At 39.7% G+C, this 288358-nt stretch overlaps 13 protein-coding genes and 1 long non-coding RNA gene across 38 annotated transcripts in view; 8 read left to right on the plus strand and 6 right to left on the minus strand.

Moving 5' to 3' along the window:
* Positions 1–25444: 25444 nt before the first annotated feature.
* Positions 25445–80238, plus strand: LOC119745933 (neogenin-like). Of its 19 annotated transcripts, none has more exons than XM_038222617.1 (34): positions 25445–25748; positions 32326–32425; positions 32796–32989; positions 33529–33664; positions 34563–34720; positions 36098–36370; positions 43238–43475; positions 43866–44020; positions 44632–44922; positions 45400–45597; positions 46526–46636; positions 48268–48555; positions 51627–51780; positions 51966–52111; positions 55985–56092; positions 56531–56722; positions 57470–57514; positions 58361–58429; positions 59311–59680; positions 60290–60489; positions 61057–61107; positions 64249–64350; positions 65451–65534; positions 66159–66209; positions 66792–66983; positions 68184–68258; positions 68863–69381; positions 69566–70162; positions 70585–70815; positions 71690–72007; positions 73230–73337; positions 74373–74507; positions 75041–75186; positions 75669–80238. In XM_038222617.1, the coding sequence occupies exons 1-34, from the start codon at positions 25466–25468 to the stop codon at positions 75774–75776; spliced, it is 6426 nt and encodes a 2141-aa protein (XP_038078545.1). In that variant the 5' UTR covers positions 25445–25465; the 3' UTR covers positions 75777–80238. The 19 variants fall into 19 exon arrangements, with proteins under 19 accessions (XP_038078545.1, XP_038078546.1, XP_038078550.1 ...); XM_038222618.1 differs by having other exon boundaries at positions 65481–65534; XM_038222622.1 differs by having other exon boundaries at positions 43334–43475.
* A 765-nt stretch (positions 80239–81003) lies between these two features.
* Positions 81004–99576, plus strand: LOC119745987 (fibronectin-like). Its single transcript, XM_038222729.1, is given in 20 exon segments — positions 81004–81155; positions 84576–84761; positions 85203–85295; positions 85729–85998; positions 88260–88556; positions 88964–89281; positions 90210–90269; positions 90272–90496; positions 90849–90860; positions 91865–92113; positions 93007–93045; positions 93849–93999; positions 94559–94707; positions 95184–95297; positions 95705–95923; positions 96620–96785; positions 97243–97295; positions 97650–97800; positions 98466–98542; positions 98881–99576. Coding segments are annotated over 20 exon segments (2913 nt in total). The 5' UTR covers positions 81004–81076; the 3' UTR covers positions 98886–99576.
* A 62-nt stretch (positions 99577–99638) lies between these two features.
* Positions 99639–100666, plus strand: LOC119745988. The gene is made up of 2 exons (XR_005273679.1): positions 99639–99773; positions 99950–100666. It is a non-coding gene; the product is annotated as an uncharacterized LOC119745988 (long non-coding RNA).
* A 3251-nt stretch (positions 100667–103917) lies between these two features.
* On the minus strand, positions 103918–121883 carry LOC119745584 (tetratricopeptide repeat protein 21B-like). 2 transcript variants are annotated; one of them, XM_038222046.1, is made up of 33 exons: positions 121750–121883; positions 121244–121338; positions 120625–120754; positions 120290–120400; positions 120072–120136; positions 119609–119710; positions 119238–119326; positions 118700–118838; positions 118515–118570; positions 117972–118056; positions 117704–117802; positions 117371–117563; positions 116346–116443; positions 115425–115625; positions 114598–114813; positions 113891–113962; positions 113149–113376; positions 112692–112846; positions 112414–112497; positions 111234–111417; positions 110506–110644; positions 110096–110222; positions 109494–109559; positions 108904–109117; positions 108637–108718; positions 108027–108177; positions 107240–107401; positions 106795–106858; positions 106552–106677; positions 105936–106049; positions 105323–105433; positions 104724–104844; positions 103918–104475 (listed from the first exon to the last, which is right to left on the minus strand). In XM_038222046.1, the coding sequence occupies exons 2-33, from the start codon at positions 121268–121270 to the stop codon at positions 104330–104332; spliced, it is 3957 nt and encodes a 1318-aa protein (XP_038077974.1). In that variant the 5' UTR covers positions 121271–121338; positions 121750–121883; the 3' UTR covers positions 103918–104329. The 2 variants fall into 2 exon arrangements, with proteins under 2 accessions (XP_038077974.1, XP_038077972.1); XM_038222044.1 differs by lacking the exon at positions 118515–118570 and having other exon boundaries at positions 118644–118838.
* Positions 121884–130470: 8587 nt separating this feature from the next.
* LOC119745393 (protogenin B-like) lies at positions 130471–167979 on the minus strand. Its single transcript, XM_038221713.1, has 19 exons — positions 167650–167979; positions 165290–165580; positions 146819–146963; positions 144886–145184; positions 143304–143468; positions 141399–141674; positions 140375–140497; positions 139415–139573; positions 138923–139086; positions 137743–137890; positions 136901–137089; positions 136528–136623; positions 135992–136154; positions 135107–135234; positions 134129–134308; positions 133481–133630; positions 133097–133211; positions 131770–131947; positions 130471–131393 (listed from the first exon to the last, which is right to left on the minus strand). The coding sequence occupies exons 1-19, from the start codon at positions 167735–167737 to the stop codon at positions 131007–131009; spliced, it is 3444 nt and encodes a 1147-aa protein (XP_038077641.1). The 5' UTR covers positions 167738–167979; the 3' UTR covers positions 130471–131006.
* Positions 167980–168651: 672 nt separating this feature from the next.
* LOC119745538 (serine/threonine-protein kinase ULK4-like) lies at positions 168652–187910 on the plus strand. Its single transcript, XM_038221933.1, has 27 exons — positions 168652–168737; positions 169853–170151; positions 170725–170864; positions 171306–171477; positions 171569–171754; positions 172604–172682; positions 172787–172946; positions 173082–173260; positions 174240–174498; positions 175113–175358; positions 175865–175911; positions 176476–176554; positions 177203–177394; positions 178153–178314; positions 178843–179025; positions 180377–180385; positions 181553–181680; positions 182297–182436; positions 182936–183057; positions 183396–183504; positions 183601–183747; positions 185007–185238; positions 185446–185600; positions 185795–185961; positions 186306–186404; positions 186776–186958; positions 187494–187910. The coding sequence occupies exons 2-27, from the start codon at positions 169914–169916 to the stop codon at positions 187653–187655; spliced, it is 3975 nt and encodes a 1324-aa protein (XP_038077861.1). The 5' UTR covers positions 168652–168737; positions 169853–169913; the 3' UTR covers positions 187656–187910.
* A 2247-nt stretch (positions 187911–190157) lies between these two features.
* Positions 190158–201356, plus strand: LOC119744842 (coiled-coil domain-containing protein 1-like). 3 transcript variants are annotated; one of them, XM_038221014.1, is made up of 18 exons: positions 190158–190721; positions 191225–191271; positions 191481–191498; positions 191925–191945; positions 192236–192349; positions 192969–193017; positions 193245–193346; positions 193816–193857; positions 194651–194749; positions 194854–194946; positions 195835–196035; positions 196369–196473; positions 196732–196884; positions 198484–198546; positions 199044–199154; positions 199446–199725; positions 200068–200156; positions 200789–201356. In XM_038221014.1, exons 1-18 carry the CDS (start codon positions 190646–190648, stop codon positions 200992–200994), a joined length of 1869 nt encoding a protein of 622 aa, XP_038076942.1. In that variant the 5' UTR covers positions 190158–190645; the 3' UTR covers positions 200995–201356. The 3 variants fall into 3 exon arrangements, with proteins under 3 accessions (XP_038076942.1, XP_038076943.1, XP_038076944.1); XM_038221015.1 differs by having other exon boundaries at positions 196738–196884; XM_038221016.1 differs by lacking the exon at positions 194854–194946 and having other exon boundaries at positions 190159–190721.
* Positions 201357–202150: 794 nt separating this feature from the next.
* Positions 202151–220296, minus strand: LOC119744844 (basic leucine zipper and W2 domain-containing protein 2-like). 2 transcript variants are annotated; one of them, XM_038221018.1, is made up of 16 exons: positions 220193–220296; positions 218503–218586; positions 216049–216124; positions 214459–214638; positions 212055–212164; positions 211055–211123; positions 210395–210530; positions 209297–209406; positions 207826–207912; positions 207496–207585; positions 206905–206970; positions 205929–206009; positions 205460–205531; positions 204540–204606; positions 204184–204306; positions 202151–203758 (listed from the first exon to the last, which is right to left on the minus strand). In XM_038221018.1, exons 3-16 carry the CDS (start codon positions 216107–216109, stop codon positions 203739–203741), a joined length of 1272 nt encoding a protein of 423 aa, XP_038076946.1. In that variant the 5' UTR covers positions 216110–216124; positions 218503–218586; positions 220193–220296; the 3' UTR covers positions 202151–203738. The 2 variants fall into 2 exon arrangements, with proteins under 2 accessions (XP_038076946.1, XP_038076945.1); XM_038221017.1 differs by lacking the exon at positions 218503–218586 and having other exon boundaries at positions 220193–220289.
* Positions 220297–221452: 1156 nt separating this feature from the next.
* Positions 221453–225808, plus strand: LOC119744860 (26S proteasome complex subunit SEM1-like). The gene is made up of 3 exons (XM_038221035.1): positions 221453–221616; positions 223319–223415; positions 224127–225808. The coding sequence occupies exons 1-3, from the start codon at positions 221517–221519 to the stop codon at positions 224179–224181; spliced, it is 252 nt and encodes an 83-aa protein (XP_038076963.1). The 5' UTR covers positions 221453–221516; the 3' UTR covers positions 224182–225808.
* Positions 225805–239022, minus strand: LOC119744859. The gene is made up of 15 exons (XM_038221034.1): positions 238914–239022; positions 237881–238037; positions 237123–237279; positions 235791–236093; positions 234928–235049; positions 234149–234271; positions 233663–233768; positions 233176–233336; positions 232573–232695; positions 230912–230989; positions 230121–230268; positions 229239–229348; positions 228425–228613; positions 227109–227199; positions 225805–226931 (listed from the first exon to the last, which is right to left on the minus strand). Exons 2-15 carry the CDS (start codon positions 238019–238021, stop codon positions 226813–226815), a joined length of 1971 nt encoding a protein of 656 aa, XP_038076962.1. The 5' UTR covers positions 238022–238037; positions 238914–239022; the 3' UTR covers positions 225805–226812.
* Positions 239023–241226: 2204 nt separating this feature from the next.
* On the minus strand, positions 241227–249071 carry LOC119745736 (cyclin-dependent kinase 2-like). The gene is made up of 7 exons (XM_038222289.1): positions 248722–249071; positions 246936–247013; positions 246502–246619; positions 245182–245352; positions 244673–244774; positions 243845–244048; positions 241227–243152 (listed from the first exon to the last, which is right to left on the minus strand). The coding sequence occupies exons 1-7, from the start codon at positions 248835–248837 to the stop codon at positions 243045–243047; spliced, it is 897 nt and encodes a 298-aa protein (XP_038078217.1). The 5' UTR covers positions 248838–249071; the 3' UTR covers positions 241227–243044.
* Positions 249072–249276: 205 nt separating this feature from the next.
* LOC119745737 (coiled-coil domain-containing protein 12-like) lies at positions 249277–252349 on the plus strand. Its single transcript, XM_038222291.1, has 6 exons — positions 249277–249398; positions 250084–250148; positions 250364–250443; positions 251064–251160; positions 251314–251390; positions 252052–252349. The coding sequence occupies exons 1-6, from the start codon at positions 249306–249308 to the stop codon at positions 252150–252152; spliced, it is 513 nt and encodes a 170-aa protein (XP_038078219.1). The 5' UTR covers positions 249277–249305; the 3' UTR covers positions 252153–252349.
* A 503-nt stretch (positions 252350–252852) lies between these two features.
* LOC119745738 (cyclic nucleotide-binding domain-containing protein 2-like) lies at positions 252853–268853 on the minus strand. Its single transcript, XM_038222292.1, has 12 exons — positions 268238–268853; positions 264832–264873; positions 264218–264436; positions 262369–262532; positions 261826–261982; positions 261065–261216; positions 260071–260209; positions 259294–259510; positions 256525–256702; positions 255923–256052; positions 254890–255328; positions 252853–254431 (listed from the first exon to the last, which is right to left on the minus strand). The coding sequence occupies exons 1-12, from the start codon at positions 268619–268621 to the stop codon at positions 254130–254132; spliced, it is 2523 nt and encodes an 840-aa protein (XP_038078220.1). The 5' UTR covers positions 268622–268853; the 3' UTR covers positions 252853–254129.
* Positions 268854–268971: 118 nt separating this feature from the next.
* The window catches only part of LOC119745739 (cysteine sulfinic acid decarboxylase-like), a 27745-nt gene continuing 8358 nt past the window's right edge, over positions 268972–288358 (plus strand). The window contains exons 1-8 of one of the 3 annotated variants that reach the window (XM_038222295.1): positions 268972–269052; positions 274700–274843; positions 277383–277508; positions 279269–279359; positions 280060–280166; positions 280626–280741; positions 281228–281307; positions 282054–282108. In XM_038222295.1, coding sequence (XP_038078223.1) covers positions 274717–274843; positions 277383–277508; positions 279269–279359; positions 280060–280166; positions 280626–280741; positions 281228–281307; positions 282054–282108 — 702 coding nt within the window. In that variant the 5' untranslated portion in view covers positions 268972–269052; positions 274700–274716. Of the gene's footprint in view, positions 269053–273303; positions 273505–273657; positions 273832–274699; positions 274844–277382; positions 277509–279268; positions 279360–280059; positions 280167–280625; positions 280742–281227; positions 281308–282053; positions 282109–288358 lie in introns of those variants that run through there. The other 2 variants (XM_038222293.1, XM_038222294.1) reach the window with 2 other exon arrangements.

A 288358-nucleotide genomic window follows, 5' to 3' on the forward strand; every position in this document is an offset into this window, starting at 1 on the left:
CTAAGTGCAGTCGGATTCATGTCAATGTTCTTGTGAATGTCACATTGTTTAGATTGCAGACATTATTTGGATGCACTGTACTCAAACAGGGGCTGTTTGAGCCTCTGATTTATATTAAACGTGAGAAGACAAGATGCCTGTTTTGAAAAAAAGACCCAAATGTTTAGAACAGTAACAAAGCATAGAGTACATGTACCGTACATGTACATTTACCTCACTGCATGGCAAAGTGATGTGGAGTGTACAAACATGTATTTTACGTGTGTGTATTTTCTTTTGCATGTGTGTTCCCATATTAACTAGGAATTTGCAAGTTTAAAGTTAAAAGTTTAAAACTTGATATTGAATGTTTTCACTGAACATTGTAATATGTTTCCAAATCCCATACATGTACCGGTACGTGTAGTTTCACACAAAAAAACCTGGAGTAATTGAAATTCACCACATAGATAAAAGATGCTTTACTTCAAGACAACGTGAGCTGCATAACAACAACGTCCAGTCCTCTCAGGTTCAATAGTTTGAAGAGAGTACCGCCTGAGAGTACCGCCAGTGACATATTTGCACACATGGCCGTGGAACATTCGGAAGGAAATGCGAAACCCGAAGTATTAATCAGCCAGAAATTACTTTCCATTTTTGAGCGGGCATCTTTAATCTGTCCCCACGATCTTGTACATGCAGCTAAAGCGCATCAGATATCATCGCGGCCTCTAACATCCCTCCTGCAAAAAGAACGGAACCCCTTTCAGTATTCTCTTTGTTCATTGCCGCTCCTTAGCAACCACCACAGGGCCCTGGCGATCCTAATCCTCCATTTTTCGAACGTGGGGACCGCCATGAATTATTCACCCCTCTTTGCTCTTCGGCCCCCGATGGGAAAGAGAATATGAGGAGAGTATCCCACATGCGGCACGTTAAACAGGAGACGGAACGGCAAGGTAATAGAAAAAGGAAAAAAAAAAAAAACTGTGATCAGAAAAGCATGCCGCTGATGAGTCAACTGGTTCTGTGATCGGTTCAAGATAAGCATCTTGACCCCATTGGCTACCAGGCTGCTTACCGGGTTAAGTCCTGTATATTCAGTTTGTTTGTCTCATCCTCCCCCCCCCCCCCTAACCCCGCTCTGCCTTAGATGCGGAGATTAATTTTATCCACAGAGTTCATCTGAAGATAGCACAATTTCCCCGGAAGAGCACTATGAGTGCATTGCCACTGTATTTTGTAAAAGATCATGCAATTTCACCTGTTCCTTTCCGTCCTCCTTCAGACAGCTTCCAATAAGGACCCTAGTAAACACTGGTAATACGGAGGAGGTGGGGTGGGGGGGGGAAGCTGTCTCCATGCTTGAAAAGTCTTAAGCGTACTTGTCAGTCCACTGTACACGTTGCTCAGATTCCACCCAATCTCACCATGAGCCAACTAAATCTAGCTGTCTTTAAAGTTTAAGATGCAGCATGCCTGATTAATCCACAGAATCCTGCAAATGCCACCAACTGCAAGTTGGGTGCAGTGACATTTGCTGCTGTCATCCACAATGCACCCTCGCTTAAAATTCGGAATGTCTTTGACATTTTAGTTATTTGGAACATTGCTTTCTGAAGTCTCTCACTTTCTCTTTTGATGCAAATTCCCAAACCTCCTGCCACCATCCCCCCCCCCCACCCCCTTAAAAAAAGGAATGCGTAGTCTAGAGAAGCTATGTCGGTATTGTTTTTGAGAAAATCACAGTCGATATCGTTGGATGTTTTCGCTTTGACATTTAACTTCTACATGTAGACTTTGCGCATCAATCATGGTTGAAACCGCCCAATTATTCAACCGATCGCAGCGAGTCAGAAAATTGCAGAATTCATTTAATCCTCATTTGTGGCGTGCAGTCATTGCCGGTCCATTTCTCTTTCATCAACTACTGATTGGTTTTGACTGAGGGATCTTTTCAAATGCTGACCCTTTAGACTTTTTTGTTGATATGCTGCATTTTGAAGAACTGATAACATAGACTAACTGTGTAGCATGGAACAAGAAAGCTTGAGGTGGTTCTGTCAAGGACCCCACTGGAGAGCCAATTTCTCCTGTCTTCAGGGGTCACCTTGGCAACGACTTGTCCAGAAGGGATAGTCATGTGATCAGCCTGTTGCTCCAACTTGTTTCCTTTTTTGACCGATGTCAAACAGTGACATTTTCCGGACAAATAGAAATATCCAAGCTGTATAGCTGTAGATGACTTCATATTGACAAATATTTTGACCGCCCGGCTTGTGTCGCAAGACTCGCAACCTCAGAAATGAACAGAGATTCAGGGGTTTCAAGTTACAGATGGACAGGGCATGGTTGATCTCCCATCACAAAGGAGAGACGTCCTCCTATTATTGTGCGTCAGTAATGACCAGGGATTGGTTTTGTGATGGTAATTTTGATCTTTTCCCCTTGTGATCTGGCCAGTTCGTGGATCTGCGGAGTCGGTTTAGATTTCACCTCTAATGGGTTCAAGTGCCTGGTCAAAAATACGCTGACCTGGTCAGAATATGGGCTGGGAATCATAGCGATGCGAAAACCCATCGGGTCAGGTTCCAGCTCAGTTGAATTTATGGGTCGTTGGCAGTCGACAAAAGATTTTGCCAGTTAGTCGTGAATCTGTCAATAATGGATTGGGTTGCGTAGTGAATCTGACTTTCAAATGCAATCAGGGAGAGAATTTGAATTGGGTAGAAAACACAAGGGTGATGTGTGCATTTGAAAGAAAAAGGTTTGTCAGTTTCAGAAAATCATTTTCGTTTTCAAGTACATTTTGTTTGTTGGCCAGAACAAATAAGGCGTCAAATTCAAAACTTTTAGCATTCAAACGTAAATCTCACAAGTACAGCTTCATGGTCTGTCGATTTCGATTACAAGAAGTCAAAGAAAATTCCGCCTTCCCTGTGTTGAGCATGCAGATCAGAAACCTGATATGCAGGCTGGTACTATGATATTGCACTAATCCGGGATCGAAAGAATATTTCCGGTGAATTCACAATTTAAGAATGACTTATTTCTCTGTCAGTCAAAAGGGCATTTCTCCCGCAAATAATTTGCAGTGCCATGCAAGATACATGTACCCAGGTACTGTATAGTTGTGCAGTACGGAATGACTACATGTACATGTATTTTTGTATCAGATAAGTTACAAGCTAGAGAAAATAGAATATTAGAAATCATTAGTACTAAGTTATAATAAAAGCAAGGCCCCAAAAAATCTTAGTGTTTTTTTTTTTTAACTGGAATTGATCAAGTTTGCACTCAGTAGGCCTGTAAGTCATGGGACTTTTACTAGAATTGATGCTTTACACATTAACATGTACATGTACATGTATAATGACATTATCCACTTAAAGAAAACTTTTGTCCACAGCCTTTGTAATTTCATGTCATTTGCATGTCTATTCGAACGTGTTTGTCACAATGTGTGGACACACCTTGAACTCCCAAATTACCCGCTCAATGCTGCCACCACTCCCCCCCCCCCCCCCCCCCCCTTCGAGGTCTTTCTTTCCCTAAAGGTCCCTCTGCTTTTTTCTACATACCGGTAATCCAAACAATGGCGCCCCAAAAATATCCAAAAGAGGAAAGTATGCGAAATTGGTTTCGACACTGGCTCTGTCCTCAAGGCAAATATTTTAGGGGTAAGGTTTTTGGCCTTTTTGAATGGCCATTAAAAAAAGTGAGTTTCAAGGCAGGGATATTACCAAAGAGACGCCATTGTGGTTCGGAAAAAATGTCGATGTTCATCACGCTAGAAGTCAGTTTGACTGGTGTGGTTGTTATTGTTACCAAGTTTAACGAGCCGTGCTTAGCTTTCGCCTCCATTGAAGGCCAAATTTTTACTATTTTTCTTTATTCTATGGCGGCGTGAGAAGAACAACAATGACTGTTGAACTCTCCAGTGTTTGAAAAATTCAGGGTCGCTTTGAATTGGCTATTGAACTGATCGCTCTCACACGTCTTGTCAGCGTGACCTAGGTGCTGAAGACATTTTCCCAAGTACGTCCGCAAATAGACACACATGAATGAGAGTGAAAGTTTGGCCAAAATAGCTTCTCGCTATTGTGCGGAAACATTAAAACAACAAAGTCTGTGGCTCTGAAGTTGATGTTCTCACGACAAAATTTGTTGGGCAGTAGGAAACACTTGACAAAATGGAACATGTGGGCAACACATGCGAACTGTGTGCAATTCAGTCGATCTCTGCGTAAGCTTTTACCTTATAAGGTGAGCTAGGGCAGAACATTCAACATAGTCAAATAAAAACATGGCTTCCACTTAATACTAGCGTTTTGTCAGTTTACAGTGGTGTAAGAGTCCCAAATCGTCTATTATAGCTACAAATATAAATCGTGTGATCGTGGTCAAAGTTCCAAATTGTTTATCGATGTTCATAGCATTTGTCTACATACGGTACTATGTGCATCCAAAGTCTCTGTTTTGTGTTTTTTTAATCGAAGGTTTGCTTATTGCCAGTCTGTTTACACAGTATGTTTCGCTGATTAAAAGTACCGTCAGTGCTGACAGAGCCTTTTCTTGCGAAAACATGATTTATTGTCTGCGTTGTACAGTGCACCGCACCTTGAAGTTGATACAAGATACAGTATACAATTCCAGACAGAGATGTCATGAAAACCGGAAAAAATATCTATCACGTAAAGTGCCCGCGGCCCCCATGCTAATTGAATTGGATTGCTGTTGCTGCTCGGTGTGTTGGGTTGCCATGGCAACCAGAGTGCTGAAGATCTAAGCTTTTCTTATTGAAATTCCACGGGTGGGGCGTTGGGATGGATATTGACATTTGTTTTGAAATTGAAAAAAAATCAACCTCATATTTATTCTTTCTGTTTCTCATCCTTGATAATTTAAGCACGATTTTCTTGAATTAGAAAACAAATTATGGATACATGAATTTATGAAACAAAATGCTATCATTATCAAATATAGCCATTAAATATACTTATGAATTTAAGCATACAAGTGTGTACTTTAGATTAGGATGAAGGAGGAAAATAAGATTAAAAACTCTTCTTCTCTAATTTTGTGGAGCTGCAACATACAAATGTAGTTGAAAATTGTGTTTGTCTGAACAATATTCAGCTGGAAACAGTCATCTATGGGCTGTGATAAGTCGTATGTAAAGCCCGGTTCATACTCGGCGCGAACGCGAATTTGTGACGACATGGCAAGTATTCGCGCTGCGAATTCGTAAAAGTTGAACACATTTCAACTCAGACGAATTTCGCAGCGAATGTTTCATGACGTTAACTTCGCTTCGCTTTCGCTTTCGCATGAAGTATGAACTGGGCTTAATGCAGACACGGATGTGTCTATGAAGATGCATGTACCGGTACATGTATGCCAATCTTCCGAAAATGCACCATGGTTAAAAAAAAAATTTACATAATTGTTTTTTAACAAAACGTCTTGGTTTACTTGTACATATGCATGCACACTTGTCTTTCAAGCTAGTTTATGCTAGGTTTAATATTTCTCATGCCTGGCCCATTAATAAATCAGGAATTCCCGTTGTCATGTTCTGTTTTTCCAAATCGTTTCGAGTGTTCTGTATTTTGCTGAGTGCATAAATTTGAAAGTAATACTCAGTCATTTGACAGTCTAAGTAACAGTAGTGCACTGCGCTGACAGAAAGCCCGATGTTTGTTTTGCTCACGTCATATGAATCATACTGAGTTAGGATACCTGTTTTTCTGTACTATTGACCGCACTTGAGTGTTGGGGGGGGGGGGGGAGGGGGTATTGAAATAAGGAAACTGCCGTAGAGAGAAGGGTTTCCCTCAAGAGATACCGGTCTAAAGAAAAGAGGCAATTTCGCTGGCAGGATCGGCAAGATGATAAAAAGGATGTCTTGTGCAAACAAGGTGAGGAGTGACATTTTACAGCGGCTCTGTGTAAACAGGCTCGGGCTGGGAATGCAGAGTTTAGAGAAGCAGGAATTTTGAAGAGCTGTGAAACGATTTTGATGGAAGCCACCTCCTGTGAATTGTGTAACTTTTTAGGGGGAAAAAGTCAGACTAAAAACATCCTTGTAACCTATCTGCACGGAATATGGGTCTCCCAGCTTTTCTTTCGCGTCAAGTTATGTTTTGACTCAAACATTTGATATGTAAAGTACTTCAGTCTGGCGAATCTGTTTGCAAATATGAAGTGAACTGTTTCGGGAGGAAACGTAGAAACTAGAATTGACATTAAATTTTCATATTACATGTACTGCGTAACATACAATGTACCCACGTAGTGTAAATGAGTCCTGATTAAATAAAATTGCACAAATAGAGTTTATAATATGGGTCTGAAAAAGTGTACAAAATAAGATTTTAGTGAATTTGAATTTTTTTACAATTCCATCACAAGTACAAGGTACCAGGGCTTGCAACCAACGTGCAATATACAGCAAAGAAAAGCAAATTTGAAACTCGCCAATTTAGTTCAAGGAGATTTGCATCGGAGCATAGCAATGAGCAATTATTGAGCCGCGGCAAATATTGAGTCACTTTGCCCGGTAAATATTACGGGAACTCTCATAATCCGCGCTGACGTACAATTTGCGTCTTTCCCCTTTGGAAATGTACTGCGAAGTGCATGTATATTTGCCCCCCCTGCGCACTTACGATATGCAAACACGGGGTTAAATGAAGGCAATATTGCGCCGATATAACTGTGAGAAAAATTACGCCTCTGGCGGGACTGGTACATGTACATGTGTGTTTTACCTGTTGGTGCTTTTAGATGATTTATGCGAGTGTGATAAAGTTATGCAGTGCAATACCAAAAATTTAACGTTGTGTTCTGTCTCGTGTGCATGTACATTGTTGCGAGACAATTTCAGATGTCATAGTTTTGTAATCAGAACCTTTTCAATTCACGATCTGTTGTTTGAGTTAAACAGCGATGAACACAAGTTTCCATAAATGGTGTACGGATGGACGTACCGGGTAATGTATACTTGGTTGGGGATACAGAGTTGTGATGGAAAAAAAAAAACCCAGTAAAATACATCATGTTTAAATTGCATAAGGTTGTATGAATTTGAAGTAAAGTATTACATGTACCGTACATGTATATATTCTTATGGAAGATAAAATGAGATTACATGTACACTATAAATTAGAATTTGGTAATAAAAAAATCACATTTGAAAAAATATTAAGAGTTAATTTGCAAAACATCCACTTTTTATAGAAATTGACTTAGCACCATAAACGGAAAGTAATTGACCATACATTCTGAGGAATTTCTTTCTCAAAATTAGCCAAAGTGGATATACATGCGTAAGCTGTTTGCAACTAAGCTCTTCATATATTGAAATACAGCAGATATTTATAACGTATAGTTTTACAAAAAAATGCTTGAATATTACATGATCCGGAGGACATCAACCCTACGTCTGTCTATCCCCGAGCTACCCTTGCGAAATAAAAAAAGAGAGGTGTTGAATTCTAAATGAATCACGAAGCGCGTTCGCGTCGATGGTAAACTGATTAGATGCATTTAGAGGTTTGAGGATCCACTACATATTCGCCAAATTGATGTGAGTGAGGCACTGAACAAGATGGTACACTGTGTCGCGACAGCGCGCGCTGGAGCTCTCCGCCCGGGTATATATTTACGTTCTGAAATTGTTGGTAGCAGATTGGGATCAATTCTAACAAGTTTATGGCCGGTCGATAGCGCGAAGGGAAAACTGCAAAATGCTAAACTGCGTGTAACGTTGGATAGGATAGCCCCAGATGTATTATGGTGGAATGTACAGTGTATATTCCCAGAAGAGAAATGGACACAGAGTGTTCATGAAGATGTAAGGCTTGGGCTATATTTCAAAAATACCGTATTGTGACAATATTTCTTTTGATACCGAGCAATACGGAATGATGTTGTAAAAATACCAAAAATACCGACAACCTTGGCATGGAATTTCTTTACCATGATTTTCCTTCTTAATTTGTGGCCAGATGTGAGCAAATGCCCCATCAAAAAAGGTGACACACACAACTTGGCCAGATCTGAACTATGTATGGGTAATTGTTGAATTTCCTTATCTAGATTTTTTTTTGGGGGGGGGGGAGTGGCTGTGATTTTTCTTTAAGAATTGAACATTCTAAAAGTCATATGCTACCGGTAAGTTGTGGCATTAGCTTGCTGAGAGAGTGACAAGAGCATCCAGGTTGTAAAGTGGGCTTAACACCTTTAAAATATGGCTTTAATCCTAGCGTCATATCATTTTCTTTTTCTGTCAATATCACAGGCATTTCATGAGGCATTATTTCTAAAAAAAAAAAAAAAAGGAATAAAAACAGTGAAAAAATGTACAGGCCATTAGAAAAATATTAACACCAGATACGCCACAATCTGCAAGAAGCACAAAAGACCAGTCTAAGATTTCTGGCGCTTCTTCGTTCCCCGTCGAAACCCAACGCCGGGCCCGCGGTTTTGGTTCCCTCCTACGGCCATTGATTGGTGCGGGCAGGTGGGGATGTGGCAAGTTTTCACAAGTTGATACGATCGTTTACGCCACCTTTAGGCAGTAACCCAATCCTAGAGCCAACAAGAAAGAGAGGCCGTGGCCACACCAAGAAAAAAAAAGCCTTGAGGATTTTGAATCGGGCGAGAAGATCTCAGCATCGCAACTGGATCCGAATTCCCAAACTGAGATCTGAAATTGCTGTTTATTTTCCCTCCTTGAGGGAAAGCAATTAATGTATCGTTTAGATTCCTATGGAAAGCAGCGACATTACAAAAAAAAAGAAGATCCATGTGGATTTAATCATCGTGGCTGTTGAAGATTTTTTTTTTTTACAAAAAGCGAAAGTGATAGCTTTTTAAATTATGGCGCGCGTTGAGTAGCCAGGAGGTGTTTCATTAGTGATGGGTCATTTCTGGTGGCTACCGTTGAAAGTCTTGTACGTGTGCTTAATTTACATTGAGGTGCATTGGCCGGGTACCGGTGAATTTACATGTACACGTATGGGGAAGACCGTGTACTTCATCAGTCCAATTAAGAAATTGTACAGAGCACTCTCTCTTGATTTGGTTGCACTATTGTCAGGCAAGATTGTCACCATAATGCAAAAAGACTGTGCAGGCCAGTTTTGGGAGATGATTTGAAAAAAAAATTAAAAAATTAGCACATTTTTTAATGCCTACTTCTCTGTCTAGCTCCACCCCTAAAATTCTTGTTAATCATTGAAGACATTTAAGTAAATTACATGTACATGTAAGTATTAACTTACAAAACATATGGTTTTTGTACATTTATTTATAAAGTCCCATGAGGTACAAATGTGTGCACGTGGGTAGTGCCAGCATACTGTACATGTATGTGCATTAATGTTCTTTCCTGTACATGTTATTTGTGCTTGTGATGAATGGCTCTGTAGTACCGCATCAATGTTTATGGAGATGACTGTACTGCCTTCAAAAATCCTTACAGTCCATAACACAATGAAAGCAAGTTCTGACTTAAAATGTATGGACAGCATATTGAATTAAAAATTGATCATCTCAAGATTTTTATATGGCTGGTGTATGATGATAATCATTGTAACCATGGTAACGTCTTACGTGACAAGTGTTCATTATTATCTGTGGAATTATTATTAGGGAACAAGATGTTTTTACTGGCATGTCTATAGGTAAATTCATCTCATGTATGTACATGTACCTATTATGTGAAGCACAAATTGTCCATGAAAATGTACAAACTGTAAGAAAATAAATACAGAAAATTTGCAAGTACCGTTACATTTACCTGTACATTCATGATGGTTGGTTTTAAAAATGATGAAGACAAATTTCCAATTGTGGCTCTGAAATAAAAAAAAATTCCTGCTTTTGCAAAGGTCCAAAGTTTCTGGCCTCATAAATCCATCTTGATGCTTGTTTGTAAAAGTTTTGATTTGTAGATGGCTTGATATTAGCTAAAGTAAGGCCGTGTAAAAATAATAAACCAGTTTCTCGGCCCCGCCCGCTTGCTTTTTTCCCACCCGCCTCCTTTTAAATTTCTTTTTTTAAATTTCATACGTTTGCAATATAGTTTGCACATATGTATTGTCAATATATTGCCTTTTTATTTGTTTTCAACCAAAATTATAGCTATGTAGAAAGGGTTACGGCTTTTTTGCACACAGTTTTGTATCAGCAAAAGAGTCCAGAAAATGGAAGAATCCATCCGCCATCTTGGACAATCCGCCATCTTGGACGAAAAGAAAGAAAAAAAAAGGGCCCGCCTCATTCATTTTTCAAAAAGCCTGGACGAGAAATATTTATTTCTTTTACTCGGCCTAACAGACATGCTACACTGGACACGTATGCAAAAGCTTAGTTGTAGCAAGGAGGTACGCTACAAATGTAGGAGCATCTCTAGACTCAGCCTCACGTAGTTGACATAAGACAGACAGCATAGCACAGCTCAAGAACAGATAAACATCATTTGAGGAATATTTCACCATAATAAATGAGGTTGTTGATAGATCCGTTTTGGAATGTAAACCACGGGCCTGAGTGACGTGTAGTGGATAAACCACATGGTGTGCTAATTGGGAAATTTTATTGCTTTGTTGGGAGCTCTGCAGAAAATTGTACGAAAATTGTGCTTCACGGTTTCCTTTATTTGAACTCGGCCAAAATTTTTATGAAGCAGCTACATGTAAGCTCAGAAATTGCCTAAAGACAATATTTGCATAAAAAAGGTTATCAACCAAAATTTCATGCGATTACTAGTGACTGGTATTCTGTACCATTTTTGCTTGTCATAAAATTTTCCTCCTTATGACCCCTTGAGTCTCATCAAGTTTTTTTCAGTGATGCATAATGCCACAATTTATTTTCAAATGGAGCAATAAAACTGACGTGTTTTTATAAACTACACCCGATTCCCGGCTCATTTGACACCTTATTGGGAAACGTGTATAAACAAAATGCTGCCGGTGTTGGGAATGGGAGGTCACCAGGGTTAAGATAATATGAAATTTAATGAGTGTACACACTATGGGCATGAGCAACTCATCGTCTGATTAGGATATCGGTCCAAGGAGAGCAGGAAGATGAGATGTGATGCCTAAGGCAACGGGCGAACGACCGTTTCCCCGCTCCATAACGTCTTCAGCCGCATCCCTGTGAAATTTGGAATTCTTCATTAGAAGGGGCTATGAAAACAAATTACGGTATTGAGGCAGGTTTCTGCATTATGGTCGGTGTTGAGAATTAGGATTAAGGGGAGGTTAAGAATAAATACATGTACATGTACATGTACATGTAGGTCTGTACATGTGGCATTTCCTGTGTGTTCAGCATATATACACATGTACGTATGTAGCTGTTATCGTTTTACTGATGCAAAAGAGAATTTTAGGCAGTCCTCCTATTAAGAATATTTGGAGGATTAAAATTGGTAGAATTGTTTTCCTTTGCCCGTCAACGTTTACCCCGCTGCCTGTACGTGCCCAGGCACTTTAAGAAACGTTCTGCCGCCATTGCATGAATACTGATCGAGTCACTCAAATCTTAACTCTGTAAACCCTTGACCTTCTCAATTATTGAAATGTTCATCAATGACACAATATCCACTTACATGTGTACATATGTACCGTACATGTACCGGATACTGATTGCATATTTTGTAATTGCACATTACTCTGAATATTTGACATCGAGTTCTTAAACCCTGCGTGCTTTATCGCAATGATTGAACGTGCGTTTAGCTAAGTCCACATTCCGCACAGCCAGCAATGAGGGGTACCGGTACGTGTGCATCCTCGCCGTAACACCTCGTTAAAATCGAGTTAAATGCCCTCTCTGCAATATTTATTTTTCATTGTCAGATCAATAATGACTAATCAACCGGCCAAATGACGGAGACAGCTGGGAGCCAGTAGCCGTCAGTGTTGAAATAATAACGACCTTACTTGATTGGAACATTCACCAGCTTGTATTGATTTGTTTAATCAGTCCAAATATTGAAAGAACCTTTATTTCTTGTTTTTTGTTCAGACTTCAGCCGTATGTCCGACTTGAGTGAACTCATTATTGATTGACTTGCGTTGTTTGTATCGGCATTTGGTAACTGCAGAAAGTCATAAACTCTGGGGCTGCTCTGAAGCTTGCAGAGGCATTAAAAGATCAGCAAAAATATTTTTTTGAAAAAATAAAAATCCTGAAACATTTCAGAAACTTGGTTGATAAAAAAATCTTCTTGTCAACTAGCTCATTATTCTATGCAAAAATTACATTATCTACATGTACAAGAATCACCCATTTTAAATTGGGATAATTTCTGTCTTTATAAATGAAATGTATCTATCTTCACACTAAAATTGTAAAGATAAAAAGTTCATGTTTGGCCGTGGATAAGACTGTTGAGTGCTAAAATCGCTGAATGACAGGATCAGACTGTTACCATCGCTTTCTAACCCAAGTGGAGGCCACGCATTACCAGAGAAGACATGGACAGGGACAGGAAACAAATCGTGTAAAACAACCCCTGTGTACACCTGCTCGCACGTAGCGCTGCTGTATCCATGGCAACATCGACAGCCAATCAATTGGCCCAGATGTTAAACCATGCGCGCACAACTAGATCATCAGCAAATAAGACCAAGTTCACAAAATACTGAAATAGCGCTACCGCAGAAACAGAAATGCCACAATTTTTTTCCACCATTATCAATTCGTTATTGTCCCGTGTCTGTTGAGTAACAATGTTGGGTATTTACTAATGCTAGACATGGCGATAAGGGTTTGCACAAATGTGCAAGATAAAGTACCACAATGCATGCACTACTCGACAATTTCCGTGAAAATGCTCGGCCAGGTGATCGCAAATGACCAAGAAGATCATCAGTTATTAAGGCCTGGCTACCAGGCAAGGAATTGAGTAGCCCTCTTTTAAATTGTGTACATAAAGTGCATTTTGTACATACAGTTCATGGTCAAAGGGCAGAGGTGTGACCAGAACATGTCCTTTTATCTGCCTATTCTTGCATTTTCTATTGATTGTTTCAAACCATGGATGATACATTCCATTCACGGTGGAAAGCAACACGGGCACCAGATTTACAAATACGCTACTCAAATCGACATTCCTAGTTTTGGCGCATCAAATTTATAATTCCTTTGATTCCTACTATGGCACAACACCTGTTATGATTCCATGTGAATCTTGCCTAAGTTTGTTTTGTTGTTGGTTGACAAGATAGTTTTTGTAGTAGGTACAATTGAAAACATCAGGATTTTGTGTAAAAGTTAGTTTCATAATGGGAAGGCTAGCTGTTGACCCTACATTAACAAAAAATAATCAAGGGTGCAAACTTTACTTCATACGACGCAGGTTGAGCTTTAAGACATTAAATGTTCAGAATGCCTGTCAAGTTACATGTTCATGTACCACAGAGCTTAAAAATTGGTCTGCTGAAACTTTTTCTAAAGAACCCCGAATGACCTTTCACTAGAGCTTTCATGTCTTGAATCTCTGATATAATTCAAACTATGACCCTGCATTGTTTGGTTTACGTTTGGTTCACATGCTGAACCCAAACTTGTGTAAGTCTGTGCCATCCTCTCAGTCTCATTCTCTGAGGAACACATGCACACTCGCTACTTGCCCGTGGCTACTTGCCCGTTCTTGAACTTACAGTCTGCGCTTGAACTAATGAACCCGGATTCTGCCCCCCCCCCCGAATGTTTCGTTGTATTGTTCTTTCAATGTTTCAAGGACTTCCAACTCTAAGCTAGCTTGGAAAGTGTTCTTGTTCCTTCCTCCATGGTTCCTCACAGTGTAAAACAAACATGTTATTTCCTGAATCCTACAGTGCAGGAGTCCATTACGCTTTTTTTTTTACAGTGCATATAAATATTTCAACTACCAGTAAGCTCAAGCTCAAGTTATCTCAATTGCATAAAACTTGATAACATAAAACTTGATAATTTAGATGTGACAAATGCCATTGATAAAAGGATAATTATTAAGATGTTTCTCTTCTTAGGAACTTCTTCTTAGAACTCTCTTCTTAGAAGCAATGGCAAGTCATCCTTTTTTGTTACACAAATAAAAAAAACAGAGACAAAGATGCAAGCACTAAGCAAGTTGTGCATCTTCAAGCTGGCTGTTTAAGGCTTACGACCAAAGTAATTATATAGTGTGAAATTTAATCCTCCTGTTCAGTTGGTACTTGGTTACCACCTGATGACCAGTCTAGATCCAATCACATCAAGGCTGTGCACACGTACCAAAGGGTTTGGGACTCTGGGTGCCAGACCTGGGTGTTGACACAGCCTTGATTGGTATTCTGGCGGAGGGCATTCTTGTATGGAATTTCACACTGGTAACACAGGGTCACTGAATACAAGCGCGCATGCATCTTTCAGGTTTGGCAGGGAGAAATTGGAGGGTTTCCCACCGGTACCAACCTGTGAATATCAATTGAGTATCGGTTTCATAGCGTAGGGGCCAGTCGGAGCCCCCTGACTGCGTCGGCCCTGTTCTGCTCTCAACAGCGGAGGAGAGTATCGTGTGAATTATTTCTTCAGGGGTCATCTTGATATCCATAATTATACTCTAAGTGCCTCGTTTGGAGTGCTCGGACATGTCGAAGATGGGTCACCTGGATTGTGTGCGCCCTTGGCTATTCTGTCTATGATATTCGGGTGCTTATTTTTGGCAGTAAAAAAAAAAAGGCGCAAAACAATGAATATTCGCATATTGTTAACACAGTGACCTATTGACATCTTTGAAGAGAGGAAGAAGTATGTGAATGCCTGTATACAGATCTTTACAGGTTAAAACATGCATTACAATTTACATTTTTACTTTGAACTTACAGTTTTTCTGAATTGCAGTCTTGGGTGATTTTCACTATTGTCACTTTGCATGTGCTGTATACAGAGCATGTATTTGAAATACAATTTTTGTTCAGTATTTTTTTTTCATCAGTAAATTTTAGTATACCGGTACATGTACATGAAAAATACAGGTAATTGTACTAGGAATTAGCACAACACATCCCTTGAACATAGTAAAGTTCAATCAAAGACTATTGGTTTAAAATTATCGACATACATGTATCTCATATCTGTGCTCTTTGTGCCATTGAGCTCATCAAACTGTGGTCAAACATCATATGAAACTTATAATCATTTTACCCTCTTAGTTGACATGGCTGTAAGCACAGCTATTGATAACAAATGATATTATTATTTATTTAAATGAAACCAAGGAATCCTCAAAAGCACCATGGACACAGTAGCTCGCAAGCCTGGAGAAACCTGTAGAGAGAAGACATAAGAGGTGGAAGGAAACCCTAGAAGAATATTCTGGGGAAAGCCCACAGAATCAGACAGGGACTGAAAACCCAATTCACATGTGGCCAGGACAGGAATCGAACCCGGTTCACAGCAGTTGAAGATGAGGAAAGAACGCTGCGCCAACCTCACTCCCCTGGTCTGACCTCGTAAAGGCTGGTTTGAAAACGTCATCTGGACAATCACAACCATTAACCTCAAGTGTGCCTAGAAAGTTGAGCAGTTCTTAAAAACTTGCCCAAATACCAGAACAGACTAGAAAGAACTCAAGTACGGTATGAGAAGTTGTCCGACCACAACAAACTTACAAAGCCCTGTGGGCTGTTGGTCCTTCAACCTGTTTGTGTGGCTTTGTCTGCCTCTCTTCAGCAGGTCCGCTGTGTGACAAGAGTGCCGTTCCTCATGTAGTTTAGGAAAGTCGAGGCATTCCTGGTAAACAGATTTTCTGTTAAGCCACCCCTTGACTGCCGGAGAGCCCCGGCTTGTAGGGGATTAAAGCAGTGATGAAAACCCCCTGAGAAGTGGCTCGATGACTCTCGGCACTGCTGAGTCCTGGAGTATATTTGTCCAGCTTTTTCCATAGCTTTTTGAAGTAAGTTACCTCAAAAACAATCATTTTCTACAGAGTGCATACAGACGTTCACAGTGTAGACGTCTGCGCAATCTGCCATATGATGCACACTTTCCATACAGTGTACTGTAGGTGTACTTGACAGTTAATGAGCAACTCTTTTAAAAGTTTCCATGTAATACAGAAATCAACTTCTAGGGATTTTTTTTCCCTTTTCATGATCACAAGTTGAACTTTTTCCCCTCTCATTTCAGCGGTTGGCAGCAAAAGTCTCGGGACTTGAAATCAGCTGTCAACAAAATATTCTACTTTGACCATCATTTCTACATGTACTTGACATATTACTACCCAGCACCTCACTTTATCTCACATTGAATGCTTACAGACTGTCTCATCAAGCCTGCAAACTTTTCGAAACTTTCCTGGCCTCCGAATGGATTTTAAAATCTGGAAAAACCATGTGCACGCAGCTCTCGCAACTGTTGACAGAGTACAGAATCTCAGTCTTTCTCCGGGGCAAAACCCTCTTAATTCCCTTCTTAACCAAGCAAAGCCCTGCATCCAGGGACTTTAAAGAATTGGCAGGAAATCCAGCATGCATCCAGGCCAGGGGAAGAGGGTTTTTTTAGGACTGGTATTGTAAAGTTGACTCATTGTTTGGTAACACAGGACAATAGAGCACTGGAAGGCCAGAAGCCTGGAAGAGTAGCACACAGCTTTTGTTGGGGAAATAGTTGGACTACATGTGAGATTAAAGAGGAGCTAGACGCTGTTGCAAATGTGGCTGCTGACTCCTGGACGATCTGCTTTTGGGATACAATCTCCAAGGACTACTGCCATCAATGTGAAAAGAAAATGAACCACACCTAACACTTCACAAATTCACAAATTACATTGTGAATCACAACTCCTATCGACTTATTTGACTCTCAAGTAACCAAATTTAATGACCAGTTAGAAATTAGAATTGAAGTGACTTGGCCAGAATTTGACCTACTAGTCTCTTTCTTTTGGTAATCCAGGACAAAGCTATCAATTCCACTTTGTGTTGATTACAAAAGGATTGTCCTTGACCAGTGGGTGCCATTTCAATAGAAAGAGCAGGGATATTATTGTGATCTTCGTTGTGGTCAGATTTAAGTTTGCTCAAAGTCCAGATCCATGACCATCCGGTATAGTGTGGTATTAGTTAGGAATCAGACAAATTAGAGTTTATTTGCTGTTCATGGTCAAGATGACTAAATGTTCAATCTTGTATAATCCTGGCCTGGAGAGTGCTTTCTTTTGATTTTGTTCCCTTAAAGGGAATATACATCATTTGCTGTAATTTTCAGAAATGGATGGAATTGGGGGGTTGGAAATATATAGCAAATATAGTTACACTGACTTTTTTGAGGTTTTGGGTACAAAAATGCTATAAAAACCAAGAAAAACGATCATTTTCCTGTAGTCTGGTTCCCTGACTCCATATAAGAAGAAACACAGCAGTTTACATACATTGGGGAATTGTAAGGTCAGGGAACCAGTCTAGCTGGCTCGTACCCGTTCATAGGTTTGTAATAGATTGCAAACAAGTGCAAAGGTCAATTGGGGCCAGTATTTGAAAAAAAGCCAGTTGTTTCCAACGCTGATCGGCCGATCAGCGTTGGAAATTGATACAAAAATACCACTTTTCTTGAAAATGACAGTATACCAGGTGCCATGATTTTACAGGATGCTTTACACTGTCATTCACTAACAGTCCAGCAAGGTATTTCAAAATGATTTGGTAGTTTTATTTTTTGACATTTGCAAATGTTGTATTTTCCCTTTAATCATGGGAGCCAGCTTTAAGTTCTAAAAGAACTTGTCTTTGGTCTCAACGTTTCGACTAAATAGCGGACTGTTCTTATCAGAACTAAAACTACTTAGTAAAATTTGATAACAGGCAGGACAAGTTCTTTTCAGAACTAAATATATTCTAAGCAGTAGTTATTACCACAATATGATGTTACCACAAACCGAAACGATATTAACCTTTAATTGTTTCAAATGGAGGTTTTGGGTTCTGGTTATCAACTTACATGTAGATTAAATAGTGTACTACATGTACATGTTCATGTAGGTTGTCTTTTATTTGAAAGCTGAAATTGATGTTTTAAAAGTCTGTGTACAAATTACAATGCAAAGATCCATAAGTCACAGCAGTGTCATTTAGAGGTTCCAAAAACATGTTCCCTCCCTTTTTTTGTTCGGTGCCTGCTGGATAAAATATCTGCCATAACTAAGTGATGTACATGAAAGTTGGTAAACGATGTCCGTACTCCGTATACCGCGCATGATTTCTTTATGTAAGTTCTCCACTCATTGTCACCCCTCTTCTCATTCGTCATAGCATCTTATAACGGGCGGATTTTATGTAAACATTTTCCACAACTTTCTAGCAATCAAGCTGCCATACATCATCGCCGTTAATTTGACAGTCCGACATGATTTACAGGATTTTGCGGATAAACACCGGCCGTGCGGAAATTATTGGACACTCACCAACGGCATTTGAAGATGAGCACGTGAGGAACCTGCGCACTATTAATGACGACATAAATCACGTTGTGCCTCTTCGCGGGCCCTCAAATTCTCGACATTTGCACTTTCACAGCCTGCACCACTGATTAATGGCCACAGTGATATAATTTCTCTGTGCATGAAGCATAGTCATTATTTCAGATAGAACTAATTAGATTTTTAATAATTAAAGTAGAAGTGATAAAAAAAAACACCTCCATGATTTTGTCAACTGTCCATTGAACTGTCTTGTGCTTGTTTTGCTTTATTTTTAAGTTGCCCTTAATAAGGGAATAAATATGTGCTCGGCCAGTTTTAAACAAGAACACTCAAAATCTGGCTAGGGGCGTGTTTGCCAATAAGTTGGCTTATTTATCCGCGGCAAGGCCCCTACATGTGGCAGATGTTAAACGTACAATGTACTTGTTTAAAACAGGCCAAGCACATATTTATTCCCATTAATTTATACCTTTTTGTAAAAAAGTAAAAACAATTCAAAAATGCACAAACTTCCAATGATTTTGTTCAACAATTTTACTTCAGGTTTTGTGAAAAAAAAACTCTAGCTATGGTTATGTGATGTGCCTCGTGTGAGTAGTACTAAAAATCTCCTTATATGGAGATTGGCATGCATGCACCACGTGGCATGCATGCACCACGTGGCGCAGAATGCAGCGGTCCTGGAAAAAGTGTTTAAAACCAGCCGGTGTTTTATCAACCGTTTAAAACCACCCATGTGACGGGCTCTTGACCAATAGAAATTGGTTTATAAACTGTCTCAGGTATTTATGAATGTTCATTTATCAATAGATCTGTTTTATTGCCATTAATTTCACAATCTTACAAGCTTCGTGTAACTTATAAATTCACTCAACTTACATGCAGCTTTACATTTTCAAGCTTGCTAGAATGCTAGAACCATATTCTTGTAGCTTTCCGCATGCACATCTTGCCAGCAAAGAGGGTTTTAAAATTCTGTACATGTGTATAAAAGCTTTAAAGTTCAATGAGAATGAGTAATAACAGACTGGATATTTGGATTTCGACTCTCCAAGTTCCTACAGGAGCATGAAAAAACAATGCTCTTGCAAAAACAAAACTTCAAGTAGCCTCAACGTCTGCATCACAGTTGTGTTAAGATAACATTTGTTGTAGCTCATCACGCCGGTTGTGTTTTGACAACAGTACATTGGACGGTTTCATTAACTGAAGTCGAGCATTTGAAGTGCAATTTCCAACCGCACACACACTGATGAAAATGTTTGCAGGAGTTGTTTTTGAAATGAGCTAAGTCAACAGCAGCCCCTTGCCTAGCCAATCAAATCTCCCGGGACATGGGAGTATGAATGAGCCAGGCAAGTCCCTGTGGTATCTGGTATAGAAGATGCAATTTGATTGGTCGGAGTGGCATAGAGCGAAGTGTGAATGGCACAGGAGGGTGTCGGTGGAAGAAGGTGTGAGATGAAATCATATACATCGAGGTCAGAAGCAGAATGTGTTGAGGCAATCGGGTCGGAAGAAAATAATACGAAAAGGCGGTAAACCGTACACCATCATAGCTGCGAATTTTTTAGTGATACTGGAACATGGTGCCGTACTAAAAAGAGCAGGAGTATAATGAATAAGCTTAACATTTGTAAGATTAGTCAGGCACGATTTGAGACCGAACGTTTGCGGAGGGCTTATAAACATTTGGGTGTAAGGTAACAGAATTTGAGAATCGGATTTGGAAAATTTGAGGGGACATGTTTCAGAAGGTGTGGTGCATTTATGTATACCAGTAGTTTAAAGAGATGGAAAAACTAAGCTGCGGCTGTGCGTGTGTAGGGGAAAGGTTGCCCTCAGTTCTAAGCAATTCGTATAAACTTTATTAAATTTTAATGTAGAATTTCACCATGGCTCTGAGGTGTTAGATTATTCAAGAATATTGTACCTTGTTTATACATGTATATTAACCTTAAAAGGGCCAAAACTTTATTGCTTTATTGTGCTCTGCCGATGTATACAATGTAACTCTTTCATTTGGACAGAATTAAGCATATTGAGTTGGGAGGGAATACAATTTTGACTATAAATGAAATCATGAAACCAATTAATCTAAATTGTAAGAAAGAGTAAAATTTCCTTTGGGGATCTCAAGATCCCCTAATTCTCAACAAGTATGACGTACCGGTAGTAATACACGTACGTGGAATGTTTCAAATTGCCACCCCCCCCCCCCCTTTGCTGCCCGACCCTCTAATACGTAATCGCACGTCAAACTGAGGTCTCATCCCTCCACTAAAGCACGTGCATTAGCTCTTATCCACTCCTAGTTTTGCCTTGTCGTTGTCCATTCATCCCCTCTTGCGTTCAATCCTGATTCGATTTTTCCCCGCGTTGTGGGACAGTCAGCCCCTCAGATAATTCAATAATACTGCCGCCTGAGCAAACAAGATGGCTTCTCGCAGGGACTAGGAACAGGTGCCGGCTTAAGACCAAGAGGGTCACAAACAGCTTCCTCCTTCAGAAGAAACCGTGCCTCCGTTTTCCGGGTCAGTGGGAAGGTCCCAGAAGCCGGAAAGAAAGTGATACTGAGAGAATCAATTTTTTTTAATGAAATAAATGCATACATTTCTTTTTCTTCTGAAAGCGGGCAGTAAGTCTAATCAGGAGGAGCGCTGTGTTTTAGTGGTCAAATTATGAAAATTGTTTTCATAAACATCTTTTACCGGTATTTTTCACAAATTGTTATAATTACTAAAAATAATTTTAATTCATAGCGTGGGATGTAACTTCATAGCATTTGAGAAGGACCCTGAATACACAATTTGCTCCATTGTGTCAGGATATCATACCTTTTTTATATAAAGCGTTGCATGTACATGTAGTGTTCATGAGCACGTAACTTGAGCTATCTGTATAGTAACTCATGCACATGTATAGCTGTAATGTTTTTGCAACTTGTTTGCAAACACAGCATGCCATCAATACCCGAATCTGTATGCAAAGGAGATAATTTCATAAACACTATCAGTGTGCAAATATACTACATGTACGGTATCTGTCAAGCTTTATCTATTAGCCTTACACGTGTGAAGGGGCGGAGCTGTTGGGCGAAAAACAATCAAATTTGTAAAGTGTACAAAGTATCACACAACATTTGGCAGAGGCCAAATGGTCAAGTGGCTGTACATACAGACTAGTATATCCTTGGGTGATTGAGGTTTAATGGCCTATACTCTGACATTTGTGGACACACTAGCAGTAGCACCAGACTACTCTTAACGTTGTGAAAGAAAGGTCAATTTAAAATCTGATTGGTTAACATGTACATGTAGTTTAGACCATCACATGTATGTGTTTACATTATGTACATAATATGTATCTTTTAAATTAACCAGTTTGCGCTGGGATTATTTTGACATTGACCGGACCCAGGTGCGGGATTGTTTTTCACGAACTTCGATGCCAGACGGGTTCAGGCCGTCATCTGCAGGTAGCACACCCTGATATTTCCGGCCTCACTCATTGCGTGTGTATTCATCATCCGTTCTGAATACTGCAAAACCTTTGCCTGTACCGGTATAGACGTCATCCGGCGCGAACTGGTTAAGAATGATCTCAAAATAAGGAATTCTGTTAATTTGCCTTTCTCCTGGACATTGTGCCTGTCTTCATATTGTGTACCCTATTAGGGCAGGGAGGGAGGGAGGGGACCCAAAAGGATGGGGGGAGGGGGGAGGTGTCTTAAATGTAACAGCCTGTCTGGAACTGTCTAATGTGACAAATGTTCAAATATTGACTCGTGTTCAGCTATCACATTGGTCCTCCAAACTCAATTTGTGTCGTCTCTCAACCATCCATTGTAAAAGTACACGACCCAATTATACCACTTGAATCCAAGCGCAGCTGTCTGAGTGAAATCCAAGCCGCCCCTCATAATGATCACTTGATGCCTCCGATTAATTTTAATGAAATGGTGCCGAGATCTGACAGCGGCCGGCATTAAGCATTAATAGACCCCGCCATTAATATTCATGGGCGGTGATTCAGATTGATTTAATTGAATTAGTCAGCGTTCGTTAGCGGAAGCCTGGCAGATGTGATTGTCGTTAATTATTCCGTCAAGGTCAGGGTGTGATGCGGAAACGATGGGTCGCCATTTTGTGAGGCTGCTCATTAGGACAACCATACAAAAACACATCGAGAGTTTGAAAATGTCCCTCGTAAATTGCTCTTTGTGTCTATTGATCAGTAAAATTGTTCTTTCATCACCATATTAGAATCTTGGCACAGTCGCACAATGCTGCAGTCTCAATGAAAGACAGCGTCTGTTCGTTAACTCTGTTTTGTAACTTGAGAGCAGTCCTACATTAAATGTAGTTTGCAGTCACTGCAGGCATTTTCCAAAAGGGTTAGTTTGTCAAAATCCCTGTGTGCACTGAGGAGGTATTAGTATTCAAGGATAATGAGTGAAAAAAGAAGACCTTTTCACATCTGGTAAAACATCATCATGAGCTTTGTTACAAAGAAAGTACCATTTCGTCACACAAGCATCATGTTTTGTAAACGTCAAATTCTGAGACAGGCTGCACGAGTAAATACATGTATAATTCTTCTTCTATTCAATTACTTTTGGGCATCGCAAAGTCACGTCCTGTCCTGCATGATTGATTTTTTGTTTGTTTTCTCTCCTCGCTCCGATGACTGTAATCCGTTCTTCAGCTCAGATGCTTCTAAGCCGGCCGATGAGATACCATCTCCTTCCTGCTAATCCTCCTCTCATCTACCCTCCCATCTGCATCCCGCGCTAAGACGTCTTGTTGTAATCCTCCCATTAGGACAGATGGCGGGCCTAATCCCCCACCGCATGCAGGAGCATGAGGGGGGGGGGGGGGAGAGGCATTGTACCAATGTCCTCGAGTTACTCACGGATGATTTGGAGTTGGAGTGCTCATGTGTTTTCCTGAATTGTCATGTTTAGATTTCATGCCATTATATTCATGTACCCGAGTGAACGAACACAATGAGCAAGGCACTTAAGCTGTGTTCTTATTTGAAGTATCTGAAAGCAGTAATGCCCTTACAATGCAACTGCGTGTACATGTACATGCGCAATGTGAAGGTTACAGATTTTGGAAATGAAGTTACGGCAGTGGCGTAACAATGGGGGGGGGGTCTCTACACATGGCCCACTTTTATGTGGCACGCTATATGCAGATGTGGCTTAAACCATCTGAGTCTCCTTATTAATTTGTTCAGATCTGTCCTACAAAATATAATTTCTGGGTAAAAATTGGGTTCCCCCAACAAAAAACTGAGTTACACTATGCAAGCTGTAATTACGTACACTACATAAATTTACTGAGAGTAGACATAATTTGAAATTCTGACATTAATGTTATGCACGCGTTTTTTGGTACCTTTTGTGTGGTTTTGCACTCTTCTTTATTGATAACTATATTTTAAATTTTTTTTTTGCAAATTGAGAACACAATCATTACATGTACCGTATGTATCTGATACTCTGAGTTAAAAAATGGTACTCATTGCAAATTGATAAAGCAAAGTCATTAAACACTCCGGCATCTTCAATTGATGAGACTTAGCCAGCATTTCAAGATTTTTTTCTTTCCCCACTCCCCACCCCCCCCCCCCCTTAGCTGTTTACCTAATGCAATAATATATGAACAACAGATGACTAGGTCGTAAATAAATCGCTAACTGAGAGCGCAGTTTCCGTGGAGCCGTCTTTGTTTGCCCGCGTGATGTTTCCAACAGCCTGGATTTTGATGTTGTGATAAGCAGTGATCTTGTGCCATCCCTGCATTCCAAGCAAAGTAAATTCCCGCTTAATCTATAACGGCCGTCTTTTGTGGCGTGCCGACTAATGGTCGTGCCATGCCGCACGCTTTTACACTTTGCCCTGTCCCATCTCCGATCCAATGATTTTTTTTTTCTTGTTCCTTTTTTTTTTTTTTTTTTATATTTGCACATCAAACCATCCACACTTCCTACTCAGAGATGATTTTTGGAGATATACAACTCTCGTATTGGCCAATGCTGTTAAGAGTAAACACCACGCTGATATTGAACGCAACTGTTTGCATAAGACTCCTTCAAAACGTTGGCTGAACATCTCAAAGTGATGAAAGCTTTACCGACCTGGGTGGATGAAGTCACTCGTGGAAGTAGTAAACAAAAAATTCATCAACGCGAGCAAATTGTTCACTGCCCCAGTAAAACTAATTCACTGGCACTGTACTTATGTTTAAAATAACGCAAGTGTTTACAAATCCAGCGCAAATGCTTCAAGGTACTACATGTAGTACTTGTGTTTGAACGAAATTAGATTTTTGTTCAGTTTATGACTGTGTATACATACAAAAAAAATCCAGTGTGTATTTTGATATGGGACACCCCACTACTGGCTGAAATTAAACACGGAGAAATTTAGAGAAATTGTTATTTATGAGGTAGTTTTTGGTTTGTTGTAATATTTCTTTTTACTTTTGACAATGGAAGGGAAAAAGAAGAAATATGTATGGGCTCCGGGCGCGAACAAGAGAGGGCGTACTGGTTCACGCGTGTGTAGCGCGAAGTACGCACAACATATTTTATGCAGAATGTGCACAGAAATATAGAGTTTTCTCATGAGCATCAGACGTCGTCGGCAATGAGCTCACATGTCTCTCCCAGTGGTCTCCCCGAACTCTCCCTTCCTTACCATAGAGGGCGTACTTGTGCACGGAGCCCATTACATTACTGTGTTCAAAAGAGACTCTGACACATTGCTGCATTATGGTGCTTTGAAAGCATTGTGTCAAACGGGAAGGAAAACGGGGGTTAAGGTAAATACTCTCGACCCTGCCTCCAACTTTTTATGTTCTCCAGTTTTCATCTTCAACAGCCTACCCATCTCTGATTTTAACGGTTCCCAAAACTTTTGATGCCTTCCAGTTTTCAGATTTACCAATTTATCTTTTGTATTTCTTTGTTTTCTCACCAATAGATGTACCAGAATTCAACCCAATGTACTTCATTTCTGAACCCTCCAACGTTATCGCCGTTCCGGGTTCCTCAGTGACGCTCAACTGTTCAGTTCACTCCCTTCTAGTGCCTACCATCCGATGGACCAAGGACAGTAGTCCGGTGCAGGCAAATGACCCGACCAGGACTTTACAGTCCAATGGGGCGCTGCGCATTGCCCCGGTGTCCCTGGGTGACGAAGGCTCATACCAGTGTAGTGCAGAAATGGATGACGGAGATACTTACACAAATCTGATCAGCAGACGAGGAACTGTTACTGTTGCAAGTAAGTATGAGAACTGGACGTAGTGAGCAACATGTATTTATTTAAAAAGTCATTACATATACTTCCCTTAGTTTATAAACTGCAGTGTCACAGATGTGCCAGTATATCATTATTAACAGAACTCAATCCGTCAGTGAAGGGCAAAACCTAATTTGATTTACATCACCCCGACGCAAAATTCCATCTTACGAATAGAACTCAACCCATCAAAGCCCAACGGCATGTTTTGTTGGAATCTGCCAGGATGGGTATAGTACCCCTAAACAGACAGTATTTTACATTGGGTTGGCACACCTTCAGAATCGAAGTCAGAAATATGTGTGTGCAGTTTCCCATATGGTGTTGGAATTTGCCAGGATGGGTATGGTTCCTAGTAACTTATGCTAGGGAGTTAGGGTCAATGAAATATAAAGTTTCCACTTTATTACTGTCTTTCTGTGCTCCTAAATTACTTTCTAATCGTTTATCTCAAGTGCCTATAACTTTCAGGTTTACTGTACGTATACATACAAAGTCACAACCCACTTGGAAACATCATCTTAAATGTTACTTTTTGTAATTGTTTTCGCACTTCATGTTCATGTACATGTACATGTATGTCACTAAGGGAGAATAAAGAAGCATTAAGGGTCGAGCAAGTCTCTTTGCTCGAGGTGAAGCCATCTACAAAAACGTACTCTGTTATTATCCGGAAGAACGTAACCATCTCGGGTAGCCTGATGCCACATCAAAGTAGTTTGTGCCAAGTGACCTAGCCCCTTAAAAAAAGATAGTATCCGTCAGAAGACACGATGCTTCTGAGTGATTTCCCGGAGTGATTCTGTCAGCCGGTTCTTGTTTTTCTCTTTCTTCTTGCACACCTTGTGCCCCACGGTTCTCTAAATTGCGCGGACTCGAAAGCTTCAGCCGACGTAACCGGATCCGGAGGGATTCTCCGAGGAGGAGAACTGAAAACGAGAACCCTGCCAAACATTTTAATATATATGACATTTTGGAGCCGGCCTCGTTGCGGCACACAGCTGAATGCGTTAGCTACTCAGATCGCTGAGAGGGAAAGAGAAATGAATGAGAAAAAAAAGGACTGTTATTTGAGATGCCTTCTTTTAATATATCTTATTGGGTGTCATGTCAGTTTTGGCTGGTTAGGGAAAAACAAACACGCTAGTATCTTGGCAAGACAAGACATGCCGGCAAGGATTTCATTGATGTGTACGGATTGCCTGAAATTGAAGTCCCCTGGCAGGTTTTTGATAGAGGTCTTGAATTTCTAATTAAGAAGTGGAATTTCTTGTTTGTGTGTGTGGATGAGCAGCTTTCTATGAGTATTTGATACAAATTGAATAACAACACCTGTGAGATTTTTTGGGTGAAAATTGGTCTAGAATATTCAGTTCTGAAGAAAAACAATATTGGATGCGTTTCTTGTAAATTGCTAAATTTTTGTCAAATGTCTATGGAATGAAAATTGTTGTTATAATTAAAAGTTGGCATACACACTTACCCTTCACACAATAAGTAAATGTTGGCTCAAAATTTTCCAAGTTTCTGTGAAATTGTCATGCTAGTTATACCATATGTACAATCCTCTTCTGCCAAAAAGAGGTTTCTGTTTTCTTCTCATATGCAACTACTCCAAAAAATCTTCACACGTCATTTGCCATTGTAAGTTAAACAAATTCACATGAACAGTACATGTACATTGTATGTACGTGAATCCAAAACATTTACATGTAGGATGACGCTGACACAGTTCAAGGTGAGATTCCTTCAAATAGTGCGAATATATGCGTATATCTGTGCACATTTTTCAGTTTCCACTAAGAACAAATGATCGTGGCAGAGTGCCCTTTTACGAAGTAATGCGGTTCCCATTTTCTCATCAAGGAAAGTACTCCTATAAACCACTCGGCTCGTGTTCCATCTATTTCAAAGTCTCTCTTCATTACCAATGGGGTCATCAAATGGAGAGAAGGGTACAGAGATAGTCAACGAAAATGACTCATTAAACAAAAGGCTCGTCTTCAGACAGGATGTCTGGGACACAGCGCCACCCGATACAGTCGGCTACCTACTGCAAATTTGAAGTGAGGCTCTGCGACAGAAAACGTCCCTTCGAATCGTTTGCCGAGCCGGAACTCGGATAAGTTCTTGTTCATATTTTCCCGTCGTCAAAGCGTCACACACGCGGCTGTTGATCGTAAAAATAAAACGAAGGATCCCTCTTGAGAATTCAGCCAAAGAGGAGGGGAAATATTGACCATCGTTTGAAGCCGAGAAGCAAACGGAACCGTTTCTTTCCTTTCTTTCTTTTTTTGATGGTTATATTCCTTCAATTCCCCCCCCCCCATGGACTGCCCTTTGCATTGACCTGGTTAAAACATTCGTCGCTGTTTGCCAGTCTTTGAAAGTTTTCCTCAAACGACTTGTGTCAATATTGGAACAATCTGTCCCCATCTGTTGCAAGATTCCACTGGCTTGAGTCGGTGAAAACAAACTCTCTGCTTAGCTGGAAGCCGTTGATGCTTAGTTTGTTTCATGAACGAACGAGTGATTTGAACTCTTTTTTGATTAGTTAACATGTTTGAATAGTAAATAAAAAGTAAACAATTTATGAGATCTCCCCCCCCCCCCTTCTGTTACTCTCTCGTGGCCAAATGGGCTTGTCCGTATCAATGAAATATAAGGGTGTACATGTTGAACTACTACGAATGAAGCATTAACGATCCTGTAAGAAACGCGAGGTACATTTTAATTCATTTATTTCATCTCGTTGTATCTCAACGAGCATCAGATGTCCGTGTCAATCTTTGTCATTAGTCACCGTCTTAAAAAATCTTCATATTCACATTTGAAAAAAAAAGAAGATTCAAGGCATCCAAATACATACAGTAGAGCCGTAAGTAAGTGTTAAGTTGTTCACGGTGAAGGCATCACGCGCAAATTGGATTGTTTTTCTTTCCTCTTACAGTTATCAAGTTATTGAAACGACCTCTCAAAATTTCCGAGGGGGAAAGAAATAAAGACAAGCAGGTGTATTGCTAACCAGACAGCTCCAAGCCTTGTCCCCTCAACAGAAACAATGAGAAGATACCTCTACGCTTCAACTCCCGTTCCCTGTCCAGAAAAGATTAATCTCCGTCAGGCAATTTACCATTCGCGCGTGATCTAATAGACAACTGACCAGCTAGCCAAGCCCGTAGCTACGATGGAATTTTTTTATCATATATTGTTCCCCCCCCCCCCAATATCACCGGGGGTTCTCGTAGTTTCCTTGGTGATGCATTATTCATAGCTTGCGAAATCTGTTTGCCGTGCATCAGATTTTGTTGTCGCTGATGCGCGCCATCTAAAATTGAATGATATTAATGACAGGATGACTTTAATTGCTGTCACACAGAAATTGAGTGCACGCCAAAGGAGGGGAACAACATTTTTTTCCCCACAATTTTGTCTCATTCTCGTAAATCGAGCACTCAAAAATCTTCCCAAAAGAGAGAGATATTTGTTACAAGTCTCATAATCAAGCTGTTCTCATTCATGCACCTTCATTAGATCTAAAAAAGAATTGTGTCAGAATTGTTCATGTTCCACTTCTGTCAAGAAATCTTCCTAAATTATATAATTTGAAACGAAGGGGAAAAAAAACATTTAAATCATATTTAAAGCATATTTAAATTGCTGAATATGGAAGTAATCACCCTAGAGTAACAGCAATAATTTTAAAAATACAGAAAATTTCTGAAAAAAATTTAATTTTCATTGTCACATTAGACAATTCCCACATAAAATTAGCAACGCAAAGTACACACAGCAGTTATTTGTCTGTTTTTCCCGGTGCAAATTTCTTGTTGTTTCAGTGTCCACTCACTCAAGCTAAAGGGCACCGTCCAAGGCATAGCCAGCCCGCCTATCCCTTGAAAGCCAAAACACTTCCCGCATTCCGGGAAGCGTTTGAGAAAAAGCGTGCCCAGACTACGAGCTTAAGAGGTGCGAACTTAAAATGTCGGCCTCGTCCAGTTCAACAAGCAAGAATGCAATAAAGCGAGGATAAAGACCCGTTGCCCGAGCGCCGTTTCCGTCGCGGTGGCAGCGCGTGTGGCGTGAGTAGGTGCTGATAAACAAGACGGTCTCTCACAGTGGTTGCCTCAGCTGGACAGTAATGATAGGGTGGTTAGGCAGACTTGATGCCTTGACATTGAATTGAAGTGCAAGAAAACAAACATGGCCTAATTTCATGGTTGTGCTGACCACGGAATTCTGTGCTTACGATCACCGTCTCATGCTAACATAGTAAGATAGCCTGCACTAAGCATGTAAGAACAGATTTTTCAGTTAGAGGGTACATGTTAGCATGCAGACAAGCCAAAAAATCTCTTGCTTATCTCTGAAATTTACATAAACACTATGAGCAAAGTATGCAGAGTCTATTCCCAAAACGTGATACACGCCATTTTGTTCCCTTTTAGAATCCTGCTGTCTCCTGGCTGTCCAAAAGCAATTTCGTCGGCTGTTATATACTTAGACGCAACTTAAGAATACAATCAGGCAAAAAACGAAGTTTAAAAACAGCTGTTACCGTATATACCGTTTTGTTCTTTAAAGTTTCATAACAGTGCAAACTTTTCACCTTTTTCAAATGGATATATCATGTGCTACTTTTTCGGAAACAAACTCTTCACATATTTAATGATTGTGTAGCGCACTCTCAAAGAGATCCAAACCAACTTCGAAATTCCTGGGTGTTTTCCAGCGCCCTCGACAACAACTTGGCAACAGAGGTGTTGAATTTTACACCAGACAGCTGATGACGGGGAGCCGCAGGTTCGGTGAGCCGCAGGTTCCAAGTATGAAAGAAAAAAGAGGGTGCGTTTCTAAAGAAACGAAACCACTTTGAAAGAAAAACATTTCTCTGCTCCATTCATACCAGGCTGTTGCTGAACTATGAAGTTCTTTCTCTTATTTTTTTATATTCCTTGCGGCTGGCCAGTGTACGGTCCAGTTAATTTATACAGAGGGTTCTCCACATGGATATAACAAGGGGATCACCATAGCAGAAATATCCGTCCTTGACACATTCATAATATTGTATGCGTCTTTTGTTTGCCTTGTATGCAAAGGTATGGCTGTCTCATTGTCCATATCTTATCAATGGTTATTTTTGTGGTGTTGTCAAAAGTCTGTCTATTTTTTATTTTCACAAGATTTTTTTTTTTTAGCGTTTCTAGTCAATGTACACCCCCTCTGCGGAAGAAACAATCGTGTAGTTTATGTTTGTGGTCCGAGGGACGCGCAGACTAAGACCGTAGATATTTGTGACAGCATGTGGGAACCTTACGCAGTCCGCGTTCACACTGCAGTGGCAAATGGTCGAAATCTGCAACACGCGACGTTTTCTTTCTTCATCCGAGAAATCTAACTTTTGTAACTGGCATTTCAAATTATTCCAATTTAAAACCTTTTACAGGAACATAAATTGTCCCACCCACTCTAACTTGATGTCACCTCGCCATACCGTGCCCTTACCCCATTTAAAGGGAGTCAAGTATTGTAACTCAGGAATGGCATATACTGTACATGTATAGAACTCCACGTATTTGTACCCATAGGGCTTTCATGTAGCATTATGATGAATACAGGCGCTTGTTATTTTCAGTATTTAAAGTTGACTGAATCCCTGTTTGCCTCAAGGGCCCTTCTGCTAGTTCATACGTTGCCCCATTCACTGGTCATCACGCAGTGTTAATCCCCCTATCCCTATAGCAGTAGCATCTATGCAACCCATTGGCATTTGATTCTGTCCGTAAGCCCACCGTTGGGGCCAGGATTAACCCCAATTGTAAGCACTCGATGGCTGTTTACGGAATTCCGGAAAGCGGAACGGAATGTTGGCTTTGCAAACACCGTAATCCCTTCACCTTCTTTTTTTGAAGGTACAAGTCTTTGTCCCCCTGGATTGCAACTGTCCAAGCATGAAGGATACATTTGTCATGGAACGTACCATATGCTCACTTGTGTTAACGTGTGCATTGGATGGTATAGCGGGGAACCAGTGAAATTATTTCCTTTTTGGACCCCAATGTAACGGGAAGTTTGTGACTAGTTTAGTTGTCATGTTGCTATTTTATTTTCACCCTTAACGGCTTTGCACTTTCCCGAGAGTAGCAGAGAAAATACCCACTAGGGTGCTGTTTCCCCAGTGTTCGATTCACATGCCGTGGTACTTTGGTTCGAACCCTGACGATGAACATGGTGCTTGTGTTCTTGGGCAAGACACTTTACTACAATTGCCTCTCTCCACCCATGAGTATAAATGGGTACCTGTGCAGGTAGAGACCAGAATGGGCTGATCGCGAGCTGCTGCAAAAACTGTTCTCATGGCCTGATGAACCGGGGTAATAATTATGAAGAGCTTTGAGACCTTTGGTATAAAGCGCTATATAAGCACCACATCATTATTATAAAAATGTCCTGTCTACACCACTGATTTGAAACCCTAAACACATACCTTTAAACACCTGATTTCTTTCGCAAAGTATGCTAAAAGTTAATTCAGCCTTTTGTTTCTTCTTTGTCCTAGAATTGGTTCTCCAAGATGGCCCGTCAAGCACAACAGCATTTGATGGGGATACCGTGTATTTTGAATGTAGTTTCAACTCAGTCCCAGCACCAGAAATAAGGCAAGTTGCATCTTTTGCATGGTACTTTTCATGAAACTAAAATTTCTCCAAGCCCCTCCCAAAAAAATCCCCCATGGTAGTTTGGATCTCCAAAAAGAGGAATATTCGCTTTTAGAGGTTGCAGAAAAACCCCATATTTGACTCAAAGAGTATCGTGCCAGAACCAGAAATCAGTCCTGATTTGAAAATCACAGGCGTGTGGAAAAATTCTGGGCGGGATTATCGCTTTGATCACAGGTTGGCAGGTGAGGAAAATCCAGCTGAATCCTTAAGTTGATGAGACGTACATTATTATAAAATTGTTGCATGACAAATAGATCACAAATTGAACTGGTTTTGAAAGTGCATAACTTCCTCCTCTTATCGACAGTTGGTCCAAAAATGCCCAAGTGCTAGACCTGACAGAGGAACGGATCTCGGCCCGATACACCCTGATGCCCAGCGGTGGGTTGGAGATTAGAGAAGTGAGGTCAACGGACGCAGGAACCTACCGATGCCGAGCAACTAATCCTATGGTCACTTCACCGGTCCAGAGCCCTAATGCTGTCCTGACTGTAAACCCAGGTAAACTGGTGGTCATTGACTTTAAAATCTGTTCCTTTTGGAGGAGTGGCAGAAATGTTTTACCTTTCAAAACCTTAAACTTCTGACTAGTAAGGGGGTTTCACAAAAGTGAAATTTGACACAAATAATCAGATTGATGTCCATACTCTCAGGAAATTCAAGAAAAGGAGTGCTATTATTTTTTGGATTCATCGGTGAATAAATACTGTGGAATACAATAGAGTACAGGTGATGAGTTAAAATTAAAAAGTCAGTATATGTTATGATTTTTTAAAAGGAATTTTAAGTACTTTTTAACATGCAAAACATAAAATGTAAAAAAAAAATTAGTCTATGAATGACCTTCAGGGGAAGGAGAATCACATATTAACATTTTTATTTTTACTTACACTGCAAAAAGCAGATTTATATGATAAATAAATTTCACCACACTTTGTAATGAAGGGAAGTGATGTGCAATATGTAGCTGGTTCGATGAGATTGTAGCATTCTCTATGTATAACAAAGTAAGACAAATTGACTCTTGTTTGTTTCCATAGGAACGAATCCCTCCTTTCAGTTCATCAAGGCTCCTCAGGAGACGGAAGCACCTGTTGGCCAGACCGTCGTCTTGGAAGCTGCCACCGACTCACCGGCCACCTTCACTTGGTTCAAAGACGGCGCTGAGATATTCATGTGAGTCCTGCCAAAGTCTTCTGCTCCGATTCTTATCTCCATTTGATTTCTTTCACCATGCAAACCATGTCTCGTGTAACGTCATGCCGATCAGCTGGTAACCGACTTGCATTAGAATTACATTGCTAGTTTGACTTAATAATGAATGACTTTCCGCGGGCCGAAATTAATCCAAGTGTAGACGCACAGTAGAATAACCGCAACGGAATGTTGACAATCACTTGCTGTAACTGTTTGCAAAATTAAGTCCAATGCGAAGCGGCTTTTGAGTGGTTAAAGTTAAAAAAAAAAAATAATGTGTACAAAAATGCTCACATTGCCTACTAACAAAATCTCCAAAACCGTGAACTGTGTGGCTTTTGAGATTAACAACAGAATTTATCAATTGGTTTCACACAGTGGATTGCTGTCTTGCATCTGAAGTAATGCAACTAATTGATTGTATCACAGGCAAATCAATGATCGCAGAAATATCCAGATTATCTTGGTTTTTATCATTTAGCTGTGTACATGATTATTACAAAAATGCTGTTCCTATAGTGTGCTGTTGGCTCTGTCAACGGAGGCAACTGTCCTAAAGTCATTCGTTCTAAAAAGCTACAGGGAAGGGCTACATTGATTGACTAGTGTGCAGACTCGTGACTCGAATGAAGAAAATTACGATACGTTGTTGAAAGATGTCTAGTATTTCATTCTAAAGAGGACGGGTTGGGTGCGTGGAACAAGAATGTCGGCCACTGCACTCCGAAGTGAACGCTTTTGATGTTCTGCAAAAAGGGGCTCCTTATGGCGTAATTACGCGGCCTTGCTTTTCATCGCCACATATCTCATCTCTCTTCACTTTCACCCTGTATCTGATAAACTTATCCTCCTCCCTTGTCCTCATCCCTCATCACAGCGTGGGATCCGGTACAGAGGATCACTATGCCCTGCTCGGCCAGGGGAGTCTCCGAATCAAGCAACTCGGAGAGATTGACACTGGGCTCTACCGCGTCTTGGCCACGTCTATCGCTGATGGCACCGCCCTGGATCGCATCGTCAAGGTTACCGCATTAGGTAAATACAAAGTTTTTGCTGGACCTGAGAAGCCAGCGTTTGGTCCTCTGACTGACTGAGAGACTGAATGACTGACTTGGTCACTGAGTATAGATAGATTTTCCTTTAAACGGAAGTTTTTGGTCTAGTCTGAACACAGACTCAAAATGGCCATTTTAAAGGTAGAGTAGATCATTTGCAGCTATCCGAAAAGTAACCAACAAAACTATTGTTGAAATGCATACTTGGTTAAAAGATAGCAACGGCACGAAACTCCCTGTGAAATTATTCTTTCTGGCATGCTGTCCTGTGAAATTATTCTTTCTGGCATGCTGTCATTTTTAAGAAAACAATAAAAGAAGGCCATTTTCAAAGATGCGTAAGTGACGCATTTTTGAATATTTTCATAAGTAGTTGGTTTGTAATTCGGCGAATCCGTGAAATGGTTTGTGCAAGCGTTGACACGACGCACACGTCAAAAGGCTTAATGTAAGTTGGTCTTGCCCATTGACAAAATTTGACCTTTGGAGACAAAAAAATATGTTGTTGAAAACTTGTGTCTAGAAGTACGAGAGCTTCACTCTAGGAAGGATGAACACGGCGTATACCAAGCTTCTGAAGTGTTTTCATTTTTGTGAGTTTGCATGGGGACTCTATACCCAATGATTTTGAGTGTCTGTCAGGCTGAATAGATACGAATCAAAGTGTTTATTTGTGTAGGAATCCTCACATCTCAACTCGCAATCGTTCCTGTGTCAGGAACCTGTACAATCCTGTGAAGCACTTCAAATTCAATTATCTCTTTTAGTCATTGATATTCCCACAAGACAAGGTCATTGGAAAAGTGTCATTCAGACATTGAATCGAAGATTTTTGTTGAAATAGACGGGATTAAAGTCTGAGTGCTGCTTTCGTAAGTTCTTCTTATTTGCTTTTTGAAGAATTTCGTTTTTTTAATTTGGCCCTGTTGTACAGGTTCATGTCTGTGGAGAAGTTTAGGTATGGTGCCAAGAGACACAGTTGAAAGATAAAGTATTTGAGGTACAAGTAGTCTGGGCACCACACCAAGATTTCTTTTAGGATTTTTTAAATTGTTTGTCTTAGGCCGTGTCCGAATCAACTGGCTGCGGCTGGGAGTAACACACACGTCTATGAGAATTGGCTGCAGCCTCAAGCCAGTGGCTTCCATAGGCGAACGTGTTCTTAGGCCGTGTCCGAATCAACTGGCTGCGGCTGGGAGTAACACACACGTCTATGAGAATTGGCTGCAGCCTCAAGCCAGTGGCTTCCATAGGCGAACGTGTTCTTTGCAGCCGCAGCCACAACTTTCGGACACGGCCCTACATATTCAGTGAATCAGATTCACAGATCAAAACTTTTTGTTCTTAATCCGGCCAGTTCCCTTGAAGTTCAACATCCGCCCGCAGAACACCTACACCAACGTCGGGTCCTCGGTGACTCTCAACTGCAACGCGTATGGCATCCCGGGTCCTACCACCACTTGGTCCAAGGAAGGCGAGGAGCTGGAGCCCGGCGATGTGTACCTGGTCAGTGCCGGGAGCCTGACTATTGACCAGGTCATCCAAGAGGATGCTGGGATATATCAGTGCGTCGCTGACAACCGGTTGGAAAACATCCAGGCGTCTGCTGAGCTGATTGTATTGAGAGAGGGTATGAAATCTAACCTTTTTTTTCCAGGACAGTTAATATTTTTCCTGAATACAAGTCTAGTAAAGAGCTCTTCAAACAATCTACGACAACGACTTTCCTTTGTTGCAATTTATCCTTTTTACTTCTGCTCCGACTTTTGTGACTCAATATCGACCTAATTACAACTCTGCATTATTATTATTATTATTATTTTTTTAATTTCTGGTACTGAAACCAGGGATTCCTCAAAAGCGCCCTAGGCACTGTAGCTCGCAAGCCTGAAGAAACCTGTAGAGAGAAGACAATGAGAAGAAATTACAGTGTTAGAAGTGGGAGGAAAACCCCAGAAGAATATTCTAGGGGAAACCCACAAAATCAGGTAGGGACTGAAAACCCAATCCACACATTGGCTCAGGCGCGATTCGAGCCCGGGTCACAACGGTGGAAGGCGAGGAAAGTGCAGCTACGCCAACCTGACTCCCCATTGACGTGTATTGACGTGACGTGCCAGTGACACAGGACTTACAACATACATGTACTAACATAATTATGAAATATCCAAAAAACTAGTAATGATAGAAATTTTAATGATATCAGTATTCATTTCTAGTTGACAGAAGCTTTATTTAGTAATTCTCAGTGCAGCCACAAATGAACAAGGATATTTCATTCAGGAATTCTGTTCTGGGTTTCATTCCCAAAATCTCTGGTAGACGTGATCAAATAAAAGTCAACAAAATTTGCTAAATTTTACACCCAAGAATATAATATTTATGGACGAGATTATGCAGTACACCCATGAACCCATGAACCCTTGTGTGAACAGTTGACCTGCCCCATTCCCCACTCATTACGAGCTGATTTTGATGTTGTCAGTGATCCTTAATTTGTTAATTTCAACATTTTGTGCCATTTTTGTTTTGACTTCTTAGGCTATTTACGTAAAGTGATTCTTAAGAATCGTCTATTGCATGAGTATCATTTGAATCACTTGTCTGTAATTCTTCAGTATGGTGTTTTGTGGCAAGCTTGTGGCATGTACATGTACGGTATCGTCACGGACCTTCGCAAGCCGTAAATTACTCGAAAGTAATTCTTAATACCCATATCAGACTCGCAGCTCGGATTCATCCCGGACTCATAAACTCCATCATCCATTGCTAAAAAAAATGACAGCAGAAGATCTTTTAATCTATTCCCTGCGACATCGGTTATCCCGTCGCCATGGAAACGTTATCACTCAATTTATGAGCGGCGGGGAGAGAGAGAGCCAGCAGCAATAAAAGAGGAGAAATTCTATCGGGATCGAGCGCAGCGCATTAAATGCACTTTCCGCGTCTTGAAAGCCCTTGGGTGTCAATCAAAGAGAGATACGCTATAAAAAGGAAAACATGGACGAGCTCAGCAGGGCAGTTGTTTTCCAATCTTCCTGCAGCTTTCACACTAATGACTTAAAATCTTTGCAGACCTGCGAGTTATATTTTTCAGGCTGAGTTCTCCTTGTTATTGGAAGTAAACAATATCTATTTTTCCGCTGGATTTGTTTCATGAATTTTTTTTTTTTTGGAGGGGGGAAAATGTCAGTTTACATGTCTATGAAGGTACACCTACATTACCTTACTTAACACAATTAGACTTCTATTTTTTCACTTCACCAGTCACGTCGACTTGATATTAAGGTCTTGAAAACAGCCAAATACGTGACTTTTTTTCAAGTAATCTTTCTGTGACATGTATGGTGTCTTCAAATTAACAAAAATCTAAAACATCTGTAACTATCCATTCCATTTGCCACAGTATTTGTCTTTTTTTCCCCCAGAAGGATCAATTTTCCAATTTGTAACATTTTTTCAAACTACAGCAGCAGACTTTTAATTCGTGCCTGTCTTGAGGCCAGTGAACTTGACTTGCATGCAAATCGATTTCCATGATTGCAACTTTCTGCAGGTTGGCTTTTTTTCCCCTCGGGCACAACTGACAGTAATTAATCAAATGCAAACTTTTAAAATTGTTATTGCTCCAAGAAGACTGACCCAACTGCCCCTGAGCGCAGAGATGAAATTAAAAAAATCCGAACCGAAAAGCCATTTCTTTTAAAAGGTCGCCTCATTGCATTTTCATGATTAAATCTCTTAGATCTCGGAACACAGAATCAGACATTAAGTGTACAGTGGATACATTAGATGTGCAGGAAGACATGCTGATCTTTATTGATAACTTGAGTCATCTTCTGGCAAGTTCGTGCATTGCTTTTTGATAACTGCAGCTGCGAAATGTACCGGTACATGTATTTTTTGGGGCATTCGTGAAAAATTCTGAGATCACGAGTTTTGTTTTGTATCAGTTACCCTACTGGGGAGTGAGACAGAATTTTACTTCACCGAAATTTGAAGTTTGCTGAGTCAAACAGAATTTCATCAACCTCCAAAAAAACCTGGTTTTATGTCAACGATTCCCAGAGAAGAAATAGCCATTGCTTTATGGACTAAAGAAGTATTTGGGTTCAGGTTCATGATGAGCCCAATTTGGCGGAGCTGCTTTTAATAGCACAAAATAGTCGTTAAGCAAATGTTCACGCTTAGCGAAAACCAGTTGAGAACCAGCCACATGTTATACAGTGCATGTTGCATGACACTTTGGTCGGTAACCTGCTCTTGCTAAGCAATTATCTTCTCTGCTGAGCAAGAAAGCAAAGTGCTGTGCTTAGAATCGCCATGAAACCAGCCCTAGGTCATCAGAACTCATATTTAGCTATTACCCTCCTTGTCTGTCTTACTCTTTCTCAATAAACACACCCTTGTACACGTACGCAGTCGTCAAGAGTATAATATTCAGCTCTCAAAATCGGTCCTTCAACCTTTGGTACAGGCAGACCTTCTTTTTGCTGCCATTCTTTTTTTTTTAACATCCAGCTTGACATGCCTTTCAATCCCTAGGAAAGACCGGACTGCCTCGAGCCCCGTTGGACACGTTGTTTGTCCCTCTGTCAGTGGCATTTCAGCGACTTGTCTGAAATGACACGCACCCTCAGCAAAAGGCAACGGACTCGGACACTCGTCCATGGAGTAAATACATATTGCATCTATTCCCACAACCGTCCCGGGAATTTCAGAAGGGGGGGGTTGTTGTAGTTGAAGGTTTAAAGACGATGATTGCCAAATGTAAATTTTGACATTTCGAGCAGATGCTAATCTGCAGAATTCGCGGCAGTTGTGCCTGGAAAAATTTGTGTGGCGTTAAAGAAATGAATACCATCCACAATAATTTTAAAAAAAAATACATTGCCACCCACACTAGTCGGCAGATACTGTTTTGAAGTAAATGTGTGACGGAACACGTTTTGGGGGCACATTTGAATGTGTTATTTAATAAAGGACGCTGTCAACTGCCTCATTTGGATGCAATGTTGTTTCCTCTTGCTCCACAGTTCAGAATACACGTACACGTACATCTAGAATTCAATTCGAAATTAAATCAATGATGCTAGTAGTACACGATGATGATACCGGGTACATGGACAATTATGTTCCTTTTATGTTGTTTTTGTTATTGTTAGCTGAAAACTACAGGCATTTAAAAACTCCTGTGGATTATTTAAATTATGTACATGTATCTATCAAATTTTATATATATTATGTAATTCAAGATGATCGGCAAAAAAAACCTGTGCTCTTCAGTGTAGTTGCAAATTCTATACATATTTTCGTGAAAACGTTTTGTCTGTTGAATTTTTCTGCCGTTTTTTTCCCTGCGTTTTTTTTCCGGCGTTAAATCACTACTTTTTTTTATTCAGTTATAAATTACTCATAGTTTGAATTATTTCAAACCTGTTAGGTAACCAAAAGTAATCGGTACGGTTCACTCCAGCAATTTAAGCTTATTCAATTAGATTTGTGCGCATAATTCTTCTGCTCCAACATTCCCTTGATTCCCGCTGCATAATTTCTTAAGTAGATGAATTATATGAAACTGTATTTTTTTTTCCCTAAAAAAAAAAAAAAAAATTGTGTTGCTCCAATTTAGCATGATCCTATTTGGCCAAGCCTACTGGTAACCCCAAAAAATGATTGTTAATTGGATGAGGGGGACCAATTTTCAGCGCTGGCAAAAACGGTCCTGAGCCCGAGGCGCGTGTTTACGATACCGGTGCTCGGATTTGTTCCCCGTCGGTGTTGGGGTGCGGTTGCGCTAAGTCCGCCCCCAGGGTTATCGCACTTTTTACCAAGCAATTGGGAGGTTTTTTTCCCCGTTCGCCTCGCTCTTCTCTCCCATCCCGTCTTGGGACATGAGGAGCAGCCATCTTTAATCCACTACTTCCCCCCGGGGGGAGTGTGCAAGAACAGCCTGGCACGTGCACCCCAAACATTCCGTTGCTTTCGCTGGAGTAGGCTGAGCCGGGAGAGGTCTAGATCTCAGTCATGCCCGGCCTGCGTCAACGCACCAGCGCCTGAATCCATAAAGCGCAAACACGTGTTTTTTGTACTCTCAAACGGCTGTTCTTGGACATGCTGGTTGAGAAGTCCCTCCTTGGGCTGTGGACTTAAGGTGTGCATATCCAACGCTGCAGACTGGACGCATTATATGATTTTATTGGTTTTTATTGGTTTCGGGGGAAGATTAACATTTGCTGATTCATACAGGCGATGCAGGGTGAATTTCAGTGTGCTGAGGCGATGACTGTACATATAAAATGTTCTTCTTAAATATTCAAACTGAAAGAGTCTGATGTTTACTTCTCGCAAAATGTGCATATGATTCAGATTTTTTTTAAACTGAAATGATACCTGAAGTGAAAAATAAAATTAATAGAGCTGTGCCAATTACATGTTGCTGACTTATGATAATCACATTCTAATTGGTCATTGTTAACACTCGCCAACTCTGCCAACCAATGATGGGTCCCGTTATATGATCATATGTTATGTCCATGCACTGTTGTACTGAACCTGTATGGATATAATTTTGCATTAATGGCAACAAAAGAAAGATTGAAACATCAGACTCTCCCCCCCCCCCAAAAAAAAAAACAAAATACCTAAAATATGGGTGGAGAAACAGGTAAATGCAGTAGAAAAAAAATTAAAGTGAGTTATATGAAGTAGAAAAAACAGCTTTGACAAACATATTTTCAAAACGTTATGGCTTCAGGCAGCAAGCTTTTTGCCGTCATCCACATTTTCAATTTTGTTTTTTCCCTGTGAGAAATGGCAGTATGATCCCTGTGATTTTCAAGTCTTAGCTTGCAAACATCTGCCCTCTTATCCCTAGTCTGTCATCATGACAGAATGTTGCGCATTATATCATCACTCACATTGTCAGAAAGTACATTAATGTTGTCAGCGCAGCTTTATCCAGCCCCATAAAGGATGAGACGCTTGGACCATTCAGGCTTAAGAGGATGTTTGCTCATACATTTAATGGCCACCTGCCAACCTCTCGAAAACATTGTCTTCAGTCGTCCTTCCTCTTCAAAATCTGTCTGCATTACATTGTAAAGGAATAGCTTCTGTATGGAGAAAAAAAGAATGTGGGTTTAGTTCCCATCCGTGTATTTTTAAAAATAATAAAAGCGCATGAGTTAATATATACACCATTTGCAAACATCAAAAACCAAAACTACCAAATTATTATGCAGTACCTTACTTGACGCCTCCAGACGCTAATATTTGAACCCTCCCTCCCTACCCCAACCTTTTAACAGCTCAATATTCCGTAACGAATCTGGCGCTCTGTGCCTTTTGTCTGCTCGTTAGCCAGACCTGGCTCCAGCGAAATCCCTCTTTATTGGCTCTTAACGTCGATTACTCAGCAGGGTAATTACCTCTTTGTATGTATACCCCAACTGCCATTAAATGCTAAGCCATTTTAGTCTGCATCTAATAAAGACTAATGCGATGGCCTATAATGAGATTGTCCAATTGTCTCAATAGTTTTACGACATGTACATGTAACAATAAACATCAATACATTGGCAGGGGGAAAGCTACATGGTATTGTCAATGAAAGAAATGAAAAGTTGAATTTTAGGTATTGAATCAAATGAATTGTGCTGCACTCTTGCAGTGAGTGCTTGAAGAATTTAAATACATGTAAGAAGAGCAATTATGTATTTCATCTTGTTGAGAAAGGCACTTTTTTGATGCAGTTTAGAAAACGAATTCCTTACAAACAGTAAATTTGGAAGACTTTAACAGCGCGTGAGTCTAACTTTACAGACACAAACTTGACAAAGACATGTAACAATCTACCAAATCTTGTCTTTTGTCTGTCCGTAGTTCAATGACTAAAAAAGGAAGTTTTCCACCATTTTCTGACTTAGTGTAATTCTAATGCTTGTTTTATGGTGACGCTGAGCATCATGCAGTTTCTTTTATGTTACTTACATGGTGTTTTAGTCATTCATATCTTGTACATGTAATCGATTGTACTTTGTTTGCATGCTATGAAATACTGATCAACGGTTTCTTTAGTTACGGGTACATACCCGGTATGTCAAATATTTACTCTCGGTCTGTCAAAGTATCTGTGTTGGTGCAGTGCCATTTTCAATGCAAACGTGTATATGTCTCACGTCAGGCATGAATGAAGATCTTATGTTAATCAATTCAGAACAATTTTGTTGTACGTGCTATGTTTTGTTGTAAAAGTTTTGTGTAATTTACAGAGCATTTGTGTGATTGTTTGCATGATAATCATAAATCTTGGTTAATGTATATATATGTATGTATGTTATTTTTAACACGCATTTGCAAGCAGCACGTTTTCATTGTTAATTGCATGCGAATTTCAGTTGTTGTTCTTTTTGTTTTGTTTCCTTTTCTTTTCCTTGTGCGCATGGCCTGGAATCTTCACCTCCCCCCCCTTCCAAACCTTCCCTTGACGTAATAGGTGTTCCCATCCCAACGCGCCCCCCTACGACAACCGTAACCATGTCACCAGCGCCCCCACCGCCAATAACAACTAAATCTCCCCCCGGCCCACCAGACACAGGACCGGTACCCGGCAAGCCGCTCACCTTGACGGCCGCGGACATCCAGGCTCAGTCATTCCGCTTGACTTGGAGGGAACCAGTGCAACTGAATGGTGCCCTGCAAAGCTACAGGATTTACATTAAGTGGAATGGAGGGTATGTACACCATACACCGTTTTTTTTTGGGGGGGGGGGGGTGGGGTTTGGATGGGGGATGGGGGGGGGGGGAGTGGAATGGGGTGGGGCTTGGATCAGCGTAATTCATTTTGAACGGGGGTGTGTCGGAGGGAGTGGGATGTGTAGATGTTGAAAACCCCATTGGTCACATCTATCAGCAAAATCAACGGTGTCTAGTCCCTTCCATCTTGAACAGCGCCCTCTTGTGTGCAACGATGTCCAATGGTCTGTAAATTTCAGAATTTCAGATTTCAGTAAAGTTAGTGCTTTTTGTCTTCTGTCATGAATTTCAAACTTCAGCACTCTAAAACCTTCAACATTCCTCTGAAACATACTGTATTTTTTTTTTTTCGTACGTGTTTCCAACAGGCAAAAGGTTGAAACTGTGCATGACCTGGGTCAACTAGCAAAGGTCATCAGTGACCTGATTCCAGAGACGAGATATGAGGTCACCGTCTTTGCTTTGAATGAGAACGGAGCTGGAGAATCGTCCGATGTCTTGGTCGTTGAGACGTTACCTCATGGTACATTTTTTTTGTAATTCAGCAGTTTAGTCTCAACCACTTCTCCCTAAATTCTTTCACATGATAGTCTTCCCAGCAGAGTTTTATTCAGGATCATTTACAGCCATCTCAAATCTCTTTGTTTTCTGGGAAAAAAAGTCAAAAGGCAAGATCTTTTATTCAAGTCGAATTTAAGAAAAGTTAAGAATATGTTGACTATACAGGGTTGACAAAATAATGGTGTAGATTTGTGCAAAGGGAATTCCTAATTTTTTGAGTCAGTTTTTGAAAAATCCATACATCACTCATGTCAACACGAAGAACACACTGGAGCTTCTCCTGATATTTGGTGAACTTGTAGTTTACCAGAAATGCCTGTTAGTAACTTACTTTGGAGAAAAATTATCAGCTTTGAAATCACTTGTAAAAGACTGCTGCAATTTCGCTGTGTGGCTGGTAAACTTCCTTTTTGGCCTGTCAGGAAGTCAAACAAGTTCTCAGAGTGAGTAGCATTAGTACATATGAAATTGACGCGTTTTTTGCATCGATATTTCAGCACAGTTTACGCTTACATCACTATCACGTTGATATTTAATTGTGATTCCTCTGTTTGGTTCTTCAAATACAAAAAGGGGAGTATCTGGGATCGCCGACCGGTGTCCGGGCGCGAGGGGAGGATGGAAGCTGTACTGCCCTCTTGATGACCTGGGGGGCACCCCAGGGAGACGTCCTCAACTACAAGGTCTTCTACGCCGATCTGAGCGCAGGGGTGGCCCAGGAACTGGAGCTGTTCACCGAGCAGACCTTCTACCTGATCACGGGCCTGAAACCCTTCACCAGCTACGGCCTGCGGGTGGTCGGTTTCAACGCGAACGGACCGGGCACATCGTCTGAAAATCTGGAGGCCAGGACGTCACAGTGCAGTAAGCATTCTTTATTTGTGACCTTGTTTTTATGGAAGATGGTTTTCCATGAAGGATCAAAAGTGAGAACATTGCTTAAAAAAAAAAAGTTGGTGCAGTGATAGTACCTTGCATTTCAAAATTGTGTCTTGCATGTGAATTCCAGCCAGGCCAACATGTTGATTGAGTTTTCAGTCTCGTCTGATTCTGTCGGTTTCTTCCCACCTCAAAAACTGATTTGTTTTCGTCATCCTCTCTTGAAGGTTCTGTGGGCCCCAAAAAATGCTGTGGTTGGCGAAAGGATTTGCATGCCCATTTTGCTGAGAAGATAATTCTGACCCAAACTACATTTTTCTTTCTTCAGAAGCTTTCGTGTGTCCAAATTTGGCTCAGCACTTGGGAGATAATATTTTAGCCATCTGATTTCTACCTCATACGCAGAAACAAATTCCATTTTATAGCAAAAATATTTCCATCATTTCCTTCCTCTCAAATCAGAGCCCTCCGGCATCCCCGACAACATCGCCGTCGAAGCAGATTCCTCGACGTCGATAATCGTGACCTGGGAACCGCCACCCCTCAACCAACGCAATGGTCTGATCAACGGCTACAAACTGAAGTATCGTACCATAGACAACGGGAAACGAACGCACTCACTGGTCATTGAGGGCACACAAAGGGCCTACACAATTCCAGGTATGTAATAACAATGCTACTATTACCCCTGCTCATCAGGTAAATATTTGTTCCTTTATAGACCTCCATAGCTCATTGAAAGTATTTAACTTAACGCTGTTTTTGTTGCCTCGGTGAAAGGGTCCAAGCAATGAATTTCACTTAGGAACATATTTTGTGCAACTTTCTATTCTTAAATGTGTGAAATCTAGTTGACATCCCTCTTTGGTTAATTTTTACTGAAAAGTGTATTTCTTTAGACATTTAAATATTGTGAATGTTTTTCCAGATATCTGAGGGCTTTGTTGCTGTGATGCCATTTCAGGAAGACACTACTCAGTATTCTGTTCAACTTGTGAACACAAAAATGTGTTCATTGGCTTACTGCCATGTACTGACACGATAACAAATTATCAAAGAAAAGAAAATCTACAACAGCAAAGTAACCAAAAGTCTGGCCACTTTCGATGCAGAAATGGTTGTAACATTGAGGTTTCTGCCTGAAATGACATCACCATTTTGCCCATGAATATTGAAATTGCATAAGCATAAAAACCAAAACACGCAAATGGCAAGATGAAAATTTAACATAAGGTTAAATGGGACACAAAGGTGCATTTTGCATGGTCCTTAAACTCACTCGCATGAATAAAACAGAAAAAAATAAAATCTTGTCCATTGTTTAAAAGCCTTGAGATGCAGCAGCACCACATGTTATGTGTTCTAAAACACAAGCTGTAAGCAAGTTACCTTTTAATCAAACTTGATTGACTAAACACACATTTACAGTTTTAAAGACACACTTTGGATACGAGGGATGGAACGGCCAGTCAACTAGAATGTTTTCTTGAAGACAACATTTCGTGTCTGGCTTCCGCTTACCGTAGTCCACTTGTGAGAATCCGAGCAAATGGTAATAAACACTTCACAATTTATTTGCTGTTTATAGATTTGGAAAGAGGCACGGGCTACGAAGTGCGGATGGCTGCCTACAACAACAATGGCACAGGACCCTACTCGGATTGGATCCAGGTTAACACCTTTGACATCGACAAAAATGGTACGGATACATTTTAGAGGTCATTTGGTTATTGTATGATTCATAAACGTGTAGTATTTCTGTATAGTTGAGCTACAAAATAATTGTTTTTTCTAATAACCATACAAGGTACATGTAGTTAAGTAATTGTTTTGAATTTTTTTTTTTTTCTATTTAAAAAAATTGTTGACACAGCAGTTTCTGTTGAGGTTTACTTGTTGGTCATTTAAACTTTTTTTTTTTTTTTTAAGGTTTTTAAAAATGATTTTTATGGGATAGTTAATAAAATAGGTTCGCAGTTGGAGAGAGAGGATATATTGGCAGCAAATCTATTGGAATCATAACTGTCTGAAAAAGGAGAAAAAAAACCTCATTTAATGGTCCCAAAAAGTCACCAATTTGGCATAGCTTCAGCTATCAACAGTCTCGAAGCACTTTTCAATTATGCACCCATTCATCAGGCCATGAGACCATGCATCAGTCAATATCAGTGCACATTTGGTCCTCATTCATACTCCTGGGTGGAGAGAGGCAATTGTAGTCAAGTGTCTTGCCCAAGGGCACAAACACCGTGTTCCTGGCAGGATTTGAACCCACGCACCATCGTCCATGAGTCAAACACCGCAACCACTGGACCTTGGCATTCTTCAGTTCCAGTATTTTCCTTCTGTACACGTTACTCTGGTGATGGTTTCTAAAGATACTAAAAATACCCATTTCCTTTCATTTTATTCACAAGTCTCCATGGTCTGCCATATTCATGATCAACATATTCAAAAATCTGGCAATTTGATTGTAAATTGAATGTGGCTCACCAGAATGTTAACTTTTTAGTTACTGTTGTTGATGCGTTTAGTACGATAACGACCTTCCATCTGGCATTTTCTGAAGAACAGAAGTTAACTGATATTTTTTGTGAGACATATCAATGTTCCGCTTGATCTTTTCTCGCATCAAAAATATAAAGTGGTGACTACTGACTCGGAAAGTCAAGGTGTTGGGGGAAAAAAGGTGCACTTCATTTTAGTGACATGTAGACGCTTGTTTTTCCTTGTTGGGGCTGCATTTCCCCAAGTGGGCCAGGCCAAAAAGAAAAAAATTACAAAACTATCAGCAGAAAGTTTTCATCCAAAGTTGAAACTTCTCAGCAACCAAAATTTGGTCGGTTTGGCTTTCGGACATTCCCTCGTCTCAGATTGACGTAACCAAGGTGATGTTCTCGGGAAAAGACTTAGTTTGGAATTGCTTGGCAGTCTTGTGAAATGCAGTCCTGATTACGATGTCATTGATAACCATTCTAGCAGTGCTTACCATTTTTCTCTTTTTCTCTCTCTTTATCTCTCTGTTTCTTCCACCCTCTTCTCGTTTCTGTTAACATAATCGTTTCCTTCTGTGTGTCTAATGTGTGGATTAATTGGCTTCACAAAATTGGTTGTCCGTTCTTTTTGTCCCCCGACAATTTTGTCCTGCTCCCTCCCTGCTTCGTGTTACGTCTGTCATTAACCTGTCCCTCTACTTACATGTACAACCAATTTTTTTGATTCGGTTGGGTTTATTATTTGTCTGTATCTGGCGGTGGTTCTGTCCCTTATTGTCGGCCTGTGTGTCTCTGTGTGCGTCTTCCCGTGTGACCACCCTTTGGTCCACAACAGAGAACAGAGTACCCCCTAAACCAGCTGATATCATCGCCACCTCCACCCATAACAAAATCGAGGTATCCTGGGTACCCCCGTTGGACCAGACTATAATGGTCCGTGGTTACATCCTTGGCTATGGGCCAAGTATTCCGGACGCCTTTCGGGAGCGTCTGCCGGGCTCCCAGACCCAAGTCGTCCTTACTAACCTTTTCCCCAGCACCTTGTACGTCCTGAAACTGAGGGCGTACAATAGGGTCGGTGAAGGGGCGCCTTTGTACTTGGACGTTCATACGAAGCAGCCCAGTAAGTTTGACCGGTTCTTGCTTTCTATTGCCTTGTTGTCTGTCTTCCTGCATTGCTGATTGGTCAATTTCTGCTATGGAACTCAAAGCTCAGCAAACATTGTTCTACCATGACTGCTGATTAACTGCAAATCTGTGTCATTCTAGAATGGAAAAGAGGTCAAAATGAAAACCAAAAACTTGTTGTTGCATGCATTTTTTGCATTTCATTTCTTACAGTTCAAAAGAGAAATTGACCAATCAAACTTATTAACCCTTAGCGCTGGGAAAAAAAACCAAGTACTAATTCTAATCATATCAGCACAGCACTTCTTTTCGCAATAAAAGAGCAATCATTTCTTCCTTTAACAGATATCATCATTAAAAAAATTCTAATTCAAATTCATTTTTATGGTTTCAAAGCAATGTTACACACCAAATTTTGGCAGCCATCTTCATTTTTCTCAGTTAACAAAGTGCATTTTGCAAAAGCAGGTATTTCATGCATAAACTTCTTAATTATTTCCATGTAAAAGCCGTAAATTCTGCTATGTGAAGGGTCACAGTGGTTTGGACAAGGACAAAGATGCCCGCATTACATGTACCGTCAAATTCTTTGGTATCGGTAGAAAGCACTCAGAAACATTTCTGCTAATACTTATCAAAGACAATTGCTTGAACCATTCGAAGCATTTTCACAAATCCTCACACCAACCAGTGCCATATTTCCCCCTTTTAACCGCTAACAGCATCTAAACATTTGGACTGTTATCATGAGTTTTTTTATGTTACGGGAATGATCGTTCAAATTTTGCCTGAAATCAAAACAAACCAGATGGTAGTGTATTTTTTTTGTTTTCCATTTTAGCCCTGTTTCTGGCATGAGTCTGATTAAAGCATGATGATATATATATATTTCAGGTATTTTTAGATCATCAGTGGTTGCAAGAATGCATGAGGATGAAACATGAACTATATATATATATATATTCAATTCATGTGTTTATTTCTACATTTCACAACATTTTAACCTCGTTGATTAACCTTATGTTTTTACCCTTCAACAGTGACCCGTTTGGATTTTTATCCCTCTTCCCCCCATTTCTCAATTTTTTTTTAATTCCGGGGGTGTGTATGTTACAATTACTGATCAAAATGTTTCCCTGGAAACAGAAATGGGCCACAGTGCCGGTGTTTTTAATTTCGAGAACGGGACTCAAATTTGACGAAAAATGGGTTGTTTTCCCCCGAAAAGTTCCTCTGTTCTTATTGTTAATTTTTCATCAACTTCAGCTCATTTGTTTTGACTAGGAATGTATTTTTGCCAATTTGTTATTTTTTTTTTAGAACTTTCATGGTCAAAAAAATGAACAGATTTTGTGTAATGCAGATTACTCAGACCAAAATATAACGAGACAGAAAAATACATGATTTTTCCACATCAGAGGAAAAATATAAAGAAGATTTATTTTCAAATTGTGTACTACTCCCTTTGTCTTTTTTCCTTTTTTGTGCAAGAAATTCTTGTCCATTTTGAAGACGTTTGGGGAGGTATATACTTTATTTATTCCCAGTGTCATACCAGCTTCACTGGTCCCCTTTGAACATTTCTCGTCTATCAATAAAAGCCTATTCATTCCATACTCTACAGCGGTAGGCCCTAGCCCAACAAGGATTATTCACGTAACGACAAGTAAGATATCCGTCCGCCAGGAAAAACAAAATTAGCAAACGCCTCCCAAAACTCACTGGATATTTTTTTGTTGTGTTTATTTGAGTATTTCACACTGTTTGCGTTGTGTTTTCAGAAAGTATGATTGTTGCCACATTAGTATGTGACTTGACACCCCTTTTCCAATATTTAGCAGCAAGCTGCCTTTTCATTCTGAAACTGTTACTGCACAATTTATTGTTGGATTTGATTGCAAACTACTCAGGCAGTTTGAAAATTCACGAAAAGAAAAATGGGTGGTTTGTATTTTTAAAGAGAATGCTTCGAATTAAGTATTAAGTTGAACTCCAAAATGAGTTCTTGGAGTTTCACAAATTGTTTGGAAGATCACAAATATGTTCCAAAATTTAGCAGCAAGTTGTCGTTTTACTATGAGATTGTTGCTGCACATTTAGAGGTTTGATTTAAGTGCAAAATGCTTGGGCTGTTGGAAATTTCACGAAAAAAGAATGGGTGTGTTTTTTTTTTAAGAGAATGCTTCCAATTTTGAATTGCTAAGTTGAAGTCAGAAATGATTTCTGGAAGATCATAATCACTTTTTTTTTTTTTTTTTTTACAAATGAAAGCTCCCCTTAAATTCATTTCCACTTTCCTCCACTTTTTGGTAAAAAGTTTCAGAAAAGCAGAAATTATGTTCAGATTTACTTACTTTTTCAAGTTAATTTTGTGAGAAATATCACAACCCATTTTTTGTTCTCGCCATATATTCTTGTTTTTTTTTGCATCTTCATTGGCTGGCTGTTTGATTTCACCCTTGACCTTGACCCATTGTGAATGTATAATAGCAGTGTAACATAAGCCAACCATTCAACAGCCCTATCATTTCATCCCATAGAGTTGATTTTGTTGTTGTATTTATTGAGTTCATCATCTCAGCCATCAACATAGGTGTCAAACATCCATCACATCAACAAGTCCTCCTGTTTGGTTCTTGTGTTGTTGAAGATGTTTTTAACTCTGTAATATATTTGTCTGTTGGTTTGGCCGTCGTTATCCTCATTTTTTTTTTTAAAGGAGATAACCATTTGGGTACAAAAAAATTGTGGGTGTTTATTTGTATAATGACTGCCATAAAAGTCTGTTTAGAACTAATATCATGGCATGGTAACACGTTGGCATTGGTTCCAGATGCATAGGAATGGTACGGGTATCCAGACATGCTGAATATCAGTCTTTGTCAAAATCAAGAAGTAAAGTAACTTTAGCATCCCCCCTCCAAAAATGTCTTGATCATGAGGCCTTTCGAGTTCTAAACAGACTTTACTGTTCAAGTCCCGTGCATGTGGTCTGTGTGTTTCTTGATGATCCAATCAGGACCAACATCCCAAATGATGTTGCCCCTCTTACCATTACCTACGCAGGAACCGCGGTTCCCTCCATCCCCATAGAGCTCAAGGCTATTGTGACCTCGCCCTACGATGCCATCCTTACGTGGATTGACACCGACTACACCCCAGACGAGAAACCTGTCGACAGGTACTACACCATCATGTACACGACTGACTACACCAACAGGTAAAGCTATGCTCTGTTTAATCATTTTCATATCCCCCCCCCCCCAATCTCAATCTTGTTAAATGTTTCAGCAATATTATATATAAAGCTACCGTAGCAAACACTCTATAAAAGCATTTTTTGAAATGGTTAATAGACTTGAAAACAAATTTTAAAAACCACCCTTTTCTGCCTTTTCTTTGCAGAGAGATGTTTGTGAATTCCACCGATTCTTCCATCGGTGTGACAGGCCTCACCCCTTACACAGAGTACAACTTTCAAGTGAAGGCCGTATCAGGAAATCGCCGCAGCAAATACAGCATGGTAGCAACTAATACCACTTTTGACGCTGGTAAGACTTACAATAATGAAGAATTATAATCAAACGTGTAAATGTACCATTAAGGAGACACTGTATCATAATTTCTTTGAACTGTCGGAGACACTGGTCATTAGGGAGACATTTTCATTAGAGGCAAAATTTTGCTTGTCGCAATTAGGTTATTTTTGTTGCTCGTGGTCTAATTAGTAAACGTACTGAAATTCGTGGAAAAAGGACAAGGGAATATTGGGTTAGGGCACATTTAAGTTTGAAAAAATGTGTGCCCAAGTCTATGGGGATGTCTCCCAAATGTCCAATCCAGGGTAATTATTATTATTATTATTATTATTATTATTATTAAAGAATATTTTGGGGAAACCCACGGAACTAGGTAGGGAGTGAAAACCCAATCCACATATTGGCCCAGGCGGGAATCGAACCCGGGTCACAGCGGTGGAAGGCGAGAAAAGAACCGCTATGTCAACCTGACTCTCCATCTGCAATCTTTCCAAACACTTATTCCTGGATGAAGACAATGGGTCGTATGAATAAAAACTAGCAAATGCTATGAAGTTCAAGCAAACAGCAAAAGCATTTACTGAGAAGTAAAAGCATTAGGAATAAGCAATTGCTTGAATTTGTATGAATAAAATGTTTCTTTTACTGTTCAGCATCTGCTTGTACAAATAGTAGCAAATGCTTAATGCTTGTGGCTGACTGCACAGCCGAACGGTTTTGCACAATAGGGCTTCCATTGTCTACACGTACAGACACACACAGTGCAGCTGATGCGCTGTATCTTGAGACTTCAGCATGGCGGATGGCAGTGATTCTGATCTCGAAAAACATGATGAAGAAAATTGCTCTGCCAGTACAGAATGCAAGCAAAGTATATTTGTTAAACTTGTAAAAAAGCACCAGGCACTGCTGACCAAATCACAGTTGCCCAAAATAAAAGCTGAAAAGGAATGTGCTGTTAAGCAGATGGCGGTTGAGTATCAGCGCAAGACTGGCACCTCCTTAACAGATAAGCAACTGATGGAAAAGCTCAACAACATGAAAAATGATGTGAAAGTGAAATCAGATCTCTCCAAAACAGGGAACAAACCCATTCAGCTAAAAGAGTGGGGAAAACTGCTTCTGGAAAAGATGCAAACACAGATCTCCTCAGTTATCAGTGGAGTACAAGGTAAGCCAAATTATGATGTATTTGTATACACCCTGTCGATTTTGCGTGCTTGACTTGTAGAAGTAATTCTGAATTTTTCACCGGACTTAAACAGATTTAATTCTTATTTTTATCAGGTGCCGTAAGTGTTGGCGTGCGCAGAGCTGCTCCAACAGATTTGCCTGTCGCATCCACATCCCAGATGGAGCCGCCCAACACGTCCCAGCCTCATCATGGCCGTAAGACCTTGACGGAGAGCAACACTAGTCAGGAGATTCCTGCACGGTCAATTAAGAGGACAAAAACATCCAGTCTTCCAGAAACAGAAGAAACAGAGGAGCTGTCAATTGCGGAGCTGCAGAGATTAGTCCTTCTAGAGCAATTAAAGTTAATACGGATGCAACAAAAGCAGATTAGTGACTCGGAATCAGACAGCGACGATTGAACTTGTTTCTTTTATTGTCTCTTAATTGTTTTAACTGTCGGAGAAAAATTCCTGCCAATTACTTATTTTGTGTACAGAAAAGTCAAATGAGGTGTACATTTCGATTATTTATGTCCTAAAAAAAAGACAAAATAGCATTCAAAGTTATTACTTTTTCTAGTTCTGAATTTCTGGAAACATTTCTTTCTCTGAGGATATACATCAAATGAGGAAAAACTTATCCGATAGAGGTCAATAAATATTATACTAAATTATCCTTTTTGTATGATTAATTCTTACAATTTTTTAATCTAATGCAGATAGGCTTTCTTGACTTTGGCTTTATTTTATGAACCAGAAAAGACGTGTTCAGTCGTTAGATATACGGTGCCTTTAACCATCCATTTGTAATTACCTTCATTTCAAGTTTCAAAAGGACAAAGTCAGCTTTATTGTTGCACAAACTTCTCCAGAACAAACTCATAACAACTTGGAAATAGAACAGGCAAATAGTTAACTTCTATGATTATGGCAATAAACCAGACAAAAATAAATGATCTCTTATCAATTGTGCTATTCTGCGTTTTGGTAAAAATCTATGATTACGGCAATAAACCAGACAAAAATAAATGATCTCTTATCAATTGTGCTATTCTGCGTTTTGGTACAGCATGTCTGTGATGGCCCTCCTCTTCTGTTGTCCTCGTCTTCTGGTGCGATTATCCTCTCCTGGATCATTTACCCCAACCAAATCTTCTTCTGCATCCTCCATCACTTGGTCTGGGAAGACTTCGACGTCATTTAGATACTTAGCAACATTGTGGAGCATGAAGCACGCGACAATTGTAGCTGGAACTTTCTCTTGAGAAAGTCTCACCTTGTACTGTAGTATAGGAAATCTTTGTTTCAGCTGTCCAAAACATCTCTCAATGATTACGCGTTCTCTCGCATGAACTCTGTTGTAATGTTCTTCTTGGGGATTTGATGTAGGGGTGTAAGGTGTCATCAGCCAAGGAGTAATGCCATAGCCTTTATCAGCTAGGAGGGCTGCCTCGCTTCCTGACTGCTTCATAAAAGTAGCCACAGACGAATTTCTCAATATCCGACTATCATGAACAGAGCCAGGCCAGGTTGCATCAACGCTTGTGAACATCTCATTTGCATTACATGTTGCTTGCACATTTATAGTTGCATGTCCCTTCCTGTTGATGTACTCGTCCCCCTGTGGTCCAGATGGTTTGTTTTTTTTGACACGAGTACAGTCTATTGCTCCAAATACAAATGGTATCTGAAATGGCCTTTGCGCTTGCCACATCTCCTGAGCAGATTGTATTTCAGCTGCAGTTTGAGGGAACTTGATCCACAATTCCGCCTTGGTCATCATTTGATCCAGAACATGCTTGATTGTGATGGATACGGTACTCTGGTGAATGCCAAGGTCTTCTCCGATGCCAACCTGAAACCCTGGATCTCCAACATATCACAGAAAAACCTCCAGTTGTTGCTTTGCAGTCAGTGCTCCTCCTCTACTCTCTCCGGAGTGTTCCAAGAAATGATCAGCCATCCACTCCACGTTTTCTCTCTCAAATCAGTACAACTGCCTGTATCTGGTAACTGGACACTCCCTCCTGGGGGCATACACCTTTTCCTTCCGAATGACATTCATGAACGCTGCCATTTTGAACGTTAGTAATTGCTCCTCCTTTTCAAGCTTGCCCTGACCCAGTCTTGAAAAATGTCAAGTAAATACTCCAATTCCGTAGAACTTACTCATTTTTATTCATACAAAATGAAGCAACTGCTTATCATCAAGCACAAGCTTAAAGAGTAAAAAGTAAATACTTTTACTTTTTAGCAATTGCACTAAAGTACAAGCATTTGCTTTGTTATTATTCATATAAACACGAGTAAATGCTTAAAAAATGGTAGTAAAAGCAAATGCTACTTTTTATTCATACGACCCAATGCACTTTCTCACAGGGCACTTCCTTTGCACTCAAGATTACTTGGTATATTGTATTTTTTTATGTTGTTTGTTACATAAGCTATGTAGTGCGGTTTAGTGGAATGTTCCAACGTATTTTAGCTTGGAATTTTGTATTATCGCCCCTAATAACAGCATTTTATCTTCAAAATGTGTTCATAATCAAGGATTATGATTTGTTGAACTCAATTTTCATTGTTGATGAAATCTAATTTAATCAACTCAGTTTTGGAAAATAAAATGTAATTTGTAAAAAAAAAATGATTCTGTCAACAAAGTGGCTTTCGCTGACAGGTTTTAAATTGTTATTTTTTTTAACTACCACAGCTCCAAGCTCTGCACCCAGATCGCTGACAGTCGTTGACGTTGAGAATTCCACGACTGCGCTCACTGTGAACTGGCAACCACCGAGATTACCAAACGGACAGATCAGCGGTAAGCACATTACAAAGCTTGCTTAGCCACAACGGGTTACCAACCACAAAAATGCCATGTGATGTGTGCCACTATTGAAAGGGAACCGGCTGATTTTGGTTTAGCAAGAACGTTTGCTGTCCAACTTTACCAGATACAACCTCAACAAAAGTACATGTACATTTGTGGCACACACAAATTTGCCAATCATCGAAATAGAATTTAAATCACAAAAAAATGTTATTGCCAGTCGTGTGCACTTGCCACTAAAACATTTTTTTTTAATAAGCCGTTGAAGTTGAAATGAAATCAGACTGGTGCTTATTTCGTACAGACCCATATTTGTACCATGGTTTTGGGGTACTAAACCAGCATGACTTCAGTTAACCATCATCGATAAAGTTTTTGTAAAAAGTCTCTTCACGCTTGTAAAACACACGCATCATGTTTGACACGCAGGGTACACCCTTAAATACTCCACCATCGACTCATCTGAGGAAACGGATTGGATCGCTGAGCCGCTGCCGGGAGACGAACTGACCAAGACGCTTCACGGGTTGACTGCCAACACGGTGTATTTCTTTAAGATCCGCGCTCACACCAGCAAGGGGGAGGGGCCTGAATCGGACGTTGTGTCTCACAAATCGCCAGGTAATGATTAAATGGAGGTTGAGCTACTTATTGGTCTCTCTCAAAGGCGGCCAACTCTGCAGGAGAATTGCAGTGTTGAAAATGTTCCAAACACGCACGCTTGTTGCTTGATATGTGTTTGAAATACGACGCAGCCGATGCGCATTATACAAGTTGACGCTCAAAATGCCGATGCACACGGCTGGTCTGTAGGAACTGATATCATTTGAGAGAGACCTATTAATGGTTAAACTTGACATGGGGCTTGCTTCAGATTCCTGGGTGCCTCGCAATGTGCCTCAGCCATTTTATAAATATTTTGTGTTTTGTATTATTTGATATTGCTAAAGTTATAGAAATCCAACAGCTTTGTGCTTGCAATGACTTTTTCAGCTTAGATTTTTGAATGATTTTTTTTCTCCAAAGTTGAAGTACATTTTAACAATACTTTTTTGATAACACTAACCATTAAATTATTATAATTTTTTTACAAAATTGTCATCGTGCTCAAACTGTCAAAAAGTTCATTTTTAAGCAGAAACACATCAAAAAAATGCCAGTGCCTCATCGCTCATTGATTGATTTAATTGCAGCTTGTCGAGAGATCATGGATGTTGATTTTTTGTTTTTCATTATTTTTTTTCCCGTGTTCCCCCAACCCTCCCAACGCATCTCCTCCGCAACCTCCCACACCACCGCCACACAAATCACCGCCATCACTACCATCATGCTTTTGCGTACACCCTCTGTTCTGCTACATGTACCTAGTTTTACCGGATGGTTCAAAGGGACCGCTTGAACCAGTTAACCCAGGTAAGACACAGTCTAAGAAATGCTCCAGGAATTTTTACCCCCTCCCTTCGCAAGCAAGTTTATCTCAAAACCTCTTGATTTCAAAAAGTTGCCGGAATTATTAGGTTGTTTTTTTTGGAAAAATAACTTGCTATATTATGAATTGGGCACTAAGAAACACATTAAGAGTCCGTTGCTTAACCGTATCCCCCTTCAGTGATTTTCTAGGAACCTTCCTCACTCTTGCAAAATCCAACACCATATGGTAAACTCTAGACCCAAACTGTTGGACTCTGATTATGGTGGTAGGCATGACCCCATGTAAAGCATAATCAGTGTACTAGTGCAGTCCTCACTCCAACAGATTCCAACAAAACATGCCGTTGGATTTTGAAGGGTTGGGGTGGTTAGGGCTAATGCTGTGCGATAGCCTACTAAATTTAAAAGAATTGTATTTATTAGAAAAACAACAAAATTACGTTATTGAAAGTATTTGCATAGTTGATGAATCTATTTTTACTTTGTGGTAGGAATGCTAAAGACTAGTTGGAGGGGAACCAGTTAAGGCAGCGATACCAGTTCTGAATAAACTAAGCAACTCCTTCCCGCCTCCCACCACAAACTCAAAAATTCTTTGTAGGAATCTGTCAAATTGAAGTTTTTGATGAAAAAAAAAAGGTATTTCCCCCTTATTACCTAAAAATGTTTCTTTCCTAGCGTTAACCATCTGTTAATTACTTGGGAATTAAAATGGCTCTTTTGAGAAAAAGAAAACCAAAGTTCAAGTTTTAAGGACATAAATGACTGCTTAAAGGGATGTGCAGTTGTACTAATTTTGCTCCTGGTTTCTTTGCCTTTCCTGCCTAGCTGAGGACTCAATACCAGTACTGCCTGGCAGGCCCTTTAAACCTGCCAAACTCCCAAAGCCAACTGAAGGTGCTGAAATTGGCAACTTTGCAAAATTTGCATCTTTCCCTCCTCCACTTTCTTGCCCTACCAAAATTAGCAACAAAAATCCAGCATGAATAAAATAACTTGTCTTATACATGTACATTATTCCCCCAAATAGGTTTTGCTGTACACAATTCCACATTAGCACTACGCATGATTATTTCACAATTTGTTTTCTTCATATTTGTGAGTTTCATTGTTGTTTTTTATATTTTGCCTTTTTTTGTCTCTTATATACTTGTATTTTTGCCATTCATTGTCCATTTTTGATATCTCTTTTTCTTGTTGGTGCCACCTTCCCATATTTCTATTCCTTTTGCTTACAGTGGTCACCCGACACCAGATTCACTATCATTTATGCCTGTTTTCCCCATTTTAACAGTTAATGTTAATTCTAAACGACCTTTCTATTGCTGTGACTTAATCCTTTTTTCTGTTGTTCCTTCAGTGTTTCAAGTCGAAAACCAGAGTGTTCTAAACATTTTCTAATTTTTATTAAGAGGCAATTTCCAGGCTGTATCCCTCACCTGGAGTCTCAATGACTCGTGTATTTGGATGATACCTGTGAAGACAAATAAAAAACAAAACAAACAACCAAACCAGAAATGAAAAACAAAAAAACTGGCTCCCGGCAAAGTCCAAGGAGAAAATGACAGGCAAATCTTACTTTAATGTTAATATTTTGAAAAATTTGCATAAGCTGTCAGAAAGTGTCCATTCCTCTGTTTTTCCTGATGATTTCTATTGCTCGCAGTGCATTTGGTTGCCTCCAAGGCGCCTTTGAAAATTGCCTCTTGTGACTTGTCCCCATAAGATTTGTCGTTGTTGGATGAATAAGATTAGGATGTTGTCTTTTATTGACACAGACCCGACGTCTCCAGCTCCGTTGGCCGGCGCCGCACCCATGGGCTTCCCTTGGTGGCTGTGGCTCGTCATCATCCTGGTCGTACTCTTCATCATCATCATCGCAGTCCTTCTCTTGCTCTGCTTCATCTGTGGCTGCTGTGCCTGCTGCGCTGACTCCTGCCCGTGCTGCGCCGCCCTGTGCGAAGACGCCTGCGGTTGTTGTGCGCCGTTCTGCGGGCCCTTTGCGGCCTGCATCGCAGCCTGCTTCCCGTGTTGCTGCGAGGACGAAGACAGTTGTGCCAAGTGTTGGCTGAAGTGCTGCTGTGGGGCCTCGGCCTGTGTCTGCTGTGGAAATGCATACAGAGAACGCCGCAAGGCCAAGGGATCGGCGTAAGTTTATATTCTCGAATTTCTGTTCATGAGAGTTAAGCTTGAACAATCAGGTCTTTCAATGACTTTTCATTCAGAAGGATTACACTTTGTAATTTTTTTTTCAAACCTTTTACTGAATTGATTCTCACATCTATGGAGTGTAGAAGTAATGGCTTGATTATCGTACAACAGAATAGTCGGGTACCATGCCTTTTCTACCCTTAAATCATATCAGGATTTCTGGGCACCACATAGATGTTTGGTTTAAGGCAGTGTCCGAATTACTTGCCTACTTACGGCTTGAAATTGCAGACTCGTGTGTAATTTCAAGCCATAGCGAAGTAATTCAGACACGGCTCAAGTCTTAACAAATCAAATTAGTCAGGCACTTGCCATCTGATCCCACGCATCCCTACATGGAGGTTATGGGAACTAGTCAAATGGAAATTTAGTTAGAGACCATGCATCTTAGACTGTTACTCATCGGTACAATCTTAAGTGATTAAATATAACTTGAAACGCCATTCAGTCAGGTTCCACGTTCTCTGTCATGCCCACAAAACATTCAAAAGGAAATGGACGCCACGCATGACCTAAAGACTATTTTTTTGAAATTTGATTGGACAGCAACTTGGTCGGCTATCATCCCGTGTCGCAGAACGGTAAGGTCATCGGCAGCACTGGTCCGGTACCGCCTGACCTGTGGATCAACCACGAAGGCGTCGAGATGAAGAAAACCGACGGCAAGAAGGGTGGGATAACCGTCAGCTCTAAGCAGGAGGAACGAGAACGGCTCGAACAGGGCGGTGGCGTGGACCAACAACGAGGTAATTTGAAATAAGCATCTGCTTCATCCCTTCTACTTGTAATAATATGTTTACCCTACATTTTCTAGAATCCAGGAGGTTTTGAAAGATTTTGTAGGATTTGGGAGGATAGAATCAAATCACTGTTACTTTACAAAGGTCTTGATGCCTCTTGATAATGTGTCATTGGGTTTTAGTGTAGTGCCAAATTTTGGAATATTTAGGAATTGTGGATTTTTGATGGAATTTTACAGTACTTAGGGTTAAGATGTAAAATTGTGGGTTTCCGAATTTGAAGGGACCATATAAACTCCTTAGGCACAGATAAACAGAACTGTTTTTTCCCCTTCTTTTCAAGCTGGCCCAAATTTGTGGCGGCTGCAAAGCTAAAAAAAAGTTCTTCTGAATGTTCACTGAGTACCAGTCACATGTTGGTATACATCACATGACAATTTTGGCTGGTGACCTGTTAATGCTTTACATGAGGAATGTAAAGAAGCTGTATTTGAGAACACGTACTCCAAAATAAAAAGAAAAAGTTTGTTGTAATGTTGTCTAAAAAAATATGCTTATAAATTTGTTTCCTAGACCAAGTTCAAGAGACGTCTTTCACTCAATCTTCAGTGCAGAACCAGCAAGGTGAGCTTTGTGGTACTTTCTAAAAAAAAATATATCAATATTTTTGAGGAACATAAGGGAGTGTTGTACAGTGGCATTTTAAACATGGCAAAGTTGAATGGTAATCTTCAAAAATCTACCCTGTCAAACAAAGTCGATAAACCTTAATTTCACGTTGTCCCATCTTTTTAGTGTGTGGTATGGCTGTACCGTGTGGTATGGCTGTACTGTGTGGTATGGCTGAACCGTATTCCGAAAGGCTTTTTTGGTTAAAGTTAATGACACAGGACCCTCATCTGTTAACAATAGCAAACTGTGCTGTGGAGAAATTGTAGTTCTAGCAAGAGTGATTGGTTGCTATGATGCGGCTGTTGGATCCGTGCTTAACAGAGGTGCCGAACTTGGCACACACGAGGCAACGACCACGTCTCATCACTACGTAGTGGTTTGGTAGATGAGGCAAACAGTTACCAGGCTGACACTGTAACCACGGGAACACCAATACTTAGATGCAGAAACTCCATGCAGCCTGTGACTTCTGTCGGGATGTTATTAACCTCTCTTGTGTGGATTCATGAATATTAATTTTTAATGTAATATTATTAGGAATGGATCGACCATCGAACCATAAATGGACTGATAACTGAGTATTGTTTAAAACTGTCTCTAATACTAGAAATTTTAGCTGTGAGAAACTCGTATTGGAGGCCACGGCCAATTCCCCTTTTTTCAACAGATTCAAGCCAACATTACTTATATATATTTATGGCTTTCTATACTTGTTCAGCATTTGGAGATATGTTGCAGAGATTGCCCGCCACACTATTTCTTTTATCCAGGTGAAAATAAGAGTTCCAGTGCCAGCACGTGGAAAATAATATGTGTTTGCAACTCTACGTTGAATTGTTCACCATTTCCAGCTCGGCTTTAGACACCACAGCAAGAAACTTTTCTTCCATTTCTCTTTTTTAGATGTTTCTCAGTGAAATTGTCCGGCTAGCTCATGTTACATTTTCAATTTTTGATTTGATTTGATTAACGCGCATTGTTTACTTAGACAATAGATGTGTAATCAATTGAGGGAGGAGAATTAAACCAAAAGGTACAGTTAATCACGATCTCAAAGATGTTGACAGCGTTTCTTGGTTACTTTATTTTTTTTTTTTTGCACGGTAGTGTTTGTCTCAGTTTTGTGGATTTCAGTTGTAAGCCTTGTTCAACTTTTTCATTTCAACTGTCTATTTTGATTAATGCATGATTAGTGGATGGAAACCCCTGGGGCCGATTTCACAAAACTTGTCTTATCTTGTGACTCATCTTAGGACTGGACGAGTACCCGCTCTAAGATCGATCTTAGCTAAGACCCGTTCTAAGATTGATTTCGCTAAACCCATCTTATGCAAGACGCATCAAAACTACCAATTTAATGGCTGATTCATGTTTGTTTTGACTGCTGGACGAAACAGTGGTTGGAAAAAAAAACGCGCAAAACCAATTTCCCGGGCACGTGCATAGAACACAAACTTTCAGATACAATAGAGTCATTCTTGCTCTCTGTTTCATCACTGTATTTTAATAAGTTGGCTACGTGTTGGCATATAATTAAATTTTGTAAATAAGCTATTTTTATTAAAACTACCCATGTATCAGAAACCTTATCAAATCTGTCTCTACAGCGATTTTCTTCCTTGAAACTATAACTCTAGGCCCACGCTTGTCTTCAACGGCAATGATTTCCAGATGACATACAAATAAACGCACGCATTAATGAGATAAGACGACCCTCAGACCGATCTTAAGTTCATACAAGTTTAGCCGCCTTGCTAAGGAAGTTAGGACGTGTTGAACGCGTCTTTAGTTTAGTAAAATCTATCCCAGGACAAGTCGCAAGTTAAGACAAGTTACCCTTCCTAAGACGCGTCTTTACATTTCATGAAATCAGCCTGTGGAAATACATATATCTGTACAAGACGCCTTGAAACATTATAATCAGACTGTGATTTGGACAAACCCTTACTTGGGAAAAGCCGGTCACAATTTTGTTCCACCACCTTGTTGTTTGGCTTTATCTAGTTATTTTTTTTTGCTTCTTTGGTTTACTTCTTTAAACTTGTCTTAAGTCTTTAGGACTTGTCTTGACAAGTCATTGACAAGTCACTACAAGTCCTCTAGTTCCCAGTGAAGCAATTCACACGAAGTTTGACAGGGACATTCTTTTTTCGTCATTATCTTTGATTGACTTTGACGATCATTACTTTCCCCGTAAAAAAAACTAAAGTCAGATCACAGTCTGGTCGTAATCCATACAACCGCTCCAACATCATATTGGTTCATTGGTTGCCTAGCAACTCATTTGATCTGGTTCATTTATGTTTCATAGTAATTGAAGTTTATATTTTCTGACCTGCTCGTTTTTGTTGTAAAGTTCGCATGGTTGTTGTTAACAGTGAAGTCTTTAATATATTTTACTCAACCAGCATCGCATCATTACTGAAAGCATTTTGTATTCATCCATTTTTGTCTGGTTTTTTTTTTTAAGTTGTTACTTTTGTTTAATCACTTGTATAGCTCTTTGAGGTTTTAATATTTTACGTTGCCTGTTAAATTTTTAAACACTCCTATGATGTTTCTTTAGTTGTTTTTGCCTTGTGTTAACGGTTTTCATTTCGTGACTACATGTTGCTCACAAGATATGTCCTGTGGAAGCATGCTGCATGACTCGGACAATACTATTTCATACACGGAACAAAACTGATTGAATTATTCAAGAGATCAGTCCCAAAACAAAATCTGCTTTTTAAGAATCATTTGTCAACTTATACTATTGTGGTATTTCAGTAAAGTGTTAAACGAAACAAGGAATAAGCTCAGAACTTTTGTTCCCAGTTTCACTATCAAATGTTTATTAACTAATTCAAAACTTGTCCAGTTGTTACAAACTTTAAACAAAAGACACTCGGTTGTCAAAACTATCAACCACCCATTGCCATGGACTCCCGCAACACCACAACATCACTGACTCACATTTATATAGCATGTTCTGACCCATGACTCATGACCTCTTGACCCCCATTCCCCAGCCTGCATGTTCTGTCTGCCATCCCTGTTTATTTGTCTTGCATGCCTTGTTTTTTTGTTTCTTTCATTTGCGTCGGGATGAAGAGTCTCATCTTGATGAGCAGGCGGGGTCCGGCAACCGGCAGAGCCAGTACGAAACACCGACCCTGATGTCGGCCACGTCGCATCGGTCCTCACTGGAATCAGGTAAGGACCCCTCTCCCTCCAACTAGCTCCGCCCATCATCCTGTGCCCATTTTGTCACCCTACCCAGTGCTTGTACTTACCTCAAGCATTTTTTTTTTTTCCGGTGGAATTGGCCAAGCCCGCAAATTTATCCAGTGAGCTTGGGTGCAGATTGGCGTTAACTTGCGGGCAGTTCGGTAAATTCGGACATACATGTCAGGCACTTTAATGAGCTGCTGTCGGAAAAGTGAATGTGATACATCACTAATAATGTGACATCTAATGAGTAGAAAACAATTACAGACCAAACTAAGGTACCACCTTAACGACCTTGTACATCATGTGGTTGGACCTACGCGGAGAACTGGATTTTACGGAATTGCCCTTCAAACTCGGCACTAAACTCACTTTGAAATGAGTTGGACGATTTCAGAAATGAATTGACTATAATAGTCCACATTTACCCGGTGTTTATGTGTCACATGGATTGCATCCTAGCTTGCTCTGATTTGGTGCGTTCCATTTCCATCTTGTTTTTTATTTCACTGGTGAAAATGGTGATCATTTATTAATAAATGGAAAAATAGACCCCAACAAATCTGTTTATATATATGACTACCATGGACACAATGTATTGCAGCACAGATGTTAACTTATTCCCGAATGAATTATTTGATGAGAAATGTTTTAAGGACAACCTACTGGAGTCATGCATCTAGCCTTGCAATCATTAACATTTAACTAAAACTGCCGTCTAAAGAACAAAACTGCAAAATCAAGCCCATTGTAATAACACAAAAAATTAATCACAAAGCCTGACAGAATTAACCTTTGGCCTTATAGTCTGAATCCTTATCATGAGTTCCTTACAAATTCATTGTGGCGACACGAGGAACCAGACTTCCGGCCTGAATATGACACTCGACTGCTGTTAATTGTACATATTAATCAATTTTTATGCATTTTTAATGTCAGAATATTTTTATTCATCGGCATATTTTTCTCTCCTACATTTTTTGCTCGGTGAGCTTTGGGTTCAATAATACCTGCTAGCATCTACCCTGCAGCTTGCCCCCCCAACAAATTTATTAAAAAATGTAAAAAAACCTCCTGACTTGCAGCTGTTCTACCCATTTCACTCCCTCCCCCAGATCTGCATGTAGGAGGTACAGGTACTGGTGCAGTTCATTATGCTACAGTAGATGGTACGTACCAGACAAGTGGAATTTCTCAACTTGTTGTAATTGAGTCGTATTAACATTTTCGATGGATTGTCAGCATAGTTCCTGATTTGCAACAGAACTTGTCAAGTTTTGAGGAAAAATTCAACGTTGCAAATTTACTGGTTAGATACCAATTAAAGAAAAACATATGGTGACTTAAGATATGTATTATAAGAAAAAAATTTAAAAATATACATGCATTCATTGAATTCATGTATTTGCCAAGAATGCTCAATGCCACATTTGCTGAAATCCTGCACATCTTGGTATAAAAAAAAAAAAAGTTTTTCTTTTTTTGTTCTTTGCAACCATTCATACACCTATTTGTCCCATATATTTTTTTGCATTCTGTGCTTAACGATCTGGTTAATCCTTGTTAATTTTCTTAGCCTCTTCCTTTCTAAACCCAAAAAAATTGTCCTAATTGCTGATGAGCTAACTCTAGCATACTAAGAACCTGTTGCACCTAAAAAAGAATTTCTCATGTTAATTTCTTTTAATTGTAAATTAAGCCTTTTAAGTTAATAACAGTACAAATCGCAATATCGTCAGGGGAAATGTGTCGGACATAAAGACTGAATTGCCATGCCGTTTTCTTCCTCGCAGAAATGCACCGAAAGAAAAGCAACTTGAAAGAAACTACAAGACAAGAAGCAGGTACCGGTCGCATGAGTGCACCACGCTAAACCTGTAGATAGTCACCACATGTCATAGCATGTAGACAGTGCTAACAGCATGCTCTGTTTAGCATTATGCACCTTCATCAGTTCCTTAAACACAATCATTCATGTTTATACAAGAGAAATAGGTGGATGCGGAAATCCGGGAATATTTTACATTTAGTTTATCTAGCTCCCAGACTTATGTTCTTCAAACTCAATGGTTCTTGAGTCTGGAGTACTGAACGGTAACTCATAGCAACCAATGAAAGCTGGTGTGCAAATGAATAGATGTTTTCATCGGATGACATCACTCCGCCCCGATCTATACCAGGGACCAAATGCATTGTCTTGAAAATGGCTTTACAGTACTAAAGGAATGTCAAATTCCTGTATAAAGAGATCATAAAATAACTCATTAGTAGGGTAATCCTGAATAACTCATTTAGAGTCTGAAAATAACAAGCACATCATTATACTTATTAATATTATTTTCACCAAGTTCCCGTCATCCTGGACATTAAGCAAAAATCTGAATTTTTATCTTTTTTTAACCTTAACCCATTTTCCTTGCTGACAGCTAACCGGGGCTCAGTGGGTAAAACTACTCCGCGACCTCCCACCCCTAACCCTGACGCTGCCCTCTTTTCTGGTCCGTCTATCCCCCCTCCCTCTTACCAACGCTCCGGTCGTATTAAACGCGGCCGGCAGGACGCTAACCTAGACTCTATGCCCTTGGGGACCAGTGCCGAAGACTTTGCATGGCAACCAGGTAGATATATGTATGCATGCATGCAGTTGGCTAACTAATATGCTGCCTAACCTGTCTATGCACACCCTATAGAGGGCGCTGTATTGCAAAACTTGAATTTCTCTATTCTGCTGCTAACAAATTTCTGCTCTGGATGTACGTCGTTTGCTTTTAAGACATTCTTGTAAGGAATACTAACAAATCGGAAGTACATTAACAATATTGTGGAAACGCAACTTATCCGCGACACTGATGGACTGTGGTGACACTTCTGGGCGGGCCGTCGCCGCGTTGTGGGGAAGTTTTTATTGTTGGGCAAATTAGGACCGAGTTATGGGGACTTTCTGCTGTCCCCACAGGGTCTTCGGTCCCCATAGTACCATGGGACAACACGGGTGTAGTCCCCACAGTTACCGAACAAGTATACATAAACATGTAGGTGTGTGCATGGACAGGTAGCATTGACTAGTTAAATTGATTGTGATGTTTAACCTCAACTCTCTTACTTACTGTACTTGTGAGATGTGTAACCAATCATCTCTAGGTTAACTGTCAAGTTAATTAACAGTTTAATTAATACAGCTTTAGTTCTATGTTTGCAGAAAATTATGCTAACAGAAGTGAGGAATTTGTTGTGTTTTCTTGCATTGAACATGTTGCCTAACTATTTAATATGCTTTTGTGTTTGTTTGGATCAGTGTATGTTTTGTTTGGCAAGCTTGTCATTTGTACCTGAGAATAGAGGATTTTTTTCGTTGCAATCAATGGGCACTTGAAATTTTTTATCTGAGTTGGCATTTTTAAATTTGGGGGGCTTTTTGGAAGAATTGAAAAGGAAAATTCTTCACAATGTCAGTGGCTTTATTTGTTTCTTTTATTTGCCTTAACACATCCTTTTATGGGTCTTAATCAACTTTGTTTGAGTGTTTGAGATGTATACAAAGTTCTTTAAAGTAAAAAGGGGGAAATAGCAAAAACTATGGATTGGGCCTCACGTAGCGGAACACTGATCAAGATCTTTACTGTGGCTATTTGCCATTCAAGAATACTATATAATTCTCTGTGAACACTTGTCTCTTAAAGTTATTCTAAAGTCTGTCTCAAAACTGTTGTCTTTGCCAGTAGTGTTTGTTGAACAGTCTTCATTTTTGTCAAACTTCTGATTTAATGTTGTATATTTCTTCGTTTTTCTTTCTTCTTTGTCTTCTTCGCGCCTCACAGCTCCTTCTGTAACAATCTCTCCACCAAGGTCACAATCACAGTCCCTGAACCGCTCAGAGGTTCGGAATAGAGCAGGTATATATTCCCCCTTCTTGAAAAGCTGAAGGATTATTTTAGTGATAATCATTTAAGTTTTTCAACTTCGTTTAAAAGTGTTTGCTGGGGACTCTTAAGATTGAACTCATAACAACGTTGAACAAAAATGATAACACTTACTTTTAAATAAGGTCTTTAATTCTTACCCTTGATTGTCTCTCACTAATTTTCTAATTTTCTTTTTCATATCAACTCACTTTATGAAAAGGAGAAGTAAAAAATAGTAGTTTCTTTGTCTCATAATGATTTCGCTTTGCACTGTTTTTAGTTGCTTTGTCCATTCAAGAAAATATTAAATGCATAAATACTTGGCTTACGTGCTTATGTAGACATCGGCTTTGAACAAGAATGTTGAAAAAAATTATTGCCATGACCCTAGCAACTAAACAGACTTTAAAATGAGGTATTGAAACAGTTTGAACCAGAGAAAGACAATCCTCAAATGGTAAAATACCCGTCATATTGACAACCCTATTTCTTTTTTCAGATCCAGCTAGATCATAGTTTTTTCTCGTAGTCATTGTCCACATGGGAAAATAAATTGATTTCTTTTAGAGTGATTCGTTTATCTTCGTTCTCGTAGCGGGTGGCACCTCCCCTCCCTATGCATCCTGGGGGGCCAAGGCCAACCTCAATGATCGCCAACAATCCAGCGTCAACTACAACACCACCAACATCCACGTGGAAGACGTCCGCAACAACTACACGGCCAACGACGGCTATTCCAGCCTGCGAGACGGTGGTTACCAGGGAAGCGTGGACGCCGGCGGACAGGCCTACAGTACATTGGACAGGCAGACGTCGTTCACTAACGCCAACTCAGGGCAGAACCAGGTTATCACATTCCCGGAGCAGAACGCCGGTCCACAGCCCTTCACCATCACCTTTGAGGAGACCACCACGTCACACTCGGTGGAGAAGTCGGTACCCTTACCGGATGGGACCAGCTACAAGACGTCTTCCAGCCATCAGACTTTTGCCAAGTCTTACTCTACGTCGGATGCCTCTCAGGATCAGAATCTGCAGGCCATGCTTCAGGGAGGAATAGAGAACGGACCCCTAGCGATAGAAATCCCATCTACGACCAACACAGCTTTACCAGGTAATTTGAAAGAATACTTCGGTAGTATGGTGCTGTATGCTGAAGCAGGTGTAGTGAGTTGATCTCATTAAGTATACTTGATTTATTTCAAAATGTAGCTGTCCTCTTGGTAAGTTTAGATTCAGGTGAAAAATAATCTTAGGTTTCCTAGACTAACTTTCTTTCTCCGAATTTCTCGTACCAGCCATCACTGCAGCTCCCCTGTACCGCTCAGCCAGCTTTAACCCAATCCCTCAGGATAGTCCCTCGACTGGCACCCAGTCTTCCAGCATCTCCAATACCATGGGCCGCTCCCCACCACCGCCCAACTACAACTTCACCGAGAACGCCTCGGCCCAGACCCAGTCTAGCGGCTACACTAGCGGGAGTGCCAACGCCCGCGGCCGCGCGTCGAGCATCGGCGCGTCTTCCGTGGACAGTACTGGTTACCGTACTCGGGGATCCGAGTCCTACCTCAGCGCCCAGGACCCCCGGGGCAACTTACGCACGACCTCCCCCATTGACATCCCGGCTGCCAGCACGTCCCCCTACAGCTCCAGCTTCCAGAATTATGAGTCCTATCGTTCCGAGGAGCTGGACAACAACTACGGACGATCCGCATCAGACCTCTACGGTGGGACATCGGGGATCAGCGTGACGCGTCCGCGTCCGCGTGCCGGCTTCCATACAATCGATCGTGCCACAGGACTCAATGTTGACAGTGCTTACGGAAGCCCTACTAGCTACGGCAGCGGGTTTGGGTCCTATGGTGGTGCAAGTACACTGGGAAAGACTTCTTCAGGTAATTTTGGCCTGTCATACTTCCTGATTTGCATCACAAACTGTTCTTTTTTGCAGTACGTGCCTAGAAGTTCCTTTTGTGCAGTTTGTGCCTAGTTGCAATTTGAATAAAAAGTGGGATTATCGCATTGAATATTAACTTACTTCTCAATTGATATGCAGATTTTTTAGTTTACAAAATTTCCTTTCTTTGTAGCAGCTTACATAATGAGTATCTGACAAGATAATGAGGCTAGAAAAAAGTCAAATCATTTCCTAAATCTATTTCTCTGCTTTAAACTGATGGCACACCCTTTGACTTGGTTCACAATTTGGACATCAGGCTCCATGTGAAGTCAAGGTTTCTAGGGACTACGGTCCTTCACTGTGCTCCTGAATCTATCAATCGCTTTGCCTGACGGTCTTATTTTCTCCCCCTTACAGGTGGGTTATCAGCCCCTCCACCCCGCCCAAGTAACGGCTACCAGTCCAGTGTCTTTCAGAACTCGTCCGAGTCTTTCAGAGCCTACAACGGCAGCAGCAACGTTGGCAACGGTGGGACCTCCCAATTCTCCTTCAACAACAACAACGCCAGCACCTCTGGGGCGCCCTCTAGGCTGATTGAGGTGGAACATGCCGAAGTGCAGACGCCGAGCAGGTTCAACAGCAATTCGGGTGAGATAAAAGCGTCGTGTGCAATCATCATGTCTGCCTTGACATAATAGCACTTTTAGTGTATGGGATCTAGAAGTTCACCATCTTAAACCCGTTTACATTCCCAACACCACACCAAGCCACCTTGCCTTTTACTCCCCGTACCGTCCCAAACTGCCGTGCCTGTTACTCACTGTACCACCCCAAACCCCCTAGCACTGTATACTTTTATGAAAAATTAGCAGGGAATGAATACAATGTAATACAGTGTAATACAATGTGTTCAAGCGTTTGGCACTAAGCTAATTAAAGCTCTCACTCACAAATGGATTAAGATGCATGCGTCTTTTACACCATACTAAACTCATACTTCAGTGTATTGCTTTGAATTGGTAACCTAATTCTTAAAATTTTATACAGAATGCATATGTGTAGGTCTTTTGGAACACTTTAATGTTCTACCTGTTACTCCCTGTACCACCCCAAACCCCCTAGCACTGTATACTTTTATGAAAAATTAGCAGGAAATGAGTACAGTGTAATACAATGTAATACAATGTGTTCAAGTGTTTGGCACTAAGCTAATTAAAGCTCTCACACACAAATGGATTAAGATGCATGCGTCTTTTACACCATACTAAACTCATACTTCAGTGTATTGCTTTGAATTGGTAACCTAATTCTTAAAATTTTATACAGAATGCATATGTGTAGGTCTTTTGGAACACTTTAATGTTCAGGTGTGCACATGACAGAACACAAAGCATCTTTGCAAAACAACAGCAAAGGAGGTTACTGAACTGAAGTTGTTGTTTTTAGCAACCTTGACACACCCTTGCTTACCAACAAACTTTTTGACCGTTGACTTTTTTCCTTCTATTTCACTTTCCCATAGATCTCCTGCAATCCACCAGCGCCTCCCTCGGTGCTGGGTTTGACCTCTCAACCCCGATCCGACCCCTCCGCCGCTCCATGTCCGTGGACAACGAGTTTGGACTGGCCAACGACAGCTACTGGCCCAGCAGCAACAGCAGCTCCAATCTGATGTCCGGGTACCAGACCAAGATGGAGACCCGGGAGACCAGAGAGTCCAGCATGTCGGCTGGGTCTGAGGCCCAGCGTGGGAGATCGCGTGTCATTGGAGACAGGGGCTATGGAGGGATAAGCTCTCGCTCACGCTCACTGGATAGGTTTGGAGATCGTGAACGTGAAGGTATTTGTCGAATAGTTGAGAGATCCCAAACTCTGGTTGAAATCTTCTCAAGCTATCACTAAAACTGTTTCTCTTTCTACCAAAACTGGATTTGTAGTTATCTTGGTGATTTTTTAATGCTATAACATCCAGTTTTACTATATTACCTTACCAAGGTTGTGGGAAATTTACTTGTGTATTTCGCTGCTTTTGGTATCCTTTCTGCTTTAAAACTTGGTGTCTATCTCAGTGAACTAACCTTTCTTATCCCGTTTTCTATTTTTTTTTCTCTCTACAGGTAATTTACACGGAAAGTTGATTACTGTAAAACTTCATAATAAAATGACACTTTTATTCTTTATGTTCAAGCTGCTTGAACAGTAGTCTTCTTTATGGTATACGAGATATTTACTTATCTTCTCTCCAACTTTATGGAACATTTCTTGTAAATTTTTCTTTCCTATTACCGTCTCTCTCTCCAGCAGGTTATTCAACCTAACTTTGCGAAGAGTGGGTTGAATTTGTCTTTGTTGATCGGTGTTTTTCATAACTCACAGTGGTGGAGGTTAAATAATGTTTTATATTTTTTGCAGGAACTTCTGATGAGAAAGGCAGGAATGGAATTGTGCCCAATTTGGAAATTTTGCCCATTTGGGAATTGTGCCCATTTGAGAATTTCTCGCCGGTCCTTCAAATATGCCATGTTTAAAATGCCACAGTTACTTTCTCTGCCCCTTGTTCTTTCATTTTCTCTAATCTTGGAAGCAATTGGACTGGGTGTGGTTTCATTGTAAACTTTGCGAATGTGTCCCACAATGCATTGTGTCACCCTAAACCTTTTGTTGTGGATGAAGCATTTTAACAAACACATGATTTTGCAAGTCCCATCCCACCCCTCCCCCTGTCCTTTATTGCTGTGTTCAGTGTGGAAATAGCTTACTTTTTTTTAAAGAAATTATCTTCTGTGGCGTAAAACACACCACATCGCTTTGAAAAATAAAGAAAAATCTCAAGACAAAATATTCATGAATTTTTATTCATGAAATTCAGAATGAGTAAATCTTAGAATGAATAAAATTCGCATCTTGAATTAGAAAGCTATTAATAAGTGGTGATACACAATGCATCGTGGTTTTGCAGATTCCTCCAACACCCCCACTGGTAAACTAACAGCTTTTGATACTAATTTGCATGCTTTTTCTCCGCCCTCTGCCCTTTCTCTCCTTCCACATGGCCGCTACAGAGCGTCACGTATCGCCGGTCGGCGGGTACGATTACCACACCTCCTCCCAAAGGCAACACCAAATGGATCGCCCCGCTTACATGTACCCTACAAACACGACGTCATCAGGTACACGATCCTAGACTGGCACAAAGAGATTAGGGTTTGAGCGCTGCCTCAACATGTCGGCTCAGATATAGAGTCAGAAAACTGCCAGTGTGACATTGGTCGAATGACCCCTGTTGTAGGGTCAAGTAGGCACTGCATTTCACAAAGTGGAAAGAGTGAAGAAGTAATGCAATCTGATTGTTTGGAAGGGACAATCCTCAAGGCAAATAGCAATCAATTTATAGTCAGAAGTTTTGAAGACAACGTTGGCCTGCTGAGGTTAGGTCTCCAGTACTTTCAGCCCATTCAGTGTATACTTAGAGTGACTTGTTTATTATATCCGAATACTCTATGTTTTGGGGATTTTCCTTTTAATTTAGCCCAAGTCCTTATGACCATGCAGAAGGCATTCTTCAGAATTAAAAAAAAATTGGTTAGCACTTTGCATAACTTTTTGCCCAAAATCATAATATCCTCTCTAAAGGAGATCCATGGTTTCCTGTGCATGATATAAATCACATAAGTTCATTAGTGCTTGGGTTTGTGAAATGACATCATGTGCCATAGATCTCCCAAGATACGCTAGTCTTGATCCAAAACTGGATTTGGATTTTATTCCCCCAATACAGCCGGTCCCTGACAAGTGCGGTAAAAACGGCCGCAGCCAAAAGGGGTTGCTATCAATGAGATGAGTCAAATCCAGTCTTAGTAACATAGACAGCGCTACCCAGGAAATCCTGAGCATACCTCGTACGTGCTGTGTTCAAGCTAATGTGCGCACGTGGGGCATGCTCGGAATTTCTGAGGTTCGCTTGCCAAAGTTTAAGACTATATTCGATTCATCCTAGTAATAGTGACCCTCTTCTTAGGAGAATAAAACCAAGTCCAGTCTGCGATCAAGACTAAGGATACGCTTGTTCTGTAGCATCACTCAAAATATTTTTGCAGTGTGGTTCTTCTAATTCTATTAATATTTATTATTAACACTTCCTTGGGTTCTCTTGGTGGTAACTCGCTCTTCACTTCTAGTGCAATTGTTTTCAAACCTTTCCTCAGGTTACCATAGCGATACTAACACAACCAGTTCCCATGACGACGGGTCAAGCACGCAGGGCTCAACGTCTCGGGGCGGGAACCCCTTGACGAGTTTTAGTGTGCCCGGCCCACCTCCTAACTACCAGCCTGCAAAAGGTGATGGATTTATTAACCTTTGACCTTTGACCTGCTCTAGTAGGCTTGATACTATCAGCCAAACCATTTTTCCCACGCTACAGTCTCAGATTTTTCTCATTCGGCAATTTAAGATTTCTAGCTTTCAAATACCTCATTAAATATTAAGGCACTCTTATATAAAGGTGTGGTTGTGTGCTCATATATCAGGCATATTATTCACGTTCACAGCTTTGCTCATTTGCAGAAAGTTATTATTACATGTAGTAATTAATAATTTTCAAAATGGAATTTATTTAAGGTCGGTAGCACCGTATAGATAATGGTAATGAGGGTTATTCAATAATAAAAAAATCTATAGCGTATATTGCTTAAATGATTTTGGAACAAAAATTTGGTGCAGGTCAATTATTTTTTAAAATTTATTTCATCATTTTGTAGGTACATTAGATCATGAAGTAACTCTGTCATCTTGCAGTGCCATGCAGTGATTAAAAAAAACCCCATCATTTCAACACTGGGTTTTTTTTTGTTTCCCACCTTGTATGTTACAGTCAAGATCCAGGCGCCGGCTTACAGCCCACTGAAGCGTAACCAGCAGGCGGGCGTGGCCAGAGTTAGACACCAGCCTTTACCCGTGGTGACCCCTAGGGCCCCCGATGTGACCTACCGAGGGGTAGGGGACGGCACCAGCCCTGGGGTGAGTGGATAAGAGGGTCTGGGGAAAAACAAGGGTCTTAAAGACGTGTAGCATCATTTGCTCTTCATGCATTTTGTTTCTTTCAAACAATAACAAATGTTCCAAACCTAACTTGTTGAAGTTCATCCCAGTGGCTATTACACTTCACGAGAAAACAGTGACAAAGCAAGCATGGATTGACTTGTGTTGACTTGTGATGACTTGGGATGAACTTTTGATGACTTGTGATGATTTGGGATTGACTTGTGATGACTTGGGATTAACTTGTGATTGACTTGGGATTGACTTGTGATGACTTAAGATTGACTTGGGATTAACTTGTGATTGACTTGTGATTGACTTGGGATTAACTTGTGATTGACTTGTGATGACTTGTGATTGACTTAAGATTGACTTGTGATTGACTTGCATGGACTTTTAATGACTTTAGATGATATAATTACAACTCTGACGTCAACTGCAACTTTTCTTTCGTTTTTCAGGCAGCCAATCGTTCCTTCAGCACGGAGGATCTCAACACTGAGATGCTGAACCTGGAAGGTCTGATGAAAGACTTGAATGCTATCACCGCCTCAGAACTACAAAGCTAGAAATTGATCTCCCCACACCCCCCTTCCACCTCCCCGCCCCCTTTTTACACCTCCACACCCGAACCCTATGTAAATACACATGCATCTTGTTGTAACTTTTTGTGGAACTAATGCAATGATTCTGGTTTTTGTGAAGCGACCAATGTATCTCCGTTTTTATACGAGATATAAATGGGGGATCGAGGTTTGACATAGTGAAAATGCTTGTAAGATAAGGGGTCGGCGTCAGAAGTAACTTTTCAATGGGGTGTTTAAATTGAGTTGATATTTTGTTAAGGGTGTGTTTTTTTGGGGTGCATTAGTGACCACAACGCACCTGTAGCTTTTGTACACGATTACAGAAATTTGCAAGTGGGAAAGGCGACAAAAAAAAATGTGTAAACAGCAATATGAGATAATTGCCGAAAGTACTGATTGAAAGGGAAAAGGCTAGGACACTGCACTTTTTGATGTTTTTTGTAAGTAAATATATGTCTTATTTGGAATTTTTTTACACAAACACAAAATATTTCACAGAAAAAAAAAATTAAATTTTAGTTAGGAAGCAATTTTTTTAATGCTTGTCAGCAAAATGATGAATTTTCAATGTAGCTTTATTATCGACCGTAATAATTAACCCACGTCAGTGGAATCACATGCACTTTGTATCTGGCCACAATTTTTGTAAAATGAAATAGTCTAAATTACTTATACTGCAAATACTGTCCGTCAGGGTTTACTTACAAATTGTAGATGTAGAAGAGCGGAGACGACAGTCCAACTAAGTAGAATTCTTGCTAGATTGCCCCGGTTTATGGTGCTGTTTTTCTTAAAGACTTTACCAGTGGTGTATTTATTTTTGTGTGTTGATCGTTACGATGACGTAACAGACAGGTTTTTGTAAAGAAAAACATTTTTCTAATGTATTTTAGGTTTGGGAATACAATGATGTATTTTCAAATCGGTGTTCTTTGAAGTACATAAACTGCTGCCCCTTAAATTTGACTTTTTAGCAGAACCAGTTTTCAGTCGCCAATTGACCACTGTTCATTCTATACAGCGCCCTCTTGTGACAATAACGGGATGGAAATAGATGTTTTGGCTTTTAAAAAAATGCATGCACACGTGTAGTACTCGCCAAACGTTACCAAGGCTTTCTGTTAAATAAATTCGACACCTAAATTATTTTAGGTTTTTGAGGAGGGGCGATATTCGATGGAAATTGAAAAAAAAAAAAAAAAAGATGGCAGAGACACTTCTCTTATTTTTTTTTAAAAATGAAAAACGTCTCTACGTATGTAATGAAGAGACATTTACATGCTATACACATGCATGTAGGATGTAAACGATTTTGTTGGCCAAACTTTTCACTCTGAGGCAGTTAGGTTTAAAGCTACAAAAGTGAAATTCTGAATTGGTTTTACCAACTTGTTTCGTTGCAGCTCTTGTGAATATTGTGTACCGTGTACTTGGTGAGCGCATATGCACACACGGTATAGTATCAATGAGGCACTTCAGTTTCGAATTCAAATGCTTTCTCCGAATTGATTTCTCCTCAACTGAAACACGACAGCCCTAATATACTTGCCAATTTTGTTCTTTTCTTTCCCTTTTTACATTAATTAGTTTTCATACGCTACGTTTTTTTTTACAGGAGTTTTTAAAGAAAGGAAATAAGAGTGACATAAAATATTTACATATACTGTTCAGAATTTAAAATAAGTAGACATCTTTGGTGAAGTTTGAAAGTGAATATCAGTGTCCTTTTTTGTATTGATCTTTGTCCTTTTGACAAAACTGTAAAGGCATAGGGGCAATATTAAGGAACCATTATTCTTCACTTTGTGACACAGAAGTACTTATGTTTTGAATATTAGTTCGTGTACAAATGCCTTTCAGCAGTCTGTTACTAATGTAAAAACTGTCGTTGTTCTTTATATAGCCAATTATGAATATTAGTACTTAATCCCAAACGTTGAAAGCAACCCTTTCAAAAGTTTTTTTTCTGACGTTTTCACTGCAGCATTTGATATATTTTTTTATACTCTAAATTATTGCTTTGTTTTTCCCTAAACGTGTAATGGTGCGTAAGTTATGGTTAAATATTGTACTACCGGTGGCAGTGTGATTAACTTATTCAATCTTATCAAGTTTTATCAAGTTTTAAAAATAATAATATAGGCCTACCTATAGGTGCAGTGTAAGTTGCAAATTATGAAAGAAAAGTACTTTACTGGTTATAATTATTTTCTAATTTTGTTATACAGTTTTAATGCATTTTATTTTTAATCTTTGAGAAATATTCAGTCAAATTTGTTGTTCTGGCAGTATTGTGACTTTGTATCATATCACCGATTGAAAAGAAAAAAACCAACTACTTGAGATACTATCCAATGCAAATTAATGTCAATTTAAGTCTGGATCAGGTACTAAAATGTCTTGAGGAGAAAGAATATCCAGTCATTTTGATTGTCCACGTAATTCTGTCGTTGCTTACTTGCCAGACCAGAAGAGATTGCTTATGTTGTTGCTATGCAAGTAGTAGATGTTTTTGTAATTTATAAAAACAACTCGTTTTATTTTCGTTGTTAATGGTTTTATTTTTGACACAGGATATAAGAGGGTTTGAACTTTGACCTCTGATTTGCCTGAAATTCACGATATACATGTAGATTGTTTTGAAGTGTAAGGTTTATGTATGTCCAAGTTTATCCCGAGTATGGCCTAAGGATGACCTCAAGTTTATGAATTTTGATGGGAGGAGATAAATAAAAAAAAAATGGCATTCAGAAAGAATCTTAATTGTGAATATTTGTCCAATAGCTTCGCACGACGTCTGCAGAATTGGAACCCCTTCAAGAAAAACACCAAAACCTAAACAAAAGCAATCAATATCTAGTAAAGGTCACAACTACCACCGCCTATGTCAAAGGTTAAAGTTCAATGCCTGTTATTCATTTGTGTCAAGAAGTTGTAGTTGTAGTAAACTAATGCGTTTTATATGTACATTTCATTCTAAGGAACTGGATTTTTTTAAAGCTTGTAAATACTATTTGCGTATTTAAATAAGTGCAAAGTTTACGCTGCACCCTAACAGTCATTTTAAACGGGCATCTTGAATTTCATCTTTTAGAAGACATGTAGAATCGTCCATTGCTCTTTGACTCTTGTTTTCACACGGAATCTTTTGATTTGCCTCCTCCATTCTGTCTCTATAGCCCCGCCCCCTGTCCCAGCAGTATTGTTGACGGTAGTATAGGATTAGTTTAATGACACAATTTAACAATACAAATGATTTCGTTCAGGCTGTTTAGATGCACTGACCAATACAAATTGAGAATCGAGAAACAAAATAAGTGTAGTAGAAGTAAGAAATGTATTAATGCAAAAGGTTGATGAATGCACCATACCAAATTGGCCTTATATCGTAACAATTTCGATGGAAATTCCAAATTACATTTTTGGAGATGGATATCCATTTTCTATAGACCCTGTATTTTGCTTGATTTTATGACTGAGCTTTAAGATATGATATCGTTTTTATAGTACTAAAATGCATGTACACAGAATCATGCCAGACAATGTAATCGTAAAGAGAATGACTAAAATTAGGTACATAAATACAACAGTTTGACAGGAGTCGCTTAATGTGGGACAGGTATTCCTTAAATTAACATTTGCTAAGAAATTGGTTTGATTTCATTTGTTAATCAAGGATTTCAAATGTGATAATTGTTTTGGTCGGGGTCAGAGTCCAGTAGTGAACGTGCCACTGTCTTTCCCACAGAGCCGTCGTTACGAAGAAAATATTCGACGTGAGAGCAATTTTTGCAATATCCCATAAGTCGAGTAACTTTGTAAAGAATGAGTATTGTTTTTTACGGAAATTCCTCAGCGAAAGAGTTAGTCTGAGAGAACTTGTATCGGTGAAAAAAACGATTGGTTCCTTTAAGGTTGTATTGCTCATTCTCAAGTTCCGCTGTTAAATTGTAAGTGCCGAGAATTTTTGAGTAGAGAGTGTACGTTTCAAATGAAAAAGACGACAGGCCAAACATCTGTGCGTAATGGCGATGTTGAAACGGATGGCGTTGGGTCATGCATTATATCGTTGCATTATTGGTAAACTCCACACACATAATTTCCGTACTTTTATGGATGCTGCAAGAACATTTCGACTTGATCATGGACAATAATCCTTAAGAAGCGCACAGGACGCTTTGACGAAATGTTCCTTTCTTCAGTACAGCTTATTTAATTGTACTATTTCTTCTGTATATAGATTAAATGGGGTACTATAGGGCTAATCGTATTTCCTTTTCAACTGAATCACACTTGATACATGTACATAAGGTAACACTGTTGTATTGATGGGAGTAATACGGCTTGTTCTGTATGTTGGGCTTGAGTCAGGTTTCAATCTGTAGTAACACGTGGCATAATTTTGACAATAAAAACAAGCTCTTTTGTAAAAAAAAAAAAAAAATGATGTCGATCTGTTTGACGTTCTTCTCTTGCGTCTGTATTGGGAGGATTTAGGGAGTCCCTGCTTAAATATTCTTTTGGCCGTCTTCTATGGCCGAAAGTATCCCCTTCAATCTGAGTTGGAATTAAAATTAGAAAGCCCATCAACCGACCGTTTTTGCCCTCAAATTACTTCTGCGTTATTAGCTAGCTGAAACCAGCTGTTTCTTTTATGGACAGATTTATTTATTACGAACAAAATGCATATAAATGAAGAAAACGGAAAGTTGTTTCTCAAAACTCTCTTTAAAAGTCAACTGGGTTTATTTATACTCCATCCACTATGAGGCGGAGGTTGCTTTACAGACCCTTCGAACTATACATAATTTCCACTAATATGGGCTCCATCTATTTTCGGTTAATTTCTCTTCGTTAAATTTGGTGATTATAAAATTAACCCATCCTAAATTAAATGCACATCATGCGTGCTGCGCGGCTGTATCGAAAAATCTCCATTGAACGAAACCAAAAAGTTTCCACAGGGGTGATCTTTATGCTGAGTAAAATGTGTTAAAATCCAATCCAAACGAATTTGAAAATGTGCGTGAGATAAAAGTGAAAGTTTAAACATTCAGGGCTGATATATTTCCAAAAAAGTGGGTTCCTTTGTTTGTTTCGGGTTTACCCCGGGTTTACCCCGCCCTTTTGGGGGTTGATATATTGGCCTTCCCTATTAAAGAATGGAGCCTTCCGGCCTTGACTAGCACGTAGCTAGCCAGCTGTGGCATTTTCTAGACATCGGCACTGCTGGAAATTTCGCTCTCCGAGGTGCAACTTGCTCCTTCCCTGACCTCAGCAAAATGGCGATAATACCATGTTCTTCTGGTTTGATGCTGTGTTTGTCAACACTACTGCTGATCCTGGCGTCGTGTGAAGGGCGTAAGTTCTTAAATCATGTAAATGTGTATTATGAATAAATCAATAAGACGTTTTTCTCTAGTTTGCGTTCGTGAACTGAAGTTTCCAATTTGGTGCAGAGAGCAAATTGTAATTACAAGTCCAAGTCATGACTACTTTCGAAATTGCTTATTTTATTGGCTTTACAGCGTACTAATGAAACTTTGGTTGTTGTTTACAAACTTTATAAGAGTCCTGAACATTTTCTTTTTATTTTCTTTTAAATATTTGGAAATGTTTCAGGTTATATTATTAAGGAAAAGTGGTCACGTCCAAACGTAAAGGTAAAAAGGACTGTTGGTTTGGACCACGGACCATGGTTGTTGTAGTGCGGGTATGGGGTATGGTACCCCCAACAGGTGTGCAGTATGGTATATGCATGGAGCTAGGAAGTCTCCATGGTATATGGTATGTGGGGGGTTTAAAAGGGAGTGTTTCATAAGTCCTTGGACTTCTTACATTTACAACTTCCTTATAACTTCTCTGCTTTTCATTTATCTTTGTTACTTATCTTTGTCATTTACTTTTATGTTTTGTTTATCTATTAAGTTATGTACTGTATATGTTTTCATTATGAAGTTATGAAATAAAACTAGATTGATTGATTGAATGATTCTTGTACACTACGGGGTTCAAGTGGGTGGTTAAGGTCGCAGGGCTTTCCAAACCCCATAAATAACCAAGTCCTGTTTATTATGGAGTGAGGTTTTGATAGTACTTTTTTTTCCCGCTAAGGGTGCTTTTTATTTATCATTTCTTGCCTACTCTCAGATATCACTCTTAATCAAACTTTCTTTTTGTTAAAAAAAAAAAGCTGGCTTCCTGCAAGAATCAGCAACTCAAAGGGGGGGGGGGGGGGTGTACGTACGTTCTGTTTAACCGCAGAGCTAGTAACCGCAAATAACATTACAATACTGCTGAGGCAGCACTTTTATTATAGAACTGAAATAATCTTTCAACTTTCCACCCCAGTGAAACCTTATAGTAAGAACCATTCTAAAACAAGCCCCCATTCATCAATTTATTACTTCTTGAGGTGACTTTAAGCACCTGGAGGGGTGTAATAAAATAGCAGGCCTAAACCCTTTATCTCTAGACTGGGACCGTTATTCCTAGTAATTGAGTTACTGACAGTCACTGATATAGGCCCACATGTTTTGTAAAAGGCGTAGGTGTATAAAGAATGTCATACACATGTGTTGTCTAACCTGAGTATTTTAAAAAGGGTAAAACTCTGTTGTTACAATTTTGATTGAAAATAATTTTGGGTCTCTGAATCAAAATTCTGAATGGTTCTCAAAAAAGAGCCCCTCAAATTATTTCGTTTCTAAAAAATAGTTTAAGGGTTGCATTGGATGGGGTGGGATTGAAGTGTGAGTGCAGATTATGAAGAGTAACATGTTTAAAAAAAAAATGCAACAAATTTTTTTGACATATCTTGATTTATTGCATCAGGCGTTTGATCTCTGTGTAAGTGATTAACTCCTCAGTTACCCTCCCTAAAAAAAATCAGCTGTCCTCCCCTTTGAAATTAGCTCCATGGTTGTGCCTAAGGGTTCACATGAAGTAACACAGTGTCTGCAGTGTAGAGCATTGGTTTTCATGGTTAGTCGACCTTGTTTGCATGCCTTGATATCGTTTGAGGCAAGTTTAAAGCTTGTCAGAACTGCCTGTAACAAAGTCAAAGAAGCAAGGCAAGGCAAAGCAGAGTATTGAACTGAATTGGGCGTCAAGGACAGTTGTCTTGATGGTCCATTAACCTTCTCAACTAGGCCTTCAGGTAAATTATGAGGATTTTCGAATGCTTGGTTTGGCACCTTGCACTTCACTGGGGAAAACATTAAACATTTCTTGGAAAAAAATTTAGTGCTGAAAAAAAAAATACCCAAGTAATAATAAATGCACCCAAACAGCGTTAGGCCTATAACTTGCTAGTACTGGTTCAACACATACAGCAATAACGCTACTTTCATTTCAGCAATGTATCTGTACCATTTCAAATTCCTTTTTTGTAAATTGTACTCTGATACTGTTGGCACTCCTTTCCCTACAAGCTTTAGAAATAAAGCGGATATGGAGGAAATTCTTTCTGTAACATGGTGTCATATTCCTGAATTTTCCAGAAATGTCATCACATTTGATATTCAGACTTTCCCAGAAAGAGTTGATGTTTTCATCTGTACAAGAAATTCCGAAACACCTGGTTTTGCAATAAACAACACTTATTGGCAGTTCAGATCAAGATTCAATCAAGACTCAAGCTTGAGTTTGGAGGACTTTTTGCTGATCTAAAAGTGTCATGATAAATGTAATTTATAAGCAGCAACAGATATATTTCCCAACTTTATGGGAGGGAACCACCTGCCGTTCCGAAACATGACCCAGGGTACAATATATCTTGGCACTTGGTTTGGTTCCTTTTTATAGCTCCATGGTTTCGAGCTAGAGCTCCATGGTTTCGTTCAGCTCTAGTTGTCTGCATGCATGCCAGGAGTCAGACCACATCTCATCTATCTCATGCTGTCATACCCCACTGACTTAAGGTCATCATATCTCATAGGCTAAGCTGGTTATAACTTGTAAGGTCTGGGCTACAGGTGTCGATTATCAGGTGTAGAACTGGCTGGTCATGGCTTTATACAGTTGTTGACTCCAGTTCTTGAAGCGGTCTTTACCTTTCAGTCCTGGATTGTCATTTGGAGCTTGATAAAACCATAGATAAATTTGGTGGTTTTTTTTCTCTATGAAAGAACCACTTCTATTAAAATCAACCAAAATAAAATCATCTCCACTGAGACATATTGCTGGTTTGTGGTTTATAAAACTACAAGTATGTCTTGTGTGCATAACAAATCTGTCAGAAAGTACATGTATGTGTCTTAATGTACTTGTGTTCTTGGCATTAGTGATTCAGCCTAGTAATAATTTTTAGCCAAGAGGGAAATGTGTGAGTAGATACAAAATCTGCCTCTCACCATATTTTTCCCCTTCTCCAATTATCCTTTAACTTTGCTGTTCTTTTGTTCTTCAACAATAGGCTACAATTTCTTTTGTCCTGCTTCTTTTGTTTTTCTTTTAAGGGTTTCTGAAACCCTAATGAAAAGAATCTTGGTTGGGGTTACTTTTGCATCCTTAGTTTAGGCTTGGCACAAATTAAATATCTGCTTGAAATGTCATAAACATATTTCAAACTTGCAAAGTATTTTTTTTCATGATCAAACAAGGGTTGGATTGTTCATTCAAGTTCTCTTTCAAAAGTGAATAAATTTTGATTGTGCGAACAAAAATATTTTGTTTATGGCACGGATCAGAAAGCAGCAGGGAGGGGGGGAACCATAAGTAAAACGTCAACATCTATCTTTTCTGTGTTCAATAAGGTGCGTATAATCAATCTTTCTGCAGGACCTGAGCCGCCAGAATTCACCAGTTTCTTCACATCCCCAACCAGTATCCGAGTGGAGTGGGGCGACCCGACCCTTGACCCAGGGGCCACCGTCAAGGGTTTCCGCCTGCAGTACAAGCTGGCCGGCGGCAACCTGATTAAATTGAAGGTGGAAGCCAAAGCTGACAACTCTTATGAAATCGAAGGTACAAGTACCCCAAAAGATTCCAGTAAATGTGAACAAGTGACAAATTTGGTTTACTATCAGAAAATTGCACAGAGCTTCCATGGGCGTCGCCAGGTTTTTTTTCTGGAGGGGGCCAAAGCACATTCCCCCCTCCAGAATCCCTGTACTTTTCCAGCATATTCTCGATTTACCATTTTTTAGAGGATGGGCAGGGACATTTGGCCCCCCACCCATTAAATAAACAGCAATATGACTTCGCGCCTCTTTTTCTTTTTTTCTCTCCCTTTTTTTCTAGGGGGCACCCCTCCCTCCTCACAACGTTCATGAGACCTGCCCTGAATTTGCAGGTTCCTCAGAAATTTTGATACAGATCCCTGCTTTATCTCTTGTCCAGGGAGAAAAACGAATGAAAATACTGTGATTGTTGATTATATTTGTGTGTGTTTTTTCTTGTGTTCAGATTTGGCCGAACCATGCGGGAACTATTTAATTCGCATGTCCACGGCTTCTTCCAAGGGCATGAGTCGTTACAGCAGCTTCAGTCAAGTCGACAGTACGGTTTCTTTTGTGATTCTCGTTTTTTGGTTTTGTAAATTGATGGTTGGTTGTTCTGTTTGTTTTTCCTTTTTTTCTCTCCTTTCGTACTTCCTGTGAATTCCTTTTGTTCCTTTATTGCGTTTTTTTTGTTTGTTCACTTATTCTTTCATTAATCTTATCCACTTTTATCATCTGTTTCCCCATCATTTAAAAACTGGTTTGCTTTTCCGTCATTGATCATTAATTTTCTTGTGAAAAGTGATTGTCAATTAGTTAGGCTATATGTGGGCTATATGTGTCTATTTTAAACCCAAAGCAGTTATTAAAGTCATAGCCCACAGAGCTGCGAGTATATTTCAAAAACTGAGGTATTTTTTTAAGAACTCTTAATTGAAAAGTAATACTGTTGTTATTTAATCATTTGATCCTCAAACTCTGCGACCAAACAGGAGTGCATTCTGGACCCCAGGACCTTAACGCCATCCCATCCAGCGACTCGGCAAGGGTCACCTGGTCCCCACCAACCAACGGCTTCTGCATCACTGGTTACCAGCTAAAATACGGCCCCAATGAGAACGAGCTGCAGACGATGGACCTGCCTACCGAACTGACTCAGTATTTGCTGTCTGACCTGCAGCCGGGTACCAGCTACCTGGTGACCCTGGCAGCCGTCGCTAGTGGGGAAACCAGTGAAGAGGCGTTTTACCAGTGGTACCAAGGTATGAAGTGTAACACCCTACTCTTCCCACCCCAATCCCCACCCCAATCCCCACCCCAATCCATACCTTAATCCCCACCCCATCCTAATCCCACCCCAATCCCCATCCTAATCCCACCCCAATCCATACCTTAATCCCACACCATCACAATCCCCACACCAATCTTCACCCTAATCCCACCGCAATCCATACCTTAATCCCCACTCCATCCTAATCCCACCCAAATCCCCATCCTAATCCCACCCCAATCCTAAGTTATGCGAATCTGGTCCATGTTTCTATTGTGGTTTCTGAAATTCAGTTGCATTGTAAACTAAAAAAAACCTTTGATTTTTCAACTACTGACCTTGATTATCAATTTCTTTGGGTAATAGGGCCTAATTACTTGATTTATTGATATTGAAAGATTGATTGATTGGTCCGTTGAGTTTTAGTTCTCAGAAGAAGAAAAAAGCAGAAACAGACAATCTGTGAAACTTGAACAAAAAACAAATAATCAACTATGCATTATAAGTCAAATATGGTTTTATACCAAGCAGAATAGTGTGTGGGAGAATAAATTCGAGAAGAATTATTTTATTTTGATGGGCTTTTTATCAGCAAGGTCTGTGTCCAGATAATTTTCAGTTTGCGTCAAACATGGGAAATAACAGTTGGCCCAGAATATACATACCAAATTCCCAGCTTTGTTTGGTGTTACTACATGCAGGGGTAGTTTGGGTTGGGTGTACATTTATTTCATTACCTTTACTGTCTTTGTTGAATGCCTTCTGGGCTTTTTCCGAAACTTCAGTCTAGACAGTCAATTACCAAAACTAGTTCAGTTCGCACCCTTAAGAGAAAGGCTTGATCCGGCCTGCATGGTAACGTGGGGCATATTAGATGATGGGTTGTTTTGACATCTTGCGGTCGAAAGTCAATGGGGAGTCATAACTTTTTTGTAGTTGACTTTTTCTTTGTTGTTGACCTAGGCAGGTGTGAGACCGAAACTGGGTTGCAGTCTCAAGAATTTGGATAGAATGGCTGAATCCAAATTTGTGTGGCTGTGAAGTTTTGACAGGAATCACACTTGACAGAAATGCTTTTCATTCCTTTTAAAGGGACATTACAACATTTGCAAACATCAAAAAATAAAACTACCAAATCATTTTGAAATACCTTGCTGGACTGTTAGTGAATGACAGTGTAAAGCATCCTGTAAAATCATGGCACCTGGTATACTGTCATTTTCAAGAAAAGTGGTATTTTTGTATCAATTTCCAACGCTGATCGGCCGATCAGCGTTGGATAAAACTGGCTTTTTTTCAAATACTGGCCCCCATTGGCCATCGCACTTGTTTGCAATCGATTACACACCTATGAACGGGTACAAGCCAGCTAGACTGGTTCCCTGACCTTACAATTCCCCAATATATGTAAACTGCTCTGTTTCTTGTTAAATGGAGTCAGGGAACCAGACTACAGGAAAATGATTGTGTTTCTTGGTTTTTATAGCATTTTCGAACTCAAAACCTCAAAAAAGTCACTGTAACTATATTTCCTATATATTTCCAACCCCCCAATTCCATCCATTTCTGAAAATTACAGCAAAAGCAAATGATGTATATTCCCTTTAAGCATACAGAACTTTTGTGGATAGAATTATTTTCTGGAAAATGGCTGTCAAGCATGGGCAAGAAACAAAACTGTACACGTTCTTGTTAAATTGTAATAGTTTAACCCATAAAATATTGCTCACATAAGCAGATTTTGCTGAAACACTCGACCGACTACTGAATCGGTCTTTTTTACAAGTATGTTTAAATAGTATATCACAACAAAACCTTAGTCATTGAATTAGGTACAAAGTAAGGCATGCGGCTAATCCAGTGGTCAAGTTTGCAGGTCTGTATAAACTTCTTTTCTCCACCGTTTTTTAGCACTTTGCAAACACTTGTTCAAAGTATTAATGGATGAAGCTTTATATATGGTCCCATTTTTATTGTGAACCCCCACCCAACAAAAACAAGCTTAAAGCCAGCCTTTTCTGTTTAATTTGTAGCCCTAACTCATCACAATTATCCAAATCCAACACCATGTTTTGCAGTAGTTTGATGAATGCACCTCAGCTACTATTAGTGTACTTATAGCTCAGTTGCTAATTGGTTCACTCAACAGTTGGATTTTGCAGGATTCTTCTCAGGAAAATTCTGCGGGAGGTTTTTTTTAAATGTGTGTTTTATTTACTACACTCTTATTGCTTGTTCACCCATCTATACAAGCCGGAGCCCCGACTGCCCCAGCTAACCTGAAAGCCAACCCATCCTCCCCCGAGACCGCCATTGTGATGTGGAGTCCTACCTCCTCTAGTGTCACACGCTATGACTACCTGTACGGACCGTCAAGCTACCCGGACGGTAAGCTGACTACCGGGTCCGTGGAGCCAAGCACCATGCTGGTTGAACTGACCGGTTTGGTTCCGGATGAAGAGTACGTCTTCAAGGTCAAGTCGGTCAGTAGTGTCGGTCAGAGTGAAACCACATCAACAACATGGACACAACCTGCTCCGGACCCTGTAGGTATGTCGTCATAACACCTTTAATTAAGCTGTGTTTTTGTTCTCTTTACCCCACAAGAAAAAGTGTCCACAAAGTCACTTTTAAGGCTTCAATGTTTGGTTTTTCTTCTTATACCTGTGCTATTAGGGCAGTGTCCGAATCAGGAATTTTCTGGCTATGATTGGGCTTTACCATTGCTAAGATACAGTAGTAACCATAGCCAATGCCCTAGACAAATCTGGTATGGACATATCCTATTCACAATAACCCTTTCTTGCATTCTTATATCAAACAGTCAATCCCTACTCTCATTGAGAACATAACTAATGTTCTTTTGCTGAAAAAGTTATAATAATCAAATAGTTGCATGTAATGTTACAAAGACCAATTGTCTAAGAGAATCTAGCTTAGTTCTGTTTGATCCTCAGTTCTTCCTAGCAAGCCGCTTCCTGCCGCACCAGCTCAGGTCAATGTGGAGGTCACGTCGGCCGAAACGGCCAGAGTCTTCTGGACCAGGCCCGAAGGTGAGGCGGAAGTGACAGGCTACATCGTGGGCTTTGGCCTGACTAGCACGGCCAGCGGGGAACTGACGCTGTTTAGCGTGGGGCCCGACGATACGGAGGAAGAATTGGACGGTTTGAAGACGGGCTCGGAGTACGTGGTCACCGTACAGGCATATAATGACGTCGGAGATGGAGAGGTGAAATCCACTGAGTGGCTCCAACAGGCACCGCCAGAACCACTGAGTAAGTGGTCTTTAGTGTCAGTGATGTATTCATAGTTTTTACAGAGTATGGCTGCTTGAAATGACAAAAATTACACGAAAGAGTGACACAAAAAGTAGGCTGGCCAAGGCATTGTTTACAGAATGCATGTGCACGCAAAAATGCAGCGCCTGGGCTTAGCTTGTCAAAGGACTTGCAGGATACTAAACAGCATTTTCAAAAGCTGGCACATGTACGCCGAGAACCAGTGTTGTATAGTTCATCACAAGTCCTCACAGTCAATTACAAGTCCTCCAGTCCCAAGTCAAGTCACTAGCTATTGAAATGAACTATGACAGAGGAAGAAATGAACTATTAAAAGGGAATTTCTTTGTTATTAGTGATCCCCTGTTATCTGTGACTGGGCTTGTGATATACTTCAAGGGCGGATCCAGGGGGGGGGGGGGGGCCAAAGGGGTCCATGGCCCCCCCCCCCAAAAAACGAAACCAATTTTTTTTTTTGTTAATGTGACATCGCAATAAAGGCAGGCAATGAGTACACCACCATCTTTTCCTCAAAAAAAATTGGTTAAAGTGGTCAGAAATTGCCTCAGATCGCACCACAGAGCATCTAGAATCCAATTTTTTGGGGGGACCAAAAATTTTTTGGGCCCCCCCCAAAAAAATTGTGTTCTGGATCCGCCCTTGATTTACTTATGACTGGCTGTGTGATGGACTTGACTGTAACACCACCTATTAAACGTTTATAGAAACAGTTCTTGCAAAAGCTCGATATTGCCTGAGCTAATTTGTTCAAAGTTTTAGAACTTGCCAGTCCTAACACTCTCCGAATTAGTTGTTGCCGACCCAGCAAATGGGTCGGGCAGGCTGGATAAGTGGGCTCGGTGGGAATGGTCACTTAATCGACCGGAACTGTCCAGTTGGTACTCTCTCTGGGTTACTTCCCCAGGCATTCCCTCCCCACCCCAGGGGGTACTGACCTACAGCTCCTCCCCTACCACCCTTGTCGTCCGTGGGTGGTCAACGAGGCCGTAGCGGCCGAGCAGACGGAAGGATTCCGGGTCACCTACGGGCGTGACCGGTCAGCCAGCGATGGAGGCAGCATGGAGGTAGGACCGGAAGAGGAATCTGTGGAGATCCAGGACCTGCAGCCGGACACGTTCTACTACCTGAGGGTCTTCAAGTTCAACAGTGCCGGGCAGAGTGAATCAGTGTCTAGAAGCCTACAGACCATGAGTAAGCTTTTTCCCTGTGTTTTTTTCTTACCCTAAAAGAGCCATGGTTTTTCAGTTCCTCTTACTTTCGGACGGGTCCCCCCCCCCTTCTAATGCCAGAATGCAATGACTGATTGGTTTAAAATTTAGTATCCTGGTAGAGTCATTCACGCTTGGTAAATGTGCAAAATGGCAGCCTATCTGGACACACTGTTTTGTAATTATGGTCATTAAATTTTCAAATCTTCAGTCCATGTCTGTACAGGTCTTTACACACACTACCAAATGTGTGTGTATATAAAGAGAGCATTCTTAAAATTACTTTTTCATTCCAGAAGACTAATTTCTTTCTTTTTTCCCCTTTACTATTTCAGCTCCACCACCAGGTATGTTTTTAATTTTCTTACTGTGAGTGTGTCTCAGTAGTTGTAGTGCATTTTAGTAGTTTAGATTGTCTTGTCGTACGTTTTTCGTGATAGCATCTTGCATTGTGTTTTGCATCTTGCATTTTGAATTTTAACTTCCAGTTGTGACACTTTAAGATACGAATAATGTCCGAGTTTCTGGGATTGCCAGAAGTTAAAATCAGATATTTCTCTTGAAATAATAGGCTGATCCTAGATGCTAAGGTGTTAGGTAGATTTCAAATTTCCCCCCAAATAACTTTTTTATCGTTTTTCCTCAAAGATTTATGAAATGATTGTATGCCTGCTTGGGTCACATACAGAGAAAGTTACATTGTGGAATATGTAATACATTTGATTTTATTTCTCCAATCTTGTTTTCAATTCTCTCGTATGTATTTTGAAAATTAAAAAAAACACTCATTAATGTTTTGCATTTGGCTTAAATTTTCAAAACCCCCTGAAAGTGCCTGTGGCAATGTAGATCTCAAGGCCTGTGGTTTCTGGACGGTAGTGGGCTAAAAAAACACCTGTTGGCCAGTCTTGATAGGAAGAATATATAAGTGACGGTGCCTCATCCGCTCAATATGTATGAACAGTAATTGGCGCTTCATGACGACTCATGAGAGCTTTGTTTAACGGACAACTTGCATGATCACTGAGCACGATTAAGTTATTCTGAATGCGCGCAAACTTGTATCGTTTCGTGTGCGCACTAGGCATACAGGGTAATGTGTTCAAGATTCCCTCCTAACTTTCCCCTTGTGAGGGAGTTCATGTGCGCTAAGTCCAAATTAGTGCCTCACCTGCAGGCTGTATATTTATGCTAAACAAGGGTTGTCGATATTTAAGCATCTCTAGAAACAAAAACTGATCTAGTCTTGCATGCCTGTAAGGAGAGATAGGTTGCCCCGATTAGTGAAAAACATGTACATGTAACTGTCGCTCTTGTGAGAACCAAGAAGTGCCCAATGGTTCCAATGCAGAGGAGCGATGTGCGCAGCAGCAGCGGTGCATCCAACAGTTCGAGTCCAGACCCCGCGGGGAAGGCGACATCTGCCCCCGCATCCTGCAGTACCTCAACTGCCTCCAGCGACTGCAGGATGACTGCATGGAGGAGCAGGGCTATCGCAGCCGGGTGGCCGACGTCCGGACAATGTTCCTGACGGAAGGTTGCAATCGGAACCCTAGGAGAAACCCAGATACCGGTTCCCAGGGGCCGGTGTCCGTGCCAGGTAGCATATACCTGCTGTCGTAATGCTTCAATGTGTGACCCCCGCTAGGCTTCCCCTGCCTGCATCCCCACTATTGAGCTACTGACGTTAAGAGTTGTTTGTAGACAAGCTTTCTTTCAGTGTTTTTTTCAGTATTTCTTTACTCATGTGATGTAGAGGGTTAGTAACTCTACCATGGATTGCAAAACATGTTCGTGTTGTTGTGGGTCCTGCATGTGCTTCTTGATGGTTGATAGAATAGACAGTCTTGCATCCAACAGTACCGTGCATCCTTCTATGTGACTGTACATGTCTTCCCTCTGATCTCTGATAAAGGTTGTGAGTTACTAGGCTCGATAGATCTCTGTTGGTCTAACGTTTTCCCGCTGTGATGAGTTGTAGAAAAATCTCTGTGCTGTCCTAGTTTGGTTTGAATCAGGCATGCATTATTTTTTTTTATTAATTTTATATTTCCTGTGTGTGCCATTAAAAATTGGAGAAGAAAAAACTGTAGAAAGTCTTGTGCAGCTTGGATGTTTTTGGAACTTTTTCCAGTAGCGTGGCTGAAAAAATGCTGCCAAACTTTCCTGCCCCCAGTAGAAGCTTTTACAAAAATGTTGCGCTGGTTAGCCCTCTTTTGCAGCTGTAAAGAGTTTTGTTTCCTGCAATAAGCTCTGCTTTTATCAAGTCTTTACTTATTTTAACTACCATTATAAACCTATGTATACAACACTTAAGTACTTTGAAAAGGTGATAAAAACAGTTATAGCTATGATATATAACTGTCGCAGTCATCTAACGATAGTTGTTTAGTTTTTATGGAGATGTGAGCATCTTCTTTTTGTTGGTGACCAAAAACCTAGCGCCCTTGATCTTAAGTTTTCAAGATACCAGTTTGTTTCAAATATCTTTAGGGGGTTTTGCCGCGACTCCAGCAGAGGACATCCAAAGAGGCAGGTTTTTTCCTCGTTTGAAGTTTGCATGACATTCTCCTTCCCCCCCCCCAAAAAAAAAACCCGGTAGCTCAGTGCCCATACAAAGCAGCCCAAATAAGGGAAAAACTTGTAGCTTAATGTCCGCGCAAAGCCCAAAAAATATGGCAGCTTAACAAGTTCGTGGCAGGATTTAGTTTGACATGACCGGACCCAGGTGCGGGATTTTTTTTCACAAACCTTGATGCCAGATGGGTTCAGGCCATCTGCGGGTAGCACACCCTGATGTTTCCGGCATTGCTCGCTGCGAGCGGGTTGCAGACAGATATTTCCGGCCCCGCTCGTTGCGTGTTTATCCGTCATCAGTTCCGAATACCGCAAAACCTTTGCATGTATACACGTCATCCGATGTGAACTGGTTAGTGTCAAGCAGAAAAATGAAAAAAGGGACAAATTGTAGCTTAATGGCCACGCAAAGCAAAAATGATGCCTGTGGTCATGTGCAGTGGTCATGGCTTGAGGGAAAGCAATGCAAACTTTCTGGAATGTTGGCTGATCTGACTGCTAGTGTATGCCTCAAGTTTCCTGCAAAAAAATGCCTGCGTCCGGTTGCATCCCTGCAATAACCTCAATGGTGATCTTGATGATTAGATTATGATCTCACTGATAAACAAATGATCAATGAAGTAATCAGTAATCATGACGACAGATGTGACAACCATATATCATAAAATTTTCATTATATATCATAAAATCGATCATAAAATTTTAGTAGAAATGAAAGATAATATTGATTGATCACACTTTTTGTATCAACCGTCTAGAGGTGATCCCACCCCCAACCAGCGTAGCAGCTACCGTTCTCTCCCCGACCTCAGCCCGGATCTCTTGGGTCGATCAAACCCTTGGAGACTCTCAACTCGTCACCGACAATCGTTTCTACAACGTTCGTTATCGCTCCCCACTCCAAAGAGAGTAAGTTAAAAAAAAATAAAAAATTTGTTTCTAGATAAAAGTTGTAAAAGAATCCTATAGGATCTTTATAGGTTTTTGGTTCCTATAGGATCTTTCAAGATACCTATTGGCCTGTATTGGCTATCTTATAAGGCATCAGGGTCATTCTATAGAATTTATGTTTCAGAGTGTGACATTTTACCTGTCCCTGTTATCTCTGAACTTGCCTCTGGGTAGCTAGTTTGCTGTTCATAATCACTCTTGGAGAAATCACACATTAAGAAGTGCATCAGAATTATATAATCATAGATGTCAGATGTAACGGGGACAGGAAAAAATGGACCCCAAATTGATACAATGACCCATCTTCAAATCCTTAAGCATCACGTATAGGATCCTATGTGGAAACTGTTCGGAGCTTGTTGGAATTTTCTTGAAGGAATCCTCAAAGACTTTTTTTCATAATTTTATAGTTTGTTTTTTGTTTTTTTTTTCAAATCGCACTCTGTAATTTTTTTTCATAACTTGTAAAATTTACTTCTCTCTCTGGTACTGATGTTTTTTCCCCTCCGTACCTCAGATTTTTAGAGGAACGGACCCGTGACACCAACTACATGGTAGATTTTCTCCTGCCTGGCGTCCAGTTCGAGTTTGCCGTGCAGTTGGTGTTGGACCCCCAGCGAAGGAGTGAAGTGAGCGAAGCAGTGTTTGTGACATCTAGAGACCCAGGTTAGTGGTTATTTTTGACTCCATTTTTTTGACCATTTGGCCCTAACAGTCCTGTATCCTCCAATTTTAATTAGATTTTTCACTCACCCTTGAGTGGCATTGGTGGGTTGTGCGTAAAGCGCTCGCATCACACCACTGTGGCCCTGGTTCGAATCCCGGCCGCGGGCCATACGTGCCATACGTGAGTAGAGTTGTGCGTTGGTTCTCTCCTGTGCCACGAGGGGTTTTTTTTGGGCCCTCCGCTTTTCCTCCCTCTGGAAAAATCAAACACTTCGATCTCAGGCTGTGCTCTGTGGTCATATTTGTCGCGATGTGGCTGGCTGCCATGGGCGCCTTTACAAGCCAGCGGCCCGACCACGTTGTAGCCGCATCCTTTGCAATTCAGCATACCAGCTGCGAGTAAGGATGATTAGCCTCCCAAATTATTATTATTAATTTAGGAATCGTTAGGAATAAAATACCTGTTGTTTTTGAAGCAAAAGGTGCCCAACCAGCGAGATTCACCGTTACTCAAGTGACTGTAGCCGGCCCAACTTCAGCCAAGGCAATCCTGAATTGGCTCCCTCCACCTGAGAGACAGGATGTCACAGGTAAGCTATGAGGGCACAATTTTTTTTTTTTTTTTCTTATTTATTTAATTTTTTTGCAGGATGCGATAAAATCACTAGAGTGTTCAGTTTTTTATAATAGTATATTGACTTGGAGCAGATGCGTGACACAAAATTCCATGATTTGTTCACGAATAATGATCACTTGAGAGTTGTACTTACTTAAAAATTCTGTGACTGAACTGCCTTTTTTATTATTATTTTTTGGACAAATAAAAACTAAATGCAGTAAAGTATCCACATGGACACTGCTACCATAGCAACACTGGAAATAACCCAATTTAAACAATGTACCAAATGTTTTCCCTGCAAAGAGTCAAGTTCGCAAATAAATTGTCAGGACTAAAAAAAGAATTGTTGCATATTTTAAAATCCAATTTGCATGGCAGAATACAGGATAGAATACACAGACTCGGAGGAATTCCGTGACCCGGCCACCGTCTGGGAACGACTGACCGTGGATGGCTCCAAGATGACTGCTGTCCTGGAAGGCCTGAGGACTGACCAAGAATACCATGCCAGGATTACAGCCGTGTTCAGCTCCAATGAGGCTGGACCGACCATGGCATCACCGGCTATGTTCACCACCCCTGTGGTACCCCCGTCGTGTGAGTACGAACTACAGGATGAGGGAGGGGGGGGGGGGGTGCTCGAGATGTATAAATCCCTTTTTAACTTCAAGGAGTCGTTATTATTATTCAATCTTCATTATTCAATTATTACAAGAAATGAAAAATGTCCTGTAATAGTAATACAATACAGTACTGCAAAGGGCAGTTCCACGGTGTCAGACATATGTTTAAGACAATTGAACAGTGTGCTAAATACAATTTAAAATCATAACGTGGATTTTTATTTTGATAAAACAATGATTTAAAAAAGACATTATTCATCCAACTTTTCTGCTGTAGTAGACATCGGCTCAAAACACTAGTGTGTCAGTGGTACTCTGGCAAATAGATTTTGTGTGTGCTCTTATTTATTAATTTTTCATAACAGCTGAATTGTTGAACAGAAATAAACTATATTTCGATAAAATACAGCTAAGAAGCTTCAAAGTGATATACATGTACATGTTTCATTCGTGGCATTTGGATTTTTTTTAAGTTTTGGCATTTCGTGGAATTGCCCAGAAATCGGTTAATTTACTTTTGGACTGTGTTGTTGTCAACACCGATGGGGACACCCCCCCCCCCAAAAAAAAAAACCTGAGGTGATCCAGTGTGTCAGTAAGTCAGTCAGTGATCTGGGTTTAAAAAAGGTTTACAGGAAGAAACTCTTTTTCTGTATTTCTGTCTCTTCAGCCAAATCCTCTAAGCAGTGTGGGGAGTCAGAGGTAGACGCAGTCACTCGGCGGGTCAACTTCCTGTGGGATGAGGTCGCTGACGGCGTACAGCGCCCTCCATTGTATGGCGTGCCGATACCGTACTGCGAAGACGAGTTTGGTGTGGAGGAGTGCCATGGACTCTTGTGAGTAAGACTGTTGTATTTTGATGTGGTTTGTGTGTCCATGGGCAAGACACTTTGTCGCAAGAATCTACTCAAACAGGGACAGAGTTGGTTGTATTGAATCATTTGCATCCTAAATGACAACATCAAGATGTATACTTATCATTTTGAAATTTAGTTATCTACACACTCGGTTTCTGTTTAATATAAATCAAATTACTGTGAGTCTTTATTGTGCTTGTTGATTTTTCACTTTATCTTTTTGTAAGATTTCCTTTTGAATACTTTCATATACATTTTGTTCCTATTTTCTTTAACTCTTACTCTCTTTCTTTCTTAAAACGTCTTTCAACTTGAAATTAGTACACTTTGAAAATGAACATCTCCAGAATTCAAGTAAATTGATCATTAATCAAAGTTAGTTATTAATGTGTTCAATTTGATATTCTGGTATTTCCTTATCTTTAATTTTCGTCAGCTGTTTCTGTGTTCCTGGGAGGAGGCCACCAGCTCTCAGAGAGCCCCACTGCAGTAAGTAAACATCCACTTGAATTTCATTCACTTTTGTTGTTTGAAAGTCAGGGTTTTTTTACGCTAAAGTACTATTTTTCAAGTGTGCATGGACCTACTTGGCTTGTAAAACAAAATACATCTGTAACCCACTAAGAATGGAAAAGAACATTTTTGATAGGAATGGAATATTAATGCATTCGATGTATACTTACATGTCATTTTCTGGGTACTAATGGTAAACTGTTTTTATTGAACCAGTTTAGAAGTCAAACTTCAATTTGAAACTTTCACATTGTAAAAATGTACCAGTGCGACGTCATTACAGTACCTCATACTCTCAAAGGATGGCCTGTTCAATCTTTTTTGTTTCAGCTGCTGATGAACCCCTGTGTCGGCGTGAGTATAACGCAGCCCGCCAGGCATTGGATGAAGCACGTCTGACTGGACAGCCAGCCATGGCTGCTCAGTTGCCCCACTGCCGTAGTGATGGCTACTATCAGCCTAAACAGTGCTCAGGAACCATGTAAGCTTGCCCACTCCCCCCCCCCCCTCCCCCCCCCTCCCCCTGCCTACCACTAGTCCACTCAGTTCAACAACATTTTGGCAAATCCTTCGGCCAATTTCATGGTACTGAAGCGGCAAAGTTGTGCCAACCAGATTCAGTGTAATCAAATTCTGCCTCTGAATTCTTTTGATAGGGCTCTCTCAAATGACGTCAATTCCTACAGATTATCACGTGCATTGGCATTTTGGGCGTCAAATATTCGTGACGCGCATCGGCTGTGCCGTATTTTGAAGAAATTTCTAGCAACACGCACTCGTGTTTAGAATTTTAGTTGAATATACATTTATCATTTTTCTACGAAGATGGCGTCCTATGAGAGAGCTCTATTAAGAGCACCATGATATTGGGCCGTGGCCTTGATATGAACGATGGCCATTCCCCTTTCCGACTTTATTCAGTCAGTGTTGTTTAACCCTTGCAATGTTCATCCATCCAACATGTTACATCCATCCAAAAGGATGACGTTTATTGAAAATTGGCAATTTGTAAAATCTTTATCAAGCTAACGGGAATAAACATGGAATTATAATCTTCATTTTTGTTACATTCTCAGTGTAATCGGTGGCCACTTATTAATGTAATTATTGATTTGGAGTAATCTTGTCTGCTTTTGTTCACCCAAGGTGTTACTGTGTGACTGAGAATGGAGCCCGCACGGGACAGGAGGCTCCGATGTGGGAGGCTAACGGACTACGATGCGGTAAGTCAAATCCTACCCTCGGGAAAATACTTATCCGGGGTGCGTTCATTGTCACTACACCCCTGCTGAGGCCCTGCAAACATGCCCACCCTAAGAAGAGTAAAAATGTCCGATCAAAAATCCATTGTTAAAGTCGTGTTTCTGTAGGACAAGGTGCCTTTTAAATTCTTGCAAAATTAAGTTCATTTCAGTGGAATCTTGAACATTTCTTCAAATTTGTAGGTCCTGATTTCCTGGTTGCGTTGTGAGAGTGACACATTATACAGAGCTAGAATTGTTTCTAATAGTTTTTCTAATCATTTGTCTTTCTTTTCTTTATAAAAAAATATATTTTCCAGTGTAACAAGATGCCGGCTTGACTCCAAAGTCTTCAAGTCGATCTGAGCTGAGATCAGTGTTATTGGAATGAGCTGATGCTACCTAGTTGAGCTGTGCAGCTAGAGGTACTGCTAATGTAGCTATTTCTTCTTCTTTATTCCAGTTTGAAGTGAAAATTAATGCAACCCATTTTTGTGATGCAAAGTGGTAAAAAGAGAAAATTAGCATAAGGTCCTGGAAAACATCTGTACTAAAGACAACTATAATTCTTGGCTACTGTTCTTACAGGGAAAGTTATATACATTTGCATTTTAGCAAATAACCTATTTTTAACCCCCCCCCCCCAAAAACAAAAATAATATAGTATGTATGTACCCTCCCAGATACTTTAGATGCATTTTATGTAGATAATTATGTAGAGTCTTATTATATTACTGATGGTGGTGCTACTTTTGTATTTCGACAAATTATGATTTTCTAACAAGTAAAATATATTTTTAGGTATTTTCAGATATTAATAAAAGCATGATCTTGCCATAACCATTTTGATTTAGGCACGTAGGCTGCTTTTATATTTCTAGTAACATGTTAAGTTTGCATTTCTTACGAGTGTTAAAAAATTTTGATTCAACATCAAACTTGGGAAAAATGTTTTAACCATAACTCTGGCCGGAAACGTCAATAAACCTAAAGGAAGCTTCGGATGCAGTAATGAAGTTTTCATTTTTGGATATAAATTTTTCAAAGCTTATCTTGAAGTTACTTTAAAAAACAAAGCTATAGTCTTGCATGCAAGGCTCTTACAGCAAGACTATAGTCTTGCATACTGCAAGACTATAGTCTTGCATACAGCAAGACTATAGTCTTGCATACAGCAAGGCTATAGTCTTGCATGCAAGGCTATTACAGCAAGGTTATAGTCTTGCATGCAAGGCTCTTACAGCAAGACTATACAGTAAGGCCATAGTCTTGCATACAAGGCTATTACAGCAAGACTATAGTCTTGCATACAGCAAGGGCTATTACAGCAAGGCTATAGTCTTGCATACAAGCCTCTTACAGCAAGACTATAGTCTTGCATACAGCAAGGCTATAGTCTTGCATGCAAGGCTATTACAGCAAGGCTATAGTCTTGCATACAAGGCTATTACAGCAAGACTATAGTCTTGCATACTATAGTCTTGCATGCAAGGCTCTTTCAGCAAGACTATAGTCTTGCATGCAAGGCTCTTACAGCAAGACTATAGTCTTGCATGCAAGGCTCTTACAGCAAGACTATAGTCTTGCATACAGCAAGGCTATAGTCTTGCATGCAAGGCTATTACAGCAAGGCTATAGTCTTGCATACAATGCTATTACAGCAAGACTATAGTCTTGCATACAGCAAGGCTATAGTCTTGCATGCAAGGCTCTTACAGCAAGACTATAGTCTTGCAAGACTATAGTCTTGCATGCAAGGCTATTACAGCAAGGCTATAGTCTTGCATAAAAAAAACGCCAAAATTTAATATGTAGAAATAACATCCCGAACCGTCTATTGATTGTCAAAATGTTCATTTTCTGTTTGGAAAAAACTTATAACCCATAAAATTTGTTTTAAAAATAACAAGGCTACAGCCTTATGGTTTAATGATTTTTCACCAACAAACTCAAACATTACCATTTCTTAAAAATTGTTACGTAATTTCCAATTAACCATGAGCATATTCTATACAGTACATGTATTTAAATACTATGAAGAACTTAAAATTTAAGTCTACACCTTAGGTTACAATACGAATAAAAGAAAACCAGGAAATGTCGTAATTTTGGCCAAAAATTGACATTTCTTGAGATATGTCATATATCTCATTATATATATGAATATATATTTTAAAAAAAAAAGGAAAATTAACAATGAATGAAATATTCCAAGTTCAGAGCTGTTCTCCTTTCCCCCTTTTATGTACACACACTCACTAAAGACACATCTACATAATAATGTACACACATAACTATTTACAATCCATTCTGATTTTTGCATGAATGCGACGTAAATTTTGGGGTTTTTTTCCTTCATCTGTGTACTTTGATTAACAAGGTTAACCTTGCTGTTTTCATCAAAATTTGATATTTCTGACAGATTAACATTTGTAAGGGGTTAGCCTTGCTGTTTTCATCAAAATTGGGCAAAAGTTGATATTTCTGACAAATAAACGTTTGTAAGGGGTTAACCTTGCTGTTTTCATCAATTCATGAAAATTTGGTTTTTCTGACAAATTAACATTTGTAAGGGCTTAACCTTGCTGTTTTCATCAAAATCATGAAAATTTGATATTTCTGACAATTAACATTTGTAAGGGGTTAGCCTTGCTGTTTTCATCAAAATTGGGCAAAAGTTGATATTTCTGCCAAATTAACATTTGTAAGGGGTTAACCTTGCTGTTTTCATCAAAATCATGAAAATTGGGCAAAATTTGATATTTCTGACAAATTAATATTTGTAAGGGGTTAGCCTTGCTGTTTTCATCAAAATTGGGCAAAATTTGATATTTCTGACAAATTAACATTTGTAAGGGGTTAGCCTTGCTGTTTTCATCAAAATTGGGCAAAATTTTATATTTCTGACAAATTAACGTTTGTAAGGGGTTAACCTTGCTGTTTTCATCAAAATCATGAAAATTGGGCAAAATTTGATATTTCTGACAAATTAACATTTGTAAGGGGTTAGCCTTGCTGTTTTCATCAAAATTGGGCAAAGGTTGATATTTCTGCCAAATTAACATTTGTAAGGGGTTAACCTTGCTGTTTTCATCAAAATCATGAAAATTGGGCAAAATTTGATATTTCTGACAAATTAATATTTGTAAGGGGTTAGCCTTGCTGTTTTCATCAAAATTGGGCAAAATTTGATATTTCTGACAAATTAACATTTGTAAGGGGTTAACCTTGCTGTTTTCATCAAAATCATGAAAATTGGGCAAAATTTGATATTTCTGACAAATTAACATTTGTAAGGGGTTAGCCTTGCTGTTTTCATCAAAAGTGGGCAAAGGTTGATATTTCTGCCAAATTAACATTTGTAAGGGGTTAACCTTGCTGTTTTCATCAAAATCATGAAAATTGGGCAAAATTTGATATTTCTGACAAATTAATATTTGTAAGGGGTTAGCCTTGCTGTTTTCATCAAAATTGGGCAAAATTTGATATTTCTGACAAATTAACACTTGTAAGGGGTTAGCCTTGCTGTTTCAATCAAAACTGAGCAAAATTTGATATTTCTGACAAATTAACATTTGTAAGGGGTTAGCCTTGCTGTTTTCATCAAAGTTGGGCAAAATTTTATATTTCTGACAAATTAACGTTTGTAAGGGGTTAACCTTGCTGTTTTCATCAAAATCATGAAAATTGGGCAAAATTTGATATTTCTGACAAATTAACATTTGTAAGGGGTTAGCCTTGCTGTTTTCATCAAAATTGGGCAAAATTTGATATTTCTGACAAATTAACATTTGTAAGGGGTTAACCTTGCTGTTTTCATCAAAATTGGGCAAAATTTGATATTTCTGACAATAAACATTTGTAAGGGGTTTGCCTTGCTGTTTTCATCAAAATTGGGCAAAATTTGATATTTCTGACAAATTAACATTTGTAAGGGGTTAACCTTGCCGTTTTCATCAAAATTATGAAAATTGGGCAAAATTTGATATTTCTGCCAAATTAACATTTGTAAGGGGTTAACCTTGCTGTTTTCATCAAAATCATGAAAATTGGGCAAAATTTGATATTTCTGACAAATTAATATTTGTAAGGGGTTAACCTTGCCATTTTCATCAAAATCATGAAAATTGGGCAAAATTTGATATTTTTGACAAATTAACGTTTGTAAGGGGTTAACCTTGCTGTTTTCATCAAAATCATGAAAATTGGGCAAAATTTGATATTTCTGACAAATTAACATTTGTAAGGGGTTAGCCTTGCTGTTTTCATCAAAATTGGGCAATATTTGATATTTCTGACAAATTAACATTTGTAAGGGGTTAACCTTGCTGTTTTCATCAAAATCATGAAAATTGGGCAAAATTTGATATTTCTGACAAATTAACATTTGTAAGAGGTTAACCTTGCCGTTTTCATCAAAATCATAAAAATTGGGCAAAATTTGATATTTCTGACAAATTAACATTTGTAAGGGGTTAGCCTTGCTGTTTTCATCAAAATTGGGCAAAATTTGATATTTCTGACAAATTAACATTTGTAAGGGGTTAACCTTGCCGTTTTCATCAAAATCATGAAAATGGGGCAAAATTTGATATTTCTGACAAATTAACATTTGTAAGGGGTTAACCTTGCTGTTTTCATCCAAATTGGGCAAAATTTGATATTTCTGACAATAAACATTTGTAAGGGGTTAGCCTTGCCGTTTTCATCAAAATTATGAAAATTGGGCAAAATTTGATATTTCTGACAAATTAACATTTGTAAGGGGTTAACCTTGCCGTTTTCATCAAAATCATGAAAATTGGGCAAAATTTTGTATTTCTGACAAATTAACGTTTGTAAGGGGTTAACCTTGCTGTTTTCATCAAAATCATGAAAATTGGGCAAAACTTGATATTTCTGACAAATTAACGTTTGTAAGGGGTTAACCTTGCTGTTTTCATCAAAATCATGAAAATTGGGCAAAATTTGATAATTCTGACAAATTAACATTTGTAAGGGGTTAGCCTTGCTGTTTTCATCAAAATTGGGCAAAATTTGATATTTCTGACAAATTAACATTTGTAAGGGGTTAACCTTGCCGTTTTCATCAAAATCATGAAAATTGGGCAAAATTTGATATTTCTGACAAATTAACATTTGTAAGGGGTTAACCTTGCTGTTTTCATCAAAATTGGGGGAAATTCATCACCGAAGGGCAAAACCAATGTTAAATATTGACACTCTAAACATCTGTTTAGTACAGCTCTCCCAAAACAGCACCCAAGGCCCTCTTTATCCAGGGGCAAAATATTTTCTGCATTTATCAAGATTTGTGGATTTTAAAAATGCCTAAATGAGAAGCTTTCCTCGCTGTCTTTTTTTTCTGGGATGAAAGAATTGCAGTGGGCAGTTTTTAGGAGTGCCTGTTGCGGCAAATACATGAATGAACCGTACACCGATGTTGTTCGTGGATTTTCAATTTTCGACCCCAATATCATCCCTGAATATCAAACTCAAACACTCATTTAACACTGGCATACCAGAGTTAAGCAGAACCAAATTATTCCAAAATGTGAGGTTTTAAACAATTACGAACGACCACATGCACAAGATCAACGGTTGCAGTCATTCGAAACAAATCTAAAATCCATTTAATGAAAAATTGATACGTAAAGTTTGCCTGAAACCAAATTCTATTTGTGTCGACCATAAATACGCTTTGGTTCGGTGAGACTCGGGACCTTGCAACTTGTCTTTCTGTTTTGCCCAGACTGTTGTGATCCATCCTCAAATCCGTATACTGGCCCGCGCCTTGTCCAGGATGTCCTTACGCATCTTAGGATAGTTGGGATGGCTTGCTAGGACCTTGTGACAAATGTCGATAGCGTCCACATATCGCTTTGCCTTCAAGTAGTTGAATGCCAGCTTGTAACCTAGAAACATGACAGGAATTTATTTATTTCATTGTTTTCTATTACATATAGCCAGGATAGGCCGTGTCCGAAACGGGCTTCCAGAGCTATGGCTACGTCTATTGTCAGCGCGTCCCCACGTATTTTCAATGGGCGCAGACCTAGACCTAGCTCTAGACAACTGATTCGGATGCAGCCATATACTTTAAAAAACAAAACAAATCACCAGAGTACAAGGTAGTCGGATCCCTTTTCAGGATGCTACTTACCGATGGTTGGGTTATTCTGGTTACCATACTTCCAGGATTTCTCGTAATTGAGCGCTGCGTCGTGGTACGACTGCTCTTTCTCCATGATAAAGCCTAAGTACTCGTAAGCCTTGCAACATGACTGCAAAAAGAAACCAAAAATTATCCTAACATTTACAACATTTGCAAAGGAGTATACTTTTTACAGGATAGTAGATTATCAGCCAATTCCACAAAAAAACATACATTTTCAGGGCATAAACTGCGCCACAGTGTGAGAGTGATTCACTCCATCTATTGCACAGCTGGGTCTTTTTATAGATTTAAGGTCCAAAAATGTGACATTTTTCCTCTGCCCGATACCTTGGTACTTGCATACATCCCTTTAACAAGGACAGGTAAAAAGTGGACCCCAAATTTACAGAACGAACCAGCGGGAAAGCGTTCTATAGATAAATTTAGCATGACATAGTAGCACGACATTTTGAATAATTCATACATCTATAAGTTATGCCTGTGGCACAGACTCACTTTAATCTTATGCAGGTCAGACCTTATGCCGCTTTTCAATTTTTTAATTTATATCTTGAATTTTTTTTTTCTGTTCGAATTTATTTCACCTGATTGTGTTGAAGGCATTTCCTGAGTAGTTCTGTTGCCATGTCAAACTTTCCAGTGTTGATGTAGATATCGGCGAGCAGAAGCCAGCTCTTCTCAAAGTCTTCTGCGTCCTGAGTAAACCAAAACCGACAAAAACAAAAACAAACTGAAAAAAAAACATAAACCCTGATATGCTTAGCTCTGCAACTTGGAACCAACCTTGGTAGGGTACTTGTTGACTTGATTAGCCTGCATTTAATAGGGCAGTGCGGCATTACGTCATGGACAGCCGAGCCGATGAAATCAATTTGTTGTGTAAATAGCTCAATCATACATATTTCTCTCTAAACCTTTCCTGTTCGTGACAATATCTACTTTTTTGTAAACTATTTTGAATGATGAAATTCTTGCATTTGGGAGATGTTGATTCAATTATTGGGTTTTGCCTTCAACAAAATTATTTCATATGCACTGTATTCTCAGACCTGTACAAGGGCTAGCGAGATGCAATTACATCAGCAAAAGTTAAGATATTTATTTTATTTTGGGGGGGGGGGGAGGGGTGGGATGTTCTTGTTGGGTAGGGGAAGGGGAATAGGGATACAGGGAAGTTGCAATTAGTTTCATATTTACCACCGGGTTCCAGTTCATCTTAGCAATTCTCTTGAGTTGATTGCGAGCCCTGGGCGTCTGCTTGAGTATCATGTAAGCCGTGGCCACACCAAACAGTGCGGGGACATTCTCCTTCTACAAGATAGTTCAAACAATGAGGAAAACATTTCAGGATTTCTGTGTTATGCTGACAGGCAACAGGAGTCATCTGAAATAATGTGTGTGGTTTTAAATTCTGAATAATGCAACTAAAATAACGACAGAAGACAATACTTTGGGATATGAGGGTAAAATTTGCTGATTTGTTTCAAGCATGTTACAATTCAAAACACCTTAATGAGGCTCTCGAAAAGTGGTCGAAAGGCGCCCTCTCTTGTTTGCGCACAGAGCCCTTAGAGGGGGCGCAGTTCAAATTATGCGTTAATTTTCCATTGACTAGAGTTGTGTCGTTCATCAGTACTACAAACTTCAGCTTTTGACATAATCTCTCTTATCTGTTTCAAACATCAAACTCTTCTCGTACATAATTCAAATTTGTGAAATAATTTGGTTCAGCGGAACTCTGGAACAACAGGCTGAAACGGATGTAAGGTATTTAGTCTGAAGTTTACAGCAATAAAATAATGCTGTTTTATACCTCGCTGGTTGCCATCTCCATGAACGATGACAAGGCTTTCTCCGTGTTGGGTTTAGACTTGGATGCCATCAGGACGTAGTTCTCCATGATCTTGTGGTCGTCCGACCCTGGCACAGGTTTCAATTCCTAGAGCCAACCAAGAAATGAAGACAACTTTTCAATCAGTCATCATACTCAAAAATAAGGAAGACTCATAAAAACAAAATTGCAGATATCTTGAAGCTAATGGACAGGGCGTTTTACCTTGATGAATTTCTCGGCGGTTCTTACGGCCATCTGCTCCGAGTCCGCTTTTTCGGAGGCACTCCTGTGTATTAAAAGAAAACAATGACAAATCAATGTTACTGATACTAAAACACTTCCCTCGTGACACAGATGAATCATTAATAACCCATCCTGCTCAACTGAGTCTTTTTAATGAATTAGGGTTGAAATAAGCTTGGTTTATTTGAAGCAACCACATAAACATATTTTCTTGTAGAAATACGACCTTACAAAACTCTTCTGAAGTCTGAAGTCTCTGAAGTGAAAGAATTAAATTAGGCATACACTAAACCGATCTCATCCTCTTTAAAGGAAAGTCAACAAAGAGAACTTCAGAGTTCGCCTTCAGGAATGTGTCATTATCAGGGGTTTTTGGGGGGAGGGCAAGAATACAATTTTAAAAACTTTAGAAAGGACCACTTACGCAGCGTCAGTGTTGACAGTTTCAAACGTTTCCCCTCCCAGTGTCTCATTGTCTGGGTTGATGCAGATGTCTATCATGTTACGGACGGCCAGACGACCCCACTCGCTATCCTTGCGGGCCATGTTGAAATGCTTCACGGCGACGTTGGGATTGCCAATATACCTAAAAAATGAATAAAAATAAATTAATTAATGCAAACATAAATATTGAGTTGGAGACTAAAAAAATTGAAAGGGATCTGCATATATAACATTTATATGCAGAGTTGTAACTAAGTCATCACAAGTCATCACAAGTTGTCACAAGTTGTCACAAGTTGTCACAAGTCATCACAAGTCGTCACAAGTTATCACAAGTCATCACAAGTCATCACAAGTTATCACAAGTCAATCACAAGTCATCACAAGTCAATCACAAGTCATCACAAGTCAATCACAAGTCATTACAAGTCAATCACAAGTCAATCACAAGTCATCACAAGTCATCACAAGTTATCACAAGTCATCACAAGTCATCACAAGTCATCACAAGTCAAGTCCCAAGCTATTCAAAATGATCAACTGTAACGCAGGCATTCCTCTGTCATTTTTCATTCCCAATTTGCTCCTGTTTAATGTTGAACTTTTCAAGTAATTAATTCAAATCTTTAAAATAATTTAATGTTGAACTTTTCAAGTAATTGATTCAAATCTTTAAAATAATTTAGTTCGGCGCAACTCTGAAAGACGTACTGGACGGAAACAAATGTTGAATTACAATTTATGAATTGACCTGTCTTGGTACTAACCATTCATACAGTCCCTTGCAGTAGTTGAAGCCTGGATCCATGGCGGCTCTAGACGATGCCTTCTCAGCTTGCTCCAAGAACTGAGCCACGTCTTCCAACTTGCCTGCACGGCGTAGCAGATCAACCAGTCTGGACAGGGCCTCGTAGTGATCTGAAGGGATCAAAATACAAGCATGCACTACTGAGTACTATACATTTTGAGAAGAAAGAGAAAACGTATGCACAATTCTTGGGACTTTGTAACTGGATTCCGTTGCTAACGAACATAAAAAACTGTGCCTGTGGGCACACTTTCTTAAACCACCTTCAATGATCGTTTTCTTCCAAATGATATAATTTCAGGCAGAATAATTTCACAGGGTTTTTGGTACCAGTCCTATCTTCACTTTGAGCAAGGTTTTTCTCGTTAAATCAGTAGACACGTTTCCGGGTAGTTGCAAATGTTACTACGTGCCTTTAAGCACAGCAAAGCAATCATGCTCATAGCATGTACTCATGTAATGACAATCGAAGTACCTTCCCCACAGAAACTGCTGGTGTTTCCAACTCTGGAGAGGGTCAGTCTAAAAACACAAAATAACATGTAACTAAACATGAACCGACTGCTCACCAGGAGACCGCTGCAGCAGCTGCCGGAAGTGAAACGTTGCTTGATCGTACTCTCCCTTCCTAAACATCAAATCAGCCATCATCTGCAAAGACAAAGATTTTTGTTTCGATTGGCAAGTTTTTTTAGTTCATGAGACAGAACAGCAAGTGTGAAGTTGGAATTTCGTCACACTTTCTTGTTCACCAGTCGTGAATTTTCTTCCAAGTAGGACTTGAACTCAAATTCTGTCGTTAGAATAAAAATCACCGATTTGGTTATTCATCATACCACAGTAGCGTTATCGTTCTCCTTGTCCCCTTGTAGCAGCTGAACCAGCTGATGTTGGCAAGCATCCACCTCATCTGTTGCCAGGTACAGCCTAGCTAGCTCCAGCATGGCTTTACCGTCGCTGTCCGTGTAGACTAGGGCTTCTTTGTACAGCTTAATGGCTCGTTCATAGTCTCGCTGGGTGGCATGGTGCTCTGCCATCTGGGAACAGATGCTGTCGAACAAAGAGGTTGACGTACAGGGCGTATCAAGAACAGATCATCCAAAAGTAAATGGATTAATACCTCAAAATTATGATGTCGATGTGGTTGCATATTAAAGGGCAGTTTATCAGCTTTCCATTGATACCTTAATGGTACCCCTGTAGTCGTGGATGACTGAGTAACGTTGATTTCAAATCAAAAGTTGAAAACCATCTTTTGCCAAGTTGGGCTGGTTCTTAGCAGTCAGAAGAGCTGTTCAAACACTGCACCATCAGAGTGGACTGTGTGTTGAAAGGGGAGTCCCACATAGTCCACAGGGATGTGGGTTGTTGGGACACCTCACGCTAACACTTACCCCTACCCCTAATGGGAAGTCCCCAAACTAACCTTGTAGCGAGTGCTTTTTGAGTAGACACTGCGTCTGGCTGCTCAACTTGCACACGCTTCAGGATCCTGCAGAAGGATTTCAAAAACAAATCGCAGTTCATCAACTACACACTCAAGCCACTAACAAATGCATCATGAAAACATTTTTTTTCTTTCTTCACCATGCCAGGTGTTGACAAATGAAGGATTTTTAAATGAGAATTATTTTGCAACTGTGCTCACTTTCACTGATACTGTCACACAATTCGGCCAATTCATTGCGAAACACACAATAAAAGTAACTTTATGAGAGAACTTAAGTTTTAGGGTTCCTGAACTATTTCTTGACATATAAACAGTATCAATGGCAGTCCTTTGTTCCAGAGGAGCTAGGATAATTTTTTGTTCAATCACCCCATAATCTTCTACAAAAAAACAAAAACTGGTCCTTTTGTTTAAAAAAAATTGAGTGAAAATGTTTTTATATCAGAAATAAAAATTCAGATAATAAAAGAAAAATTTCATTCAATACATCGTTAAAGAAAAAGTAAAAAAAAAAAAAGTTTGGGAATCCATATTTTTTTCCGGAAAATTTGATTTATATAGAAGTATTTTGCCTTTACCTGGCTTGCATGTCTCGGGCCTTCGTGAGAGCCAGCATGGAGTCCTCCATCTTGTTGGCGTGGCGATGAACTTTGGCCAGCATCACCAACAATTTGCAGTCGTCCATCATGGTAGACACGTCAGAAGCTGTTAATGCAAACAACCAAAATATAGCGGAAAAAGAGTTCTAACTTTTTTACAGCACCGATTCAGAAGCAGTACCAGCAATATGGACTCCGCGCACAAGTACTCCCTCAATGGTAAGAAAGGGAGAGTTGGGAGAGACCACTGCGTATTTCGCGCCATATGCACGTGAACCAATATTCACACACGTTGGTCCCTCCACTGGGACTCACGGAAGTGGACACAAAGCGCCCTCTGCCGTTCGCGCAAGGCGTCTATTTCCAGATTGGTGATTCGTGATTCTCACCCGATTCATGATCCAGGGCCGTTCTTAGGACCTTCTCCGCCTTCTCAAAGTGTCTCAGTTTCAGCAGTAAATTGGCCAGGTCATAACGTAGGAAAGCCTGCCCTCCTGTCTTCAATGCCGCCTCGTAATAATTGATGGCCTGAAAGATTCAAACAAGTTTTCCTTAGTTTTCCTTTACTCTCATCTGTTTTTTTCCAAATATAAACTAACTCTTTTTTTGGACCAATTCCATCAAAACTTTTAATTTTTAAATTAAGAAGAATGTATTAAAAAAATTACATTTAAAAGTTTTTTGGTTTTTTTTACTTTCAGTGAAGATATGATAATTTTTTTTTCAAAGATCATTTTTCAACCTATACCCCAACCATACATCAAAAAGAAAAAGTGAAACTTAATTACAAATGTGGGTCTTCTCATAAAAAAAATACAAGTAAAATCTTTCCAAACTTTCATCCCAGCAAAATAAAATCGCTTGTTTCAAGAAATGAACTGGATTGAAGTAAGAAACAGCCCAATGCATCAAGCGATGTCTTGTCCTGATGAACTCTGACATGGGGTCAAGTTAAATTGAATATTAACATACACACCTAATTGCTACATGTCAAGTACTTGTGAACTAAGCCAATCAGACTGTAGGAAAGAAAGATAGTAACCAATGAAATTTCAGAAACTGTTTCCTGTCCTCACTCAATGAGGTCAGATCACCAGTCTAATGACACATTTCTTACCTTCGTATATTGATGCGTCTTAATCAACGCTGAGCCGATCTTGCTGGCGAGGGCGCTATCACGCGGGTTCTTCTTCAAGGCAGCCTCGTAGATCTCGATGGCCTTCTCCGGCTCTTGAATGTTCAGGTAGGCATCCCCCAGGAGTAAAGAGGTCTCGGGGCTTGGTTGCTTCTCTACCAGCTCCCTGTTTAAAAGGATAAAGGTCAAATTTCAAAGGTCAAATCTTCTAGAAAGTAAACTGCCACAAGTACAAGTGGATATCAGGCAACAAATACAGAACTTTGAAAAACAAATTGAAGGCATTCTGTGGAATATGTTTGCAGAAAGTATTTGGTTCGAAAAACAAAAATTCATCAGCTAAGGCCAAAAAAAAAAAGTCTCCGGTTTCTGGTATGGAGCTTGCCCAAAAAGTGGTGCGGTGACGCGGTTTTTTTTTTTTTACCTGTTTTTTTTGCTTCAAATGTCGGCTGATGACTGCAAATGGTGCCCGACTAAACTTAGTGCAAATATTATGTGAGACCAGAGAGGCCACATAAAGCTTATTCTCGATCATAACCCCATCTAAAAACACGTTAAAATTGTGCAGCAGCAGGATTCCAGTCAAACCAGTGAGTTTGGCGGTTTTGAGACATCATCTTTCATTGAAAAAAAAACTTTTTCATTTTGCCGACGCGCATGGCTACGGCGACGCGCGCGCATACCAGAAACCGGCGACTTTTTTTTTTTGGCCTAAGTAACAGCTTTTTACTTGTTATAAAGAAATTTGGCAGTCAACTGCCATTCCCAAATACCTAAGACAGTTTACCCATTCCTATTGGTGGAGAGCCCGTCACGTGGTTTAAAACCGACTGGTTTTAACGCTTTTTTCCGGGGTCACATGAAATTTGGACTCCTATGAAATCTGGTCCCTTTTACCCTTTTATTGGTTGAACCCCCCACACATGACCAGTCACACTCCGAATTTATCTTCACTTTAGGCATGGCAATACTACCAATGAGTTCTTATTTCACGGAGTCCTAAATTCACACTACACCGGCACCGCTGCGTTCTGCACCACACGCCAATCTCCATATAAGGAAATTTTTAGTACTACTTGCACAAGGCATATACCATATACATAGCTAGAGGGGTGTTGCACAAAACCTGAGGTAAAATTGTGGTTTACTTTCAATGACATACCTGTAGCAGCCTGCATACAGTCGTTTGTCTTTGCGGTGATTCAGGTAGATGTCGGCCATCTTGACTCGTGCTTGAATGAAATAACTGCGGAAAACAAAATTTTATCATAAGTATCATTGTACTGTTCGTGGATCAACATTTGTTATTTCACACAAGAAGGGAGTTAAGTTTTCCAGGAGGTTTAGTGATTAGAATAAAACATACAAATTTCAAGTTTATTCATAGCAAAACAAATGGATATGTTGAAGAGCATGGAGAACACAACTTGATTTTCCTACCTCTGGTTTTGGCCGACGTTCCTCAGCATAGACAGTGCTAGCTCCGTGTCTCCCCTAGCTAGGGCTAGATCAGCGTTGGCGATGGTCACACGCACCTCCTCTGGTGTACCGCCAAACTCATTGATAGCATCTTGCATCACCTTCGCTGCTTCATGCTGCGAAGAGAAAAAACACTGTTTGTCAATTTGAGAGATCTAATATTCATAATAACATCAACCCATTAGCAATTTGTACTATATGGTATGACAGGGTATTTATATATTAACAACAGTTTGAGAATAATGCAATCTGTTTTTCACACGTATCGAGTTGTGCTTCTGGTCGATGGAGGAAATTTTTTTAAAACGGCTTGTTTAGGGACATAAACTAAATAGAAAACCATTACTTGAGCATCAGAGGGAGAAAACTGTTGTAAAACGGCTTGCTTCAGAACACAAACTAGACAAAAGATCGTTACCTGGGAATCAGTAAGTCTGTATGCCTCAGCCAGCTCCAAATACACAGACACTCGGTCACTGGCTGCGATGGGACGGACTTTACCACCCCTTTTGGAGGCGGAGGCCGCCCTCTGTTTGACTCCTGGTAGTTGCATGGCACTCTGCAGCGTCTTGATGCACTCATCCAGCTGGTTGAGTTTGCGTTGGGCCTTAGCCTTGATCATGTGGTATAGCGGCATCTCCCTCACCTAAACAAAAAAGCAGTAGAATGCAAGATGGAAGACATTTTGCGCATGAGAAAATGAAAGTTAACCCTTAATCCCTATTAAGAACAGGTACGATGGACGTGATCATGCTACCATCTTGTAAGGCTTCAAATTGTGTTCGTCAGATTTTTACACAGAAAATGCAAAATGTAAAATAGTTTGCTTAGGGACATAAACCTTGGCCTGAATCATGGGATACAGTGACATCACCTGTACTTCAAAAGAAAGCAGTACAATTAAATATGGTCAATATTTTGTGATGGGGAAATCTTTAGCCATTTTCCAAATCATGGCTCTCTCTATGGCATTGGCTTCATCTCTGGCTCATAGATCACTGAAAGTCAGCTGGTGCTAACCTTAAGCTGAAGCAGCAAACAAGGTCTGGGTTTGTTAAACATCCTTCAATCCTAACACTATTTGAAACCACGAAATAAACAAAGCTATTTACATGTTGCCAATATTTCAATGGATGCAAAACAAAGATGAGAGAGTTTACCTCAAAATTGTAGCTGAGTCCCATCTCCAGGGACTGGGAGGACTGCTTGTAGTTGCCAGCATGCAGATGAATCTAAACGGAAGACACAAGATTTGATTTTTACTTGGCAACTGAAGAAAAGAATGATTCTGTGATAATGACAAAATGTAAAGGCTTGAACAAAAATTTTTGTTAATAAGCTTAGAACTTTGAATACGATAAAACTTTGAAAATAATAATAATGAACCTGATCAGTTTCCCTTTGTGTTTTATTTGAAAATTTGTAACAAATGCTGTATCTTCTCTGAGTGTTCCTCGTTTGTTATTTCCCAGGTTTGCAACATTGCTAATGTTGCTAGTAGCGTGACTTTGGGCGTGATCCCTGGCTACATGGCATGTACAGGTTAATGGCTTCTGACTAGCACCCCTGGAACAAAGACATTGAGAAAATGGGAAACCGCCAACACAAGGCTGGGTAGCTCAGTTGGTAGAGCACAGGAACGGTAATCCGGAGGTCGCAGGTTCAAACCCTGCTCCAGTTAATTTGTTTGCTCAACTTTGAAAATTGAATACGATAAAATTCAACTTCTCGCATACTCCCTTTAATACAATTCATCTGAGGAATGCACCGGCGATCAGGAAGTCTTGGGTTCCATCCCCACCTGAGCGCCATCTCCTCTCCTATTCCAGTAACTATGAATGTTCTTACAGGGAGAGATCAATCTTACCTGGGCCATGAGTAGGTGAGCGTCAGAAAATTGCGGGTTTCGATCCAGGCAGAGCTGGAGGCTGCTCTGTGCCATGTCGATCTGACCGGACAGGAATCGGATGCGACTCAGGAGATGTAAGGCTTCCAGCAGGCCAGGCATGGCCTTGGTGATGGGCTCTAGGATGGAGGCACATCGGCTCAGGATGGGACTGACTGGCTGGCCAGCTGCCTGGGGCTGAATCAGGTAGAGATCGGACCAATCAATTATTTGAATTATTCCAGGTTGCGATATTAATAATAATTATGCATTTAAAAAAAATAAAGCACATGCATCCACCAGTATTGGTGTTCGAGGAACATCATTATTACCCCTGCTCATTGGGCCCAAGAAACATTCCAAAGACAAACTCAGCTCCCTGGGGATAACACAGCTGAATGCTGCCATTTCGGCGCAAAGCAGCTAGAATCAATCACAATAACCATCTCTGCCTACACATGTACCCATTTTCTCCTGGGTGGGGAGAGGCAATGAGTGACAAAGTGCCTTGTGCAGGGGCACATGCAAAATAACCCAAGGCTGGACTCGAACCCACAACCTGCAGAATTACTCATGGATCTTTGGTTTGAAGCTCCAGACCACAAGGCCACAGCACTCCACTGGATATCTGCAGAACTTTTGCATTTAAATCAACAAAAATAATGTCTTCTCAAAATTCCTTAATCTCTGTGTTTTTCTCAGCAAATGAAATTTGACAAAGCTATTCCTTTGTTTTGTTCATCCAATGTTACGTGTGACCGTACTTGTGACCGGTCTTGTGATGGATTTGACCGCAACTCTGTCCTTACCTCCGTGGGAGCAAACGCCAGATACTCCTTGACCAACTCCAGCACAAAGTCTGGGTTCATCTGGGAGTAGTAGTCGATACCCAGCGGGATGCCCTTCAATGCAGTGAAGTGGGTGGTGCTGGCATCGTTGAGTAGGGCCACTACCTCCTCAGTGGGCTTGGCTCGCTTGTGGGCCAGTATGGCACGCAGGAACAAAATGTCCTGTAGGAGAGAAAGTCACATGAGAAAAAAATCCATTGCATAAATAGACTCTGAAGTACCCCCTCAACAGTTACACAGAGAGAGTTGGGTGAGACTACTGGAACAGACATTCCAACGCATTGCTGACGGTGCCCGAGGCTAACGTGAAGATGCTAATTGTGTACTGCACTTTCAGAATACAATTATTCATGGGTACTTCGGGTCATATGCAAGAAACCAGTATGCGTACGCGGTGTGATCCTTCCACTTTCGAAAGGTGTTTATGGAAGGAGTTCATTGAAGGAACAAGGTAGCCCACTTGAACTTTTTTTTTAAACTAACTTGGATATATCAGCTCAGTATGTCACCCTCTATTACACTGTCAACGGTTGCTAGTGAAGAAAAATAGAGGGCGGTATACAGAAATTTACTGGGCCAGCAACTTGTGTCTAAAACTTGACTGAATTTATAGTTCTTACTACCCCATGTCAGACTACCCGATGACAAGGGCCTAATATCTCCTGAAAACAACAGTGAAAATAAAGCTTAGATTTCAAAAAAAACTTTCCGGTGAAAGTTCAATACAGCCATCTTGCAAGTTTGGTAAACACCATAATCTCATAGAGTATCAATCTTTTCAGAGCATTACAGTGATTGTTACAAAGAAAATTAAAAGTTTTGAGCTCCTAAAATTCTTTTGCCACCTGTCACCAGCTTGACGGAGTACCAGTTTAGACTTACCGCCGATTTGCCGATGGATTCCTGAATCTCGCTGAGAAACTCCAGCTGCTGCTCAGCATCGTCAAGATGGTCCTCAAGAAGCTGGCACTTGATGATGCCTGGAGGTTGGAGGAAGCAAGAAATAATCAGCTAAGAAAGTGAGGGGTCTTACACCTGTGTCAGCCTTGCATTCCAGAATCAACATGTGTTTAGAGCCTAAATATATTTGAGCGATTGAAATCAATTCGACGGTTGAACTTATGTACTATTTTTCCACTGACTGGACTCTTTGAGTCAGTTTAAACAACGGTACCAGTCAATCTTTCGCATTAAGTCGCTCCCAGTTGTTTAAAACTTGTTTCAATAATTCTAATCTTCAAAATAATATAGTTTGGCCCAATGCTGGAATGCCGGTCTGCAACGAATATTGAATTTGAGGAATAACAACGCTGTCAACTTTCCATTGATCTACATATTAAAGTAGACATTGCCAAAAAGTTCTCAATTTGTACATATAATCAAGGACTCGGCAAATTTATTGTTTTTGTTTAGTTGGAATTTTTGGAGCTTACTTTTGGATGATTTTCATTTGCAAAGCTTTCAAATGAATTTATGTATGTGTGGCTCACAGCTAGAGGGCAAAATACGCAGACAAATTTACTCTTCAGTTGGAAAGTAATGAAACCAACAGTTCCTTAAAAGTGAATATGCAAGGCCTTCCGAAGCCTCAAGAAATCTCAAGAGAGAACATGATGAAGTAATGTTCAATTTTAGGTGTGGGACAAACACCAAGTAGCAATATTCCAGGGAAAACCCACAGAATCAGGCAGGGGCTGAAAAACTCAATCCACATGTCCCTCTGGGTGGGATTTGAACCCGGGCCACTGAAGTGGAAGGGATTTAGGCTGAGTCCGGATCACATAGCTACGGCTTGCAATTACACAAGCCTCTATGAAAATGACTGAATCCATTTCCCATAGAAAAATGTGTTAATGCTGGCCGGAGCCAAGTAATGCGAACACGGCCTTACTGATCTCTGTTCTGACCTGTGAGGGCAGCAACACTAGTCTCGTCAAGTTTCATAGCGCTGCGGTAGTACTTCATGGCGTCTCGCGGCTTGTTCTTGAGGAGCAGTTGGTAGCCTAGCTCTGTCTTGTAATCTGCGTTGTTTGGTTCAAGCGCCACCGCACGCTCTACCATGGTAGTGGTCTGCTGTAGGACCTGGGTGTTGCGACCACACTGGGAGGGGGGGGGTGTCAAGAGAATTACTTATCAGAATTAATTGTCAATTACATTTTCAGGTTTAGTTACTGAGCTCTATCACAGACAATACATAAAGCTGGAATCTTTTTTGAAGATCAAGTTTAGAGGCTGCTTACCACTCTGCTGTAGACCAGTGACAAATGCCAGCAAATGTAGCCATTCTTGGGCTCAAACCGGTCCAACAACTGAATCAACTCCCCAAGACGAAGCACAGCCTGCAACCAAAATTTCAATTCATGTTGTAAATTTTTTTTAAAGCTGGCGTTTTGGAAAATACGAGAATAAAAGCAAAGCTGACAAGCACATAATTTGCAGGAATGTATCTCACATGTGCCTGCTTTTGTTTTGGGGCAGATTTAATGTTTTTGATTCTGATGCAGTTACCTCTTCGTATTTTCCGTCTCTGCACAGTATATGTAGAATCTCCATTCTGATGGCTTCAAGGCAGCTGGACTGTTGACTCAAAGCCCTAAAATAACCAAGACAGAAGGTTAGTCAGTAACAGGTGAGGCACTAGGTTGGAGGAGATGTTAAAATTGAATTTTTCTCCTAATGATTTTTCTTTTGGGGCATCTGCAACCCTCTGAAAAAAAGGCTTTATTTTGTCCCTCTAATGCACAAAAAGATCAAGGGAGAGCAACATGAAATGCTGAACATACTGCTAAGCAAATAGAACTAAGCAGGAATAAGCAGGGAATCAGGCACACGCAGCACAGAGTGTATGATTTTTTAGCTGGTAAACTGTTCTTGATAGGTCCAAACCTCCCTGATTGTGAGGCATGCGTGCTTCGACTTTGGCCAAGCGTTGCTGTAGAGTTCATCACAAGACAATCACAAGTCACATTGGTCTCATGTCAAGTGGCAAGCTATTCAAATGAACTGTGACAAATCAGGCAGTGCTGGCACCCCCCCCCCCCCACACGCTACCTTTGAGCGGTCTCCACAGTCTGGTCCCAATCCTGCAGCGCCATCAGGAGTCTCATCTTCTCAATCAGTGCCAGCACCCCCCCCCCCCCCAACCCCCTCCCCAGCCCTTCCAAACCCCTCACACGCTACCTTTGAGCAGTCTCCACAGTCTGGTCCCAATCCTGCAGCGCCATTAGGAGTCTCATCTTCTCAATCAGTGCCGGCATGAACCCAGGGTAGGACACCACCGCTTGGTTGATCTGGTCCAATGCGCCGCTGTAGTTGTGCCTCAGGGTGAAGTAACGAGCTTTGCCAATCAGCGCCTCTACGTCCTTGGATGCCCCACTGTCATGTCGACAACCAACCAAAAAAGAACCATTTTTTTCACAATACCTTTGTAGCATTCTTGATTATAATCATAGGCTGGCTACATCATCGCTTTAAGCTATTGTGTAGAGAGCAGCCTGAAGTGGCCAGAACTGAAACGTTTACGGTGGCTGCAGATGGAAAGTTTTGTTTATAAAATATTTTCAATTAAACAAGTTATAAATGTTTTGGTCAATTTTTTTTATTATATTCTATAAAAGTATTGTCACTAAGGATTTAAAAGGATGTACTCAATGTCGGACAATTTCTTTCCTTTTTTTTTTCTTTATTGAAACTGAAAAGTTACTAATATTACTCTTCAAAGTGTATGCTTTCATATGCAGGACATGTTTGACAATTCATGGATATTTGTCATACCTCAGTGCCTCTTCAAAATATTTGCCAGACTTTTTGACGTAGGCATCCCTGCCGCAGGTCAGATCAATCCAGCCTCGAAGAACCTGGCCCTGCTCAGACAAACAAAAGATGTACAAGTAAAGAAAAACAGAAAAGACAAGAACTGTCACTTTCACAGTCCAGAACTGAGACCTGAAAGTCAAAACATTGATGTTACTCAAACCAGAAAGATGAGAACTAAAGCCTAGAAGTCAATATGAGAACGAAAGCCTAGAAGCCAATACCTAAAATAAATTTCTATTTGGGGGGGGGGGGTGTTATCAATGTATAGTTTTTCGTAAATTTGTGTTAAACCGTGTCAGTGAAAATCATAACAGTAATCAGTAAATTACCTGTTTTGCTCCCTGTGACATCTTCAGCATTCTATCCACATACTCTCGAGCCTTGTCGTGTCGTCCTGTATGCCACAGAAATGTAGCCGCAAAGTACAGACCCTGGAGCATAAACAGTAATACCCATAGTATTATGATCAAACTTAGAAATACATTGAGTTGGAGGGTCTCAACTCTAGGGCCTCAAATCCTGAAGCCCAAGCTGAGATGATGCCCAGGTTTTGGAAAAGCTCCTTGCTGTTACCATAATGTGAATGTTTGCCTATGCACGTATTTGCTTGCTCAGGTGCAGCTTGTTCCAGTTTGAGAACACAATGAGACCAAGCAATGATAACGATGCGTGACGTCATGATAGCAAGATTAACAATGCTGCAAACATTGGAGATGGCAGTAAAGGAATACAAGAGAGGATAAGCCATGCTATGGTGTATGTCTTCATGTTTTAGTCGAAGCGAGACCGTACCTTCTCCCCGGTCCGTTTTCTCTCCTCCTTCAGTTTGGCGTCCAGATCCTGGACTGCCTCTCGATCTGTTGGGTCAAAAGAAGAAGAATGAATCAGATACAATCAGCATCAGTCTGCGGCATCACTAGGCCAGACAGTGTCCCCTATAATCCATGCACTACTTGGACATGCAAGATGTCTTAATGGTCTTGACTCTGTCCAATGATCTTGAGACTTACCAACCGTCTTGCATCTCTTGTGGGAATACATGAGCGCCATGGTGGTGCACAGGATCAGATCTGGCTTGTCCTTGATGGATTCCAGCTCACGCATACCCTCAGCGATACGGTCTGCGACGGAGATAGATACAATCACAAGTCAATCTTAACTTAATCATAAGTCAATCACAAGTCAATCACAGGTTACCAGCCAACTTGTCATGCAACCAAATCTGTTTGTGACCGGTACTCAGCTGATTTTGTCAAAATTTCGCTAAGCAATATTTCTGCTTAGCAGATTTACGAAATTGGTTCCAGGTCAACACCAATAGCATCTGAAATATTTGAGTGATCACCTTCGAGTATGAGGCCATATGTCTTGAAGAACTGCAAGATGGGGTCAGCACCGTATTTCTTGATAGCTTCCAGCGCCACTGTCTGCATGTGGCGATAGAGTTTCTCCTGGCAGTAGTAGTTGATGGCGGCCTGGGGCACAGACAAACAGGTCGGAACGACAGATCAAATAATATCGTGTAACTTTTTAACCTTTTTATTAGGCCACCTGTGCCTATTACACCATGTGCCTATTACACCTAACTATAGCAGAAAAATTGATTCGAAATTCCCTACCTATAGACGTTTATTAATCTAGTAAAAAACATAAAATTAAAAGTAAATTTGGAGAAAGTTTGTCAGAAATGCCTGCAGGGTTTTCACAGGTTAACTAGAGGTAGGACTTTGATTTTTCCTGCTTTTTAACAAGGTAAGTAGCTTCCATAGTTAATACAAACTAGATTTTAAATTCAGGGAAATCAACTTTTCGAGAAATTTAGCATGCATCGCTGTATGGCTCACAGTATGGGGGAAGTCCAGTATTTGAGACACATGTTATGGGGCTAACAAACGCTGTGCTACAATTCTTAAAGTTTTTCTTGTTCTTTTTCATATTCAATGTGTACAGAGAATGCTCATTACCAGCGTGGTGGAATCAGTATCTGCCATGGTGAATGCTGTTTTCAATGTTGCAATGCAGTGAGATCAAGCCACGACGTCACCCTCTGCCATAAAACCTGGGGGGAAAAGTAGAATGGGATAGGTTAGGCCAATTTGTACCAGTGTAATTCAATCAAAAGGTCTGGAAAGATTCCCATATCTGGCCATCACTTGTCACCCTGTGCACAAACCCTATGCCTATGGGACTGGTCTGAAAATTTCAAAGTAATTTCTCAGTAAAAATTCAAAACTTGTCCCTGCAAAGTTTGATTTTTCAGGACATAATATCACTTCCTGATGGCTGATAGGTCATTTAAGGGAAAAAATACTGATGGCCAGATATGGGAATCTTTCCTTCGTTCTTTTCGTGTTAGTTTCGAAAAGCTTAAATTTTAATACGGAAATTATGTAGCGACTGCAATATTTACATAATTTCTCAACCAAACGTTGCTTTTGTGACAACTACGTATGCTGCATATTATACTCACTTATGTATTTGATTTGTAGAGGTAAAAATCAGATAAATGGTGCACAACTGCTGTTAAATTTTAAAGTCCAACTACTGCATGCTATTCCGGCGACTTCATTTTTCACACAAAAATGTGTTGATAGGATCCAGGCAACAGTGCGCCCTCTATAGTCACATGCTCGCAAGTATTACTGCCCCGCCTCCCCTTTAGGGAAGTGGGGGGGGGGGGAATCTACTTTAAATATTGAACAATGATTCATCCTCAAATTTAATGTACTTTTTGTGTAAATTATTTATTGTTTGGGTTAGGGTTGAGATGGCAGTAATCAAGCAAAACAATAGAAACCCAAAAATGTAAAAAAAGGCGGCTAAAAAATCCCTATGATTTTATTTTATTTATTTTTTGTTTCGGTTTTTAATTTCTTTATTATCCTTTTTTTCGGGGCGAGGGGGGGGGAGGAAGGGTTAGGGGTTCAATAAGGACTTGTGGCACTGTACACTCACAAGGGCCCCAGGTGCAGATCCGGGGGGGGGGGGGTAAAAAAAACCTGCTACGACACCCCCCCCCCCCCCCCCCAAAAAAAAATTATGACACAGAGGCGTAGCCAGCATGGGGTTAAGGGGGCTTTTTTGATAGTGTCCGATTTTGAACAGCGCCCCCATTTACACCACTGGGACATTAAAAAAAAATCTCACGGGCCTGACTCCCCCCCCCTCCCCCCCCCCCCCACAAACAAATCCTGGATCCACCCCAGCCCAATGCCAAAACCATTCTGCATGCTATTGCACAAAGCTAGCAAAATGCTTTCGCTTCGAATTCTATCATGAGGGCCCCTTCAATTTCAAAAACAATGTGATACCTATTATTCGTCAGTTGCTTTGTGCCACCCCACAGCATAAGCCCAAAGTAGTTACATTGTACATAAGAATCCATTTCACACCTAAGTATTTGTTGAAATATAGATTTATTGATAACCATTCCAAAACAGTTCTGTGAGTAAATATATAAACACGTTTTCCCTTCTTTTTTTTTTTAGTTGATTAAGAGAGGTATTCAAGCAAAAACATTATAACATTAAAGGATTATAACTATACATATATCTCTTAAAGTAAGAAAAAAAATACTAAATTTAATTGACAATTTTAAAAAGGCCACTTTTCATTTGTATCTTCTTCAGTCGAATACAAGCTTCAACACACCTCACGTTTTGCACCAAGCACAAAGCTATATTTTCATTTTTTTCCCCTTTGAACACAATTCATATGAGACAAAACATAAAAAAAAAAAAAAAGAACACAATGAACGTAATTTGCTCTTCCATTTTTTTAGGTGAAAATTGTTTGAATTTGAAGATTTAAAAAAATCCACTTTGGTTTTTAAACACTGACAAAAGTTTGGATTTGTTGCGCCAAATTCGTGGGTTATTTCCCACACAAAATTGGATTCATCTTAAGGTTCTCTTGATGGCATTTCTTACTAAATGTTTTGGTTGGCATAAAATGTTTTTGTCAAGTTATTTGTTAATTTCATGTCGACTAAAACAAAAGGGGATGACTTTGAATAACCGAATACATTTTTGACTCCAAACAACAGTGTGTTCTTGTTTTTTCTTTTCTTTGCCTTCCTTTTCAGAAAAATTCTACAAACTCAAATCTTGGAGGTTGGGTGTTGAAACAATATATATATATATCAAGCATGATTATTTGTTTGCAATTTAAAATGACTCCTCTGGCTATCTATCTGTGAGACCTTAACAAAAGCTATTACAGTGAAATCTTGACAAGTCAAAGTCTGGTAACACGACTGTTAAGTCAAACAAAGAATCCATTGCCTTCAGTAGTATAACAATGATATACGAACCCTGCTTAACTCAAAAGTCTAAAAGTCAAATTTTGAACCTGCTCCCTTGAGGTTTGACTTATCAAGATTTCACGGTAGATATTAACCCTTACCCTACTTGACCCTCCAACGCATGCCAATATGTGCCTCAAGAAAATCTCCTATGTTTTTTGCATGGCCCTCCAATATCTGCCATGTCATTTCAAGGGTAACTGGACAGGCACTCCAATACATGCCACAGAGAACAATGAGAGTCCTCTGATTACAAAGTGAGTGCCCCCAGCTGGTCAGTATCAGGCACCCTCCAGGGCCTCCAACTCCTGCCAATTGGAGCCTTCACTGTCAAGATAGTTTATCTGCCAATATACTGTAGCTGGAGGGCATTGGCATAACCAACTGACATGCAGTAAACTACCCTCAGAGAGTAAGGGTTAAGGGGGTTGTTGAAATTTAAGGTTGGGTGACACTAAGCCAAAAATTACTTGTTAGCCACAGCATTTTTACAAAATGCGTCTAAAAGTGTTCAAAAGCCCAACCTCCAGCCCTTGCTTTTTAAACTCTTCGCACGATGACGCCACGCCCAATGACCGACTTCCACGGCCAGTCAATCCCTTGAAAAAACCTGAATGCATCCACCATCATGTAAAAATGGCTCATGCAGAAATATAACAATACAAAATTGTAAAGAAAAATACTTACATAAAACATAACAGCTGAATACTTAGGATAACGTTAAAAAAAAAAAAAACCAAAGAGAGAGAATATAAAACAAAAACTGAACCATGCACAGAAGATATACCGATAACCTCAAAACGTGTATCCTAATACATGATAATATTGTGAAGCACATACATTTGTTTCACTTTAAAGTCACTCGTCATTAATATTCTATTTACACTGTAACAAATAATTTGTTCATTTACTCTTCTGCTTTAATAAAAAATACATCCATTTTATTATTATCTGCAATATTATCATTTTTTTATTTTATTATAACACCATCTGGATAAATCCATTCTGCAGATTCCAGAATAACCCGTTTTATTTTTACTTTTCTTTATCGGCACTATCAATCGGATCATTTCAAATGAGCCAAATTTCAAGGAGCTTCTGAACATTAAATGAGTGTGAGGCGCTCTGGCAAATGGGGATGATTCTTTTAGATGTTCAGGTTTATTGATATTTGTAATCTTTGATATGTCTACTGCATGTGTTTTCAAGAAATAGTATTTTTTTTAAAAAGTGAAATAAAAGTGTTTTTAAGGAAAAACAACTTGCATCTTTCATTTTCACAACTACAAAACTTGAAAACCTTTGAAGGCCTTTTTCTCAGTATTTTACTTTTGTGACGTGTCGATAAATGTAAACTTTCAACAACCATGACTTGTCCATGAATGTCCGATCGAAGTGCAACAAACGGTACTGTACGGAGAATTTTGTTCTTTTTCCTAATACCTGCAAACCCTCATTTCGACCTCTGCTCAGTTTTGTCTAATTTTGCCAGAACGCCTCATATATTCTCAGGAAATAAAAGTAGCTGGTAACCAGTCACGACCAATATGAATCCCATGATATCTTGCCTGGTAACCTGTCTCTGCTCAGGGAATTTGTGTTCAAGAAGCTCCGTGAAAATTTGATCCCATCACACACAGTAAGAATTGGCACTCCATACTTCCATTAAATCACTTCAACTTCAGTTGACTCTGCGGTGTAGAACCCCGACTACCCATCCATAGGCTTACTGTATGGATCCATGACACTGACTAATTAATGCCGACGAAAAATTCTCATTACGAGTCGTTTCATGTTCGTAGGACGACAAAGACATGCACAGATTAATACGGTTAAGAGGTAGATGTCATTTTTTTTTAAGAACCCCTAAAACAAAAAATTAACCAAACAAAAAATTACGTAACGAAAACAAAAATCCCAATATGACCTTGAACTACCTATACATGTATAATTGAAAAGTATGTATTATTGATGTCCTGGACGAGCTAAATTGAATACCGAGGTAATGTTGCTTCCTAACTGAGCATGAAACATGACGACAATGTGTTTCAAATGTTCCATTTGAAACCACTTCAATTAACCTTCTTAAAAACTAATCACGAGTGATTCAGAATCCGAAACTATAAGCAACCAAAATCAAAACTTTAAAAAATAAACCAATATTCCAGCCAATCAAAATGCTGGGATAAAATTGGGAGTTACAGTGCTCCGAGTGTATGATTGAAGACGATTAAAGTATGGTGTTCTTATAAAATACATTATACCATGATGAAGTTTGTTGTTTATATACAGTAAAAAAACTTTCAAGTCGACTCTCCGTCTGTTGTTATAAACTGATTCAATATTGAAAAAAAAATTGTAAAAAACCTCAAGTTTGCAGTCTCTTGGCAAAGTTTGGGGACGTTAGTTTGTTTTGTTTGGACGCATTGTTTGAGTTCAAAACCGGATACTAAACTTGACAATGCCGGGATAACATTACATATCAATACTGTGGAATATATAAATATCTGATTGCATGAATTATTCACTGAAATCGGGTATAAGGAGATCCTTCATTGTCAAAAGCAGCTACAAATGATGATGCAGCAAAAAAATAATGCAGCAGACATTATGAAATAATTATGCAAGAAAAATATGGTTTTAAAGAATCAGTATTCAATTAATAGCAGAAATCAAAATAAACAACGAAAGTTTAAAAATTGTTTTTACTTCTGCGTTAGAAGTAGACATGGCAATGAAAAATATTTTTGTTCAGTTAAGGTTAAACCTTAGCATACATGGGGATCTGAATAATAATTAATAATAAATCATTATTCTGAATGAAGTATATCATCAAAAATTATACAAATGAAAACAATTAAAATAAACAAAATTTTAAGAAAAATCTGGGAAGACGTGTCAACAATTATTCTATAATACATTTCAAAGTCTCTCTTATTTATAATTGATCATTTTCTCTTTTTTCCCCTTTCTTTTTGTTACTTTGCAAGAAATGTTCAATTTCAACATGACCATGTATTAAATGCCAATGATCTGATTGGTTAAAAAAAAAAACCAAAACACCCAAAATCTGGTCAACTATAATGAGCTAACACAATATATTAAACCCCCGCAACAAAAAGTCTCCTTTAGGAACTTTTGTGGTGGCGAGCTGACAGTTTTACCTAAAAATCTTGATTAGTATATAAGATTTCCTGTGCCATTTGTGTTTTTAATGACATTTCAATTAACGCTTAAAAAAACATAACAAAAAAGTTTTTAAAAAAATTTCAGTTTCAGAACGAAATGCTTGGCTCGCAAAACCAAAGCTTTCTGCAGCAATCTTAATAATGCAGCAATTGAAGTTTTTTTTTCTATTCAGCGATTTTAAAACCAATTTTCTTCTTTTTACTTCATAAAAGGCTTAAAAGCTCAGCAGGTAAATGAAAACAGGAAAATAATTACACAATCAGTTTTATATTTACAACTTTTTTTCTCTGTGAGAACTTGCCCCATCCATAGTTCTGTTCAAAATCTTTTCATGGGAAGTTGACAAATTCAAATTTTGCCCTTCAGTACAGAATTGAAAGGGTTGTTGGACATGATTCTAATTCTGTCTAGGAGTCTAAGATTTCTGTCTAAGATTTCTCTGTCGAATCAACTCCAAATTTCTTCAGGAAAAAAAAAAACAGTGGGGGAAAAAAGGAGGGCAAACCTTCCAACATTAAACATGACGATTTATCATGATTCTCTGAATTAGTTTGGAATCAATTCTACTAAATTCTGGTACAGATTCGGTCACGAAAACACACAGCACCAAAGACTAATAGACCTCTTACATGGTATGTCCTCCCTGACGAATACTTAAACGAGTGCTTGGACAGTTTGGGGCAGTATATGGAAAAATACTTTTGTGAACACAGCCAAAAAAAGAAGCCATGTTGGGGAAAAGTAAATCTTGTTTTAACAGAACGTTTCCTCCAAAAAAAGGCAAAGAAATATATTTTCCCCCTTATTTCATCATCATTAACATTCATCTCTCTAAAAGACTGAATTACTATATATTTTTTTCTCCATGACAATTTTTTTTTTTTTTCTTTTTAATGTTCATCGGGGGAAATATATAATTATTATCAACATACTGTGAACACACAAAAAAAATGTTAACAGCATCAGTGACATTAAACTGAATTCAAATATACCTGATATCATATATTATATAGATATACATACATACATTAAATTATTCCAAATTGATCTTTTGTTTTACGAACAACTATGAATCTGAGTTACAGAATAACAAGGCCTACATGTTCTACTCTTTTGTTTCTGTTCTTCATTTTAAGATGAAAATATAAGAATTTTTCATCTTGTCCCGAATGCATTTCTGAGAGGTGGTATGTTTTTGCTAATTTTCATTTTTTTTTTGGAGATATAAAAAAATTATTTTTGACAACACAATTAAAATTACAATAAAAAATTAAATAAATTCAGAAACATTTCTGAAGTCTTGTTCCGAAAAATCATTTTGAGGCATAATGACTCTGTTCTTCTATGAAGATTTTGTTTGTTTGTTTTTTTCTTTTCATATTCAAAACTCAAAAATGGAGGGAAATTTTGTCTTGCGTTAGTGCTACTTTTATTCTACATGATTGAGATTTCCCCCGACAAGGCACTGTTGTGTTTACATATGAATATTTATGTCTTAAGAAATACTTCTGTTTATATTTACAAAGTCCTAAGACATATTTCTCATTTTCTTTGATGGGAAATTTTCAGAATACCAATCAAGCAGATTTATCTTTTTTTGTGACGAACGAAAATCATGAGGTTTACTCGTTTGATTCCAGTTTATATAAAATGCTGAGGTGGGGAATAAACTTTGTGACTGAAAATCTTGAAATTACTTCCTTGAAATTCCTTTCTCCCTCAACCTTAGATCCTCCCACCGTCTCCCTCGATTACTCCCATCACTCCACACATTGAGCACATCTTAAAATATATACCTACTTGCAGCCTTTTAAGACTGCATATCATGGTATTTACAATAACGAGGTGTGTACAAGATTTCAGTTTACAATACAGTATTCAGGTGCAAGACTGTATACGCACTCGGACCTGCTGCCTAAAGGAGTCCGCTCGCAAGTACCCCCTCTATGGTGAAAAAGAGACAGGGCAAGCCTACAAAAGGACCACTGGGCCATCTTGCCTCTTGTACGCTGGTACACACGCGCCTTACGTAAATGGTGAACAGTGGAGGTGAACCAGCCAAGTGTCCTTGTCATTTTGTTAGGTAACATACCGCCCTCGTTTGTTCAGGCACAGTGTCCATTAGGAACAGTGGCTTGGATGTTATAGAGCCCTGCTTGGTGGCTCCGCAGCACTGGACAGACCTGATCTGGTACAGGTTTCTCTTGTCACGAGACAAACCCATGAGGTCCAGGTGTTTGATAAACTACAAATATATATACTGTGTGTGACGGTATTTAAGATATATAATGCATACGTAATATGTACAATCCCTGACTGTGAAGACAATGCTGGACCCGTCTCAAGAATGGGGCGTGGATCAGACCTCACTTTGAATGTGTATACCTACCCCGTCAAAATCAGTCCAATTTGGGCGATTCACAATGCAGTGCGCCACCAAGAGTTTGCCACGGAGTGTCCATTTTTCAAGTTTACGGTCGACAAAACGCGGTCCATTTGAATGAAAGTCAGTAGACAACTTGAGCTAATTTTGTTATAGATTGGGGCATAGCATTCTGCCGGCTCATAAAAAAACCCACCATATTGATTAAAAGGGAAAAAAAGGGCGAACATATATTCGAATCATACGCTTACGAAACTACTGACCAGAAAAAACAAACAATTTTAAATGTCCCGCGCTGCGAATTTGTTGACCATCTCCCACAATGCACTGGGAAAAATGAACTCTCTGTGGCAAACTCTTGGTGGTGCACTGAATTGTGAATCGCCCGAATTCACTAGGGCTGTTTGAATTTGGGCGGTTTGAAACACTCCCCCTTCCCTCCCCCCCCCCCAAAAAAAGATTCAGGACAGTTGTGTGTGGTTAGTATTACTACACCCGAACTATAGGTTGAGCTTTTCTCCACTGCAGTTGAGACGGTCCCAACTATCGTTGTGACCATCCCAAGTGCAGTTTAAACCGATGCCATAGTTGGGACTTAACAGGATCATACGCACTCTAGTGAGGTCACAATACTTTCAAAATGTTTCTTTCGACTATCTATTTCTGTTGTTGACGGTGATATCAGGTCAGCATACAGACCGACCTCTGATGGTTGGTTCTAAAGAGTGACCTTGGTGAAGCGACGACGTTTGACACTGACAGAACAAACTACGATCGAATCAGTGATGACCTTGATCAGTTTGAAGATGACCTTGATCACTGTGGTGATGACCTTTGGTCACAGAAATATGACCTATATTGCTGTGGTAATGACCTTGATCACTGCAGCAATGACCTTGATCACCGTAGCGATGACCTTGTTCGCCGCAGCAACGGCACTGAACTACGCACCGATGACCTTGATCACTACAGCGATGATTTTGATTGCTATGAAGATGACCCTGATCGCTGCAGTAGTGACCCCTCTCTGACCCTGGTCACCATGGCAATGACCCCAATCACTGTCAACCAATACCGCATATGAATGAGCTTTCACGGTTTGACTACAAAGTAAATGGAAATGTAAGCTACCAAAACTGCCTGTTAAATAAATGGCCTGGTCCAGTATGGGAGAGTGAGGTAGTCTCAATTTGCACCACTATTAAAAGTACCCCTCTATTCCCCCCCCCTCCCCCCCCAAAAAAGGTCCATATGATTACAATTGATCAGGGTCATTGCAAACACAAACTCATCCTTCATGTCACAATCTACATTCCCAACTCCAAAAGTGCATTGCTCCCTGAGATGGAGGTTGATAAAAATTAAAAAAAAAGATTCCCCAAATCTTGTCGGTCGGGTCTAGCAATGCCGTCCACTGCATTCAATGAAAAAGTCCTGCTGGCTATAAAACACAAAGGTCCTGATGACATTGATCTAGATACCGGTATTACCTCCGAACTAGAAAACAGCAGTGAAATATCCAGGAATTATGCCGGTTAATGAATTTTGGGGCAAACTCCTGTTACCCCTATAACAAATACGTGGTCGAACTACATTAGTGAATGCATACAATGTATTTTTTTTCTCCCAGAGATCAGGGTGTAATTGTTTTTGTTTTGTACTCTGTTTAGTCTTTTATGGCACAAATACCCTCCTGGACTCGTCTAACATTGAAAATATTCCAATGTTTCATTTTTTTTTTACAGAGGTATCTTGAATAGAACAACCCTGAGGTTAACATTCATCTGAGTGTACTTAGCTGAGGTCAAACTTAGCTGAGGTTTTTTTCACCAAAAAAAATCCGTCAGCGATCTCAAACTTGTTGAACACCTATGTTGTACTCCCGGAGGACTTTCTCGATGAAATCGGGGCTGGTCTCCGCCGAGAACTCCACGTCTCCGATCAGACCGCTGTCACCGCTGGTACTCTCCCTCAACGGTGTCCAGCGGCACGAGGAGCCGGTGCCGTCCTCCGATGCGGACTCGGTCAGCGAGGTGCTGCACGCCGGCAGGCCGTGCCTCATCGGTGGGAGTTCCACTCCGCTGTCGGATGTGCTAGGCAGAGTATGTCTGTTCTGTTGTTGCTGCTGCTGTTGTTTGTTCACCTGAGGCAGCTCACCATGCTCATCGGCGCTGAGTGTTTCTGGGGCCGGAAACTCACGGGGCTGGCGAAGACTGAGCAGCGGTGACTCACAATGGACCTAAACGACGACAGCAAAATAAACATTATGAGATCATCTGGCTCTCTTAAATTTGACTAGCATGGAATAAAGTGGCATCAATTCCACAAAACTGCTCAGTTGAAAATATTACAACACCAAATTTTGTGTTCAGCGCAAAGATTCTGCTGAGAACACGTCACAAACAACATGCATCATCGTCACATTCCCAACTTTCACTCGGAAGACATGCATCATCGTCACATTCCCAACTTTCACTCGGAAAGGCAAATAAAATTTATAAACTTTAAAATATGGGTTGGGTTTATAAAGTTTTAATGATAGCTTTAAAATTCCTGGATTTTCCAGGATTTTTCCGTGACTGGGGGAACCGTAGGATTCTGCTGATAGTTTTTACCTGGCCATTAGGTTGTCTGGTGGGTACTTCCCCAGGCAGCATGGGACTAAATGACGTCATTGCCATCTCCACACTATTGCTTCGCGACAGACGTGACACAGGCACTCGCCGGCCGTTGTGCCCGCTATGGCCCGACATTCTGGCCGCCATCTTCTTCTTATGAGTGTTGTGGTACCTCCTAATTTATTGGAAAAGATATAAAAATTAGTTTTGAAAGGACATATTGTGCATGACGGTAACCCATATCCTGAAAATAGGCTTGAATGTGTTCTTTTTGTTTTGGTTATAACTGCATAAAGGAACTGGAGTTTAAAGGGAAGACACATCATTTGCAAACATCAAAAACCGAAATGATCAAATTATCACGAAATACCTTACTGAATTGTTAGGGACTGATGGTCTAAAGCATCCTTTAAAATTGTGGCTCCTGGTGTGCTGACATTTTCAAGAAAAAGTGTATTTTTCCAGCGCTGGTCGGCCGACCAGCGTTGGAGAAAACTGGCTATTTTCAGTAACATTTCCTGATTTTTCATATTAAGTTATTCTGACATTTCTTTGCAATTGATTACACACCTGTGAAGGGGTACAATCCTGCTAGACTGATTCTCTGACCTTACAAATCCCCAAAGTGTATTAATTGCTCCGTTTCATCTTAAGTGGGGTCAGGGAGCCAGACTACAAGAACATGATAGGTTTTCTTGGTTTTTCCAGCATCTACAAGCCCAACACGTGAAACAAGTCAGTTTAACAATATTTTCTATAACATACTAATCTTCCAAATCCATTTATTGCTTAAAATTGCAGCAAAAGCAAATGTTGTACATTCATTTTAATCGATCAAAATTTATAAGTACTGACATTGCTGCAACTTTTAAAAGAAAAACTAGTTAATGACTGCATTGCGAAACACCAAACACCAAACATGCAAAAAATCAAATCTTGGAAGTTGCTGTTGAGGTTGTTTACAAAGGTCCGCACGATAATACTACCGCATCGATGCATCAATACAGCAAGATACAAGTGTGTGCGGTGAGCTTTATAGCTTTACAGTGTAAAGTACAGCTTTCGCGAGCGTCATAAATGTGAAGTATGTTTTGTTTTCCCATGTGGCCTGGTTTTCATTTTGAAAATTCCCCATAAATGACTTCAAAACCTTTCTCTTTCATTGTCTGAGAAGTAACTAAGTGATTTGTAAAGTTGGTTACGGGTACCCGATCCCATAATCTGGAACCGGTTCCTGACATTAACGGTCGGGTACTCGGGTACCCAGTTCCGACGCACAGCCCTAGCGATGGGTAGAAAGCCCACTGTCTAAGAGAAGACTTACTTGTATCGGATACCAGCCAACACCGTGCAGAAAACAATGCACAGGGTACCGAGGAGGATCCCAATGAACAATCCCTTCTCGGTGGCGCTGGGTTCGTCGGGATTGTTACTGGTTCCTGAAGCACAAATTAAAAAAAAAAGCCTATTAACCCTAGCTCCCTAGCATGATTTACTAGGAACCAAACCCATCCTGGCAATGTGAATATGTGCTTAGCAGGTATTAAACAAGTACATTTAAGACCGGCTAGGGGCCTGGTTTTAAACGTAGATAATGGCCCGAGTCGAACCCGCCCAGCACATATTTATTCCCTCACGAGTGAAAACATTTAACCAAAATTCTCGCAGAAACACCACAGTCAGATGAATGAAATAAAAATCCACTGACCTGTGTTGACGTCCAAGTTGGTTTCCCGAGGAGTCTTGACCTCCAACACAGTGGACGGTTTGCCTTCCCCGACGGACGTGCAGGCACGCAGGAAGAAGTAATACCTGGTGTCACTAGTCAGGTTCCTGATGGTTGATGAGGTCACGGTACCTGATGAGGAATAGGGGGAAAAGGTTACCAAACGGTGTAGCAGGTTTTCGATAGACTTTTCGTCGGTGGGCACTTTTTGCCGACCATGCGTTGGCAAAACTATGAAAGGTCAACGTTGCAAAAAGAAAGAAGAGTTTATTAATATTCCCAAAAATATCATTGAATTGTTAAAAATAAATACAACATAATCAACAAACGCTACGAAAGACTCTATAATTTTTGACTTGTTTTTGACTTTTTGACAGAAATGTATTTATGAATGGGAAGAAATATGCACTTGGCCGGTTTTAACCAAGTACGTTTAAGTGGCTTGGGACCTGGTCGCTGATAACGGCCCGAGCCGAACATTAACATCATCCAGACCCAATTTTAAATGTATTTGTTTAAAATCGGCCAAGCACATATTTATTCCCTTATTAAAGTTGGGTACGCTTGCAACTTTGCACCTAAAGTGATGTGGAGAAATCGGGCGGGGGGGGGGGGGGGGGGGCACGTTACCTTTCTTGCGTGTCCTATTCCAGTGCAGATCCTCTTGCCCGTCGGCCTGCTGGGTGTAGGGTAAATACATGATGTTGTAGGCCTGGATCACACCGTTGGGGTTCAGTGGGGGACGCCACTCCATGCTGACTGTGTGGGGGTCCAAGGGCTTGGCAATGAAATCCACTGGCGCCGAGGGGACTGTAAGATGCCGCAGGACAGAAATAAAAGCTTGGATAGGAATTTGTAGTATAAATATTCCTGGTGTGCATTACCGGGGGGGGGGGGGGGGGGGGGGGGGGAGCTGACATCCTTTTGTAGATGTTGCATTTGTTCAAGATTTTTTTTAAGGATCTACAAGCATTAGAATTAATAACTTTTGCATGCAGAAATACACATTCAAGATTGAAATGGGCTTTTTTGGGGGAGCACATGGAGAAAGAAGATGGATTTAAAGCCGGAGTCCATCATTTGCAGCTATCCAAAAAAGTAACTGGCGTAATTATTGTTGAAAAACATACTTGGTTGAAAGATAGTAAGGGGACTAAACTCCCTGTGAAATTATTCTTTCTGGCAAGCTCTCATTTTGAAGAAATCAACGAAAGAAGGCCTTTCCAACGGTGCGTCTTAAGAAGCACCGTAGGAAAATTTAAATTAGTAGTTCGTTTTGTTATTCGGCGCAGCGCGTGCAAGCATTGGCACGACGCACAGGCGCGCGCGGTTGCTATGATTCGTCGGATCAGTGCGCGACATCGCGTAAAACTGCAATTCAAAATAATGCAAAACATGATTTAGCAAACTTTTGATTTGAACTTAAGATCCTAGAATGCTGTTTTTCTCGGAATATACAGCTGAAGCTGAGCTGAAACTTCATCAGGTTAGTTGTTCAGTATCCTTCATTAGATTTTGAACACTTTTGTTGCTTCAAATGAACAAAATGCACAAATTACAAAAGATGGACTATGCCTTTAAGGTCAAGTGTTGCCAAAGTATTCTTACCATCTTCTTGGGTTCTGCAGTAGACCAAGTCACTGAATTGACTTACGATCCCTGTCTGGTGGATGCGCACTTGCAACGCGTAGATGGTGAAGGGTTTCAAGTCGTCCAATACAACATATGTATTAGTACTGAAGCATTGGATAAAAGGCAGAAGGACATCAGATGTGAAACAACAATGAATGCAAGACTTTAAAAATCAAAACTTAGCAGGGCCATACGATGTCACTTTTGAAATGCAATCCTTGAAAATGCTCTTTTGTGTTCCCTTTTACCTTGTTTTCAATTTTCGTTTTGCCATTTTCAAGAAAGCTTTGGTGCCATTTTAGTATTTATGCTAATGCAAATTTCCATATTCATGATCAAAAGTGTGATGTCATTTCAGGCAGAAACCTCCATTTTACAGCTCTTTCAGCACCACAAGTTGCCCGATTTTTTTGGAAATTTTGCTGTTTTTAAATTTTCTTTTCTTTGGCGATTCGTCATTGTGTCAGTACATGGCAGTAAGCCAGTGAGCAAACTTTTCTCAGAGATGTTTTTCAATAAGCCCATTTTTGGGTTCACAATTTGAACACAAAAACCCCTAAACTGAAGAGTGCCTTCCTGAAATGACATCACAGCAACAGCGCCCTCAGTTGTCCGGAAAAGCATGGAATCTTTTTGAATGTTTAAAGAAGTGCACTTTTCAAATAAATAAAAATTAACCAAAAAGGGATGTCAAATAGTGTTCATACATTTAAGATGAGGAGAAAGTTACACAGAATATGTTCCTAAGAAAAATTCATTGCATGGACCCTTTCAAACCTTCAACATTCCCTTCTCTGTTTGAATTTCTTTCCCCTAGCACTTTCTGAATTCTCAAAGCTGAGAGTAGCAGCGATAGCCAACCTGTAAACATCCTTGGAACCGTCTTTCCGTCTGTCGGAGTTCTGGAAGTACACCACCTTGTAGTAGGCCCGGGAAACGCCCTGGACAGGCTCCCAGTTTAGCTGGATACTCGTGGAGGACAGGGAAGTGGCTCTTACATTTTCCGGGGGTGGATACGTCGATCCTTGAAGTGAAAAAAAAAATTAAGTATGAATCCAGATTACCATTCATGTGCTGGTGCTTTATCCCATTATATCGCTTAGCAAATTTTGGGGACTTAGCAAAAATCAGCTGGGGACCAGTTACAAACATATTAAACCTGTGCCTTTTTTGGTTGGTAACCTGATATCACTAAGCAAATAGTTTCTGTGCTTACCAAATTTTCGTGCTAAGTAGCTCCAGAAATTGGCCACTGAGGGGTATCATTTAGAGGCGAAATATCTGCTCACTGAGCAAAAACAGTTAAGCAGAGGCCTGTTGGGGGGCGGGAGGGGAGGGGGAGGGGGAATAGATTGAATGAGTCACAGATGGGAGATTAATGGTGTTTACCGACTCACCAGTGATGGTTGGCATGGCAACTATCGCTGTGGAGGCAGGTCCCGTGCCGCACTCGTTGTAAGGTATCAACTCCATGATGTATTGCTCACCCGGAACTGTGGATGGAGTCATAAAAACAAAGAGTGATAAAGCAGTTAGCAAGTAAGCTGATTGAAAAGTTGTAGTAAAAGGTTCCCCCCCCCCCTTGAGTCCAAAATCATTCCTAAATATAACTTGTAGTTTGACCGGAAGGTCTAAGTATTTCTGCCTATAAATTATACTTGGTCGAGTCAGTCAATCTATCAGTCAGTCAATCTGTCAGTCTGTCAGTTGGTCAATCAAGAGGCAAAAAGGCTGGCCTTTCAGGTCCAACAAATTAACGGAGGAACCTACCCAAGTCGGAGAAGACATAGCCCCGGGACTCGGCAAGGAGGCTGAGGATCTCGTCGTGAGTTGCCCTGGAGAAAGTCAGCTGGAACCCCAGCACGGGGACCTCGCTAGCCTCGCTCTGGGCCGCCCAGGACAACGCAATGCCGGTCTCGTTTAAGGTAACGGTGGCCACCAGCGGAAACATGACTGGAACTGCAAATTAGTAAGGAACGGAAGATTACAATTTACAGTCATTTAGAGTTTGACTAATTCTCAAGAAAATTTTACAAAAAGAAGAAGAAAAGAGAGAAGTGGGGCAGGTCAAAACAAAATGATTCACTTCCAGTCATCAAATGGCACAACGTTGTCACGTTGCATTAATATACAACTGTAAATCAATGTCCCTGAGGAATTCAAGAAACTTTGGAGGCAGTGTTCCGAGTACACACTCCGTTGCATGTATTTTAATTGTGGCTTGATACAAAGAATCTGAGACGATGATCGAGACATCGAGAAAAACAGGGTTGAAATCGAGCCATCGAAAGTCTCACAAGTCATCACGGCCCAGCTAAAACTTGTAACAATTTATTACAAGGCGATCACAAGTCCCACCATCTCAAATCTATCTACTGAAGTGAATTGAGATAAAGGAATCCCTTAGACGCTATTCATCCTTTGCTTCTTGGTACCTTTAAACCTTGTCTTTGACCTGCGAATTGACTGATTTGCGACTGACGTTTGATTGATGCGATCACAACTTTAGAGAAAGGTTCGGTCATTAAAGCGTTAACTCTTTGACGACAGTTTCTGTTATCTTTCCTTTTTCAGCAGAGCTCTGACAGTTCAATAAAAAAAAAAAGTTCTACCTGAGCAATTTCCATTGTCTGTGGTTCTGATGGACTGTACGTCTGACTCCGGCCCGAATCCCTTACTGGTAGACGCCGCCATGTGGATGTCGTAGACAGTCGACGGTTTCAAGCCTCGAATGGTGAAGTTGCTTTCTGAACTCCCCACCTACATAGACAGTAACAGTGCAATTATTATGGTCTAAGGCTGAGTACAAATAAAAAATAGTTTCTCGTCTGGGCTTTTTGAAATACTGAAGGAAGCAGCCCATTTTTTCCCCAAGATCAGTTTCTATGTATTAATTGATTACTTTTTGTTTGTGTTGGTAGAGGAAAAGCGTGTAGAGCGATCTTGATGAATTTAAATAGGGCTTCCAAATGTATTTATGGTACTGCACGTTAACAAAGGCAGGAAAATATATGCAGCATGTTGGAAATTTGGGTGATTCCCAATGCAGTGCGCCACCAAGAGTTTGCCATAGAGAGTCCATTTTTCAACTTTACGGTCGACAAAACACGGCTCATTTGAATGAGTGTCAGTAGACAACTTGAGCTAATTTGTTATAGATTGGGGCATAGCATTTTGCCGCCTTACAAAAAAAACACCATATTGATAAAAAGAAAACAAAAGGGCAAACGGATACTCGAATCATACACGTACAAAACTACTGACTGGAAAAAACGAACATTTTCAAATGTCCCGCGCTAGCAAATTTATGGACCATCTCCCACAATGCACTGGGAAAAATAAACTCTCCATGGCCAACTCTTGGTGGCGCACTGCATTGGGAATCGCCCGAATTGGCCCCACTTTGCAAAAATGCTTGGCATTTTGGTACACTGCATTGCGAGTCAATTTGACTGCCGATGACACGGAAATTGTTCTGCTTCTGCATACACACTAAGTCCACGCACAACTCCGTGCACAAGTACCCCCTCAACGGTTACAAAGGGAGAGTTGGGGGTGACCACTGGCAGGGACATTACGAATGCATTGCCGATGATGCCTGCAAGCTCACACGAAGACACTACAGCTTTGAGCACATTCAAAACAAAATCAGTTGTGTCTACTTCATGCCATGCGCTCACGAACCAGTACGCACAGGCAATGTGCCCCTCCCACTGGGGTATCGAAAGTGGTCCACAAAGTGTCTTCTACGGTTCATGCACAGAGTCTTTACTGGTCTGTCGGTCCACCTACCTCCCGACACGTGTAGACACGCGGCAACCCACTCTCCTGGTAACAGATGCGATACTTGCTGATGTGGCCCTTGCTGAGGGCTATGCTGGTGATCTGCTCCCACTGGACCACCACGGTGTTTGCATGGCTACTGATCAGGGAAAACTCAGGCGCTATCGATGGAACTTCAGGTTGTAAAACGGAAAAAGAAAACCAAGAGTCACTGGCAGCTCGAAAAATTATGGAGAGTTGCAGTTGGTATTTGTAGCAATGACAAGTCCAGTCACAATAGCACTCCGCACTAATGTTAAAAATAGAAGCAAGTGCCCGGGGTTTTTTTCTGTTTCCTTTTTAACAAACTGAAAATTGATAAGGAAACCTGATCATTATTAGAATGCCCCCTTTGAACCCAGTGAATCGAGCAGACATTTTGCCTCAGATGCCTTCAAACCACTTCAAGTGTTTACATGTACGTCTTGTCATGAACTACACGTTCCCTCACAAAACACCTACCTCCTTCAGCAGTTTGTCCCAGCACCCTATCAGAGATGCCACTGGCTTTTGTAGTGAACGCTCGCATGTAGAACGTGTAGTTGGTGTACGGGACCAGGTCCTTCACTGTGTAGGTCTTTGAGTGCTCTTCTGCCATTACTATTTGTGTCTCCTCTCCATCTACAAGACAAAAACAAAAATTAAACAAATATCTAGGATATAACCCAAATTTATTTTTTCAAACCTATCATGACTGAGTACCACACATGCACAGAAGTATAAACACAACTGTATTTTGATTCTGAAAATAACTTAATTTTGCACAGAAATGGTCCTTTAATCTTAGCCTCATTCCGACCCCAATCCCTTTCAAAACTTGAGTCTTCACAGCTGATACGTTGATGCCATAGATAAAGCAGAAGAAGAAAATAATTTTGAGCTACATTTTTTTGTTAGTGAAATTAAAGCACACAAGCCATATTAATTCCAAAACTCGGTTCAAAAGTGTAAAATCATCAATAAATTGGGACAATTTCTAAAAGGTCTCAGGGGGTCAAACTAGATTTTCACTCTGAAATCACTATTTTAAACCTGACGATGAATGTCAACTCAAATATCTTTCATCATATAATACAAATCCATACACCAATCCAAGCACGCTTTTATTTCTATCACGAAGGCCCCCGTCAATGGCGGAAGCTAGCTATTGTTCAGATAATCCATCAGAGGGGCAGTTGCTTTGTACAACAGCATGCACAATGGCTTCTCCATTGAAGGGGGCCTTGTGAATGTACGGTTATCACATTGCCCAGACTCGTCTACAGGCTCGACTTTGGATTTGTCTCTAAAAATTCCACTACTTGATCAAAAATCAAAGGTCTTAGAAAGTCTTAGAAAGGTCTCGACTACAACACTGGACAGGGTGTCTGCTCGGTGGAGGATTTGAGAGGATTTGGGGTCAGAGTTGAATGTGGAGAGTACCTGGCTCCATGTAGTAGTGTAAAGAGAAGAGCGAGACTCCTTCATCTGCCTGCCACTTGATCATGATCTGACTGCTGTCGATGGTGTAGGTCGTTAGGTTATAGGGTGGGTCAGGAATATTGACTGGGAGAAAGTATTAAAAGCACATACAAAGCACATTAAAAGCACATTAAAAGCAAATTTAGAAAATATTGGCAATAGGGTTGTCTAAACAGTCACAGACAGTCAAAAATTCAATACCATTCCCCTGCTATGCCTTTCTACACAGGCTAGTCACCAACAGTCAGAGCATATTTCTAGTAAGCACTGTGACTAGTCAAATACTGTCATCACAAAAGGGGGCAATCAGTAGTAGCAAGTTATTTAAACAGACACATCCAGTCAATGGGACTTTTATGAAGGCACAGATTTCCTAAGTTAAAAACAGTTCTCGATTTTGACTGCTGAGGTGGCTTCGTTCAATTTGTCAGCTAGTGTGGGATTAAGTGAAGGATCACGTATGATTATGAATACAAGTTCACATCAATGTACCCGGTATTTGGGAGTACATTATGTGCACAAGCATTACGGCATGTGTTGATAGTTCGTGGTTGTTTTGACTAAAGGTGCAGGTAGCAGCTAGTTGTTTGGAAAGCAAATAAGACATTTGCGACATTGTTGATGCTGCTGGCATAAAGAGTTCATGTTATGCACATACTGGTATAAGGCTTTGGACTAGTGTCCCCCACGAACAACGTCACTTTGACCTAGGAAAACAGTCAAAAATTCACCGTTACAAAAACAACAATCCCAGCCGAAACTCGCTGGGCCCCAACCATTCAAATGCCTCTCTCCAAGTGGTCTCCCCAAACTCTCCCTTTCTTACCGTTGAGGGGGTACTTGTGCACGGAGCCTACACAAGCAGCTGAAGCCACAAGCACTGCCGGCCGTGACTCAAAATTTGGACCAAACCTTATTCTTAAAGGATGCAAACGAAAGACCCTCAAACTTTTTAATGACACGAAGTTAAACTAAAAGAGCTTACGTGGAACTTTGACGGTGAGGAGTGCACTCGTTTGAACGGTTCCCGCCGTGTTGGAGGCCACACACTGGTAGATGCCCGCGTGCTCTCGGTCCACATTCCAGATGACCAAGTTGTCGCTGCCGACCTCTTGACTGATGAGCCGGGTCTTGATTGGCTCGCCGTTCAGGTACCAGTGGATTTGGGGAGGGGGGTTGCCCTCAGCGCTGCAGGACAGCCGGGTCGTGGTAAAGTAAGGGGCTGTCTGGCTGATTGGGCGCATGGTAAAGTGTGGGGCAGCTGGAGGGGGGTGGGGAGGGAAGAGAGGATGTACAACATGCAGTCAGTTGCTTGCCTACATCAAAAAAGGACTGTGAATTTTGAAAATTTGCTTTTTGAGATATTGATAAGCATGGCCTAAGTGATGGCGGCAGTACATGTTACAAAGTTTCAATAAGAAATAAGTTTAAAATGAAATAAAATATCCGATGCAGTGTTGGAGCAAAGGCTTTGACCCTCAAGGCCAAGGCCAAGGCCAAGGCTTTGACCCTCAAGGCCAAGGCCAAGGCCAAGGCTTTGACCTTCAAGCCTCGATTCCAAGGCCAAGGCTTAACCCTCAAGGCCAAGGCCAAGGCCAAGGCCCTGTTTTATGAAATGACCACTGATATAGAACTAATTATAGTCACATGAGTGACACATCATCACGCAAGGGCGGATCCAGAACACAATTGGGGGGGGGGGCAAAGAAATTTTGGTCCCCCCCAAAAAAAGTGGGTCCAAAAATTACGGCTCGGGCTTCGGGGCCCGCTTAAGGGCCCCGAAAAATGTTTGGATTCGAGATGCTCTGTGGTGCGATTTGAGGCAATTTCTGACCATTTTAACCGATGTTTTTTGAAGAAAAGATGGTGGTGTACTCATTGCCTGCCTTCACATAAAAAAAAATGGTTTCGGAGTTTGTTTTTTTTTTTTTTTGGGGGGGGGGGCATGGCCCCTTTTGGCCCCCTGGATCCGCCCTTATCATCACGAATTGCTTGTTACGAAGAACAACATTTCTTTAATTGCAATCAACATGCTCGCATAGGCCTACACCGTTTTATGACTGCACTGTATCTATTAAAGTATAAGTTCAGGTCTTCAATATGGTTTAACTAAACAAAATAATGATTTACTTCTATATTGACACACAATTCTCCCAAGTGTAACAAAAGGGGGATCCAAGAAACTGATTTGGGAAATTTTTATTTGCTGGCCCAACATGGTCAGAAATATCAGCATTATCTAAAACAGATACATGCAAATCTTTAGCACTTATCAGGGAGACATATACAACCTATCAGATCTATTCCATAGTTATATGCAATTAAAGTGATCATCTCATTAGCCCCACAAGTGTACGGAATATTTTTGCAGCAAATCTACTACAATGGTAACAAAATGTGATGCTACAAAAGTGGAAGTGTGCCCAACACACAAATCTATAGGGTGCTTCCCTCCTCCATGGTAATACGATTAAAATGGTAACAGCAAAATTTCGAACAGATTTATCTGGAAAATGCAAAAACCTATGGGCCTTGAAGAGCCTTGACTCAAAATTGCAAGGCCCTGAACCCTCAAGGCCAAGGCCAAGGCCAAGGCTTTTGCCCTCAAGCCTCGAGGCCAAGGCCAAGGCCCTAAAATCCAGCCTTAAGGCAGCCTTAAGGCCAAGGCCCAGCATCAAGGCACTACATCACTGATCCGATGGGATGCAGTTTTTATTTCTCCAAGCCGTCCATTCAAGTTCATGTCTATGCACATATTGACTACAAAATGACTTTTTAAGAAAAACAAAATTTGAAACAGGATCTCGGGCAGGAAATATAAATCAATCCAGTTCACATCTTACACGAGTGTCATTTCCCGTCCCCTACGCATTGTGACAACTCAACTTACTGTAATCCACAATTTGAACTGTGGCGCTCCTTCTGGCAGTTTCTCCTGTCCCGGTGTCGGTAGCTTCGCAGGCGTACACCCCACTGTCTTCGGGAGTTAGATCCCTCATCTCAAGGTTTTTGCTGCCCATGAAACGACTTCGTCCGAGCGGCAACGGTTCTGGCCCTGTCCAACAAAGACATATCAATAATAATAAAAAATAATAATAATTTGGGAGGCTAATCATCCTTACTCGCAGCTAGGATGCTGAATTGCGAAGGATGCGGCTACAGCGTGGTCCAGCCGCTGGCACGTAAAGGCACCTATGGCTGCCAGCCACATCGACCCATATATGACCACGGAGCACAGCCCGAGATCGAAAAGTGTTTGATTTTTCTGGAGGGAGGAAAACCGGAGGGCCCGGAGAAAAACCCTCGTGGCACAGGAGAGAACCAACGCACAACTCTACTCACATGTGATTCGCGGCCAGGATTCGAACCGTGGTCACCTTGGTGAGAGGCGAGCACTTTACGCACAAGCCACCCATATCATCCAATAATGATTCAATTTCAACACTACACAGGAAAATGTATCAGAATGCATTGTGATTTCAAGCACATGAGCATGATAATCAAAATTCCACATTGTGAGTTATTTCAGTTGAGCAACCTTGTCCAAAAATCATTTTTTTTAAAGAGCTGCTTAATCCCAAGCCTTGTGTTCCCATTTTTTTTTGCAAGGAAGATTGCCACAACCTCTCGACCTATCACACTGTGCAGTAACCCAATGGCATATATGTCTTTGTACTTGGACATAATTGGAAAAAGGAATTATTTTGTTCTATTTTACCAGGGTAGCCCTATCCCTTTTCAAAGAATTGTCCTCCTGGGGGCCCAATATCCATCAAGATCCATCGAATTATAGTGGCTCGGCTTTAAAACTTGACTCTCTCAGAATAAAATCAAACCAACACTGGATTTTGGCAAATGTAGGATAGTTAGGATTTAATGGTAAGCAGAGATGCTGTGGTAATGTAATAAAGTATGTTTCTCCAACTTTTTCTTTTAATAATTTTCAAGCCATCTAGTGCCTTCTTAAGTATTGCTAGTAGTCATTAAAATCTAATGAACTGGCTGTGACTTTACAATTTACATGTAGGATTGTACTGCAAGTTGTGACAGTCAATACAAATTGAGGATTTCTTTTTTTTTAAATATGGCTGGTGACTAGTGCCCCCTCAAAGATATTGACAAAATGGGGAACCGCCAACACAGGGCTGGATAGTTGTGTGTTGAGCGCTAGAACGGCAATCTGGAGGTCGCAGGTTCAAACCCGCTCCGGTAATTTTTTTAAATTCAACTTTAACCCTAGCCACCCCAACCCTTCAAAATTCAACTGCATCTTTTGTTGGAATGAGTACTTCACTAGTAAACTGATTATGCTTTCCATGGGCTCAGGCATACCACCATAATCAGAGTCCAACAGCTTGGGTGTTGAGTTTACCATATGGTGTTGGATTTTGCAAGAGTGAGGAAGGTTCCTAGTAAATACTGAAGGGGTTAGGGTTAAAATGAAGAGGACTCTTTGTCAGTTTCTGACTCACCGTTTCTACTCCACTGGATGTCCACCCAGCTTCCCGCAGCTAGACACTCCAAGACAAGCAGGTCGACTGGAGTACCCATCGTCACATCCTCAAGCTGTCTTAGGATGAGATCGCGTTCTCCCTGTGACCCCGTCTCGTCCTGCCCTTCCGACACGGAGGGCTCCGCCACGACGGTCACCCCCGAGGACTCGCTGGTAGTCAGCAGGGTAGCTGGGTTACCAGTGATGCAGCGGTACTCCCCCGCATCCTCGGGATACGCTGGGGTTATCTGGAGCACTCCCGTGGGAAGTAACGTATACCTGCAAAAATGGGAGGGGAGGGGGGGGGGAACATCATTCTACATGTTTTTGTTGGGAAATCACTTCTTCTTTTTTGCAATTCTCTTTAAAGCTGGTTATTTGTGAACGGGTCGCTGTAAGGATGTTATTCTGGGGATACCAAAAAAAAAAAAGGAAGCCCAGTTTACTGACGAAACTTTAAATACTGCTACAATTCAACAATTATATTTTGTAATCTTTATTTTTTTTGATTGAAGTAAAGAAGCCAAATCATATCAAGGAATGTCATTTATCTACGTCTGTATAAAAAACAAAGGCAACGTGACATTTGCTCACTGGCTCAAAAATACGCGTATTTAGACCTTCCATTTATTATTTGTCACTATTTAAAAAAGGAAAATTCTATGATCCACCTTTGTAAACTCATCTCCCCATACTTGCTTATATTAAATCATACACCATGTATGCCCTCTTCACTGATCTCGTGCCGGCTATGATCAACTTTCGATCACATTGTAACACCGAACTAAACGTCAATGCATGACTGACCTTGCTTGGCACAGTTTATAATGAACTTGATGCTCACAAATTGTTGCATTTCAGGCGCGTATGAAGCATCACACAAAACAGCATACGGTTGCAAGTGCAGGGTAGTTTATGTATGTATGTATGTTTATGGGCTCTTCAATGCGCTGTAATTTCGAAGTTTGCTTGGCACAGTTTATAATGAACTTGATGCTCACAAATTGTTGCATTTCAGGCGCGTATGAAGCATCGCACAAAACAGCATACGGTTGCAAGTGCAGGGTAGTTTACGTACACGTATGTTTATGAGCTCTTCAATACGCTCTAATTTCGAAGTTTGCTTGGCACAGTTAATAATGAACTTGATGCTCAAAAATTGTTGCATTTCAGGCGCGTATAAAGCATCACACACAACAGCATACGGTTGCAAGTGCAGGGTAGTTTATGTTTCTATCTAAAGTGGGACAAAGATCGGACGCAAGTATGGGTACAAGTATCTCTCAATGTTGAAAACGACAAACGAATGTTGATACTGAAAACAAATCGAGAATTACTGCCACTGCACGCTCACGGTCGGGTGATTTTATTTACTTCAAAGTTGCAACAGGTTTGTGAAACGGCAGTCCAAAAAAATATGGGTCCACTTTTTGTCCTGTGCTTGTTCAATCTGGCATCAATGATTTCATAATTATTACGCACTCCTTAACGCAGTCGTCCCCTAGGTGTGATTATGGAGAGCAAACTACCTACCCAACAAATAAAAAAGTCCTTTTTTTTTATTAACCGTAACAGAACTCGACCCATCAAACCTCAACAGCATGTTTTGTTGGAATCTGTCGGGATGGGTACAGTACCCCTAAACTGACAGTCTTTTACATTGGGTTGGCACACCTCCAGAATCAAAGTCAGAAATATGTGTGCGCAGTTTCCCATATGGTGCTGGAATTTACCAGGATGAGCATGGTTCCTAGTACATCATGCCAGGGAGTTTAATGCTAAATACTTGAATGGCAAATTACAAAGTACCATGGTAGAAGGGACAGAAAAAGTGCACACTTTGGACCCAAAACGTGTGTGGACCACACAGTGACATCCACAGATTACTCAAGACGTGTCTCCATGGTGCTCACCTTTCATCCTGACCTAACTCCTCCCCGTCTTTCTCCCACAGGAATGGGTGTGGCCGGGGCGTGGTAGACTGACACTCGAGTCGGATGGAGCCATTTTGAACCACTGTCACATCCGAGGGGATTATGACCGGCTTGCTGGGGGGCTCTGTGAACAACGACCAAAAAAATACACAAAACAAATGCATTGCTGGATCAAAGATATCATGACTGCAGTAAGAATGATCTTGTGCTCCCTCCTTACGTTATTTAAACACAAATGTGAAATTTGAATCATAAAGTAGTAAAAAAAGAGGCAATACGATTCCTGAGGAGACTTTTTATCTCCAGTTTTCCTGGCATGAAAACATCCACAATATTTGTAGTCTCCCAGGATCGGACGCCAGTCCATCACAGGTTACTCCCCAGCTAAATCACAAATGCCCATTATTTACAAAAATTTGTACCCCTGGGTGGATAGAGGCAAGTTGGCTTAAGTGGGTTGCCCAAGGACACAACACATGGCCAACAGCTGGATTGGAACCCCTGATCCTCAGATCATAAGCCACAAACACCCAACCATACTCCCTGTGAGATTTATGTCTTTGGGATTCTTTTGGGTTTTTTTTGGGTGGTCGCAGGAATTTTACAATGTAAGTAAAGTCCACCAATGCACAATCAAATACACATTATTTACCTTTCTTTATTTACCTTTCTTTAATAATTGACATAATTTCCAGCGCCTTGAGTACCTAATTGTTGGTAGATACGTGCGCTATATAAGACTCCGTTATTATTATGTACGTACACTGTACACACATGTGTATGTACTTTGTACCAAAAGTAATGCACTTCTGATAAGTTTACTATTTCTTTTCAGTTCACTTAGAAAATAAGTAAACACGATAAAACTGATACAGCCAACTAACTAAATGGTATAAACAAAACTGAGGGCTTGTTAATATTAGCATCTTTATCATTCATTGTTGTATTGATGACGATACGCAAAGAATGTGAGTGGGAAGAGATATCACTGGACTGCAACAAAATTGGAAAGCAATTGGCAAGATGCCAAAGAAAGAAAATATTTGATTCCGTTGTGTATATTTTGCAAAGTGGGATTTAACCCATTTATTACTGTATAGCCTGAAACCATCCAGCCTGTAATACTCCCTATGCTGTCGAAACCTCCCTATCACAGTATGGTTGTAACTTGTATGGATTCATGAGGGAATGAATACAATGTAATACAGTGTACGTAATACATGTATAATGTATGTAAGTTATCCCGCGAGCGCGAGCGGAACACGGAATAACGTAGTGCGTCTGTCTCCCACGAGGCCAAAAGCCGAGTGGTATGTGACTCAAACGCACTTCATTTTCCGTGTTCAATGAGCGTGTGCGTGATAACAAATTTATCTTCAAGCAAACTTGACGCGCAGTAAAGTAGGAATTAGCACGCTTTACACGAACCTTTTAGCGGTTCAGCGCAATAATATGCAGGGTGCGATATGGACATGCAATACAGCATCATATCACACTCTTGTTGCCATGAATCAACCAATCAGGATCAAGGATATAAGTTTGCTTGAAGATTTTGGTCACTTTATAAATGGACCCCCTCATAACAGCCCAGCAGATTTCTGAAAGTGACGTAAAATGTACTTGAGTGCTTACTTTACCTTTACTGTTTTCATTTGACACTTTTTGAGGATTTTCTTGGTGGGGCAAACTGAGGGGGCATGGAAGACAATGGGGGAGGGGGGAACGGCCCCTTTTCCTCCCGTCCTCCCTTTGCGCCGCTAAGGGGTGGAGCTAAATGTATTACACATACATATGTAAATTGGCCTAGTACCAAGTCAGTGTACACAGTGATGTGCTCTTGTGGCCTTTCCAAGAAGGCACACAATCCCTCGTGGATGTGACAGCCAGGGGGCGTATGATCCTCAGGAATGTAGGTCACCAATTAAAGAAGGGTTCACCATGCTGTAAACAAAAGCTGCTGCCAATATTTTTTTTTTAAAGGGAAGATACAACATTTACAAACATCAAAAAATGAAATGATCAAATTATCACGAAAAACCTTACTGGATTGTTAAGGAATGACAGTCTAAAGCATCCTGTAAAATCGTGGCTCCTGGTGTGCTGACATTTTCAAGACAAACTGTATTTTTCCCAACGCTGGTCGGCCGACCAGCGTTGGAGAAACTGGCTTTTTTTCAAAAACTGCTCCTATTTTTTTTTTTAGATTTACTTATTCAGCATTTTCTTTGCAGTTGATTACACACCTGTGAAGGGGTACAAGCCAGCTAGACTGATTCTCTGAACTTACAATTCCCCAAAGTCTATAAATTGCTCCGTTTTATCTTAAGTGGAGTCAGGGAACCAGACTGCAAGAACATGTTTGGTTTTCTTGGTTTTTCCAGCATCTACAACCCCAAAACGTGAAACAAGTCAGTTTAACAGTTTTGCTATAACATACTAATCCTCCAAATCCATTCATTTCCGAAAATTGCAGCAAAAGCAAATGTTGTACATTCCCGTTAAGGTTTCTTTGACACCAGCATCAGTCTGATTTGAAAATCACAGGCCTGTGGGGAAAAAAAGGCACGCCTGGATTTGTCTAGGTGGTGATTTTTCTAGGCGTGTGATTTTGCTAGGTGTGTGATTTTTCTAGGCATGTGATTCTGTGGTCCAGCTTGGGACTAATCAATCTGGTACTTTTTTATAATATTCGTCTTGGTTTACGGTGAAGTAATTTTCTCTTCACCAAGTCTGACGGACATGTACTGTTTTTTCCCACAGAGTATAATTATGCCGTAAATGGGTGCCAAGGTGTGCGGTACGTAAGGAATTCAGGCTTGTGATTATTCATACTTCTCGGGAAACTTTTGTGGGTGAGATGGCGTGGGGGTGCGATCCCACGCCTCAAATCAGAAGCTCTGCAGCATCGTGATTGTTCAAAACACACCTGCATAATCAGCTTCCCAACGACATGCAAGCATGTCACTCAGTGATACAATCAAAATCCTGGGTGCGAACCCTTATAACCTAGTTGAACATGTCAGGGGCAGGTCATGGGGACAATCGCAACACCCACACACACAAAATATGCCATGAATCTGTATCCGACACACAATGAAAACCAATTCTATTCACTTATATCACATTCCTTGTGATCTCGTGATCCTCGTGATCCACCGATATGAATTAGATACAAGCGGGGGTTCAATAACGGACCATTGTAAATGGTCCATGGTTCAATCAACTTTTCGAGAGCAAAAAGAAAACCAAAAAAAGGGGGAAAAGAAAATCAGACTTTCTCCTGATTCTTCATACCAAAACTTCAAAGTTATGTCCCCCGTGCTCATCGTTCAATTTGTATTTTTCTCTTGATAAATTTACAACTTGTTTGTTTGTTCCACCCAAAACGTCTCTTTTTTCTCCTTGTTTGTTTGGGGGGTTTTTTTGGGAGGGGGGGGGCACAAACAGATCAACCTTGCAAGCAGACTGGCTCCCCATCCATACATACATTGTAATCGATACTGATTGTGGGTGGGTACCAGCCTACCCCAAGAGAACTGAATTATTGTCTTGCTGCCAGTAATTCGAACTTAGCAAACTAATGATTGAATTTAACTAAACATTGACCCATTTGTTTTTGTTGGTTTTTTTATCCAAAATCAAAATTTACAACTTTTTTTATGGGAAACTTAGGGTGCTTATTTTTGTCATTTTTCGGGGACAGATATATATGCAAAATAAATGCGCAATGCGCATCAATTGAAACAAATCGGTGTTCCGAAAACCATAAGCAAGGGTGTATTTTATGACGGTGGCTTGGCGTTAGGTCAATTAGACAATTACATGTATTTTAGGTCAAGTTTTTTTGTGGTCAACTTAGGGGCTTGTATTGGTAAATTTTTGGGTTAATCTTCGGGGACAGACAGACAGACTGACCGACCAAGTGAGCATGTCGAATTGCCCGACAGAGCTTTAAAAACGATAAACCAAAACATGTGCCGATTTAAGTAAATACGCCCCCCCCCAAAAAAAAAAACCACCACTTTTAGACCCCATTTTACGATCTAAGTGCACATGTAATGCATATTATCTGACTTACTGTAGTTTAGAGATTTCATCATGTGATCATGCGACCAGGCGAAGAAACTACGTAATGCATCACCTGACACCTAACTATTTAATTGAAACTCCAGGACCAAATCACTTTAACATCTGCACTCTGCAGCGATTTCAAATTTATTTTTCCTCGTGGGGGGGGGGGGGGGGGGGGGAATTGTCCTTGTGTATGCAAACAGGTACGGGTCAGACAAACCATGAAGCAAGTACTCCTCAGAGGATGGGACTGACATGTGCTAGCAGCAGCACAAGAACTTTCAACAAAATGTGGGTCGGGTTCGTGTGAAAGCCATCAGTGTCATAAAGTCAAGGTCTCCTTCAAGCCTGGTATACAGCCCAATATTATGGAAATATGTTTTGCTATTGTAGGCGAACTGATCTGCTCAACTGTGTGGTGCACACTACATGTACCGCTACCTGTCAAAGTTTGCTGGCACCCTTTTTATTATCTTCTTCACTGGTGTCGACAAACTTTGTTCACAACATGCGACCCACGGTGAATGGGCAGTCAACAAATGGGGTGAAAAGGTTTAAAAGTGATTGATAGAACAAAAACGCAATTTGGAAAGGTACATGACTTTCAAATTGAAGTTCACCCGAACACACGCATAGAAGTGGGGCACTTCCTTTGTTCTCATGTACTAAAATACACACAAAATTACACCAAATACAAATTAAAGGTTTGGTACAGAAACCTTCTATGCATTTTTAATTATGTAAACCAAACACACAATAGTTATCGCAAACATGTTGCACTGCACAAAATTAGAATTGCAACACATTTTGCAATGCGAATCAAGAGAAATCACTCACCGAAGGCCCACACCATGATCGGTGAAAACAAATCAGAAATTTAAAAATTATCTGTATCCAATGAGAGTTTAAAGGGAATGTACAACATTTGCTTTTGCTGCAATTTTCAGAAATAAATGGATTTGGAGGATTAGTATGTTATATAAAATATTGTTAAACTGACTTGTTTCATGTTTTGGGCTTGTAGATGCTGGAAAAACCAAGAAAACCTATCGTGTTCTTGTAGTCTGGTTCCCTGACCCCACTTAAGATGAAACGAAGCAATTAATACACTTTGGGAAATTGTAAGGTCAGAGAATCAGTCTAGCAGGCTTGTACCCCTTCACAGGTGTGTGATCAATTGCAAAGAAAAGTCAGAATAACTAAATATGAAAAATTAAGAACAGTTTTTGAAAAAAAGCCAGTTTTCTCCAACGCTGGTCGGCCGACCAGCGTTGGAAAAATACAGTTTTTCTTGAAAAAGTCAGCCCACCAGGAACCACGATTTTAAAGGATGCTTTAGACTGTCCGTCCCTAACAATTCAGTAAGGTATTTCGTGGTAATGTGATCATTTCGTTTTTTGATGTTTGCAAATGTTGTATTTCCCTTTAAATACGGTGTGTTGGTTGTGATTAAACCCCTTGAAGAGGGCAATGGTTGTTGGGGGGTAGAAGCACACTGCACCCCCACTGCCCGCCCCCCTATGATCTTTGTGCTTTTTAAACCACATCATGTATTAAAGCAGTACAAAACTTGCCTTTGATGTGGATGCAGTTGCCTGGATGATGTTTTGCATTGTTTTAAAAACATGCAGTATTAATTTTCACTACTGACAATGTTTTGAAACTCGGAGTGAGGCGAAAAAGATTAATGCAAGTAAGCTTGAATATGAATACACGAACATCAACTTTGCTTAGAAAGCTGGCCAAGTTGTCACACAGAGTTGGCATGGTTTCATTGGACACTCGCCAAGAATAAAACCACAATTTGGCAAGGGTTTCAATATTTCCAGAACTTCCAGGCACTGACATATCACAACAACACATCTGGCAAAGTGAAACCAGTCGATGAAAGGCATTTGTCGTTTGGATGGATGCCACCATTCTGGAAAATGACAGGGAAGTTGCCACAAAGCTAAAACCCTATTGATTCCTGAAATTATTGTCCTCTTTAATAATACTAGTAATATATTATTTCAAATATAAGGCCAAATAAAAAAAAAAATTAGCGTCCCTGCGCGCTTCCTTTTAAGAGGCCACCTCAATTTTTTTTTTTTTTAAATACTGGGGGAAAAAAAATCAATTTTAAACAGTGACATCATTCTGGCCTCTTTGTCTGTTGCATCTAGCCCATACAAAGCTGGTATGTCATATCCTGAGTCCAAGTGGCAGCAATTTTTAAAAAAAAGCTTGCAGCCATCTTGAAAAATAGCCCGGCCGGTTGTATTGGAAAAGGGGTCAGGCGGCCATTTTTGTGGGGAAAAAACGGGCTCCTCCTTTTCTTTTTTTTTCAAAAAGGCCAGACGTTAAACACATTTTTTTTTCTATTTGGCCTAATATTTCAGTTTTACTCTGTCACAAATTCGGTTACAAAACACGTTACAGTGCTTGAATAACAGAAACACACACGATGTCAACATGACCCATCTCAACAACTTCTCTCAGAGCCTGTGAGATTGGACACAAAACTGTTCCGATAAAAATAGACCATCGATATGGAGTTGTCACTCAGAATGCACTGTCAGTATTCTGGACAAACATGTTAAACGGTGGGTATTAAGCATCCAATATCCAACCAAAATGTTCATCCTCTGAGGGTAATTCCACGGTAACTCATTCGGAGGGGGTCTTCTGTCAACTCTGTGCTGATTTTTCTCGCAGAAGATACCTTGAATTTAAGTGACTAAACTATTTTTAAAAAAGTTTGTCGCAACAGCGATTATTGGTTTTGTACACGTTTTCCAACCGAGGAGTCCTCGATTCAGTTTCTGTCTTCAATTTATCAATGGTGTTGCACGTGTGTGTCCTCGATTTACACCATAAACACGCACATGTTTGTTTTAAATACGCTATGTGGACATTCCTTTGTTTTCGTGTAGTTAAGAAAACTCGGTACAAAAAATAACTTTACCTAAACTGTGAAAACTCTTTCAACCCCAAATTTGTTTTTTGATTTCCTTGAATGTTTCTCTTCATTCTGCGACAGATAACCCTAACCCGAAAATGCCTCTAAACTTGTTTTCCAGAGAGGGCGAAACGTTATGTGGACACGGCTTAGTCCACATAATGTGGACACGGCTTAGTCCACATAACATCAACACAACCTGGGATGCGTTTTGGCGGTCATGATCACACGTAATTCTAACCCAATTAAAATTGCCGAAGAAATTCACCGACAAGAAACTACCGAACCAATTCTTGGTTATGACCGCCAAAACGCACCCCAGCATTACCAGTATGTGGACATCTTTTGTTCACAAGTCCACATAGTGACTGTAACAGTGTAAGACAAACACACCCATACATACAATACACACGTGATCGATTGAACCAAACTACGTTTTTACATGTACATGTACACACATGTAATACGTGTACATGTACATGTACCTGATGTACATGTACATGTTACGGTAGGTCCCCCGTATATCACGTTCAATGTACATCATCACATGTACCAGTCGAGTCATTCATGCGTGACAACATGCACATCATTCGGGCCCGGCATGTGGAAGTAATCTGCTTACGATTACTTCCTATATGTTATCACCTCGGCCCAGAAATCCAAATAGTACACTTGCAATCTGGGTTGGAAGAGCGGACCATGGGCTGCAGTTCCTGGAAAATGCTCCAATCTTGTGAATCAAAACAAATTACATTCGTAATTATTTTCCACATTGCCTCAGATTCGCAATCAATGATATAAAGGTAGAGTATTATCATTTGCAGCTATCCAAAAAGTAGAAATTATTGTTGAAAATCATACTTGGTTTAAAAAGATAGTAATGGCACTAAAGTCCCTGTGAAATAATTCTTTCTGGTACGCTGTCATTTTGAAGAGAACAATCAAAGAAGGTCATTTGCAAAGATGTGTCAAAAGACACATTTTTGGAAATTTCCATTAGTAGCTTTAGTGTGGTGAAGCCGTGAATGCGTGCGCACAAGCGTTGACACTATACATTTGTAATTCGTCGGTTCAGTGCGTGGCATCGCGTAGCAGTAATCGGCTGAATGAGAATGTGTCCCGAATGGACTCTGATTTTGGGCACAATTCAAAACAGGACTTGGCAACTTTTGAATTGAAATCGAGATCCTGGAGTATTGTTTTCTCGATGTATAGACCGCTTGCAGACGCGTTCGATAATTGACGCACGAAGGTGCGCGACGCCATGTTGTGGGACAAAATGTGCATCGATAGATATGCGCTTGTCCCACAACATGGCGTCGCGCGCCTTCGCGCGTCGATTATCGAACGCGTCTGCAAGCGGTCTATACAGCATTCACTGTGTTAAAACTTCATCAGGTTAGTTGTAAAGCACCCTTCTTAAAAAAATATTTAAATTTTGAGCACTTTTGTTGATTCAAAAAAAAAAATACAGAAATGCCAAATGATGTACTCTACCTTCAACTTTGAAACTTATCAAAACGTTCAGGAGAAGTGGAATTACATATTACGATTTTTCATGTCACATCTGGTTGTACATTTTTTGTTTTTTTTGTTTTTGAAGCGTGGTCCAGCATGTGATGTACTGTACTTGACCCATAAACGTTGGGGTAATAGAACGCCATGCGCTTAGCCTTGTCTACATGAACCCGGTAGTTATTTGATGAGTTCGTAAAAGTTATTAATGAGTTTTTATACATGTAGCACCCTGGATCGACAGCCACAACGTTTTTTTAGCTCCTGCATGTTAAGTACATTTTTTTGTACACTTACAGATGAGGCTATCTGTAAATTGACGATGCCACAGGAATCTGTCATGCTCTAGAAATTTGAGAAAATTTCTGAAAGGTCGAGCCTGGTACCCTGAATCCTTTACATGCAAAATGGTGGGAGCCCCTCCAAGGTAACCATTTGCTCTATTGAACAAATTGCGTAAATGCAATTATACGGTTGTTTCGACTGTTGACGGCCGTTTCGTGTCAGCAGCCAAAACAACTGAGACGTCACCAACACTTCGATAAGCTCAGTTTCAGTAGGACACGTCTTTCTTCAGTCGACACGGAACGAATACGTCCCAACTTGATTTTCCCATTATTGGCGCAGCACGGCGTGACGCGGCAAGATGACAGGTTCGGAGGCTTGTCTACACTGCGGCCTATTTGGTTGCGACATAAAAACAACCGTCAACAACTCGGAACAACAACTGGTGCCCATGGATGCTTTTACATGGAGTTCAGTGGTGCCCTGCTAGATATAACCGCATGCGCATGATGGAAGCAAACATGAACCTTGGAGGGGCTCCGCTCCAACCATTTCGCACGTAACTGATTCAGGGTACCGTGCATGACCTTCAGAAATTCCGATAAACACCAATAACTGTACACGTTCGTATCGTCTCCATTTTTTCTCAAATTTCTAGGGAATGACGGATCCTTTTGCAAGCGTCTGTGAGTACTTAATAGCAGCGCTCATGAAATGTCGCGGATGAACACATCGAAGGTCTAGACATGGCCGTGGCACATGGCAGTCTATACAGCCTTGTTCATGGCGCCAGTGATGTACCTATATAGTTAATTAAATGGGGGGGAAAAGTTGAAAACTGCGCATTTTTATGCCATGTGTGTACCGGCATATTCGATGATGCGCAGTTCATGTATGAGACAAACACACGGTTTTCCCATGTGTGTTCATACAAATCCAGGGGCCAGCTACATACCTGTTGGCCTATTTAAAAAGTTACATAAAACCAGCTTGTGGGGATTGATTAAAGCATTTTATTGATTTTCGTATTTTTTTAATAAAGTTGAGACCACTAAGCATGCAAGCTTTACTGGGCCTGAATTTCGATGGATCTGTACTGCACACATCAATTACCCTCCTGCTGTCTGAACAGTCACAGACAGTCAGAAATATCAATCCTATTTCCCTGCAAGGCCTTTTGCACAGGCGAGTCACCAACCGTCACATCACATTTCAAGCAAGCACTGTGACTAGTCAAATTCAGTCAACAGACAAAAGCAGGCAAGTGGTTAGGCCTACTGGTTAGGCACAGCTGGTTTATCAATCACCTACAGTCAGTCAAAGCATAGCAGTATCAAGTAAAACAGTCACAGCCAGTCAATTACTGCTTTATGTAGGCTGGGAGCTCTTAACTGTTAAAAACAGTCACTTGATTGATTTTGACTAAAAGGACAACTTTGCACAGAATGTGTGTTTGCATAGGAGGGTTTATTAAAAGAAGAAAGTACGGTAAGTGTACTTGCACATTAAATGTGACTTTGGATACATTTATGTACACATATCTTGCTGCCCATTCAACTCCGACATTAAAATCTTCAGAAACTCGTGCAACAAGCTGCAGGTTAGAAGTGTTAACATTTCATAAAAACATTCACAATAAATTATATTCATAAAATAGGATGCAAACCCTTTTTGAAAGTCCACTTTTAAAATTATTTATTTTCACTCCCCCTCCCCCACCATTCTTTTTCCAGGACAATTCTGTGAGAAACTTTCCATTCGTGACTTCAAAAATAACTCACACGTCTTGATTATATAAAACCCTACAGAAAGACCCGAAACTAACATCTACATCTATCAGCCCACAAATGTATTCTTTTTTTTCAAAAGGCACAATCACTCATTTTTCAGACAGCATAAATCACAAATGTACCCGACTTTAGCACACCGAATACGCAGCCATTCCAAGTGAGTGATGGCCATTGTTCAACACTCATTGGCACAGTTCCAAAAAGGTCATGTATGTGTAACATGTAGGGTAATTATTAACATGGTGTGCATTCACATGACAAATGCGCGGTCATGTTTTCATACATGTACCTGTGCAGGTAGTAATTTACACGATGCAATTGGCAAAGCTGGCTGATACAATTGTGATACATGTACTAGACCACAATGCATGGTGAAGTGTATAAACCTAGCATATGGAGTATCCAAGCACTTGGCAAGATTCCAACTACCCCCCAAATGGGAAAAAAGCTCAGTATAACCTGTGCGTGTACATGTAGATGGAAACTACATGGATCAGGCATTGGCAACCCACGCACACATTGTATGCTAAACTACGTGTACCCATCAACCTACGTGTACCATTGGCTATCTGATCTCGGCCAAGGGTTGGAAAGCCATAACAGAGGCCTGAGCTAGCTGCAAGTCCGTACATGTGGGACAGCATATGATGAGCGTGGCGCTTGCCAGAGCTCTGCGGTTTGGCAACAGGCTCCTAGGAGCGAGATCGGGGCCAATGGCATGGCTCTCCTTACCGTAACCATGTACGTGTACGTATTGTACATCCTGTTTAAGGAGAAAGTATGATTGTTCTAGGGCTGTAAGCTGAGAATGGTGATCACAAGGATAGGATTCTGTGGCCATAAAACTGAAACAAGTGTCTAATTTCAAAAAAACAAATGCTTGGCAGCTTTTTGTGCCAAGCAACAATCAAACTGGGATGAAGTCGAGTTCATCTCGCAAGTCCAGTCAAAAGTAAATCACAAGTCCAGTCAAAAGTAAATCACAAGTCCAGTCACAAGTAAAAGTGGTCAAACAATGCCCTTGTCAGTTCTCACTTTGAATTTGTGAGTTGAACTGGGACTGAAGGACTTGTAAAGGCAGGTACTGGTACCAGTACTTGCAGGGACTTGGTGTGGGTGACGACATGTAGACCTACATGTACTCGAAAGTGGGTCGGTTACTCGAAAGTGGGTCGGTTCACAAAACAAGTGTTGCCAAGCCAACATTCTCATACTTGTTACTGACCTAGTTATCTTTAAAAGTTAATTATACTTTCAAAACGTTATATTATTATTCCGTTTAGTTTCGAGAGGATTATAAAAACAATAAACCATTCAATTGGCGTATGTAATTAAATTGTCATACAAAACAAAGTGCAAGGGGTTTTTTTCTCATAATTTACAGGACAGAGTCCAGTAAATCCTTCTCTTCAGTTGGTTTTGTTTGCAATACTGCAGGTAAAAATGGGTCAATTCAATTGAGGTCACATAATAAACTGACTATTACTCCCTCTATCAATTCATAAAGATATTTCTGGGATAAATTAATGGGAAACTTAAATTTTTAGATATGGCATACTTGGCAATTTACCTGTAAATATAGGGGAGATAATTTAATTTAAATTTCCCATTTTTTTTTTTTTTTGGATGCCTCTGGATCTTAAAATTTAGAATCTTGAACAGAAACTTTAAATTGTCAAGAAAAAGCCTGCATCTGATTTGCCCGTTAAGAGTCTACGCGGCTTAAAACCTTCAGGCCTACATCCCCCCACTGGTGCCCCAGCATCCCTCAGCAATGCTTGCCTCTCCATATTGTCATCATCCTGGATCCTCCCAGGCCAACAGGCCAGATTCTTGGAAAAATGCCAACCAGAGGTCACCAAGGTCGCAAGGGAATACAGCCACAAGGAAACACGCATGAAAATATACATGTATATGTTCACTGCTTGAGCTGAATACCAGTGTGTACATGTACATGTACATGTACATGTACATGTACAGTGTATGCGCAGTTCAAAAGCTCCAGCCAGCCCCCCCCCCCCCCCCCCGCCCCCCCAAAAAAATGTCACATTGTTCTTCATAAGTGATGAAGACAGACTTTTTCAATTCAAAGGAATTAAATGAACCATTAATAGACTTTCAAATTACGAACAAACATGTACAGAAATATTTAAGTTAACTCAAGTCCCTTAAATCATGATTAGCAACTTTGACGGGCAATTGATCTTTTAAAAACCCACTTTTCACAACAAGCAGAGGTCTTTAAAGGGAATGTACATCATTGGCTTTTGCTGTAATTTTCGGAAATGAAGTATTTGAGGGGTTAGTATAATAGATCAAATATTGTTACACTGACATTTTTTAAGTTTTGTGTTCGAAAAGGTTGGAAAAACCAAGAAAAACAAAAATGTTCAAGTAGTCTGGTTCCCTGACTCCACAAAAGATAAAATGGATCAATTTATAGATGATGGAAAATTGTAAGGCAACGGAACCAGTCTAGCTGGCCTGCACCCGTTCATGAACATGTAACCAATAGCAAACAAAATTTGGACTGAAAAAATGGTAAATTTGGAGCAGTAGTTGAAAAATAGTTTTTCCAACGCTGGTCGGCCGACCACCGTTGGAAATTTATACAAAAATACCATTTTCTTGAAAATGACTTCACACCAGGTGCCATAATTTTACAGGATGCTTTAGACTGTCATTAACCAACATCCTAGTAAGGTTTTTCGTAAAAACTTGGTAGTTGTATATTCCTTTTAAAAGTACACCTTTCTTTTATGTAACACTCAGAGGCAAGAGTGCACTGAACGTTTCATGAACTCCAATTCTAGTTTCTACAGATATCGTTGACTGACGAAGTTATCAATATTCTTCCCATAAAACAACTCCCACAAGTAAACATATACACAACAATGGTTCCTAGATGGGTTATGTTATGAACACCTATCCCCATTGTGTTTTGCTGCTACACTAAAAGGGACAATAAACCCCTTCGCCAGCTGAGTTTACAGGTCAATCACATTATATTTAAATCATCCACACTATACCTTGTTTACATTGTTGGCAAAAACACAACGGTGTCCCACTAGCCTAGTTTACAGCACAACATTCCCAAAGACCTACATGTAAACCGAAACTACATGTAGATAGGCGTGGTGACTACGCAATTTGTACCGGTGTCACATGAAAATCTGACTCCTATGAAAATTGGACCCCTATTTCCCTATTATTGGTTGATCCCTCGCACGTGACGGGTCACTCTCCCGAAACGATCCTAAAAATAGCATAGTATCGTATTCACGCGTGCGCAGTACTACCAATGAGTCCACATTTCATTGAGTCGGATATTCACGCTACACCGGTATGTTTGGGTTGAAATTGGTCCATTTGGCAACATGCCAGCAAGATACTATCTACATGTACATGTATCTCTAACATAAAAAGACCCAACAAATTATGCTAAGTGCTGTATTAACGAAACCATGAGTGTTCAAATTTAATTCAATTTCCTCTGTGCATAATTCCACAATGTGCAGTGTTTGAGTACATTGTAGATGCCCAGTATACTTGCACAAGTTTCCGCTCACGCACATAAATGCATAGCCTTCTCTGAACGACGCTTTAAAAATTATTACACTGTGTGTATCTAGGCCAACGACATCGTTGTTGGACCATAGCGTTGATCATTACAATAACATTTTGTCGCAGTGTTTACCTACATGTAAAGTGCATGTGACGAAGCGCAGAAAGAGATCCGCTCAATGATCCCAAACATGGCGCTTACAAAAACTGAGATTTCAATGTTTGCCATTGTGCCTTCATTTATTGTAAACATTTAAGTGCCATATCTTATCAAGCTGTAGCCATCACGATGATGAGAAACTCAGTTAAACTTAGTGATATGATATGTACGTGTACGCGTTCCCCAGGAGAGGAAAAGAGCTTGCAAATGTCATGATTTACGTCAAGTGTGCTGATATCTGGATATCTGCATTTCTCACAGGACGTGCCTGATAAATTCGTTACCGCAGAAATACAGCAAGTGCTTCAATTTGTGTGGGACAAACAACGTATCCTATACACTCCGATCTCCCCTGAGGGCGCTCTTCATTTCGATTATTTTTCTTTTTAAAATCTTTCTCACCGTTTCTTATGACTAAATATGACGGAAAGAAGACTCTCAGTGTTATTATTCTAATTCCAATATCTCGTGGCGGATATTTTTCAAACCCTAACATTTGAACCCTAGTGAACTTGATATGTACGGCACAGATGTGACTTGTGATCGCCTGAACATGAACCTTATGTGCAGTGATAGAACTATGAAATATTTTTTTTTAAATGCATGAGAATTCGAACAGTTATAATGTAAAACTATGCACATGTACATGGGTCATTCCATAAATTTAGGGTCCAATTTTGTGTGTGTCCCTGTTATATCTGCTGTAAGACTTTGTTAATTCAGGACACATTCTTTAATTAACCCTTACCCCTTGAGCACTTTTACTAGAAAGTATCCTGAATCCGCCAAAATCCACCACTTTTGTCATGCAAAATATGTTGGTGTCCTGAGTCCATCAGAATCCACTAGTGAATCCATCAGAATCCACCAGTGTAGTACATATACCTCGTACACACCAAACATACATGTATAAGCCAAGGAGTTAAAACTGTTGAGATCCTGAATCCATCAAAGTCCCCCAACTGCTCAATATCGAGATATCCTGAATCCATGAAAATCCTGCAGTACTGCAAGGCTGACTGTCCTGAATCCATCAAAATCCCCCAATTTTTTTCAATATGGAGGTATCCTGAATTTGCCGAAATCCTCCAAAACAGGAGTGTGGATTTTGATGGATTCAGGTATCGGTACGTTAGTGTTAATGCCTTCTACATGTATCTCCATGAGGGATTCTGTACAGCAAAGTACCCGCCAAACATATAGAACATAGTTTGAAGTAGTTTTAGTGATACCAGTACTTGTATGGAAAATTACACACACACACAGGTCGGGTGCAGTGGTGTAACAGGGACACAAACATTTCACACTTTTGGACCCCACATTTATGGAATGACCTACACTTATCAGGCATGCAACTGGGAATTTAGAAAAAAACAAGGAAATTCCAAACCACACAAGACTTTGTACAGTGGTTTTCAATTTGTCATGGCATTCATGAGAAGTAAACAACGAGGAAATCAGCGGATCCGAGGAAAAGTTGCATGCCTGATCTATGGAATGACCCACATAAACTAGGCATACAAAACTAGTCTCATCAGGTAAAGTCCTTGACCAAAAAATCAAGACAACAATATCTCAAATACAGCGCACGTGAAACGACAAACTTTTAACAGAAGGTCAACCGTAGGTTCATTTAACAGAAATTTAGCGAGTGCGTAGGGTACGGATGTGTGAGTGTGCAGGATTTGCTTGTCCAACTCCGGAAGCACTGGAAGTGATTCAGGACAATTCCTCATCAAACTGTCAGATAAGCACAATTCAATTTGTACTGTCCAAACAGATAAGCTACCGGTGTCTTCTACGATCCTGTACATGTTCAAGCTTATTTCCTTTCCGTTCCAAAATAACTTCATTTACCATTACTTTAACATTTATACACAAGCTATAAAAATTAATAGAGCGTAATCAAGGTTAACAAGATACGTGTTATAGTGATTTGCCAATTCAATCATGTTTCATTGAAATGGGACTTTTTAACCGAGACAAAGAGCCAAAACAATCAAACAATTTGTTTTAACTTCATGTGCTCCCCCCCCCCCCAAAAAACCGAAAGTACTTTGTACAGTACGTATCTTGATGTCCATTGGTCATGCTTCCCAAAAGGTACAAAATACTTCTTTTTCTACATTTTTTTTATTTCTTCATTTCACTTTTTGTTGATTTCAGACAAAGTAGGCCCCCTACTGCTAGATTTGTACCATGCTTTATCAGCAGTGCGAAGGCCTCATTTGTCAATTACATGTAACATAGCCAAACATGGGTCAGAGGCTGAAAATAAGACACAGAAACTGCCTGGGCAAAATTGACCTACATGTAGCACAATCAATCTTAAGCCGTCACATGCACCCACCGAACAAAATGTGACCGATCACATCCCTCTTTTATTTGGACAAATACAGAAAATCAACAATGGTGAACGCAAAATGTTAAGTCAATCCACACAATGGATTTTGCCATTCTGTATTTGAATTCCAAAAACAACTAAGATTGGTCTCACTATAAACTAATAATGCGTACATGTATGCTCTACATTGCCTATTGTTTGAAATTTTTCAAACGACGGCTGCTATTTCCGAAAATAATTCCTGTGACAAAGCCTGAGCTCACAGAGCATCTGAGCTCAAGGGCTGACGAAAGACTGTAATTAAAAGCAAACGGTGGGGAAAATGATGAGTCAATGATTTTCCTACATGTATGTTAAAAAGTGAGACAACCATGCTCATATCTATCTTAACAGCACACGACACGGCCCTCTCATGGCAAAAAAACGTACTGTACATGAATGTAGCATGAAAACATTTTTGAGAAAAGTGAGATCTTTCAGTACTTCAAGGTCTTCTATTTTTTCTCTGTAACAATCTATTTAATCAATTTTTGTACCACGGGTTGTAAAGAATATTGTAGTTTCTCGTCATCAATTGTTTTTGAGAAAAAAAGGACTTTTACCAGTTGCACCGTTTTACCACGAAATATCACAATAACGCCTCTAAATGCACTATAACGCCTCCAAATGCACATTGAAAATTTCCGTTAATAGTTCATTTTTTTCTTCGGCGAAGCGCACGCAAGTGTTGACATGACGCACACGCGGTTGCTACAATGCGTTGGTTCAATGCACGACATCGACAACGTGTCTCGGACGCTGAAATCAGGCCCAATTCAAAGCATGATTCAGCAATTTTAGATTTCGAGATCCGAGAATATTGTTATATTGAAATATACAGCATTCACTGAGCTGAAACTTCATGTTAGTTTTTCAGCACCGTTCTTTTAGATTTTGAGCACTTTTGTTGCTTCAAACGAACATAATGCACAAATTGCAAATGATGGACGCTACCTTTAAAATAACAAACAAGGCCCTCTCAGACACATGCAATGGTCTATTCTTACATCAACTTCTCGCCATCCACAATTTCACAAAGTCAAACTTTTACAGCCTTTGCCTTTAACAACAGCCCCAAACCAAGGGCTTGACCCGTCACAGGTCATGTCAGTGTGATGAAAACTATACAGTCCAACACACGGCCTTGTACAAACATGTACCATTTAGAATAACATTTGTAATGCTATGCACATTTTCTTCACTATCTGACAACCCTCACAGATGTTGAAGATACACAAGATGAAAGATGTTAGTTTTCTTTTTTATTAAAAAATGTGGTTATAACAAATTTTTTTTCACGAAATTTAAATATTCCAGGGACTCATTTTATTTACTCTTTTTTTTTGGTACTGCCTTTGCTTTAGATTGCTCTCCAAATTCATTTTGATTATTTTGTAAAAAAATTCTTTTTGGATACCTTGAGCAATTGCAACCTTCTGAAAAAGGCTTGTATTTTCGGTTGCTTTTGTGCCTCTAAAAAAATCTGTCTGAATTATTGACGGGCCAAAATAATTCGATAATTAAATGTGGGCAGATTTTTGTTCATTTCATGTCGCATTCAAAAGCCAATAGTTTGAAAAAAAATGCTGTTTTCAGGGTGAAATTAAAATATTGTACAAAGAGAACAACTTCCAAGTCGGAAATAATTATGTCAATGTTAATTTTCAAGCCTACTTCTTGAACTAAAAGGCACATAGTTGCCTTCCAGTACTTGAAAGTATTTCAAACGAACCCATCTTACCTGTGCTTCTGACCGACACTGCAGGACCACACAATGTCCCATTGGGATTGGTCGCACAGCACTGGAACCCTTTCTTGGTGCACGCTGGTTCCTCTTCGCTGAAATGCAACGCCAGGGAACCATTGGGCAGGACCTGGGTCTCTCCGTAACGGCCCGGCAATGCCTCCCGACCCCGACGCCAGCTAATATTGATGGGCTGGTCTCCGGAGGCTGCACAGGGGAGAACAGCGGACTCGCCTCGCCGGACCGTAATACTGGACGGCAAGACCGTGAAGTACAGCTCTGGGATGGCTGTCGAAATAGACCAGAATATTTAATTATTTATTGATCAATTCATTGAACCCTCATCACTCGCTTAAAACCATCACATTTCAATAACTGACAGGGACTTCATGTTCTCTGCCACTTTCATGAGACGATCTTCAACCTATCTTTGACTGAATAATGATGCAATTTTTTGGTAATAAATTTAAAGCCAATTAATATTGAACAGACACAACAAAAAACATAGCATAGGTCCAGTAGAAACCGCATAGTAACCTAAAGTTTGCATTTGGTTGAAAAGAGTAAAACAAAAATTAAAAATCTTGCAAACTATCAATATATGAAATAACCTCAAAACGTATGACCTTTTTTGCAATGACTGACCTTCATTGAGATGTATATGAAGAAAAAAGTGGCATCAGGTTGCAACATTTTTTTCCCAATTTAGTTTGGGTCAAATTATAGTCAAGGATGTTTTTTATCGTTTCAAAATGATTTTTTCATCCTAAAAGGCAGACCTCTCTTAATTCTTATGACACAATTTTGGGGTAATTTTGAACAGTTTCTTGCAGTAGAGAATGTGATTTTCTTACGCGAATCAGCGTGGCTTTGTGCGTTCCAAGTGCTTCGTAGTGATCGCCATCTTCATTTTTGTGTTGCATTCTGTCTTTTCCTACCTCCATGGTTTTACCCAAAAAAATCCCTAAAAAAAAAAAAATTCAAAACCCTGCCCTCTATCTACGACATACCTGTTGGTTTTTAATGTCGCCATAATAAACTAAACTAGTTTGCTAAGTCCAATACCACAAAAGTGGATTTTTGTTCTCTTATTATACTGGGAACAGGGCCCATTTTTCATCATTTTGGCCTAAAAACTGACAGAATCCACCGATGTTTGTTGGGTACAGAGTTTAGGGGCAAACTGTGCAGCAGTTCTGTGGGAAATGGCTTGGTTTTGATGGACGTTTAATTGGTGTTTTGTAGAAGCAAACAATTTTGCGGGGTAAGCTGTCTATGAGGCTCCGCTCTGCCGCAGAGCATCGTAGTTCTAGGAGTAATTAAACAGAGCTCCGTGATCTCACAAACATGACAAACATGACAAATTCAAGGCTGAAATGATGTCGGTCTAGTCCTAGACCCGTGAACGTGGCGTTGTATACAACGCCACGTTCTTGTTTCATTTCGAACCTGGCGAAATCGATCCGACATACATAATTCCGTATGGGTGTTGAGTACTCACCTAGAAATCTAAATTTGCCCGTCCGATTGTTTCGGCTGTGTAATTTCGACGAAATTTGCCCATCAGTAAAGACCCATACGAACGTGTAGAAATTAGATTTTAACCTGACCCTGACAAATAACCCCGGACGCGTCTGAGTCGCTTGGACAGATTGACGGCTGTTTCATGTCGCAACCCCGAAAAAAACACCCCGCAGACGATTGGCTGCTCGGCTCATCTCGTGTACAGCAGTACGTGTGTGCACACACACGCGGGTGCACGTGCGACCGCGTGCGGTGCGGTGAGAGAGGAAAGGACTTGAAACTTGTCTAAAACGATGTCTGTTTTAGCTGCGACAGTAAACAGCCGTCGAATCATACGAAAATAAAACGCAATGCGCATGCGTCAGTTGGGAGAAAATGGCAGCTAGCAGTAGCGGACGGACTTCATGAACCGGGGCCAGAATTTTCCTCAATTTTCGTCAAATGCAAGTTTTGACGTACAAATAGAATTCAAGACAGCTTCATATGTGAGTACTTATTACATGGGCAAAATAACGTCCAGTGTGTGTAACGGAGGGAGTCAGAGGGACACGTTCGCCAGGTTCGAAATGACATAAGAACGTGGCGTAGTTTACAAGCCACGTTCACGGGTCTAGTCTAGTCCCTGTATTGGACAACTTACACAATCATTACAATGACAAAAAGTAATTTAACTTCTGCTTTTAATTTTAGGGAGCACAGGACTCAAGGAGGGTTACTTTTAGTGCCTGGTAAACGAATATATGAAGATTGCGCAGTTCAATACAAAACATGTGCAGTGCGTACACGCTGCAGTGCAGGTCAACAAACGAATACACAAACATTATAGCACGTACCTTCGCACTCCTTATCAAACACGACTAACACAGAAACTGCCACCCACAACTGCACCACAAATCCTCCAAATAACGGTCTAATTATCATGTTGCTTCCAATGATGCTTGGACTACATCTTCCCAAAGACTGTTATCCATTCGACGACGCTCGTTTCTGTTTTACTGATGTTGGTTTACGCACGTGGATCTTTCAACAAATCATTGAACACAAAAAGTGAGGGTTCGCACTCACAGAAGTTCGGCCATTAAATTACGTAGGCCCTACCAAGAATTAATAATGCACGTGAAACGTATTGCACGCATTTGCATGGGATATCTGATATCGACAAGGCATTGTACGGTGGCTTCTAACAGACCCTACACTAGACCAAACTTATCGCTGATACTGATATTAGTGATAAGCGATAGTTCAGTGGGGGGAGGGGGGGGGGCTGGAACATTTCATGGGGGGCGTCATGTAGATCAATGATAATTTTTTTAGAAACTCAAAATATCAGTGGGGGGGGGGGGGGGAAACGGGGGGGGTCGCCCCCCCCCCCAGGTCGCCCCCCCCACGCCCCCCCCCCAGGCCACTGCTGATAGTGATAGTCAATAACAGTTTTTAAAGAATCATTTAGAGACCTATTTAGAATTATCTTTGTCTTGAACATGATTCAGACAACAACTGCAATCTAAAAATATGCTTGCTAGCAGTGATTATTTTGTGATTTGTTGACTATTTTTTGTTTTCTTGGTTTTGCTCACTTTTTCTGTTATTTTTCCAAAAAGAATTGCATCACGTTTTCATCGCATTCCTTAATTTTTGTTTTACTTGAAAATATTAATAATTAGTGTAGCACATAATAATATGAACTGCTGGGCCTACAAGTTAACTGCGTTAGTTTTTTTTGGGGGGGGGGTTCAACTGTTATCTTTACTCGCGCTCTAGTTTTAGATGGAATAGCGCCCTCTTTTTTACCTACTGCTAATGTACAGATATAACATGTACACGAGAGGGCGCTATCGTCCTGCCTTGAAATATTTGTGTCATTTTTTTGGGTCGGCGTCCGCAGCAACGAGTAAAAAGGCGGGCTGAAAAAGGTCTTTTGGTAAGATTTAACAACTATTTGAAGAAGATCTGAAAAAAGAAAGCTGTATTTAAAATAGATCTGTGATTAAATCTAACCAACATGTGGAGCAACCAGTTTCTAACGATATGGGTAATGTTTTTTTCCACGGAGGAATGACATTTTGAAAAATGGTTTCACAAAAGGCAGTGTATTATGTAGTGTATCGTGTGTAAAGTTTAAGGCAGTGTATATTTTGCCGGAGACGGCAAACCTTTAGTAAACGTTAGTTTGCCGGATATGCACTGAACATGCGCAGTTACTGTTTTTTTGTACTTAAACATTTTCCGGTGACAAGTTTTAGTCTGGCTCCATGCCAAAATTATCGTTGTTACCTCGTAGTCGTATTCACAAGATGGGATTCAGACCATTTTATAATTTCGGCTATTTCCCTTTTAAAAAAAATCCTCCAGAGCCACAAATCTGAAAAAGAAAATGTAGGCCTAATAGGCCTAGGCCTACTCTGCAAAAAATGTTTGACTTTGAGACATGTTAAAATAATAAAAGAAGAATATTCTTATTTATTTGGGGATGAGAAAAAAAAACTTTAAAATGTGGTGCGGTTGGAATCGAACGCGAGTCATCCCGCTTACTAGGGCCTTTGCTTAACCATTTCACCAAACGTGCTACACAACTTTTGGTGGGAATTTAATACATCTTATAATTCAGCCCTATTTTAAAGAGTACAGCGCCCTCTGTTGATATGGATTGCCGCCGGCAAACCTTTAGAAATCGTTAGTTTGCCGTCATTACCTCCGGCAAAATATCCACTATCTTTACAAAATGTATTGACCATCCACATCGTTTGACACTGATGAACTGACTTGAGGCCTAAAAAAAGTAATGGAAGCGTGAAATGTGAAAATGTCTTTTTGTTTACATAGAAATATTAAAAAAAGAAAAGAAGATATGCCTTGATTTTTTTCCTCAGTATATATAAATCACTACACTGGGAAAAAAAGATGGAAATGTGGTTCAGTCCAGACTCAAGAACCATGGCATTTAGTTTCAAGAACATAGGTCTGGGAGCTAGATAAGCCAATTAAAAAAAATACCGGATGTCCACACCCACCTATTACATTATCTTTTATATGCAGGTGATCCCGCTCTGATCATGACGTGAATCGGTCTCTCTCTAATCCTAGTTCCCCTGCAAACATGGAGAATTTCATCCTCTATGATGAGATCTACCGGGACGAGAACTCCATCATGTACAAGGGGCGTCGCAAGGGCTCCATCAACTTTGTAGCCATCCACTGCATGGACAAAGCCCGCCGGCCGGAAGTGACCAATCGGGTTCGCCTGACCCACGAGCTGGATCACCCAAACGTTGTCCAGTTTTATGAGTGGTACGAGACGACTAACCATCTTTGGCTGGTCGTGGAGTTGTGCACAGGTAAGGAAACAAAGTAAAGTCTGTCACGAGCTAGTATGGCCCGTCAGGCCAGCGTGTATCCCTGGTTTCAGTGTCATGAGAATATTTCTATTCCACCTGGATGGGATGCCAGCCCATCGCAGGTTACTCCCCAGCTAATGCCGGTACCCATCTAGGTTGAGGGAGGCAGGTAGGGGGGAAGTGGCTAGCCCAAGGACACAACATACGGCCAGCAGCTGGATTTGAACCCCTGACCCTCTGATGATGAGTCATGAACCCTAACCACTAGTCCATCACAAGTCATGAACAGTGTAGTAAATCAAATTCAACACACAAGCTGTTGAAATGAACTATGACTAAGGCCTTCCATTGTTCATCCCCATGGTAATTGTGACTGGACTTGAGAATTGACTTGTCACAAATACACTGGTTGTGAGACATCTGCTTTAGTTGGCAAGTTGGGACTTCAAGTATCCGTTTATTTCTCACAAGTTGTGGGAATTTAACCAATGTCGCAAAAGAGGAGCTAAATTCTGCCAACTTGCCCTCCCCACAAACCTAACCGGATTTTCTGACTCCTTCTTTTTTTTTCAGGGGGTTGTTTGCGTCAGCTCTTAGTGCAAGACGAGCATCTGCCAGAGAGTTCTGTCCGTCGATTTGGTCTGGATATGGTCAGGGGTTTGCACTATCTCCACTCACTGGGGATACTCTTCAGTGATCTCCAGCCATCCAAGGTAGGGTCAGCGAGATCAACGTTTTGACTAACACAGGGTGTTAACTTCTGTCAGAACATGGGAGTGTGGCTTAAGCACAATATAGCAAAAATCAGCAAAAATATCAGCGGGGAACCAGTGACAGGCAATATGAATCCAGGTTATTTTTTGACTGGTGACCTGTTTTTGTTATGCAAATATTTTTCAGAGCTCCGCAAAGTTCTGTAATGTGTTTGGAATTAGCCCCAGACTGAGGGTCAGGGCTTTGAATCCAGCTGCTGCCCACATGTTGTGTCCTTGGGCAAGCCACTTCACCCCAATTGGTTTTGAAGGAACTGAGAGTGCTAGATTCAAAATCATTTTATTTTTAGCTGGCGTTTGTAAACGGTTTGGAAATTGAACGTATTTGAAAAATTAAAAAAATAGGTGTAGTGTTTTTTTTTTACCCTCGCAAACCTGCAGATTCTGTTAGATGGTCCAGGAAGCTTAAAGTTTGATGATTTTAGTCTGTCCCGGGTAGAGGGTGAAGATCTGGATGAGCTGTTTGAGAGCACGCTAGGAGAGGATTGTGGGAGCAGTGGAGACAGTGCCGACCAGGGTAACGGGGATGCTGCTAAACAAAGAAGAACATTGGGTAAGTTCAAAGAAAGATCTTTGTCTTTCCCTTGACTTGGCCTGACTTGGTACCTTTAAGAAATTCCCCCTGCTTGTTTTTTTTTTCACAGGTTCCCCGTCTTACCTGGCCCCAGAGCTACTCCAGGGTCAGACGCACTCCATGGCCTGCGATCTTTGGTCTCTTGGTTGTGTTTTGTACGAGCTGTACACGGGTAAACCGCCGTTTACCGCAGACACCTTCCCTGATTTGGTTGATAAGGTGCTGAACAAAAGCTATGCACAGCCCAAAGTAAAAGGTAAGAATATTTACAACTTATTTTAATAGATTTCATATATTTCTTCAGAAAAAAACAAAAGGGCAAAACATCTCAGGAGTTTTCATTAAATGTTTGGGATAAATTGTTTTGGGTAGTACTTGCAAGATTGTGAACAACTCACCTAAGAAGTTTTCCAGTTGTAAACAATGCTGCTAACTTCATTGTTAGCTTGGTGGTCGAGTGGTGAGACATCTGCACCAGAAAGCAGGAGGTCGTGGGTTCGAGTCCCACTCGAGTGATTTTTTCCAACTTTCACTCGGGAGGTAACACACTGAGTATACAGTATCTATACGTCGGTGAAGGGCAAAACCTAATTTGATTTACATCACCCCGACGCAAAATGCCATCTTATGAAAACTTCATTGTTGGAAGATTCTGAGGAAGCTCTTCAGAATCTTGCAAATAATACCTGATACAATGAGCCTATTGCAGATAGACTGTCCGCAACTCTGCCCAGGGGGGAGGGGATTGGTCGGCATGTTTCCTGATTCAAGGATTTTTAAGTAATCCCCTTGAAACTGGAATTAGCAAGGTTTTACCAAAAAGGTGTCCTTTCCTAAAAAGGTTTATATAGAACAAAAGAAATGGGTATTCTAAAAATGCTGCATTTAGGCAAAAATAAATAAATGTCATGGACCTACGTTTTTCTGGGCCCTCTTTGGCCCCAAAACCATTTGTTGGTATATTCATTGATTTTTTTTTTTTAATTCCTCAATCTCATGCTTGTTGAACACACGCCCAAAAGACTATTCCATCTTTTGAAATTATTTTGTTTGAGTCACACAAGTTGGAAGAAAATTCAATTTAGGCATTTTGCTGTTTTTGCAGGACCACGGATATCCTCCAAACCATCTCCAGATTTCTGCAGTCTGTTGGAAGGCCTTCTGCAAAAGGATCCGGATGAGAGGTATAAAAACACTTGAATTTTTTTTTTATTTTAATACAATTTGTCAAATTTGCAAATTTCTCATCAAGATTCCCCTCTTTTTGTTTTGGTGAACTGAACAACAGGTTAGACTGGCACAAGCTTGTCGCTCACCCCTTCTGGCAAGGCCAGCTTCTGACAGACAAAGGCAAGGGAGATGAGGCTGCCTCAGAGGGAGGGGACACACATGAAGTAACAGCTCAGTCCAGTGTTGACATGCTGACACAAACGCCAAGTAACATTAAGGTAATTAGATAAAACAGTTTAAGTCCTTCTCTATGCAAAAGAGATTCTTAAAAAAGATCTGGATTCAATCATCTTACGATTGCTTGTACTATGTAGAATCCATTCTTCTAACGTTGTAATTTATGTTGTTGATAGCAATATAACCTGATCAGCATCTCTCCCGACGGTCGTCCAATCTCGCGTTCCGGCGGCGCTTCCAGCCAGCACCATCTTCTCAGGACGTCCTTACAGTCCAGCGGTCTGGAGACCTTCCGTCCACAGTCTACCCCCGAGGCCACCGATACCGCGGCGAAGGAGGCTCACTTCACCATCAGGTAGCGTCAAGAATGTTGGATTAAATCCCATCAAATCCCTTCAGATTCCATCAGCATTCTATCAAATCCCATCAGATCCAATCAATATCAATCAATTCACTGTCAGGTTATCAGATAGAGTGTTGGATTAAATCCCATCAAATCCCTTCAGATTCCATCAGCATTCTATCAAATCCCATCAGATCCAATCAATATCAATCAATTCACTGTCAGGTTATCAGATAGAGTGTTGGATTAAATCCCATCAAATCCCTTCAGATTCCATCAGCATTCTATCAAATCCCATCAGATCCAATCAATATCAATCAATTCACTGTCAGGTTATCAGATAGAGTGTTGGATTAAATCCCATCAAATCCCTTCAGATTCCATCAGCATTCTATCAAATCCCATCAGATCCAATCAAATACCAATCAATTCACTGTCAGGTTATCATAAAGAATGCTGGATTAAATCCCATCAAATCCCTTCAGATTCCATCAGCATCCCATCAAATCCCTTCAGATCCAATCAAATATCAATCAATTCACTGTCAGGTTATAAAGAATGTTGGATCAAATCCCTTCAGATTCCATTTGTATCCCATCAAATCCCTTCAGATTGTATTAACTCCAATTGCTTCACCATTGAGTATTAAAAGAGTTTTGGAATAAATCCCATCATGTGCAATCATTTTTCCATTAGGTAGCATCAAACTCTTGTAAACTCTTGAGATTGGAAGGTGGCAGACAATTTATAACCATGGTGGTGCTAGTCTCGCTTTCCAAATATTTTTTGCAGTTGGACCTAAAATATAAAACGATTTTCATCCATATATTAGAATTCGCCTCTTTTACATTTTTAAAAAAAATTATTTTTAAGGTTTTTTAAGATCGCTGACTGTAAATTAGGTGCTTACAGTATCATCCGTATCTGCTGCTGTTGCACTGACCTCACCGTAATATTGTTTTTCCTCCCCCCCCCCCACAACAAAATAAAGTTCACGCCCACAAACCTCCCCTGTCGTCTCCTACGAGGCATCCTCTGATGTAAAAGAAGTAAAGCCCCACCCACCACGGAAATCATCCGGGAAGAAGAAATCAGTTACCAAGGAAACCAAAGGAGGAGGCGGCGACGGCAAACATCGAGCAAAGTATCACAGAGACCGTAAAATGTCCTTGGAGGAGGAAGGATCAAAAGGCGATCTGGTCTACACATTGTGGGATCTGACAGTGTCGCCCATCATTGATAATGCAAAGGTATATTGTTTTGTTTATTAATTGACACAGTTCAAGAGCAAGACAATACCACCTACAGGATAGAGATTTAAAGTTGCCTTCATCGTGCTATTCAACAAATTCAATTTTTTTTCCGTTAATAAATTTTCAACTTGTGTGTTTTATTCCAACCAAATAACCTCTCTTTTGTTTATTTTGATGTTTTTAACTCTCTGAAAAAAAAAGGGTTTTGTTTTGGGCACAATAGATCCGCTTTGCGAGCAGACTGGCTCCTGGTCCATACATTATCAATACTGATTGTGGGGCAGGAACCAGTCTACCCCGTGAGAATGGAATTATTGTCTTGCAGCCAGTTATTTGAATTTGTAAAAAAAATTATTCAGTAACTAAACATGTCTCATTCAATATGTCTCGAGGTCTCATTCAACAGTGAATAACATCTGTATTGCTCGAAAAATAGCAAAATTTGAAAAAAAAGATTAAACTGAAAAATAGCATCGGAAACACAACTTTAAACAAACTTAGAAAAAAAGATAAAAAAAATCATTAAATGCAAGTACACTGGACTAGGCACGATAAATCACGATAAATTTGTTAGTATACTTACACCAAACGATATCAATCTTCTTCAACAGATACAAAAACCAACTCCTCTGAAATACGACGCTAAAAGCTTGCCAGTCTCAGCACCATCTGTAGAGAAACTGTTAAAGCTCAGCACGGCCGACTTGTTGCATCAAGTGGACGTTCTAGCCGAAGCCCTCAACAAAATGAACGACAAGACGGCCAGTGGTCAGCGCTCCAAGGTCCAGTTCCTGAACTACATCGCTACCATCTGCAGTAACGGGAGCCTGGGAGCTGTGGTCATCAAATCGAAAATGGTAGGCAAAGTATCCAATTATTCTGTCACTGAAGATTGCCAGAATCATGGTTATCATCCGTTTTTTAAGTTGAACAACAATTAATTGACTGCAGGGGGTTTGGACCTGTGACCTCCAGATTGCCGATCCTGTGCTCTACCAACTGAGCTATCCAGCCCTAAATTGGTGGTTCCCCATTTTGCCAATGTCTTTGTCCGTCTCAAGTCAAATCACAAGCTTGGTCACAACTAATAGGGATGTACAGAGGCAATAGAATGTCTGTAAAACAGCTCATTTAAATAACCTATCACTTGACTTAAAACTGGACGACTTGTGATTGACATGTGATCAACTTTTGAAGACTTGACTAAAGTTACTCTATTATTTTGTTAATGTTTTATTTGCTTCATTAATTGTTTACTTCTGTGTTGAACTTTTAATGATAGTGCATGCAAAATATTAAGATTAAAAAAAGTTCGAGGAACACAATTATTTCATTTGTAATTTTCTCAATTTTTTTTTTAAAGATTGCCTCTTTACTGCAGTGCCTGAAAGCCAGCCAAGCTATCGAAGTGTAAGTGACACCGATTATTGAATAAATAATCTTGTCAATTCAAGGTTGAGTTTTGCCCTTCATCGACATTATTTCATGAGCACTGTCCATAGGCTTGCAAGAAAAAAAAATTCCCAAGCTTACTTGAGTGGGACTCGAACCCGGGACTTTCTATTGCAGCTTACTGGTGCGGCAAATTGTGGGTTCAAGTCTCGCCCTGAGAAAGCTTGACAAGTTTTTCTAGCAAGCCAAGGGTGCTTACAGGGCTTAGAAGTTACGTTGGTGAAAGAGAAAACCCAATATTGAAACAACATCTCCCTCTCGCAAGACTTGACGATACAAAATAGTGGACACATGTCTATGAACACACACACCAACAGTAGTCTCCAGTGGTCTCCCCTAGATCTCTCTCTGTAGCCGTTGAGGGGGGTATTTGAACATCACGGAGTCAATTACTTTTAGTCACAAGAAAAACATCCCCAACTATCCAAGAACTCACTGTTAATTTGAATATTTAAAGGGCTGAGGAGAACTCAAAGGTACGTGATGATTGTTTTTTTAAGAGTAACTTTTTTGGTGTGACAGTCGGTGCCGAGCAGGCCGTGTCGTCGGACTGCTGGCTCTAAACATGGAGGAACTTGAAGAGGACGTTCAACTCACCGAGGTAAAACGGCAAACTCCCTGTTAAAGTTGTAGCATACACGGTTGAAATGCTTACACACTTCACAACAGGCGCCAATGCAGTGGTTCTGCTTACTGTTAGCAAAAAATCCCCAAATACTGTAGCGGAAAATTCTGTAAATTCTCCAACATCTCTTGATGTTAACACTATGAAAGTATGTAAATTTCAGATTTCTAAATCGGGGCTTGAGTGGGACAAATTTAAATGGTAGTTTCTTTGGGGGGGGGGGTGTCATCTGTTGAAGCCATGTGAAACATTTGCAATTACCCAAAAAATTAACAGTTTAAAGACAGAGACCTTGCTGAGAGTGAAGACAGGACGGGTATCAAATACCCTGTGAAATTATTCCACCTGAATTGGTATCGTTTGGAAGATACTTTACATTGAAGGTGGTTTAAATGGGTGCCATGGGTTCACTTTTTTACGTTTGTTAGCAACGGAATCAAGTTACGAGACCCCAAAAAATGTGAACTTGTTTTTTCAATTTCTCAAAACACATAGTATCCACTGAGCTGAAACTGCAACAGGTTATTTGTTATGCATCCTACTTAAGATTTTGAGTAATTTTGTTGCTTCAAACAAGAAAATGCACACACAGCAAATGACCCTACGTACCTTTAAAACACACAGCTTTTTACCGCTCTGACGGAGGTCATCCGAGACAACACTCGCAACGCCAAGCTGAAGCAAGGCATGCTGCCTGCTCTGGGTGAGCTGCTGTTCCTTGTCGCTACACAGGAGGAGCAGAAAGGATGCAGCATAGAGGCCTGGACAGTCCCGGCTATCACCTACACCATGCTCACAAGGTGCATCCGAGAAGGGGTAGGAGATTGAATCCATTTAGAATACTTCAATATTCACATAATATTCATAATATATTCACATAATACTCATAAGATATTCATAGAATACTCATAAGATATTCATAGAATACTCATACGATAATCACCGAATACTCATACGATTTTCACAGAATACATAAGATATTCACAGAATACTTATACTATAATCACAGAATACTCTTAAGATATTCACGTCATACTCATAGTGTATTTGCAGAATTATCATTATATGCACAGAATACACGAAAAAAAATCAGAGAAAACTCCCAAAATATTTACAGAAAGGACACAGTATTATTACACCAGGCCTCACAGCAAAACCTCTAAAACCTATAAATACCTATATTTTTATTCTGGCAAACATCTCTAAAGAACAATTTTTAAGAATCAATTTGACCCACACTTTAGTTATCATAATTCCAAAAGGCCTACATCTCTCGGATGTTTTTACAAGTGTTTTAGAATTTGGCAGTTTGCATGAAATTTGTAACTTTAGTGTGGAAAACTTGAGGTAAGTAATTCACTATATTTCTGCTACCTCATGCTGAAACATTGCACAGTTTTGCATCCTAAAAACCTGTAAATGAAAATATTTTGGTGCTTGGAAAACCTTTAAAAACCTAAATTTTGATTTTCAAATCCTATTAAAAAATTCTATATTGATGGAGAGGGTTACTGTGAGGCCTGTTACGCCCTGCAAATGATCATTCGGGTTATTCCTGCCTCTACTGTCTATAGGAAGACTCCATTGTCCAGCATTATGCAGCTAAGAGTATTGAGAATGTCTGCTCCACCATGGGAACTCACAGCCAGAAGCTAGCTACTAACGAGGCAGGCCACGTCTTGTGGCATCTCTTCAACCATTCCACTGCCGATGCGCTGAAGATTACCGCCATCTCTGTAAGTTGGAACTAGCTTTCAACAAAACCTGCTGTTGGACTTTGATGGGTTGAGATCGGTTAGGGTTAATCTTTGATTAACTTGTGGGTTATATGGGATTTGACTTGTGATTGACTAATTATTACTTTGTGATAGACTTGTGATCGGCATTTGATTTACTAGTGATTAACTTGTGATTAGAATTGTGATTGATTGATGTGCCAGTGACTTGTGACCGCCTTTTGATTTACTAGTGACTGACTAGTGATGGACTTGTGATTAATCTTTGATTAGCTTGTGGGTTACTTACGATTTGACTAGTTACTAATTTGTGATTAACTTGTTATTGGCTTGTGATAGACTTGTGATCAGCATTTGATTTACTAGTGATTAAACTTGTGATTAGAATTGTGATTGAATGGTGATTGATGTGCCATTGACTTGTGACCGCCTTTTGATTTACTAGTGATTGACTAGTGATGGAGTTGTGATGAGACTTGTGACTGACTTGAGATTGACCAAATTACAACTTTGATTATCTCTACCCAGGCCCTGTGCAGACTGACCAGGCAGTCTGTGGCCATCTTCCAGAGCGTCATCGATAAAGTAGGACTGCCCAACGTCCTGGAAGCGCTCTCGGTCAACATCACCAAAGTGCAACAGGCGTTGGTCACCATGTTTGCTGCCTTGCTGACAGAAGGCTCTCACTTACAGAGACTGGTGCAGGACAAGGTGAAATAACTGTGGCATGAAGGGGGTCGGAAGGGGAGGGGGAGGGGATATCAGGGGTGGGGAGGTAGGGGAACCAGGGGTGGGGAACCAGGGTGAGGTTCAAAGAATTTGATTTGAGTTGATGAAGTGTCTTTTCATTTTTCTTTTGACATGCCTTGCCTTGTCTGCATATTGGAGTGAATTTTTAGTTCCTTGAATGAGAGAACTTTTGCATAGCTGCCAACTAGTACGATTTTTTCGTAATTATTACGAATTGTTTGTTAAATTACGAAAATACGATTTGCCACTAAAACATTACGAATTTACCATTTTCTACCTAACGAAAAAAAAAAAATGTAAAGTATCGTTTTTGACCGAAAACTTCTGGCGAAATGTCGCGATAATGGATGGACTGGTGACAAGTCTAATAAGAATGCAGTCAAGCACCTAATAGACATCAATGCAGTGTGCGCAGTGGAGTACTTGAGGACCAGACAAAAAATATTTTTCAATGGTGTGTCATTTGTGTGCATCTCGTGGATGTGTGGTTGTGTGTACTGTATGTGAGTACTTTTCAGTGACGATCGTGAGCACATTTTGTCGCTTATTGCCGGGATGAGACCCATCAGTTCGAGAATTTAATCATGGAATTTAATAAGAGTATGGTTGCAATAATTGGTAATAGAGTTTGAGTTTGTCACAACAGACAGAAAAGATAAATCAGCATGCGTTTGCAAGGTATGTTGGCGGGATATTTCTATTGCATACGGTGGACATAGATCATTGTGTGTAAAAACATGATACGAACTCGAAACTCAACATCGATAGCATGCATCTCCAAAAAAATATGCGCACATGTTATTGATGTTATTATTTATTTGACTTCAACAAACAAATACAGACATTAAAACAAAAAGTAATTTAAAAAAAAATATATATATATTTTTTTTAAATTATCTTTTGGCCTACAGTACATTATTATTCACAACAAGAAGGGTATGCACATGTATGTGCACATGTAAACCATGTACCTGTACTCGATGTTGGTAAAGCTTTTGATAAAACGAGAAGTTGAAAATGACCGCGCGGGTTGATTACTAATTGGGATTTTGAAATGTTGGCAGCTATGCTTTTGTAACTTTCACAATTCAAATTCCAAGCACGTTTAATTTTTATTTCATTGATGTGTGTGATTTGTTGTTTAATTTAATTAAAATTAATATTTCTATTTTACTCATTTTGTTTTGTTCTTGCTGTGTGCGTTTGCCTTACTGCCTCACATCACCACTTTGTTTTCCTTTCCATGCTGCTGGATGACCTCTAACCTTTGACCTTTGACCTTGACTAACCTTTGCTCATCTTGCATCATCAGAATGCTGAGGTAACAACCCTCTGTCTTGATTCACACCTTGAAGCCATTGCACATGCACTTTTTGTGGGGGGGGGAGAGATTGGCATGTTGATGTGTAGTCAAGTGTTCTCAATACATTGAAGTTAGCTGGCTTTGTGGGTTTTTTTACGTTTTACATTTGTTGGTACATGTGTAACTATTGTCGCATACTGAGCTTTTTATCGTTGTCAACAAAAATTGGTAAAAGTTAAATTAACCCTAACTCCCCAGCCTAATTTACTAGGAACCATACCCATTCTGGCAAATTCCAACACCCACATGGGAAATTGTACACACACACAATTGGACTTGGTTTCTGGAGGTATGCCAACCCCAGTGTAAAAGACCATCAGTTTAGGGGTAAAAACCTATCCCAACAGATTTAAACAAAACCTGCTGTTGAACTTTGATGAGTTGAGTTTGATGGGTTGAGTTCGAGATGATTTACATTACCCTGACGCAAAATTCCATCTTAAAAATGGGTTGAGTTCGGTTAGGGTTAATAATGTAAATATACAAAACAGTGCTGACATATTGTGCACATGTGTTTGCTACCATTAAGTGAATCAGCACAGAAGTGAATTGGATCGTAAAGCCACTTGGGATTATTTGCAATTGCCAAGAAAAGTACCAACTGATTTAATGACAGAAACCTTGCTCAAAGTGGAGATAAGCCTGATGTCAAAAACCCTGTGAAATTACTCCACCTGAAAGGGTGTTGGTTGGAATATAACGAACATTAAAGGTGGTTTCAAAAAAGGGTGCCAGCTGGCATACTTTTTTGCGTGCGATAGCAACGTTCGAAACAGAATCCAGTTTACAATACCCCCAAAATAGTGTGTACGTTTTCTCTGTTTTCTCAAACTGTATACATGTAGAATGCACTGAGTTGAAATGTCAACAGGTTAGTTATTATGCATGCTTTCTCAACATTTTGAGCAATTTTGTTGTTTCAAATGAAAAATATGCACAAAAAATGCCTATGTACTTGTACCTTTAATATGTACAGTTTGCCATCGTTTGCACAAGAAAAACACCCCATGCAGCTGCACAATAGAAAGCAAGTCTTCAGTTCTGGCACCTCACAGCAATTATTCATGTCAAGAGTTCGCGAGATTCCCAACTAATTTTTCGTTCTTTGTCAACCCCAATGGACAGGATTTCATTCTTCGGATCATCCGACTCCTAGACAGTCCCTCCATGTTGATCCGAGCGAAGGCCTTCCTGGTCTTACTGGAGGTAACAAACACCAACATGGATATGATACACGTAGCCTGCCAAGCAAGGTACCGTATTGCCAACTTGAAGGACCCGTCACGTTGTCTTGTCTGTGTTCACCATAGACCATTATCATGTTGCGGCCATCTTGATTATTTTCCCATTCAAATCAACGTAACCAAAGCGAGGCTGGAAGGAAAAATAGTCTGGTGCCTTTTTGCACTAAAAACATTATCATTCTGTACTGTTATTGGATACAGGGAACATGACTGAAATGGTGGCAGCATGATAAAGGTCTATTTGATTGCCTATTCTCACTGTACCACACAAAGCATGTTAATATACAAATATTGAATGTTAATGAGTGCAACGGTAAGAATAATTTCAGGAGGTGACAGATGGAATGTTTCCATGAGGTGAAGTTGAGTGGAATGGAACGTTCCATCTGCTACTGAGTGAAATTATTCTTTCCATTGCACGAATGTGAAACATTCATTTTTTGTTTTATACAACACCTGAATAAATCCTTTTTGGGTTGGGACGAATAATTAAATGACATGTGATCACGACCCACCAGTCAGATGACAGGGATTCATTTTATCTGCACAATTCTCGAAATGCAAGTCTGAAATGTTTGTAATTCAGGCGAGCAAAACTAATTTTTTTCCCCGGTTTATGAAACAGGCTTGTGATGCACATTGAACGTGACGGTCGTCGTCAACAGACGGGTGGGAAGTCGGACAACCAGGGCCAGGCCAACTACCTGGCTAAATGCTTGGGTCTCATCACTAACTACCTGGTGGATATAATACCTCAGATCCTAGGTAAATGATCATTTCTTGAGTCTTCAAAAATCCAACATTTTGCTGGAAAACGAAAGACAATGTGTAGACTATTTGTGATGCTTGTGGGCAGAGCTTAAAATGCAGATACAGCAAAACAAAACAAAAAACAAACAAAAAATGTTGGGGTTATTTTGTGTGTGTGTGTGGGTTTTTTTCTTTCCAAATTTGTGATCCAAAATGTGATGGAAATATGCCGTGATAAATTTAGAGTGTGAATTTGCCTCTGAAATTGATGATTCAAATGATTTGTAGATATGTTTCCGTTCAAGAAGTGCCTAGCCCAAACTTTAATTGCAACTTTTCATTTTTCACCTTCATTACATCAGAAATTCCAAAATTGGCATTTTGCCCAGGAAAGTCCGCTCTCAAAAATCGCCATTATAAAGGGGAAGATCTATATTTTAGAATATTTTTGACCAGCTGCCCGGAAAGGTTTGATTTTGACCAAACACTTCACAATTTTTGGTTTGAATTTTAGGAGACGCAGTGTCTTCATTGAATGCCGTCGCTGGGCGTAAACATCCTTCCAGCGTCCAAGCCAAACAGCTGAAGACGAGCCTACCACTGGTTCCCGTCGCTTTGCACTTGGTGACCAGCCAGGTAAGAATGAAACTCATTTTCACGTTACCACAATGTTTTCAACTTCTTTGGTTTCTTTCTTCATTTTCCCTTTGCTTTCCCCGTGGTACTTTCAACATTCATCCGAAAAATGAGATTTTGTTTTTTAACTGTACAAAAGTTATTCACTTTTGAATGAGACATGGAGGGAAAAAAACACCCATGTTTAGGTATGGTATAGTTACTTTACAATTTCGGGTTATTTCTGGCCCAACAGTAATTCAGGCGTATCTTTTTGTGTGTTATGGGCGCAAAAGCAACCAAAAATAACAGCGTATTTCTTGATAACGTTTCGTCAATCTTACCGTGTCGTTTCCCAGGTCTTTCGTGCCAGAATCATCGGGGAGAAGTTCCTTGAGGATGTCGGTGATCTCTTGGCCCATGTCCAGTCTCTGGACAGCGGAGAAACAAGCATCGAACCTGCCATAGGTAAATTCAAGTAAAATAGAAGGTTAAAATAAAAGGCAATAAAAAATTTACCTAATGGCTGGAAGGATTTGAACGTTCACATTTTTCTTTTCACAGGTGTATCAGGAACCACGGATTTCATCAACACAGTTCTTTCCATCTTGGAAGCCGTAGCGCAACACCCCAGCATCCTCATGGACTACCACAGCGTCATCATTGAGAATATCCTGCCAGCTCTTGCCTCACTGGTATCCAGCGATAACGGTAAATACACCCCCGCCCCTACCCCCGACCATCCCCTCCCCCTAAAAGAAAAGATAAGAAAAACATAAAACGTAAGGGCACAACACATTTTTTCATTTCCTTAAACAAGTTCACTACAAATTTTCTCAACAATACCTTCGCAATGCTCAACTTGATTTTAATCCCTATGATTTCATGTACTGCACGAAGCACTCTGCCTGTTGCTCCCTGTACCGCCCCAAAGCGCCCCAGTACCGTATTATATTGTGGATTCATCAAGGAATCAATCAAATTTAATGTATACAAGTGGACAAGAGATCACAAGGCACCAACTATTGTTTATGCATAGAGTCCATAGTGACAGAGTATTTTGGCACGACATTTGTCATAGAGTGTATTAAAGGGAATATACATCATTTGCTTTTGCTGTAATTTTCAGAAATGGATGGAATTTGGGGGTTGGAAATATATAGCAAATATAGTTACACTGACTTTTTTGAGGTTTTGGGTTCGAAAATGCTATAAAACAAAGAAAAACAATCATTTTCCTGTAGTCTGGTTCCCTGACTCCATTTAAGAAGAAACAGAGCAGTTTACATATATTGGGGAATTGTAAGGTCAGGGAACCAGTCTAGCTGGCTTGTACCCGTTCATAGGTGTGTAATCGATTGCAAACAAGTGCGATGGTCAACTGGGGCCAGTATTTGAAAAAAAGCCAGTTTTTTCCAACGCTGATCGGCCGATCAGCGTTGGAAATTGATACAAAAATACCACTTTTCTTGAAAATGACAGTATACCAGGTGCCATGATTTTACAGGATGCTTTACACTGTCATTCACTAACAGTCCAGCAAGGTATTTCAAAATGATTTGGTAGTTTTATTTTTTGATGTTTGCAAATGTTGTATTTTCCCTTTAAGAAGTAAAGTCTTTCACAAGACAGTATGGCCCATCAGGCCGGCATTTATCTCCAGTTTCGCTGTCATGAAACGACTGAAAATATTTCTATTCTCCCCTGGATGGGATGCCGGTCCTTCGCAGGTTACTCCCCAGCTAATGCCGGTACCCATTTATACTCCTGGGTGGAGAGAGGCAAGTTTAGGAGAAGTGGCTTGCCCAAGGACACAACATATGGCCAGTAGCTGGATTGGAACCCCTGACCCTCTGATCATGAGTCACGAACCCTAACCACTAGGCCACGCTCTCCCACTATCAGAGAGTGCAGTTGGGAATAAAGCCTGACAAGACCCTAACACTCACCTTCTGTCCTTCTTTGGCCAGGAGATACCCGTATCTTCTGCCTGCGCCTCTTCGCCGAGACCACCTCCCTGTACCTGACGCACGACCAGCTGACCGAAGAGCGCCCCCTCACCAACACGAAGCTCCTGGAGGAGATTATCGGGGAGCGGTTCCTGCCTCACTCTGAGCAGATCCTGCTGGATTCGGACCCGGTACCGGTCTACGGGCTGAAGCTTCTGTTGGCGTTGATTGAGAAAAGTCCATCTTATATCAAGTAAGTCAAGAAAAGGAAAGAAAGTTTTTGTTTTTCTTAAATTTTGATTAAAAAAAAATGAAGAAATAAAACCAAAATTTTAATTATTTTAGTACACTTGGTGTGGTTAGATTTTTATTGAAGAACTTGTTATTTCACATTATGAGAAGAGATTCAACCAAAAAGAGGAATTTTGTAGACTAAAACCATTTTTTTAACTCTTTCTAGGAGAGTGGAGGAGTTGGAATTATATCCAGTCCTCTTCCAGGTTTTGCTTGACCACCAGAATGCACCAATCGGAAGCGCCGTTAGAAACCTCGTAGGAATCCTGCATTGTTTGGTCAGCCACAAAGGGACCAATATGAAGGCACTGTATGACCAAGGTGAGAAGCTGTCCTCTGATTAACCGATAAGGAGCATATTGTCATTGCTGATTGGTCAAAGAGTCCAAGAAATCAATTTCACTTCCATAGCCATAGCCCCCAAATAAGACATAAAAGATAAATGCCAGTATTTTAGAAAGTAAACTAATTTGCAACGTGGAAGTTTTCACTTCTAAACTTTTCATCTTGTTTAGGTATTGTGGATCACCTGTGTAGCCTGTTACAGCAGGGTGTGAATATTTACATGGAGTCGGATGATACCACAGATACTAAGAGTGTCCAGCTGCTGCTTACCAGCTTGCAGGATACCAGCCTCATACTGCTGAAGTATGTGGCCGCAACGGTCCGCCAAGTTTTGCAGGTATGTGGAAAATATCCAGCATGATGCGTTATTTTCATGTTTTACTCAATCGTGTGTAATGTGACAATGATATTGGATGGATATGGACTTTGCGAGAATTATGCAAAACATTGATGAATTCTTTAATACAACAAATATTAGGTGCATTTCTGCCCCCCCTCCCCCCGTCCCACTCCTACCCTCCCCCCTCCCCCACCCACCCCTGTGCTAGATGGCACACAATGTGTCCTCACATTCACTCTCATGATTAGGTTAAAAAATAACGTCTACAGATTATACTCAAAGCCGATGTTTGCGGCCTCAGAAAACTTTAAATTCTTTATTTTTTTGGTGTTGGTTGACAGGCCAAGAAATCTGGTGTTGAGGCCGACACACGGGGTGCGGAATCGTTACTCCTGAACAACAAACCATTCATAGAAGTCACAGACTGCTTCATGCAGTTGGTAAGGATTTTAAGTTATTTTCATTAATTTGCTTAAGTTATGTATATAACTGTTGGGCTATGGTTTGGGCTTTAATACTGACACAGTTCAGTGAATATCAGTGTCTGTTGACAGAAATGTCAATTTTTGATACAGCTTTGTACAACACATAGTCACGTTTCTTTACACCAATGTGCCTTTTGTTTATTGCAGTGTTAAATTTTGAAGATTCTTGAAGTTTCTCAAGTAGAAGTAAAATTGCAAAAGGCTTAAGGGTTTGTAAAGTTAACCACACCAGACTTTGAAACAAAATGGTCATTGGAATTTTCTTCCTCACTTGATACATTTGAAACAAAAGCGTACTGATTTAGAGTTTCCAACATCTTTATCAGATCTGCAGTAAGGAGAGAGACCTCAAGCACACAGCATGCGAGTGCTTGTCGCTGATTGCCCAGTTGTTTGGCGGGGAGTACAAAGACACGATGTCGCCCGACAACATGGACTGCCTCGCCGCGGCGCTTCCCAAGTCTGACGCCAAGCGACAAAAGTTACTGCTGAGGTTCATCAAAAGAGTGGTAGGTCTCCAATCTTTATCAATCATCAAACAAACCATGAAAGGAAACGGACTAGGTTCACTTTGAATTGACGTAATGGTTAAACTAAGAAATTGACTTCAGCTGGATTTGAACCTGCTACCTCCAGAGTTCCGTACCGGTGTTCCACCACAGTGTCATGAAGGTTGCGATCCAGTTATTGTCTTAATACAACAACCGAAAGAAAAGCCTTAGGGAGTCACTGGTCATTAATGCTTGAATGCTTTACCCTTTCTAGAAGGAATTTTACTGTCGATATTTGCTTAAAAGATTCTGTAGGTCGGGAATAGTATAATTGAACAGTTTAGGGAGGGAAAAGTATTTAGAAATGTGGCTATAGTAGTTTTTTGTTGGTTTTAGTCTATGTCTAAAGTCTATGAGAATGCCTTCCTAATATTATTATCCTAATATTAGTATTAATTTTATCAGTTTTGAAAATAAGAAATATTCATATCTTTTTATATCTTGAAATGTGGGTTAAATTTCCATTCCGCTTTTGTTTTGGTTTTTGTTTCAGATATCGACAGAGAAACAGCACGCCGACATGTTGAGGGAGCAAGGTCAAAGGTTATGCGCTGCTCTGCAAGACATGGTGCAGACGGCCAGCTCACATGCCGACGTCGCCGTGTCGTCGCTAGCAGCCGACGTGCTGAAGACTGCTGGAGTCAAAGTAAGCTGAGAAAACAAACTACTTACGGATTGTGGCTTTAATAAAGATGCATCTTTAAGACAGATCATAAGTTAGGTCACATGTAGGAAGGACGAAGAATGACAAGGGACTGCCTTGATTGACTTGTGAGGACTTGTTTAGAACATTGGGTACGTGTCTGTTGTTGCCTGCCTTTGATGCAATCCACACGCCGACTGACATCGTGCAAAAATACATCCACGGTCGCAGAAAAATTGTTATCAGTTAAAAAAAAACGGGGTTAAAATTTGTCAGGATTTTTTCTGTCTTCATGATTTGTTGTCAGGATTTTGCATAATTTCAGGATTTTAAAATCCAAATTCTTTTTTGAAATCTGGAGTTCCTGAGGTTTAACCATAAAGGTGGTTTTATCTATAAAAATGTATATAGAACAAAAGAACTGGGTGTCGTTAGGCAAATATTAACATGTACCACAGACCCTGCATTGCTCTGGGGCCTACAGCGACACTTAACCCCTCTGCTGATTATTTTGTGGATGTTTTATTTTCCCGAAAGCTCATCCCTGAATATGGTATGATTATTTTTGGTAAATTTCAAGTAATTTGAACAAGCATTCATTAAGCAAACACTTAGCTTTCAGATTAAAGCAGAAATGTTTTGCATTGCTGTATATTTGCATTTTTACAGCTGCCGGTGTATTTATGCCTAACGTTTGTAACCCTTACCAACTATTAGTGTACATATTGAAGTTGAAAAATTGAAAATATTTTGAGTGGATTTGTATATTTATTGTCGTTGAATAATCTATTGAAACGCCTTTCATACCGTGTATTATTTGTCATATTATGGTGTGCGTATAGCTTGTCAGTTAAAGCTTATGTTTGTCAAAGAGTCTACTTAAAGTAGAAAAAGAAATATGGATAAAAAGTGGGAAAAAATAAATTGTAATAATTATATTTGAAAAAAAAAAGTTCTGTGCTGGAGCTGTTTTTATTGTTCGGTAGTTTGGTCTTTGTGTAAAGCATCCTACATCATTTGTACAACATAAATTATCAAACTCTCGTTCACATTTTATATTTTTGTCATCATTCCCTTTGTTTATCAATTTTGTTTTCATCAAAAAAAGATATGGAGAGTGTTTTAAACACACGCAGTTTTTGTCCTCCCGTTTTCAATTTTTCAAGCACGACGTTCTATCAGCCAGTATGTTCTAAACAATATCTAGTTTGAAACATTCACAAATGTGCCTTTCTCCAAGATTTTCATTCTTAAAATTCCATATTATCTCTGGACGAGAAGAAACCAAAACCCACATTGTGCAATGCCGCAGCAATGACGTTTGTCCTATTTACAGCACTGAAATATGTTCGATGAACGATAATTGCAAACAGACAATTGTTGGAGCTACATCAAGTCATTAGGAGAACCATAAAGATAAAACTTTATTCAAAGGTTGTGTCGAAAAGTTGCTGGTCAGACTGATCCTCAAACTGGAAATAAAAATGAGCTGACGAAATTTGGTGAAATAAGATTGAATTATACCAGTACATTTCTGTGATGATAAGGTTTTGATAAAGCCTTTATGGATGATCTTCTTTTGATTTGAACATGGATAATTTTTATGGCATATTTCCTGCTAATGGCTCGTTGAGTCATTTCAGTTAAGGGTAATTTTGCTTTAAAATGTGAGCAGTTTGTCTTGTAATGTCTTGTCCTCTGGAAAAATCCCTCACTTGAGTGCAGTTTATCGGCAAATTCATGAAAACCCAATTTATTCAACGACACTAATTGTAAATTTGAAAGGAAGTGAAATGATCACACAAATTCCACCTTTGAATAAAGTTTTATCGTTATGGTTCTCCTAATGTCTCCGATGTATCTCCAACAATTGTCTATTTGCAATGATCTTTCATCAAACATTGAAATAAATTTACTATTCAATATATCCATATCCCAGTTGTCTTGGAAATAAAATATCCCAGTTTACTTTAAAAAAAATGTGCCATCAGTGGTCAAAGACAGGGTATAACTATTAAACACGTTTGGTTATTTTATTTTTTTTGTTAATGCAAATCGCCCAAAGCAAGGCTATAAAAGCCACTCTTGGCAAAGGGCTAAAAAGAAGAAAAACATGACGAAAAAAATCAGGAGGGCTGAAGGTAGGAACTGATATTCCTCTTAAAACAGGCTAGATCATAGAATGGAGGGAAACACGCACTACCCAAGGAGTTCCAAAGAGATAAATGTTTTCTTACCCTCTAGAATTGATGCCAATTTTCACCTTTTCTTATTGGATTTTTTTTTATACCATGGACATAGTCATTCTGTCTAGTAAATACACTATCACATGCACATTTTTAATGCATAAAGAAGGAACTTGGAAATAAAAATTTCAGGAACCGAAAATATCCGACAACATCATCACTGAATGGAATATTACCTAGAAACAAACAGTGGAAATAAACAGTGCACCCATCAGACAGGTGCATGGGTGTTTCCAAAAAAACCCAACTTTTTTTTTCTTTTTATAATTTGTCACCCCAACAAAACACTCCTTCGTTTCCCAAGTGCCAAACAGTCAGGAATGTGCAACTTTGTTAGTCTTGTGGGTTGATTTCTAACAGAAAGCAAAAAGAAAAAGAAAGAAAGAAAACAGAGTAGGCGTTCGCCAGAACTGTTCAAACATACTACACATCAAACAAAAATGATTGGTGAACTTGCAAGTTTTTTTTTTCAACAAAGTCCGTACGCAGACTTTGAACCCTGGCAAAGTTTATCTTTAACCACGAGCCCCATTGATTGGCTGATAAAGGTTTACTGGACAATCGGCGATGAGCACTTTGATTAAACTAACATGAGTACCCCCAACGAGTGTGCGTGTGATATCAGTCTCCAACCAAGTTTCGTTTGTGTTGGCGGGGATACTGGTTCTTCTACACAGTGCGGTTGTGCCGTGACTGCCGTCATTATTTAGTTGTCTTGCTGTGGTTTCGCATGCTGGCCAGGAATTACTTGCAATCATGAACTTTCTTGGCGGATCCCGTATCTTGCTGCTCTGTGGTCTAGTGCTTGCAGTCTCCGCAGCGCCTGTTCAAGGTATGTTTCCTTTCTGTGAACATCTGTTGCTATTTGAAAATCTTCAACACAAAGAGTGTTTTGAACAAGAGTTTTTAGAACAAAATGGACAGATCTAGTTCTATATTAAACTTGTATGGGTTCTTGCAGTAACACAAAAGTAACACATTTTGTTACATGTGATTTGTAGGCCTAAATTGTCTTCCTATAATTATTAGATTTTGACTCCAAGTTGAAATGTGCGCATGTATTTAGATGTATTTGATTATGAAAGCAAATTTATAACAGTTTTTGTTAACTTAGAGGGCACAGAGTGTATATTTATAGTTTGCATGTCAAAGAAAAGTGGACAATTCTAAAAGTGACCACTCGTTTTGCCCCCCCCCCCAAAAAAAACACCTAACTTCATCCACAACTATTTTTTTTATTATGCCATCGAGTATGAAATGTGCCATGTGTTTTTTCCCGAAACCTATTAATGCATGATTATTATCTAAAAGTCATTTGCTTTAACCTGATTTCAGAACCAGAAGTGAAACCATCAAAAAGGCACAATTTGAACAGTGATAAGGTGAGATATTGTCATTTATTTCCAGTTACAAGAACTTAGGAAAAAGACATTTGTGTTCAGATGAGCATTTTCCAGAGTTTTGATACAGTACTGCTTCTTGTTGTTTTCATATAAACCCAAATGTATTGATTGGCAAATGGATTTTAGATAACAACACAGCTTACTTTCAATTTCTGTTTTTATTTTTTGTTTCCCCATTTGTGTTGCAGGAACAGCTCTTGGCAAAGGTATGTCGAATTCGGTTTTATATTTTCATATTTATGGTTTTTATTGGTTTTGTTTTTCACAATTGATGTTTATTTCTGGTTTCTGCTTGTTTTCAACTGACCATGAACAGTAAAAGGACATTTTTTTGCTTTTTAACAGTTTCTCTATGTATTTATGCTCATTTTTATGATTATCCTACCGTTTAGATCAGAATTTCTACAAATGTAAGCAATTACTGGAGGACAGTTTCTTATTGAAGAAAAAAATAACAGTTCTTAATTTTCAATACCTGAAACTTTGAAGAAAAAAATGGAGATGAATTTCTGATTTTGAAGAAAACACTCTCTTTGATGCTAAGGACTATCATTTTAACTTGCTAAGATGCTTAAGTATGCTAAAGTATGCTCACGATAAGTATAATTTTGTTTTGCATCTTTTCCCCTCAGCTCAAAGATATAGAGAAAAAAGTAAGTGATTTATCCGTTCACTCAGATTACATATTAATCTAATAAATATAATATTTGTGAGCAGTACTAGGAACAGATTTTCAAATAAAATTTCATTCCCTTCACAAACCATAGAGACTTTTGATGCATTTAGAAACATTCAAAAGATGAAGTAAATTAAAATCTGGAAAGTTAGCAGTGAATATATTAGTTCAATCATTGCCCGTGAACAAACTTAAATACAGTATTGAGTCATTAATAGATATTTTGTTCATTACATTTGGAGATTTCATTTTATTTTTTCAAAACAGCTTGAAGGTCGTAGGTCAAGTCAGGTGCCTGGTGATGATAATCCTGCCGCTGCGGCTGAACCAAGGAAGAAGGAGGCAGGAGGAGCATCAACCAGAGATGAAAAACTTGTAGCAGTAAGAGGAAACTTGTATTTTATTGGAAATTGAGTAAATGAGCACAGTACCAAGGATGGATCCGGGGGGGGGGGGGGGGGGGGGGGGGGGGGGGGGGGGGGGGGCAACTGACCAATGTAATAATATTTACATAATGGATACAAATCCCAAACTTCCTTCAATTTACAGAAAAACATCATCACTCAATATTTCAAATCTTGATTCATTCCTTCAGGCCTGGTTTTTTTTTTAATTACCATTAGCTGATGTTGCTCTTGAAGGTTGTTTCTTAAGCTTTTCTTAATGTGATGACTTTGATAATGAGAAATACTACTGTAGTCACGGTGACAATATTTGTGATGATGGTGATGATGATGATGGTGATAGTATGGTTGAGAAATCTGATGAAGAATGTTGATGCTGACAGCCATGTCGTCATGCTGATAATGATGAGGAACAGCATCGTTTAGGTAATAATGGCCATGATGAAGATCATGATTCATTTTAGAAATAAGTTCGTATTTCCAGAAAACTAATTTTTTTCCCCTCTTAACTACCATTAGCCCTTTCCATTTTATTCAGAAGAGTTTATTTACATCCTAAAATAATTCAGTACATTGTATTTCACTTTTTCTCACAGTCACTGCTCGGAAGAGTTTCAAAAGACAAAGCAAGTCAGGATGGAGTAGGTGAGTTCCCAAATGCTCATGCATTTGCCTCTGGATCACCTCATCTGACATTTTGTTTGTTGATTTGTTCAGTCGTTTTTATTATCACATGTTTGCGTTTTTTTTAAATTTTTTTATTGTCAAATATTGACTACCTATTTTTAATTCTGCAAATGAAGAAATTGTCAGTAATAGCTAGGTAAGGTAAAGTTCACAGCTTAGTAATACCCTTTTCGTTTTCCACTTAGATCCTGGAAAGAAGGCACTCCAACAGTTTCTGGATAAGGCTCGTGTAAGCGGTCAGTTTGTGGATGAGCCGTTTAGCGACACCGTGTTGGGACAAATACCAGGTGCGGGATTGTTGTGGGTTGACTCGTTCATGTTATCTCAATTGTGAATCCTGGAGTGGAGGAACAGGGAAATCTCCAAACAAACGAATAAACTTTCAATTTTGGAAAACTGACAAAATGAGTGCACTAGTCCTCACAAAAAAAGTGTACTGACTGTCAGTAACCTCAGAAAGAGTGAAATTATTACATGCAGCTGGACGAAATTTGTTACTCCATCCCTAACTTTACCTCCCATTTTGCCACATTCGGAGAGTAAACTCGTGTGAATTTTTCAAAAATAAATTTTCACATGATTGCAGGCTGTTTTCTTCTGTAATGTCTCTCATGCAAATTTGTGGAACTACTTTTTATACTGCCTTAAGTTAAGACAAAGACGATCTATCAACTTCAAAGTGAAATTTCCTTTTGAACAAATACTAATGGAAAATTTTAATACATTGAATTTGTTAACTGATTCATTTTTACCCAGGCGACAATCAAAAGGAGGAAGATGACATTGTTAAAAAAGAAGGCAAGTAGGAATATAGTTTATTGGTTTTTTTTATATTAAAGGCAGAGTCATTTGTCATTGGTGCATTTTTTTTCGTTTGAAGCAGCAAAAGTGCTTAAAATCTAAAGACAGATGCTGAACAACTAACCTGGTGAAGTTGTAGCACTGTATATTCGGAGAAAACAATATTCTATGTTCTCAATTTCAATTTGAAAGTTGCCGAGTCATATTTCGAATTGCGCCCGAAATCCAGGACACGTTCTCATTGAGCCGATTGCAGCTACGCGATGTCATGCTATGCATGAACCGACAAATAATAGCAGCTACGCCTGCGTGTGCGTCGTGTCAACACTCGCGCACACCCATTCATGGATTCGCCCAATTGCCAACCAACAACTAACAGAAATTTCCAAGAATGTGTCACTTGACACATGTTTGGAAATGACCTTATATTGTTTTCTTCAAAATGACAGCATGCCAGAAGGAATAATTTCACAGGGAGTTTAGTGCCATTACTATCTTTAAAACAAGTAAGCTTTTTAACAATAATTTGGTCAGTTACTTTTTGGATATCTGCAAATGATCTACTCTACCTTCAAACAGTAATGTGGATTTGTTATTGTAAACCCAGTTGCAAGAATACAAATCATTGGCAACTCTGTGGATTCAATTTTTAGCTTAAAATTACTGACATTAAAAGAGATGAAACCGAGATGTGTGATCTGATGTTAACTTTCTGTTTTGAGTAAATATATGACAGCACTGCAAAATCGACGCAATTTGAAATATTGGTTTGTTTTGATTTTTAATGCAGTGAATGATTTTGACAAGAATGACAAGACGGCAATGGTTGACAGCATCAGCATCGACGACCTGAAACAGATGCTGAGCGACTTCAAAGAAAACAAAAGAGGTAACCATGCCAACAGTACAGAGACCATTAATGTTTGAGTGCCTCATACGTATTCACGATGCGGCTATTTAAATTTAGAAGTTTGTTTTCTTTGGTCACAACAGAGCTTGACAACAATGACATGCTGGCTAGGTTAGATTTCCTCACCATTGACGACCTGAAACAGTTACTGAGCATGCTCAGACAAAACAAACCAGGTAACCATGACAACACAAGTCTGTCACTTTTTTGCTGGAATACATCTGCACCAGTCTGCTGGATTAACCCTCATGCATTATTCACGAGACGGCTTAAAACTCCCGTTGGTCAAAACTATCATTGCTCATCAGATTTTGTCTGCTCGCAGTTCATTGTTTACTATTTTATTCCTAGGAGATTACTGAAACATTGATTTGAATCATACTGCATAAAATGATTTGATCAAAAAACTTGAAACTTTTACATATATAATTGCAAATTGTGTTTAAAATTCATAGACACAATGACACTCTGTATCTGATAAATAGCAGTCACATTAGCAACTGTACTACATTGTATTACATTGTGTTTATTCACTGCCATAGAGTACTACGGCAGTTTTGGGCGTTACAGGGAGTAATAGGCATGGGGGGGGGTGGAGTTCAGGCACTACAGTGACTAAAGGGTTAGGAAAAACACAATCAACTCATGCCTACAACATTTCAAATCACTGCTTGAGGTGTATATATGCCACATTTGCACAGAGAAAATAATATAATTAACACATAATGCGCTTCATATCATTAATATTATTATTATAATTTTTCTCAGTTTTTTCGGTTCAAATCACCACCAGAGAAACAATTTTATAGAGTTGTTAAGTACAGAAATCTGCTAAGCGCATAACATATTTGCTTAGCAAAAAAAAGTTTACCAACTAAAACGTCATTGCAATGTACATTGTTTGCACTGGTCCTCAGCTGAATCGCTTAGCACGTAAATTTGCTAAGCAGTAGTTGCTGTAGGCATCTCTAAGAAATTCACCCCAAGTCAATCTTGTTCTTAATTCCTTGTATGAAACATGTCTGTTTTATAAGGTTAATGTTTTTCTTTGTGTTTTTTTTAAGGCTACAGTCCAAGAGGCCTAGATGGTGAAGATGCGAATGATGAAGACGGTCAAGATGGTGTTGGTGAGACTGGGGGTGATGATGATGACGACGATGATGATGATGATGATGATGACGATGGTGATTCGAACGGTTTTCTGCAAGGCATTAGCGTGCAGGAATTAAAGGAGCTCATTGAGACTGTCAAACAGAAAAAACAAGGTATAAAAAAAGTTAAGTTTTTATATTTTCTTAGCCAAATAATTTTATTCATATGGTAAAAGTGAACAAACTCACGTTTAAAACACTTTTAAATGTTTCTGTATTTCTTAAAATTTTGGGTTTTGTGGAAGATTGTGATTTTTGAGAAATTTTGAGGAATGCTTTTCCGGAATATAGAATGGGGGGTGTGGTTTCCCTAAATTCCGAGACGTTTTCGAAAAAGATTGAAAAATCAGTTGGAGGCAACCCAGTATTTGTGGAGCTATGGCTACATCTCTAAAACATCGTCTTGTAAAATATATCTGACTAATATACAACATTTATCTCTTGTAGATGGGGCACTGACGCCGGGAGATTTGGGCAAGGTTGTGTACTATCTTGTAACTCACCTCACCACCGACGATCTGCAAACCATGTTGGATGCTGCCAAGGACCAAGGTACTGAAGGTTGAGTTTTCTTTTCTTACAACCAACTCTTGGAAAAGTACATTTCGGCATTTCGTTTTTTACTTCCTTGGCAGCGCCGAGTAATCCAAGTTTTCAAGCAGTGGGTGGTATCTCATAACAAAACGTTTGACCAAAGAAAAAGTTGCTGTCTGTAGGTTATCAGATTCTGTATCCTATTACAGCCTAATTGACCTGTGCTCTGCATTCCCAAGTTAATTTTGAAGCCTCCGTTGATGTTTTATTTTGCAGAAAAAGAAGAAGAAGAAGAAGAAGATGATGATGATGATGATAATGATGGAATGACAGAAGAAGAAATAGGCCAGGCCATTCAGAATCTTGTCAGCCATATCAGCGCAGATCAACTGCAGAGCTTACTGGCTGCCGTCAAGGCTAGGAAGCAAGGTATCACCAACATTCACTGTCTTATCTTCTAAACGGTGCATTAGATGAACTTGAAACTTGGAACAAACATCCACCCACATCCCAGGGTATGCGCGTTGCTATGGCATCATGATGACATCATCAGGTATCAAATTACAAGTCACTGAGGGAAACTTTGACCCAAATTCATTCAATTATAACTCATAAACCAAATCAGCTACTATGTCTTTACACCTTGGGACGCTGTCATCGAGAGTAAACTTTGAAGTGGTTAAAGGAAGGTTAAAGTTAGGTACATTCTAAACACAAACAAAAACTTGATCAAACCAGACGAAGCGGCAAAGCCACCTTGTACAACATTAATTCGGGGACGGCAACCAGTTGTAGTCGATGTTGTTTGATTTTTTTAAAAAGAAACAAAAACTGTACCTTTTTTGGGTGAAGAGTTTTTGAAGCTGTTTGAGAGTGTATTTTAAGATCAGATAATGGCTTTGTCCAAAAACTTGGCTACAGTCAGTAGTAGCACATGAGTCTATCAGACGTTGCTTCAGCTGGTACCCATAGGCTCATGCATATGCTTATGTGTGCGATGTTCAATACATGTACTATATAACTTTAAAACAACAGACTTACACTACTTTCAATCTTTTCAATCCTTAAACATCTTCAACAATAAAGTTCGTACAAATAGCCATTCTTAATCTCTGATAATTAAGTAAAAACATGACAATAATAATAACTTTCAACATACCTGTGGCAGAATAAAATGATAGAAACTGTAAGCGAATGTTCAGGCCTGACAGCAGAAACAACACACTTTTAATTGAGTACACTGTTGAATTATCAGTGGCCACTCCCCCAACAGCGCCCTCTGTTGTTCTGCCCACAGTCATAAAATTTGATTTTCATTCAAGAAAAATGTTCTGAAAATGAGGATAGGTTTTTTTGTATTGGACAATGCATCTTGAAGTGTTGAAGATTATAAATATGTAAAGAAAAATATTTCTGGCCATAATCAGATTTTCTTGATTAATTTTGTAACACGACATATAAATATTAGGTATCTTTTAACAAGTAGAAAATGTACTATTTTAAGAAAGATAATTGTCTTGTGCTTTTGAAAACTTTTTCTTAGAAAAACTTTCATGCTCAAGAAAATCCTTTTTGGTATTGCTTGAAATCATGTTCTAACTAAAGAAAAATATTCTTAACAATAAGGAAAATATTCTTGAAATTGAAAATTGACTAAGAAAAAAGAAAGCAAGTAGGAAAAATTTTCTTAATGTTCTTAAACATCCAAATTTGAGAAATTTTTTTTTTCCAAAAAAAAGAAGTTTTTCTTATGACATTTCTCAGAACAAGAATTATATTCTTTAATGAAGAATCATTTTCTTGCTTAAGAAATCATTTTTGGCTGTGTAATTATCAGCCTTGGCCAAATAATTTGGACTAGGTATTCTATATTTTGTACACCCAATGCTTTTTGAAAAATATAACAATTGGGAGACCAACAACACATGGCTTGATAGCCCAGTTGGTAGAGCATTACATTCTAGAAGAGATTTGACTCTCATTTTTGTATCTCATTTGGATTGTAAATTTATTATTTTTTTCTTGAAGAACTGGACGACAATTCAGAGGAGAGCAAGGAGTCTAGCAGTGAAGATGGACTTGATGACAGAGGTTTGTACTGCCATCTTGGAATCCTGATTTGTCTCATTTTTCATGTGTTTAGAAAATGGAGAACATGCAAAAGTGTAACGTTCTGCACAAACGTTTTCAAAGTAGAGAAAAATGGATATCCACGCCAACCTGACTCCCCATATCTCACACATTCAAAATGTTAAAGATTGCAAACAAAGTTTCAGTAGAGTTCACCTAATCTACTGTCCTGACCAATAGACTTTCATTAAACATTAGTATTTTTCAGCATTTAAAAAAAAAGATAATGTACTTGGATAGCATTAAACCCTTCTTAATTTCTTTTCTACTTTATACACGAAATTGGAACGCAAAGGTTCCAGTATGTATTGCCTTACACATTTAGCAAGACACATACTTAATACTCTGTACTACTGTTTGCAAGCCATATGGTGCATGCATATGATGTATCCTCATTTAAGCCACACAATGTCTTCTACCGTTTCATCTGCTCTATTTTTTTCCCCGTTTCTTTAAAGAGCTTCATCAGACAGAGGAGGAGGTCATGCAAGCCTTGTTGGACTTCTTGTCTGGGCTGAGTACAGAGGAGTTGCAGAAGACCATCCTAGCTGTCAAGAGGAAGAAAATGGGTAGGTAGAAAAAATGACCAGGGGAGGGGGAGGGGGGGACAGATTTACTGAATGGAAGTTCCTTTGCTATTTAAGACTGGCACAGTGGCTTGATGCTCACAATGTGGAGAGTGACAACTATCTGTTGTTGGAAGAAGATGATTTGTTACGACCCTACAAACTGGTGTCAAAATTTCATGCTGTGCAACATTTCTTTTTTGACATGAAAATATTTGCTCTGGAGGTTATTCTTACTTTTATAGTAATATCAATTACTTTTTTCGGCGACTTTCTTTGATTTTTTACCTTTAGAAATGAAGCAGGCTGTAGGAGATATAACAGGCGAGTACATACAAGCTAACGATGACACTAATGACAATGACGATGACACTCACATTGACGATGATGTCACTAATGATGGGAACAACGATGCGGTCGAGAGCGATGATCTTGGACCCTGCGCTCAAGAGAAACAAGACATCCTGGACAAAATCGAGGCCGCTAGACTAGCCAACAGTCACCTCCTGGGTGGCGAGGTGCCAAACTGTGACGAGGATGGCTTCTATGCTCCAAAACAGTGCTCAGGATCTATGTAAGTCTAGTATTGATGTTTGCATACACACATATAGTAGACAATCGAGTCACCAAAACAAAACTTTCTGTTGCTTTCTGTTACCCCTGATTGATCAGCTTATATCATTTATCTTGAATCGTGATTGTTGGTGGTTATTTGTATACCTTGCAACTAGACTCTTTCAGTTGAAAAATAAGATTGGTTTCAATTTATGCAGAGAAATTATTTTTAATGGTATTAAGTTGTAACATGTACCTTGATCCTACCATGCAGTAATGAACAAAATAGATCAGTTATCAGCAACAAGGCACAATTTAGAAATCTAAATCACTTCTATTTGATGCCTGTTGTTTTTTGAAGGTGCTACTGCGTGGACAAACACGGAACGGTCACAGAGGGCGAGGCGATGATCTGGGAAGCGACATCGCTGGTATGCAGTCAGGACAATGGTAGGTTAATTTGTCAGCCGTCAAGATGTCTGTGACTTAATTGTGAAAATTTGTTCACACCCAGATATTTATTTTTCATATGAGTACGAAACATTTGCAATAAGCCATTTGTGAATAACCTATGGGCTCCGTGCACCAACAAAAGAGGGCGCCCTTTTGCCAGGGAACGACGTCCCATGGGTGGGCCGCGGGACACATACATTTCGCTGGTTGATAGGCGCCCACCGTTCCTTGTGTGTGACGCACGTACACCAGGGGATTTGTACTATGTACACGCAGTGGCCGCGATTCACGGCAAAATATTGCAGTCAGGCAAGATGGCGTCGTTCGGTCACCCCCAACTGTACTTCCTTTGCCAGTGAGGGGGTACTTGCGAACGGAGCGGATACCCTTTGCGAGTTAAATTTGAATAACATCTGGTACACTGACTTGCTCTTAATGCTTGGCACATTTTAACTTTGAATTCTCCAGACACACTGATGCTATATCACATGATTCGGGGAAAGCCCCCCCCCCCCCCAAACAAAATGAACCCAATTATTTTGTCCACTTTTCTAAATATTAGACTATCATTGTAAAGGGGAAGAACTTTATTTTTAAAAATAATTAAATTTGTGTTCACGTAACTTTAGACGATGCAAGCAGTGATAGTTCTTCAGAGGAGGATTCATCAAGCGATGTCTCTGAAGATGACAAAGACGATGATGAAGACGAAGAAAGTGCAAGTGACGATGACGATGAGGAGGTCAAGCTGGAGCAGGTCGAGCGAGACCTGCTGGAGATGCTGAAGGAGCAAAAGCGCCAACAATTGTCCAAGAATGGAGGTCTCAACATGTAAAATGACCATGCTCGTCTCATAAATTGCAAAAAGAATTGAAATAAAATAAAATTAAAAAGAAAACATTTAAAATGTGGTTTATTTTTAGTGTGCTGTTAGTAACTATATAGTGTCCCTAAGATAAAATAATGAACCACAAAATATCAGATCTATAAAGTATATTATGTACAATCTGTGCACAAAATGGGACGATTTTTGTTTTTGTATATTTTGCATTTTCAGTTTTCAAATAGTCTAAAAACGTACCTAAGAAATGGTGGTAAAATCATGCAGGAATTGCATTAACATGGCTATAGAAAGGCAATGTCCAACCCAATCGCTAGTTGTGAGGGGAAAAAACAGCCATTTTCTTAATCTTTGGGCAACTTTTCAGTGTTCTTTTGCTGAGCGTAGTTTGAAGTCCGCAATTTGCATGTATAGTTTTTAAAAATATATGTTGGTAGTGGGTAAGGTATATGTAGGCACATGTATGGGTTGAAGTCCAGCTAGGGAAGCTTGTGAATTTGTTTTATCAGAAGCTCATAGATCACACTGGATGTACTTGACATAAGTTTGCATCGGTCAATGGCAAAACCAAATATTGAAATATAATTTGTGAATTTGCCCTCTTCCGTTGCTGTCCTTCCCTTGTTGCTAAGATCAATATTCCTTTTTGTTAATATCTATAGAGACCTTTGTAGTTGTCCGTACATAGAGTTACTATTGTACATAATGCAAGTTTTAACAAACACAAATCAGTGAAACTTTGTTTTGGCTCAAAAAGAAATCCATATTTCTCAACCTCCTGATTAGTACATGTACTTATAATGCAAAGGGAACAGTAACATATTTTGTCATTTTGTGATTTTTTTATGCTAGTACAGAAGTAATATAAAAACCTGATATTGTCCCACACTTACATCTATGCAGTAACAATAATCTTTTAGTTGGAAAAATAAAATTAAAGCCGTCTAAAATAAGAATTAAAATAATTTGTATGGTAATGACTTTCTTTTCTAATGCAATTTTAGATTTTATTGTAGGGAAAAAGTTTTTTTTTCCCCAAAATATATTGAGCTATAATCTTGTCTTTTAAAACTGGGTCAAAAGTTACCTATAAAGAACAATGGACTTTTCTGGGGGGTTTGGGGTTGGCAGAGAAGAGACAAAATAAACATTTTTATTTTTCCCAGCAATTTATTTCTCCTCAAAATTGAAATAAACCAAAAATCAGAACATATGTTATACACAGAAAAATCTTAAAAAGATCCCCTCACAAAAATAGAACCAATTGTGCGGTTTTATTTGTTAAATAACCACAAAAATAGATGGAACCCTCAAACGTTCTTGAGACAGATCCGAAGTGCGCCATCAACTGTAGAAAATGGGTCGTCGTCAGTTTCTTACATCAAATTAATGAGCGAAAAAAAAGATCTTGTTTTTTTATGCAACACATATAATTTCATGTACACTTTGACATTAAGAACAATGACGTAATTTATGCAGTATTTTTCCCCTAACCCAAGACTGAAAATCAACTTTTCGTGATAATTATCGAAGGTAAGAATTGCCAGTGTTTTGATTTCTATACTTGATAAATGCAAGACAAAAAGAGCAACAACAACAACAAAAAAAACCCAGTAAAAACTAACGTTTATTTTTTGTGAAGCAAACTAATCCCAAACTTTACCAAGCAACCACAGCATTTAAATCGCTGCGAAATGCTACATATTTGATTTCTGAGTAACACTTTCAATAGAGAGATCACATGACAAAGACAGGATAAAAACTGGACACATTTTCAAAAAATGAACACCAATTTACTTAACATTCAAAAACAAACACGCACATGTATCAAAGAAATCGCGTATAGTTTGGTCAACTCCAGGGCTCAAATTCCTGGGTGCAGAAAACATTGCATAGCTGATGTGTGCTAAGCGAAAATCAGTGGGAACCAGTGGAAAAGCAGTAGACATCACATGGCATTGTGGCTGGTAAACCTTCATCTTGCTTAGCAAATCTTATCCGTGCTTAGCAGCGCCAGGAATTTATCCCCCGGTGACAACATTTATCACCAATCAACGTTTTGTCTATTTAATTTCATTTTGTGATTCACCTTTTTACAAAATGGAAGTATACTGTTGTTTTGACATTTCATTAAAAAAAATAATAAACAAACAAGATAAGTCTCTGCAAGTTATGTTTCCATTTTTTTTTTTTAATAAGGGACTACAAGACTCTCACACTACTTCGTTAAAAATACTATCAAAATAAGTATCCCTTACGAGCAAAAAATCTGTGTAGACGAACAGGCAGATATCCTTGTAAAACATGTAACATCTTCACCAAATCCAAGGCCTCGGTTGTTTGTTAGTAAAAGAAAGCATTACGGGGGAAAAAGCCACTTTTCGAGACAAGATCTCTGCGTGACTCTAAAACTCAAAATGTTACCAAGGAATGTGGAAAATACTTTTTAAGTGCTGGTTATTCAAAAAAATATGCATACAAAGTTTACTCAAAGAAATATGACCAAAGTCTCATTTTTAAAAGGGTATTTTTTTGAAAAGTTAAGTATCACATACATTACTACTGATAAATCTTTTACAGAAAAACAAATATTGCATAATTAAACACGGTATTGTCTACAACTACCATTCCTGTAAACCCAAGTATTTGACTATCGCAACGAGGAGCCGTTTTTAAAAATTTTTCTCTAGTTGTCCGGCTAAGTTGCCTCTGAGGTAGGAAGCTGAACTATGACCCCTTTAGTCGTCCTCGTCAGATTCTAAATAACGAAATGGAAAGGAACAGACACTGGGATGATTGTTGCCCAAAAACCGATCTTGCGTGACCGCGCATATGCGGGTACTGGCGCGAAGCACACATGAATATTTTTATTTTGAATGCACACTAGCCTGTATTGTCTGCATGCGAAGCCAGACACTGCAGTCCCCTCTGAAGGCAAGAAAGCAAAACGTGAACGTAAATTTGTGACGTCATGACAAGTATCTGCACTGCGAATTTGCAAAAGGTGAACGCATTTCAACTCTGGTGAATTTCGCAGCGGATGTTTCCTTGCGTCAAATTATCTTCGCATCAAGTATGATCCAGGCCTACTGCTCTCTTTGTAGCCAAGCGAGGGGGTACTTGTGCCTGGAAACGGAATTGGCCATCTTAAAACTTGTCTGGACTCATATATACATCACCTACCTTCCTCCGCATTCTCCAGCCATTCCACGAACTGCTTCATGTGAGTCAAGAAGACGCTCTTGCCTTTGCCCACTTGGAATTCCTTGTTCCATTTCAAGATGGTCTCCTCGGACAGGACATCAGCTACAAGATTTTTTGTAAAAGTTTAAAATAAGTCAAAATCGGTCAGTTGTACTCGGGCACACTTAGTTCAGTATTGCACTAGATACATGCTGCATACACAAGTTTTAAAAAGGGCTGAAAATTGGATGAATCAAAAAAAAAAAAAAAAACTGCATTTCTTCCTATACTGATAACGTCTCTCTCTCAGATTCAAAGAGAAAACTCTCATGCCTAGGCCTGCCATAAACACTCACTTCTGTAGAGAAGGAACACAATCTTCTGAAAAGTCTTCATGAAGTTGATGTTGGTGTAACAGTATTCCTGAAAAGAGAAACAAAAATTCACAAAATTTTGAAACCTTTTAAGCTTGAGGATAAATGTGCATTTCAAGTGACTACACACCGGTGCATACTTGGCGCGCAAGCAAATGCAAATATTGTAAGGTCGCGTCGAGTTTTCATACACTGAGCTTACAAAAGTTGAACACATCTCAACTCCGGTGAATTTCGCAGTGAATGTTTAATGACGTCAACTTCTCTTCGTATTTGCAAGAAGTGTGAACGTAATGGTTGACATTTCTCATCTGTCCCAAGTCAGTGAACCAATGTTGACTTCATCGGAGCTTGCTTTAAAAGCCAGCCTCAGGAGTCTATCGGGTAAATAACATCATCCTTAGGACAGCGTGTCAGCTAGGTGCCAATTTCAAAAGGCTGCTTAGCAAAGAAGAAATGATGCTAAGCAAAGAATTTATTCGCTTAGCAAAAACAGGTTACCAGCCAACATGTTGTGGGACTTGTATTGCTTGTGGCTGGTTTCCCGCCTATTTTCGCTAAGCACAAAAGCGTATGATATTCTCTGCTTAGCCAGTGTTTTTAAATCACACATACTACATAACTAATGAAGCCAATATGAGAGATGACAACAAACTGAAGTCCTTTCCCAACCTATGATCTTTCCCAACTGAAGATCTTTCCCAATTGTAAAGTGGTGCATTTCCAATGGAAATAAGCAGTCTTTCCAACTACAATGATCCTAGCTTGCCTTTGGGTGTGTTAGGGATACTTTCTGTTCCCAGGATTATCCCAATGGGAAAAAACTGTGTTCTCAATAAACAGTGGCATTATGGATCAGGGAATTAAGGACAACTGAAAAAAAATGTTATGAGCGTACTGACCTGGATCTCGTACAGAAGAGACAACTCGGTGCTTGCCTGAGAGGTGAAGCCAGCCAGGATAGGTGTATAGGGCTGAACAGGGTTAAAAAAAAAAAATAGAGAACCGCTTGGTTCAACTCAAGCAAAAGGCAGGTAAATACCAGCAGGTAAATGAATTGTTTCTACTTTTAGGCAAACACTGGCTATGCATAATGCATCTGAGGAATGAAGTGCATCTCTGTCTTCTTACCAATAACGATACAAATTTCTATAACACAATTATTGCTTTCTTGACGTATATATCAGAACCATTCACCCTTCTAACAAGCTATCTATTGGTTCACCTCTCTGAACCAATTTCGGTGTGACTCTGCAAGACCTGTCCGAGACATGTGATACAGGTTTCTGAGGTGGAGTGGGATGGGTGATTGGGGGCCAGGGTTTTGAGTGAAGATTTGAGCCATTGAAGGGAGGAAGCCTTTGGGCCTACCTTGATGTGTCTCAGCGCCTGTTCAGTAATCAATTCTTCTCTCTTGTTCCATTCCACAATGTCCATGATACAGTTCCAGATCTAAAAGACGGGAATCAGAACACAAAACATTCAATTTGCAGAGTGACGACACAATTAAGTTCAACACTAAGCCTCTCGGCGTTCATTTTTTGATTCGGTAATCATATATGTAAAAACTGATACTTCATTGCTGTCCAGAGTCAGTCAAGAAAATGTTGACTTCAGCGCCGGTGTCTTAAGCCAATCTCAGAAGTCTATCGGGTGAGTAACATCATTCTCAGGACAGCATGCATTCAGTTTTGTGTTTAAGTCCACAACAGTCACTTCTAAATGGGATGTTCAAAGCAAAACTGAGCTTGGATTTTTCTGTAACAAAATCGCCAATTTGGCAAATTATCACAATAACATTTTGAACTACTCCCCACTTTCACAATTATACAAATTATAAGCCTCTTTTGTTTTTTTAAGTTTTGGAAAAAAAAATCTGAAGTAAAATTCCTTTACTATGATTTTTTCTTGACTTTTAACTTAAAAGTCGAGAAAAAAATCCCAGTAAAGGAATTTTACTTAAGATTTTTTTTTTCCAAAATATTTGATAGATGAAAAGAATCATAATTTTTTCCAAACCTCCAAATGGAAAATAAAAAAAAACTCCTACAATTCTTTTATAGTTACTCCTCCTTTTCAAGCCCTGCCACTTCAGTTTGATACGCAATTGCAATATTTGAAACAGAGTGAATTTATTCCTGGTTTGGACTGGGGTCCCGATAATCATGCCAAATCAAACTTTTCTTAAGATTTGAATTTTAAGTTCGACATTTGAAACAATTACTTGCAGTTGCTTGCAACAACTCCATAGTCTAGCAATGAAAAACTAAGTAGGGAGTTAGGCTTAAACCAAAATATATTTGGGTTTGCATGACAGAAATGGGGTAAAATGGGTCTGTACTCTTACCAGATTGGCCACTTCTGGCTCAGTCAGTAACGTCTTAGCTTGCATCTCGGTGCAGATTGCAATCAACTGTGCAGACACAACGACAACAATTATAAGTAAGCTAAGTAAGCAAAGCTGCTTAGAAAAATAAAATATAATCAGCACAGGTTTTAATCTCATTGTTTTATAAGTCCAAGTTCTGCCTGATAAATATTGCTTTTGATGGCCACCAACTTTGTTTCAAAAAATGCCAGCCCAAAAAAATGCCAACTTCCTACGTACCAAGTTTAATGACACTTGCTTTTTGGATGGGGAAATTAGCAAGTTGTGTGTTGCAAATTGAACAATCGAATTTGCACAGTGTCAAGAATGGCCATCTCATTAAAATACTTGAAATGCACTTTGGCAATTGAATAAAGACACGACATTTATTAATGATAAAAGTTTCATCGTAACTTTTTTTCCCTTCATACTAATCAAAATGTGGCAATATTTTTAAAAAGTACAAGACCAAATACTTTCAGAGCGTCGTTAAATCTCCATTTCATTTGAATAGTGAAAAAAAGGGCTTTTTTAAGAATGAAATCTGACAAATTGAAGATAGATCTTTACTTCTTTAGGCGTGGGAGGAGATTCCTTCTCCAGCAGTTCCTTCAGTTCTGTCATGAAGACGTTCTTGTTGTCGTCATGCTGCAAGTTCCTCTAAAAAGCGGAAAGAGAAAACAATCTATAATCTGTGCTAAGCAAAATATCGGTGCTTAGCAGAAATCCGCCTCGGATTGTATGGAAACCAACTCCGTCAAAAGTAATATCGTCACCGTTCTGACGAAGTGACGAATCTGTGCAGACAGCTGCAAAACCGAGTTTCCAGAAAATCCCATTTAAAGTTGGTCAATTTTTCAAATCGCGTTTTCTTGTGCATTTCTCAATCAATCCACCCACCTGGAAGGTGACAAGTTGATCCAAGCCGGCCTCAGCGAAGTATTTCTCAAAGTAAGCTTCAGTCCTCTTAGTACTAGGGATGACCTCCTGCAAACCAAGAATACAATGCGTACATTGGTGTTTGAACACAAGCAGAAGGGGGAGGGTTTCCTGCATGTCATTTTCTTTGGCTGGTCATTCCGAAAAGCCAATCCTCAACACATGGACGTTGACCGGGTTCTTGTGCACAGAGACCACACTTATCACACTAACCCATTGCATTTTTCATTCTGTATTGTGCAGTGCTTTTTGTATTTGTCAAAACATCATAATGGAATCAGACCCTTCCTGCCCGTCAATCAAACAGTGCACCAATTAGATCATGACATTTGATCAGGTGACCACAGTAGCTTGGTCAAACTCGGTCATGACCACTGTGAGAAATGTACACGTACCAAAGGTGGGCGGGGCTTGAAAGTGCACACTGACCAATTAGATCATGACATTTGATCAGGTGACCACAGTAGCTTGGTCAAACTCGGTCATGACCCCTGTGAGAAATGTACACAAACCACAGGTGGGCGGGGTTTGACAGTGCGCACTGACCAATTAGATCATGACGTTTGATCAGGTGACCACAGTAGCTTGGTCAAACTCGGTCATGACCCCTATGAGAACTGTGCACAAACCAAAGGTGGGCGGGGCTTGAAAGTGCGCACTGACCAATTAGATCATGACATTTGATCAGGTGACCACAGTAGCTTGGTCAAACTCAGTCATGACCCCTGTGAGAAATGTACACAAACCAAAGGTGGGCGGGGTTTGACAGTGCGCACTGACCAATTAGATCATGACGTTTGATCAGGTGACCACAGTAGCTTGGTCAAACTCGGTCATGACCACTGTGAGAACTGTGCACAAACCAAAGGTGGGCGGGGCTTGAAAGTGCGCACTGACCAATTAGATCATGACATTTGATCAGGTGACCACAGTAGCTTGGTCAAACTCGGTCATGACCCCTATGAGAACTGTGCACAAACCAAAGGTGGGCGGGGCTTGAAAGTGCGCACTGACCAATTAGATCATGACATTTGATCAGGTGACCACAGTAGCTTGGTCAAACTCGGTCATGAGCACTGTGAGAAATGTACGCAAACCACAGGTGGGCAGGGCTTGACAGTGCGTATTGACCATTTAGATCATGACGTTTGATCAGGTGACCACAGTAGCTTGGTCAAACTCGGTCATGAGCACTGTGAGAAATGTACGCAAACCACAGGTGGGCAGGGCTTGACAGTGCGTATTGACCATTTAGATCATGACGTTTGATCAGGTGACCACAGTAGCTTGGTCAAACTCGGTCATGACCGCTGTGAGAAATGTACACAAACCAAGGTTGTTTGGAACGGTACCTGACTAAACTTCTGTTAATTTCGGTTTCAGATGAGGGTTTTACTACAAGGGGTAACAGTGCCCTCTCCTGTCCGCTTACCAGGAGTCTACGATCCATGGAGGCCTTGCGGAGGACCTTGGCGATACTGCTCATGTCTTTCTCCCCAAGCCAAGTGCGGAACATCACCTTGAAGAACTCCAGGGAAATCCCTGAAATATGGCCAAATGCAGAAAAAGAAGTAAAATCAATAAAACGACTAAAATCAGTTAATAATGACATGACAGAAGGACATTCTGGAAAATAAGTTATGGAACTAGTGTAGACACATTCCTGATTTACCTAACCCTCTAAGGTGTATGAAAACAAAATCATATTAAAATATGAGGATTCAGGACTATTATGGATTTTTTTAAAAAGTGGAACAAAGAAATTAACTGGAGCGGGTTTTGAAACTGCGACCTCCGGATTGCCATTCCGGTGGTCTACCGACTGAGCTACACAGTCCTTTGATGGCAGTTCCCCATTTCGTCAATGTCTTTGTTCAAGGGGTGCTAGACAGAAGACAATTGATTTTTAGAAATCTTGGTCTCCGAGTGTACTTTTAAAGCAAGCAACCAGATAGACTGATACTTTTTGAATGGGATTCATTCACTCATCAAAAGCACGAGGCACACACTTCAAGTGAATATTGGAGGGTTTTTAGAGGGTGTAGTAAATCAAGTAAAGAATGTCTGTATAAGAATGACCAATGCTCAAGGTGTATTCACTTTGCGTTCCAGTCATTCAAGACAAAAGGTCAATGCGAAAAAATTGCATGGAGCTACACAGCACAGAAATGTGCTCAGCACAGAAAATATCTGCTTAGCGATAACAGGTTACCAGCCAAAGTGTCATGCCAAGTGTATGGCATATAACTGGTTCTCCGCTGATTTTCTGCTAAGCGCATAAATCTCCTAAGCAATACTTCCTGCTAAGCAGCTCACTGTATTCAGACCCTGGGTCAAAGGTTATGGAGTGCTAAGCAAAGAAATTTGGCTGAGAACAAAACATTTGCTAAGCGAAAAAAAAAAGGTAACCAGCCAAAGTGTCATGCAAGTACATACTCGTGTCTGGTACTCAGCTGTTTTTTTGCTAAGTGCATTTTGATAAGTTGCTAAGCAAGTTTTTTCTTCTGCTAAGTAGGTTTTCCCATCTGACCTTCCTTGACCAGAGTCTCGTTCATCAAGCTCTCCAGGCAGTTGGCAGGACTCTCGCCGGTGCTCAGGAACAGCCCCGTGAACATGGCCAGCTTGTTGCGCTCCGACGGGCTGAAAGACTTCAGGAACGACAGGATCTAAGCAAAAACAAAAATCCAAAATGATTGGAGATACACAAGTTTTAAAATCAGCTTTGAAGCCAAGTGAGGACCTTTGCTGTTATCATTCACGGATTTACCAAGATCCGTCGCCGTGAACTCAATCCTAACTCCCACAGGTATTTTTGATCCAAATACTTTGCGAGGACCCTGCTTAATTCAACAAACTCCCAACAACGTATGCTCAGTGCACAGATCAACAAAATCCAACATGGCGACTGGCTGTGACTGTTTATGTAATTTTATTGCAGCTATGCTTTGACTGTAGGAGATTGATAAGCCAGCTGAACGAACCAGTTACTTGTTTTTGTCTATTGATGGAATTTGACTAGTCATTGACTAGTCACAGTGCTTACTTAAATAATATCTCATTATTGGTGACTAGCCAGTGTAAAAAGGCATGGCAGGGGACGAGGATTGATTTCAGACAGCAGTAAGTTTAATGTGGTAACATCATAGCATGTCATCAAATACATCATTTGTTAGAATAGTGAACGTCTTACCTTTTTCATCTCATCATCCTCCAGTTTCTTTCCCAAGTACCTGTAACGTCTCGTCAATCGCTGGAACACCTGTCCAAATACAAAAAAAGTATCACATTGAATGAAATTATAGCAAATGAAGGAATTACCGTAAGCCTGTACCAAAAATTTTAGCGAAAAATGTCAAGCGGTGTAACGTCCTTACAGGCTATCAACTCAGACCAAGTTCAGCCGAATAGTAGTTGATTTGGGATGTAACTTATACCTGCGTAACTTATACTAGTAGCAATGTGCAAACGTCTCCTTTAATCCTAACCTTCCCAAATCCTCCAAAAGCCTCTTTGCAAAATGGAGGATTTTTGCAGGATTGAGGCTTCATGGCAAAAGTGTGTTGCTGATTTCGGAGAATGCACTGTGTCAAGATCTTGGGCCGGACCTTGTGTTGTTGATGCTCAGCCATGCATAAATTTAGGCCTATGTTATACTTGAAATCCTCCGCACTGCTCCAGGATGTCACTGGCTCTGCCTCAACATATTGACAGTGATTGCTGGATGATTTTGCAGGAATGAGGCAGTGGTCACCCCTCCGAGGTTCACTTTCAAGAAATAACAGAGGATTTTGCAGGATTGAGGCTGTATGCTATTTTTACATGGAGACAGTTGGAGGATTTTGCAGGATTGAGGTTACATCCTGGCAAAAATGCCTAGGGAGTTAGGGTTAATAAGCTGGTCAAAATGTCATAATAAAACTCCCTGCTTTGTGTTATGACGACATGGCTATTGGCAACCAGTAATGGAACCATGCCCCATGCTCAGATTCCAAGAAGTCAGCTACAGTAGTCCAACCATTCTGAATTCGAGTGAGATTAGCTCAACTAAGGGTAAACCATCGTCCTCGCCCAGATTTGCTCTTATATTTGCTTAGCACACAAATCTGCTTAGCAGCTCTGAAGGATCTTGGAGGGTTTTAAGTGGTTAATCAAAGCAACCTTGAACACAACTTGCTGGAAGTCGTTCTTACCGTGGCAACACCCTTAATAGCCTCGGTGGTCTCCTCCGCTGAGAAGAGGCAGAATTTACTAATGGCGGTCTCTTTCTTATCGTCATCTTGGAGGAGATTGCCCCCAGGGGCTGAGGAAGGCAAGATAAAACAAAACAAGTCAGGTGTGTTTACAAACACAAATGCCCCGCAACGGTGACAGTTCCCATGACATAACACCACTCTTTTAACATCAACTTACATGTACCTTGGTCACATGGAACATTCATTGACAGCATTAGTGTCTTCTGTAGGTTTTATATGAATTAGTCCCTAATCCCTATACATGTAATCTCAGAATAAATACATGATTTCTATTGTTTTAGCCGCTGTGAACTTGACCCTTGACCTTTTGGCCCCAAATTCAATAGGCTTCTTAGGATTACCAAGAACAATCCACAAACCAAATTTGAAGTTCATATGTTAAGTATTTCTCAAGTTATTGCGCTGACAAGATTTCTATTGTTTTAGCCACTGTGAACTTGACCCTTGACCTTTTGGCCCCAAATGCAATAGGCTTCTTAGGATTGCCAAGAACAATCCACAAACTAAATTTGAAGTTCACATGTAAAGTATTTCTCAAGTTATCGCGCTGACAAGATTTCTATTGTTTTAGCCACTGTGAACTTGACCTTAGGCCTTTTGACCCCAAATGCAAAAGGCTTCTTAGGATTGCCAAAAACAATCCACAAACCAAATTTGAAGTCCACATGTAAAGTATTTCTCAAGTTATCGCCCTGACAAGATTTCTATTGTTTTAGCCACTGTGAACTTGACCTTTGGCCTTTTGGCCCCAAATGCAAAAGGCTTCTTAGGATTACCAAGAACAATCCACAAACCAAATTTGAAGTTCATATGTTAAGTATTTCTCAAGTTATCGCGCTGACAAGATTTCTATTGTTTTAGCCACTGTGAACTTGACCTTTGGCCTTTTGGCCCCAAATGCAAAAGGCTTCTTAGGATTACCAAGAACAATCCACAAACCAAATTTGAAGTTCATATGTTAAGTATTTCTCAAGTTATCGCGCTGACAAGATTTGTCCGGACACACACACACACACCCACACCCACCCACCCACCCACCCACACACCCACCCACGGAAGGACAAGGCGGAAACAGTATGCCCCTTCGGCTTCGCCGCGGGGCATAAAAATGAACAATGCACGTCAAATGTCAAAACCCCAGATAATATCCAATTAAAAGTTAAGAACCCATATCCAAGCCAAGACTTGGCAATGATAAGGAAATAAACATGTGCTTTGCCGGTTTTCAACATGTATGTTAAAAGCCGGCTAGGGGTCTGGACAGGGGATTATGGCCCAAGCCGAAATTATGGGCGACCTAGCCGGTTTTAAACAAACTTGTTTATTATAACCTAAGCACATATTTATTCCCATTTATTAATACCTTTAGGCCAAAAAGTCAATAAATCACAAAGTGTCGACATGGAAATACATACGTACATCAATACACGTACAATTCAATGGGCAAGAATGCCAAAGATTGATAATATCATGGCTTTCATATAAATGGTGTTAAAATGGCGTTTACACTGAAATGGCTTTTAAAAAGTTATCCTTCAAAATTAGACATGACACCAAGTTTTACAAAAAAGAGAGGCAGTCTGCTTTTATCTGTCGCAGTACAGCAAGTCAGCCGAGTGATTTCAAAAGAGTTTGAAATCATGTGACTCATAACCCAGTGCTAGTCATCATTCTTGCTGTGTACTGCTACAGAATGCAGACCAACTTGCTATCATATTTGTGCATCACGTCTGGAGGCCGAGCAAAAATGCCCCAAGTGAAGGACATTGTCTTCTGTCGGTTGTAAACAACCGCTGAATACCTTTGGGCCAAAAAGTCAGCAAATCACAAATTTCCAAAGATTTTGTTCAACAATTTCACTTCAGGTTTTGTGAAACACCCCTCTGACCATATCTATGGTATGAGCCTCATGCGCAGTGCTTCTATGAAAATTGGCGCGCGCACGTCACATACTGCGCGATGTGGCGCAAAACGCACGGTGTTTTAACCGGCAGTTTAAAACTACCCATGTGACGGGCTTTCGACCAAAAGGAACAGGTATCGTTGTAGTCGGGATATTTGTGATGAATCACAAGTACATCAAACTTTCCGGTCACAACTAATTCACAAGTCCAGTCACGAGAGGCAGGAGATAAACAATATAAAAGGAATGTCTTTGTTATGGTTCATTAGAATAGCCTGCGACTTGACTTGGGACTGGATGACTTGTGATTGTCTTGTGATGAACTTGTGATGTCTTATGATCCATCACGCCGACTAGATCTCATCCAAGGTGAACCAAAAATATCTATTAAAAAGTCAAGAAAGTTAGATCACATCCAATAGAAGGTGTAACACTCACCTAAGATCCCGCCGGCCAACAGAATATCAAAGAGTGTCTCCCAGTAACGCTTGTAGTCAAGCTTGCTGCCAGCACCATCCAGATACTTGGCGACCTCTTCCAGATCATTCACGTTTACGTCGTTGAGACCATTCACGAGAATTTCACTAAAGCCATTAGGGTGGTACTTCTCTTTCTCATCTGTTACCGAGTCGGGGAATTTTTTTTTAAATGCAAAAACAATAATGGAAATGACCTTGTCAGGTTGGTTTTTTTTACTTGGGGAGAAAAAAGAGCGACGATACTAAAATTACTATGTTGTTTAGATACACAGGTTTCCTGGAGGTATAATTGCTGCAGCAAAAGAAGTATTTGAAGGTTTTACTCGGATTCTGAGTGAGACTCGTCTGAAACAACCACTCGGTAAGAAGCAAGGAATTTTGGGAGAGATTTTTTCTTTCCGTCATTGCACGATTGAGGGTGGTTAAGGCTTTACCACTTGTACATCAGTTCAGACTTTGCGCCCCTTGGTTAATTTTGGAGAATTCAAGAAGGATTCTCGCAAAGGATGCCTCAGGAGTTAGGGTTAATGTTTGGAGCTATCTGGTAAGCATATATTCCTTGAGTTAGGGGTATGTAGCAATCAGAAAGTTCAATATCTTCACTGGGCTCAAGAAGTCACAGTCAGCTAATCTCAAGTTTCGTGCTCCGAGGAGACATTTGACCTGAGATATGACCGGACCTCCCTGTCCAGACGACGAACCCAAGGTCCAGCTGCCAATGTCCGGAAGAAAGTCAGTAGAACACTGACTCGCAACAGATAGAGGTGGAGGTCCTCGGGACGTGTTTGGACAAAGCTCAGAGAATGGATAAACTGTAACATCATTTTGCAAAGATGGCCCAAAAAAAAAACCAGGGGTGTATTTTCCATCAACAAATGGGGTCAATTGAATGGGTTGAATCTAACTCAATAATAGTACAGCACATTGGTGATGGGATTGTTCAGTGAATGATAAAAGCATGGAATTTGACACGCAGTCAGAGTATGTCATGAGAACAATTTTTGGCTATAGGGCCATCGCAGATTTGTCAATTAAAAAAATATAAGTAAAAAAATATAAGTAAAATAACAAGCAATGGCAGCCATTTTGAAAAATTCAAAAATTGCTTGTTATTCTACCTATATTTTTTCAAAGGACAAATCTGCGATGGCCCTATAGGCAAATATCTTTCTCTAAGACATACTCCGACTGTGTGCCAAATGCCATGCTTTGGAAAAAAATGTTGCAACCTGACGCCACTTCAGCGGTTGTGTACAAAATCTATGGAGACTCAAGAAAATTTCCTATTTCCTAACAAAATTGGAAATGTTTCTCAGTCTTAGATTCATGTTTATCATCATTTTTGCAATGACTGACCTTCATTGAGATGATATATGAAGAAAAAAGTGGCGTCAGGTTGCAACATTTTTTCCTATGTTTTTATCGTCAAAGTGAAGAATCCCCCAAATATTTCCCCTTTCTGCCCCACTATTAGTACCTGTACTACATTGTATGACGTTGAATCACAGAAAACGAAAATGTTGTGAAAAGAATTGCAGCCCTGACTTACCCCGTTTCCGGGTCCTAATCCGCTGGCCTGTGAGGACGGGTTTGGGCTGCTTATTACTCATAAATAAAAGTGTTTGCTGCCAAACAAAAAGGAGATAAAATGACACATTCAAGGTTAGATCACTGTCTCTCTCATCTGTCTGAAGGAGGAAAACAGATGAGGTCAAATCAAAAGATACTTCAACAGCTGTGAGTTCAGTAAAACATTTCAGGGAATGACCCCAAACAGAAAATATTCAACTGTATTCTAGAACGTTCTTTTTTTTTTTTTAAACATTAAAATAAAGGGGGATAATTAGATAGGACTCAATAGAATTATTATAGCTTTATCAACTTATTTTGAACTTGGCCCAGTGAAAATTGCCCCAATCAAAATGTTAAGGTAAAGGCGACTTTGTGGTTCCAAGACTTTTGTTTACAAAAAACCACAATACCCTAAACTCCCCAACTCCATCCTCCCATTTTGGTGGATTTTGGGGACTTGGTCCTGCAGGCCTGGTTTGACTGAATATTGATGGAGTATGATGGACTTGGGCCTGGAGGCCTGAAGCAGTGCTAGGTGAATCTGATTGATTTTGCCTAGCATCCTGTTTTGCTGTTGTCGTATAAGCCATGTGTACTATGTCCATCAATATCCACCAGTACTTCAGTGGTGGATTCCATTATGTCATGTATTGGAAGCAGAGTTAGTGATGGATTTTGGTGGACTTGGTAAAAGACAGTAGGAAGTTAGGGTTAATATGCTAAGTACATGTAAAAGTAGACATCACACAAATTTGTGATCTGGGAAAAACATGATCAAGTGAGAAATTATGTCATGGGAAAAATTGTCGACATGGAAATAAATGTACATGTACATCAATACACATACGTTTCATTGTGCAAGAATGCCAAATATTGATAATATATACACTTCAATGCGCAAGAATGCCAAATATTGATAATATCATGGCTTTTATATAAATGGTGTTCAAATGACGTTTACACTGAAATGGATTTTAAAAAGTTTACCCTTCAAAATTGGACACGACACCAAGTTGGATAAAAAGAGAGGCAGTCTGCTTTTATCTGTCGCAGTACAGCAAGTCAGCCGAGTGATTTCAAAAGAGTTTGGAATCATGTGACTCATAACCCAGTGCTAGTCATCATCCTTGCTGTGTACTGCTACAGAATGCAGACCAACTTGCTATCATATTTGTGCATCACGTCTGGAGGCCGAGCAAAAATGGCCCGAGTGAAGGACATTGTCTTTTGTCAGTTGTAAACAACCGCTGAAACTGCACATGTGCAATGGACTTGGCCTTGTTGCCCCTTGAAATATTCCAACAGATATTCTTAATTGCCCTTGACCGAAGGTGGTTGCCTTGCCCTCAAACAGCAAAGTTCCTAAATGCACATTGGTTTACATATTCTAATAATGCCTCACTTTATGATGCACATGCAACCTATTTTCAAAACCATCATGTAGCCAATTCACTCACAAATTGGATGACATGCCCATAGTTTACAGAAGAAAAAGTGGTTCAGCAAGCATGATCAAAATCAAACAGCTTCACCTATACGTGTGGTGCATTGAAATGCTACTTCAATGTAAATGTTATTACATTTACAAAGTCTGCATTTTCAAGGCCAAAATTCAAGTTTTTAATTTTGTTCAACATGCGTTCATGAGTACATGTATGCGCAATAGCTGGCTGTCACTGAGGTAAATGCTAATATGACCTTCAACAATAAAGACTATCATTTGATCCATGAGAACCCTGATATCTGATTTTATTAGTCACATCTGGCAAATGGACTTTACTCTTAGAAGGCATGCATTTTCTTCAGCAATACCAGTTCAGTCAGAAATACTTGATTCTAATCTGTCTTTTTCTCTATCCAATTGTTGAAATATCAACTTTTCAATCTTGTGATTACAGTCATCAATCTGATTTTGTTTTGAAATTGCACGTCAGTAAAACTGTATTTAATTTTTATTAATAAACATAAACAGCAAGCTAAAGACAACAAATCTGAAGGAAAAAAAACAAGAAAGAAAAAGGTTGAAAACATAAAAAATTATTTTTTTTCCAGAAATTCTTTCTTTCCTTTTTTGATTAGCCCTAACCCTCCTCAATCCTCCAAAATCTGTGAATCTCCTATGTCAAAATCTCCTGTGTTTTTCTTGTATTTCATCTGCACGGCTTCTGAATGCCATTCGCACTGCCTCAAACCGTAGCAGTAATTGGCAGAGGATTTTAGAGGATTGAGGCAGTGGTCACCCTCCACAGACTAAATTCAAGAAATAACGGATGATTTTGGAGGATTGAGGCTGAATCCAAATTGTTTCTTGGTGGCAACTGGAGGATTTTGCAGGATTGAGGTTGCAGCCTAGCCAGAGAGGGTCTAGGGGGTTAGTGTTAATTTACTTAACGTGTCCTGAATGTGGGGACAAACACAAATGGAAACTCACTGGGATTTCAACAAGCCTTTTCTTGTTACTGCCAAACAATATCCTCTGTTACTCTAAATACTCAGTGCCCACTCAGCCCGGAACCTTGGAAGGGGGAAAGAAGGAAAAGCAAAAACTAAACATCAACAAAACAAAACTAAAAACCAACAGAAATTCATTTGATAAGACTTTAATTTTGTATTTTTTTTTTCTTTATCAAACAAACCGTGTTTAGCCAGAAACACTTCTGCTTCCGATTACATGCCTTTCAAAAATAGGGTCGGTCAGTTGGAATTTTTTTTATGCAGATTGAATGGGGTATTCAATTATATGCAAAGTTTTAGCCTAAACTATTTCCAAAGCTATACACAAAATGGCCACAAAAAGTGAATCAAACCTACCTTAATTATTGTCAATATATTTATGTTCGATAATTCTTAAAAAAATAATGGAAAATTCAGGTCGTTCGCACCATTATGCACAACGCTAGTCAAGACGGGAAGCTGGCCAAAACTCTGAAGTGTGTGATGCACTGTGCACGTGTGGCGCGCGGCCGACAGACCTCGTTTTTATGGTCGAAATTTTGGGAAACACGCTGCATGTATCACTCCAAAATACGAGTATTGCGATCTCAAAATGAACTCTTGAACTGAACACGGAAAATACATACACAGACAAACTAGATCAATTCTGTGAATTAACTTGCAGAAATGTTCTTTCTCCATCTTTGTTTTTTTGGCATTTTCACGATGTCGAATCCGACCAGTTGACAGTGCACGTGCCTGCAATGCACAGCAATGCTAGCGCTATCTGTTCATGGGCATGCACAGTTTAGTTACCGCATTTTCATCATGTTTTCTAATTTGGCCCCTGCGCAGCGCGGCGGGAACCAGTCGTCGCTGCATTGAGCTACGTTTACGCACATGATTATAGTCACCGTGACATCAAATTGCAACGTAGTTATATCGCGAAGCGAATTCTTTTTAAAAATAACGGAGGTTTCTTTTGAAAACAAAAGCGAATGTAAGTAAGAAAATAAATAAATACAAGCATATTTGACGCAAAAAGGTTGTCATGGTTGTTGAGAGGTATTTGTGAAGACAGAAAAGACAACAAGATTTTATTTTTATTTATTCAATCATTATTATTATTATTTTTTTTTAATTACCGATAAAAATTTTAGGGTCGCAGCATAAAAATAGGGTCGGTCGGGTAACCGGAAGCAGAAGAATTATTTTTTTGGCCTGGTCAAAACAAATTTAAAAAATCTGCCAAAAAAAATAGGCCTACCTAACAAACTGTAACAACATTGGCAACTACTTAACTGTATCATTTAAAGACACTCTATTGAAATATTAAGAGAATCAATTAAGTTTTCACAGGGAAAACAAGTGGGCCTAGGCCTAAAAACCACAATTCACAAACCACACAACTTCTAAAATCCCTATATATCACACTGGTACCCGTTCCATTATGCTAGTTATTGAACAACAGCAGAGTACCATGGAGAACAACACCGTTATATTTTTCACGTCTTTTACAATGAAATCTCAAATAAATAAATAGACTAAATTTCCATTTACCGAAATTCAAATCTACATTAGATTGTATTAACATATACATAGAACCTTAATATCTTCATATGAATCAATGTTGTGAAGAAATAGTATAAACAGAGAGAAAAATACCAGAAAATCTTGGGGCAACTTACGGAAGTTCTGTCGCGTATTGAGTGGTTCAGTTGCAGATGCAGTGTGCAATGCATGCGGGAAATATCTAACGCATGACGTTCTTGTACTTTACGTACAACGTGTGCGGGGTGTACGCCCTATGATACCACGGGTCCATTCGGGGTCCATTATAACAGTATGACTCGTGGCCACGCGGAACAAAACTGAAATGGTACCAAAAAATATGCGGCCACGTGACGTCGTGGCGCACTTCAATTTTTCGGCCCTAGTGCAAAAGTTTTACACCAGTGTTCGCAATCAGTGAAATTTCATGTAGCTCTAAACATACCCGTTCAAATGAGAGAAATTATATTTTGGCGTGATATTCCGATTATTATTTCCAAGTGCACTCTGCAGTCTGAAAAGTTATTTTTCTGACAACTTGTCACGGAAGTTGGTTAGTGGAGAAAATAATTATTTATCAGAATTTATCAACTTTAACGAATTTTTCTAACGTTTTTATGTGGGATTTTCCGAGATTTGTTCAAGTGTGCCATAGGAACCCCATTTATTTCACAGCTATATGGAGAACACTCCAGTCCGAGTCGGCCGAATTTTATGAGCAGAAATTGCCTCAGATTGCACCACAGAGCGGGGCCCTTAGCGGGCGGGCCCGAACCCCACGCCCAGCAGGCAGTTAGGGCTTCTGTCGTGCTGCGCGCACGCATTAGTATAGTGCTGATCAAGGTATGTCCCCCCCCTCCCCCCCCCCCCCCCCCCCCCCCCCCCACTTTTGAGATGACGCCCTTAGAAAAAAAGAAGTATAATTGAACCATTGAGTTACAGCGCCATGATAAAAAGATTAAAAATAAAGTGATTGGATGGAATAAAATTCCCATGGTATTTCTGTTTGCACTTGAATAAAGAAAATCACATAGTATATTTCTTTTGCAATGTATGAAGAATAGGTCTTGAAATTTATGACGGTAGGAGCTCCCCCTAAGTAATGACCTAATGAATAGTCATTTAACCATTCAAAAGAATTTAACCATTCCAAACCAAAGAGTCATGTCACCTTACGGTCCAATGATTAATGACTAATGATGGTGACTGTTTTGGGTTTTGTTTCTGTGGATAATAAAAGTTCTGTTTCCTGAATTTTCATTAGAAAAAATGAAAAAATGGAAATGTACAGTTTGTCAGTTAGTCTGGTACCTTCAGGCTTATTTTATCTTGAGCACAATAGTGAATAAGGATACAGGGTTTAATACAGTCTGCTCCCCTATGTTGAATCATGTATAAACAGTATTGTTAGATGTGGACACGCGACACAATTACTATATTCCGTGAGTAAGCACAAACAACATGGCAGACCAAAAGAAACAGGAGAAAAAGGCTCCCGAGAAAAAGGTTGATCTTGGATTGCTCGAGGAAGATGACGAATTCGAAGAGTTTCCAGCGGAAGGTCAGTATAAACTTAAACCCATTATTAGAACAATACTTCAAAAAAGTTTTGGGTTGTGTTCATTAAAATCATTTTAATTATCAAACTCACTCAGCCCCGCGACTGCGCTCGGCACCTTGGGGCGACTTGGCAGATGTGTACAAAATCTATAGTAGAAATAAGAACTATCTCGCCCCCTTCTTGACAGTCAAGCACATAGTTTTTTTTTTCAGTCATGATGTCAGTCGCTTCTGTAAAAGTTCTGTCTGTCTGTGGCCCTAGAACGGGTCTTGTTACACAAGACCCATAGTTCTAGGGGTATCACGTCTGTTGATGATACGAAGTGGCTATCGTTACGGCACTTGTTGTTTAGCGCCCTCTACGATATTTTTTTGATACGCACGCAGGTATATAATTATTTGTTTCCACACGTTTTATCGAGCAGTGCGCCAGCTCAGCCGATAGAGGGTAGGATTTTGCACCGCGAGGTTGCGGGTTCGAATCTCAGTTTTGCACTCAAATTTTTTTCCTTTTCTAACCTGAGGCTTTTGAGGATTTTTTTTAAAAGGGAAATAAAGTCCGAATTTCATAAAGTTCAAATTCACTTTTTTCCTTCTAATTTTATATTTTTTTGTCATGTTTTTTTATAAAAGTTGCCAGGTTGCAGTCTACCGTAACGATAGAAAATGGGAAATGCGTTACGGCTGCCGTAACAATAGCCACTGCGTTGATGATAAGCTTTTTATTTCTTTTTCACGAAGATGTTTTAAATTGACTCCAGTCCAACATTAATGGTAATCCTTACTTTTAGGACCCCATTCCTATATAGGAAGGGAAAGACTCACCAAAACAGTTGACTAAATGACACTCAAAATTGACATTCTGATACTTCTTGGCACATCTGAACAATTGGCAATGACACCTTCTTGACTTCTAAAGACTGCTTTAGCCTGCAAAAGTCACTTTGGTACTGGACAGACATCTGCAAAAGTCAGTTATGAACAGAACTCGTAAAAAATAGAGGTGTCCTAAAAGTAAGGATTACCACATTAATTTACAGAATACATTTTCTTTTTGTGATTTGTGGCTCTGGAGGATTTTGCTTAGCCAGCAAAATATTGTTTAAATCTTAAAATTAATGTGGCCTGACGTTGCGAACTTAGCAAGTTCTTCTTCAGAAGCTAAGACAGACCTCTGAAGAAGAACTTGCTAAGTTCGCAACGTCAGGCCACATTAATTTTAAGATTTATATATTTCAGGTCCACCCAGTCAGTAAGCAGTTTGCAGCAGTTTTACTTTTTTTCATCCTCTGTTTTAGCCTCTGAAGAAGAACTTGCTAAGTTCGCAACGTCAGGCCACATTAATTTTAAGATTTAATTTTTTTTGGCTCAAAATATTGTTTACTTAAATTTGACCGGCACTGGCTAAATACACCCTGCCTTAAAAAAAAAAGGAAGAAACTCGTACTCTCTGACGTTCAAGAATATACAAAAAATTGCAACGTTGTTTATGCCCCCCCCCCCAAAAAAAATAATAGTTCTGCTTCCAGTAGGACAAATGTACCCTACCCATCTATTTTGGCAGCCCCTACCGTATTTTTTTTTTGGGGGGGGGGGGGGAAATGAGGGGAAAAAACGAAAATCATCACTTATTACCAAAAATAAACGGCAAGTAAAACCATGCGTGTGCTGATTTTCTGGTCTTTTAAATTCTATCCATACAGAGTGGGCAAGTGAAGAGGAGGACCCAACAGACTCCAACGTTTGGGAGGACAATTGGGATGATGATAACGTCGAAGATGACTTCTCAAAACAGCTGAGGTGAGTATCTAGGGGTCCGTTATCTTAAACCTGTCTCAGAATGATGTTCCAGAGTAACAAACGGAAAGATTTCCATATAAGAAGTTCACTCAACACCCTGTGTGCAAACCCTATGAGAGTGGACTGAAAAATTCTAAGTGTTTTCTAAGAAAATGCTTGTATTTTCTCACTGCTCAAATTGACTTTGATGACATGAAATTGCTATCTGGGGGCTTGTTAGTCAATACAGAGGAAAATTAGTGAACTTCTTATATGGAAATCTTTCCGAACAAACTAAAATGTATGAGGAATTACTCTGGTCAATCCAAATAGAGTTAGGTTTCAGAGTAGGCAAACTTTATGTACATATTTTCCATTGACTGGAGTCTGGAGTTATTTCTCACAACGGCAACAGTTGACTTTTCATCAGAAGTTACTTGTTATCCCAAAACCACAAACTGAGTAATTTAGTTGATCACAACTTCATTTCGTAATGTCAGCCCAATCTTTCTGTAAGGTCTTCTAAAAAAGTTCACGTAGCTGATTTTTATATATGCCCTTTTGAGAAGTAACACAAGAAATTTGGTTTCCATAAATTCAGGATTTTTTAAGAGAAATTATTGTTACTCCTCAGATGAAAACAAACTCATTGCACATCAATCTGCTTGAGATTTTTTTTTAGTAAAATTAAAAGCTTTTCCCCAATATTTTTTTTTTTTTTTTTTTTTTTAGAGCGGAACTTGAAAAACAGGGCAGCAAGGACCAGTCAGAGCCCATGAAGACGTAGCACAAAGCAGAAATAAAGGGGGTCAAAGTTCAAGGGTCGCATCTGAGGTCATTTGACACTGGAAAAACCGGAGCAAGATTTCAAATAAGTTCCATAAACTCTCAGATAAGAATATCGGACTCCATTGTTCTAACAATTGCATATAATGTTTTGAAGCAGGCATAGGCTTTCATCACATTTCAGTTTTTGTGTCATATTTTGCATTTTAGATAAAGAGTTTCCAATAATTTGTTCTTGTAAGGAAAGGTATATTTTGAGAGAATGTCAATATGGCTACGGTTATTGCTTTCATTGCTTTAAAATCTAATATTTAAACTTTTCCATGGAAGTACCAAGAAACTATTGACCAATCCAAGCTTTTGTTTTTACTACCAGTGAATACCACAGACAACATAAAACTCAGGCTCTGATTGGTTGATTGGGTTTGCATCTTTGCATGGCATTCCTAATACTGTAAACCTTTACCAACTGTAAATGATGTAGAAATTCCACACATTTCTCAACGCCAGGTTCTTGTGTTTATCAATGTGCATCTTCTCCTGTTGTTGAAGAGTTTGAATATCCACCAATGGGTGGATGGCCACACCCCTTTATGTAAATGAAGGTATAGACTCCTTACATGAACAGTAAACGGCATTTTCTGACCACTTTCGAGAGCCCAGTTAACGCAACACTTCGCGTGCACGTACTTGATCGTGCGCGTATGGCGCAAAGAAAGTACGCACAACTTATTTCATGTTGAATGTGCTCAAAGGCATAGCATCTTAGCATGAGCGTCAGGCGGCGTCGGTAATGCATTCAACTGTCCCTTCTAGTGGTCACCCCAACTCTCCTTTGTTACCGTTGAGCGGGTACTTGTGTAGAGAGCCCGTTATCTAAATCTACCATCGAATAAGTGTTGAAGGCATCTTCATGGAAATGACTGCCACTGTTGGAGTTAGTGGAGCAGATCTGCTGCGGCCTTGTTAAAACTTGTTTTTTGAAAAATACTATTAAATCGCATTTCAATTAGAGGGACGGAGGTGTTCCATAACAAAATAATTTGCTGCTTTAACCCCTTCTCGCCGGTATTGTTCAGCCACGGACAGCAGCACAACGGGTGGAATGTGTACGTGCAGGCATTCAGTGGTTGTCTATGAATGGATGCGCTATGCAGCAGGAATGCGGCACTAGCAATCCCCGGCTTTTATCGAGCTGCATCTGGAGCTGTCAGCCACCGACAGTCAGCATCAAGGGGTTAGATGTAAAGCCTCTGTACTGATGACATCACACATTGTTTACACGTGCTTTTCTATGCGAGCCTGGTGGGGACGACGGTTTCATAGCCCTATAGAAAAGCGCACAAGTAAACGAAGTGCGACGTCATCGGTACAGAGGCGTATTCGACATGGTATTCTTGGTTTCAAGCGAGTAACAAACCACCAGTTGTTGATATAAATTTCTTGTTTAGCATGTTAATCCATAAAAACATTTTTAATACAAATACATGCATCGTCACTTTTTGTCCCCTCTATTTGAAGTATGTACACACACAAAAATGTCTTATGTTTATTGTTTGTTACATTCATGTAAGTTAACTTCTTAAAAGTAAGACTTTCAATAAAACTCAATTGTAAGAGCAACTTGAGTGAAACAAACTTGGTGTTATTTCATTACTTCATTCAAAACGTGCCGTTTGTTATGTACAAAAGTATTGCTTATTAGTACTTTTAATATTTATTACCATGAATATTCCATTCACCATTAATACGCATATTATTAAAAATAAAAAGAAATAATAATAATACATCACCTCCATTGACTGGGTTGCCAAAAAAAAACCTTTATTTTTCGAAGGCCGTAAATTTCTTGAAAACCTAGGGAACACTGCACACATCATTTATACAAAATAAAAATTGGAAATGCAATTATTTTCATAATTCCGGAGCAAGCCACATCACAAGTCCAGACACAAGTAACAGGACGACAAAATGACAAAGAAATGTCACAGTTCACGAATATAATAGCTTGTCACATGACTTGCCACATGACTTGCCACATGACGTGTGATGGCTTGATTACGACTGCATATTTCTTTATAAACTTTCTTAATATCAGTTTGATATTTGAAAATTAAGTTATAATGTTAATTTAAACTGTTTCTGTAAAATCAGTCACATTACACCCTTGCCCAACGGCTCCTTTTCAATTCATCTCTATTTCTATCAAATAAAAGTCACTACTGTATATGAAGGAAATACATTAAATCCTCTCAAAGGCATATTCAATACAAATTGAATAGTTGTTGAATCAAAATCATTAAAAAAAAACCTAGATTATGGAATGTAAGTTAGAATTTTACCATACATTGTATGTTCTAGTCCCAAATTGTGTACATGTAGTAACAGTTATTGCTCCATATACGCTTTCAGAAAAGTAACATATATACACTTAATCCAACCAAAGCATAAAAAATATTAAATATCAGATCTTTTAATAGCTGAAAGACACTTGTTAAAATGATTTTAGTTTACACTAAAGGATAAGACAGTTTTATGCCAGGGAAAAAATGTCCAGAGATATTATTTGATTACTTACAGAAGATTTTATTTTCTCCTGCATTTCCAAACTTATCCAAACAAGATGGGCCGCCTAAGACTGCACATTGTAAGGAATGTTCAGTTTGTTCCGCTTGTGAAGGAACACCAAGATGCCAACACCCAGCACAGCTCCGATTATCAGCATGGCGATTCCAAAACCGACAAAAGCTCCTGAAAGGAACAAAATCAAGAAATTTATTTGGCTCCAAAACCGGGATATATGATTCTTCCTTCCCTAATTTGATTCATCTTCAAAAGTACCGCAATGGCAGAGGGAGGAGATCCCTCAACAACATACTCCCCAAAACAACCAAACAGACAACCCAACAACCCAACGAGCAAACTCACCAGTGCTGAACTGTTGAGAGCCACTGTCTTCAGGCTGACTTTGCTTGAAGGAGTTTCGCAAGGTGTCGGGCTTCGCAGTCAAAGACTTCTCCTGAGAAAACAAACCAGCACGGAGATGTTTTCAAAACGCTGTCAAGAATAAGCCTCTTACTAGTGACGTCCCATGTTGTTTACTTGTGCGCTTTTCTACGGGGCTACGAAAGCGTCGTCCCAAGCAGGCTCCCATAAGAAAGCACTCGTGTAAACAAAGTGCGACATCATCAGTACAGAGGCTTATTAATAGATCTTGGAAGGACCTACTCACTATACTTGTCTTATGTTCACAGGGCACTTAACATGTTAAGTTTTTAAACAGAACAAATCTATCATATCTCTGTACCCATTTCTGATACAGTGGAATCTCGATCAGTCAAAGCTCAGGGGAATTGGGTCAAATTTTGAGTTAAGCAGAGTTTTGAGTTATCCAATCGATTTTCTATTCAACAACAATTGACGGGGATAAGTTTTTACTTTTGAGTTACATGTAGAAGGGTTTTTGAGTTAACAGGTTTTGACTTGTCAAGATTTCACTGTTTATAAATTTGGATAAAACAGTGCGTGGTAGGTATCAAACTATGAAATATTTCATCAGGCATAATGTTCAGTAAGCCATTGCCAAGATATTTATTACTTAGACTATATATATTTTTTTTTTCTGATGAATGTCTCGTTCAATTTGGGTGAAGCATTGAACAGTGTCTCAACATTTCACAATATGTACTGTAAAATTATGTCTGGCGATACTTTTTCTTTGTCCGATTTTCTGCTGATAGCTTTCACTTCATACTAACAAAATCACCTGTTAACATTGTGACCTAACAAGCATGTGCAGACATTTCTTGAGGGAACTATTGTAACAGATTTTCAAAATTATGTCGTCTACCACCGACGCATACCGCATTACAAAACATCTCTAACGGAAATGCCCATTTAATTGTTAAATTGCTGTAACCCCAACACTTTGAAGGACTTCCTTATGTGTTACTGCTTATTTGAACATGAAGTTTTAAGCTAACTTTGCCAAATCCTTCAAAAATCCACCAAAACGTTTTAGAATATTTGATTTTTGTTTTTATAGATCCAAGCCACTGTCACTTTACACAGATTTGATGCTCCTTGGACATTTAAGAACAAAGTATGTGCCATCAGTTTCCCGCAAAGTGGAAGATTTAGGTTAATTCGGAAGGTTTTTTTTTGTGTGGACTACACAGCCCAAGGAAGTTAGAGTTAAAAAGGATAGCACCATGATTTGAATATATATCACAAGTAATCTTTACCGTGCCATTGTAGTTAAACTTGACATGGAACGGCTCCTCCGCATTGACGCTATTGATCAGCAGCTCTAGGGCCACTGCAGCATCTGTCAGCGACGGCTGTTTGATCATATCCACCGCGTCTCCTTTGACCGCGGGAACTCCAAGCAGGTCGAAGAAAACCGTAGTCACCTTATCGATGTCCTCCGCTGCCTGTGCATTCAACAGAATCACGGCATTTTTTAAAAATTTGTGTAGTCATTTAAGGCCATAGGGGGTAAAGACTTGGATGGTTTTTTAAAAACATTTCATTTGATCAGATTAGTCTTGGTCTATAAAACTTTTATAAACACATTTGTCTTTCTTTTCTAACATTTCCTTTCAAATGTCAAACGAGATCATAAGGCCAAATTTTTTTTTTTTAAATCTGCTTCCGGTTTCCCTACCTACCCTATTTTGATAGCCCCTTACCTAATTATGTTGGGGGAAAAATGAGAAAAAAAACACCCAAAACCATCGATTTCTACCTTTTACCGATTAATTACACGCAGACGCCTCCATATGATCGTACAAAAAAGTGGCAACAAAATTCTCTACCTATCCACCCTATTTTCAAATGCCATGTACCGGTTATTAGAAGCAGTTTTTTTGAGTGTCCAAGTTGCTGTTTGACTTGTTTCAATGTAATTTTTTTTTTTTTTACCAAAAAAAGGTTTATCCGATCAGAAAAACTTTCAGGATGTTGAATAACGTCTCTTTTTACACAACAGAAAATGGAAAGCTTATTAAAAACGTTTTGTTGGTTTATTTTAATTTAAAACTTGATTATAAAACTTACAAACACATTTGCAATTCTTGTCGGTGAGATTCCTGCGGCCGTAGCCAGACTGTGCGCCACTCCATAGTAGAATCCAATGGTATTGTTTGCAATGACCATGTTGTAAATACCTAAATGCAAAAATACAAAAATGTGCTTATTTTTTAGTTGTCTCTTTTCAGTGTCTGATTTGTATTTGTGCTGTTGCAGTTCTTATTTCTGAGAACTGATTTTACAGAAAAGTTTGGACAGTTTTCTTACATCATCGTGAAAAGTTAAAAACTTGAGGAAGAAAGCTGTTAAACGTTATTTAAAGAGTTGAAGAAATATTTTGCTTAATCCCAACTCCCTACTGTCTTTTACTAAGTACTGGACCAAGTCCACCAAATCCATGCATCACACTGCTCACAATGTGTGCTTTGCTTAAGGCTTCCAGGCCCAAGTCCATCACACTCCATCAATATTTAGTCAAACCAGGCCTGCAGGCATAGGCGTCGCCAAGATTTTTTTCTAGAGGGGGGCAAAGCACATTTTCCCCAAAAAAAATCCCTCTATTTTCCAGCATTTTCCCGATTTATCATTTTTTCAAGCGTGGGCAGGGACATTTGGCCCCCCCCCTAACCCTTTCAATTAACAACATTATGATATCGCGCCTCGTTATCTTTCTTTTTTCCCTCTTTTTTTATGGCTTGCAGGACTAAATCCCCCTAAAATCCACCGAATTGGGGGGGGGGGTATGGATTTTGATGGAGTTGGGAAGGTTTAGAAGGTTCATGAAAAAAAATCTGGAAAAAAAACTATTTACCAGAAAAATTACAATTTTTTTGGCAGAGAGATATTGAGGAATGAGGGGGGGGGGGGGAGGGGGGTGGAGGAAAATCCATCATATAAGGAAACTCTTACCCATCTCCAAGATGTCAAAGGCAAATTCCTTGCTGTTCCCGCTATCGAAGCACGGGGAGAGGTCAAAATGGGAAGGATCCACATTGGCCGTGTCAAAGTGGAAATGGTTCATATCAAAGCTCCCGTTAACCAACTTGCCTTTGTCCGTCTTCAACAACAACAACAAGAAGAAACAAAATATTAACAACGAGACTTCGCCTCGCGGTTTAGCGGGGGCTTTGCAGGCTGTCGCCTGCTCCACAGGCGAGAGGCGGCTTTTCTGCCTGTCGACCGCTTCTTTAGTCGGGCAACTCGTGAACACACACACGCGCATTTGTTTGTGGTGTAAATCAAGGTTTTTCTTTTGTTCCCCTTCCCTTTTCCTTTGTTTGTACTCACTTTTTCGCAACAGCTCTCATTGGTTTTGTACACGTTTTCTAATCGAGGTCGTCCTCGATTTGGTTCCTGTCCTCAATTCACCGATGATGTTGCACGTGTGTGTCCTCGATTTACACCACAAACAAACGCACCCATACAAGTGTGTATTTGCCTGCAATTAGGGACCCCTATTGTCCCTCTTTTGTTTGTTAATAGTAAAGCGGTGATTAAAAAAAAACAAGTTTTGAACAAAGACGAACATGATTTTTATCATATGAATAATTTTAACTGAATTAGAGGGGCACACGTGATGAACCATAAACATGTCAGCAATGACCTTGATGCGATGGTTAACAATAATATTTTGCATTTTCATGGCTGCAGCTTCAGTTAGTTCTATACAAATTGAGCCCGCTGCGTAATAGATCAAATACCTTCATGGTCCAATGAACCTTAGACATGATGGGCATATTGGTGGACTTATTCAATCCTCCTTGGGTGTTCCATGCATCCTTAATGAAAATGAAAAAAAGAAGACACGAATTACAATTTAAATTGTCAATTTATGTTCAAATGAAGGCTTTGTTTCCAAAACGTGATAAATGCCATTTTGTTACCTTTTTCAAAGTCAGTTTTGATGACTGTCATATTGTTAAACACGGTTTAAGAGCACAAAGCGAAAGATGTAGTTTAAAAACAGCTGTTTTAATAAGGGAATAAATGTGTGCTCCGGAGGTTTTTATCACTCTGTTTAATACCACTTAGAGTCTGGGTGCTGATAATTACCCGAGCCGGAGGCGAGGGTAATTATCAGCACCCAGACTCTAAGTGGTATTAAACAGAGTGATAAATACCGACGGAGTACATATTTATTCCCATTCATAAATACCTTTTCGGTAAAAAAAAATCATATAATTCGTTCAAAACATCCCGATTTTGTTCAACAAATTCACTTTATGCTTTTTGAATCATCCCTCCTGCAAAATAATGGAGTGTTCAGCTGGCGAGTAAGATGAAAACAACCCTTTTATGGACATTGACGCGCGCGTATCATGTTCTATGCGATGTCGCGCAGAACGCACCTGGCGCGTTGCGTTTTGAATTTAGAACTATAAAATTCTAACTCCCTGGTAGTGTTGCGCATGCCTACGTGAGGATTGTGAACGTTCAACCAATGAAACGATAAGAGGCACTGGATTTTTAGGAGTCCACATTTTATTGTGACACTGGAAAAGTGTTTAAGACCAGCTAGCCATGTCTTTATCATCCGTTTAATACCGGCCACGTGACGGGCTCTCGACCAATAGGAATGGCTAAACTGTCTGAGGTGTTTATGAATACTGTGTATGCTCTATAAATTCTCACATCCGTGCAACTTTCTCACTTTTTTTTCAAAAAGATCTATCGCATTTTGAAAATAAAGTTTTCAAAATCAAGTCCATATATTGATTATTTAAGACTGGTTTGATTATTTAAGACTGGTTTGGCAACAAGCTGATGTGTTTAACTTGCCACAAATCTTAGGTTTTTGTGTGAATAATACATTTTTTTAAAACTTTGGTAATATAATATCCCCAAAAAAAATCAGGTGTATAAAATTTTGGAGCATGGTCCCAGATTAGGGGTATGCATTTACAGGTAGAACAGGAGCCGGGTACCAGATTGAAAAAAAACACCGGTACCCAGGTACCGGTTAAAAAAAAATAACCCCTAAAATTCAAATCTCGGAAGTTGCTGTTCAGATTGTTCATAAAGGTCCACATGCTAATACTACTACAGGAACATTGGTGCATAAAAACAGCAAGATACAAGTGTGTACAGTGAGATTTATAGCTTTACGATGTAAACTGCAACTTTCTCGAGCGTCATGAATGTGAAGTATGTTTTGTTTCCTCACAATTCCCCACAAATGGCATTCAAACCTTTCTTTTTCATCGTCTGAGAAATTACTAATTAATATGTTAAGTTGCAAACGGGTACCAGATTCCATAATCTAGAACCGGTTCCTGACATCAACGGTCGGGTACTCGGGTACCCGGTTCCGATGCACAGCCCTACCCCAGATGAAAACACAAGTTGACAAAAGCTATCTTACAGTTGTGTAGAACAATTCCCAGGTACTGTTGACTTGAGATGATGCGTTATGTGTTAGCCAATTTGGTTTCCACTCGTTCGTGGCCACAATCCAGGATTCTGCCTGCATTCCACGTAGCTCGGTCTAACGCAAGAGAAATAATTGCAGGAAGTTTGAGAAATTATTTTGCAGGTCTGCTGGAACTTCGGCAAAACCCAAAGTTTGCAGATTTCTGAAGTTTCTAATGATTTGAGAGAAGGGTGGTTACCAAACATGTTCAGAGGCAGAACTTGAGCTTGCTACTTTTTCTTTGCCTATTGTAATTTGTAATAACAATTCAGTATGGTTTGCAATTCCTTACCCCCCCCCCCACAAAAAATAACAAAATGCAGAAGATAAATTTCACCTTTTAAGAATGGACATGTTATATCTTCATCCCTTTTTTTCCCCTTAAACAATCCAAAACATGAAAATTTCGGGGATTTCAGGACGCAGTGCCCCTTAAAATAGGGGTATATATACAACTCACAAAAATCACTAATACTTTGACCCTTTTTTTTTTTTTTTTTTTTTTTTTTTTTTGGCAATATAATTATTTTATTAATTTTTTTTCTGGGTACTAACTATTCCTTGGTACTGCCAGTCTCGGGTGTCATAGTGAATGAAACTGGCAATACTCTTCATCTGAACGTGAACGTGGTCGGGCGATTCTGCGTCCGAGGAAAACAGGGATATGGGGGTGACGTTGCAAAAACCAGTGTTCTGGTTGATTCGGTACGTCAGCCCTGCAAAACAAAAATGAGGATTAGGAATATGAACTAAAGTTTTTGAAAAATGAAGTATAAAAATATCACCGATAATAGGCCTGTTGAAGTTTACCACCAACCACTACGCAGAACATAAATTTGAATAATCTTTAACTAAAATATGCAGGCTTTCTGAGAATTTATTGGGTAAATGTGGACCTTTTTGGCACACCTTTTTAACAAAAGGCGGCGAAGTATTTTTTGTTACAGTATGTTTCCTGACACCCAAGGCAATTTTTTTTCCTCCTTTGTCTGTCTAAAGACGTGAAACATGCTTCAAATTAGTGGAACAAATAGTGAAGTACCAGTATTGAAGTCATCCATGGAACGGTACGACGTCGGTACGATGGAACCATTCATTGTGAAACTGTAATAGGCAACAACCGTCTTGCTCTTGTAGTTATAAACCTCCTACAATGTTAAGGCAAAATGGAGAATTATGTTGAATTGTGTCAATATTGGTCACTTTTTTGGTATAAGTTGGCAGCAAAAGTCTGAGTTTTTTTCTCAGGTACGGAAATAGAAAGCAACCAGTCAATATTGGACATTTGGTACAAAGACTTTAAAGAATTCACTTTACTCTGGACCACTACAATTAATGGAAGTTTTCAACCCAAAACACGACTATCAAAATGAATTTTATTTTAAGATATCGACATAAAGTTCATTTTTTTGCTCAGTGAAAACACACACACACAGAAAAACAAGAATCACATTCTGTTTTCTTTTAACTTTAGAAATAAACTCTTCATATTCTGGATGCCTTTTTTATTATCCACGCAATGACTTACCGACATATAGAAGACTTGTTTCATTCCTGGGAGCACAACTTCAACGCTCATGGAGAACTGATCGGGTATCTTCGGTAGTGGCTTGAGACTTTTACGGCCTGGGCACACCACTCCCAGTTGAGGCTGATTATGACAGGAAAATTTAGAATCAATTCAGGCATTTGTTCATGATTTATTTTTCTGGAAACTTCTATCAATATAAGCATGGAGCTATAACTCCATGATATTTAACGTAAAATCTTGCATTACAAATTTTTAAGTTTGGGAAGGCCAGTGTCCGGTGTTCACGCGTTCCATAGTTTTATTTCAATTGTCTTTTTTAATCAAATCCTTAAAAAATCAACTTTTTTTGCGCAACTGGAAAACATTTCTTTATGTCAAGATCCAATTTACATTGTACTTTTCAATCTAATTCAAAAACTTTTGTATTATTTTACTGAATTTTTTCCAAGTTTCTGTTTTTCCCTTACATATGCAGACTCACAGCAGATCCACTTACAGAGAACTGACCAAATTTGGGAACTTGGTGAAGAAAACACAAATTTCAAAGGAAATTAGGAATTGACAAACAGCAAGAGAAATAAATATTTTAAGAACTGCTTAAACGTTTTTAAACAATACAAAAATACATATTTTCTGGCTTTTGCCGGGGGAGGGGGGGGGATTATTGCTCGCCAAGGGAGGCCCGGCCCCACCAGCCCCCCCCCCCCCCCCCCCTCCTTGGCGACGGGCCTGAGGGCCACGCCACGTTAGGGTACACCAACAGTATTTCAGCTTACCTCAAATGAGCGATCAGGAAATTCCGGATGAAACTGTACGTCAAAGAACTCATACACGTGACTGTAGGAGTGAGTGCCATTCACAGGCACCACATGTCCGTGGATGAACTTTCGGTTGGAAGCTAAAAAATTCGAGAAAGAAATTAACCGAACCTTAACAACACCGAACATTATTTAAAGTTTTACACTTTTTTTCACCAATTTTGTTCTTTTTCTCTTAAAAATAGGCTTTTATTTTCATGTCGTTTTGATGCACAAATGGATCTTCCCCACATGATCAGTACTAAAATGGGCACGAGAACTAATCTACCCTGCAATTAAGAATTGGCTTATCATCAAGAGGCAAATAATTTAAAGTTTGTAAAATAAAAATTCCGTAACTAAATGTGAGCCTTTTTAGTTATTGTCTCATTCAAAAATGAAAAACTTTTGTATCGCTAGAAGAAAAAAACCCCAGCAATTTAGAAAAAAATTCAAGCTTGAAGTAACAAAGGAGAGAGTGTAGTATCCACTTCAGCGGTTGTGTAGAAAGTCTACAGAGAGTCAAAACCATTTTTAAAGTATTTCCTAACAAAACTGGAAATTTTTCTCAGTCCCAAATTCACAATTTTTCAACATTTTTGCAATGACTGACCTTCACTGAGATTTACCATTTTTTTTTAAAATATGAAATATATATTCGGGGGTTTGGGTTCCGCTTTTTTTTGGCACTCCCCCTGTACAATGAAAAAAGTGGCGTCGGGATGCAACATTCTTTCCGTCAAACACAGCACAGACAGTAACATATTTCTTTCAGGTAATTTCTTAATTTTGCTCAAGAAAGGTAATGAAAACAATTACCCAATCTTAATTAATCATATCACCTGTTCCATTCAGCGCCAATCTGAGTGGTATCTGGGAATCCCCTTCAGCGTTAATGTGTTCAGGAACGGTGAAGTAATAGTCCAGCAACATCGTGCCGTTGGTTTGCTCGTTGTACAGACAGCTCTGCCAGTGGTCTGCGGGGATTCCCCGGATGTACGTGGTGCCGATGTAAGTCTCGTTGTAGGAGGCGCCAAACTTGAGGATGTCGGCAACGCTGCCGATGTGGGCTGTGCCGTTCTGTAGCTGGAAGCCGAAGATGTTGAAACCATTGGCCGTCAGGTTTTGTACATGGCAGCCAGCGCCTGTACAAAATTCACAAAATTCCTCTGAAATTTTGAAGGATTCGAACCGGCAACCTCCAGAATGCCACACCAGTGTTTTACCTATGGAACAATCCTATGTTAACAGTCTTTAAGTATTAATAATACCAATTGTTTCAATCACAAAAGATGACTTGGTTAAAGGGAAGATGCACCATTTGCAAACATCACAAAATGAAATGATCAAATTATCGCGAAATATCTTTACTGGATTGTTAGGGAATGACAGTCCTGTAAAAGCATCCTGTAAAATTGTGGCTCCTGGTGTGCTGACCTTGTCAAGAAAAACTGTATTTTTCCAACGCTGGTCAGCCGACCAGCGTTGGAGAAAACTGGCCTTTTTTCAAAAACTGCTCATAATTAAGTTATTCCGCATTTTCTTTGCAATTGATTACACATCTGTGAAGAGGTACATGCCAGCTAGACTGATTCTCTGATCTTACAATTCCCAAAAGTCTATAAATTGCTCTGTTTCATCTTAAGAGGGGTCAAGGAACCAGAATACATGAGCATTGTTAGTTTTCTTGGATTTTCCAGCATCTCCGAACCCAAAACATGACGCAAGTCAATTTAACAGTATTTGCTATAGCATACTCATTCAACAAATCCATCTAATTCTAAAAATTGCAGCAAAAGCAAATGTTGTACATTCCCTTTAAGAACGAATTTGTAACCCTGCAAAATTAATCAGCAAATTTCTAGCAGTGCAGTCTTGCTAAAATAAATATTTTTTAAAAAGAAGAAAACTATCCTTGACAAACATTGTTGAACATTACAACTTATATTTTCTATCAGTTTGCTTTTCCTCCATTTTAGGGCAATTTTTTTTCTGTTTATTATTTTTTTTGGGGGGGGGGATTTATGGATGATGTAATTTTGTTGCTTGTTGTTCATATAAAACAAAAGAAATGATGTATTTTTAAATTTCAAATAGATGTGTAAATTTCAATAAATCGTGTAATTTTTATGAACAATCGTCTATGTTAAAACTAACAAATGCTACAAGCCTACCTGGTCTGACCCTGATGATTTCCTTGGTCTCATAGTTGACCACTGTCTGTGAAATATGTCCAGCATAGATATTGTGGACGGCGCCACGATTATTGATAGAGTCGTAGTACTCCACCACTTCGATTGTATGATTCCACCCAAGAATGTTTGCCTCTACCTGTTCAAGTAAATGTAACCAAAAAATAAAAATCCATAGAATGACTCAAACAGACACATTTGTAAAGAATATTAGAAAAACAATTGTGAGACTGAAAAAAAATAAGAAAATGCTATATTCAAAACATCTTAAAGATGTACAATGTTCTGTCCATGATCCTCAACAAATTCGATATTTTTCTGCTGAAGAATTTTATTTTAGCCCAAAACTAACTTTTTTTCACAAAATTCAAGACCAAACAAATGGTGATATTACAAATAAAATTTACAATTTCATGACAGAAAACTGTTCATGTACATGGCTGTCTATGGCCACAACATCTGCGTTGTAACATGGTCAGATCAGAGAAATTCTTGAAATGATCAGAATAAAATTTCATGTCACAAATTCAAGAATAAACTTGGCAAAATTGAAAAGAAACACATATTATATTTTTAAAAAATAATACATTTCAGAACTTTTCAGTCAATACTTCAAAAGATTACCAAACAGTCTTGATTAAAAATAATTAAAAGAACAGACATCTCCTTCAACAAAAATTGACAACCCCCCCCCCCCCCCCCATCCCCCAGGAAATAAAAATGCTCGTGTTTATACACACCTTCAACATAAACTGTTCTGGAAGAAGGGGAAGGGGCGGTCCCTCTCCTTTCGGACCGTGGGGGGTGCAGACATTTGGGTCGGGCTGCGATTGCACACCAACTATAAGACAGGCGCTCAAGGATAACCTGCAACAATGCATTCGCCATGTTTGTCCTCTGTTGAAAATTCAGGAAGAATCAGACGATGTTTACCTTCACTCCGACAAATTTAAAGCAAGATATAGTTATAGAGTTATTTGAAATTTGCTTTCGCTTCTTAAAATGTTCCAGAAAAGTTGCAAACAAAAATTTTCCTGAAAAATTCAAAATAAAATTTGTATTATTTTTTTCCTTCCAGCCTCCAAAATTCCAAAATTTTAGCCAAATGAGGTCCTAAAATACCTTGTGGTAAATGTTTTACCTCCCCCCACTTTTCAGTGCAATAAACCTTTTCTGTTTGACTTGAGTCCATAAATGTTGGTTTACACATGTTTGTCTAGGCAAATGTCAATGGTGCCACGTTAAACAGAACACAGAAGTCCGGCCTTTGTAGTTGTGAAGCTAGGTTCAATAATTAGCAATCACAATTAAAAGCTCGTGAAAGCGTACCAGCAGTAATAAGTAATCATGGAAGTGGATTCTACATATTGGAACATGACACATATACACGCGATGATCTAGGGACCGCTTGTGTACATTGTCATATTGCCATATCTAAGCAAATCTTGCTCGTCTTGTGATGCTAAAACTCCTCCTACTGACCCTAGGCATTCAAAACATCCAACTACAATTTATAATGTAAATATTAAAGTACTTTTACATATTTCTTTATTTGTGAACACTGTGGAAATAAAGTGAACTGAACGAATGGCACTCAGATCGAGCATCGTTGACGACTTTGACAATTTTCATGCATGGTATTATTAGAAGTGAGAATTGTATACACAACTGACAAAACCTAGATGAAATGATCGTTTCAACCAGTGATCAGACCAAATGGGTATAGAAATTTGAAAGATATTTGGTATAGATTTGGTCTGCATCATAACTCACCTTTATTGCTATGCTACGTCAAGTTGTTTATGAATTTCCGCATTCGACACTGATGATTGATTACCTCGTCTGCGCGCACTTACGTATGGTAGGTTGCTTTTGATGGGACGTCACGTGCGCTTACGTTATTGCCGCCTTTTATTCCACCTGCTCTGAATAACAATGCCGTTTTTGCTACATCCCAGTGATCTCCTGGTACAACTGTCTGGCGCAGTAAAAGTTACATAACATCTTATGCAGTGGACGCATAATGAGCGAGTTTAATTTTATTTAGGGGGGACAGACTTAAACATGTACTGATGGTGCCTACAACGAATATTCATGAACGAGCGAAAAAGGGTTTGCGTTTCCTTGCCTTTAGCAACAATTAAGGTACCAAAATGCTGTGGTCGAAGGTCTTCTACAGAATGGGGGAGAGAAAATTACTAAAAGAAGTCTTGAAAAAATGCGTTTGACTTTCACCTCGAAAAATAGACTTTGCTATTTGCCTCAAACGAAAAAAATCTGCGACGTTATTAGTGCTGATATTACTTCCTAAAATCGAATTGAAATGGCTGAGTGCCAGACAATCGGCTCTCGTAGGGTATAGGGCGGGTTCATTTGTGCGCAATAAAGCCCTTTTTTCAGAGAGCTGCAGACGCCCGAAATCGGAATCAAGTAGTTTTTTCGTTAAAACAAAACAAACAAATTCAAACTTCGTTAGCAGGAAAAAGAAATCAATTTTTTGAAGATCTCGGAGTATGCAACTTTAAAGAAAAAGGCAAGGGAGCTCGTGGAACGTCTCCATTTCAATTATAGGAACCCTGATAAGAGCACTAATACAACATCTATTAACAAGGACAATTTTAGGTCCCGAGTCTTTGCTTTTCTTCGTTTTTTTATACTGATATAATGCAAGCTACCTGTTATGGTAATTTGTAAAGTCCCAAGGACCTTGTTATAAAGGTGTGCGACTGTACCCGGTACATGTATCTATTCATGAATGCGGTGTATAAGCTTTGTGCGGGAAAACTTTGCACGAGTGCCGAACGATAGGTGCTCTAAAATGACATTGCATTAATTAAGGAACCTTCCTCATTCTTGCAAAATCCAATACCATATGGTAAACTCGACACCCAAACTGTTGGACTCTGATTATGATGGTATAACCCCATGTATTATAATAAGTTTAGTAGTGCAGTACTCACTCCAACAGATTCCAACAAAACATGCAGTTGGATTTTAAAGGGTTGGGGTGGTTATGGGTCAAGTTGCAGGGAACCTATTTAAAATCCGAATGCACTTGCTGGAACCGACTCCCCCTAAGGCCTATTTCAAGTCAACTTGAATATCACGGATCGCATGTCCTTACCGTTCTAAAATAATTACCAAGTTCTCACTTTTAAGAATAGTTTCTCTTGTAATGGCCCCTCCTAATTCCCAAAGGTAAATTTTTAAAATAATCTGACACTAAAGACAGTTTCCAAGCGTTTTATCTTTAAAAGAAGGTGTTCCCGTTCGTATAATTTATTCAAATAGATGGAACTAAATATAAAACCGTTACAAACAATGCGAAGTGTAAGTGTACATATTCATCAATAATTAGAAAACACAACAGCGTTTTTGTACAAAAAAAATTACCATTTTTGAATGCTATTTTCGCATTGACACAGCACAACAGTGGTAAATTGAAATTCAAAACGTAACATCGATGTATAAAAATCACACAAAATTTACATTTTGGGGGTAAAATTCTTTTTAAAAAGTAATAGTTCAGTAACCAAATTGCAAATGCTTTTATGAACTAATATATGACAAGATTCATACAATTTCTCCATCCACAGCTACACGAAACACTAAGGCAAAACAAATTCAGGACCTGAATATCTTTTGTCCTTAAACAGTATATGTTTATAATCACAAAGTTTATATTAATGTAGTCAACGTTACGTAATAACTATTTTGTAAATTATATTATATTATGCAATGTTGTGTGATAAATATTAAAGTTATCTTCTTTTTTCTTCTAAAGTAGTGAAGTTATATTAGTGAATGTAGAAATCTGGTTTAAAAGTCTCTTTCAAATACTATTGAAGAATGAAAAGCATCTGTTTCTTAACTTCCTTAATATTCTGTTCTGAATTATTTCAGTGTTTTCAACCAAATTATATCAGATTGGTGATTAACATTCACAATGGATAACACAAGTGAATTTTGAAGGCTTGTCCAAGTTTCATCTTAAAATAAATGCTTCAAATTAAGTTACTTGGCCTACTTAGAATGTAGGAACTTCCGATTTGTACTTGTTTGCATATCTTTTTCTAAAACTTCAGCTGAAGAGGTCTTTGGCTGACCCTTGACCTAGAACACCTACTGAAACGACACAAAATGTAAGCAGTGGTTTTGTTAACCCCAACTCCCTAAGGTGTGTGAACAATCATATTAAAATTGAAGGATAAAGACTGTTTAGACTTTCTTTAAACACTCATTTACCCCTAAAATTTGCACTTGGAGTCTGAAAATGCCTTTAAACAACTCCTCAACATAAGTTATTGCATATAGTCATATGTGCAGAGATTGGCAATGCAGCTAAATGACTTGCACCGTGTGTAGAATTCTATTTATTCAGGCATCATTCTGATTTTATTAAAAAATGGAATCATTAAAACCAGATGGTTATAGTGAGAAACATTCTGGAAACGAGCCAATCCTTTGTCAGGCAAGCTTAATTATGCATGTCCAAATACAAGAGCCATATGATCTGACCTTGACGTCCACATAGAGTTCACAGGAAAACATACACGGCTCAATCGATGGAATAAATTGAGTATGCACAAACATGCATAAAACAAGCAGCAAACTCATAAACACATCTAGACAGTGTTTTTACTGCTCATACAAGCTGGGACTTGCATCAAACACATTATTTGAAAGTACTTAATCAAGGTAATGAGCAGTACGACTACATACAAATAAAAAAAAACCACTAAGTTCACGGGATGATTTTCATCAAATCTAAAATTAATGAAAACACCTGGAATTCAGACCAAATGATTTTAAAATCAAAAAACAAAAAATTGAAAGAATAACCCAAGCCTCCCTCCCCTCCCAAATTAAAAAATCAAATAAATAAATACATTAAAACAAAATTAATATTAAAACCTTCATAAAGTGAATCAAAACACGCTAAAGAATTTCATAAAAGGCACTAAAGTCTTGGGGTGTGTCACGTTTTCCACATTTCAATGACTGACCAAATGAGAACATCATTTTGCACACTGTGCACTGTTCTTCCTCCCACTAATTCTGCTTTGCTATACTCATGTAAAGACAAAAGACAACTACTTGGTCGACAGATCCAAAGTAAGATATTATACTACAGAGGAATCCAGGCACGTGATCATTGTCTGTACACAAATGAGGCCCCCTTCAATGGTGAAACCATTGTGCACGCTATTATGCAAAGCTACTGCCCCAATGACAAATTATCTTAACAATAGCTACACAATGCCTTTGCCTTTGAAGGGGTCTTCGTGACAGAATAACGTGCCTGGATTGGTGGGTTCATACATATTTTCCACAATTTGAGGAGATTCAAATGAATTCCTCTTTCTGAGCTTTCTTTTTTTAATCAAACAAAACGTGAACCTAAACTGTGCTTGCCTTGTAGCAGACATTTTTGTTTTCCATAAGTGTGGGAAAATTAAGGGTCAGCTGCTGTATGAGACTTCGAGTCATGGCTCACACAGCTATGGAATGGCCCGGTTTCTTCCTCATAATTGTTTCTGTGTTTCAAATGGAGAGTACACAATGAATAGTACCGGGAATAAATAACATCCATACGGAGGGCTAAATGATTAAAATTTGGTCTCCCCAAATTCCTGTATAGCCTCCTCACAGCACTTCTATCAGTTGGTACATATGTATCTTGTCCTTGCTTGACATAGACGGGTCGGCATTTTTGTACTTCATTTACATCTCGACGATCTGACAACCAAATCTGCCAAAGATTAACCGTTTGCAGTACTTGGTTCAGCAAGTGACCCTTTCAGTTCCATATAGTACACATATCCACACAACCAGGGATAGAATACGTAGGTCTGAGGACACATCATCCGTGTACCAGACTGATTGGTGGAGAGCATTTGTCCATCAGGAATCCATGTTTTGAGGTTTGATCAGCTGTACATCATTGAAGAAGGGATGGCTCAAGGCAGCCTTTGCTGATACTCTGTGGTCAGGATTGTAGCACAGCATTTTCTGTTGGGTTGGAATAAATACGATTGTCAATACAAGAGATGCCCAGTAATTGGAGTTGAAGGGCCCATGCAATGTAATTGTTTTAATGCAATCCACCCATGTGTCACATTTAACCTTATTTTCAATTTTCGTTTTGCCAGGGTATTTTGGTGCATTTTTGTGTTGTTAATATTCATGAGCAAAAGTGTGATGTCATTCCGGGCAGTAACCTCAATGTTACAGCTACTACAGTACAAAAAAAAGTTGCTAAAATGTTGGATATTTTGCTATCGTAAATTTTCTTTTCTTTGGTGATTCGTTGTTGTGTCAGTACATGGCAGCAAGCCAATGAGCAAATATATACAATACAATCAATCAAAAAATGTATGTCAAACAGTTTTCATACATTTAAGAGGAGCAGAAAGTTGCACAAAATGTGTTCCTTAGAAAAATTCATTGCATGATGGTTTAAATTTATAGCTACTCCTTAATTATTCAACACCTCTTTGTCATATGAATTCATTACACATATGCTAGCTGTAACTTTATGTAAAGTATCTTTAAAACGTATAAAAACATGTAGAACATTCCTCAGCCCATCTGTTTTAAACTTGATATTAAAAAAATCTCAGCAAGATAAATATTAAAAAATTCCTGATAAAGGTTTCTCCAAATTAGCTTCGTTTTTTTTAGAAGTCTTGAAAACAGCTCACCTGTAATAGGTCTTTCCCTTCGCTGTCCAAAACGGGGACAACTTTACCCAGGTCTTGTTTTCTCCACTTAGGAAACGTTGACTTGTAATCTGGGAGCTTGGTGACGCCAGGATACACAGTGTCGTCTGGTGTGCCTAGGGTACGGAAGATGCGGAAGAGTTGATCGATCTCGGAGTCTCCAGGGAACAATGCCCTTCTTGTTATCTGGAAAGAAAAATCACACAAAAAATAGTATTTCAACAAAAACACATGGAAATTGTCAAAAAATAATTCATACAATTGGACAATTTGGGAAATGTTTTATTGTACATGTAGTTACGTACTTTTTGTGTAAATGGAGTCTAGTTTCAACTACTTGATGAAACAAATTTGATCAGTCCGTTTATGTAATGTTCATATCTGAAACGCATTGTGTGTTGCTATATTTGTTCTCAAACCTAATTGTTGGAAATTTTATCCATGGTGGAATCTTTGGAATAAAACAAAATGCCCAGGCTCCACTTGATGACAGTTCAACTTTAATAATTATGTGTAAAAAGACTTGTTGCCAATACCATTGAAAATATTATTCTTTAAAGGTAACACACGAAATCTGCTTTTGTGTAATTTTCAGAAGTGGATTGATTTGGGGGTTAGAATTTTTTATAGCAAATATCGTTCCACTGAGCTGTTCAAAGTTTTGTGTTCATGGATGCAAGAAAAAAAAAAGAAAAAACGCTGTTCTTGTTGTCTGGTTCCCTGACCTGATGCTTCAGATGAAGTGAAACAATTTATACACTCAGGGAATTGTCAGGCCAAGACAACATTTACAGTGAAAAGAAAGTATACCATTTCAACAAAAATACAGCCTATGCTCCAAACGTCAACTGCTGGAAGATAAAACCTGCATCCTAGCAGAATCTCAGCTGCCCTATACCATAACGTGACAACCTGCGAAACAACAATAACACAATAAGGCCAAATGAATTGAGAAAATAAAATGAAATGAAAAAGTTTCGCATTAATGTTATATTTATGGGAATGTACCCCAAAAATATCTGTTTAAAAAATCTCAAACTTTTAGAGACACTGGATATTTAACAACTATTTACCATATTTTTCTGAAACAAATATTGTACTGTGAATACATTTTCAGTGTATGGGACAGTTCAAATCGACTGTACTGGGTATGTTTTGTTCGAGCAGGTTTTGTGTCTACTTTCAATCTGTCATTTGTAATTACAGTACTGAAGTTGTCTTTCTCTGCTTAGAACGCAGTAATTTAGAATGGTCAACCTAAAAACCAATATTCCTGAGACAAACTGAAATATTTGAAAATTACAAGTAGATGTTCCTACCTCGTGTGTGTATGTCCTAAGGGGTACCCCAAATGCCCTCGCAAGTCCAAAATCCGCCAATTTGATGCTACCATGTTTGTCGATGAGGAGATTTTGGGGCTTCAAGTCCCTGTGGATGACTCGGTGTGAGTGGCAATACGCTACGCCTTTCAGAAGCTGATGAAGGTAACTCTGCAATAGAAGATTAGAAAAAAAGATTTACTTAAGCTGCATTTTGAATTACGATTGGCTAAGACCAGCAGAAAAACAAATGTCTATAGGTCGGTCCCAGACCTATGTTCTTGAAACTCAATGGTGCTTGAGTCTGGAGTGCTGAATGGTAACACATATAGCAACAGATGAAAACTGGGTGCAAATGAATAGATGTTTTCATCGAATAACATTAGCCTGCCTCCACCTACAGTGTATGGGAAGTGGATTCAGCCACGTCCATAGACGCCTTGTGTAATTGATGCAGGAGCCAAGTAATATTACACGCAGACTTAAACTCCTTTCAAACACAGGGTTTTTACATCAAAAAGTTCACACAATAATTAAATAATTCTTCCATTAATATTTTTGTCAATCATGTCAAAATGCAATAATAATTAAAAAAAAAAATTGAAAAAAAATGATAAATGTATAATTTAATGTATCTATTTTTTTATATCCAGTCACTTCAAACGGTGAGAAAAACACACGTAAATCAACAAAAAGATAATAAACCACAGAGAAAAACTGATGAGGCTCACTTTTAAAGGGAAAATACAACATTTGCAAACATAAAAAAATACAACTACCAAATCATTTTGAAATACCTTGCTGGACTGTTAGTGAATGACAGTGTAAAGCATCCTGTAAAATCATGGCACCTGGTATACTGTCATTTTCAAGAAAAGTGGTATTTTTGTATCAATTTCCAACGCTGATCGGCTGATCAGCGTTGGAAAAAAACTGGCTTTTTTTCAAATACTGGCCCCAATTGACCATCGCACTTGTTTGCAATCGATTACAAACCTATAAACGGGTACGAGCCAGCTAGACTGGTTCCCTGACCTTACAATTCCCCAATGTATGTAAACTGCTCTGTTTCTTCTTATATGGAGTCAGGGAACCAGACTACAAGAAAATGATCGTTTTTCTTGGTTTTTATAGCATTTTCGAACCCAAAACCTCAAAAAAGTCAGTGTAACTATATTTGCTATATATTTCCAACCCCCCAATTCCATCCATTTCTGAAAATTACAGCAAAAGCAAATGATGTATATTCCCTTTAATAAAATAAGACTGTGCAAAGATGTTAATGCGAGGGATTTAAAACACAAGACACAGTCGTCATACCTTTATTAGGGGCATGGGTAAGCCTAGCGTAGAGCTGTCCATAAACTTCTTCAGGTCTTGATCAAGAAACTCAAACACGAGGTACAGTTTCTTATCATTGTGAACTACATCTTGTAATCTGCGGGGTAAGAAAAACCAAAAGGACTTACTAATAGAACCTTATAAATAATGCAAAAAAAAAACTATATTGAATACATTTTTCCAATATTCAAGAAAAGTAACAAAAGTGAAATGCTTCTTTTAAAATTCAGTTTGAATTCATAATCCTTGCCAACAAAAAAGCTAAGGTCTGTTGGTCATCTACAAAATTCAAATAGAAAGATCATTGTCCAAAATTATTCACCCAAAATTATAATTGACTTCCAGAAATTTCTCGAAGTATCCATTTCAAGCAAAATTTGAGTTGTTTTGATGGCAATGACTGTTGTGTTTACCTGACAACATTTGAATGATCAAGCTCCTTGAGGAGTGCAATCTCCCGGATCGCTGTGCTTGGAACTCCTTCAGATTCCCTGCATTCAATTTGGAAAAATTATGTTACATTTTTTTAATGATAAAAAGGTCAAAAGAAAGTTAAGAATACAATAAATATTTGCCAGCTTTCCTTGCTGTTGCCAAGGCTGTGGCGAGGCAGTGACAGATCCAAGGGGAATGAGAGCATGTCACTTCATATCAATCAATCAATCAATCTTACTTTATTTACCACATAACAATACAGAACAATATGCAGAGAAAATCATAAGATCATAATAATGTGGATGGGGGTCTCTAAAAAGCAAGGCTTGTCGAGTAGTGACCCCAAAAGTTAATTTGATTTGTTCATTTAATGTGAGTTACAACAATTACATTTAACACACATGCACAAACTACATACACATAACACATACAGATACACCAGACAATTTACTACAAGGGAACATGAACATGACGAGTAACCTGACGAGTAGTAAACCCGTTATACATGATTAAGTAATTATAAGTAATCATTCAGCAAGTGAGCCTTATATTTATGTTTAAATAATGATTGACTACAAATATTTTTTAATGACGTATCCAGTGAATGCCATAATTTGGGACCCTCATGCTTTACTGTCATTGAAGCAAGCTTAAATACCCGATGGAATTCAGTACATTGCCTTGTAAAATAGTGATGAATATTCTCATTTTTTATAAACATTGAACAGATAGATTTGGGTAGTTTAGAATTATTAAGTTGATGCATGAAGGTTCCAAGTTGAAGGCAATAAATATCATTTACTTTCAATACTTTACATTTCTGAAAAAGAGGATCACTGTGCTCCTGGAAAGTTGTGGAGTTGATTATTCTCAAAGCCTTTTTTTTGAAGTCTAAGTATCCTATTCATCAGACCAGAACCACAATGACCCCATGCAAGTATGCCATATGTTAAGTAAGGTAAAACTAATGTATTATATAAAGTCATTAAGATGTCAAATGGAAAAAAAATTCTCAATTTGCAAATAATGCCAATGTTCTTAGATATAATAGAACAAATATGGTTAATATGTGTTTTCCAAGAGAGATTATTATCAATATGAAGTCCCAAAAACTTGACCGAGTCAGTCTGGCTGATTTTAATGTTAATTGTCAATAAATATGTCAGGGGTTATTCGGTATTTCTTTTTGCTAAATATCATAAAATTTGTTTTCCTTATGTTGACAGTTAATTTATTTGCTTTGATCCATGTAGAAACCTTACCAAGTTCACAATTAGTTACATCAAAAAGTACCTTTGGATCGTTGCGACTTCTCCGCATGTGTCATTAATGTAGCTGAATCTCCCATCAGTATTTTGAGCTATTACGAGTAGTTACGTCCACGCCTTCACTGGTTGTGAATACATGACATGGGCACAAGATGTAGCCATTGCACTGCAAACCTGTGTTCCCCCCCCCCCCCCAACCCACTCCTCCCCACACACACTCCTCCCCCCCCCCCAAAAAAATTAATCAACCAAAATCATTCATGTAGGCCCTAATTGAAATTCGCAGTCTAGTCATGCTAGTCCCACCCAATTTTTTCTTGGTTTAGGCAAAGTGTTTGGAGCAAAATTAACGACAGATTTTACCCACCCATCCCACCTTCAGAACCTTTTTTTTGTTCAATGTAATAACACTAATACTAGTCACAGTTACTGAGTTAGGCCTAGGAAACACAACACTTTTTTTCTTGGCCTTCACATCATCACATAAGCCACTCACGTATCAAGTCTGATTTTCTTCAGTGCAACCATTTTTCCGGATTCTCGGTCTCTCGCTTTGTAAACGACTCCATACGTTCCTTCACCGATCTTCTCAATCTTCTGAAAATTATCCATTTTAACATGCAGCTGAGTAAATATGCGACGAAGCAAACTATTTTCTAGTTATTACGGGTGGTTTCATTTTTCCATATCCCCAAGCCCTTTGTTTTACTTTTTAGTAGACTACATCAGCACTGCATTTTGGCCAACCCGGTTGTTTACAATCTCCCCCGGTCAGCTGGCATTTTTTTGGCCAACTTTCGCGGGAGTTTAATCACATGCCCTCTATCCCATTTTGTGATTGGTGGTTTGGTTTTGCCGCCGATGTCGTTTGGCAACGTGTGATTGGTCAGTAGTTTAATGTAAAAATTATTTTAGTAATTAATATTTTTGTCGAACATATTTTAAGTTTATTGAATAAATATTTCATAGAAAATTTAATTTCGAACAAAACTGTAAACGTACTTCTAAAGTTTCGTGTCATAATGAAAATGTATTACCAAAAAAAGAGAATACTTCCCACAATTCCTTGAACTATTCAACATGGCGACCCCCGTCGGATCGATGCAAGAGCAAGCGATGCGGAGAAAAGAACGTTTAAAAGCGTTAAGACAGAAACAACAGCCTGAATCAGAGGTACCGGAGTAAATTTTGTAATGTACAAATCTTATGGTGTGACTTTCTTGAACTCAGTGTATTGTATAAAGGGGTAAATTTCCATATGAAGTCTTTGTTTCTAGTGTCGGCCATTGTATTTGTACTTATTGTCAAGAGAGGGCGCCATGCAGATGATGCATGCATCTGTTGTGTACAGCAGGAATTGGTCTTACTTTTTTTTTAAAGTGTGCTTTATAGAGCTATGCTTATTCTTACTAAGTTTTAAAAAAAAAAGCTGGCGTCATGTTACATGTGTTAATCTAGGCCAATATCACTCAGTCTTGGACCTGGTGCCAAAATAATGGAATAAAATTAAAGAAATCATAGAAACATTTTTATTATTTTAAAATGCAAGTTCAGTTTTATTAGACGATCAAACTTGGCATATGAAAATTAGCCATTGTTAATTTTTAAAATGTAATGACTGTAACCCTGTAAAAAAAAAATCGCTATGCTACTGTTCCTGGTTTAACTTTTAGGGTAAAGATTCATCACAAATATTAAAATTTGAAGAAAAAAAACTAATTGAAAGATGGGATTAGACACCACGACAGTCATCATGCCAAAAATAGAAAGACATTCTTTTATTAAGTTAAATCTTGCCTTCCTTGCTCATCATAACACCAGTAAGATTTATCAATTATCATGACTTTCTTATTTAAAGGATACAGAGAATACAGAACCACCGGCCAAGAAGCAGCTCACAGATGAACAAATCACTGAAGAAAGGTACAATTACCCCCCAAAAAAGTCAACTTTTCCTTCTTTTGGGACAAAATGTACAGAAAGTGTCATTGTTTTGCTGCATAGTGTTGGATTTTGGCGGATTTTTAAAGTTATGGCACTGATGTATCAGATGGAGGTGATTGAAGTTAAATTTTTTTTTTTTTTAATTAAGTAATTATTCAGAAATTACTTACAGCTCATTATTTTTTTATGTGCAGGAAGCCAGTGTTCAAGAACTACAATCCCGGTGATGACGCACTGAAGGAGCAGTTATTACCCAAAGCACAACTGCCGTCAGGTCAGTCTGAAGTTTAAATTTTTTATGCCTAATTTGGGCATCAAAGTACAAAACCGACCAGTTGTCCAAGAAAAACCACTCCCTCTTCCTTCATTTATTCAGGATATTTCTTGGAATATTTCAGCAACAAGCCATCGAGAGACTGAAAAATAACTGTATTGTTTTACATGTTGTACATAGAAATTGTTTTAAAAAATTAGTTTGTTTCATTGTACAAAGAGAGTCGAGTGCATTTTCAAAGTGTTTTCTAACAAAATTGGAAATGTTTCTCAGTCCCAGATTCATGTATTTTCAACATTTTTGCAATGACTGACCTTCATTGAGATTACACTGTGAAATCTCGATAAGTCAAACTCTGAAAACTCAAAATTACTGTTAAGTCAAACAAAGAATCCGTTTCCTTCAGTAGTATAACATTGATATAGAACCCTGCTCAACTCAAAACTCTGCTTAAGTCAAATTTTGAACCTGTTCCCTTCGGGTTTGACTTATCGAGATTTGTATATTGAAAAAAAGTGGCGTCAGGATGCAACATTCTTTCCGTTCATTCAACCACCAAAATATTAAGAGAAAAAACGTCGGATACATTTTTGAAACTCTGATTTGCTTTTTTGTCGTAGTTGAGGAACATATCAAGGACCAGCTTGAGGCTGCCAAACCGGCCCCGGTTGTGGAGGAAGTTGATCTGGTGAACCTCGCACCGAGAAAACCTGACTGGTATGTTCTGTATTCTGGCCAGAGGAAGATGAATTTATGTATTTTTTTGAAAATGCCACCTTTCTTGTCCTCCAATTGGCTTGTTCTCAGATACACATGAAATGAGAATGTGTAAAGTATGATCGAAGGACGATTATTTTCTTTGCTCTACAGGGATCTGAAGAGAGACATCGCCCCCAAACTGGAAAAACTTGAGAGGAGGACACAAAGAGCAATTGCAGAACTTATCCGTGAGTGTTTTATGATATGCTGTATTGTTTTTCAAAATGTGTGTAAGTTCAGAGTTAATTTTTGCTACCGTGGGAATTGGGTTTTGGCATTTCAGTTAAAGATGCGTTCCCCATGCTACTTTTGAGTTTCGTCCCGAAAAATAGATTCCTTTTGTAAATTTCTATTTTTCTAGCAATACAAATGTTATTCACTTTGGATGAGACATCAACCGGAAAAATCGGCCCATGTTTGGTTAAAATCTCCAATTAACGACTGCCAAACTATAACTTCAATCTCGTGGAATAGGCTGGTTCCTTCCCCACAATCTGAATCGATAATGTACGGACTGCTGGCAAAGTAGTCTGCTGGCAAAGTGGACATGACTCCTGGTTTTTTGTTCTTTTTACTTCAACTTTCGTGGGGGATCAAGCCGCTTTCTAAAGAATAGTGTTGGGGCTCTACCTTCCTCAGGCCAATAAAATCCTCCAGAAGCTGGTTACATTATAATGATCTGTGAGGGTTAACTCATCAGTTCCTGTTTCTGCCCCAAACCATCCTTCCTGTTACTCCCAGTTTTATGGATTGTATCAACAGTGTATTACAATTGTATTTGCACATGTCACTCAATGTAATACAATGTAATACAATCAAGTTGTGCAACTTGTTTGTTTTTTCTCACAGGAGAAAGAATACAATCTGACCAGGGGACGGATCTCTTGACCGCAGTCGGTGCCCAGCAACCACCTCAAGAACCACAAGGAGACTCGTCCGACGATGATTAAACAACAGAGCCATTGATTGGCCAATCCTTACTGCTGTGTTTGCGGGCCAGCCAATGAGCTGGAGGCTCTTGGATTGTATTTGCAACCATGTCTAACACTCAATGATTGGTTGAAGACCAAGTCTTGTTTGTGTGGAGAAAGCCAGTAAGCATTTTGCATTTTGAGGTGAGCTCTCTGTTTCAAACCATGATCTCACTGGAAATGAGAGACATAAGAACTTGGGATCCGGAGGCGAACTTTTTTTTTTTTTTTATGGAGTAAAGAACCAATAGCAGTTGAAACATTTTATACTGGGATGTAGGCGACTATTGACAATATTTTCAATGGACGTCAGGCACGGACCTTTGGAAGATACAGCGTCCACGCCTTCTACCTGCTAAACTTACGTGAATGGTAATTGATCGACAACCTCTAAATTTGTCCTGAACTTTCTCAGCAATTTTGCTTGGAAGTTCCCTTAATCCACTGAAATCCATCACAGCCATTGCTGATAAATCCATCAAAATAGTGCAAAATGTGAGTTTTGGAGTTTGGTGGATTTTGGTTAGAAAATATGGATTGTATTTTATGTGCCTTAAACTTTAATTGTTAAAGGTTTCTTCTAAAAGTTGAAGGACACTTACAATTAAGCACTGCTTGATTTAATCAAATATTTACAAGATTGGGGGGGTTGGGGGGTTGGGGGGTTGGGGGGGGGTGGGGGGGGGGAGGAACCTGTATAGATCAGGCTTATGTTTGCTACATTTTTTTTTCCTTTTCAACCGACAGTAACTCAACACCACATTGTTTAAAATCCACAACATTCTTGATATATATTTATTAGAACATTATTAAATAATGCCCCTTTTAACAAAATATTCAAGCTTTCTGTTCATATTTTTACATAAAATATCTGATTTTCATAAATAAACTCAGCATGTCTGTACATATTGTATATATACATCACAAACATATCTTCTGTCTAGTTTTTTTTTGTTTTGGTTAAATGAATTTCAGCTTTCCATTCGTGTGTATCTTTACTACCCATAAAAACTATAAAGAGATATCCCAAAATAGCATTTTGGTCTTGCCAGCGCCAAAACCCAATTTACATAAAAAGGACCATTTTGGGAAACTACTTATGCCTGTAGGATATTACTGAAATTCTGTTGAACCCCGGTTTCCAAGTTTTAGTATTCATTCAAATGTACACACATAACTGACACCCATTGCAAGTTACTTGCTCGACAGTAAATAGTACTCGGAAATGCCATACAGTGTGAAGTACTGTGTTTAAAGTCTGGTTCACACAATGTAAAGTTGTGAGAAACTTGTGATGGACAGTAAAATGGCCCAAATAATAACCCCACTTTAACCAAAATAGCAGAATAAAACTATCAATTATGGGCTTGAATAATGTCAAATTTCAATGTACATAAAGCCCACACAAGCCCCCATACCAGTATAAGTGTGCGAAGCACTTTTTGCAGGAAAGAACCCCATGTTCCATGGAACAAGTTGCATAAAACACAAACATTACTTACATTTTTTTTAGTGTCGTCATAAAAGACGAAAATTTTGGAAGTAAATGCCTCCTCTACCCTTACCCCTTGCAGTAGTTATATCAAATCAGCACCGTAAATGAACTTCTCAATTCCCAACAGAAATCGTTCAATTCTGTTTTGTATAAATTGAACCCCTGGAGAAAAAAAACAAGAAGTTCTTAAGCAACAAGTTTTTCATCCGATGTTCTTTCCCCAAGAGTATTCAGTGTTTCACTGCAAACTTCATCAGCTCAACGGTCACACAATCTCGAGATGTCAATATTTCTTCTATGTAGGAAAGACAAACAATGACCATTTTAATGGTGACACTCTATAGCTTTGATTTCTTGCACCAGTCCGCAGTGTCGGGCTCACAGTTACACACCCTGCGCCTTTCATCTTTTCAAAGATCTTGACAGTTCCTAATCCATCTCTCAGTCTCAGACATCTTCAACTAAGACTTGGCCAGTGCTCGCCACGCAAGACTCCCCGTGTACGTTGGTTTAATGAGTTTATCAATCTCTGGTATTTTGTACGTCCGCGTCGGTGAGGGTGTCAACCGAGCCGTACGGGCCCGTGGTGTCCTCTGGGGGTTGGCAGTCATGGCGCGCACGGTGCACTGCTCGGTGACGAATGCGGATAACCTCTCACTGCGAGCATTGCGACGTGTCGTCGCCGTCGTGGCAGGACGACTGGGCTGTGGCTGGCAAGACTGGGGTCGGCTGGCAGAATAGCTGGACCTTGACGTAGCACCATCTGAGAAAGGAAAATGAGAAACGTGAAGAGGAACATCAGAATAGCTTGCCTTGTTTTGGTGCAAGTTGACCTTGACGTCTGGCTTAAGCCACGTCTGAATTTCTTGGCTACAGCTGACAACGCATTGTCCTATGGGAAACTACCGAATCCACTTCCCATAGACGTGTGTGTTACTGAAAGCCATATATGAAGAAATTTGGATGCGGCCCAAGCCAAACAGCGCCCTTAGTGAGTACACACGAACTCTGTGCACAAGGGTGCTCAACGGTGACAAAGAGAAAGATGTGATGGCACTTGAACCCCAAGCAAAGTTTTGCAATCTCTGCGCCATACGCACACAAACCAGTTTGTGCACTGTTGAGTGGTCACATAGCCCCATCTACTGTGTCTGTACTGAATCCCTAACTTGTAAGGGACTCAGCAAATCTGTCTATCCTTCAGCAACAACCTCCACTCACCTCTGCTCTTGCTTCTTGACGAGCTCTTCTCATCCGTCCAAGCGTTTGTCACGTTTGAAATCTGTGGCATGACATTGCTGGCAAAACTGCCCCCCAGGCTGGTTCTCCACCGCTGAGGATTCTGCTGCCGATTCGCCTCAGCGACACGTCCCGGGACAGAGCGCAAGTTCCTGGCAAAGGTGTTGGGGGCGCTCTGTGCCAAGGCATCGTCCATGATGTCCTTGACCACGCCGTTCTTGAAGTTGGTCCAGCGGTTTTGCTTTTTGAAGCTCGTCCAGAGGAAGTGGTCGTTCGGGTACGTCGGGATCTGCTGCTGGACCCGCTCTAAGGTCTCTTCGCAAGCGTACTCGCGGAATTTAGACATGGAGACGCGGACCAGCTCACAGCCGAGGCTGAGGAGGGAGTACTGTGGCATCTTACCTGAGATTCCTTCGAGACCCTGGGCAAGAAACAAACATCTTCATAATGTTCAATCTTATAAGTAACAAATAAACTGTTGAGAACACCTGTCTTATTTTGTATTTTTACATTTCAACAAAGTAGAAGTGTCACAAAAAGCATTTTCCAAGTGTAAATCTTGAGTCAAAAATTGGATCCGAAATCCTCTTTAAAACTCAGAAATGGTAACATCATCCCCCTCCCAAACAAATATCTTATTGATGTCCACTAATGTGCTTAATTAGTCATCTTAATCAGTCGTTCAAGAGCTGCAGAAGAACACAGAGGGGAGTGTTGACCAGGGGCCAATTTCATGGCGCTGCTAAGCACAAAAATTAATTTGCTTAGCACAAAAAAGTCTGGCTTATAAAAGCAGATTATCAGCCAAAACTCCATGTGATGTATATTGCTCATGATTAGTATTTAGCTGGTGTTTGCTTAGCATGAAAATCACATGCAGTTTTGGCTGGTAACCTGCTTTTATAAGCCTGACTTTTTTGTGCTAAGCAAATTTGTGTGCTTAGCAGCGCCGTGAAATTGGGCCCAGGGTACATCAGCCCAGTTCTGTTAATTGCGGTAACACACGTGTACTCACAAAGCACTGTCCAGGCCTGAGTGAGTCCACCTTAATGTAGACTCCAGCCTCCACGCCGTCGCCCTTCATGGTAGCAATGCCCAGACTGATGTGACTGGGCAGTTTGTGAGGGGTACCAGGATCGGATGATCTACCAAATGAGACAAGAAGCTTGATTCAGCATGGGATTCAGACACAGTTGGAGGATAAACTGAGGAAGATTCAACTTTGGTTCTGAGAAGTTGTCATCACCTCAAACAATGGACTCTGTGTACTTGTGTCTCCTCAACAGTTACAAGGAGACAGTTAGGAGGGACTGTTGAATGTTTCTTCTCATGTGAAGACACTACTGGTTTGTGGCCATTCAGATGACAATTGTGTATAATTTGTGCCATATGCAATTGAACCAGTGCGTACAAGCAGTGCGTTCTTAACATTGATATCTCATGTGTGGTTATGTACTGGTATCGACTGTTCATGCACAGAGTTATTGTATTGAAACTTTGTCTACAGTAGTCCTTACATTAACGGGGGCATTTTGAAATTTTGACTGTTCAGCAAGTACACGACCAGTCCACAGTAACACAGCATCCACAGAGGCAATCGGCAACATTGCAACATACCTGCGTTTGTGCATGGATAAACCGCTGGTCATTGTTGTTCTGGAGCAAGACTCGGATGGTATGTCCAAGTCTGAAACCTCATCAGTGTATCTCACACTGGCGCTCTTGCTACGCTGGTGGTTTGGGTTCGGCTCGGCTTCTGCCTCCATCTTCTCCTTGGACTTGCAGTTTATCTGACCTATTTGGAGAATTACGAGAGAATATACGAGTGAAAATGACATCTGGACTCTATTGATTATACAAGTGAAAGGTTGGCATGGGCGTTGTGCACAGGTACCCCCTCAATGGTAAGAAAGGGAGATGTGGGGGACACCACTGAAAGAGACATTTGAACGCGCATTCCTGATGAAGCCTAATGTTCAAGTGAAGATGCCACGGCTTTGTGCACATTCACAATAAAATTTACGTACTTAACACTATCCGCTCCCCCCTCACCGGCAAAGAAAGTACAGTTCGGGGTGACCTAGACCGACGCCATCTTGCCTGACTGCAATTTTACCGCGACGCGCGGCCGTACCATTGCGTGTAAATAGTACAAATCCCCTGGTGTACTTGCGTCACACACAAGGAATGGTGCACGTCAACCAGCTAAATGTCCCGCACATGGGACGTCGTTGCTAGGTAAAAGGGCACCCTCTTTCGCTTGCGCACGGAGCCCATAGGTGAAGTCCACTTGACTCTCAAAAGTGGTCATAAAGTGCCCTGCCTTGCTTCAACCCATGGTGGAACTTTCCTTGTCTTCCGCCTCCACGACACGGGTTCAAATCCCACCCGGATCGACATGTGGATTGTGGTTTCAGTCCCTGCCTAATTCCTTACTGAGGTCCTCCAGAATATCAGTCTGTGATTTTCCTCCCACCTCTTAAAACTGAACATGTCTTCATCTCCTTCTCTCACTGTGCTTCTCTATAAACCTTCTAGCTACACTGCCTGTGCACTCTGAAACTCTTAATTTTATTACCAGAAAGAATTTTTATCTTAATATATTTTTTTTTGCCCCAACAATCCTGAATCCTCATATTTCAGGCGTTCTAGCAAAATGAGAACTGGGCGGAAGTCAAAATGAGTGTTTGTGGGCATTATGGATGAGAACAAATTTCCCCTTACAATACTGTTTGATGTACATGTACTTTAATCAGACACTCCATTGACAAGTTATGGCTGTTTTTTAATTGATTATGAAAGATGCAAATTGTTTTTCCTTTTAAAAAAAACTTTTATTCAACAATTTTTATACTATTTCCTTAAAATGTGTGTTGGAGACATATCAAAGATTACAAATATCAAAAAATCTGAAAATCAAAAAAAAATTACCCCCGTTTTTTTTCTTCATTTTTCTCCACTAAGGCTGGTGCCCAGATCTGTCTTATTTTGCCAGAACGCCGCACATATTTTCATATGGTTTTTTTTTCCACAGGGGAGTTAGGGTTAATGTACCTGTTACACCTGTATTGAAAAGAGCATTATTTCCTTATCACCATTTGATGACCTTTGTTTTGTTATAAAAGTATAAGGATCAATCTATAAATCTGGGGTCCACTTTTTTCCTGTTTTGCTGCGTGTGACATTTTTTATGATTTTGCAAATTCTGGACGCACTCCTTAATGGGTCATTCTCTAGATAATTTAGGGTCCAAAGTTTGACATTTTTCCTGTCCTCTTTACCTCCGGACTTCGTAATTAACCATTCAAGCATCATTAAGAAATATCTTCGATCTCTTATTTGTCGGGTAAGCAATTTGCTATTCGTATGCACTCTTGGAGGATGACTGCATTAAGGAGTGCATCAGAATTATAAAATCAGATATGTCGATGTAACATGGACAGGGACAAAAGTGGACCCCAAATTTATAAAATGACCTGAATGCACCCCTTCTCCATGGGTGATTATGGAAAGCAAAGTACCGTCTCAACAAATAAAAATAGTTTGAAGTCATTCAGTCCAGAGGTAACGGGCAGGAAAAGTGTCACACTTTGGACCCTAAATTAATAGAATGACCCACGATAGATTATATGCATCCCTACTGTGATTTTTTTTTGTATATATGGCCTGCAGGGGAGCATTGGATTAAAAAAAAATAATACCCTTTTTATCCAGAAATCAATTCCCAGTCATCCTGTGTTGAGAGTCACCGATGTTTATTCACGACGACTCTACTGTTTTCACATAGACCCATTCGGATCCTCTTCAGTCCATCCTTGTAAGGGGCCAGGGAATTTTAACAGGTTGTTATAACTTAGAGGTATTCTTGTAGTTCAAGTTACTGCAGTTGGCCCCTCGACACCAACCCCCTTGAGGAACCTCGGAGGTAGTAGATGGCTGGGGGAACACTGTCACAGTCCTGTGACAGCCCTAAGACCTGGAACCTGTGTCCTCCCTCAAGGGACTAAAATGTTGGCCAAGTCTTAGAAGTCTACGTAGGACTGATTTTAGTCAATTTAATGTTTTCTTTGGAGAGTTCTTTGTGGAATTTGACCAGTTGTTTTTTCCAAGACTTTGTTTTCAGAAATGAGGACGAATGTTTACAATTATTAGAAATTTGCAGTAAGTTTCCAATATTGATTTTGTCAAAACTTGAAGAAAGTCAAAAACTGTAAAAGGGAAACTGGCTAGATTTTTAAGTCTCAGGAAGAACTTAACTGAGTGTAACTTCAACCTTAAAACCCCGCAACACTGTCCCAGAGAAGAAGAAAAGACGGGGCAAAGGTTTGGCTCCACAGAAACAGTCTTTTCATCCGTTGAAAAAGTCTTGCAGAATTGTTGGTTTACCTGTGGTTTTGGGCCTGGTATTGACGGGTAGTTTATGGGGCGTCAGCCAGGGGAAGGGACTCCTATGTCCCTCCGGCAGGAGGCTGAGTGGGTAGTCCCCGCTGAGCAGTGTGGACACCCCTCCTTGTTTCTTCTGTCCCCTCGGGTCATTTTCGTCCTCGTTCCTGGCCGCGTAGACCTTTGCGAGGTCCACCAGCTTGAGCACGTCACAGCGGCCCTGGATCAAAACATGAAGAGCTGATTAGTGAATGTTCTCACAATGTATTGAGTGAAATACCTGATACCCAGACATCAGACATATTTTCCGAAGGAGATTTGTGCACCATCTCTTCCCCTTTCCGTGAAATTTTGATAACTTTTTGGTTGGGTCCATTGTTTCCTTAAACATTTCTCAACATTTTCCCAAAGTTTTAAAATTCTTCCTTTAACTGTCCTATTTATCTTTATTTCTCCCATTCTCAAAATTTTACATTTTTCTCAGAAATGTATCAAATAATTTCTCAATTTTTTGGAAAAAATAAGGTTCTGGCAATTAAACGTTACAATTTCTTTCTATCCCAACCCTTCATTCCTGATTCCATTGAACTAGGCCTGTTTGAAAATTCAAGTCCAAAACCCTGTTAGAAAAAAAGAGTAGATTTGCTTTGTTGAGCTCTGGAAGTCTCAGTTATGGACATTATTTCATTATCTATTTAGTGCCTCAGTCAGTCAGTTGGTCAGTTTGTTGGTCAGTCAGGGACTCAGTCATATGACAATAGGCTGTCCAGCAAATAGTACCTTAGTGACAAAGAGAAGCCAGTGGATTTCCCTCGAATCTTTGACGATGACCGAGTCGTGATTGTACTCCTCAATGCGTGCCATGTCGCTGACTTCCTCCAGCCTGTCATCGGGCCAACTGGAGAACAACTCCAACCTCCTGAGTATAGTCAAAGACGACAAAGATTAATATTTGTCAGGTGTGACTCGAACCACTAAGCTCCTGCTTACAGCATGAGTTTTTGGCTGGTAACCCGTTTTTACTAAGCATTTTTTTTCTGAGCTTAGCAAGTTTCTGTGCTCAGTGGAAATTGTCGCCAGATTTAATCAATAAGCATCTCCCAGAGGACACCATGTCAAAAGATGCAGCACCCGGATGCCTTGATAAAAGACCTTTTTTTTTACAACATAATTCAGGAATAATTTTGTTGTTGGCAAAACGTGATCAATGCCCGTCACCTTATCAGCTGGTCTGCCTATTCAACAAGGTTGATGGAGCGTTTGCTGTTAAATTATTCATGAATTGTTTGTATAATTTTTGTTTTGTTTTTGGAAGAGGCAGCTGCTTCTTAAGTAAATATTTGTGCTAGCATGCACTCGCACTGGAGGGAAGGGTAATGTGCTCAGTTATTGGGGGTGGGGAGGGGGAGGCAAAAGAGGTTAAAGCCTATCCCACAAAGACAATTTAGCCCCACCCCAACACAAATTTTCTGGAATCTTCTTGTGGTTCAGCGAATGCTTCTAAATTGAATTTTCTTAAGTTATAAAATTTCGCCGACATTCCCCAAATTTGTCTGTTTTCTTCCCGAAAAATTGCAAACATGTTTTCTATAGCTTTTGGATAAATAACCATCTGAGGAAATTTATCAGAGAGCACTATGACATCCATGTTAGATTTTGTGACTTTTTTGGAACGTTGAGGAGTAGTTTTTAGCAATCCCCCCATCCCCTCCCCCCCCCCCGCACTCCTGCCCCTAGGTCACCTATTGACCTGATGTCTGTATGCATCACTAACCTGAAGAAGTTAAATTTATACTCAAACTCCGCCTGGATGTGTCGGTGGAGGCCTTTTTCGAAGAAATCATCGCGATCCACTACCAAGAACTGAGTTTCTTGAAGACAGACAATGGTGGCCCTACGCCGAGAATCTTTCAACAAGGCAATTTCCTATATAACATAAAAAAAAAAACATTATAATTAATTATAAGACTTTAAAAATAATTATAAGACTGTATTTATGTCTGATTAAATAAATATCTGGTAAAATAACAAGGGATCTCTTTAAATATTCAGACATATTTGTGAACTATACACATCATGATAGCTCATGAAATTCGTTCCCAAAATATCTAATTGTCAATAATTAGACCATGACTAAAATGTAGTTAAAAGTTTACAAATATAAAATTGAAAATAACAGTTGACAATAAAATGTTAGTTATATTTTACTAAATCGTAATACTTTCATGTCAATAAAAGGGTAAAAAAAATTGTAAGATGCAGCTAAAAATTACCAATAATTAACCCCTACTCCACCCCCAAATGAATATCAGAAATTCAGATGCAATTTCTGGAGGAAATAAAGTATTTAAAAAAATGAAAATATGACAGAAATTAAACCCCAAAAAATACCTTTTTGACATTATCGAGACTGGCAGAACGTACAACAGAACAAAAAGTACGAACAGAACGAAAAGGGAAAAATAGCTGAAATTCATCTTGAATATAAAGACAGGATATTAGAATTTCCCTTTACGGCCACTTGTCCTGCCTTACCCCGAAGCATGCCCCCTTCCTGAGGATCGTCACTTCCTTCTTGACAAACGCGCTCTCCTCATCTTCGTCCAGAGTGACGCAGACCGCGCCGGCAAAGATGAAGTAGAAGGCGTAGCCCAAGTGGCCTTTGCGGACAACCACTCTCCTACGGCCGTACCTCGAGTTGGGAAAAAAAGAAGGACCCCAAAAAAGGAGGTAATTAACATTATCATTTCTAGGTTAAGTAAATTACTGACGTTTTTTGCATATTAAGCGGAAGCAGTTGCCCGTTAAGTGATTTGCTTCCATTTTTGTGTGTGTTTGGGGTATTTTAAAGGAGTTTTAAAGGAGTCTTGGAGACACAGTGTTGACAATTCTTCCAACGAAATTAAAAATTGGGCTAAATTTCGTGAGCTGCTAATCACAGAGATTTTCCAAGCAAAGAAGTGTCTTGGCAGATACACATTTCGACACAATATGGGCACAAAATGGCAACCCAGGCCCAGGTGCGGCACACACAAAACACAGTTGCGCTGGACACAAAATGATCGAGTTGTCACTCACTTCTGGAGCCGCACCACTCTGCATATCAGCTTTTGGTGGGCCCGTGTGTACTTCCGGAAGCTGTGAAGGCCCCTCATCAGACCACCGATCAGTTGCAGGTCGGCCTCGGTCCGATCTTCGGGCCTCTTGTCCACGGCGTCTTTAGCCTGTTTCGGCCAGGTGAACTGGACCAAAACAAAAACATTCAACAAATTTGAAGATATATCCAACAAAAAATGGGCCTTTAAAGCGCCCTTTCTTCACAGCTTAAAAACAAAAATCGCAAATGTATATATATACATATTTAGAGAGAAAAATGCATCAGCTTTTCACAACAAAAAAACTCTTCCCAATTGGGTAAATATTTATTGAGTTATGGCCACTGCCGCAATAAGAACGCGGGCCGGAACTTGCATCCGTGAGAAGGGCTACCAAGCACAGGGCAGAGACGGAACAGCACAGTAAACAGTTACCCATCGAACTCGTGGATCTGGGAACGCGTTAGTAATTCGTGGGAACGAGTTGGTAATTCGTGGGAACGAATTAGCAATTCGTGGGAACGAATTAGCAATTCGTGGGAACAAATTAGCAATTCGTGGGAACGAATTAGCAATTCGTGGGAACGAATTAGCAATTCGTGGGAACGAATTAGCAATTCGTGGGAACGAATTAGCAATTCGTGGGAACGAATTAGCAATTCGTTTGAACGAATTAGCAATTCGTGGGAACGAATTAGCAATTCGTGGGAACGAATTAGCAATTCGTGGGAACGAATTAGCAATTCGTGGGAACGAATTAGCAATTCGTGGGAACGAATTAGCAATTCGTGGGAACGAATTAGCAATTCGTGGGAACGAATTAGCAATTCGTGGGAACGAATTAGCAATTCGTGGGAACGAACTAGCAATTCGTGCCAACGAACTAGCAATTCGTGCCAACGAACTAGCAATTCGTGCCAACGAACTAGCAATTCGTGCCAACGAATTAGAAAATTCCCAAAAAAAAATCCACCCTGTCCCTTCCCGGGCTTCATACTATGAGCTTCATACCAAAGGGATAAATTACCGTTGTTGCAAGATTAAAACATTAAAGAAAGCAAAACTTTCCTCACCCCAAATCCATTACATTCCTGACAAATGACAATTATTGAGACCGTGGACAGATGGAAAGATTGAATTGGCCATAACTCAATAAATATTTTCCCGATAGGAAGTATGTTTTCGTTGTTGAAAAGCTGCTGAATACTCTCCAAATATGTATCGATATTTGCGATGTATTTTTTGTAAAAGCTGTAAAAAAGAAGGAGCTTGCAGAGTTCGGAATTGTTTTTAGACACCCTGTACTGTCCGTTCTACATGCGAGATTCATCGTGAAAAATACGTTTTGTAGTAACTTGCTATTTTTGTTAGCAATGCAAAGGTTTTTCATATTTCAATGAGACATCGACTGGAACAAAAATCGGCGCACTTTAGTCATGGAATAATTTCTTTACAAATTTCAAATCACATGTATTTGCGGCCCGACGGTAATGTATTTCTACACTTCATGACTTTGTTACGTTTTCAAACGTTTCAGCTCATACAAAAAAATGTAGGTTAGTTCCGAATGCAGGCTGATGGAACCCTTTGTGTTCCGAATGTTGCCCTTCACTTTGTTCCATTATCACTGTGAATTTTTACGACCAAAAATCTTGCGTACATAAAATATCGACTTTTTCCAGAATAGAAAATGTCATCACAGTTGGAGCTAATTTTATTTTGCATCTCCCGACCTATAGGCCCTATGCAATTAGTTTTAAAGGCAGCAGGAGCAATGGCGCCTGTAATTTTATTAATTAAGTTAACCCATAACAATCATCCACTATCCTCACCTCATAATTGCTCTTGAACTCGCCAGCATTAAAGGTGAGTTTCTCTTTGGTGGACGGCATGTAGACCACGCTAGGCGAGGCCGAGAGACTAGCCACAAGGTCCGGGAGAGTGGCTCCGAATGTCCCCTTGCCCGCCTCCGTGGCGCACCGGTTCAGACTTATCTGGACCGCGCAGAGCATTTTGACCTGCCGTGCCGCACGGAGGAAGCGAGCTAGAGGCTAGGAAATTGAATTCGGAGGTTAAAAAAAGGGGGAGGGGTGATAAATTAATACTTTCAATTAAGACTGGAGCTTGATATTTGACATGTTAAAAATCGATGGGAAGGTTGGTGGGGAATTAAAAACAATTGAAATGTTATTGTAAAATAAGGAGGTTTGAGCGAAAAGATGTGATCTGACAGCAAGAAGAACATAGTAAAATGTTACATTATCTTTGTTGGAAAAATGGAGTGTGTTTGTATATCAGTAGCGTTGAAGTTAGGATCACACCTATGCTGATGTAAGATGTACCACGCGACTCTCGAAAATATTGTGTTCGACACTTTCATGAGGTCGACACCAAGTCGACACACATACAAGAAATGTCGAACGTGATACAAAAGTTCAAAGCTTACCGACAAAGTTGCCAATTTTGATGATGAGGCTTGCCGGGACTCCTATAAGGAAACAAGAATGATTAAATTCAGGTGAAATCAATATCAGTTTTTAAATAAGGATTTTTTTTTTAGTTACAAATCCCTTTCAAATTATCGAAATTTGCATGTTTTGTATTATTTTGTCCTAAAGTGTTTTCTGTCCTTTTTTTATAGGGAGAAAACAGTGCATCGTCCATCATCATTTCTAAAGGGGAACACAAATGCGTTCCCCGTCCTTTTAATAACTTTTCAACTTATGTGTTTTATTCCAACCCTAAACAAACCCTTTTTTTCCCCCCTTTTTGGATGTCTACAACCCTCCGGGGGAAAAAATGATGTTTTGGGTACAAACAGGTCTGCTTTGCGAGCAGACTGTCTTCCAGTCTGTACATTATCGATACTGATTGTGGGGCGGGAAACAGCCTCCCACTCAAGAACGAAATTATTGTCTGGCAGCCAATAATTCGAAATCGTGAATAAGAATATTCACTAACTAAACGTGGGCCGATTTTTGTTCTTCGGTCGATGTCTCATTCAAAAGTGAGTAACTTTTGTATTTGCTAGAAAAATATCAATTTAGAAGAGGAATATATTTTTCGAGATGAAATTCGAAAACAGCACGGGGAATTAATACGTCTTTAATTGAGATTCATAACATTGGAACATTTGATTTTCATCATTAGTTACCGCCATTCCATACTGTTCTCCTGGCCTGCTTTCGATCTCATTCCATAAGAGATCATCCCCAAAGTGCAACCAAAACACCACATGGATTATAGATTACCACGGGAAAACAGCTCTTGAGAATTATTGAAAAAGCGAATTAGGAGTTTATCGATTCCTTGCAAACCGATTAAATCCACTCGACAATGGATTCGCCGAAAATACCCCCAAACATCTTTCAGTCCATGCTCCTTGAGGTGTTTCGTGAGGACTCTGGTGAAGAATGGGGGTATTATTGGGGTTTGGAATGCCTGATATGAAGGATAAACAAATTAAGCTGACTTGTTACGATGGAATCGATGGGCGTGGAATGGAAGGAATGGCAGGGGGGGGGGGACTCGGAGATGATAATTTTATGACGCCGATTTACTCCAAAATTAAATTTTAAAAGATGTAGTTTTATTGAGCAAGGTTTCCATGACAAATCACCACAAGAATTGCAATGCGCTAAAAAAAGTCAACTTTTAGAAACAAAACACAGGCCTACGTACAGACAGGGAAATTATACGAAAACGGACAAAAAGTTGAAACCTTTTTGTGGGGAGGAGGAACCAATCAATGGGGGGGGGGGGCGTTATAATTTTCCTATGCAGGTTTCCAGTCTAAATCTCATGGATGACGTCATGAATCTTCGGTTTTACTGCCTAGATGGTTTTGGTTGTAAAATTCTTGACCGTAGAACAGTTACATTACAGCCGCCTTTGACAGATACTGCTGCTTTTATGTAGTTTCACGGGGGACACAAATGAGTACTATACCTCTTTTGCATTCATTTTTTTTAATGAATTAAAATAATAATAGACAACTTGAAGATTTATGCTGAATGCAAAATGTCGGATAGATGGATTGCATTCAGTAACCATGTTTGAGGTTTGTTTTGTTATGTTAATTCATTAACAATGAATGCACAAGAAAGCACACACCTCAAACATGGCTGCAGTGCAAACCATCTATTACGACGGTTCTTGCAGGTTTGCCAAACTGACAGGGGAGCATTGGGTAGATATATCCACTGATCCGGACGTAATGACGTTCGGTGGGATCAAGCCGAGATATCGACCCTCAGTGAATGGGATTATCTCCAATGCGGCGACTGTATTGTTGCCACCATACTCATTAGCCACTGCTATGGGGCTTTCTATATCACATTTGCTGAATACAACGGTCCCTAATGCGATCTGTCGTCCTGTGCAAAACCAAACTTTTGAAAATATCATCGAGACCAAACTAAAACGCAATAATCAATACAGAACAAGTGGAACTCCTTTGTATCCATGGAAACAAAGTGACCCTAGAGAGATAGCTCTTCAATTTTTCCCTCGGTCTGTGTTGCAAATTATGCTTGCGCCCCCAACAAATCAATTGTGTAACTGCAGATAAATATTCAATTATGTCTCTATGGAAACACTCTGAGCTTGACTTTTTTTCTTTTCTTCCCCCTTCTTTCCCCCTGTTTTATTTTCCTGTCCTAGTTTGTTGTCTATTGTCAAGGAAAGACAGGCAATTTTCCTTTTCAGAATATCGAACGCCTTATACAAAACTCAATTTGATGTCTCAGTCTCTGTTAGACCCGTTGACCGGAGACACTGCAAATTATTCTTTTCCTCAATAATTTGCCTTATTGTCAAATTTTCTCAGACCTTTGACAGTGTAGCAAATAGCAAATTACGATATTCTTAGATCAGGTTTATAATTTTATGAAAGTTATAGTGGGACTGACGTTTGATGACATTTTGGTCAATCCAGTCAGTGCAGCAGTTTTGTTCACGATTCATTCAGTTTCTGCGATGCGTGGTTGCATTTGCAAGCAACGGACTTCAACCAAAACGACAAACGGTATTGCATTGTTCATCTTATCCGCTGTTTATATAATAATAGAATATTATCAGCGTTGCATCCATGGAATCATTTCGATTTGACGCAGAACCGCCACCTTGTCTTTATAATTATGCGCGGACTGCATCCTAAGCGGCTTAGTGACATTTTTCAGCCGTACCATCGCATCGGAGCTTGAATTACTGAACAAACACAGATATGATATTATGATATGATAATGCGTTATTATCAAAGACCACGGAAGCATGAATTAGTTATAGAATCAAACTAATTTTGACTTTTGAATAAATCCAACTTGGTTATTGCTGTAGGTATATACATTTAGAAAACTTTTAAAATAAAATCTCGATTCAAGCGAAACGCTGCCGGTTCTTCAAACTCAAAGCAGCATCACATCATTCTGAGCCCCTCCCCTTAAAATAATTATATTGCAAAAGTTTACTTCACCACAGTTTTAATGCTGTGTAATATTGTGTACGATAGTCTGTCCGAACATTGTGTTGAATTTTTTATTTTTTTTTGGCGACCTTTTTTTCCCTGAAAAGGCAAACTTTGTGTATTTGTTTTGTTATACGGCGACCTTTTTTTCCCTGAAAAGGCAAACTTTGTGTATTTGTTTTGTTATACCTTTTTGTCTTTAATCGATATATTACAGACAAAGAAATGCGATGATGATCGGAGATCATAAAAGGAATACAAAAAGGAAATAGGGAAACCGCCAAGGGCCAAAAACGTTTCAGGGCAACGTCCGTCAGTAAAGACTAGTAGAAGTACAAGAATTCATTTTTTTTTTCAATTAATAAAATCATTTGCACTCTGCTCTCACCAACTTCCCTTCGTCTTGTCTGTCGTCACTTTCTTCGTCATCTCCAAACTCGACGCCGAAACTTTCTAAATCACACTCCTCATCGTCATCATCGTCATTTTTTTCATCTTCATCCCCGCTGTTTTCTTTGAACTCCTCCGGGGACTCAAGCACTGTCCTCCCGGAAACCCAGAGCTGACTGCTGCTGCTGCTGCCGACGGGAGATCCGGCGTAGCGGGGCGAGTCACAGGGGTAGGAGTGCCTCGTCAGCCGCTTGGGCAACGCGGATCTCGGAGTGGCTCCCCCAGGGTGGGGGGAAACTGGTGGGGAAGGGGTGTATGGCACGGGGCAACTGACCGCCCCTTCCTCGAGCGAGTTATCATTGGGTGGTGTATCACTGGACATTTTTTGCCGTGGACCAAAACTTTACTTCACAATCCATGCATAATTACACATCTCCTTCCAAAGATATATCAAGCTGCAAGTTTGGGGAGTCGATTCCTTCACAAAAATCTTCCTACTTGGAGGAAGCAGAACAACGAAGCTTAATTAATTTCTCCTGTGATAAAAGCTTTCGGAAAAGTTTGCCGCATCCTCAAAGGACCTCTTGAACAATTGCATGTCCGTCACGTCATAGAACATTTTGTTTGACATCGATACTCGCAATTTGGGTCACTTAATTTGGACTTTGCTCGAAAAATCAACACAGTATCTCGATGATAACCAAATCAGATTAACAGTGGAAGAATTTCAGGACGACATTTGTCATGCTGCCCGTTGCTTGTTCAGCGCTTCCTCAAGGAAAGGTCCTGCAGATTCACACAGCATTCTTCAAGGTAGGTCAACGCTAGTCCAATGTACCTGATGATAGCTGCATGGCCTTTCCTCCAAATTTGATCCAGGTAGATAAGTGGTGTTTAGTTTGAAAATGCCATTTGTCAATAGGGTATTAAACCCTCTTTGATCGAGAACCAAACAGGTTGTCCAGTAATCGGACACGATTTTTGTTCCAGACTGTGACGAAAGCAATAATCGGCTCTTCGATATTAAGGTTGATGGTCACAGTGAGGGTCCACAAATGAATGAAAAGAGAGGATGGGGTGCTGTAGTGGGTTCTCCTTGGTAAGTATTGACACCGGAGGGCGTTGAGGCGTATTGGTATAGACCCACGACTGGCCAGCGGTCGGATCTGCCCAAGTACCAGTCGATAAGCAGATCGATATGGGATCAAAAAAGGCTCTCAGACCGGCCACAGAAAATGAACATAAACAGCGGGATCCAAGATCCAGGTGAAAAAGCAAAGCCAAGATGAGTCTATAAACTTGCCCACTTGGAGACAACATCGGCCAGATCTTGAAGATTGAACTGAAAATCTCAGCTATCCCACCCATAAAAAGACAGATGAAAATTTAACGAGAAGTTCATCAAATTTTCAGAGGGAGGGAGGATTATGGACGGGTGCCGCGGTGGTGGTTGGTCTTGAAAGGACTGGTCATTTAGCCCTGTATAAATTTATTATGAGCATACCCGCTAAAGCTGAGCCGAATCTGTGGTGATATTGCAGACCATCATACCAAAGCCAAGACAACTTAAGATGCATGTGGAGACTGATTTGCAACTGAGTCAGATTTGAAATGGGGTCAATGGGTACAGAAAGTGAGCAAATTCACTCATTACAAACAAAGTCGAGTACTACAAATCAATCAAGTTGAAAGTCAGAGTGCTAGAACTCTGTTCCCACGCACGATGATATTCTCCAACATATACACTAAAAAACAGATGTGGTTTAAAATTGACTCATTGACTTTATTTTTTTACTGAAAACCAAAAGACAGGTCCGGTTTAATTCTACGTGAGTGTGCACCATGTAAATTTAAACACATGCACTGCACTTTTATATTTGAACTAATTTACCGTGGTAATTTAACGCAGTTCTATATAAAGCTCGGAGAAGTGCCCCACATTTCTGCGAATTTTGAATGGTCTTGTTTGGAGGATCTACCCTAATCCTAAAAACACACACCACCAACACAACAGCCGTGGGGTATTATTTTTTTTCGGGGAGGTGGGGGGGGGGTTCACTCAGAAGATGTGGATTTAACTGGTGGGAAAAGTCGATATATTTCGAGTCTCGTGAAAAGATGTTGAGAGACAATCCTTCCGTGTTTTGTAAGAAGTCACTCGGTTGATCAATACTGCGTCTAAACGAGACGAGGCCGGTGGCCTGTCCAGGATAGGAAAACACTTTGGGGTCCGTGTGCTCGCTAAAAAATAGAAAAGATAAAAGGCTACCCCCCCCCCCCCAAAGTTCAGGCTGACTGAGAACTTTCAGTCAATGTATTAATGTATTTATGTAGTAATGTAAGTAGGGGTCTATGAGCGCCCTCTAGTGTTCGGATGTTCCTTGGAAAGGGACCTTACGGAGAAACCATGGGGTTGAGTAACTATTTGGAAAATAGTTTCATATTTTCCTCCCACGCTACTGAGTTCAATACAGAACAAAAGCCAACTGTCGCATATCCATTTAAGCTATTCAAGGCAGAAATCCACGAAAACTTAGTGGATGAAAGCAACCTACTAAATGGGTGTTTCAAACTAACCTATAGTCCCACATTACTGATGCACATCTATAGGTGGTGTGTGATGTTTCGTCTGGGATGCATTGCCAACTAGTGTACATTCAATCATGCTTTTTAGACTTATAAAATAGGTGCCAGCGTTTACACACATGAACCTGCTGATTCATCACTGTAAAACTGTAATTTCTTCTCATTGTCTTCCCTCTAAGTTGGTGTGATGTTTCCCGCCCAGAATGCTTTGTCGGCTATTATGATACCCTTTCTCTATAATGATGATACAGATATACAGATCACAAGATATACCTTCCCGATCCTCTGAATCTCGTGGGCTTACAATTTAAAACAAAACAAAACCCATAAGGTCCCCTGGATGCTCTTCTTCGTTTACTGATTAAAAAGATATTATCTTTAGGCCATATTTTCTCTCTTCGGTTCCTACTGTTAGTGTCTTGAAGACCTCATAGGCCTAAGGGAAAAACAACAACAAGCATCTCAAGTAATCAATGACGTCACCTCATTGTCCATCCGGCGAGCCTCCTTTCGCTGGTTCCACATCCGCCTCCTCCATGACTTCCATCTGTCAGCTGCCAGGCGTTGTAGTTCCTCCCTTGGCAGTCGGTTCCCAGACGAGGGGCGTGTCCAGGGAACCCTGACCCAGCTGGTCTTAGGGCGGGGTTTACCTTTCTGAGACTGCGCAGAACTGCAGATGATGGTTGTCGATTTGGTAGACTGGGGACGTTTTGGGGAGTCGTTGGTACCCTGGAGCCTCATACTGTGCGGCGGTGAGCTGCGGGTTGTTCTACCGCGGTCAACTGGCAAATTCTCGGCTTTACCGCGGTTTACCACGAGTTTACATCGATCACTGGACGGTTGCCTCATCACCAATAATTGGTAAAACTTCTCATTCCACGAAACCCTCTCGACTTGTTAGAGCCCATTGCATTCTGTGTTTTAAACATGCATGAACATTAGGCTATACCAAGCTACAAAGTGCACGATTCACATGAGTTTTCTATGGCTCAGTTGCATCAACGGCAAAGGTACAAAATGCTCTGTTTTTTTTTCTTCAGCCATTTTAATTAGATGCGTAAAACACCCGTCTTGTTCCCATGGTACTGACGCATAGGTGGGATTGAGTGTGGAATACAAGTGGTGCTAACACGTCGTCATTGTGTTCCCGCAATAAATAATTAAGCTGTGTTTACCTAGTCATGAATTTGACATTATCAAACTAACCTTGTCGTTGTCTTGTTTTTCATTTTAATACTAGTTAGCTGAGTGTGAGCCTCACCGTATGTACGTACGTAGGAGTAATCGAAGTCCGTTTTATCATGGTTTTATTTAGTGCGCGCTCGAACACAGCACGCTGTATGCGCTGCGTGTGTGATGACGCAAACGTGATCCTCAAGGTCGAGTTTAATGGAGTCTTTTCTTCAGGAATTAATGTGCCGATTTTGGACGGACTCTGAAACGCGTTTCCACGAAATGAAGGTAGTTGAAAAGATTTTGACAACCCCCCCCCCCAACAAAACAACGAAAACAAGAATGTGAAAGTGCCCTAAAAATGTACGGTTTTCATGTAATTATCGCGCGAAGGAATTACGGAGTACATAATTTTGGTTCGACTGAATCGCGCCCGGCGCTGGCACATTGAATGCATCACGTAGGGAACGTCCTTGAACACGTCCTAAAAATCACTCACTCACTCACTCGTTCGCCCTGATGAAATTTGAGGCATGTTATGATCAACGAAGTTAGTGGAAGCATGGTGGAAGCATGCCGATTATTTAAAAAGAACATTTTTTTAAAGGATTTTTGCTCGGTTATTTAACTGCGCGTGTCACTGAATACGAACAGTTAGAACTGAGACCTAATGAGGTAATGGCTTTGTTTACTTTATGCGCTTTGGGATGCCAGACGTAGCAAAGGCGTGGCTCAAGTTTGACCCCGTCTTCACTCAACCCGCCTCCTTCGATCGTATTACCACCCTTACTGAAAGCTAGATCCGCCCTGTCGACCATCTCTGCTGCAGTGTTTTAAAATGGTTCCAAATAAATGGAAAATAAGAAATCTTCTCGATTTGTTGATGGTACAGGGTAAATGGGTAGATCTGTCGACTTTGATTGGGGACTGAAGAGAACTGAAAAGTACAATGCAGTATATGCACTAGTCCATTTCCTACGAAACTCGAAAGGAAAAAGCATTTCACTCCTGGTTTGTTGTAGAACATTACTGCAAATCTCACTCTAAGTCTTATCCCATTCCCACTGTATTAATAAGTGCATTTCTTTCCATACAAGGGCGCACAAACCATGTACTATATTGGTCCTTGACCCCCAAACAGCCATAAGGACGTAAGGGTTAAAAAAAAAAAACCGCTGTGGGAACTTAAGTATTTTCATTGTTGTCTTCACGCTTGTATAGGCTTATTTTATCCCCAACCACACTTTCCTGTATTGAATTCCCCCTTTTATGAATGGAAAAGTCTACCAGCCGTGACCTTAGGTCATGTCAGTTTGTTGTCATGTGCTAGCACGCAGCATGCACAGTTTTCTGCTCGTCGCGTGTGGCTAGCGCCTTTCACACGTTCCGAATTTCCTTATAAAGATGGTGCATTATCATTTCTGCCATTTGCTTCGAAGTCCAAGCTCGAGTTGGAAGCTGCCAGCCGTCTGCAGATTTATTGTTACTGAGCTGAAACATTTACAGGTAAGCGTATCATACACTTTGGGGCACAATTGCAGAATGCCCGCCTAGCCTCTCGATCTGTGCACCTCGTAGCCGGCTACGGAGTCACGGTTGATTGCCCTCCATAAACCTTTTCAGCGCTACATGAATGTACCATGCGTCATGCTCCACTGCACTCCCACTCCGTATCCGCGTAGCCGGAAATAGTGTAGATGGTTTGGACTTTGACTTTTCCCCAAATTGGCTTGCCGAGGTGATCGTGATTGTTGGGACTGGAGTTCAGCTGGCCATTATCAGTCATTGTCACCCCCTGTGCACGTGCACAAACCCCAAGACTGGTCTGAAAATGTATGTGTTTTCTCAGTGAATACTTCAACATTTTCCCTGCTAGATTTGACTTTTTAAGATATATTAATTGTTATCGCTTTCTGATTGCTCATACTACTGGCCAGATATGGGAATCCTTGTGTTGTTTATGATCAGCCATGCATAAATTTAGGATTACATTATACTTGAAATCCTCCGCACTGCTCCAGGATGTTGCTGGCTCTACCTCAACCTATTGAAGGACAGTGATTGCTGGAGGATTTTGCAGGATTGAGGCTGTGGTATTACCCCAAGGACCACATTCAAGAAATAATGGAGGATTTGGGGAAAGATTTCCATATAAGAAGTTCACTAATTTTCCTCTGTATTGACTAACAAGCCCCCAGATAGCAATTTCATGTCATCAGAGTCAATTTGAGCAGTGAGAAAATACAAGCATTTCCTTAGAAAACACTTAGAATTTTTCAGTCCACTCTCATAGGGTTTGTACACAGGGTGTTGAGTGAACTTCTTATATGGAAATCTTTCCGGATTTTGCAGGATTGAGGCTGTATGCAATGTTTACATGGAGGCAGTTAGAGGATTTTGCAGGATTGAGGTTGCATCCTTGCAGGGTCCAACATTTTTTCAGTTCAGGTCCTAAAAAAACCCCAACATTTTATTCAATAACCAAACTTGAGAGGAAAAACCAGCCAACGGACAAACAAACAAACAAACAAAACAGACAAACAATTTTTGTTCAAATATCAAGGTGAAAGTACAAGACTACAAGTTTTTGTCAACAAACAAACAAACGAAACAGACAAACAATTTTTGTTCAAATATCAAGGTAAAATACAAGACTACAAGTTTTTGATTTTCAAATTTTTTTTTTTTTTTTGTTTTCCAGGAAAAATTAGTGGCACGATGGAGTCGCAGGCAAACAATCACCAGAATGGAATACCGGAGATGAATCAGCGAGAGTTCTTTCAGGAGATGTGTGATCTCATTGTTAGCGAAGCTATCGACAGAACAACAGCTGGAAAATGCAAAGGTAAAGATAGAGAATTTTTCTTGTATCAGTGATGAACGCTGGTCTAAGTGTGTAACAAGTATAAAGTCAATCGGATGGATTTTAGTGCCCAAAGTGCCTTCCACTTTAAAAACGTGTACAAATGCTATGAGGAGTGGCTGAAAAAGAAGGGGGAAAAAAAAACTTTGACAAAAACAAAGGCTGTTTCAGCTGGTTGCCGAAACAGCCAAAAAAACATTCAACAGTTTTGATTATTTGTTTTCTGAATGTTGCCCTTTTTTTGGCATACTCTGTACATGTTGGTTGTCACTGCGGTGCATATGAAAACTCATGATTATTCATATAACCACTTAACTTACCACTTGACTATCTTGCATCATCCTCATCGAACCAGTAACCACAGGACACTGCAAATATTCTACCCCCAAAAAAATTCAGAATGCCTGATAGACGATGCGCAAAGAAGTGGAGTCAGCCTAATGAAGCCTTTTTTAATCTCTAGACCGACATGTATGGGTTAACATTTGAAAAGAATTGAAGCGTGCATTCTGCCAACAGGGAGAGCCTCTCCAGAATGCCAGGAAGTCAAAGACAACTTGACTTGCATGATGTCCGCGGGGCAAAGAAAACCGATGAATAAACGACTACTTATTTGATCTGCGAAGACAACTGCTTGTAAAGCAAGAGTATCTCCTGATAAATGCAATTTTGATGGCTGTTAGATATTTTTAAAAACACAACTTTATAAGAATACAATAAAGCGAAAAATGAAGTGTAGAAACCGGTGTTACACTGTTTTTATTCTTGAAAGTTCCATAACCTCGCCAAGTTTTTCTCGGATACATGTATGTCGCGTATTGGAGATAAACTCTTCATATTTTGATGGTTACAATAATATTTCCACACTAGGGTAAATGAACTTATATGGAGATATTCTGAAGTTGACATACAGGTAAATACAAAATATAAAATAAAGAAGAAAAACATATTGTGCAGGTATGGAGGTTCAAAAGTGGACATCTGCTTTTCTGCTAACAGAATAGCAGAAAAGCAGATTGAACGTTTTGTTGAAACGCATATTTCTTCTTTTATGCTTTTCTGCTACCAGACAAGCAGATTGAACGTTTTGATAAAATGCATTTTTCTACTTGTCTGCTTTTCTGCTATCAGAAAAGCAGGTTTTACTTTTTGCTTTTCACTGACGGTTCAAAAAGGGACATCTGCTTTTCTGCTACCAGAAAAGCAGATTGAACATTTTGTCATGGTGGTTCAAAAGTGGACATCTGCTTTTCTGCTACAGAAACTGAGCAGATTGACGGTTCCTGAACGCAACAATGCCACTCTAGTACCCACCAAAAAGTGGACGGTTACAAGTGACTCCGCCTCCGTCGTTCCATCTGCTTTTGTGGTAGCAGAAAAGCAGATGTCCTTTTTTGAACTGCCTGTGAAGGGCAAAAAGTAAAACTTGCTTTTCTGGTAGCAGAAAAGCCGAAAAGTAGAAAACTGCGTTTTAGCAAAACGTTCAATTTGCTTTTCTGGTAGCAGAAAAGCAGAAAAGTAGAAAAATGCATTTGAACAAAACGTTCAATCTGCTTTTCTGCTATTCTGTTGGCAGAAAAGCAGATGTCCGCTTTTAAACCTCCATAGTGCAGGGGAAAAAATGCATTCTTACTATATTTTTTCTTCCTGAAACTGAAATTTGATTAGTATGTATGTACGTGTGGGTTGTTATATGGTCAAGTCAGAGTGAATAACGATGATTGTCATATGATTTCAAAGCATTTCGTGCTGGGCAGACTCCCAAACAACAGCATAATTGGATCTGTAGGCTTGAATGGCATTAGCCAAAGACAGGAACTCTTGTAGTTTTGCAACATCGTTTTTAATTGGAAGCTGGGTGTTTTTTTTTTTTTTAATGGTGAATACTTCTTTGTGCATGAATACAAAAGAGATGAAGCCGTCACGGTGAATGGAGTCGTTCCATGGGGTAATTGAACAAAAATTTCACAATTAACATCTGTCTGGCTGCAGTTTTCAGCATTGCTACTGTTTAAGCTCTAGCAGGAGCTTAGTGTCATGTGGGTCGGTCTTTCTGTCTGTCTGTTTGTCTGTCTCCGGAATATTTACCAAAAATTATTGACTAATTGACCAAATGCCATGCCATGGTCATATAATGCGCTCTTGACGACAGATGTTTCACCAAAATAAGCCCCATAAGTTTCCCACAAAATAGTTCTACCAAATTTTAATTTTCAAAAATAGCCTCCCCTCTGGATACACCACTGGTTGCAGACCTGTAAATACAGCTGCCATAGACTCAAATGATAAATACGCCCACTTCCAAAAATTAGGAAAAATACTCACAACTTTCCTTCAGCCCAACACCTAATTATTCATCAGAGCAGACTTGTATTAATTTGTAATGAACCTTTCATTTCATTGCTTTCATTTCCACTCGCATATTCCAAAAATGAAGAGTTCCCCTTGCTTTCCATTTAATATGGCTGACTTGTGAATAAATTCTGTTGGGCTACCCACACACTCTCTTCTTTCCATACAGTGGTCAACTTTGTGCATCCTCACCTCCTGAAAGACAAAATTGACCTGGCCATTCGGGATGACCCCGTCTCGCAAGGGGAACTTCTGAAGTTGTGTCAGCAGACTTTTGAGTACAGCGTCAGGCCCGGTATGTTCAAGAATTTCTTGTGTAGAAAACTCCTGTGTGTATTACATTTTCATCAAGGTTCAGAATTGAATGTTGAAGCTGATGCGTATGAATTTTTGTTGGCAATATTAATTTAAGAGAATTGTTTCCACAGTTGGGAAGTTGGTAAACATTTTTTGGAGTTCGTTTTTTTTTTCAAAGTGAACGGACTCTATAGCCATTTTTTTTTTATGGTAATTGTGTTTGAAATGTTGGAAAGCATTTATATTTTATTCAGTGTGATATTTAAAAAAAATGACCAATTATGCACATAACATATAACAGACAGAATTTTGTAAGATTTAAAGGTCTCACTAAATTGTGTATAACCTTGTAATTATCCATGTGTACATGTACTGACATATTCACATCATACATAGTACATGCTCCCTGTGTACAATGTACATGTACATGTATGTATACAGCAGCACTCAGATTTATCAATAAAGTCACCTACAAATTTTGAAGTGTAAAGAAGTTCTTTATGTACTTATTTGATTTCTTTTCCTTGATTTTTTTTTTTTACGGAAATCAACCTTGACTGTTAAAAAGCAATTTGCTTCAACTCGGTAATTTCTGGCACTACAAATTATTACCAACTTGAGCTAATGGGTAGAAAATTACATTAATTACCTCTTCCACATGAAAAATACAATTCACAAAGAAAAACCAAAAAGGAATAAAAAAATATCCATTTAGCTACATTAATTGAATTAGTTGCCGACTCCTTTCGATAAAAATGGAGGGAGGGGGGGGGGAAAGAGAATCCACCCCCTCTTATTTGACTCCAGATATAGATAAGAAATCAACGCGTTTTCCAAGACCTTTTATTTTATTACTGAAGACGACGGGCCCACTAATTAGAAGGAACATTTGATATGTCGAGAAACGATCGAGAGTTGTGAGTAGGGTGTTGGGAGCTTTCTAGTATGGTCATGTCTGTAGACCAGGTGCCAAGGTTGCAAGTCCAGGCAACTGTCTCCACTTTTTCTTGATTCGATTTGCTGCCAAATTGCGTGCGTCAATTATCTAAAAAGCATTTCATTGTCCTGTTTGGCACTCAGAGGATGTTGTTTGTTGGGCATTATTATTATTATTATTTTGAGAATTGTGTGGAAGGAGTAGAAGTGTGTCTCGCACTTGGGGAAATGATTATGGCTTTCCAGAAGTACGCTGAATTGAAAAATGTGTCAACTATTTCTGGTTATTTTTTAATGTCTTTGATGGATAAATATTGTTGTGCTTTAAAAGTATACACTTTTCTCCTATTAAAAATAAAATTGGAAATATGGAGCTGACTTGATATTTGCAGTGGCGTGATCGGGTACATGTTACGCCAACTCCCACACTGAATATGTGTTTCATCCATTCTTAACAAATGGAAATTTTTCCTTGTAGCGTTCTTTCATTACACTACAGCATTATAAATAACTCCATCTAACCCTCCTGCTATCTAAACAGTCACAGACAGTCAAAAAAATCAATCCTCTTCCCCTGCCATGCCTTTTACACAGGCTGGTCACCAACAGTCAGATCATATTCCAAGCAAGCACTGTGACTAGTCAAATTCAGTCAACAGACAAAAGCAGAGAAGTGGAAGGCATAGCTGGCTTATCAATCACCTACAGTCAAAGCAGGAACATCACACCATCTTCACACAGAAAAAGTACCTTTGTTCTAGATATTTGTCTTTGTTTATGTCTCAATGGTTCTGTGTGTCTTTGTGCCTGCACCCTTTGCAGGTCACCCCCGTTTCTTCAACCAACTCTTTGGCGGTCAAGATCTAGTCGGTCTGGCCGGTCAGTGGATGACCGACGCAATCAACCCCAGCATGTAAGTGCTTTGTCCTTCATAGGCGGTGGTTGTTGGGGGAATACGTTGTTACAATAGACATTTTGCGTTGCAGGCATCCCAAAGGCTGTTCTTTGTTATGCTAATTTAGTATAACAATGAATGCAAACACCGTTCACTGTTCATCCAGCCCCTTGTGACTGCATTTATGAAAAGACTTGCGAAAGGACTTGTGATGGACTAAATACAATATTGCTTCTGAAACCAAATTCTGTTTGGGTTGACTTGATTGAGTCACATTTAATACATTTTGGTCAGTGGTTCACCCAGGATTTGGCTTGGGGGGGGGACTCACAATTTTTTTATTTTTTTTTTAAAGAAATTTGAAAAAAAAAAAAAAAATGTTGCCCAAAATTTTTGGCCAAAAAAAAAAAAATGTTGCCCAAAATTTTTGGCTGCAGAAAAAAATGGTGCCATTTACACCCCTATTATACTACTTGAAAATAGGCCACATTTCACCACGGTAAAATCGTGGGGGGAAAAAATGACCAAAAAAAAAAAATTGACATTCTCTGGGGGGAGGGCTCAAGCCCCCCAGCCCCCACCCCCCCTCCCCCTCCTTGGGTTCGCCACTGATTTTGGTGAGTCGCATTTAATACAATTTGGTCCAGCGTGACTGCCAGTCTAAAATGTGTGTTAGTTTTGATGAAGTCTCATCCTAGGTTTTATCGTTCTCTTACAGTTACACATACGAGGTGTCTCCCGTATTCACTGTTATGGAATTGGAGGTGATGCGAAAGTTGCGAGAGCTCTGTGGCTACAAAGCTGGCGATGGGATATTCTGCCCAGGTAATAGGCCGATTACAATTATTTTGGATTTTTTTGTAAAAAAAACCCACACCGGTACCCCTTAAAGAAACCCAACCCAAAAATGTAAATTTGGGATCGGATGTTGCCCTACAGATTGTTCATAAAGGTGTGCATGATAAAACTACCACATCGGTGAGTCAATACAAGTGTGTAGCCCTACAGTGATCTCAAAACATGTAGCTTCACGGTGTAAATTGCATTTTTCGCAAGCGTCATAAAATGTGAATCTGTTCTGTTTTTCCATGTAGCCTGGTTTTCATTTTGAAAATTCTCCACAAATGACATTCCAAACCTTTCTTTTTCATTGTCTGAGAAGATACTAAGTAATATGCGAAGTTTCAGGGATCACAATGACCAACCCTAAGGGGGGGGGGGGGAGGTTCCTCTATCGCATACCTTGCTTCGAATGCTGATTTTTGTCAATTTTTGTTGTCGTAGGTGGCTCGATTTCCAACATGTATGCTATGAATCTCGCTCGGTACAAACGCTGTCCAGACATCAAAGAAAAAGGATTGTACAATTGCCCGAGGCTGGTAGCTTTCACATCGGAACAGGTCAGAATAAATAGGAGTTCTCCCCCCCCCCTCCCTCCAAACAACAGAGGAGAAAGAAGTAATGTATTACTTTGCAAAGTACATGTACACTCTGCCCTTTCGTAATGTCAACGGAAATTTGTGGCAAATTCATGTGAACTCAGGTGGAACTGCCATTTAACTAGTAAAAATGCCAAATAACTTGTATGTTGGTCCAGATGTTTGTTAAAATGCCAAATTTTTATCAGGTTCAGAAAACGACAGGAATTGTACATTACTGCAGAAATGATGCTAAAATAATGTGAGAGACCTTTTTTATCACTGTTATTTATTTTACAAGACCAAAAAATAAAATGTACGAACTTTGAAAATTATTTGTCATGGATTTTTCAATAAAATGAAAGAAACGGCATTGTAATGAGAACCAATCCCTTTTTCAGACTCTGCCAGTAATTCATGTTGGAGTCTTATCTGATGCGATGAATTTCTATGTTTTGCTCTCAATAGAGTCACTATTCTCTCAGGAAGGGCATGGCTTTCCTTGGGCTGGGAGTCGACAACCTCATCTTCGTTAAGTGTGATGAAACGTGAGTAAAAGTGTGTTAACCTCCATTTGGGTTTATTTTAGGTACCCTGCTAAATGCAACGAAGTTCCAACACAGCTGAAGTGAAAACCATGCTAAATGCAACCAAACGCAATGGTGGATTCTGTTGCACCAGCCTTGGCAATTTGAGACTTTACCCTGTTTAATGCAACAATATAATGTCCAATGTTAAGTGGAGTCTGTTGCATACTAGGCTTTGGCACTATGAGCAGTTACCCTGCTAAATGCAACAAATCCAACACAGCTGAAATGAGAACCATGCTAAATACAACCAAATGCAACGGTGGATTCTGTTGCACCAGCCTTGGCAATATGAGGATATACCCTGCTAAATGCAACAATGTCCAGTGTTTAGTGGATTCTGTGGCACCAGCCACAGTTACCCTGCTTAATGCAACAAATCCAACACATGTATGCTGAAGTGAGAACCATGCTAAATGCAACCAAATGCAACAGTGGATTCTGTGGCACCAGCCTTGGCACTATGAACAGTTACCCTGCTAAATGCAACAAGAAGCAACAAAGCATGGAGCTTGAGTTGACTGCTAAATGCAACAGTATGCAACAACTTGTTTAACACTGTTGCATTCCGTTGTATTTGGCATGGGTTAGGGCTCAGGTGATAAGAAATGTTTCAGGTTACCTTTGAGCTCTGTTTCTTTGTCAACCAACATCTAACTTTGAAAATAATCATCTGAATCTGTCATTATTATTATTTTATTTTATAGTGGGCGGATGATACCAGATGAATTGGAGAAGGCAGTCATAGAAGCCAAGAATAACGTACGTATCAGATCACCAACACAAGTTGAATATTATTTGTAGAGCAGCATGCAGAGTCTCACTAGCTTAGCCTGGCTGAAGTCAAATAAGAATTCGGTGTTCAAACTACATGAAATTAGGACACAAATGGCAAAATGTGTTGGATTTTCTATAAATGTTCTTGACATCAAATTTGCATGTAATATTTAATCAAATGTAATATTTAACTAGAGATTCGCGTTTGTTGTTACAAACGCAGAGTGGTCGGGAAGACAACTATTTTATGAAACACTGTCCAGTTAAGTTATGAATATTTTTTAAGTAAGAACAAAGGATCACGAAATTAAATCCTTTCCGGGACAATCAATTATTTTGTTTAAAAAATGCATCTTTATCAGTGTGATAAATTTCAGTAAACATTCTATGTACACATACAAGTTACTTCTGGCTTGAAAAACGGGAAGTGAATACTGATTTAGTTCGGAGTGGATGTTCATTGTAAAGTTAAATAACGGATGAAAATTTGGAAAATATAAGTGTATATATTCATAACACCGAACTTCCGGTTTGATGACGTCACAGTATTTGGAAGCAAAAGGTGAACATTGTAATGGTATCATTTTTGGGGCTAAAATATACGACATGGATCAAATAATAGATTGAAATTTAAAATATGATCGTTGGCAAATTCTCATGGGAGTAATTTCCGGTCTGATGACGTCATGAATTTGAAACCTTGCCAAGTTATCTGTGGTTAATCAAAGAATATCAAGGGGTGATTTGGTAAAATTTGAACATATGGTTTTAAAATTAAAGAAAAGAAACACTATTTTATGTGCCGCTAGGGGGCGCCCTTTCGGATGATGACGTCATCACACTGTTTGGTGTGTCTGGTATTCCTCACTAAACAATGTCATAATATATATGTCTGTAGCAAAATGCTTCCGCTTTCGAGTTATATTAAGTTTTTATGGCGCTTCCGGTAACACCGGAAGTGAAGGTCAAGCGGGTTTGTGTCGGGGGACAAGAAATGTTTTTCATGGCCTAGTCTACAACCTCACGCATAGCTACCAACTGTTACGAATTTTTCGTAATTATTACGAATTGTTTGTTAAATTACGAAAATACGATTTGCCACTAAAACATTACGAATTTCCCATTTTCTACCTAACGAAAAAAAAAAATACTTGTAAAGTATCGTTTTTGACCGAAAACTTCTGGCGAAATGTCGCAATAATGGATGGACTGGTGACAAGTCTAATAAGAATGCAGTCAAGCACCTGATAGACATCAATGCAGTGTGCGCAGTGGAGTACTTGAGGACCAGACTAACACTTTTTTTCAATGGTGTGTAAGGCTGCATCCGAATCAACTGTCTAGAGCTAGGTCTAGGTCTGCGCCCATTGAAAATACGTGGGGACGCACTGACAATAGACGTAGCCGTAGCTCTGGAAGCCCGTTTCGGACACGGCCTCATTTATGTTCATCTCGTGGATGTGTGGTTGTGTGTACTGTATGTGAGTGCTTTTCAGTGACGATCGTGAGCACATTCGGTCGCTTATTGCCGGGATGAGACCCATCAGTGCGAGATTTTAATCATGGAATTTAATAAGAGTATGGTTGGAATAATTGGTAATAGAGTTTGAGTTTGTCACAACGTCCAGAAAAGATAAATCAGCATGCGTTTGCAAGGTATGTTGGCGGGATATTTCTATTGCATATGGTGGCCCTAAATCATTGTGTGTAAAAACATTGATACGAACTCGAAACTCCACATCGATAGCATGCATCTCAAAAAAAATATGCACACATGTTATTATTGTTATTATTCATTTGACTTCAACAAACAAATTTTATACAGACATTGAAACAAAATTAATTAAAAAAAAAAATATTAATTTTGTTTTTTAATGTTTTAATTTAAAAAAAAAATATATATTTTGGCCTACAGTACATTGTTATTCACAACAAGAAGGGTATGCACATGTATGTGTACATGTAAACCATGTACCTGTACTCGATGTTTGTAAAGCTTTTGATAAAACGAGCAGTTGAAAATGACCGCGCCGGTTGATTACTAATTGGGATTTTGAAAAGTTGGCAGCTATGCTCACGAAAAAACGAACACGATGCTCTATTTAGTTCAAAAGATATAACGCAAACTGTGTTGTCAAAATTTGCCCTTAAATTGCTTGTAATTTGATACCTGATGAGGTCATGATGACGTTACAAAATTTATAACATCTTCGTAACATGGTACAAGTTCAATTTAAGGTTTTATGATCATACCATAAACCGTTCGGAAGAAATTTTGCTTTGTTTTGATATCAGGCTAACGTCTTCATTTTGAATTCACCTAACTTTGACCTTCCGGTAGCCCCGGAAGTAAAGGTCAAGCGAGTTTACGTATACGACCAAAAATGTTTAACAATTATTGGTCTATCTGATTACAGAATACCAACATCATTGATTATTTTGTTAAAGAGTTATAGATGAAAGTAATTGGTCCTTTTTTCCAGATAAAAATCACTTTTCATTTGACACCTGATGACGTAATCATGACGTCAGAGTAATATGCACTATGAAAGTTACGAGTTCATACCATAAACCGTTTAGGAGAAAACCCGCGGAAACGTGCTGTACGGAAAAAAAGGAAAGAAAGAACTAGAATGAAAATGTGTAATACTTTGTCTGATCAACAAATGTTGTTGATATCACAAATTGTTGTACAATCCTCGCTACGATTCGATTTTCAGGAAAACAAATTGTAAACTTTCCATCTACGTCGTTAACGGAATGTTAGGAGTTCAGCAAGCGTTTACCTGTTAATTTTTTTTTTATTGTTCCTAGACAGCTCAGTTAAGACACAAGTTTAAGTTTGAGAACACTATGGAAGCTTGTCTTGTAGTTGATCTGTCCGCGATAAGCACACGGGGGAGGGGGATTGACAACTCCTTTGCGGGGCCATACACCACTGATCGTGGTATCGTGCGAGCAAAAGCCGTCATGTCTGAATTTCTTCATAGTTCAATATGTGAATGGCATGCCGTTTTGGGGGCTGTTTTCTTTGTTTTATTTTGTCCAAAAGATTCAATGTCGGCCGAAGGCTGAACAAAAGAACATTTATTTAGGGTAAATAGTACTACATTGTAGTAATAAAAACACGCTGCAAAATAACACATAACCGGTGGTTAGTTTGATATCTGTTGAATGCCGTGGCCGTCCTCGTGGTCTGGAGTATTGAATTCGTGGTCTGCGGGTAATTCGGCAGGTTGTGGGTTCGAGTCCCGCCTGGGGTTATGGTGCGTGTGCCCTTGGGCAAGACACTTTGTCACTCATTGCTTCTCTCCACCCAGGAGTAAATGGCTACCTGTACCTGTCAGAGCATGGATGGTTATTGTGTTTGAATTAGCTTCCTAACAGGCCCAATGATCAGGGGTAATAATAATGTAAGCGCTGTGATTTAGTTTACTAAACGGTGATCGGGTTGTGCTTGATCACCCAATTACACCATGAACAAAAAATATATCTTAATACAGAAACAAAGGGTGATCGAGATCGGCCCGATCACTCAACAGCAACAAAAATTGAAGTCTGAGGAATGAGATGTTGAGCACATATCACAAAAGGTTCAGTTCGTTGGCTTTTTCTATTGAATACAACTAAATAATATATATAAATATATATATTCTCCACACAGGACGACAGACTGAAACTTTAACACATCTTTGCTGAAAATGCCTTAAAGGAATTGTCTTCCTGCTTTGTACTCTTGACAGCCAACCAACTTTAATATAAAAAGCAATAAAAGAAAAGTTTGATCGCTGTTTACTCTTAGACTATATGAACTTTGTTGCTGACTCGGCTGACATAGGCCTACATAAAACACGGAAGACATGGTCTAGTTTTTGAAGCGCATGGCTGGAGCTGCACATAAAAAAATATGGCAGCTCAAAAATAGAAACCGTATCGGTAGACTTTAGTATGGAGTTTGGAGTTTTATGCAACATACGCTTAACATAAAAAAATTTATGTATTTTTAATGTTTTTCTTTGTCTGCATGGGCTAATAAAATTCTGATCCGAGCTAACGAAAGAATGGCACGAAAGATTCATTGTCTGCATTTAAGGTATGAGAGGAAAACTATTGAGGGACGATTCCCAAAAACAAACCAAAATGAACTAGAATGAAAATGTGTAATACTTTGTCTGATCAACAAATGTTGTTGATATCACAAATTGTTGTACAATCCTCGCTACGATTCGATTTTCAGGAAAACAAATTGTAAACTTTCCATTTACGTCGTTAACGGAATGTTAGTAGTTCAGCAAGCGTTTACCAGTTATTTTTTTTTATTGTTCCTAGACAGCTCAGTTAAGACACAAGGTCAAGTTTGAGAACACTATGTCTATTTACGTCGTTAAAGGGAATATACATCATTTGCTTTTGCTGTAATTTTCAGAAATGGATGGAATTGGGGGGTTGGAAATATATAGCAAATGTAGTTACACTGACTTTTTTGAGGTTTTGGGTTCGAAAATGCTATAAAAAACAAGAAAAACAATCATTTTCCTGTAGTCTGGTTCCCTGACTCCATTTAAGAAGAAACAGAGCAGTTTACATATATTGGGGAATTGAAAGGTCAGGGAACCAGTCTAGCTGGCTTGTACCCGTTCATAGGTGTGTAATCGATTACAAACAAGTGCGATGGTCAACTGGGGCCAGTATTTGAAAAAAAGCCAGTTTTTTCCAACGCTGATCGGCCGATCAGCGTTGGAAATTGATACAAAAATACCACTTTTCTTGAAAATGACAGTATACCAGGTGCCATGATGTTACAGGATGCTTTACACTGTCATTCACTAACAGTCCAGCAAGGTATTTCAAAATGATTTGGTAGTTTTATTTTATGATGTTTGCAAATGTTGTATTTTCCCTTTAACGGAATGTTAGTAGTTCAGCAAGCGTTTACCAGTTATTTTTTTTTATTGTTCCTAGACAGCTCAGTTAAGACACAAGGTCAAGTTTGAGAACACTATGGAAGCTTGTCTTGTAGTTGATCTGTCCGCGATAAGCACACGGGGGGAGGTGGATTGACAACTCCTTTGCGGGGCCATACACCACTGATCGTGGTATCGTGCGAGCAAAAGCCGTCATGTCTGAATTTCTTTATAGTTCAATATGTGAATGGCATGCCGTTTTGGGGGCAGTTTTCTTTGTTTTTTTGTCCAAAAGTTGCAATGTCGGCCGAAGGCTGAACAAAAGAACATTTATTTAGGGCAAATAGTACTACATTGTAGTAATAAAAACACGCTGCAAAATAACACATAACCGGTGGTTAGTTTGATATCTGTTGAATGCCGTGGCCGTCCTCGTGGTCTGGAGTATTGAATTCGTGGTCTGCGGGTAATCCCGCAGGTTGTGGGTTCGAGTCCCGCCTGGGGTTATGGTGCGTGTGCCCTTGGGCAAGGCACTTTGTCACTCATTGCTTCTGTCCACCCAGGAGTAAATGGCTACCTGTCAGAGCATGGATGGTTATTGTGTTTGAATTAGCTTCCTTGCGCCTAACAGGCCCAATGATCAGGGGTAATAATAATGTAAGCGCTGTGATTTAGTTTACTAAACGGTGATCGGGTTGTGCTTGATCACCCAATTACACCATGAACAAAAAATATATCTTAATACAGAAACAAAGGGTGATCGAGATCGGCACGATCACTCAACAGCAACAAAAATTGAAGTCTGAGGAATGAGATGTTGAGCACATATCACAAAAGGTTCAGTTCGTTGGCTTTTTCTATTGAATACAACTAAATAATATATATAAATATATATATTCTCCACACAGGACGACAGACTGAAACTTTAACACATCTTTGCTGAAAATGCCTTAAAGGAATTGTCTTCCTGCTTTGTACTCTTGACAGCCAACCAACTTTAATATAAAAAGCAATAAAAGAAAAGTTTGATCGCTGTTTACTCTTAGACTATATGAACTTTGTTGCTGACTCGGCTGACATAGGCCTACATAAAACACGGAAGACATGGTCTAGTTTTTGAAGCGCATGGCTGGAGCTGCACATAAAAAAATATGGCAGCTCAAAAATAGAAACCGTATCGGTAGACTTTAGTATGGAGTTTGGAGTTTTATGCAACATACGCTTAACATAAAATTTTTTATGTATTTTTAATGTTTTTCTTTGTCTGCATGGGCTAATAAAATTCTGATCCGAGCTAACGAAAGAATGGCACGAAAGATTCATTGTCTGCA

The sequence above is a fragment of the Patiria miniata genome, unplaced genomic scaffold (genome assembly GCF_015706575.1).
Source record: "Patiria miniata isolate m_02_andy unplaced genomic scaffold, ASM1570657v1 HiC_scaffold_7, whole genome shotgun sequence".
Taxonomy (NCBI): domain Eukaryota; kingdom Metazoa; phylum Echinodermata; class Asteroidea; order Valvatida; family Asterinidae; genus Patiria; species Patiria miniata.

Bases quoted from the DNA above. Each gene is read 5' to 3' on its own strand.
- LOC119744860 (XM_038221035.1), top strand. From the start codon at position 221,517: ATGGCAGACCAAAAGAAACAGGAGAAAAAGGCTCCCGAGAAAAAGGTT. The intron at 221,617-223,318 runs GTCAGTATAAAC...CTATCCATACAG, and splicing joins CGAAGAGTTTCCAGCGGAAG to AGTGGGCAAGTGAAGAGGAG. The intron at 223,416-224,126 runs GTGAGTATCTAG...TTTTTTTTTTAG, and splicing joins GACTTCTCAAAACAGCTGAG to AGCGGAACTTGAAAAACAGG.
- LOC119744844 (XM_038221017.1), bottom strand. From the start codon at position 220,246: ATGCATTGCACACTGCATCTGCAACTGAACCACTCAATACGCGACAGA. The intron at 209,407-210,394 runs GTCAGATGGGAA...GCCATATTTCAG, and splicing joins CGAGACTCTGGTCAAGGAAG to GGATTTCCCTGGAGTTCTTC. The intron at 204,307-204,539 runs GTGAGTGTTTAT...AAAATCTTGTAG, and splicing joins TGTGTTCCTTCTCTACAGAA to CTGATGTCCTGTCCGAGGAG.
- LOC119745737 (XM_038222291.1), top strand. From the start codon at position 249,306: ATGGCGACCCCCGTCGGATCGATGCAAGAGCAAGCGATGCGGAGAAAA. The intron at 250,444-251,063 runs GTCAGTCTGAAG...TTTTTGTCGTAG, and splicing joins CAAAGCACAACTGCCGTCAG to TTGAGGAACATATCAAGGAC. The intron at 251,161-251,313 runs GTATGTTCTGTA...TTTGCTCTACAG, and splicing joins GCACCGAGAAAACCTGACTG to GGATCTGAAGAGAGACATCG.
- LOC119745736 (XM_038222289.1), bottom strand. From the start codon at position 248,837: ATGGATAATTTTCAGAAGATTGAGAAGATCGGTGAAGGAACGTATGGA. The intron at 245,353-246,501 runs GTATGACGACTG...CTTCTATTGCAG, and splicing joins TACCCATGCCCCTAATAAAG to AGTTACCTTCATCAGCTTCT. The intron at 244,775-245,181 runs GTAGGAACATCT...GTTGTTTCGCAG, and splicing joins TTAGGACATACACACACGAG to GTTGTCACGTTATGGTATAG.
- LOC119744842 (XM_038221014.1), top strand. From the start codon at position 190,646: ATGAACTTTCTTGGCGGATCCCGTATCTTGCTGCTCTGTGGTCTAGTG. The intron at 192,350-192,968 runs GTAAGAGGAAAC...TTTTTCTCACAG, and splicing joins GAGATGAAAAACTTGTAGCA to TCACTGCTCGGAAGAGTTTC. The intron at 199,726-200,067 runs GTAAGTCTAGTA...TGTTTTTTGAAG, and splicing joins AAACAGTGCTCAGGATCTAT to GTGCTACTGCGTGGACAAAC.
- LOC119745393 (XM_038221713.1), bottom strand. From the start codon at position 167,737: ATGATAATTAGACCGTTATTTGGAGGATTTGTGGTGCAGTTGTGGGTG. The intron at 141,675-143,303 runs GTAAGTTGAGTT...ACCCCCCTCCAG, and splicing joins AGTTCAAATTGTGGATTACA to CTGCCCCACACTTTACCATG. The intron at 140,498-141,398 runs GTAAGCTCTTTT...ACTTTCTCCCAG, and splicing joins CCTCACCGTCAAAGTTCCAC to TCAATATTCCTGACCCACCC.
- LOC119745538 (XM_038221933.1), top strand. From the start codon at position 169,914: ATGGAGAATTTCATCCTCTATGATGAGATCTACCGGGACGAGAACTCC. The intron at 174,499-175,112 runs GTATATTGTTTT...CTTCTTCAACAG, and splicing joins CCATCATTGATAATGCAAAG to ATACAAAAACCAACTCCTCT. The intron at 177,395-178,152 runs GTAGGAGATTGA...TACTGTCTATAG, and splicing joins CAAGGTGCATCCGAGAAGGG to GAAGACTCCATTGTCCAGCA.
- LOC119745584 (XM_038222046.1), bottom strand. From the start codon at position 121,270: ATGGCAGATACTGATTCCACCACGCTG. The intron at 120,401-120,624 runs GTGATCACTCAA...TCTCCGTCGCAG, and splicing joins ATATGGCCTCATACTCGAAG to ACCGTATCGCTGAGGGTATG. The intron at 111,418-112,413 runs GTATGTCATTGA...CCTTTTAAACAG, and splicing joins CTGTATGCAGGCTGCTACAG to GGAGCTGGTAGAGAAGCAAC.
- LOC119744859 (XM_038221034.1), bottom strand. From the start codon at position 238,021: ATGCATTGTTGCAGGTTATCCTTGAGCGCCTGTCTTATAGTTGGTGTG. The intron at 230,990-232,572 runs GTAAGATAGCTT...ATTTTCATTAAG, and splicing joins GGGAATTGTTCTACACAACT to GATGCATGGAACACCCAAGG. The intron at 229,349-230,120 runs GTAAGAGTTTCC...TTTTGCATTTAG, and splicing joins CTTTGACATCTTGGAGATGG to GTATTTACAACATGGTCATT.
- LOC119745933 (XM_038222617.1), top strand. From the start codon at position 25,466: ATGTACTTCATTTCTGAACCCTCCAACGTTATCGCCGTTCCGGGTTCC. The intron at 70,163-70,584 runs GTAATTTTGGCC...TCCCCCTTACAG, and splicing joins ACTGGGAAAGACTTCTTCAG to GTGGGTTATCAGCCCCTCCA. The intron at 70,816-71,689 runs GTGAGATAAAAG...ACTTTCCCATAG, and splicing joins CAGGTTCAACAGCAATTCGG to ATCTCCTGCAATCCACCAGC.
- LOC119745738 (XM_038222292.1), bottom strand. From the start codon at position 268,621: ATGTCCAGTGATACACCACCCAATGATAACTCGCTCGAGGAAGGGGCG. The intron at 264,874-268,237 runs GTGAGAGCAGAG...GTTTCCTTATAG, and splicing joins GACAAGACGAAGGGAAGTTG to GAGTCCCGGCAAGCCTCATC. The intron at 261,217-261,825 runs GTAAGGCAGGAC...TATGTTATATAG, and splicing joins GGAAGGGGGCATGCTTCGGG to GAAATTGCCTTGTTGAAAGA.